At 48.8% G+C, this 268,947-nt stretch overlaps 20 protein-coding genes and 1 long non-coding RNA gene across 35 annotated transcripts; 10 read left to right on the top strand and 11 right to left on the bottom strand.

The window, feature by feature from the left end:
• The first annotated feature begins 1,837 nt into the window (after window positions 1-1,837).
• Window positions 1,838-5,328, top strand: LOC140003166 (G2/M phase-specific E3 ubiquitin-protein ligase-like). Its single transcript, XM_072042251.1, has 9 exons — window positions 1,838-2,112; window positions 2,319-2,410; window positions 2,601-2,702; window positions 2,846-2,970; window positions 3,085-3,796; window positions 4,001-4,119; window positions 4,254-4,387; window positions 4,475-4,599; window positions 4,704-5,328. The coding sequence occupies exons 1-5, from the start codon at window positions 2,067-2,069 to the stop codon at window positions 3,518-3,520; spliced, it is 801 nt and encodes a 266-aa protein (XP_071898352.1). The 5' UTR covers window positions 1,838-2,066; the 3' UTR covers window positions 3,521-3,796; window positions 4,001-4,119; window positions 4,254-4,387; window positions 4,475-4,599; window positions 4,704-5,328.
• Window positions 5,329-7,389: 2,061 nt separating this feature from the next.
• LOC140003165 (PHD finger protein 7-like) lies at window positions 7,390-11,606 on the top strand. Of its 3 annotated transcripts, none has more exons than XR_011811263.1 (8): window positions 7,390-8,397; window positions 8,604-8,695; window positions 8,886-8,987; window positions 9,131-9,255; window positions 9,370-9,726; window positions 9,963-10,073; window positions 10,278-10,875; window positions 10,981-11,606. XR_011811263.1 is itself a non-coding variant. In XM_072042250.1 (8 exons), exons 1-8 carry the CDS (start codon window positions 8,352-8,354, stop codon window positions 10,507-10,509), a joined length of 978 nt encoding a protein of 325 aa, XP_071898351.1. In that variant the 5' UTR covers window positions 7,390-8,351; the 3' UTR covers window positions 10,510-11,606. The 3 variants fall into 3 exon arrangements, 2 of the variants coding, with proteins under 2 accessions (XP_071898351.1, XP_071898350.1); XM_072042250.1 differs by having other exon boundaries at window positions 9,370-9,532; window positions 9,620-9,726; window positions 10,278-11,606; XM_072042249.1 differs by having other exon boundaries at window positions 10,278-11,606.
• Window positions 11,607-11,997: 391 nt separating this feature from the next.
• On the bottom strand, window positions 11,998-35,495 carry LOC101795303 (ovotransferrin). The gene is made up of 25 exons (XM_005028068.6): window positions 35,337-35,495; window positions 33,032-33,195; window positions 32,730-32,838; window positions 31,373-31,564; window positions 31,028-31,163; window positions 30,570-30,625; window positions 29,215-29,384; window positions 28,904-29,090; window positions 28,090-28,244; window positions 26,818-26,911; window positions 26,381-26,416; window positions 25,545-25,703; window positions 24,425-24,569; window positions 23,396-23,460; window positions 22,946-23,130; window positions 22,040-22,226; window positions 21,545-21,578; window positions 20,484-20,505; window positions 18,594-18,894; window positions 18,417-18,511; window positions 18,222-18,299; window positions 16,602-16,684; window positions 16,047-16,183; window positions 15,551-15,605; window positions 11,998-14,469 (listed from the first exon to the last, which is right to left on the bottom strand). Exons 1-25 carry the CDS (start codon window positions 35,377-35,379, stop codon window positions 14,253-14,255), a joined length of 3,105 nt encoding a protein of 1,034 aa, XP_005028125.2. The 5' UTR covers window positions 35,380-35,495; the 3' UTR covers window positions 11,998-14,252.
• A 19,532-nt stretch (window positions 35,496-55,027) lies between these two features.
• LOC101798951 (galactose-3-O-sulfotransferase 2) lies at window positions 55,028-61,577 on the top strand. The gene is made up of 4 exons (XM_038183733.2): window positions 55,028-55,056; window positions 57,934-58,044; window positions 58,860-59,814; window positions 60,164-61,577. Exons 1-4 carry the CDS (start codon window positions 55,028-55,030, stop codon window positions 61,034-61,036), a joined length of 1,968 nt encoding a protein of 655 aa, XP_038039661.1. The 3' UTR covers window positions 61,037-61,577.
• A 916-nt stretch (window positions 61,578-62,493) lies between these two features.
• On the bottom strand, window positions 62,494-68,612 carry LOC101795100 (aquaporin-12). The gene is made up of 3 exons (XM_005028066.6): window positions 64,224-68,612; window positions 63,724-63,840; window positions 62,494-63,346 (listed from the first exon to the last, which is right to left on the bottom strand). The coding sequence occupies exons 1-3, from the start codon at window positions 65,023-65,025 to the stop codon at window positions 63,168-63,170; spliced, it is 1,098 nt and encodes a 365-aa protein (XP_005028123.3). The 5' UTR covers window positions 65,026-68,612; the 3' UTR covers window positions 62,494-63,167.
• Window positions 68,613-69,050: 438 nt separating this feature from the next.
• On the bottom strand, window positions 69,051-118,151 carry PAK2 (p21 (RAC1) activated kinase 2). 2 transcript variants are annotated; one of them, XM_027464818.3, is made up of 15 exons: window positions 117,982-118,151; window positions 97,488-97,698; window positions 91,805-91,905; window positions 91,066-91,216; window positions 90,225-90,256; window positions 89,777-89,884; window positions 88,343-88,475; window positions 87,490-87,553; window positions 81,734-81,782; window positions 79,293-79,405; window positions 78,610-78,727; window positions 77,009-77,108; window positions 74,104-74,300; window positions 73,382-73,519; window positions 69,051-72,864 (listed from the first exon to the last, which is right to left on the bottom strand). In XM_027464818.3, the coding sequence occupies exons 2-15, from the start codon at window positions 97,672-97,674 to the stop codon at window positions 72,778-72,780; spliced, it is 1,578 nt and encodes a 525-aa protein (XP_027320619.1). In that variant the 5' UTR covers window positions 97,675-97,698; window positions 117,982-118,151; the 3' UTR covers window positions 69,051-72,777. The 2 variants fall into 2 exon arrangements, with proteins under 2 accessions (XP_027320619.1, XP_071898349.1); XM_072042248.1 differs by lacking the exon at window positions 117,982-118,151 and adding an exon at window positions 100,850-101,060.
• A 3,738-nt stretch (window positions 118,152-121,889) lies between these two features.
• PIGX (phosphatidylinositol glycan anchor biosynthesis class X) lies at window positions 121,890-126,689 on the bottom strand. The gene is made up of 6 exons (XM_027464819.3): window positions 126,548-126,689; window positions 126,393-126,456; window positions 125,898-126,039; window positions 124,343-124,556; window positions 123,143-123,243; window positions 121,890-122,090 (listed from the first exon to the last, which is right to left on the bottom strand). The coding sequence occupies exons 1-6, from the start codon at window positions 126,687-126,689 to the stop codon at window positions 121,929-121,931; spliced, it is 825 nt and encodes a 274-aa protein (XP_027320620.3). The 3' UTR covers window positions 121,890-121,928.
• Window positions 126,690-128,030: 1,341 nt separating this feature from the next.
• Window positions 128,031-129,193, bottom strand: LOC113844532 (uncharacterized). The gene is made up of 2 exons (XR_003499278.3): window positions 129,081-129,193; window positions 128,031-128,674 (listed from the first exon to the last, which is right to left on the bottom strand). It is a non-coding gene; the product is annotated as an uncharacterized lncRNA (long non-coding RNA).
• Window positions 128,611-130,329, top strand: CEP19 (centrosomal protein 19). Its single transcript, XM_021277864.4, has 2 exons — window positions 128,611-128,745; window positions 129,028-130,329. The coding sequence occupies exons 1-2, from the start codon at window positions 128,616-128,618 to the stop codon at window positions 129,387-129,389; spliced, it is 492 nt and encodes a 163-aa protein (XP_021133539.1). The 5' UTR covers window positions 128,611-128,615; the 3' UTR covers window positions 129,390-130,329.
• Window positions 130,330-133,116: 2,787 nt separating this feature from the next.
• NRROS (negative regulator of reactive oxygen species) lies at window positions 133,117-142,925 on the bottom strand. 4 transcript variants are annotated; one of them, XM_072042245.1, is made up of 4 exons: window positions 141,701-142,925; window positions 138,269-141,317; window positions 136,035-136,158; window positions 133,117-135,803 (listed from the first exon to the last, which is right to left on the bottom strand). In XM_072042245.1, exons 2-4 carry the CDS (start codon window positions 138,400-138,402, stop codon window positions 133,842-133,844), a joined length of 2,220 nt encoding a protein of 739 aa, XP_071898346.1. In that variant the 5' UTR covers window positions 138,403-141,317; window positions 141,701-142,925; the 3' UTR covers window positions 133,117-133,841. The 4 variants fall into 4 exon arrangements, with proteins under 4 accessions (XP_071898346.1, XP_038039391.2, XP_071898348.1 ...); XM_038183463.2 differs by having other exon boundaries at window positions 138,269-142,925; XM_072042247.1 differs by having other exon boundaries at window positions 138,343-142,919.
• A 4,974-nt stretch (window positions 142,926-147,899) lies between these two features.
• FBXO45 (F-box protein 45) lies at window positions 147,900-153,419 on the bottom strand. Its single transcript, XM_021277856.4, has 3 exons — window positions 152,902-153,419; window positions 152,426-152,782; window positions 147,900-150,482 (listed from the first exon to the last, which is right to left on the bottom strand). Exons 1-3 carry the CDS (start codon window positions 153,193-153,195, stop codon window positions 150,297-150,299), a joined length of 837 nt encoding a protein of 278 aa, XP_021133531.2. The 5' UTR covers window positions 153,196-153,419; the 3' UTR covers window positions 147,900-150,296.
• Window positions 153,420-153,454: 35 nt separating this feature from the next.
• On the top strand, window positions 153,455-157,685 carry WDR53 (WD repeat domain 53). The gene is made up of 2 exons (XM_027463874.3): window positions 153,455-154,042; window positions 156,390-157,685. Exons 1-2 carry the CDS (start codon window positions 153,560-153,562, stop codon window positions 156,966-156,968), a joined length of 1,062 nt encoding a protein of 353 aa, XP_027319675.2. The 5' UTR covers window positions 153,455-153,559; the 3' UTR covers window positions 156,969-157,685.
• A 958-nt stretch (window positions 157,686-158,643) lies between these two features.
• RNF168 (ring finger protein 168) lies at window positions 158,644-175,391 on the top strand. 4 transcript variants are annotated; one of them, XM_038183861.2, is made up of 9 exons: window positions 158,644-158,805; window positions 163,694-163,831; window positions 164,970-165,713; window positions 166,289-166,632; window positions 167,826-167,902; window positions 170,242-170,418; window positions 171,110-171,234; window positions 171,527-171,614; window positions 172,495-175,391. In XM_038183861.2, the coding sequence occupies exons 4-9, from the start codon at window positions 166,332-166,334 to the stop codon at window positions 173,554-173,556; spliced, it is 1,830 nt and encodes a 609-aa protein (XP_038039789.1). In that variant the 5' UTR covers window positions 158,644-158,805; window positions 163,694-163,831; window positions 164,970-165,713; window positions 166,289-166,331; the 3' UTR covers window positions 173,557-175,391. The 4 variants fall into 4 exon arrangements, with proteins under 4 accessions (XP_038039789.1, XP_038039792.1, XP_038039790.1 ...); XM_038183864.2 differs by lacking the exons at window positions 158,644-158,805; window positions 163,694-163,831 and adding an exon at window positions 164,483-164,643 and having other exon boundaries at window positions 164,970-165,106; window positions 165,595-165,713; XM_038183862.2 differs by lacking the exons at window positions 158,644-158,805; window positions 163,694-163,831 and adding an exon at window positions 164,483-164,643 and having other exon boundaries at window positions 164,970-165,261; window positions 165,595-165,713.
• A 2,778-nt stretch (window positions 175,392-178,169) lies between these two features.
• UBXN7 (UBX domain protein 7) lies at window positions 178,170-208,848 on the top strand. Of its 2 annotated transcripts, XM_027464082.3 has the most exons (11): window positions 178,170-178,328; window positions 181,219-181,366; window positions 183,325-183,392; window positions 186,075-186,140; window positions 187,904-188,016; window positions 194,198-194,344; window positions 194,623-194,713; window positions 195,775-195,902; window positions 196,330-196,723; window positions 197,501-197,580; window positions 202,333-208,848. In XM_027464082.3, the coding sequence occupies exons 1-11, from the start codon at window positions 178,256-178,258 to the stop codon at window positions 202,492-202,494; spliced, it is 1,470 nt and encodes a 489-aa protein (XP_027319883.3). In that variant the 5' UTR covers window positions 178,170-178,255; the 3' UTR covers window positions 202,495-208,848. The 2 variants fall into 2 exon arrangements, with proteins under 2 accessions (XP_027319883.3, XP_038039787.2); XM_038183859.2 differs by lacking the exon at window positions 197,501-197,580.
• Window positions 208,849-213,453: 4,605 nt separating this feature from the next.
• Window positions 213,454-216,164, top strand: TM4SF19 (transmembrane 4 L six family member 19). Of its 2 annotated transcripts, XM_038183860.2 has the most exons (5): window positions 213,454-213,641; window positions 214,327-214,510; window positions 214,592-214,669; window positions 214,846-215,024; window positions 215,110-216,164. In XM_038183860.2, the coding sequence occupies exons 1-5, from the start codon at window positions 213,547-213,549 to the stop codon at window positions 215,330-215,332; spliced, it is 759 nt and encodes a 252-aa protein (XP_038039788.2). In that variant the 5' UTR covers window positions 213,454-213,546; the 3' UTR covers window positions 215,333-216,164. The 2 variants fall into 2 exon arrangements, with proteins under 2 accessions (XP_038039788.2, XP_071898589.1); XM_072042488.1 differs by lacking the exon at window positions 213,454-213,641 and having other exon boundaries at window positions 213,687-214,510.
• Window positions 216,165-216,244: 80 nt separating this feature from the next.
• Window positions 216,245-218,909, bottom strand: NEU4 (neuraminidase 4). 3 transcript variants are annotated; one of them, XM_072042485.1, is made up of 4 exons: window positions 218,699-218,909; window positions 217,928-218,159; window positions 217,580-217,835; window positions 216,245-217,404 (listed from the first exon to the last, which is right to left on the bottom strand). In XM_072042485.1, the coding sequence occupies exons 2-4, from the start codon at window positions 218,126-218,128 to the stop codon at window positions 216,497-216,499; spliced, it is 1,365 nt and encodes a 454-aa protein (XP_071898586.1). In that variant the 5' UTR covers window positions 218,129-218,159; window positions 218,699-218,909; the 3' UTR covers window positions 216,245-216,496. The 3 variants fall into 3 exon arrangements, with proteins under 3 accessions (XP_071898586.1, XP_027319882.3, XP_071898588.1); XM_027464081.3 differs by having other exon boundaries at window positions 217,928-218,133; XM_072042487.1 differs by lacking the exon at window positions 218,699-218,909 and having other exon boundaries at window positions 217,580-217,713; window positions 217,928-218,067.
• Window positions 218,910-220,361: 1,452 nt separating this feature from the next.
• On the bottom strand, window positions 220,362-229,542 carry GAL3ST2 (galactose-3-O-sulfotransferase 2). The gene is made up of 4 exons (XM_013107362.5): window positions 227,125-229,542; window positions 222,267-222,347; window positions 221,493-221,772; window positions 220,362-221,405 (listed from the first exon to the last, which is right to left on the bottom strand). Exons 1-4 carry the CDS (start codon window positions 227,148-227,150, stop codon window positions 220,545-220,547), a joined length of 1,248 nt encoding a protein of 415 aa, XP_012962816.4. The 5' UTR covers window positions 227,151-229,542; the 3' UTR covers window positions 220,362-220,544.
• A 3,199-nt stretch (window positions 229,543-232,741) lies between these two features.
• Window positions 232,742-241,204, bottom strand: D2HGDH (D-2-hydroxyglutarate dehydrogenase). The gene is made up of 9 exons (XM_027464112.3): window positions 240,739-241,204; window positions 240,438-240,495; window positions 239,511-239,650; window positions 238,649-238,842; window positions 237,572-237,740; window positions 236,852-236,995; window positions 236,250-236,392; window positions 235,546-235,711; window positions 232,742-234,254 (listed from the first exon to the last, which is right to left on the bottom strand). The coding sequence occupies exons 1-9, from the start codon at window positions 241,064-241,066 to the stop codon at window positions 233,995-233,997; spliced, it is 1,602 nt and encodes a 533-aa protein (XP_027319913.3). The 5' UTR covers window positions 241,067-241,204; the 3' UTR covers window positions 232,742-233,994.
• A 64-nt stretch (window positions 241,205-241,268) lies between these two features.
• ING5 (inhibitor of growth family member 5) lies at window positions 241,269-251,227 on the bottom strand. The gene is made up of 8 exons (XM_072042301.1): window positions 251,082-251,227; window positions 250,924-250,995; window positions 249,725-249,891; window positions 248,220-248,331; window positions 247,192-247,285; window positions 246,091-246,226; window positions 245,855-245,916; window positions 241,269-244,655 (listed from the first exon to the last, which is right to left on the bottom strand). Exons 1-8 carry the CDS (start codon window positions 251,116-251,118, stop codon window positions 244,613-244,615), a joined length of 723 nt encoding a protein of 240 aa, XP_071898402.1. The 5' UTR covers window positions 251,119-251,227; the 3' UTR covers window positions 241,269-244,612.
• A 2,820-nt stretch (window positions 251,228-254,047) lies between these two features.
• On the top strand, window positions 254,048-256,370 carry LOC113844434 (PHD finger protein 7-like). Its single transcript, XM_072042542.1, has 7 exons — window positions 254,048-254,093; window positions 254,783-254,951; window positions 255,066-255,228; window positions 255,316-255,422; window positions 255,663-255,773; window positions 255,978-256,102; window positions 256,237-256,370. The coding sequence occupies exons 1-7, from the start codon at window positions 254,048-254,050 to the stop codon at window positions 256,329-256,331; spliced, it is 816 nt and encodes a 271-aa protein (XP_071898643.1). The 3' UTR covers window positions 256,332-256,370.
• Window positions 256,371-261,044: 4,674 nt separating this feature from the next.
• DTYMK (deoxythymidylate kinase) lies at window positions 261,045-267,774 on the top strand. Of its 2 annotated transcripts, none has more exons than XM_038183444.2 (5): window positions 261,045-261,205; window positions 261,312-261,420; window positions 262,306-262,396; window positions 264,705-264,902; window positions 266,674-267,774. In XM_038183444.2, the coding sequence occupies exons 1-5, from the start codon at window positions 261,076-261,078 to the stop codon at window positions 266,782-266,784; spliced, it is 639 nt and encodes a 212-aa protein (XP_038039372.1). In that variant the 5' UTR covers window positions 261,045-261,075; the 3' UTR covers window positions 266,785-267,774. The 2 variants fall into 2 exon arrangements, with proteins under 2 accessions (XP_038039372.1, XP_038039373.1); XM_038183445.2 differs by lacking the exon at window positions 266,674-267,774 and adding an exon at window positions 265,831-266,034.
• The last annotated feature ends 1,173 nt before the right edge of the window (window positions 267,775-268,947 follow it).

The raw sequence follows: 268,947 nt of genomic DNA, 5'->3' as shown, positions 1-268,947 counted from the left end.
CGTCCACAGGAGAAGCCCAGCCATGCTGCCCAGCAGAAGGCCCTCACGTGGCAGTGAGCATTGTCTGTACACCTGGGGACCCTGTCACCGCCCGGTGGAATGGTGACAGCAGCCAGGAGCTTGTACAGACTCAGACACAGTCACAGGCTGGCCATCTGGCCATCAGAAGGCCAAGCCCACCTGGCAGCCTCCTTCACAGCTGCCCCGCTGCTCGGGCCTGGCTGAATGGCCGCGCTTTGGTTCAGGTCCCTGCAAAACCACCGGACACACAGTGGGCTCGGGCTTGGAAGGCACCTCTGCAGGTCACCTGCTCCAACCCCCATGCTCAAGCAGGGCCACCTGCAGCCATGTGGACACTGGGCACCACTGAGAAGAGCCTGGCTCCATCTCCTTTGCACCTTCTCTTCACATATTGAGATCCTTCAGCCAGATCCCCCCAGGCCTTCTCCACAACGAGCAGTCACGGCTCTCTCCAGCTCTCCCCAGAGGACAGATGCTCCAGTCCTGCCACCAGCTTGGCTGCCATTCACTGCGCTCCCTCCACTAGGCCCATGGCTCTCCTGTCCTGGGGAGCCCAGAACTGGACCCAGGCCTCCAGCTGGGGCAACTCCAACAAGCCTTGGGCTCTCCAGCTTTCCTCCCCAGGGCCTCAGCTTCAAGCTTCCCTGGTGTCAACTCCAGGAGGATCCTGCCAGGCCATTTCTGGAGGGCAGCACCACCCTCTGGTGCATCCCTATCTCCTCCCAGCTTGGATCAGCAGCAGACTTGCTGAGGGCACGGCCTGCTCCGCCGTGCGGATCATTCATGAAGAGGCTGGGCAGGACTGGGCCTGGACGTGACATTGTTGCTACTTCGTGTCCCAGCCTCGCATCTCTAGTGGGTTTCTGTGGCAAGGTTTGGGTAGCAGGGAGCAATAGGGGTGGCTTCTGTGAGAAGACTCTAGAAGATGCCCCATGTTAGATAAGGGCCCCGCTGCTGGCCAGAGCCAAGCCAACAAGCAACGACTCTGTGAGAGCATATTAAAGACAGGGGAAAAAAAAAAAAAAAAAAAAAAAAAAAAAAAAAAAAAAAAAAAACCAAAACAAACATGTCTACACAGCAGCTGGGAGAGGGAAAGGAGTGAGAAACAGCCTTGCAGCCCATGGAGTACCACAGTGGAGCAGGGGTCCATGCTGCAGCCCGTGGAGGAGACCACGGGGGAGCAGGTGGCCCTGCGCTGACAGAGGCTGAGGCCTGTGCAAGACCCCTGCCGGAGCAGATTCGGGGCCAGCCTTGTAGCCCGTGGAGAGGAGCCCATGCAAGAGCAGGGGATGGAGGGGAACTGCTGCCTGGGGGGGACCCGGGATGGAGCAGTGTGCTCCTGAGGGATGGAGCCTGTGGGACGGAGCCATACTGGAGCAGTTCTCGAGGAGCTGCTGCCTGTGGGAAGCCCACGCCGGATCAGTTTGGGAAGGACGGCACCTGTGGGAGGGACCCCACGTTGGAGCAGGGGACAAGAGTGACCGAGAAGGAGCGGCAGAGACGAAGTGCTACAGACTGACCGCAGCCCCCATTCCCCCGTTCTCCTACGCCACTTGGGGGGAAGAGGTGGAAGAGGATGGGTGGGGGAAAGGTGTTGGTGCTGTTGTTTCCTTTTGTTTCTTTGTTTCTCACTTCTCTGCTTCTCCAGCAGCCCGTGAGCCATCTCCCTGTGCCCTCCTCACAAGCCACGAGGGTTTCTCCCTCGTGTTTTCTCTCCCTGTCACGCTGAGGAGGGAACGAGACAGCAGCTGGGTGGGCACCTGGCCGCCAGCCTAGGCCAAGCCACCACGGCCATTCACGGGGATGAAGAGGCTGCACCGTGGGCTTGGAAGCCCAGGGGGTGTCTGTGAGGCTGGGGGAGCTCCTGGGCCCTGCCGCATCATCCACCATTCCATGGTCTCCTAGTGACACGGAGGGATCACAACGACACCAGTGACACAGGCGAGGCTGTGAGGGACGTTGCGTCTCTAGCGAGCGCCAGGCGTGGAGGCAGCAGCTCCTGGCAGCGAGGCGAGGCCAGGCGAGGCGAGGAGTTGCTGCGCAGCATGGCTGCTGGAGAGGAGGAGAAGGCCCCTGAGGCACAGGAGGACGGTGAGAGCAGATGCCCCAGCAGCTCCCTGGAGGTGGAGGGCCCTGAGCACCCCCTGGGGCTGTGCAGAGCCGCTTGGGCTGTGGACACCCAGGGACGCCCTGCCAGGAGCCCCCGAGCAGGCCCTTGCGGGCGTCCCTCGGGGACGCCTGCCAGGTGCTCAGTGGGGGGATGCTCTCATCCATGGCTGCCGCCCTGCCTCCCCCAGAGTGCGTGCTGTGCCACCGCTCGGACACCAGCTTGGATGGCTGCGGGCCGATGTTGAAGGTGGACGGGGTCTGCGCCCACGTGCACTGCCTGGTGAGCTCCCCGCGGCTGCCCGCGCCTTTCCCCGACCCCTTGCCTGGCACCTGGAGCCCACAGGCCTGTGTCATCCCCAGCGCGCTGCTCGCTGGTTGTCACCTCCTCCTGCTGCGCTCCCAGCACAGCCTCCCCACCATGGTCCCTATGTCCTTGCCCTGAGCAGCTGTGGGGCTTTTCTGTCTTCCAGTTTCCAGCCCAGGGCCTGTACCAGCGAGGCCCTGAAGGGGAAGGAATCCTGGGATTCCGCTGCGCGGATATCAGGCGGGTAGCGGGTCGGGCAGCTCGCAAGGTGAGGGCTTTTTTGGAGCAGACGAGGCTTGTGGCAGCTGAGCCCAAGCCCTGGCAAAGAAATCCTCGAGGCTCTGGACAAGCTCCGGGCAAGTCCCAGTGGCCCCGGCCACGTCCCTGACGGGGCTGCTGTGCTCTTTGCAGCGCTGCTGCGTCTGCCGCAAGAAGGGGGCCACCGTCGCCTGCCGGCAGAAGCGCTGCTCGCGCCGCTTCCACCTTCCCTGCAGCTCCCAGCGGGGCTGCATCTCGCAGTTCTTTGGGAAGTACAGGTACGAGCTGCCCTAGCTTGGGCTGCAGCCCCCTCAGCCTGCGCCCTGCAGGCAGAGTCCCCGGTGTGGCACGCGTGGTCCCTGGCCTCACTCAACTCTTCCGTCCTCACGCAGCTCCTTCTGCTGGGAGCACCGCCCGCAGCAGACCGTGGAGACGCTGCAGGAGGGGCACACCACGTGCATCATCTGCATGGAGGTGGTGGAGGACAGCCTGTCCTACACCACCATGGTGTGCCCCTCCTGCAAGCACGCCTGGTTCCACCGGGGCTGCATCCAGGTAGGAGGCCCTTCCCTCTGCCAGCCCGCAGGGACACCATGCGCCCGCAGCGGCGTCCTGCTCACACGGGGAGTCTCTCTTCCACAGGGACAGGCGCTTCGGGCGGGCCTCAGGCACTTTGCGTGCCCCCACTGCCGGGACTGGGAGCGCTTTGTCCCTGAGATGCTGCACATGGGAATCTGCGTGCCCAACAAGTGCGTTCCTTCCTTCCTTCCTTCCTTCCTTCCTTCCCACCCCACTCAAGGCAGGAGAGGGCACAGCCCCAGGCCCTAATCCCTCCAGGCAGACTGTCCCCAACAAAAGGGGCTGCCTGCCTGGGGGACAGGAGGACGCTGGCCTGCTGCCAGGGATGCCCCTGAGCCCTGTCCCAGCATCAGCACTGACACTTGCTGAGTGCCCCATGAGCTCGTGACCTTTCTTTCCTACTTTCTCTTGAAGAAAGCCGGCTTGGGAGCAGGAGGAGGAGCTGGCACTGCCACAGCTGCATGGCCGCTGCGATGCCAGGCAGTGCCTGTACAGGGGAGGCCGGGAGCAGTGGGAAGAGGAAGGGTGAGCATCCACAGCAGCAGCTCCCCGGCTGCTGGGGGCTGTGAGCCACATCTCCAGCAAGCCGTGCAGTGGCTGCTGGGGCTCTGCCCAGGCACCTTCCCCTCTGCTGGGGCGCCATGAGCAATGGTTCTGGAGCCCTGGGGGCCTTTGTGGCGCCACTGCCTGCTGGGCTCTGCGTGCTCACCAGCACAACTTCTTCCCCAGGCCCTGGCAGCTCCTGCTCTGCTCCTCCTGTGCCGCCAGCGGGACCCACCGCCGCTGCTCCGGCCTTGCGGACACCACCCAGCAGTGGGAGTGCGCTGGCTGCGCTGGCCCGGGCACTGGTAAGGGGCACGGCGCGCTCAGGCTCGGGGCGGCAGAGCCCTCCGGGCCCTCTCAGGGAAGGACCGCAAAGCTGGGGCCTCTGCAGGCCAGGCAGGGTGGGCAGATCTGCTGACCTTCCTGCCTCCCCTTGCAGCTCCCAGCTCCTCTCCCTCACCACCGGAGAGGAGAGCCGGCCGTGGCAGGGTGCTGCCCCAGCGCCACAGCCCCTACAGCCGGCCACAGCACTGAGCCTGCAGGCACGCCTGGTTCCACCGGGGCTGCATCCAGGTAGGAGGCCCTTCCCTCTGCCAGCCCGCAGGGACACCATGCGCCCGCAGCGGCGTCCTGCTCACACGGGGAGTCTCTCTTCCACAGGGACAGGCACTTCGGGCCCTTGCTCTGCTTCTCCTGTGCCGCCAGCGGGACCCACCGCCGCTGCTCCGGCCTTGGGGACACCACGCAGCAGTGGGAGTGCGCTGGCTGCGCTGGCCCAGGCATTGGTAAGGGGCATGGGGTCTCAGGCTCGGGGCGGCAGAGCCCTCCGTGCCCTCTGCAGGCCAGGCAGGGTGGGCAGATCCGCTGACCTTCCTGCCTCCCCTTGCAGCTCCCAGCTCCTCTCCCTCACCACCCGAGAGGAGAGCCGGCCGTGGCAGGGTACTGCCCCAGTGCCACAGCCCCTGCAGCCGGCCACAGCCCTGATCCCGGCCTGGGGACAGAAGATCCATCGTGGTGTCCCGCTGCCAGACAGGGTCAGGCTGTGCACTTGCGGGCGTCCTTCACGGAGAGGACCTCAAGGAGGTGCTCAGTGGGGGAACGCTCGCACCCAAAGGCAGGCGAGGGGTGGCACTCAGCTCCTGCCGAGATGAGGGGATGGAGCTGAGACACGGCGAAGGAGCTGGGACTTGCTGAGGAGGAAGAGCCATGGAGCCAGGATAAGAGATGGAGGCGAGACCAAGCCTGGAACTGGATGGGGAGATGGAGCTGGGTCTCCGCGACAGAAATGCGCCTGGGTGATGGAGCCAGGACGGAGATGGAATTGGGATGGTTACAGAGCCACGCTGGTAGGGAGAGAGCTTGGGCAGGAGATGATCCCTCAAGCTGGAAGGGACCCACCAGTGCTCTCCTATGTTTGTAAACTGTCCCTACAGCGCAGAGGCAGCTAGTTAGCCTAAGCCAGAGCCTGAGAACAATGTTTACCAGGAAGAACAAAAACAGCGCACAAAGCTGACCCAAAGGAGAAAACAACTCCCTTGTTTCCCATTCTGCTCTTTCCCTCAGCCACTCAGCACACAGTGTGCTGCAGCTCGCTTGCATTTTCCTGTGCATTTTCTTGTACAAATAAAGTGTGTTTGGTTTCTTGTCTATGTGATTATCACTTCTTGAACACTCAGACTAAGACATAAATACACACAAAACACCCACCCCGCAAAAAAGAAAAAAGAAGAAAGGAGGCACTGCTATTTAAGAAAACAGACCTGACCACCAAGCAGGAAGGTGACCCCCAGTGCTGTGCTCAGCAGAAGCAGAGCCTCAGCACGTGGGCACTTGAACAACTCTGAGAAGAGTCAAGGCAGAGACAGACCAACCAAATCAGGACTGGAGCACAAACAAACATTTAGCCAAAGACTTTTTTTTTTTTATTATTAAAGGAATATATTTATTAAAGAATAACTTAAAAGTGGTTGTGGCCTTGAACTACCTTCTCCTACCAGAAGCTGATGCTCAGCCTCCGCTTTGGAAGAAGGCTCTAAGCAGAGTTACCACCCAAAGACAGCCATATGCTCGTTTCAGCATTATGGATTGAAATACGGTGTCCTGTGAAGGGGCTCCAGCAAAGAGAGTTCACACAAAACAAGTTGCAGCAATGGTCTGGCTGCAAATAGAAGGATAGATAGAAGGTACTTCATCAATATAAGCCTCCCCACCTCCCATAGGGACACAACACCTCCTGGCTTGGTCTGGAGGCCAGCCTCGCCTCAGCTCTCCCTTGCAGTCACCAGCCAGCCTGGAGCTTCCCCTACACAGGAGGCCACAGCCCCTTCCTTGCTCAGGACCACCCCCAAGCACTCCCAGCTGCAGAGGAAAGGGCCAGGTGCCCACGAAGACACACCAGGTTCACAAGACTACAAGTGCCAGGCCCAGCCCCATCACAAGCACAGGTCTTTGCAGAAAAGGCTGTTCTTGCTCTTCCCACCACTACTAACCCTTGAGAATGCGACAGGGAGGCAGAGGATGCCCAGAAAGAAGGGAGAAGAACACGACGCATCAGTTGAGCGATTAAGGAAGCATCAAACCAGAGATGTCTGCAGAGGACAGAAAAGCTCTATCAGGAACCATTCAGTCCCTCCTTCCCTCAAACAAAAGAGGAAGCAAGAAAAATGGAGGAAAAGCTTCAATGCAAGAAGACCTTGCAAATCCAGAACGGCATCCTCCTGGCAGCCTCCTTCACAGCTGCCCCGCTGCTCGGGCCTGGCTGAATGGCCGCGCTTTGGTTCAGGTCCCTGCAAAACCACCGGACACACAGTGGGCTCGGGCTTGGAAGGCACCTCTGCAGGTCACCTGCTCCAACCCCCATGCTCAAGCAGGGCCACCTGCAGCCATGTGGACACTGGGCACCACTGAGAAGAGCCTGGCTCCATCTCCTTTGCACCTTCTCTTCACATATTGAGATCCTTCAGCCAGATCCCCACAGGCCTTCTCCACAACGAGCAGTCACGGCTCTCTCCAGCTCTCCCCAGAGGACAGATGCTCCAGTCCTGCCACCAGCTTGGCTGCCATTCACTGCGCTCCCTCCACTAGGCCCATGGCTCTCCTGTCCTGGGGAGCCCAGAACTGGACCCAGGCCTCCAGCTGGGGCAACTCCAACAAGCCTCGGGCTCTCCAGCTTTCCTCCCCAGGGCCTCAGCTTCAAGCTTCCCTGGTGTCAACTCCAGGAGGATCCTGCCAGGCCATTTCTGGAGGGCAGCACCACCCTCTGGTGCATCCCTATCTCCTCCCAGCTTGGATCAGCAGCAGACTTGCTGAGGGCACGGCCTGCTCCGCCCTGCGGATCATTCATGAAGAGGCTGGGCAGGACTGGGCCTGGACATGACATTGTTGCTACTTCGTGTCCCAGCCTCGCATCTCTAGTGGGTTTCTGTGGCAAGGTTTGGGTAGCAGGGAGCAATAGGGGTGGCTTCTGTGAGAAGACTCTAGAAGCTGCCCCATGTTAGATAAGGGCCCTGCTGCTGGCCAGAGCCAAGCCAACAAGCAAAAAAACCAACCAAAACAAACATGTCTACACAGCAGCTGGGAGAGGGAAAGGAGTGAGAAACAGCCTTGCAGCCCATGGAGTACCACAGTGGAGCAGGGGTCCATGCTGCAGCCCGTGGAGGAGACCACGGGGGAGCAGGTGGCCCTGCGCTGACAGAGGCTGAGGCCTGTGCAAGACCCCTGCCGGAGCAGATTCGGGGCCAGCCTTGTAGCCCGTGGAGAGGAGCCCATGCAAGAGCAGGGGATGGAGGGGAACTGCTGCCTGGGGGGGACCCGGGATGGAGCAGTGTGCTCCTGAGGGATGGAGCCTGTGGGACGGAGCCATACTGGAGCAGTTCTCGAGGAGCTGCTGCCTGTGGGAAGCCCACGCCGGATCAGTTTGGGAAGGACGGCACCTGTGGGAGGGACCCCACGTTGGAGCAGGGGACAAGAGTGACCGAGAAGGAGCGGCAGAGACCAAGTGCTACAGACTGACCGCAGCCCCCATTCCCCCGTTCTCCTACGCCACTCGGGGGGAAGAGGTGGAAGAGGATGGGTGGGGGAAAGGTGTTGGTGCTGTTGTTTCCTTTTGTTTCTTTGTTTCTCACTTCTCTGCTTCTCCAGCAGCCCGTGAGCCATCTCCCTGTGCCCTCCTCACAAGCCACGAGGGTTTACCCCTCGTGTTTTCTCTCCCTGTCACGCTGAGGAGGGAACGAGACAGCAGCTGGGTGGGCACCTGGCCGCCAGCCTAGGCCAAGCCACCACGGCCATTCACGGGGATGAAGAGGCTGCACCGTGGGCTTGGAAGCCCAGGGGGTGTCTGTGAGGCTGGGGGAGCTCCTGGGCCCTGCCGCATCATCCACCACTCCATGGTCTCCTAGTGACACGGAGGGATCACAACGACACCAGTGACACAGGCGAGGCTGTGAGGGACTTTGCGTCTCTGGTGAGCGCCAGGCGTGGAGGCAGCAGCTCCTGGCAGCGAGGCGAGGCCAGGCGAGGCGAGGAGTTGCTGCGCAGCATGGCTGCTGGAGAGGAGGAGAAGGCCCCTGAGGCACAGGAGGACGGTGAGAGCAGATGCCCCAGCAGCTCCCTGGAGGTGGAGGGCCCTGAGCACCCCCTGGGGCTGTGCAGAGCCGCTTGGGCTGTGGACACCCGGGGACGCCCTGCCAGGAGCCCCCGAGCAGGCCCTTGCGGGTGTCCCTCGGGGACGCCTGCCAGGTGCTCAGTGGGGGGATGCTCTCATCCATGGCTGCCGCCCTGCCTCCCCCAGAGTGCGTGCTGTGCCACCGCTCGGACACCAGCTTGGATGGCTGCGGGCCGATGTTGAAGGTGGACGGGGTCTGCGCCCACGTGCACTGCCTGGTGAGCTCCCCGCGGCTGCCCGCGCCTTTCCCCGACCCCTTGCCTGGCACCTGGAGCCCACAGGCCTGTGTCATCCCCAGCGCGCTGCTCGCTGGCTGTCACCTCCTCCTGCTGCGCTCCCAGCACAGCCTCCCCACCATGGTCCCTATCTCCTTGCCCTGAGCAGCTGCGGGGCTTTTCTGTCTTCCAGTTTCCAGCCCAGGGCCTGTACCAGCGAGGCCCTGAAGGGGAAGGAATCCTGGGATTCCGCTGCGCGGATATCAGGCGGGTAGCGGGTCGGGCAGCTCGCAAGGTGAGGGCTTTTTTGGAGCAGACGAGGCTTGTGGCAGCTGAGCCCAAGCCCTGGCAAAGAAATCCTTGAGGCTCTGGACAAGCTCCGGGCAAGTCCCAGTGGCCCCGGCCACGTCCCTGACGGGGCTGCTGTGCTCTTTGCAGCGCTGCTGCGTCTGCCGCAAGAAGGGGGCCACCGTCGCCTGCCGGCAGAAGCGCTGCTCGCGCCGCTTCCACCTTCCCTGCAGCTCCCAGCGGGGCTGCATCTCGCAGTTCTTTGGGAAGTACAGGTACGAGCTGCCCTAGCTTGGGCTGCAGCCCCCTCAGCCTGCGCCCTGCAGGCAGAGTCCCCGGTGTGGCACGCGTGGTCCCTGGCCTCACTCAACTCTTCCGTCCTCACGCAGCTCCTTCTGCTGGGAGCACCGCCCGCAGCAGACCGTGGAGACGCTGCAGGAGGGGCACACCACGTGCATCATCTGCATGGAGGTGGTGGAGGACAGCCTGTCCTACACCACCATGGTGTGCCCCTCCTGCAAGCACGCCTGGTTCCACCGGGGCTGCATCCAGGTAGGAGGCCCTTCCCTCTGCCAGCCCGCAGGGACACCATGCGCCCGCAGCGGCGTCCTGCTCACACGGGGAGTCTCTCTTCCACAGGGACAGGCGCTTCGGGCGGGCCTCAGGCACTTTGCGTGCCCTCACTGCCGGGACTGGGAGCGCTTTGTCCCTGAGATGCTGCACATGGGAATCTGCGTGCCCAACAAGTGCGTTCCTTCCTTCCTTCCTTCCTTCCCACCCCACTCAAGGCAGGAGAGGGCACAGCCCCAGGCCCTAATCCCTCCAGGCAGACTGTCCCCAACAAAAGGGGCTGCCTGCCTGGGGGACAGGAGGACGCTGGCCTGCTGCCAGGGATGCCCCTGAGCCCTGTCCCAGCATCAGCACTGACACTTGCTGAGTGCCCCATGAGCTCGTGACCTTTCTTTCCTACTTTCTCTTGAAGAAAGCCGGCTTGGGAGCAGGAGGAGGAGCTGGCACTGCCACAGCTGCATGGCCGCTGCGATGCCAGGCAGTGCCTGTACAGGGGAGGCCGGGAGCAGTGGGAAGAGGAAGGGTGAGCATCCACAGCAGCAGCTCCCCGGCTGCTGGGGGCTGTGAGCCACATCTCCAGCAAGCCGTGCAGTGGCTGCTGGGGCTCTGCCCAGGCACCTTCCCCTCTGCTGGGGCGCCATGAGCAATGGTTCTGGAGCCCTGGGGGCCTTTGTGGCGCCACTGCCTGCTGGGCTCTGCGTGCTCACCAGCACAACTTCTTCCCCAGGCCCTGGCAGCTCCTGCTCTGCTCCTCCTGTGCCGCCAGCGGGACCCACCGCCGCTGCTCCGGCCTTGCGGACACCACCCAGCAGTGGGAGTGCGCTGGCTGCGCTGGCCCGGGCACGGGTAAGGGGCACGGCGCGCTCAGGCTCGGGGCGGCAGAGCCCTCCGGGCCCTCTCAGGGAAGGACCGCAAAGCTGGGGCCTCTGCAGGCCAGGCAGGGTGGGCAGATCTGCTGACCTTCCTGCCTCCCCTTGCAGCTCCCAGCTCCTCTCCCTCACCACCGGAGAGGAGAGCCGGCCGTGGCAGGGTGCTGCCCCAGCGCCACAGCCCCTACAGCCGGCCACAGCCCTGAGCCTGCAAGCACGCCTGGTTCCACCGGGGCTGCATCCAGGTAGGAGGCCCTTCCCTCTGCCAGCCCGCAGGGACACCATGCGCCCAAGCAGCGTCCTGCTCACACGGGGAGTCTCCCTTCCACAGGGACAGGCACTTCGGGCCCTTGCTCTGCTTCTCCTGTGCCGCCAGCGGGACCCACCGCCGCTGCTCCGGCCTTGGGGACACCACGCAGCAGTGGGAGTGCGCTGGCTGCGCTGGCCCAGGCACTGGTAAGGGGCATGGGGTGCTCAGGCTCGGGGCGGCAGAGCCCTCCGGGCCCTCTGCAGGCCAGGCAGGGTGGGCAGATCCGCTGACCTTCCTGCCTCCCCTTGCAGCTCCCAGCTCCTCTCCCTCACCACCCGAGAGGAGAGCCGGCCGTGGCAGGGTGCTGCCCCAGTGCCACAGCCCCTACAGCCGGCCACAGCCCCGATCCCGGCCTGGGGACAGAAGATCCATCGTGGTGTCCCGCTGCCAGACAGGGTCAGGCTGTGCACTTGCGGGCGTCCTTCACGGAGAGGACCTCAAGGAGGTGCTCAGTGGGGGAACGCTCGCACCCAAAGGCAGGCGAGGGGTGGCACTCAGCTCCTGCCGAGATGAGGGGATGGAGCTGAGACACGGCGAAGGAGCTGGGACTTGCTGAGGAGGAAGAGCCATGGAGCCAGGATAAGAGATGGAGGCGAGACCAAGCCTGGAACTGGATGGGGAGATGGAGCTGGGTCTCCGCGACAGAAATGCGCCTGGGTGATGGAGCCAGGACGGAGATGGAATTGGGATGGTTACAGAGCCACGCTGGTAGGGAGAGAGCTTGGGCAGGAGATGATCCCTCAAGCTGGAAGGGACCCCCCAGTGCTCTCCTATGTTTGTAAACTGTCCCTACAGCGCAGAGGCAGGTAGTTAGCCTAAGCCAGAGCCTGAGAACAATGTTTACCAGGAAGAACAAAAACAGCGCACAAAGCTGACCCAAAGGAGAAAACAACTCCCTTGTTTCCCATTCTGCTCTTTCCCTCAGCCACTCAGCACACAGTGTGCTGCAGCTCGCTTGCATTTTCCTGTGCATTTTCTTGTACAAATAAAGTGTGTTTGGTTTCTTGTCTATGTGATTATCACTTCTTGAACACTCAAAGACATAAATACACACAAAACACCCACCCCACAAAAAAGAAAAAAGAAGAAAGGAGGCACTGCTATTTAAGAAAACAGACCTGACCACCAAGCAGGAAGGTGACCCCCAGTGCTGTGCTCAGCAGAAGCAGAGCCTCAGCACGTGGGCACTTGAACAACTCTGAGAAGAGTCAAGGCAGAGACAGACCAACCAAATCAGGACTGGAGCACAAACAAACATTTAGCCAAAGACTTTTTTTTTTTTTATTAAAGGAATATATTTATGAAAGAATAACTTAAAAGCGGTTGTGGCCTTGAACTACCTTCTCCTACCAGAAGCTGATGCTCAGCCTCCGCTTTGGAAGAAGGCTCTATACAGAGTTACCACCCAAAGACAGCAATATTCTCCTTTCAGCATTATGGATTGAAATACGGTGTCCTGTGAAGGGGCTCCAGCAAAGAGAGTTCACGCAAAACAAGATGCAGCAATGGTCTGGCTGCAAATAGAAGGATAGATAGAAGGTACTTCATCAATATAAGCCTCCCCACCTCCCATAGGGACACAACACCTCCTGGCTTGGTCTGGAGGCCAGCCTCACCTCAGCTCTCCCTTGCAGTCACCAGCCAGCCTGGAGCTTCCCCTACACAGGAGGCCACAGCCCCTTCCTTGCTCAGGACCACCCCCAAGCACTCCCAGCTGCAGAGGAAAGGGCCAGGTGCCCACAAAGACACACCAGGTTCACAAGACTACAAGTGCCAGGCCCAGCCCCATCGCAAGCACAGGTCTTTGCAGAAAAGGCTGTTCTTGCTCTTCCCATCACTACTAACCCTTGAGAATGCGACAGGGAGGCAGAGGATGCCCAGAAAGAAGGGAGAAGAACATAACACACCAGTTGAGCGATTAAGGAAGCATCAAACCAGAGATGTCTGCAGAGGACAGAAAAGCTCTATCAGGAACCATTCAGTCCCTCCTTCCCTCAAACAAGAGGAAGCAAGAAAAATGGAGGAAAAGCTTCAATGCAATAAGACCTTGCAAATCCAGTACGGCATCCTAGAAAGCAATCATCCTCACAGAAAAGCCATGCTGAGCTAGTACCCTAACAAAGGACAAAGCTGCTGGGCAGGGTGACTGCCTGGTGTTTTAAGGCTGTTTGTTGTTCAGGAAAGGGAAGCCGAATAGCCCGCATGACACCAGGGTCTCATCTCCCACATGGCCAGCACTAACGCTGCTGCAACATTTCCCTTTGGATAACCAACACTCCTGGCAAGAGCAAGGGTCCTTTGGAAAGTTGAGGTCTAACGTATGCTGAGTTAAGATACCACCACCATCACTTCCAGCCTCCAAATAGGCAGCCAAGCCGCTGCAAGAGCCAGAGCAACAAGCACTCTCTGAGTGAGAGCACGCATACAGCAGCACTTTGGCTTCAACCACCACAAAGAAACACTGGAAAAAAATCACATTTCCTTCTGCACCAAGCATCTTTTTTCAGGGAGGAATCACGCTCGCACATGAGTGTGCTACCTGCCCAATATTCTCTCTCACTTTGTTGCAACTGCTGATTACAAACACAAAAAGGTCTCTTTATTGCAGTCACTAGGGAGGAGACGGGCAGGGGATTGCACAACAAACAATCTGGCATGACAAATCTCACCAACAACATAGGCATCTATCTAAAAATGCCTCTTCCTCATTGCTTGAAGCCAAGACCCTTCTGTAACTATCATATGGAAAGCGTGCATTCATGTCTGTCAGAGGAGAGGGAAACAAGCTTTCAGGTCGTAGCCCCCATTTAAAAGAAAAACTCCCAAGAACCATCCAACAGAAGAAATCACCCAAGGACAAAGGCACCGCAGCCAGACACCGGCAGTGCACAGTGACAGAGGTAGATGAGCCAGCCTGCTTTGGGGATTTATTAAGTCGCTCCAGTCCCACAGAAACTGGACTGCACCAGTCTGGAAGAATGGGGAGGTAGGAGATGGAGGAAAACAGCTTTTTTTACTCGCCTCAGCAACTGCACAACAGAAAGAGTCTGTGTACTTTGCCAGGGCAGCAGGTAAGTAAGCAGAAGTAACAGGGATGCAACGCTAAACCAAAGCAGAAAAGGACAAAGATTCCAGTCCCTAGAAGACTCACCTGGCAGTGCTCTTGTCCCTAATTTGCCTGGCAGCTGTCACATGAAAAGACCAAACACTTCAAGGAAACACAGAAGCCCATAGGGTAAGCATCCCAGAGAAAGATGAAGGAAGAAGGAAGAGCAAAAAAAGGTTGCAGCGTGATGGACACAGTCAGAGAAATCACACCAGATATTACATTACTCCCAAGGCCATAAGCAGCAGAGGAAGACACCGCAATGCTTGTTTCCAGCTTTTTCTAGAAGAAATTTCCAGAAGTATCTTCTACAAGATGAGATTTAAGCGCCTCAAACCATCTCTTTCCTTTCACTCTCCACGTGTCCCACCCACCCAGCCTCCCCACATCTCTCCCTCCTGCCCTGCCCTTCTCCATTCAAGCGATCTTGGCCAGCCACTTCTCAAGGCCCTCGAAGTCAGCATCTCCCTCCTCTCCCTTGCTGCCACGGGCGCTGCACTCCACAAACTCCACCCTCATTGGCAGCTGGGAGAAGTCAAAGTCCTTGCCCTTCTTTCCCAGCTGAGCGGGGCCCCCTACGGCGGAGCCATCCAGGCTGGTGGGGGCTGCAGAGCGGGTCACTCGTAAGGTGTTGCTGCAGAGAGAGAGAAAGGAGAGGATTAAGAACCGTGAACCAGAACAAATTACCTGTGTGACAGCTGCTGAGATGTGGTCTCTGCACAAAGTGAATCTTTTCCATCAATGTGGTCAGCCTGCCAAGAGCACAGATGGATACAAACCAAGCACGTTAGAGGGAGCAGAATTATTGAGCTGTGCATTAGCAAATTCATTCATTCCCAGGTTTGACCCCTCTTCAGCAAAAACATGCAAATCCGATGCAAACATGAACCTGGAGGCACTGCAGGCTGTACTAGACTTAATTTAGGATGCTGAGGGGAAAAAAAAAGCCAAAAACATTTGAGTTGCAATGGGTGGGGGCAAATTGGTGGGAAGGGCTAACGCAGGGAAGTGCTGCTGCTCAATTCCTCAGCAAGGCATGACTTCCAACCACAAGTGTCAATTTGGAGAGGGAAGCAGAACTTCAGAAGAGGCAAAAACCTGTTCTCATTCTAGGGAATGAGCCTGGACTGCGAGAGCTGCTTGTCTGACTGCAAGGGCCTGAAGTTAAAAGGCCCACAGCGCTCAAGACCTCCACTAGTTCAACAGGTCATCTGGGCAGGGTGAGGCACCGTGATATCGGGGATCACGCACTGTGATTTGACTGCCTCCCAAAAGCCAGGCTAGGGAAGACAAACAGCAATCTCTGCCCAGGATTTCAGCTGCCTTACAGAAGGGAGGTTAGGCACTCAGCAGTGAAGAGGAAGCGGTACAAATCACCCTGCTGCCATCTACCGGCCAAAAAGCAGGGCAACGAGACAGCTGCATTCCAGGAACACGCGTTAGTTTGGAGACTTTTAGGTAAGGACTGGGATGTTCTCCACACTACAGCTTCTAGCAAGGAACACACTGCCTTTTTTTTTTTTTCCCCAAGACTGCAGCAGTCCTAGATCAAGCAATCTTCTCTCATCCTGATTACACCTACACAGACAAAACAGAATGCTCTTTATCTTCAAAGAACAGATGTGGCTCAAGGGGCTCACTGAGCATTGGCAGAAGAGACAGAAAGGAGAAGAAAGAAATGCACAGAGAGGTTTAAGATCCAATTTCACACTTACAGCTCTTTCTCCAGCTGCTGTTGAATAAGTTTTGCTGATTTTGCCATTGTGACATCTAGACAGAGAAGAGAAAAGGAAATTAGCTCTTTGGTTTTGTCAGAGGTCAGAACCTGCTTCAGGCTCCTAACGTTACAGCAAGGCCTGCTCACACCGTGCTGTCGTTAGACCTAATGGCACAACAACAACAGTGTCTGTGCTAGGATAATGGAGAGAGGAGCTTTGTGTCCATGAGTACGAATGGCAGCAAGTCAAGTGCCTGATACAAGGCAGAAAATTTATTTTTTTTCCTCATCGTCTGAAAGCACCAAACCTGATTCTGGCAAAAAGCTTCTGATTAACTTACAGGGATCCACACCTCCACGGGGAAAGCTGTAGAGACCTGAAAATCTAGCAGCACTCCTAAGTTGTGATTTCACTGTCACATATGGCCGTTAACCCCAACAGTCACTCAGGGACTGAACATCCTCCACTCCCACCTTCAGGACTCCCACAATACCTTGCTTGTTGCAAGCTATCAGCAGTGCGGGCGCGTTTTTGAGCACTGTGCTGTCGACCAGGACCTGGTACAGGAACTCTGCCACATCCTTCACCTCCCGCTGGAAAGCTACGCTGTCCACCACAAACACAATGGCTCTGGAGGAGAGAGAAGGGAATAGGTGCTGGGCACAACCCTCTGTCATCACCTTCCCCTGCAAATATGGCAGCCTAGGCCAAGACAGCTGTTTCCACACCCAACCTCATTCAACCTAAAAGCAGGTCAGGACATGGGGGCTGATACACACCCCGTGTTCACACCCAGCAGGAAACCTGTCCCTCTCTGTCCCAAAGACATACCGCATTCCCAAACCCTCCCTGCTGCATTTGCTTTGCCTCCTGATGCACTACAAAGGCAGGCAAGTGGGGGAAGCAGAACCCCCAGTGCCTCAAAGCAGAGCTGACTCTCAGGACACACACACACACCACCCAGCGCACGGCACCCTCACCTGGCTCATCCCTGGCAATAAATAACATTCCCCATGTCCTCCTCCCCTGCCAACCACCTGCACCTTACCTGGCTGCAGCCTTGAACCTCTCCAGGAACTGAAGCCGCAGGCTCTCGTGGCCTGGGAGGTCGATTAAAGTCACATTAGCGTTCTAGGAACAGAAGCGAGAGGTTGTTAGCAACACCTGCACCTGGGGAAAACCAGTCTGATGGCGGGCTCCAGCTGGGGCAGCAGTGGGGAGTGACCCCCTACAGCACAGAAGCACGTAACACTCCCCTGGGTGCAGTCTCTCCATCGGCCCAAACAATTATGACAGGCTGAGGTGCTGTCTTAGAACCAGCGAGGAACAACACTCGCAGCCAGGACTTGGTAAGGAGAGAGCGACACCAGCAAACTGCCCAGCAGAACAGTGAGGACGGAGCACAACCGCGCAGAAACGAGCACGCTCCACCCTCTCCTCCTCCAGACAGCCCTCCCTGCAAGCACCACGCACACAGTGTGAGTGGCAGAGCTGTAGGAAGGCTGCCTCACTCGGTAAAGAGCAGATTTACACCATCTCTGTTGGTGAATAAACCTCTGTACAGCAAAACCACAGCCTCCCGCTCTGCATCGAGACATCTATTCAGGCAGACAAGCTACCCAACTGCAAGCCAACCTAAATGCACACAGCTTTGTTAGGAAATAAGGCAAAAGCAGCCTTGCAAGATACTTCTTCAATTAAAAGCAGCAATCACTTCTCTTTCCACGGGCAGCCAGCCAGCCAAAGCAGTGACATTAAGGAGAACGAATGCCTCTCGCAGGCTCCTGACAGATGTGACCACAGAGGGCCACGTCACCGTTCTCAGCATAACACGTGCTGTTCCCGAGAGGGGAAAAACCGCTACACGGGATCCTGTCTGCTCACTGCTTTCGGATTTTAATGGAAACCTTTGATCAGAAAAACAGCAGCCTGTCTTACAGCATTCCATCACCCCAAGTATCTATCTGCTCAATCTTCAAGAGATGTTAACTTAAAGAAATAAAAAGCCCTGCAATTCTTTTTACTAAGTTTTTAACCCCTTATTATTACCTTTGTTAACACAGATTGCCACAGAAAAAGCAGAAAAGCATCTACCTTTAAAATTCACCAGCAGGTAACATGCTGTCAGCTCATGCTTTCACTGCCACGTGTGCACCCGGCAAGAAAAAGAAACCCTTCTGAAACTAAAGAGATCATCGTAAATGGAAAATAACCGCAGCAGCCTAGCATCTGGAAATAACCAACCCCTTCTGGGGGCCAGATGAAGTTCAGCTGAAGGCCATTTTTAAGCCTGCAAACCTTCCAAATACGGATTTTCTTGGGAGTGAAATGAATGCCAAGCAAATAAACTCAACGCAACAGAACAACACTTCCTCACAACTCTTCCTGCTCCGTGCCAGACCCCTCTCTCCACTGCATATTTTACTCAGTGCTGCATGTTTTACTCAGCTTTAAAAGCTGCTCCTTTTCCTCTTGTAAAAATAATAAAAATAAAAAGGAGGAAAAAGAAACACCTCTGCAGACAAGGAGCCCCCAATACCTGCCAACCTTCTCCTGCCTGCACACCGCCTAAAGGAATCCTTCCCTGCTGAGGCCGAGCAAAGGGCTGGCTCCGAGCTGGAAGCTGGCAAAGCACAAAAGCTCCCGCAGCGCTGGGAGGCTCACTCACCTTGTCGCTGCTGACCCTGTAGACGGCAGAGCTGTCGGTTATCGACGTCTGCGTGTCCCGGTACTTGCCCGTCAGCAGCTGCGGGGAGGAAAAAAAAACAAAAAACAAGGAAAAAACAGAACCAAATGACGAGAGGGAGTTAAAGGGAGGGCAGAGCCTTCAGGGAGCCTCGTGGCCGGCCCGTCCCGCACTCACCCTGGCGAACAGCAGCGTCTTGCCCGCGTCGCACAGCCCCAGCAGCAGCACGGCCCTGCGGCCGCTCCTCCCGGCCTGCGCGAGCCTCCAGAGCACTGCGGGGCACAGCGAGGCCGGCCTCAGACACCGGGGGCCTCGCCGCGCCCCGCACCCCCCCGCACCGCCCCCGCGACTCACGGAGCGTGAGGGCGACCAGGAGCAGCGCCAGCAGCACGGAGAAGGCGGCGGGGCCGGGCGCCTGCAGCTCCCGCCGCAGCGAGTCCAGGTACGGCTCCAGCGCCCCCGCCATGGCCGCGCCTCGCCTCACCGCGTCCCGCCTCGTCCCGCCGCTGCTGAGGCGCCGCCGCGGGGGCTGCTGGGAGTTGTAGTCCTGGGCTGGCGGGGGCGGCGCCCTGAGGGTTTTCCAGGGCCAACCCCTGCCCAGGGCCTCGTCCAATTTGGTCTTGGGTGTCCCCATCGGGAGTTGGGCTCGGTGGTCCTTGGGATAGAAGAATGGGGGCTTGCTTGCTCGCATTAAAATTGATACTGCTGCGTGTCTTTGCTTACTAACCAAAGTAAGGAATCTCGCAGCCCCTCACAGAAGGCGGTTTCCTGACAAAAATGGGGAACCTGCCTCAAAAACCGTCCCAGACCCACCTTGTGGTTTGGACAAGAGCCAAGGAGCAGCTCAGTCTGTGCCTTTGTACAGGGGGCCAAGCAGTGGTGATGAAGAGGAGTTCTCAGCCTTCATCCCCACGGCCCCCCGACGACCACCACCACACAGGCACAGATGGGAGGACTTTATGGAAATGACTGCTTGGAGCTAATTTTAATACAAAGCGGGGATATATTATGAATATGTATGGGCGCATTGGGAAACTTCATGCATATGTAACTTTTTACTGCATATAACCAAAGCAGGTTGCCGCGTTAAGGTGCACGTGCCTTTGGGAGCTATCCTGCATGTGCCCAGCCCCAAAATAAACCACATACCTACTTTATAACTTATTTGCTTTGGGTTATAGAGTTCTTCCACAGATCATCCGGATCCCCTCCGACTCGGGATATTCTCTGATTCTATGATCTCCAGGGATGGGGCATTCACAACCTCTCTGGGCAACCCGTTCCAGTGCCTCACCACCCTCTGAGTGAAAAACTTCCTCCTGATATCTAACCTAAATCTGCCGTCTTTGTTTAAAACCATGCCCCCTTGTCCTGTCACTATCAACACGTATAAACAGGCGTTCCCCCTCCTGTTTACACACTTCCTTCAAGTACTGGAAGGCCACAATGAGGGGCAGGGATGCCCAGAGGGGGAAAGGGACACAGGTGAAGAAGCAGAGGGAAGAGGCCACCATGGAGAGATGGCAAAAAACATCCCAAATTGGTTAAAACTGAATGAGCATCATCCCCCAGCTCTGCTGGAGGTCTGGAGGGTGGCTGCAGGCAGAGCCGCTGCTGGCAGAGCTGCTGCTGGCACCCTGAAGGCTCTTCCCACTGCCAGGTTGTCACCAGAAGGTGACGGAGTGGTGGTGGGCATGGGTAGCCGGCATCTGCCCAGGCAGCAGAGATGTCAACCGCATCCCTGGAGCACAGCCGGGTTGGGGTGGTGATTGCTGGCCTCTGCCTAGCACTTGTTAGACCACACCTAGCTGCTGTGGCCAGGTTTGGGCCCCTACTTCAATGAGACCTTGGTGAACAAAAGCAAATTCAGCAGAGAGCCACCAGCATGACCCCAGGGGCTGAGGGACCAGGGTTTGTTGAGGCTGGAGAAGAGATGGCTTCAGGGCAGACCTGGCACCAGCTGCCACATTTCTTCCAGGTGGCAGGAAGATGGATCCAGGCTCTTCACGGTGGTGCAGAACAAGAAGCAGGGGAAGCATATTGAAACAAGAGAGGTTCAGACTGGATATGAGATAAACTTCTTCCCCTCAGGACAGGCAATCAGTGGGACAGACTGCCCAGGAAGGTTGTGGAATTTTGTTCTCGGGGAAAGCTTTCCACCTGTAGCAGTAGTTAGCTGTAGAAACAGGCTCTTTTAGGGACACTGTCTCTCTTTGCTGATTCTTAAGAACAGATTAAACAAACCATCTGTCCAATATACTTGAACCTACAAAAGTTCAAAGCACAGAATATCATTGTTTCCACTTTAACTTTCTGTCTTCAGAAGTGATCTTTAGTTAGGCTAGTGGATGTCTTGCAATATGTGCCATATGCATTCAAATATCATCACTGCAAATCCATCAAAATATTAATTCCTGCAAAAACAGGAATTCAACATTTTTCTGTCCTCAGCAGTTCTTCTATGCCTGCCTCGAAAAGAGGGTTACTACCTGCTGGTTTTGTTTGTTTGTTTGCTTTGTAGCTCAGCAGAAGCTCAGCAAAATGCAGGTTTCCAAACAGGTCCTCAATTTTTCTCATGAAAGGAAGTCTAAGCCTGGGCTCTCCACAGCGACATACTGCATTTTAAATGTACTGCCTGGTGGAAATAACTCTGCTTCTGCACTATTCATATCCACCCAGCTGAGATATGAGATGGAGTGGTTTCCATTCACACCTTCCATCTTACAACCACTATATTTTTGTGTTTTTGTTGCTGTTGTTGCTGTTGTTTTTTTATACTCTCTACCATTCAGCTTCCCTCACATAAACACTCTCTGTCTTTCTATATCCCAAACACAATGGGCAGCTGTTGTCTCCCGGGGAGATAATGGGATAATCTGGGTAAAGCGGAAGCACAGATAATATAAAATGTCTGTTAATTAGACTCTAGGACACCTTTAATCCATTTTGCTTTAGAAAATATTGAAAGGAATTTCGCTATTGGGCAACAATAGCCTTGAATGGCAATAGCCAGATTGGAGTCTGCCACTGGCCTGCAGCAAGAGGTGCCAGGGAAGGAGTGGGCATAATAACTACTTTGAGAAATCTCAGGAAACCTCTTTAGACTTCGAGATTTTATTCCTTGCTGTGACAGCAGCAGAAAACCGTGAAGTTTCAAATAGCCACTTTCAGAGTGATGGAGAAGGGCAGAGGAAGCAGTGAAGGCAGAGGGCCCTCTGTGGGTCAGTGTTGGAGCTGAGGGCACGAAAGGAGTCACGGCACTAGGTTTCCTCCCCCTTCAATGAGGGCCCTTCCCATCCTGTTACTTGTCCTCAAGGAAGGTGCACACCTGGAGGAGATCTGAAAAGGGAAAGGACAAGGAGGAATTCAGACCTTGCATTTAAACAGAACACGCAACATCGCTCCCGTCCCACCAGTGCACAGCCAACTGTGCCAGCATTGTCACACCGTGGAAAACATATCCACCATACCACCAGAAGTGAGCATTAACCACAGATCACACTGAACACAGACTGACAGGACAGGGTGGGTTCTTTTTACCACTTCTCAAACTCCATGTTTTCTAAAGGTAATTAAAAATCTTTCATCCCCATTGATGCCAGAAGAAGTTTCCAATCTGGCAGAAGTTAGCTCAGGAAACTCTGGGAGAAGTATACTGGAAGCTTTATGAGTTATCCTCATTTTTCTTTAAAAAAATGGACATAAATTTCTTTAAATGGACAGCAACAGAAATAACTGTCCATATAGCTGATGCTAAGAACTGTGATTCACTGACTTTGTCCTGAGGCTGTTACATTTACCTGATGGGTTGCAGGTATTGAGGCTAGCAACTGAAGCATAGTATTCATCTCCGAGGAACTCCTTGTATGTTATTCCTTGGCGGAGTTTAACCAGGCACTTGGTCAAGTCTTTAAACAGAAGATCCTTGGTTTGAGACTGAAACATCATGAATCTCTCTTTCTCGGTTCCATGTAATCCAAACAGTTTCTGAAATAAGGCATGAAGCGGTAAGTGTATGTAAAAAGTAGAAAGAAAGCAAGATTCAGCTTGTACAAGCCTCACTTTTAGTACTACTTCTTCACCACAAACTCCTTGTCCTGGGGAGCGCCCAGTCAAGCTCCAAAAGTTTAGGCCTGAATCTTCTGTCCGTGTGACTAGGTGGCAGGACTCTCACTGGTAAGCAGCACACTTGTGGCATGACCGGCAAAACAAAAATTTTTTCTTTTTTAGTATTTCACTATATGCTGATCCCACTGGGAGGAGCTGCCAGCAGGTTCTGTGCCTTCACCATGAGCTGAAAGCAAAAGGAGCTGACTTCCAAAGTGTCTCTTAACAGATCCAGATGGCGGAGAAAATCTCAGCATTGTTGGTGTGAAATCAAAAAGAGCTGACATAACCTGGTTATGCTGACAGCAGTAGCTGGAGGACTGTGTGTGTACCAGCGGGGCTGGATGGCTTGCTGCTTACCTTGTGCCTGACACAGCTGGGTCAGAGATCAGGCACCCCAGAGGAGTTTCCAAAACACAGCTGTAAGTTCAGAAGGGATGGAGGGAGGGGGAGACTAAGGGACAAGGCTCTGACCCCATATCAGTAAGTCAAAATCTTCCACATTTCACTCACTTGGAGAGCATCATTGCTCTAAAAATGTAAACGTGTTGTGTAAAAAACCACCCCAGAACATTCCTCCCACTGTCAGTACCACTAACCTCTTGTCCCTCCAGCAGCTCACGGATTTTGTTTGCTTTCTCGGGGCGTGCGACCACAGCATGGGTAGGAACTTTGGCCAGGTGGCAGGTCTTGTAATCCATGGTGTTTGCCCGTTTCCCATTAGTGCACAACAACTCGAAGTCATCCCTTGTCAGACCTTTGGCCCAGTCATCTTTATTGCTGCCTATGAAGAGAATTGGTTTGGAGATTCAGAGATCTTGTATAGTAGAGGCATAATCACCCTCTCAACACCCAAGCAAAGCATTTGTCCCTGCACGTGTGTGCACTGACACTTAGATACTTCGCTTGTACAAAAGAAGCCATATGGAGTTTGTAATTAACAGGCCATCAGAATAATTGTGCAGCTGAAGTCAGTGTTTTGGGAATGAAAATAACGCAGATGGGGGAAGCAGTCCTGCCAAGTCCCATGCAAGAGGATAACCACATACCATCAACGTTTTCGCCAACAGTTGAATGCTTAATAAAGGCCACATCACCCTGCTCAACCAGACACCTGTGAAGTACAAAGAAAGGCAAGTGATATGGGTGCCGGAGTCCTGGTCCTTTTCCACAGGTTGGATTCTGACCTGTATCTTACTTTGTGAAATTAGTCTCTAAAGATAGTCAGGTCTAGGAGCCCTGCCATGAATATTTTAAGGATATCTGAAACAAAATCTTTTAACACATCCTGGAAAAACACACGCATCCTTTTAACATACTAAGTAACTGATGTATTTTGTTGTCAGAAAGAAGTAGTTCAGCCAAGAGCAGAATTTGCGTTGTTTTCTGCAGTGCCTGGCTGCACCTTTCAATAGCCGTGTAAAAAGTCAAACTTGCACCAAAATGACTGCAAATCCTGCAGGAGGGTCTCTTTGCTACTAGATGTAACTGAATAAATAAATAAATAAATAAATAAATTCTCTTTTTAAGTTTGTGCCCAATACAAATTACTTAGACTTGATCTGCTACTGGTTGGTACAGAGGAGATGGCACTGGGGTTGACCTCTGGTCCCTTCTCTTTTTAGGGAATTGTTCATTTTAACCAAGGCAAGCAGCATTTTTAACAGGGAGCATCCAGTGGCAACATTGTTTCTGGGTTTCCACTTCTTAACATTCTTTATTTTACATAATTTGTTATGTAACTAAGCGTGACACCACTGTCATTGTAGGAGCTCTGGCCAAAATGCTCATGTCTCTCCCAGTTTGCCTGGAAGGACCAGGACATTCATTTTTACAGAATGGATACATTTTGCACCTACACTGGAGAAAAGGAGAAGAGATGGTGGGAAGACAGCTGCATAAAGAAAAATCATATGGAGTACGTAAGTAATATTGCAGACTTATATACCTGCAGCAGTGTTGTGGAGAAAAAGAAAAGGTCAGCGGACTAGTGTCAGCATGAGGCCAAACCCCATGCATGATCTACCCATCACCTCTCTGATCTGCCCCCCAGGTACCTGAGCACTTTCCCCACCTACCGTAAAGCTCCAGTATATCCATAGTATTTCTCGTGGCTGCTGGCGACACACTTCTCCAGCAGGTTTTCCCCTGAACCTTGGCACAGCTTGCAGAGGCGGGAGTTAGGAGGAGAACCAGGAGCACAGCCCTCACTGAAGTAATCATCTGAATAAAACAGGAATAAAATAAATTTACTTTTCCTGCACTGGAAAACTGGGGTTTCTTTTCATAATATGTTCTTGTGGTGATCTTATATGAGCAGGCTGAGGGGACTGGGAACAGGCTGCAATGCAAGGAAGAGCTTGCCTCAGCAGACAGCACATCACATGCATCACGCTTTGAGTAGGAATCTTGTCCCTTGGTGTGATTGATGATCTTGGCATTGAAAGAAGAATGTGTCTTCTGCAAACCATTCCCAGCTCGTGTGGAACCAGCCTTTCTGGGCAGGCACGACTGTGTTTGGCAGCAATATGAGAACTTAGGGGGAAGAAGGGACATTAGGAAAGGCAGGTAGGAGGATGGAGAGGCAGAGTCTAAAGCTTAATAACAATAGTATGTTCTTGAGATTAGATTTGCTGATAATTATATGCATAATTTGCCTTGGTCCATAATATCTCCATATTATTTTTGTTGGACCATAATTCTCACTGACTGAAAGTTGGGTATAGAGGCTGCTCTTCTGAGCAATGCAGACTTTTTACCCACTATTCTCAAGGGAGTCAGATCAGTCCCTTAATGTTTCTTGAACTGAGAGCAGCCTCTATCCCCTATTCTCAGCCCTTCTGGGATTCAGAAATCTATCCCTTACTCCTACACAGAGTCCTGCACAAGGAGCAGCCCCCCTGTACCTGGGGCAGCCTGTGTTCTCATTTTGGGAATGCCTTTTGGGCTGCTGAAAGGGGAAGGGGAAAGAAGTGAAAAAGTGAAGCCCCCACAAAACAGCTGATGTGCCGTATCCTAGTCAGAATCAGTCACCAACAGCCTGAAACTTTGCTCACTGAAACCTTAAATAACAGACTCATCTTCATTTCCTTCTCCAAGTGAGAGTTTTCAAGGCACAAGAAGATCAGAGGAGGCATGGCAAAACGTTTTTGCTCGCAGGTTTCTAACTCAGACAAATGAATGTATGTCTTGACTCACCAAAATCGCAGCTCCCGGTTTTGTTGTGAATCAAGCCCATGGGGATGTTCCAGCCAGCAGTTCTCCCAACAGCGGTGTGGCACGACTTCTTGCCTTGCAGATTGTTCCATGTGATGGCACTATCAGATTTCTTCACAACAGCCACAGCAAAGTATGATGCTTTTGGAAGGAAAAGAAAGGAGAATTAAGGACTGACCCAAGGATCCCACTGTGCTCCCTTACCAGAGTATCAGCTACACTTAGGAGAGGGCAGCTACGCACAGCGTAGCAGAAATATTTTGTCCTTATGAAGGACTGGCCACACAGCAACAGAAAAACAGTTTGCAGATGTGATGCATCTATTCCCACCATGCTCCTGGGAAATTATTACCCCTGACATTTCTCCCCCACAAAACTGGCACTCAGGTATGCAAGAAGGCTGTGGCAAGATGCACACGATGCGTGCCTCCCCATTTCATATCCTCTTTAGCAAAGGACAAAACCTTCCCTCCTCTCTCTATTTCTATAAAACACAATTCCCCAGTGCTACAGCCCAGTCCCTCTTTCTCTGTTTGCAGCCCTGGCAATGTCACAGTGAGGCCATGAGAGCACAGTGTGCTCCAGCAACTCTGCACAAATCTCTGCTGCTGCCATATGCTTTGCCTTGTTATCTGCTTGCAGACCCAGAGTTTCCATTTAAACGTTAATTTCTCACCCAGATTTTTCACCTCTGTGTTGTACGCAGTGGCTTTTACAAAACTTTGTGTGGCCATTAATTCTCAGCTCATGACTGTATATGTATTTTTCCTCTTATATCTGAACAGACAATTGTCTGTCCCTCTGTTGGCAATAATTACCTGGTTGTCCTTCGTCTTTGCTGCACTGGCTGTCCTCTGAGGGAAAGAAAAAGAAGCTATTAGATAAAACATATGGTAAATCCAAAAATAAGTCAAGCTCACTATTTTCTGGAGAAAGTTCATTCTAGAAGTGGCTATTTAAGGTTGCATTGAGCAAATTGGCAGAACAAAGGACAGCCTCTCTCCGTTCTTCAGTGCTAAGACAACTAGTTTCACCAAGGCCAGTGCTAAAGGACAGGGGCATCATGATTAAAATGAAGAAGATAGGAGCTGGAGGTGATCACGATCCTGATTTTTCAGTCATGTAGCATCAAGTAGAGCTGCCCTGCACATCATGTGTTTTCTGCGGGGTGCAACACTGAGGCTGCTTTCTAGGTTTGAGAATAAACCTGATGCTTTTGCACCTACCCCTTCCCCAGCACCAGGACTGCACTTACCCTCGTAGCTTTCTCCCACCACTGGCACCAACCCACACACGCCAGCAGTGTAGACAAAACCTCCATCTAGGCTGATGGCATCCGCTTCACCTTTCTGCAATGAAAACCGCATAGTGATGAAATGACACTGTATTTCCCCTGGGCAGCTCTTTTTGGAAACTGGATCTTAGCAGAAACAGTAAATGAGAGGAGACAGGCTGGGGGCAAAGGGGCCTGAGAGGGTAGCACACGGCCAGACAAGTTCTTGCTGATGCAGAGAGAGGGTGCTCTGAAATTACCTCTCACATGTGCTTGTAGCCACCTCCCGCAGCAGCTCTCACCTCCAGGCACTCACAGGCTCACATGGGTGCATCTCCCAGCCTGTTTCCTTATCCCACCTGTCCTTTGGAGTTGTTTGACAGCATTTTGTGCTGTCTCCACAGTACTGACCCAACTTTCTGAACTAACATCATCTACACCACGGAACCCATCCTCTCCTGAGCAGGCAATGGCCTTTCTCTGTGTGACCCCGAAATGGCAAGAAGAACTGCTCTTTGTAGGCTGGGACACTCAGCTCAAAGGGGAGAGTGCTTACATTGCAGGCTGAATCAGCAAGCAGGGCACGCTCTAAGTCTAAGGGAAAACTGGTTGTTAGAGGCGAAGAATTTCAGAGGATTTGCCAGATCCAATGGCAGGAGACTAAGCACAACATTACAGCTACCCTGGTTGCATCAGAGAACAAGACCTCTTAACTGCAGAAGAAGATTTCCCTGTTTGGATCCCAGAAACTTGTTTTTAAGTATAGAGGAAAATAACAGGCATGACTGATGCAAGCAAGTCAGTCTAAAAAACCTTTCTCAACAAGAAAGGTTTTTTCTTTCTCTTGTTGTTTTTGTTGTTGTTGTTGTTGTTGTTGTTTGTTTGTTTTTTAAGGCTTCTGGCCAGTACAACCACTTCATTTTATTTGAACTTAAAATCTATTTCTTCTTTTTATATTTTACTAGTCACCTTCCTTTTCTAAATAAAAGGTTACTTCACACCAGAAAATTATTTCTTGTTTAGGAAACATCAAAGAACTCTGTCTAATGACACTTTTTAAAGATGTTAATCATTGGAGAGCTAGTTGAGCCTTTTCCCTGTGATAAGGTTGGTTTCTGCCTGCTGTGATTTCTCAGAAAGCCCCCAGCATTTTATGGTAAAATCCCACCCCCAGATCTCTTATCAGGCTGAAAGAGGCAATGCCTCTCTCCAGCTGAAAGAATCCTGGGGAGGAGAAAAGGAAAAAAGCCCTACCATGATCTTAACAATGCAGTCCTTCGTGTTGTCTGCCACGGTGCACTCCACCTCGCCGTTGCTCACCACACTCCAGCGGTCACACTTGCTCTTCTCATCCTTGCCTACTGCACACCACTGAATCTTGTTTTCTCTAGGGCCGACAGTCAACTGATCTGCAAAAAAAATGGCCGGAGAAGAAAGAATAAGCCCAGAGCTCTGCTGAACAACAGGGCCATGGGAAGGCAGTTTCTGGGTGAGGGGGACCCTGCCACGATGCCATCTGCACACAGCCAGCCTCGGGACTGGGACCAGAGGGAAGTGGAGATGCACCACCTGCTCATGGTTTCGTGAGGTAGCATTTGAATAACCTGTTTTGATGCTATGTGACGTCGATGTGCCTCCTTCCATAAAGGCCATGGTGGCTGAGCCTACCACAGAGACCTCTGCCCTGTGGATGTTAAGTGGCTTTCAGGGGTCATTTGTTGGACATCTGACACAGAAAGCCAGCTAGGACATCAGTAAATGCTTGATGAGTCTGGATGGAAGTGAAGGACCCTGTTTCCCTCGATTGGCCAATGCTGGGCCTGATGTCCTGGGATGTTCCTCCTGATCCTGTACTCTTACATCCCAGAAACAGCTATTCTGAGCAGCAGTTTTGACCATGCCAATTCCCTACCAACCACACAAGCCAATACCTTTCACAGGAAATATTTTATGGAGAATACACTCTATACTTCAAAAGTCATCTTCCTTTCCCCAGATGTGTTTTACGATCATGACCCTTCAATGCATCTCCCACTGACACTACATCTGTACATCACATCCTGCCCACCTTTCCGGAGGCTCTGGATGGCACTGTAATACTCAAAGCCCAGGTAGAGCTGGGAATCCATCAGTTCTGGGACACGTTTCAGCATTATAGCAGAGTCTTTGAAAAGCAAGTCCTTGAGGACTGGGTCCTTCTTGCCAGGTGGCCCAAAGAGGTGGAAGTCGCTGGTTGTGCCCACGCCAAAGTTGCTCTGCCACAGGGAAAAAATAATCAGAAAACAACTACACCAAAGCATTCAGAAAACTGGAGAGAGCAAGCAAAGCCAGGGGACAGAAGACGGATGGCAGGGGAAGGAAAGCAGAGCTTGCAGGTACCTGTGCTTTTGAGAGAAAACTCCAGATGTCATCAATTTTGCTATCATCCCGAGCCACAACGGCGTGAGCAGCCACTCTGGCCCAGTTACACGTTTTGTAGCTGTCCACAGGCTGACGGGTACCATCCAGACACAGCAGCTCATACTCGTCCTTCTCCTCTGGGGCATTTTCTAGAGGAAGAGGGGAACCATGAGTTGCATCTCCACAAAAATAGACAACGGCCCAGCATGGGGCAACTTTGTCATTGATTTATTCCAGCTGAACCTCAGGGAAGAATTCTTCACTGCAGACAAGTTGCAAAAACCTCTTTGCAATAATGCAACGGTGTTAGGAGAGATGGGATCACCGTGGTCATACAAAGGCAGTGCAGAAAGAATCCACATGCACATGAGATGATCTCTGCTGCTGCCATAACTAGCCCATCAGTATTTATTCATGTGGCAGTACTGCGTGGACATCCAGGCACATGCATATAGATACGAATACAAATAGATTTAAAAACACCTTACAAGTAGATTTAAGAGGTCAGGCCCCGCACGTGGTCTGTAGAGGCCAGCAGATAGCCAGTGTCAAGGCTTAAAACAGAGCCCAGGTCAGAGGGCACAGGATTACAGGAGAATTCAGGTAGGAAAGGACCTCTGAACATCTCTGGTCCAACCCCCTGCTCAAAGCAGGGCAGACCAGGTTGCTCCATTTGGATCTTGAAAACCTCCAAGGATGGAGACTGCACAGCTGTCCCAGGCAGCCTGTCCCATTGCCTGACTGTCCTTACAGGAAAACAATTTCTCCTTGCGTATGGTCTGAACCTCTCTTTTCAATCCGTTCACAAACCCTGCCTTATGACCATGGTTTCTCATCTTTCCATAGTCCAACTCTGTAACAATCTTGGCTCCACCTCCTTCCTAATCTCCATGTAGGTACAGATGGGCTGCTCTGAGGTCCCCCAAAGCTTTTTCTTCTCCAGGCCGACCAAGCCCACCTCCCCAAGCCTCTCCTCGCAAGACAAGCATCCCTGCCACGTGGCCCTGTTGGGATTTTTGAATTTAAATTTTTGAATTTAAGTTCAAAAGCATTACCATTGGTGCCATACTGCACCAATCAAGCAGGTTTTCCTTCCTCGGAGAAGAATCCGAAAGGAGAATTAGACCCCACCACAATCATATTTTTCAGTAACAAGGATAAGTTAGTCCTGTAATTAATACAGTGTACAAAACGTGTTTCCAGAGTGTAAAAGATCTGAGGTATGAAGTAAGCTAGGAGAGAAACGAAGGTTTGCACAGCGTAGACTAATCCCAGGATGGAGTGGAAGCAACAGGTTGGAATGGAAAGAAGAAACAAGTGGTTTGCAGGCCTACCTTGAACAGTTGTGTGTTTTACAAAAGCCACATCTCCTTTTCCGTCCTTCAGACACCTGTAGGTGAGAGGAAACCGAAGAAATGTTAAAACAAACAAAAAACAACAGACATCACGGCTCCCTGCCTCCTGTTTCAGCAAATTACTTTGGCATAAACTGCAACCGCAGAGTAGCAGTCTTCCCAAAAAAGCTGTGCTGGCAGGGAGGTAAATATAATGGCAGAGAAGTAATGCTCAAGAGACCCAGTTAGAGTTACCACAAGGATATGTAGCATTAGCGTTAGGTCTGTGCAAAATCAGACAGCAGAGCTCCTTCTTTCAGCTCCTGCTGACTGCCTGCCAGTTATTGCTAATTGGGTCTTTAATTACCAGCAGTCCCAGTTCTATACATTCCACCTCATCAGGACCCCTGATTACAGCACAGCAGTCCCTGGTATAACAAAAAATAACTTCCACTCACTGAAAAGCTCCAGAATATCCAGAATAAGGCGCATTGCGGAGGCATTTGGTTTTGGCATCCCCCTTGCACTGACGGCACAGCTTTTGTTCAGTGGTGGCACCAGGCACACAGCTGGCAGAGAAAAACTTGGCCACCGCTGCAGGGGAGAAACATGCAATGGTTAGTCTAAAATTCCCTTTTACAAGGACCTAGAAGGGTTTGGGGGGGGAACACGGAAAGAAACTAAATGCTTCGGTTGCTTTCCAGGTTGCCTCTGAACCTCTGCAGATCAGGCAATGCCGCCTTCACCTTGCCACCACCCCCAGCTTAACATCAGCCCGTTTCTCATGCTGTTCCCCATGTCACCTTGCTCGACTGAGCCTGAGTCGATGCCTTCCCACTCGATGTCTCCCCGGTGGATGAGTGTCCCGATGGGGATGTTCCAGCCAGCGGATCTGCCCAGGCCCGTGTGGCAGGAGGTCTTGCCTCGCAGGTCTTTTATCATGAAGTCTGTTCCTTTCTTAACAACAGCCACAGCATAGTAGCTGGTTGTAGAGCCTGCAGTGCGAGAAGGAGGGAGGTAATTAAGAGCTTTGCTTGAACAAGCCTGGTCTTCCCGTTTTCTCAGGGGTGAGCTGCGCTGCCTATATTGAACCAGCAGTGTACATTACAACAAGCAGTGATAAGCGTCCTGAAAACACTACTACATGCAAAATGCTCTGTCACTGGACATATGTTACGGACATATACTTATAAGGTTGCCTAAACGAGTCTTTTCTCAAACACCATTGCCCACTGGAGCATTCATGCAAGCGTTATAAGTCTGAAATTCCATGTCTAGTCTTTAGAATTACACTAACTCCATCAGTTACATATGAATAAAGTGACCAAGTTTTAGACATGGTCAGGAATGACCCACCCGTGTTGCTTTGATCCTGAATATTGCGTACAAGCAGGCTGACCTCCTGGGCAGAGTGGGAGAAAAGAGATTGGGAGTTTTGGATGTGTGGGATTGCTCGAGGGGATAAAGACAAAACAGAGAAACAGTGTCTGTTCGGCTCCCCAGAGGAGCAAGGGAGAGAGGAAGGACAGCACAGGGAGCTGGCAGGGGTGGAACATCAGAGTAAACTCTTATCAGACAGGACTGCCGCAGGATTTCGTTATGCTCCTCTACATTTTTCTGTGCACTGCCTGCACCTCTTGCCTTGGTTATCTCAACAAGGCACTCCTCCACGACCGCTAATGGCAGTGCTGCTGTGGCTGTAAGCTGGTCTGGCCGATGGCTGCACAGCCAGCTGTGGGGACTGCTGTGCTTTACCCACGCCGTTCAAGGTCACTGATAGCAGAATGAATATCTCTGGGATCTCTTCCAAACAACTTTCATGCCACGTTTTGGGAGGGCTGGCATTTCTGCTGATGGTCATCTCCATCCATGGCCACTGCATCATCATGTCACTGATGACTTTCAGCACAGCTACCAGCACAAACAGGGCACTGGTTCTGTCCCCTTCCATTTTAGTGACCCAGTGGTCACGGGCAGCAACAAATGATTTGCATTTTGGCATTACTGGCTCCCTCCCTTCCCCTGGGGGATCTGGAAGCCAGGGGCAATAGCTCAGACACCCAGCAGAAACAACATGGGAGCACTGGGTGGAAAGGAAGGCCTTTGCGCTACCAGTTTGCTACCACCACTTGGCTTAAAAATGCTACGTGAAAACGTTACCTCCACTTCGCTCGTAGACCTCAGCAGCAATGGGCTTCAGCTTATAGGGGGCAAGGCCTGCCTCGAAAACTTGACCACCGTCCAAGCTAATGGCATCTGCTTCGTTATTCTAAAGAGCAAGAGATTTCAATCAATAAACAAAACGAGGGGAAAACACTTCCCAGCTGCCTCTCCTGGATCCTTGTGGGTGAATCCTTCTCCACAGCAGGATTACCAGTGACTCGAAGGAAACCCTTTCTCCAGGTGGAAGGTGCTGCTGCAACCTCCTCAGCACCCGGCACAGCTGTTTGCTGCCCACTCACCGAGATGGCTTTGATGCAGTCCAGGTATGTTGCTTTCTGCACGCAGCTCAGTGTAACTCTCTCCTGTTGCGTGTGGTCCTTTAGGCTGTTGCATTTCTTCTCTTCTGCTGAGGATATTGTGCACCATCTGACGGTTGTCTTGGGAGGAGCAGCAAAACACAGAGCTGCGGGAAAAAAATAAATAATAATAATAATAAAAGTCATTTCAGAGGGGGAGAAAGCCACCAATGGGGGAGAAACACCAACTCTTGTTCCTTGCAGCCATGGCCTTGGGGGAGCAGCAGGATCTCCTTTGTGCATCTCCTAAGTCACACAGGAAAGGAGTTTCCTTCTCACCTGACGTGTGGACCTTCAGGAGCATCTGGAAGGACCGTCCCCATCCCTGGGTAATGGACGTCCCTGCTCAGCATGGTGACTCCAGCAGCCTGAACTCACGGCAACACCCACAGGGGCAGGAGAACAAATCCAATAGAAACCAAACTCCAAACAGAAAGAAAAGACTGTCCCCTGAAGCGGTCTCTTTGCAAATAACCCCAGAGGGAGAGCAGCTCTCATCTGGCCGGACTATGTTCAGTATGCTGCCACACACAGCTTCCCTGGTGGCCAGCAGATCAGATATATTTACCTCTCTGCTCCCCATCTCCTCCAGCACAGGCAGCAACCAAGGTGCTGTACCGCCCGCACACAGCCTCAGCCCTCTCTTCTCAGGGTGCCCCACCAGTAAATGCAGCTGCCTGGCTGTGCTGGGAGGCTGATCAAGCAAAGACCGAAGGTCAATGCAGATGCTTGACTCCTTCAGCAACCTAAGCACCAGAGATGTTGGAAGCTTGCAGTTAAAGTGCTCAACTGGTCCCACACCTGCACGTAGCTCTGCCCCTTCCTGGCAGGATTGTACAGACCATGACACGCACACTTCCCTTTCTCCAGGCACATTTTGTTCACATGCATCTCCCAATTAACCCGTGCTGTTCCCATTTTCTTTTTCACCTCTGAAACATTCTGTCTTTTTGACTTTTCGAGCCATGACTCCACCAGCAGACACCTCCTGCTCCTCCAAGTGGAAATGCTGACTTTGGCCACACGGGGAATTCATAGCCCTAATTCTCATTGCCTAAATCTACATTGTTCACCTTTTGGCTGGAAAAAAAAAAAAAAAAAAAGCCATGGCCAGCTTAATGTGGGGCTGAAACCATCCCGCCTTGGGCAGGAGCTGGTCTGGGTCCTCCTGAGGGCCCCTCCACCAGTGCTGGCCAGTGGCCATGGCACGAGCAGCGGTGACAGCCAGCACGCCACTGCTTTGCTTCATGGCACTGCTCAGCCTGGCTGCACTGGTGAGCACTGGAAAGGTGAGGGCAGCCCCAGTGCCTCAGCCCCTGTTGCACAGCATTTGGACAACTTCCATGCAGCAGGGAAGGAGGGATGTCCCCAAGAGGACACCAGTCATCACCGTGCTTTATGGGAGGTCAGAAAGGACCTGCTGCTCCCTCCTTCCCGTGTTGGGTGTATGCAGCAGCAGTATCCTTGCCATGACTCGCTGCCCCTTGCCTGCCCGAATCGAGAGAGGAGAGGAATCTGTGCTTCAAGCAGCACCAGCTCTGCAGCGGCACACTCCGCATGTGAAATGCACGAGCAAAAGCACAGCGGTGGCAGCAGGACAGCGCTCCGCTTGTTGAAAGCAGTCCAGGAGTTTCCCAAGCCCAGCGGAGAAGGGCTGGGAACAGGGCAAGCTGCTGGGGGACACCAGCCTCCCCCCTGGCTGCAGGAAGCCTCGGAGGTCCACGAGGGGAGCAGCACCCCGGGGGCGAGCAGAGAGGTGAGGAACGGCAGCACCACTTTGCAGCCCCTAAGCAAACTTCTGGGGGAGCAGCAGGGGAAGCCTGCAGGGACTCCTGTCAGGGGTCTTTCCGTTATTTAAGCTCTGTTTTAGTGCAGCTGCCCTCAGGTTTAACCCAACGCACGGGCAGGTTGGCGCTGGTTTAACCCCACGCATGGGGATGCTCCTCTCCTGGCACAGCAGCTGCCGGGGGATGGGGGGGGGGGGGGAGAGGGGAGCTTTTCCCCTTGCCCTGCACTGAGCTGCTGTTGTCAGTGTTCAGAATAGGCATCCTCATTTACAGGTACCCATAGCTGCCAAAACGGGCAGGTTTTAATTACTCAGCTGCCAGGTTTAACTTAGGAGCTGCCTGGTCTGGCACATGCTGCAGTTGCTCCTGTAAAAAACAGCCTGGGCTAGGGAGAAAACCTGTGGTCCTGGGAGGTCCGGGCTCCTCCATTCCCCCCCAGCCTGCTTTCAGCACACACTTACCAGCTATCCCTAGGGACAGCACAGCGGAGAGCACAAGTTTCATGCTGGAGCAGGAAGTCGGGTGCCAAGGAGGGGCTGCGGTGGTCGTGGTCACAGACCGTCCCCTCCGGGTCTGTGATGGCTCTGGAGCCGCTTTCTCCCCCTTTTATAGAGAAGCAGCCCTGGCTGTGTTTGCAGAAGCAATGACCTAACACTGTTTGTCCTTCCTTGTTTCTCAATAGCCGCTAAATCGCCCCCCTCCCTGGATCAGCCCATTTTTAGGACGCCTTTCACTCTTTGGCACTGAACCCCTTCGCAGGCAGGAGTCGGAGCAGGCAAGGTGCTTTTTGTTTTACAAGGGGCTCCAAATGGAAAATTCCCAAGTCGTGACACATGAATTCCCCTGCAGGCTGAAATGCCACAGGAGGGACTGTTTTCTCTGTGGTGGCTACCCCCTGCCTTGCACAGCCTAATCTCAGAAAGTCCCTGCTGGATCCAGCCCTCGGTTTCACGTGTCTGCCAGTAACTTACTGTTGTGCCCAACAGCCTTTGGCTTGCTTTCTCCCTTGCACTCCCTTGGCAGCGTCAGCAGGGCTCAGAGGCAGTAAATGTTCCTTCCAGATGGTCTGGCAAGCTCCTTGCACAGGCAGAGAAAGCCAGTGGCCACAACCGGATAGCTCGATAGCACCCTGCAGCTAGCAGGAAACACCACACCTCATCTTCCGTAAGCTGTTGTTGTGATGATCCTGGGAAGAAATGCTGAGCTCAGGGGTCCCCTTCCTCTGCAAACCCTCTCTACCCGATTGCACCACTCCCTGTTTCCCTCCCTGCAGCCAGGACTGGGGGGCACAGCTAGGTTTATGAATGTCTGGCTTCATGATGCTGCCACGAGCTCCACGTCCCCATCTTTGGTACAGGCTACAAGACCAGCTGCAGGATGACTTTGACAGATGCACACGAAATGGAAGCCCCTACACCACAGCAGCTGGCCACGTGCCCCAGCAGCATCCCTGGCCAGCAGCTGCCAGGGCTGGTCCTGCTGCTGTGTCCACCAGACACCAGCTACACGAGTGCTGTCGTGGTGGGGTCCGGCTCTGGGGTTTGATCTCCGGAACAGCAGTCTCCCTTTGTGGTCTCCTGGATGCCCCCGCATGGGTCCAGCCTAGGGATATGGCAGCAGCATCTGCAGGGGTTCCCTCAGCTTGGCTAGTTCCCATTTCTCATCCCTTCGTCCCCTGCTTTCCCAGAAGGGCAGTGCTTCTGGTGGCCAGAGCTTCTCCAACACGCCATATACAAGGGGGGAAAGGATTTGCTCCCATAATAAGGCAGTGCCACTCCTAAACCACCTCCCTCCCTGTTAAAAAACTGGGTTCTCCCATCCGTATTAACTCCAGCAAGCTAGAGGTCCTGACTCCACAAACTAAGTGGTTACAGCAATAGGCAGAGCTTTTACCACCTGACAGATGAAGTGGAGAGATGCAGAAGAAAGCTTGGAAATCCTAAAGGATCAATTCAAGAAGCAGAGGAGCAGTTGCTGGAAAAGGTCATATTCCCTTGCTTTCTGCTCATGCTGAGATAGCTCCGTGCTCAGTGGGGCAGTTCCCAGCCTTTTTTTTGTACCTGGACCCCCCCTTACTCCCCACCTGCATCGCACATCCCACCTCCATCCCCAAGGCATCTCTATACCTGCCCAGGGGACAGCAGTGCTGCCGGGGTGGTTTTCATTCCACACCTCCTCCCCTTGTCATACAAGAGAGTCAGCAGGGTGCATCCAGGAGAAAGGCTCGGACTGCAAGAGATTTTACTGCTTACCTCCTGTACTCCTTTACTGCTTAGCCAGTAACCTCCTGGATTTCCAGACATCCAGCCTGCAGTCACCCCAAATGTCACTGGCCGTGTACAGAGCAGCTCCTACGCCTCTTTTGGATGTTACCTTTCTCCATGTCGGGTTTCCACTCTCCATCTTGTGGCTGCTCCCTGGGTGGCTTTGCTTTCCACAGCCAAGATCTGCTGCCCCAGTCTGCCCCAGGGCAGCTTAGGGGAGAAGAAATTCACCTTAAGGTGACCTATGGCAGAGGCACAGCAGGCTGGTGCTGTGTCCTCCAGACCATCTGGGCTTGAGGGCCCAGACCTGGGTCCCCAAAGGACCCAGCAGGCCTCTAAGATGCCCTTTTCTGGAGCATGCCTTCCACCAAGGGAAACCTTGGATGCAAAGAGCAAAATACTCTGGGTGGCCTCCATCTGCAATGACATCCCTTTGGAGCCCAGGAGGGACAAATGTCTTGGTGCAACCAACTTCTTCCCCTGAAAGTCTATCAGACCCCTGCCTTTCCAAATTTTGTGTTAGAAAATGCACACTTAGCGATCCAGAGAGTCCTCTGTCTTGTACAGAGATACACACACGCCTTTCAACAAATTCTGGTCGGAAGCATACCTCACTGCCTGGTTGCACGGTTTGGTGCAAAAAGAGAACTTTTGCCTTGCCCAAGTACATGAAAGGCCAATTAAGCTGAGATTAAACAGGGAGGGCCAATTCTTACTAACGATGGTAATTCTTTTTGTCTTTCAAGGTAACAGGTCAAGGCTCAGGCTCGTGCAAGCAGGGGCAGCTTTATCAGAAAGAAGATTGCTCAGCCAGTGCACCTCGGGCTTTAGCTTTGTTATTCAGGAAGAATCAAGTCTTCTAAAGTATGTCTTCATGAGACAAGCTGAGATGTTATTATGCATTACAAGTTCGTTGTGTTGCAACTCTACAGATCCTGACCGTTCTGTTTTCAGAAAGAGGATGCTGCTAAAAATTACATGAATGATGAAGAAATACCAACTTACACACCCTCCGACCAACTGCAGGCCATTGGTGAGGCACAAACACATCTGACCTCCAGGAGAAGAGGGGAGTTTGGCCCCAAGTTGGGTAAAATTGAAGATAAAATTATAGCACTTATTTCTACATCCCTTCATGGAAAAAATTATTACTCTAAGCCCACATGGATGTGCTGCGGTTTGTGGTTGAGATGAGGCCAGGCTGGAGTTTTGGCTGTGTCCTGAGGAGAGAACATTTGTTGTGATTGGGCTGGGATAAAGATAGAGTTGGCACAACCGGCTGGGAGAGGGCTCAGCATCCCCACGGTGCTGGCCCTTCCCCGCAGCACAGCTCGCCCTGCAGCCAACACAGCTGGACACAAGCTCGGGTTGTGCAGATACATGGGGAAAACATTAACCAGGCAGGGGAACCACACCGACACAGCCATCCCACCCGACTCTCTGGAGCAGCTATTTCCATAGCGATGTTCCCAGCAGTGGGGGCCATCGGAGCTAATGCTGCCATGCCCAGGGGTCACCAGACCGGCATTTGCACGAAGACCTGGGTCACCTTGAAAGATTAAGGAGAAAAAGCATAGAAAATGAGGAGAAAAAAAAAAAAAAAAAAAAAGGGAGGGAATCAATCCAGACCCTGAGGTGGGATCAGCTGAGGGCAGAGGGCAATATACACCAGGACTTCAGGCTTATCTGGAGAGCTTGGCTTGTTTCCCTCTAGAAATGGGTTACCTAGTTTGTGGGCTCAGGCAAGGCTGGAGCCTGCCCACAACAAAGATACCACGGTCAGCCACGAAAGCTGGGCTCGGATTCTCATCTGTCTTCTCCCACAGCTCATGTCACAGCAGGTGAAGGTGAGCAGTAGCCTGATGGGAACCCGTTCTTCCAGACCTTCTTTCCCTGATCCTCTGTCAATTTCCAGGGTAGGACACGAGACCGAGACAGGCACTGGGCTGGCAAAGGCTCCCACCTCAGGAGGTGGGGACGACGTGTGGGTACCAGGAGGGGCAGGGAGAAATCTTCCCCAGGGCCCACATACCTGGTCAGCAGAGGCATCCGAGGGACAGCCCAGCCCTCCTGCCCAGTGCCACAGCACCTCCTGGAAGAGGGGCCATCCGCTTGTCCCCTCAGTCTTGCAGGAGTTGGAATCCACAACACGTGAGCATCAGCCCCGTAAGCCTCTCTGTGGCCAGCAGTGGACTGGGACCAGTCTGGAGTTCCCTGTGGCTCCCAAAGACTCAAGAGCATCCTTCAGTCTTTCCAGAAACTTGCTTTCAGCCCCTCTCTGGACCTAGGGGCCACTTTCAAGGCTGTGCTCCAGCTCCAGAGTCATTGTGGTTAGTTTATTTTCAGGAAATGCCACAAACCAGTTTCCCCACTGGTTAGGAGAAATATTTGGTGTCAGGTTTGGACTGTGTTGCAATATGCTGTTTTCTACCTGGGATGAGCTCAACTGGCCAGTGGAGAGTGGGAGCTGATGTTCTTTGAATCAATATTTGCTTCTAAATGTTGCTTAATTTCTAAACTGCACACAGCAAACAAAGAGCTCTCTGTCGATTTTAAGCAGCTCTTTCCGGCTCAGATCACTAGACCCAGCTACAGGCTGTAGCCTCTTTTCCAGAGCTGCTTACCGTCTCATACCATTACGGGCTGGCATTTTTGGCTAGCTGCTAACAGCAGCCCAGCTGGCAGGTACCAGCACTGCAACCCTTTCTGCCTTGCACAGCAGCTCTGCAGGACAGTGCCTCCATCCTCTCCGTGCACAGCTCCTCTCCAGCAAGTGCCAGACGGGCCAGCATCAGGAGGAACAAGGTTTTCTTGGTGGAGAAGCTGCCTTCAAACACGCCACCAACAACTCCTGCTGCTGAAGTCAGCGGTGGTTTAAGCTCTGGCAGCCAGAGGCTGATGCAAAACTCTCTTAGCCTCTCGGGTGCGTAATTAGTGACATTCCTCCTAGTGAAAGATTCCAATTTGCTTGATTAACTCAAGGGTTGAAGGGGTTACAGCAACTCTAGACAGCCTTGGGAACTGCAATATTCTTGATGGGCTTTTGGAAGGGAGCAGAAAAAAGTGCAGTGGGTTAATCATTCCTGCTGAAGACCTGCTTGCAAAAAGCACTGTTGGAGCCTGACGTTCACCCCTGTTTCTTGAGTAGTTTCCAAAGATCTCTGGGAACCAACCAGCAAATACTGATAGTCGGGAAAGACTGCCATATCGGGAAAGTCTACTGCTATCAGGAAAGGCCACCTCTGGCTCTGTTCCTGCAGCCCACATGCCCAGGCTCTGCCCTGGGTGGTGGCACAACTCTCATGGCCACAAAGCAGGGCGCCAGCCTGTTTCCATGGGGGCAGGTACCCATGAGGAGAGGCTGGGCCATCACAAAGGATGCAACCAGGGAAGAGGATGAGGGAGAGCAGCTTCTTTCACAAACTCACCGAACGGCTGAGGCTGGAGGCACCTTTGGGTCCATCTGTCCTGATCCCTGCTCAAGCAGAGCTGCTTGCCCAGGACCACGCTGTTCCCTGGGGAAACCCGGCCAGCACAAGGGGACACCCTGCCGGCTCCCATGCTTCGGAGCTCCCTTGGTTGCCAAAGGAGCAGGGGGACATCCCAGGGCTGGCAGCACTCAATTGCCGCTGGAGCAGCTCTTGCTGCTGGAAGCAGCCCAAGGAGCAAGGACCGAACCTCTTATCACCCTCTGCAGCCCGTGGGCAGCCCGGCCGGGCTGGCCCAGCCAGGCCCAGGCATTGTGCTCAGCCGCGGGATAGCCGCTCTGGCCAGAAACGAGGTTTGGGCATCCAATGAATGGGAAAAGGGTCAGGTCACCAATGGGTCAAGATGAACTCTACCATTTGCTGTTCAAGCCCTTTCCAGTTAGCTAATTTACGGTAATCATTAATACCAAATGCCTGTCTGTACGCAGAGCCTCACAATAGCCCATTTTTAACCTGCCACCGCCACTACAGGCTGTTATGCGTGTCCTGGTTGAAGCCACCTTCCCTGGCTGCATGTAAAGGCTCTTACGGCCACTCCATTTTCTTGTTGATTCGTAGTGGTGGTTTATAAACCAGCGAAAAATAGGTTGGCCAGCATTCCCTTCCATTTTGTCATCTTGAATCAGCATTGAACGGAATTAATGGAAATTTGGCTTCAGAATAACAGCAAGGCTTAGCCTTTATTGGCGACCTTCTGAACTCTAGTTAAATTAATTTTTCTTCTGTGCTTGAGATTCTCAAATATGGTTAGGGCAGTTCAACAGCCACGAGCTGTGCAAACACCCGACCCTTTGCCTAGTCAAAATGTGGCACCAATGACTAAATACTTGCCCCTGAAAACCTAGCAGCACTTTTCTTCTGGAAAAACTGATGCAAAGGGGAAAGTGAGGAATGATCTTCGTTATTTCCTTAGCTGCTGGGAGTTATTTTACAGATTGGCTAGATACAAAGTAGAAAGAAGTTTTGTGGAAATGCTCCATTTGATGGAATGTGAAGCCACAAGAGGCAAGCAAGGAATCCTGGCTTGGGATGCTCAGACCCCACGGTGCAGACCAGACCATCAGCTCTGCTTTGGGAAACCAGACTCCTTGAAGAGGCATCACAAGATTAACCACTCTTCCATGAACGTGTGCTTTCCTTGTTCAGACCTACGTATTAAATAGCTTCTCCTGGCAGACTGTCACTGTTGGTTAGACCTGCTCACGGGCAGGTTTGACCCTTCAATCCCCCCTTGCCTTCCCGACGGCACAGACATTAGTTTCCTGGTCATCGTTCAAGATGTTCTCAAGATAAAACCCTGGCACAGGCAGGCAAGGGGAACGGCTCCTCCCATCCTCACCACGACGCTCCCAGGTCATGTAATCACAGAATGGCTTGGCTTGGAAGGGACCTTGAAAGATCATTAAGTTCCAAACCCTGGCTCTCAAACCATTCCGTCCCTTCCAGAAAATGCTGTTTTGCAATATGGTAAATAATAAAACTCTTGGGAATATTAAGAGCCCTGGGAGGAGCAGGGAGTGGGGAGCAAAAGGCCAAACTAAGCAGATTTCAAATCCTCTCCTGAAGGCTTTTAGACCCCCTTGGCATTTTAATCCTCTCAGCATTTCCAGCTGTGGGAGTAAAGGAGCAGAAATCCTACAGAGAGGTACAGGGGCTTGAGGGCACGTGTCTGGCTGGGGCTGGCACCAGGGAGAGAGTTCTGGGGTAGGATGGTGAAGCAGAAAAGAGGGGTCTTGGGGTCAGGGTCAGAGGTGGTTTGGGGTAGGATTGCCCCAGAGGTAGAGCTGGGGCTAGCAGGGGGCACCTCCACGCATATCTTTGCCCGAATCTCTGATCTGAATCAAGACAAGAATTTCCCTTTTTTTTTTTCTGCACCATGTGCATTTTCTCCTGCTTCCTGATATCCCTCATCCCTGCTCTTATGAGGGGCATCACTTCATAGCTGATTCATTGTTTATTTTCATTCAAACCCAACTGTTCCCTGCACCCTCTCCCACCCAAAAAAAGCTATCAGGAGAAAAAAAAATATGTTCTGACAGAAAACAACTTCGCAATTGATTTTGTCTTACAAGGAAAGCTTCCCTGGCTTGGGCTGATTTGAGCAGGATGCAGCAGCCCTCCTGCAGAGCCCCCCCAGCATCATTTATCGGCCCCCTTCCCAGCTGGGACGTGCCCTGCTGATGTGGGTGGCTCAGCACTGGGGAAGGCAATGGCAAAGCCCAGCTGAAGTGCGACGTGGCCCTAACAGCTCCCCAAAACTGTTGCAAGAATAAGGAAGGAACCAGAAGAATTTCCTACTTCGGATGCTTTACTGGAAGTTGCATAAGGTGGGGTTTTGCTCCATAGGATAATAATCAGTTATGTTGTAGACAAAGGTCACTACATGGAGAGAAATGGCTTTATGCCACTAATCTAATCACAGAGGAAAAGGGAAATTAAATCCATTTGGGGAGCTGGCAGTGAATAACGTTTGTGCCCATAGCTTTGCCATACCCAAGCTGAGATTGTTCTCCCCTCTACCAGTCCTTCAGCACATGTTCCTCCAGTCACCAGCACCCTCTCCCACCATCTGCACCCACCACTGCAGGCAGGAAGCCCTGGCACTGTCCTACCATTGAAAACCTGGTCACACACCACGGCCACAGTGCACCAGGACCACATCCCAGGCAGACAAATGCAGCAAGCCTTGGAGAAACACCAGTGTGCAGTCATCTGTGCAAGGCCCTAACTCTCCTGTAGGGCAGTGAGACCATGCCTCAGTCCCTTTGTGGCCCGCTTTATTCTGGGTGGTTATTTTTGGGGTGCAGAAGTAATGATTTGCTCACCAAACTAAATGTTTCTGCTGAGTGCTGGCTCTTGAAGGAGTTCCACAGCTCTGAGCTGACATCACCACCGTCTTCTATAAACAAGCCTTGGAGAAATAACATGAACAAACAGCAAGAAAGGCTTCGCAAAGATCCTATTGCAAACAACATACTTGTTCCTCTTGCACATTCCCCTTGAGGTGGGAAATCCCCATGAAAGGACCCGGCTGGCCTTTCATCAAGGACATCACACTTGTGTAATGGCAGTGGGTGCCAGGGAAGCTGGAACCACCAACCCACGTCTCCTTTCCTGTCTCCCATGAGGGGTGACAACAGACATGTAAGAGCACTGCACACCAAGCAAATATTGCAGTGGAGCATTTTACATCAGAAGAGCAATCATTTTTGTTTTTGTTTTACTTACTAGTGTAGTATTTTGATTAGGAGAACTTCAATGTGCTGTGACAGAGGAAGTAATAAACTGGAGGAGCAAAAAGAAGGGATCCTTTCACTTCGTTCGAGCCCTCTAAAGTTAAATCTGCCCTTCCTCTGGCACCCAGGTGGGCAGATGGGGTGGACATCTCCTGAGGACAGCCCACCTCACTTCAGCAGAGGCAGCACGACGTACCCACACATGGTGGCTCAGGGCACCCACTTGCCTGGTGACGGTGGTGATAGTGGGTTGTTCCCAGTATCTGCGGTCTGAATTAAAGAATTAACTGATTACTAGTCAAGCCATCTGGATTTTATGTAGAGACTCAGGCACCAGGAGCAGTTCAGCCCAGACCCAGCAGAGGTTAATTTATCGCAGCGCAAACTGGGGTTGAACCCACCGTTCCCGTGAGCACCAAAGTACAGGTCGCTCATTTATCCAGCAGCCACAGTGCAGTTTCTTCTGGTCACAGGTGACCGCTTAAAAATAAAGGAGGGGAGGCAGAAAGGCAGGGGAGGAGAACACAGGGGATGTGCCCCATGCGGGCAGTGCCCCCAGGCTGGGGCACCCTGGTGGGGAGGCAGGTCGGAGCTGTGACCAGCTCTTGCTCAAGGGGACAGGCAGGGAGCAATATCCCAACTCACGCCTTGGGTATAGCCATCCCCTGAAGGCTTTCGGCAGGGTGCTGAGCCTGCCAAAGTCGCTTTCCTATGGCTGATCTCCTGACAGGGAAGAGGTATCTTGAGCCCATTTCTCTGCCTCACCAGCCAGCCATCAGGGCATCCTGCTCTCTCATAGTTTGCAGACTGCTTCCCGCAGTCCTGTTTTGCAGAAAATTAGCTGTTTTTCTAAATATCAGCTTTCGTTGGGAATTTTTGGGGAAAAACAAACAAAAAAACAAACAACAGACCTCAGAGACTCACAGCTATGAAACCAGACCCCAAATTGTCCCCATCACCCCAGCTTCCTCTCAGCCTCGGTTTACATCCTTGTCTTTGGATCTGAGCTGGGGTACGAGAGGGGGGGATCCTGTGGTAAATTTGGGCTGACCCTCTGATGCGCCAGGCAGGGGAGGAGAGGGAAGCCCTTTGCTGCACCCCAGCCAGGCGATGGCTGATGGGCCAAGTCCTCTTCTCCCTCTCCCCCGTGGCTCATCCCTGCCTATGGCCTGCTATGCTGTGCAGAGCTGCTGAGACCCAAACGCACCGACACTACACCCACGTTTATGCTACAGCTCCTCCAAGGTGCCCTGCCGACTGCCCCGAGGCAGCATATTGCAGAAGATGTCGAGGAATAGCAGTAGAGAGCGGCCCAGAGGAAGGTCATATCAGAGAAAGGGGTCCAAAAGCTTGGCAGCGGATCAGAGGGGGGGGTGCAGGTTGTAATGCACGATCCCTGGAACAAAGGTCAACCAAACTGCAGCCTAATGAGCCCCCTGTGTGCAAACAGCGGTGCTTGCTCAGCAAACACACCTGCCCCAGCCCCGGCCAGCCTTTCTGAACTGCCTCTTTCAGAGGAGGAGGAGGAGGGGATGTTTTAACAGCTGCAAAGAGCAATTTTGGCCCTGCAGGGTGCCTTCACGTGCACCCACCCCACTCCCCACGCAGAACCAGCAGCAGCAGAGATGCAAACAGAAGTGCCCTCACCCTGCCGGAGGGAAAACCCCAGTGTCCAGACCACAAGGGACTCCATCCCCACCCTCCTCAGCTCCTCGGCTTTCTGCAGGACTCTGTGGCACAGCAAGCGCGTGGTGATGACACACTTGGTCCCTCAGACCCTGCCAGAAGAAAAAGAGCTCTCCAGGCCTAGGAGCAAGGTAAGAAAGGACATCGGAGACATCAGGAGAGGTGGAAGGAATGAAAGCCACCACAGAAATGGTGTGGGCACAGAGCACCGTGGGTGTGTGGGAGGGAAATGAGCACATGGTGCTACCCTTCCTCACCACATCCCTAGGGCTGCACCCGCTCTGCCTCCTTCACTCGAGACCACAGCTCGCAGCGCCCCGACCCTCTCCTGTATCCGTCGGCTTAGGGCTCTCCTCACACATAGACTCTGGACCTGAAGCTGTCCCTCTGGACAGCAGCCTTGGCCCGGCACGTAGCGCTGTTTGCACAGCCCTTGCTCAAACACGACGGCCACGACCTCGCTCTGCCACAGCCGCCTTAGCACCACCACAACGCGCGCGGCCAGGCCTCGGCGCCTGTGGGGCCTGAGGGTGGGCACCCACGGCAGAGGCCAAAGGCTCACCCGCCTTCTGCGACTTGCCTCATCGCCCTACAGCCAGCCCACGGTGTCTCGGGGGGCACCGGCATCTGAATTCGGTTAATTATCGCAGTTGTATGTGGTAATCAAGGATAAGCCTCAGCCGGCGTTGTACAGTAAGGTTTTGTTGGTTTTGGAGAAGCCAATAGCGGCTTGGCCGGTGTTCAAGAGCTGGATGTGTTCTGTGTCAACATTGTGCTGAAGGAGGGGATTTGGGTTTGTCTGCAGCCCCAGCCCCAGCAGAACCAAGCAGAGTGCTTGGGAGCCCAGCAGGAGCCTGACCTACAGCCACGGCTCTAATCAAATGCTCCCCATTTGCACCATGACACCCCCACACACCACAAAGCAGCATCTTTCCATGCAAATGCAGAAAAATAAAATAAAATAAAATAAAATAAAATAAAATAAAATAAAATAAAATAAAATAAAATAAAATAAAATAAAATAAAATAAAATAAAATAAAATAAAATAAAATAAAATAAAATAAAATAAAATAAAATAAAATAAAATAAAATAAAATAAAATAAAATAAAATATAAAATGAATCCTTTTGCAAACGCATCCCCAAAAGGAACAATTCCTTTCATAGGAAAATATCAAGTCCAAAGTCATGGCCCTGGGGAGAAGCAGCAGACACCTACATTTTGGGCACGCTGTAAATGCACCAGAGTGGGTTGCAGGAACAGAGCACCAGCTCATCATACATAGATCGAGGTGCCACAGACACCCTGGTGGAAGCTCCAAGGACTGGACCAAGAAGCTGGTGGGACCTGCACAGCCCAGACCTTCCTTCACCCAGAACACTGCGGCAACATCTGATGGATTTGGGGAGATTTGGGGTTTATCCCTTTTAAATTCCAGAGCTGTCTGAAGTGAAGAGTTTGGCTTTGGGTTGATCTGAGCCGGGTAAGCAGGAGGTGTGCAGTGCCCAGCCATCGCAGCTGAGCAGCACAGCTCCCCAGACAGCCCCGAGCTCAGGTCCGAACGCCCTGATCCTCTGGGGATTTGACTCCAGAAGTCCTTGGTCTTAGGGGGAAGAGGTCGGTGGCAAAGGAGCCAGACCAGCATCTGCTAGAGGAAAAGCAGAGGGGCAAAGTGAGGCTTCCTGTGAACTTCTTGCAGGCTCCCAAGGCCCTCATATTATCTGTCTTGCCCAGAAAATATTTCAGACACATCAAATAATACCTCTATCACAACCAGGGATGGGAAATGCAGATCTCAGGGGCTTTTCTCCTTCAGCTCTGATCTGGAGATACTGTGTTGAGCCGCTGAAGAACTTTGATGCTATTTTCTTTTCCATTTTTACAATGTTACCTACCTAAGGTTTGTTGTTGTTGCTGTTGTTGTTTTTTATATTAAAAAATAATAATAATAATGAATGATAAAGCCCCTCATTTTGAAAAAGAAAAAAAAAGAAATAAAAAAAGAAAAGAAAAGAAAAAGAAATCTGTAGATGACTTTCAAACTTTTAAATTCGAAGGTGTTGCCCAAAGGAAGAACTCCTCCCTCTGAAAGACTGAAGCAGCCAGTCTGAAGACAAACAGAGTCTGTGAAAACCCCACCAGACAGCCGCGTGGGAGCAAGGTGTGGCAAAGGGCATGGGCAGAAACGACAGTGGGGTTATCTTGAGCATGGCACCAGGGCGTGGAGCTTTGGGGCAGTCCCCAGGGGCACCTACCTGTGATTTCTGTGCTGCTTTGATGACCCCTACAGGGGACAAGCAGCAAAAAGTCTCGAGTTTTTAATCTCCACTGCTTTTTGATCGCCACTGCTGTAGGGACAGCTGTCAAAGCAGTCAGCTCCTCCTTGCTGCTGGGAGCGGAGACGTGATGCCTGCTGGAAGCTCTCTGAGGCCTCTGCTTGGGAAAGGAGTCGCAGTGAGCCGTGGCTGTGAATGAGAGAGGAACAAGATGCGGTGCCTGCCACGTGGAAATTGCTGCAGGAGAGTCAAAATATGGGTTTATGCACACTGCTAGTAGCACAGAGGTGTGCTGATCATGTCCAGTGACAGCTCCTATGTTTTCCATCTTTCTCTTGCCTTTCACACAGGGAGGTCCTCCATCCCTCCTGAAACTCCTGGCTTTCGGGATGGGTTTTTTGAGTTCATCCTTCTACCTACCCACTGCTTTTTGCCTTTTCCTGTAGTTCTTTCCTTGTTCTCCAGGTCCTTGAAAGGCTCTGGCACCAGCCCTCTTGTTCTCCTTGCTCATGGGACTCCACAATCAAATTCACAATATCTCCTACAGAGCCTCACACAAGAACTGACACTCTCAGTGTATGAGAAGGAAGCAGCTCTGCTGTCATGATCTGTGGCACAAAACTGCAAAACCGTGACACCGGAGTCCTTTTTGTTACTGAACTGAGGTTTGTTAGTGCACAACAGGGACTTGGAGAGAGCAGAGCAAGCTTTCACGCCCCACAGCTTGGAACACATGAAGAGGTGGTGGAAAGGTCTGATTTAAACCACAGACACTTCCAGCACTGGCTGACAGTGACCTGCACAATAATTAAATGTCACGATGGCTGCAAGTATCCCTAATACAAACTAAACCAATGTTTTAAGAGGTCTCAGCCAGCAGGCTGTGAAACAAATATCAAGGAAGCCCTCTCGCAGTGAGCACACCACTGGGCTCTTACTGAGCCAAACTGAGACATGTTTCAAGCATGTTTCCGACATCCTGCACCCTTCTACACCCCACACCCAGCTTTCAGACTGGGATTATCTGCTCCCCAGCAGTGCAGAATCCCGACCCAAGACTTCAGTTTCCTTCCTGGTGCCCCCCTCTGCTCCCAGCCCTCCCTTACTGCCTGCTCCCAAGCACACATCCTGGTGCAATGCCCTCCTTGCAGGGTGCTCACGGGGCCATGCTGCAGACTTTCCCCATTCACCCTCCACCACTGCCGACACTTTTCTTCTGCCTGTCTTGGCAAAGGCAGCACGCCGGCTGCAGCATCACCCTGCAAAGCCATCTCCATCAGCAGGGCAGGTGTGCAAGGGATGCTCCCCAGGGAGAACCAGCAGATCAGTGCTCCTCTTTTGCCCACCACTGCCCTGGTTTGACATGAGAGCACCTCAAGGACACCACAAGAGCAGACATTTCCCAGGGCTGCCCCCAAACACCCGCTGAGATAAGGAGCCAGTCTGCGCTACTGAGGTAGCCTGCTTCCCCTCGCCACCTTGGGGTGCCAGAGGCAAGCTGCTTGCAATTCCTGACACAATCAGCTGCAAGAAACCCTACCCATGCTACATTTTTGAGATCCACACTCCTAATTTGTGCCTTACTGCTCCCCTGGGAAGATGTGGTCAGGGGGAGCTGCTTAAGGGAGCAGAGTGGGCAGCACGTCCCCAGCACTCTGTGTGCCAGACCACCCATGCCCTCCCAAACCTGTGGGGCAGCACTCACATATCAGCGCCGCAGCTTTCCTAGAAACCATACAAACTCTCCTAGATTTCAGCGTGTTGTTTGTTCTTGTTTTCCCAGGTGAGACACCGACATTTATCTGGGCTCCTTGTCACGCTTTCCATAAATAGAAGGTGGCATCAGAGCACGAGGCTCCCGCCCTGTTTGCACACTGAGCTCCTTCCAAAGGCATTTGCTCCATAAACACCTGTTCCACCTGGTTTCCCTTGGTCAACACAGCTCCTCTAGCTGGGTTTCGCCTGAGAACCGTTTCCACTATTTTGACGTGTCCACCAGGCACTGGCTGTGGCAAGGCCAGGGCTGGACCCGGCTCTGCCCAAGTCCTGCTGACCATGGAGAGTCCAAAAGACACCAAAGAGCTCCTGGAAGCAGATCAAAAAGAAAAAAAAAAAAAACAACAAGCTGTTTGCATCAGAGCTCCTTGGGGAAGAAGCTCCAACTAAAAGAACCCCACTTTTCCTGCACCACCGCTCTCTCCTCTGTCCCCCGTTGTTTGCCATGTTGTGTTTAGTCCTTCCCTTACCTGTTTTTCTCTCCCTGTTCATCTTGGGTCTTTCCCAGGTTATACGCAGATCCTCCAAGGCTTTGGTTGAAGCCACCAATGGAGCAATGCTCCTTTTTTTAAAAATTTTTTTATTTTTTTAATTCTTTCATACTACGCAGGGCAGCACACCAGGTGTAACCCACAGGGTGAACCCACACCACGGCTCTGTGAGGCGGGATGCTGCCGAATGCCAGGGGGATGAGGAGCAGGGCTGAGGAGGGCGAGCTCGTCCCAGGCATCTCTGCCTGCTCCTGGCTTCAGGGGCTTCCAGAGAGAGTGCAGGTCTGGGGGGGGTCACGCCAATCTCTGAGGTCCCTGGCCAGGAAACCAAACCAAGCAAAGAGAAATAGCACGGCCTGTTCACAAAGTGAGTGGAGATGTATTTCATTGTTCAAAGGCTTTTGATAAGGCGACCAAGATTAAAGAACAAATAAGAGTACTGTTAGGGCCAAAGTCCTAACGCAAGCCGAAGAACGTAAAGCCAGAAGCAGCAGCGTGCTTCTCACCGCGACCTGAGCGCATCCAGCTGCTGGGCAGCCTTTGCACCAAAGGGAAGCTCTGGCTGACAGCCCAGGCTATGTTTTATCCCCTCTGCTCGGCCCTTCACCCCAGCAGGTTGGGAAGATGCTCACAAGAGCATAACCTGTCCCTATCCCACCCCACACAGCCCGGCATCCACTTCCCAGCCTGACGTGTTGGCCCCTTTTGGCCCTCAGCTCCCTTTCGGAAGGAGGGAGTATTGATGGGCACTTCACCGCAACGCAGACTGACTTAATTTTCCCAAGAGAGCTGCTGAAGTTAATACAAACTCATTAAAATAGGATGCCTCACTCACTCCAGAGTGCAGATTCGAGTAAGTGCCCATTTCAGTAGGCACTAATGAAACGGTGGCTGCCCAGGAATGGAAGGGGAGGCCCCACGGGTGATAGATTTCAGAACGATTTGGAAAGCAAACTTGCATGCTGCTGATAACACAGTGTGCTGGGTCCCCTGGGGAAAAGTCATGTAGAAATTATCACGGGCCGTTTCATGATTAGGTCTGTCTGGAAACTGGCCTGAAAAGCAAACAAAGCTGCACAAAGGGCTTGTTGTTGGGGGGAAATCTCGTCTCCCCCTTTCTCTCTCTGAAGTTTCTCTCCTTTAGGGATTTGCGGGAAAGACTGCAGTCCTGGAGGGGATGTCCTAGACCCTGATGTCCTCACCGATAGGACCCTGGGGACCGATTTGTCCCATGCCACTGCTGGGAAGCCACACACGCACCTCTCCATCTTTTCAGTCCCCCCGGGCAAGCAAGTTCCAGGCCTCTGGGGCACAAATGACTTGTTCAAGCCGACCACGTGTAGGCAGAATATGATGCAGGAAAGTCACTGCTTAAGCAAAACATACAAAAATAGCAAAGAAATAAAGACAAGGGGGAAAAATGCCCCAAATGATACGAGCAGGGGCAGCCTTAGCAACGTGCAGGACTCAGCCACGCTCCTTTCTCTTGCCAGATTCAGGACAACAAAGGCCCTGTGGCATTGCTCAAAGGTGTCAGCACTCAGTTGTGCTTTTGTGCCCGAAAACAGCAGCTGTCTGCACTGCAGGTCCCCAGCCTCAACCCTTCTCACAGGACAGGAGGAGGCAGCTGGACAAGGGAAAACTGTGGGACTAGAAACCCCAACCAGGAGGTGGAGGCGCCTTCCAGGCTGTCCTGGTGGGAGCATGCAGTGACAGGGAGCTGGCAGGAGCTGGACTCAGTGATCCTGATGGGTCCCTTCCAACCTGGGACATTCGGTGGTTCTATGGCACTGCCAGGAGGGCTTCCAGGCTCCTCCAGCATGAGACCATAAATATTTTTTTACACCTGGCCCTTCCTAGGAGAATTTTAACCCTGGATATAGCTGCCCTGTGGCACTCTGGTGTCGCTTTTCCCTCCTCAGGGAATCCAAGGAGCACTGGCTCTTTCTTTTAGACACAAAGAGGTTTTCATTTATTTTGCAGATCTTCTGCTTTGACTAAAATAAGGAGCCATTTCCACCAGGAGCTCCAGAACTCCCCATCCCCTGCTAAGGAAATATCTGTGGGCCACTTCCATCCCAGGCAACCCCCAGGGCTGCCCCAACCTCCACTCACAAATTTAGAGTCCCAACTCTTTCTGGCCAACCTGGGACACTCCAAACATCTGCCTGACTGGGTTGGTCATGGCTTGCAGCACTACTCATGCTTTTTTTCTTTGGGAACCACCTCACCACTGGTACTGCTAGTGCTTCCTTAGCAGCTAGACACTCCTGTCTGGTTCAGGAGGTAAAAACACAAGGGAGGTGAGGCCTCTGTTGCAAGGAACCATCACAAAGTCTCCACAGAGACTCTCCCTACAGACACCTCCCTCGCTGCTGCTACTCGCCAGGCTGCAGCTGCATCCAGCACACGCCAGGGCGTCTGTCCTGTCTGTGTCAGCCAAGGAAAACACCATCTCACAGAGCAGTGGTGGCCTCTTCCTCCTCTTCCTTGCTTTCAGGGCCCCACCTCAGCATCCAGCTCTCCTGGGAAGCCAGCTGGCATTGCAGTGAGCCTCGCACCCCAACAAACCCCCGTGCCCACCCTCACACCAGCCCCATGCTTCTGCACCCTGCTGTGAAGGCCAGCGGGGGAACCATGCCAGCAAACCCCGGTGCTGCAGGGATTTTTTTAATTTTGGACAAGGATGGCTGGGGCCAGGCAAGCAGAAGGGAGATGGAGGCAGGAGGAGCGGTGCCAGCTGCGAGCTGGGCTTCGCCGTATCGCGAAACCGCACCCTGCCTAACAGGCTGGCCTCATTGTAAAAGGGAAGGAGAGCAAGGTTGGTCACTGGCACTTGATAAAACCCAGGCCTGAAGAAAATCAAAAGGTCCTTCCAGAGTTCGGCTGTTTGTTTGAAGGGGATGCGGGTAGCACCTCGTTAGGTATTAATGACGCACCACAGATCTCCATGCAACGTCAGGAGGCTCGTGGGGTGCCCCCGCTGAGGGTCCCTCTAGGGTCCCATCCCAAGGCAGCAGGAGCAGCCCAGCACCCTCCATGAGAGCAGCTGAGGCCCCATAGATGTGGCCTCCAACCCTAAAAGTGTGCAGGCAGGTGGGAGCATGCTGTGCTCCATGCCTTCAGACCCCAGCACAAGCAGACACCTTTGCCTTTTGAGTTTCTCTTCCCCAAATACACGAAGCCACAACCAGGAAAGAGGTTCCACAGCAGCAGAGAGGTCCTGACCAGGGTCACAGACCAAAACTGGAGCTCCCAGAGGTCCCCCTGGACAAATAGGTTTGTCCTTAGGGAAATGACTGAGCTGAGCAAATCCCACGAGTGACAATCCAGGAAGAAGAAAACCCAACAGGACCAGGATCACACCTGGACACCCCCATGTCTCCACGTGCCCCTCATTGCCTGCGTGGATGCTCCTGGGAAAGGGCACCCTGTGCCCTGCAACAGTGGGATCTCTCCCAGGGTCCTGCCTGGGGTTGCCTGCACAGCCCTATCCATCTCAGAGTGCAGGAGGCACGGCTGTGCAGAGGGCAGGAACAGGGAGAAGAGCTGCCCCTCCATCCAGAGCTCTCGACAGCAGAAAGGGGGCTGATTCAAGCGACTGCTGCGCTAGCCCACGGCTCTCACCCAGCCCCAGGCTCCGAGATAAGCTGCCGGCCTCGGCAGATAGCAGGAGCGCAGGATGGGTGGGGAATGCAGCAGCCCTACGGTAAACTTGTGGTTTCGATGAGGTGGACAGGGAGAGGCAGCGCCTGCCTGTGCCAGGGAGAGGAGAGCGGCTGCCTCCCTGCCCGCGAGGGGGAAGGGAGGACGCTGGGCCCTTCTGTCCCTAAAGAATGAGGTCTTGGCTGGAAGGGACCTCAGACAGGCGTAGCTGCCTCCTCCCCATTCCCTGAGACACACGGGCACAGGTGAAGGGAGAACACACAGCGCCTGCGTCCTCCCCACCAGCAGCAGGAGGCACCCGGGGAGCGTGGTCCTGCTGAGGGGCATCACGCAGCCCTCATGGTGCACCTCACAGCCACCTTCTCCGTCCCCACCATCACCCCGGGTGCCTTCGGTGGCCAAACAGGAGAAGCAAATGGTCCTGCCATCCTGGCTCGGGTTCCCCTGCTCACACCAGGGGGCTGTGGCCTCAGTGACGGTGTGCGGGACACCGGGGTGAGCTTGAAGGGGAAGGATGGGGAGGAAAAGCTGCTGAAAAGGGAGGAGACCCTGGGGGAAGGACTGCCTGTGGACCTGCATGGGGGACAGCCTCCCAGCTCTCCTTCGCCTTGTGCTGTCCCCCAGGCACTGAGGAGGTGACCCAGCGACACTTTTTCCATTGGTTCTGGGTAGGACAACGGGCGTCCAAGCAGGGGAGCCCTGGTCAGCTCGGCACAGCGCAGTCCCAGTACAGCAGGGCGAGGGCTCACTGGCTTGGGAGAAGACAGGAGCCAGCCTGGAGCAGGGCTGAGCAGGACAGGCTCAACGCCATGCAGACACAACCGGCCCTGCACGGCTCTCCCCACGGCACAAGACCCGAAGACCGTGGCACTGCAGGAGTCCAGCACTCGTGGCCAAACCACCGGCTTTGTCGAGAAGTAAGACAAACGTGCAAGATGGAAAACGAAGGGCCAAAGATTGACACCCAAAGAGGCTGGAAGCGGCACAGGATGGGCCAGAACAGAGCATCAGCAGCCGTACAAGGAGACCAAGGAGAGCAGCGGGGCTGCGAGCACGGGTTCCAGGCTGGCTGCGTAAACCTGCTGCTCACGGAGCCTGGTTGCTCCCTGGGGGCAGGCGCTGGAGAGCAGGGCACCAGGGGGAAGGCGCCCAGGGAGGGGCCACCGGACGCAGGCACACAAGCCAGGCCCCGCGTGTTTGCTCTCCCAGTCTCCGTGCTGACCTGACGGCGAGCACCCGCTGTTCCTCAGCCAAGGATCCAGCTCACCATGCTGAAGTTCAGGAGGTACCTGACCATGTAAGTGGAATTTTATCTTCTAATCTCAGTGCCGTCTCCTTAAGTACGAGTTGCACTCTACCCAGCGGTCGTGTCCTTGCAGGTCCCTCTGTGGAGGTTTAAGTGATGATGGGAATGTGCAGAGCAGCACTGCTGCTCTGCATAAATGCAGGGAGGTTTGGGGCAGTGGAGCTCTCTCTTCCAGAGGCTCTGAGCACAGCATTTCTCCCACGTGGAGAACAGCATCTTCTGTTAGGCCTGATGCTGCACAGGAAGAGCAGCAGCAGCAACCTCAGCGAGGCAAGGAGGATGCTGAGCCCTCCTGCTTTGTCCCAGGCAGGGGCTCAGTACTCTCCGCTCTGCATGCTCACCCATGGAGCAGACACGGAGCAGAAACGTGGCTCTGTGCCAGCCTTGTACGCGGCAACCCCAATGAATGCACCCGATGCCAGGTGCGCTCTTCCAGAGGCTCTTTTTTGGAGAGGATGGATGAGGGGCAGCAAAGGACAAGGCTGGACTTGGCCACAGTGCCCACGGGTCGTCCTTGTGCTGGGGGAGAGCATTTCAGGGCAGAACAGCCCTATCCCATGTGTCTGCTGCACCTGGGGCATTGCAGCCCTGCTTCTGCATGCCAAGCTGCGGCAGGGGGCATGGGGAGGGCTTTTCCCTCTTTTGATGGTAGTTTGAGCACTGGCACAGGCAGGCAGTAGGTGAAGGAAGGGGCTTCACACACTGCTCAGAGGGCCTGAGGTATCACTCATGTGTATTGATTCCCCGTGCAATGCCACCCGCTGCCCGGCGCATATCTGACCGCAGCAAATCAATGGAGCCGCTTTCCACCGGTGAGCTCACCCGAGACCTGTCTGCGGCACCGCTTCCAGGCACCTATCCCCAGCCAGCAAACACGACTAGGGGGCTCTCCCCCAACAAATAGACCGTTTTTTGATGAAATCCATCCACCAGCATGGTAGGATTCAGCTGCTGTGGCTCTGCCACTGAGAACTGAACCCAGCTGCATCCAGCTCTGCACCCTGCTGAATGGCTCCTGGAGAGGGCACCGTGCAGCCCTTAACCATGAGGGTTGCACATCCAGCCCCCAACTTCCCAGGCCTTGGTCCCAAATATTTAACATGTTCCCTAGGCACTGGCACCCCGATATCATCCTGTCACGTTGAACCAAGGAGAAGGCTGTGAAGGATGTACCCATGGAAAGCAGAGGAGCCTTTTGAAGAGGTCCAACCTCGAATGCTCCAACTGCTCCAGCCCCCAAAGGCGCCTCATTCTGTGTGGGCCATTTTATCCTGATTTTGCTGCCACTGCAATTTCTGGCATTCTTCAGTCCCAACTTTAGTGCTGCCACAGCTCCTCCTTCTTCCCTGCGTGCTCCTTGATCCATGTGTGTCCCACTAGAGCCAGCCTGGAGGACGGGCTCTGGCTTTGTGCAAGCCCGATCAGACCCAACCAGCCCACACGTGGGGTACCAGCTGCTCAGCCAACACGCAGTCCTCTCCCAGGAGGCAGCAGGCTCAGAGCAAAGGGACCCAGATCTTTCATGGACCAGCTGACAACCAACGCACAAACACCGAAATACTGTTGTAACAAGCAAACTACAGTTAGTCATAACGCTGCCTTTTTCTGGAATGAATCCAGTTTTCAACAGCAAGCCCAAATTCCTCAACAGGACCAACGGATGCACGTGACCACTACAAATACCACGTGTCCATGCCATTACCAGCTCCTCAAGTAGGAATGATGCCCAGCATACTTCTTCCAGGTGGCAGGACTGCCCAAAGCAGGGGATTTCTTCCCAGTATTTAATCTAAATCAACTAAAATGGGTAGAGCAGTGAGGCACTGGCACAGGTTGCCCAGAAGAGCTGTGGGTGGCCCATCCCTGGCAGTGCCCAAGGCCAGGCTGGATGGGGCTGGGGGCTTTTTGGGCTGGTGGGAGGGAGCCCTGCCATGGCAGGGGGTTGGAATTGGATGGGCTTTAAGGTCCCTTCAAACCCAATCCATTCTGTGATATAACACCACAGAGGTGAAGCAGCCCTAGGACAAGCAGGCCTGTGCAGTTCCAGGCCCCCTTGTCCAAAACTGCCCACTCGATGAAAGGAATCCTGAATACAGATCAGAGGGTGGCTTCTGAGCAGACTCTGCACAAATGCCTGCTCCCCGTACTCTGAGATCCCCATTTTGCTCCACAAACCTGCCCCTGCCCACCCCTCCCTGGGAGGCTGCAAGCAGGTGCCTGGGGCTTGCAGGCCGGGTTCCCCCCACAGAGGGGTCCGTAACAGAGGATTTAACCAGATTCCTGGTAAAAACCAGCCCCCTTTACGCAGCGATGTGTCCTCAGCCAGTAATCACCACAAGCCAGAGCCAACCTAAACCCTTTTCCAGCCAGCATAGCCCCCGACTGCTCTGCTCTGGTTCCTGCAGCGGGGTCCCTTCATTTTTTAGAAAGGCTGCCTTAAGAAACCAGGGTTTCTTGTCTTTGTTTATAGAGAGCACCCAGATATCTCCCAGACACGCGGGGCAGGGTGAAGGCGAGCGGTGCCCGCTCCTGCTGCCGAAGCCGGTGGCGGGGCCGTGCCGCGAGGCGTCCCCACGGTTATCGCTGTTTACCTCTGGGTGCGATATCTGGGTCCCGGCTGGAAATTTCCACCAGGCTCCACTGCTCAAGCACAGCTGCTGAGGTTCATTGGTTATCGCTGCTCCAGCACCTCTTCCACCCGCAGAAAAGTGACCTTGCCTTAGAAAAGATAAAAGACAAGACTAAATTCTGGGGGGAGTCATGCTGGTTGTGGAAGTCTCAAGGCCTCTTTCCTCTCTGCGTTGTGCCCTACCCGTTTCTTTTACCCGTGCAATGCATTGAACACTCTGAACGTCTGTTTCTTTGCAGGAAACTGAAGGCAATATACAGGTGCCAGCCAGGTCGGCTCTGGGTCTCCTTCAGCCTCCTCATCCTTCTCCTGGTCTCATTTCAAGTCGTGGAGAAGCTTCAGCCTTCCAGGTATGTCCCCGGCAGGATGGTAAACCTGCACCTCATCCTCCGGGCCTTCACTGGCAGTCAATACAGGCCCAAAGCCGCCCTCCTCAACTCCACCCAGCAGCGTCCTCCTTAGAAACTCGGGAAATTCGGGAGGAAGAAGCCCCCACTGGGGCTACCCCATCCAACCCCTGCACCCTGCTCAGATCCCCGTCAAACCAGGCCAGCCTCAAACCCCTCCCAGGCTGGAGATGGCAGAGGCCAACAGTCAGTACCCGGACCCGGCTGTGCTCCAGGGATGCTGTTGGCATCTTTGCTGCCTGGGCAGACACCAGCTCCTGCTCAGCCTCTCCCTGCCCAGAGCCTTGTGGCCTTTCCAGCAGAGCTGATCCCCAGCCTGCATCATGCTGGGTGTTGTCCCTCCTGGGGCAGGACCAGGCCTTCGTCCTCTCTGCATCTCATGGGGTTCCTTCTGGTCTGTTCCTCCAGCTCACCCCAGTCCCCCAGCAGCCCTTCAGCATCTTCCCGGTTTGGGGACACCCACCAGCTCCCCTTCATCTCCTCCAGGCCCCATGCCCTTCTCTTTTCTCGCCTTCCCTTGCTTTGCTCCTTCCCTCCAGCAGCGCAAGGGCATCATTGCGCTGCCGTTGTCCTACACTCACCCCGGCCTGGCAGTGTGGCAGCGCCAAGCAGCCAAGAGCTGCGCCCAGCAGCAGTGCCACCCCCCAAATAAGACAGGGCAGCAGGTCGTTTTCCCCAACTGGGCCCAGCAGCACGCTCTGTGCCCCCAACACGGGCCCTGCACCTCTTACTGCCAGCTCACCTCCTCCCTCTCACAGGAGCTGCCCATGCGAGCTGGAGCACGCCCTGCAGCAGACCACAGACCACGGCCAGGAGGGCCCTAACTACGCCCTGCACGCCCCTGGCCTGCCGAGGAAGGAGGATCGCCCTCACAGGCAGAGGAAGGCCATGCTGGAACCCACTTCCACTAAGAGCACACAGGACATTTTCCAGATGTTACCCCAGTACTTGGGGCAGATGACGCCGCAGGAGAGCACTCTGGACAGGCAAGAGGGGCACTGGACGTGGCAGCCTGCGGAGAGCAGCAAGAAGATGAAAGGCTACTTTTCACCCCCAAGGCTGAAAACCCACCTCCCCAGCCCCAGAAAAGCAGCCAGAGGGGAAATATCCCCGGGTCTTCCTGGAGGTACCTCCACAGCTCCAGGAGATGCTGTTGTTGGTGGTGACAGCAGCAAAGGAGTTATCTTTGCCAATGGTGTCATTGCAGAGGAGCAGGAGGGAACAAGGTCATCCCAGACACCACAAGTGACACTGCAGGGCCAGCCTCAGCCCCTAGGTTTCCCTGGCCAACTGTGGGACAGCTCAATTAAGCACATGGTGCTAAGTTCAGCTCAAGTCCCGCAGGCAGATGACTTTTACAGGACAGACCTGGAGAGAGGATTGCTCCCCAGCTGGACAGAAGTCTCCATGGATAACGAGATGGCCCTCAGGGGCATCCCACAGGTGGAAGGAGTCTTCTCTCAGGAGGAGATGTGCAAACCCAAGACCAACATCGTCTTCCTGAAAGTCCATAAGAGTGCCAGCAGCACTGTCATGAACATCCTCTTCCGCTTCGGTGAGATGCACAACCTCTCCTTTGCCTTCCCCCTGAAGGGTGGCCCGCAGCTCTTCTACCCGCAGCACTTCATGGCGAGGTTCGTGCAGGGCTTCTCCCCAGGGAAGCCTCCCCGCTTCAACATCCTCTGCCACCACATGCGCTTCCTGCAGCCAGAGGTAAGGGGCAGAGCCTCCGTGCCTCGGGAGAGGGAGCGGGGTGGGACGCGGGTAAAGCACGCCGGCCAGCCGTGCCCAGCATCCTCCCTCCTGGGCTTCAGGTGTGGATGCGGGGGAAAGGCAAGGAGACAGGACCACGACGTACCTTGGCCCCAGCCAGATGGACCAGCAGCTGCATGGGCACTTGTGTACCTTTCCCGTGGTTCCCCACATGTCTGGTGGAGGAGCTGCACCCTGAGGCCTCCCTCAGTGCCCCTTCAGCTCTTTCCTGAGCGAGTGTTTCTGCTTTTCCAGCAAGCAGGTCCATTCACTCTGCTCCACTTTTAAACATCCTTTCCCCCCTCTGCAGGTGCAGAAAGTGGTGCCCAGCACAGCCGTCTACTTCTCCATCCTGAGGAACCCCGTGCAGCTCATGGAGTCTTCCTTCGTGTACTACAAGGGCACGTCGGCCTTCTCCCGCGCCCACAGCCTGGAGGAGTTCCTCAGCCAGCCCTACCGCTACTACAACCCCACAGCCAGCGACAGCCACTACGCCAGGAACCTCATGACCTTCGACTTTGGCTTCAACCCCGATGGAGAGGTCTCAGCCAAGCGGGTGCACCTCATGCTGAAGGCCATTGAGGCGTCCTTCGACTTGCTCCTCATCTCTGAGTACTTTGACGAGTCCATGGTGCTGCTGAAGGAGACGCTGTGCTGGGACCTGGACAGCGTCGTGTCCTTCCCGCTCAACAGCAGGGACAGCAGCACCAGGTCCCCGCTCTCGGGAGCCATTGTGGAGAAGATAAAGGCCTGGAACAAGCTGGACTGGGAGATCTACACCCACTTCAACAGGACCTTCTGGGAAAGGATCGACCGAGACATCGGAAGGGAGCGCATGCAGCGGGAGGTGAAGGTGCTTCGGGAGAGGCAGGCAGAGCTGGCGAGGACCTGCCTGCAAGGGATGGGCAGCGTGGGCCCTAAGGACATCAAGGACTCTTCCCTGCGGCCGCTGCAGCACGGCAATGCCAAAATCCTGGGCTACAACCTCAAGCAGGGCTTGGACAAGGAGACAGAGACCATGTGCCGGCGGCTGGTGACCCCGGAGCTTCAGTACAGCAGCGCTCTCTACAAGAAGCAGTTTCCCCAGAAGCCCCCCCAGCAGACCCCCCAGCTCGTCTCCTCTCAGCGGAGCATGCAGCAGGGCAGCATCCTGCGGCACAGGCTGGAGGGCACCCAAAACTGAGCCACTTCGCCCCCTTTCCAGGCCTTGTTCTCCAGTTCCCTTCACTGAGGACAGCTGGGTGCTCGCCCCCTGGGCCTCTGGGGCTGCCCCGTGGTCAGCCTCGGAGGGACAAGACCTGCTGGAGGCCCTGGCCACCTCCATGCAGGCAGGACCATGAAAAAAACTGCTGCTGGGGAGCAGGACCCGGGGCAGTGGGTCCCAGGGCCTGTCCCCGACTCTCCTGGGGTTGGTCCTGGAGGTGGCAATGCAGGGGACGGGGGAGGATGCCCAGAGGCTGCGGCTCAGCTCAGCACAGGGCTGACAGCCCAGCTCCCTGTCCCGCAATGCTCGGCCCAGCAGGTGAAGCCGCAGCTCCCTGCCACAGGGTGGGTGCCAGGGGCACTCGTCCTGGTCTCGCCAGTGCTGCTCGGCATGAATTCCATGCCAGCATCCATGTGAAAGCACCACGAGGAGCCCCATCACCGCCCCGCAGAGCGGGGAGGCAAAGCGCGGGCTGCAGCCGGAGCTGGTGCGGGGCCAAGCTGTAAATCAGTGCTGCCGAGCTTGATTTACAGCTCAGGAACGCTTCTGTCTGTCCAGCTGCAGCTCTCCTCCACTACGCCTCAATGCTACTGTGCTGGAAAAGCAGCCTCTTAATTAAAACCAACAATGTTCACCGCCACTCCTGTTAAATTTCCCTTATTACATCACTATGCCCAGTCACTGATCTCCCCCAGCAGCCCAACAGATAGACACCTCCTTGGGAAAAAACAAAAGAAAGCACAAAACAAAACAGCTTTTTCCCCCCAGTTCTGCAGTTACGTGTCCCCATCGGATGCTGCACTTGCTCAGTGCCTTTATAGGGCTGGCATCCTGCCCCGGGGCTCACACTAGTACTGCGGTGCCAGGCTGAGGGTGTGCGAGCATCTCTGCTCCAGCCATCACAGCCCACCTCTTTGAGGGGCTGTAGGAATGCTCCGTGCACTGCCCCTGGAGGGGGAATTACAGAAATTAGTCGTGGTGGGGTAGTCAGCCTTATATTTCATAGCCTACTTTTAGCCTCAAATCAAAAGCAGAGCCAGAGAATCAATTTGGGTAAACGGAGATCGCCCTCGCCCCCCTCAGATCCTCCTCCAAGCCTTGGTGGCTTTGCTCTGGGCTCTGAAATAACCCCAGAGTCAAATGGTATTTCTTGTCTTGGCCAAAATAGAGAAACTCTGCAAAATAAATGAGGAGGCCCCATTTCCAGCATGATTTCCAAACCAAAAGAGGTTGAGAAAAAAAGAAAAAAACTGGCAAAGGATCTGAGCTTCCCAAATCCATTTGGCCAGGGACACGGAACCTTGAAGGTTTTGGTTTCCATCAGGAGGGGAGGGGACACCACATGCCCAGGTACCAAACTGGCATCAGTCACTGTCACTGCAGTCAGGCACCGCTTCCTTACTCACCATTTGCATCTCAGACAAATTAGGCAGGATCCGAAAAGCCACAGTGCTCAGCTCGGAGCAGGTCAGGAGCATCGTGCCCACAGAGTCCCTGCAAAACGCAGGGGTTGGGAGCACCACATTTGGGGACGAAGTGGGATGATCTCAGCCCCCAGTGCTCACATCCAGCCCAGCACAGAAGGAAATTCCCCCAAAACGCACACAGACGAGCAGATTTCTTTCATTTCTGCTCAGTCAGCTGCGCTCTGGCAGGAAGGACACCACTCACCTCAACGCAATCACATTTATTTCACGTCACAACGCCTCGTTTCCTTGGGGGCATTGCACGTAGCCACGGACAGCGGCCCAGGGCTGGGTCCCCCAACCCGTACCAGTGCCACGTCTGCTAACCACGGGCACCCTGTGCACCCCTTCACCGATACCTTCCTCCTCAGCCCAAGTTTCCAAAGCCTGAAACATGGTTACAGGTTTACACCGTTTTTATGGCTGCGGGAGGCACAGTTGGATTATTCCAAGTGATGCAACAACCTGGAGGCTGCTCAAGCACGCCCGTGTAGTGGTCCCTAGTTTCTGTAAGCTTCCTGTGTACACAAGACAGCAATTTGTACAGATACATTAGTTTCCCCCCCGGGGACAGCACTGCAGACTTGGGTGTGCAAAATCCTCCGTGCCAGGAGTCCCCCTCCCAGCAGCAGGGCTGCAGGGGCTCAGGCACGAGGCGCAGGGTTGCTCTTCTCGCCTTTCCCCTTCCACCGCTCGTCTCCACCCTCCGCATGCGCCAGCCGTGCCTTGGGTATCTTGTATTTGCTCTTCTGGCTGTAAAGCAGGTTTTTTTGGAAGAGTCTTGGGATGTTGCCTTGGTACAGCAAGAGGGCAGCGAGCATCCCTGAAACGAGAGCATATACCCGCTCGGTGCGCCCCACATGGGGAGCCTCTCCACCCTGCCCATTGAGCACTGGTTTCCAGGCCCTCGCCACAACTTTTCCCATCACCAGAAGGCAGCTCAGCACCAAAGTCCCCAGTGGCAGCACCCAGAAAGCCCCAGCTTTACTACTTTAAGGAGAATTTAACCACTGCATCCTCACCATGCGCACATCCTCGCCATGCGAGGCTTGTGTTGACCCCAACGGGTGGTGAGCCAAGCCAGCGGTCATCTGTCCCCCTTGAACTTCAGCCCTTTGCCGGGAGGAGCTGGGGTTGCACCCAGCATTTCTGCCTTGCAGCAGATGTGAAAAAACACCCGCTGCCCCCAGGACATCTCACCTGTGAGGGGCCCCAGCCAGTACACCTGGACGTAGTCCCGCAGGCTGCTCCCTGTGCAGGCGAAGGTGGTGGCCACGGCCAGGGCAGGGTTGAAGAAAGCCCCTGTGGTCATCACAGCTGCATGGGGAGGAAGCAGGGCCATCATCAGCCTCAGTCATCTCCTGGGGACAGGCACCTACGCCTGCAGCCTCATCCCTCAGCACCAGGGCACCCTGGTAAGTCCCACACGCATCACCCCAGGCTTTGCAAGAAGAGCTCAGTGCAAGACCAAAGGGACGCTCGAGGACCATGCTGCTGCTCCCCACGCAAACACCAACATTTCACCCACTGCTTAGGTGCCCTAAACTGCTGCCCTCACCCCCAAATGAACACCTCCCCAAAATAAGTAGGGAACAAGCCTTCTGCTAGTTGTCCTCTCTCAACGCAAGCCCTAGAGGAGGGATAAGGGATTGTTCTTCCCTCTCAAAGAGTGTTGTAGAGGAACCAGGGGCGCTGCTCACCTGCATAGGTCAGGAAGGTGACAGTGGCTGCCAGGGCAGGTGCCCGGTACACCGTGCGGCTCCGCCGCAACCTGAGAAGCACGAGGTGGAAGAAGAAAGAGCAGGCACCCTCCACGAAGGCCCCGTGGTAGAGCGAGGTGCGGATGGAGGAGCTGCACTCGGAGGCGATCAGGTTCTGGATGAGGTGGAACTGGGTCAGCTCCCAGGACCAGTAGAGCTTGGTGATGGCCCAGCCTGTCCCCACGCCCACGGCCTGGGCCAGCAGCTTGGCAGCAGTGGCTGCGGGGCCGGATTCGAGGAGCAGGAACTCCTGGAGAGAGACGGTGGGGTTGGCAGATGCTCCATCCAAGGAGGCGGCGTGAACCATGAAGAGGAGGAAGAGCAGCGTGAAGACCACGTCGGGGCCAAAGCCGCCACCCCACGGGCCAATCTCTAGCAGCATCCTCAGCTCCAGGCAGCTCGAGCAGAGCTGCAGGGACCCAGTCAGCTCCCCAGCAAGGCAGCAGTACGCCCCAGGAGACAGCAGCCTCTTGGAAAGCCGCCGGAGCATCTCGCATGTGCTCACAACCAGGAGAAAAAAGGCGATGGAGACGTTCAGGCCTGACATGGTGACAGCCCCCCAAGGGAAAGACCAAGCCACGCGGCTTTTGGCTTCCAGGATGGAGCAGGGAAAGCTTCTGCACCTCCGTTTTATAGCGCCGTGCGAAAGCAAACGTGGCACAGCCCAACTGGCACCTGCCCGGTGGCCAGGGAGTCCTTGGGAAACACCGCACGTGCTGCCCCTGAGAGCTGCAGGAAGCATGGCAACGAGCTCTTCCAAGAGGAGGAAAAAGCCCTCGTTGCTTTCCTACCTCAAGACCTGCACACACGAGCTGCCCTCCTCGCATTTTGCCCACCTCCCTGTGCAGGGATCGCTTCAAAGCCCTGCCTTGTGCCCCGGCACCCGGCTCTGCCACGCGTTCACCCAGCACCTGGGATGCGGCCCCACACCATGACCCAGGACTACAGGGCTCTGAGGGCAGTTTGGGGGTGCTGTACACCCCCTGCTCCTCCCCAGTCCTTCTTCCATGCTACTTGTTAGGGTTGCTTCTGAAAATGAGAAAACAATAAAACCTTATTTATTCCCCAACTCCCTACTTTTAGCTGAGAACGGGAGCGCAGCTGACTCCATCGTTTCCCTGCCCCTCTTTTTAAGAGAGGCTTTACCCTTTCCCAGCACCCTGCCCATGCTCAGAAATAACCCAGAGGCACACCAAAGTCTTTCTTTAGCCGGCACAAAAGCCTGGCTTGCACATGCTTCCCCGTCCTTGTCCCCAGGAACACCTCTCCTCGCTCACTGCCAGCACTAGCTGCATGCTTGCCTGCAGGTGGCATTTCAGTGACGGTGACATTTCATCCCCTTCTGCTGGTAACACACAGGGGAGGGACGGAATCTCTGCCAGCTCCACCAGCAGTGACAGAATTGCTGTCACCCTACAGAGGGACTCAAACTTCCCAATTTTGGCTCAGTGAAAAGTCAGCACAGACAGCGGCAGAGAACTCGCCCAGATCAACAAAAATCCCTCTCATACCAAAACATTTCTAGCTGCTGTTACAAGAGATCTGCCACGCATCGAGGCCTGAAGAGCAAGCGCATTCTTGTCCCCTTCCTCCCGAAAGCTCTGGCATGGAAAACATCACAACAGCCGTGGTAAAACTGGAAAATATCCAAACATCTCTTCCTTCCTTCCTGCAGGAAGGATTTTCCCCTTCTCCTTTTCAAGCATTTAAAGAGTTGTGCTTAGAGGCAGCAGCTCAGAGGTCTTCTAAACCTATTTCCCATCCGCTGCCTGCAATTACGGCCACGGCACATCCTGCAATTGTGTGTCACACAACCCAGGCTTGAGCAAGGGGCAGGAGGCAGTTGCCTATGAATCGGATTAGCGGGGTAAGTGGTGACAATGACAGAGACGCAAGCAGCTCAAAAAGCAAACTCTCCTAAAACACTGAAGAGTAACAAAAAAGCAAAGAGAATGAGGCTGCTCCCCCACCACCCCCGAATAGGTAGCAGCTACAGCTGCATGCAGCTTCCTTAGGGTTATTTAAGGCGAGTTCACTGGGCAGGAAAGCCATTACCCAAACCCCATGAGCAGCCACCCCGTAGCAGCAGGGGCCAGGCAGCACAAACCCACCGCTGGGCTCCCCGCTCCTGCAGGCAGCCAGCCAAATGGGCTCAAGGAGAGCCACGAGGAATTTCACAAGAGCCAAATCCATGCAACACCCACTGGGAGGAAAAAATTAAATAAATAACAAGGTGGATCACCCTCAGCTGTAGGAATCCTGACTTCAAGGGAGAAGTCAGTCCCCTATAAGGCCCATGCCCAGCACAGAGCACCTGGAAAAGGACATCCAGGACGTGCCCTGCCACATCAGCACCTGCTCCTCTGATCATTACACCAAGCCCAAGCCATTACTCAGAAACCATTCAGAAAGCACCAGAAACTTGAGGCTGCACCAAGACCTACCGTCGGTCTGTTCTTCCAGTCCCCTCTTCCTTCCTACTGACTCATCTCCAAGTCGCTTGGTAGCGCCAGAGGCATTTTTGAGGAAGCAGAAGCCTGGTGGCTTTTCAGCATCAAGCAATTTACCTTCCTAGTGGGCAAATCCCATTTATTTATATCGATCACCCATCCCTACAGGCTGGTTCAATGATCAGGTCGATAGGTAAATGGGTTTTGAAATGACATCATGATGTGCTGGAAGACAGCCTCCCTGCAAGACGCTGGCTGGTGGGCAGGAGAGGGGAAAAGTAATGCCACCACTGCTCTCCCCCCTCACAACACGCTGCAGACAGAAAAATTAGTCAGAAATTCACTGCTCTCACTTGTTTGCATTTTCCTTCAAAAAAGTTTCCATTAGTCTGGACTTCAAAGCAAAGGAAAAGAAAAACATCTTAGAAAAACCTGCTTCCTCTGCACATCTGAGAGCAACGTCAAGAATTTAGCTGAGCTTAACAGCCTCACGTACCTCTCCACTACACGAGACAGGAACGTAAGATCCTCTCAGGGCTGACCAATACAGCTGTTTTTACTAAAAACAATCTTCTCAGCAAAACGCAAGCTTAAAAGAAAGCAAATAATGCAGCTGTCCAAGTCACTGGGAGCAGGCATCTGCAGACAACTGCTGTGCTTGTACACGAGCCACAAGAACCGCGCTGAAACCTTTTCTTCACGTACTACAGCAAAAACTAAATGGAAGTGACACTTCTCAGCCACTCTTCATTTAAGCAATATGCTGCTGGCACAGTCCAAATAATCGTGCTCAGCTCTGCAATTTAATTCACTGCAACCAACCTGCAGCCCTGGAAGCGAGAAGTCATTTCCTCCAACTTCACAGCAACACTGTGTGGCTTTAACTTGGTGCAGAATATTTAAAGTACCTGATCTTTAGCGAACTGATCAAAAAAAAGATGGAGGTGGTTTTTTTGTTTTGTTTTGTTTTTTTGGTGTAGGCCACCTATAAGCAAGTGCACATCAAGTTCACACAAGACCTACTTGTGTTTACCAAGCAAGGACAAGCAACTCCCAACTAATACAAACCATAACTAAGCCAAAATCCTGCTCACCTTAAAGCAAGACAAGTACCAATATCCAGGTTCCACTAAACACCTTCTCCCTCCTCTTGACAGCTTTTTCCCCCATAAATCAAATGCAAGCATCGCTTAAAAGTGGTGCTAGAGAACATCAGTTTAAATGCATAAAGGGTCAGCTATATAGAAGACAAAGATGCTTCGACGAGTTAATTAACCTGGAGAGTGCGTGCTTTGTGCAAAATGACATTCTTACATCTGGTTGAAAAGGCTTTTGAAGAGTGGTTTCTTCATTGCTTTTTGCCAGCAGCACGACCAAAAAAGTGGAAGAGCTGATTTTCCCGTAACACATGGGAAAGGCACAACCTGAGTCCTCGACATTCACAACCAAGCCAGAAACTTCATCTGGATTTCACCTGAACCAACCTTAGCCCCCAGGTAAATTCATTCTGGCGTCCTTTCCTTTAACCGGACTGCAATGCCAACACATCGCGGCATTTTTGTAGTTCCAATGAAAAGCACGAGCAGGTCTCCACAGCCTGCCAACAGCCACCACCCATCTCACCCCAAATCCAAGGTGAGCTGCTGACACCCAGCTCCTGTGCTTGGCTTGGTCAGTCAAACGCCGATCAGCGGGGACGGTGCTGAAGCTGGAGTCAGCTCTTCCCAACAGGCAGGCCAGCTCGCTCCCCACACCGCCAGGTTTATACACGCAGGATTGTGGATGATATTCACAGTCAAACAGTCCCGTTTGGAAAGGTCACTGCACCACCACACCACCATGAGTGCAGCTTACTGGTCCACCAGTCCCTCCCTCCCTACCAAAATGCTACCTTAAGGCGAGTGGGTGGTGAAAGACAACTGAGATGAACGAGGCCGGTCTTTGAGAGGCTGCTGCTTTGCTCCCTTCACAAAATAGCACAGGATCTCTGTGATGATGGGTAAAAAGAGGGTGCTCCAGGTGTGCTCTCCCCCATCGGTGCTCTGGAGGAGTAACTGACTGCCAGCAGCGTGCGGTGGCAAGGAAAGCTCGTGGTTATCACATGAGGGCGGCACACAGACTGATGAGTAATCAAACTTGAAAAGAAACAGGATGGGCTAGTGCAGCATAAAATGATATCCATTGTAAAGCAGTCATAAGAAGCTTAATGACATGATTACATTTTGCTAATCTCATTACGACATCTAAACATTTACTCTTTTCAGTTACTCTTGTCTCAGAAGGCATAAACTCATGACGGGGAAGGGGATGAAAAAAATGTTTTTTAGAAGTTTATTTCTAGCCCTGAAAGAACAGTTATTAAACAAAGTCAACAAATACAGTAGTTAATATTGCAGTAACAATTAAATAACATAATGGGATTAAATTACACAAAAGGCAACATTAAAATCTGAAGACAGTTAAAAAAAATAAAAAGAAAGCTTGCACCCACTTCCATTTCCACCGACAGTGTGAGGGACAGAGGGAAAACAGACCAGAGACACTTATTCAACGCCAGCTGAAAAGACCTTTAACAGTTTGTTTTGTTTTTGTTTTTTTTACTGCCCCCAGCCACCCCCTCTGACAAGGGAGCCCAGCATCTTGCAACTGCTCTGCCCGCACCTCCTGGGCCCCCCTGCACCAGAGAGCAGGGGGAAGCCCCCAGCACACCTTGCTACCGCCCAGGCAGGTCAAAGTGCACATTCCCAGTGCCATGGTTGCTTTCAACGAGGAATCCAATTTATTCCATGATAACAAAAATCCCAGGAGTCAAACGTTCCCTGCACACACGCATGCCAACCACGAGCTACCCAGCCCCGTACACCCAACCAGTCACACCACAGGACGTTACGCTCCCTACGTATTGCCTGCAGGCTGGATTAAAATCCAATTCAGGATCTTCTGCTGGCACCTAGGCGAGCGAGACGTATGGGAATCCCAGCACTTGCAGAAGCAATCCCTTCCTTTTCAGCATCTGCTCAAACTCCAGCTATTCGCTATTTGTCTACCCTAGACAAGTCGAGCAGCAGCAAGTCTTAAAAATGCTCGTCTGCTCCCTCCAGGGAAAAAAATGTGGCTTGCTTTTTTTTTTTTTTTTTTTTAAATTTGCAGACTCATACAGCTGACATCATTAGAGAAGCATTGCCCAGCCACTAAGACACAAAAGTACGGCACAGCAACCTTCTTGAAGCTTTCCTTCCCTGCCAGCTCAAGTCACTATCCAGCTCATCTCTGACTCCAGCTGCTGGCAGCAGGTGGCAAGAAACATCACCCTTTAACAACACCACTGCTGCGTGGGGCTGGGGAGACGCACACTTCGCAGCTGCAGGGCTAAACACCGTGCTGGGTCACACAGCAAGCACCAAGATATGTTTTGTAAAACTCCTGGATCGGGCTAAGTCCTGTTTGCTAGGATGACTGTAAGCTTGGAAACCGTCTCCTAAGTACGCTAAATGGGACAAATTTCATAATATAAGTTTAAAACCATTCTCATTCATCAATAAAAGTGAACTAATAAGTTAAAATTACTTATGATTTCATGTTCCTCTATTTAAAAAAAATTCTAAATTTCTCACAAGTTATACTTATCTTACTGCCTAGTCTGTGCCATCAAAAAAAAAAAAAAAAAGAAAGAAAAAGGAAAAAAAAAGAAAAGCCCCCACCTTAACTCTAGCACAAGGAGTTTCACAAAGTCCATTGCCAGCAATGGACCGAGGGAATCATCAGTAAGACAGTTTGCTTTTCCTCAGCCAAGCCTCCTTGCTACTTCATTTGATCAGGAAGCCAGACATGTTCAAACCAGGGGCACTACCATTACAGTGTTACAGGGTCTGGGGCTTGCAGGACCTTTTGCCTGGGAAAAAGATTTATTTATTTGCCTGAAACGCGACACTATCTTGAATTTTAAACTGTAGCTATTCTCACACTTACAGCTAGAGGGATTTTATCCTCTGATGTCGTAGCTAGCGTCATTTACTTGGGTGCCTACCACACAAGAGCAGAACACAAACTGAACCGTGCGTGGCACTGCAGTTCCCTGCACAGTAAGGCATCTTGTTGGTACAAAGCCACCTCCGAGAAGCTGATGAGTTACACCAGGCATTTTGGGACCCTAGCCCTGCTTCCCCTCTCCCCTCAAAAGCACAAACAGGCTCAGCAGTTCTGGCTGGCTGCTCTCAGCTGGAAGTTAGTTTTGTCATACCTTGGCTACCAGTCCCCATGCAGTTATTTCTATCGTTATACGAACACTGACATTATCTGAAAATGATTTCTATCTTTTGCCAGCAACGTTTGTAAAAGTGTGCGTAAATTTTATTTGGGGTCCTCTGTCAATACCCAGCAAGTCTGTCCATCCCAGGTCCTGCCCACTGGGAAAGTGATAAAATCCCGGTAAAGTAATGGGTTATTCTTTCACAGAATCATTTGGCACATTGTAACTACAGTTAGTTCTTCATTAAACTGTTTGGGAAGTTGAAATGCATAGACTGCAGCGCCGAAAGTAGCCAGGGGGCACAGACTCTTTTACACTTGCCCCATTAACACTCCAAGAAATCAACCACTGAAGTCACTCACTGTCCCTCAGAAGGAGGCACTTTTTCTTGCATTGGATGTTCGACTTCAGCCACTCTGGCTGGCGTGTTTTCAGTGAGAAAGGATCAGCGTGACACATCAAGTCTCTTCAGCCTCCAACTAGCCAGCCAAATGAGCCCCATCGATGTCTGAAGGCACTGTTCTCCCTCCTCAGCCTCCGTCTTCTCAGAACAGCGCTTTGGCATTTCCAAGTGTTCATACTCTTCTGTTCGAACTATATTAAAAAAAACATCCTGCGTCTTCAGTGTCCTCATATCTGATTACTTGTTTTGATTTCATTAATACAAATAGAGCACATACAAAATTGGAAAAAATAGCTCTAATACTTAAATTCTGACAACACCATAGGTTGATGCATTATTCGCTTGGGGAAAAAATTACAACATATACAAAAATGTATTTGATACAAAGAAGGGAAATGTAAAATAAAAAAGTCAAAGGCACCAGCATAACTTCCAAAGCCAAAGTCAGAGAACAGATACAATACGTGTTTTTGAACCACCCACCACACCAAGCAAAATATCCCTTAAGCGTCTGGCCAGCAAGTCTAATGGGAAAAAAGAGCACACAGGAAGACAGCTGGAACTGTTTTCTTGCCCTGACTATAGTTGATCATTTGATCATAAATAAAGTATCTGACCCTTACCTACATATCCAAAAACTGACATCCAAAGACTTGACCAATCGTGAGGTTTCTACAAAGAGGCCACATCTTTGATTAAAAGTCCACAGAGCACAGGCATACGAAAAACAGTTGAATACTTCTCTTCCCCCTCTCTCCATACTCGTCTTAAAAAGCAAAATACATCTCAACATATTATGATTTCTTAAGTAGACAAGTTGTTAATTCTACAGTACAGTGACAGCTAGTCTGTAAAGGGAAGGAGGGGCAAGATGTACCTTCACATTTGTCACATTTGCCATGAATCTAGTTATATGGGAGCTTACTAGAGAGATTTAAAAGTAAACAGGTAGAGGGGAGGAAGAGGAGAATGCAAGAGATCAGCAGGTAAAATTAGTGCTGCTCTCTGAAAGCTTGAATCGGTCATTCAAGTATTGAAAGTACCCAGAAGGGTACAATGAACGGGAGCTGTTAACAGCAAAGTCATTAAAACCCTTAAAACCCTGGGCACAGTAAGTGGCATTTCTGGGCTGTCTGGAGAAGAAGAAAAAAAAAGAAAAAACAGAAGGGCCAGTAATTCAGTCCTCAATTCCTTCTGGACCCCAGAAAGGGATCACTCGAGTCACCACAATTTATTTTGGGCGTCTTCTGGATGAGAGTTTCTTCCCTTTTGCAGATGTTTCCCACCCCCCCAGCAAATCTCCTCCCTCCCCCCAGAAGTGTAACAATTTCATATATTATAAAGATTTGTAAAAAACAAACAAACAAAAAGATGGAGGCCGTGGCAATAATGTTAGCGGTTACTCTTCATTGCTTCTTTGGCTGCCAGGATCAGTGGCGTCAAGCTAGACAGAGGTTTGGCCAGTTTCAAAAAGGGATGCTGCCAGGAAGAGAGAAACACAGTAAATTAGTAAAAGACCGTTTAAAAAGCCACACAGCACTGTTCCATAAAAATAAAGCAGCATAAACACTATCAATGCACAGCTCCTGAAGGGACAGATCCAAAGAATGCAACAGTTCATAGCACCCTTAGCCTGCTAATCATTCCTTCTCTTCCCAAAAGAGCCTCAGCCTTTCTTTTCCAGTAATGCACCACAAAGAGGTTCCTTGGTCAAATGCCTTCCCTCAGTCCTACTGTGCTCACTTCAATGGCTCTCTTACAGTAAATTCAAAAATTACTAGATAATTTAGCAGTGGCAGAACAATGGCACAGACTACTGTCAGAAAGACTAAGTACAATCTTTGATGACTGTGGTTCCTCCCAAATTACTCTCCCCTGGAGTCCTCAGGGGAAAACACAAAACAGAAGAGGGTGTCAAGTCTACCTTGCCATTTATCAGAGGCATACCTTACAAGCGGCCTCCATATCTCAGGTTGTGATAGAAGCTGACTCTTACCTGTAACAATTCTTTGGCTGATCCTCTTTTCTCAACATCCATCTCCAAACATCGGTTTAAGAAATCCCGGAATATTGGGGATAGTTTCTCGGGGTTCTGCAGCTCTGGTGTGCCATTAGTTGCTATCAAATACAAAGCCTGCAAAATGAGAAATATCGTATCATCAAGCCAAGTCTTTAAAAGATGTCATACTGATTTGCCTAGAGGCAATTCCTTAGTCTAGACGAGAAAGGGTTCTGCAGTCTACTTTGCCTCCCCCGATGAGATGAAGAATTTTAAGAATGCCAGTTATAGGTAGCTGCGACCTATTCTTGCTAGTAGCAAAATAACATTCAAAATCTTTTGGCAACAGATACTTAAGAGATACATCTACATACCTTGGCAAAGAAAATATTAGACTGACACAAACAGCATTTTTCAGAACCTAATGGATTTACCTTCCCTAAACTAGCACAGAAGACTGAACACAAAGTCTACTGTTTAGTTTACAAGCCGGTACAATTGCTGTGCTTCACTTGTCTTCTGAACAGAAGAACTGCTGAGTGCACATATAGGACAGCTGTCATTCTTTTGAGAGGAATTTTCTTGCTCCACTGAAGCTCGTCATCTTTTGGGGTTGATTTCTTTTTAACGTAAATGCTATCAAGAATCACACTGAGTCCATTAAAATATTCACATGGTAAACACCCACAAATAGTTCTAGTCATGTCTGGACTTCTTACCCTCAGGGGGTTTTCATTGAGGTACGGGGGTTCTCCTTCTACCATCTCAATAGCCATGATGCCCAGAGACCAGATATCCACTTTAGGGCCGTAGGCTTTCCGTGTGACCACTTCAGGAGCCATCCAGTAAGGAGTTCCAACCATAGTGCTGCGCTTGCTCTGCTCTGGGGTTATCTGAGCACAGAAACCAAAGTCGGCTGTAGGATAACAGAATTTAAAAAGAAGTTAAATCAGTGCATCCCGTGTAAGCGGACTTCCTAGAAGACTTCTCTATTACTACACATATATTATACTCCTCCACACTTGAGGGGCTTGGGAGGGAGAGGGGACTTTTCTTTCTTCCCCACCACATTCTCCATATTACGAACTTGAGTGTGCAAAACGGGTATAAAACCTTAAGGTGTTTAAGCAGGGCAGACTTTTGTTGAATGAAGGTAAAGCTTTTTGTCCACTGGAGTAGGGACATAAGTATTATCCTGCAGAAGAATGGTATTTTGCCCAGTCCTTCCTTCAATATTCCTAGACTGGTAGCAGCCAAAACAAGAAATCAAGCAGAACACCAAAGGCAACTCTTCTGTGCACAGCAAATACGTTATACAGCCTGAATGAAGTAACACGAATCTACAAACCATAGCTTCTGCCCTGCTAAACAGATTTTAATTCTGCAGCTATTGAGTTCAGCATTTCACAGCAATTTGGCCATCAAATACAGGTACTACAGCTGACGGAGACATAGAAACAAGGCTACCCCACTCAGCGGAAGGAACCTAGACAAACAAACCTTTCCACAAGGTAACTACTGAAGAGAACAACCACACTCAAGAAAACAAGAAAAGTCACCTATTCCTATAGCCTTCAGGTGCAGCAGCAATGCATGTTCCATCATGTTACTTTATCCAGCTGCAGCACTCCCACTTCCCAGGCATGTAAAGCATCAATAAGAACACAGTTAAGGCAGGAACCAGATTTTACCTTATTATTGACACTAAGTTTGAGAGAGAGAGAGAGAAAGAGAGATAATTTTAAATTTTGAATCAATTTTGAAAGTGTTATGCCAAGCAGTACCGACAAAAGAGCCACAGTTCTGGAAATGCTAAGTTGTACCAAGAGGACAGCGTAACACAGAACCACCCCCACCCCAACTGTTAAAACGCTGCCTGAAAAAAAAAAGCAAACCTACAGAAGCTGCAAAGTTTCTTGCCAGCGTTTCTTCCAGTCAGGCCTTTCAGGAGGTGTCATACCCAACTCAAAGCACAGCCTATGTCAACAAACACACCAGAGAAGCAGCAGCAGTGTGTATCTCCTGACCTACCAACAGGGCCTTCAGCACCATCCCACCACAAAAGAAAACACAGGCAAGATGTAGATCCCAGTTTAGCCAGTAGTATAGGTAGGGAACTAGTGGTGAGGGCAGCTTTACAGCAATCCTCTTTCTGGGAAGGACGCGCGTGTTACAGCCTCCACTAGGTGCTGTCTCCTTCTAGGAGACATTACCACATCATCTATCTAAATTCTAGACAGCCCTAGAAAGTGCTCAGGTAACAGGCAGGTTGGCCACTCTTCCTGCTCCTGTTGCCAGAAGCCAGAAAAAAAAAAAAAAAAAAAGAAAAAAAGAGCAACTTCTACCATCTACCTAACCAACTCGTAGAAGCTCCATAACCACACAGGCAAAGGGCTATTCTCAACACAAAACAATTACAATACCTCCCCTTCACATAGCACATTTTATAGCTAACTCCTCTTTTTGCCTGTCTCTCCCTCCTTGTCTTCCCCCACTCCCCTGCTGGGCCAGTGCTTCTTTACACAGGCTGCTACCCTGTCCATTCACAATGCTCTTCTTTGCATTGACAGCTCTTTGATTTTTGAGCCTTCCTCAGCTAACTGCCACACCCTCTATTTTAACTATTCACTTATCAGCATCTGAACACATTCAACTTGTGCATAAACGCATAACACCTTTAAAACAAACAAACTCCTACACAAGCGAGCAGCGCATCCAACAGCGCATCCAACGATGCTGCTCAGCAAGCCAGGTTGCTCATAACCTTTCCTCAAACTCCTTCTCATAACTGACATGAGACTGTAAACCACCTGAGTAAGGAATACTGCTGGGATGCATTTTCATGACATTTCAAACTCCTAACCAACTGTAAAAACACCATGCCTTAACTCTTTGGTCATTTGATGCTTTGTACACTCCCATATACCAGAAAGTCAGGTAATGCCCCTCTCTCTCAACGATCCTGAGCACTACTTCACATGCTTTCAATATATTTCTATTGCCACACATGTTTACACACACCAGAAACTGACTTACTGTACACAAGTTCATGCATGCATGACAGTTACCTGAAAAGCAAGTAGTTTCTTTTGTCATTTCATGATTTTATTAATGAAAGTGTATTACACTTTCAGTCCCAGAAAAGGAGACCCAGGACAGGCGCAGCGTAAGACTAAACTGCAATATAAATGGTTAATAATATACAGTTTTCTCATTAGTGACCTTCTAATGAAAAGGGCAAAACATGAAAGGCAAGTCATAGCAATCTGAAAAGATGAGCAAAGCAACTGCAGTTAGCTGCAGCTCTTCTCTTGCAATCATTTGCAGCTTTGCTTCACTGTGTTGCCAGTTACTTCATATTTACCAATATTCATGTGGCAACAAGCTTGCTTCAACATCCTTCCGGAGTAACACTCTCAGCCCTAGTCTGAGGGCCCTCGGAGTTTCAATGTTGGCTACCTACGAGCTACACACTTTATAACATGGAATAAATTTCTGTTACTTGTATCCAATAAAAACGCACCTCAATTTCTCTGTCAGCTCTCCTCCTACTAATGTACACTCTCTTAAGCAAAGTTTACTAGGAAAAGGAAGACAGAACACAAACAATTTTCTGGTACTCACTTAGTTTAACTGATCCATCCATTCCTAGCAGCACGTTGTCACTCTTAATGTCTCTGTGGATGACCTGGTTGGCATGTAAGAACTCAAGCGCTTGCAAGCACTGGATGAGGGAAAAAATAAAAATAAATCAGCATACAGAAGTACAATTTCTCTATGTGAATATAAATTCAAAAGCAATGCTTAACCCTCAGCCAGTGTTGAGGACAAAAACATAACAGGTGTTATTTAAAATAACCAGCAGAGGAAGCTCTTGTGCTAAAAAAAATACTCTCCAGATCTCATGAGGTCAAAGATGATTTAATCTGAGAAATTCTCTGCTGTCTTAACAAACCCAGAAATTCTTCTCCTCATTACCCAGCCATCATCCAAGATGTTCCCAAAAAATCACGGATGTTAATTTTGGTACATGCCATTTTCATAAGTTCATGCTACAGGAACTGTAAGGGACTAAATGAGAGCCTTTTAGCCTGAAGTTTCACCAACAGGAATGCTTCATTCTCAGCCTGCAAGCAACCTTTACCGCAGCAAAGGCTGTAGAACATCTTCATTATGAACACCACTAATATTGATTTTGCTTGTTTCTAGATAAAAATCTTTCTGCCTAAAATCACAATGAAATTTATTTTTGTTATCTGAGAATAAAAGGCAAAAATACATATAAGATATTCTCTTTTAATATAAGCAGAACATCTACAATTTGCAACTTGGCACAGGTGTGATCCCCAGCAAGTGTTTTGTGCCTTCATTTGCTTTAGCAAAGTAGTACGGATTTGCAGAATGAAGGGTATGTAACATTCTGGGCAGCAGCGTTCCCATGAAATACAGTAGCTCAATATTTGACTTTTTTCCTCAGAAAAAGTAACTATTGTTACTGTACATAGTTACTTTCATTTCTCTGCTTCCAGCTCTGGTTTCTCAGGAAATCATTACCTGTCCGTACATGTTAACGTACAAGTTTGCTTTCCATCCCCTCCCTTTGGGTGAATCATCAAAAGCAGATGTCATGCCAATGTAGCCAAATGAGCTTTTAAATGTCTGTGCTTCTCCTGCACAGCAGATAATACAATTACTTTCCCCTCTGCCGTAATAAATCAAGCCTGAGCTGGATGCTGACACACTGACTCAGGTCAGAATTAACTGATGACGTGTGACATCAGCTACTTTTAACTCTGATACCATACTGAAATCTTAAAATTACTCCAGCTATAATTTTCTGGAGAATTATTTTCATGAGAAATCCATAAAGAAAGTTTAACCATTGCAGAGCTACAGATTTCACATACTATGAAAATAGTTACTAAAACAAGACAGGGACAGTCTGCATCAAGTTCATCTTTATGTGCTCCGTCATTTAATATTCTCAAACATCCAGCTCAAAACTGGTATCGTTCTTCTGTGTTGTAAGCACAATTTTCCGAGTTAGACTCATTTTGCTATTTTCTGTGCAAATTTCTAATTTAAATATTGATTTCTGCTCTCGGTATTGTGCATTCTTCCTAACTGAACGCAACTGTTGCAATTAGTCTTAACGTACATGCACCATAAAACCTCAGTGAACAGAATGCACCTTCATTCCTCTACTCATCAAATACAATTCTTACCTCTCTGCAAACAGCAGCAATCTGTGCTTCATCCATGCATGTTTCTGTGACCACATCTGTTAGTGAGCCTCCAGCTAGATACTCCATCACCACAAACAGTTCGTCTCCTACAAGGTAACTACAAACGAAAAATGAAAAGCACGCCTGTTTGCCATCACAAGAGATCAAGGAGTGAAAAATGACTGACAAGAACACTGTGACTTCTGGTCAAGGAAATGATTTGCAAGGACTTCAAGGCAAATGTAAAGAAAGTTGATTTCTGGTAAGTAACTTGAAATGTCAATGCTGACAACAAAACCCCTCTGCTTCTTACTACCTCACTGTGCAGGATAACATAGAATCATTTAGGTTGGAAAAGACCTTTATGACCATCAGGTCCAACATCCCACATCTCATGCAGAACACAGTATCTTCCAGCTGTACTCGTGTCCACCACTGATCCACATCTACATGTAACATTGCATTCATGACAGAAGGCTTCTTACTGAATCATTAGACCATTTCCCCATAAAAGATTACTTTGAAAAAAAAAAAAAAGTCACTCTAAATACAGTCATTTGTTTTTAAGACTCTGAGATACAGAAAGGTTGAGTCTGTAACCAGAATATCAAGTTAAAACCTCTGACACGCCCCCCCCCCCCCCCCCCCAAGAACAAAGGAATCTGCCAGCTGTCTTCATTTACCTGTCCAGGAAGTTGACTATGTTGGGGTTCTTTAGCTCCTTCATTACCAAGATCTCATTAATAATCAACTCCTTCTTGGGCTGTTTCTGCAGGTTTATCTGTTTGATAGCAACCTGATGAGGACAAAATGAAACAGCCATCACTCAAACCTGAATATCAAAATCTTGCAGTCATTCTAAATACAATAGAAGCATAGGAGAGGTGAGAGATTCTGTAACAGAATTAGGGAGTTTGGAACAGCTGGCAGGCTGTTTATTTATGAGGGTACAACTCTCTCTTATAGCCAACACCATACTCCAGCACCTGAAAAGATCAACAAATTTAGCAAATGAAACTTTCAGGAGATAAAAAGATAGTTGCCCAAATTTATATCAACAGGCCTAAAGCAGAACAGATTCTCATAGCAACTAAGAGTTTCCTTCCAATGCAAGGAAAGCAATTTGTTTTTCCATCTTCTTCTGACTAGATTAGTGTTTGGGCATGAAAATGCTGGGAGGCAGAAGGAGCTGCAAAAAACAGCATGGACAGAAAAGACTGAAAGAACACTTCTACAGAATAAGCACTGAAAACGCAGCAAACTATCAAACAATGAAGTGGGAACATTTGAATCTACAGCAAAATAAGGAGTAAATTGTTATCACGGTACAAGCAACAGAATTAGCCAAAGTTTGAGAGACAACTCAGGAACAGAGAACTGAAATGATCTGCCAGCAAGATATAAAAAGGCATTGTGGTAGTCAAGGTAGGTAAAGAAACATCAATTGCCTGTAGTGACCGTCATGGGGAAAATGTTGCGAGACATAATGCTCTTGGGGAAAAGAAAGACCGGAAAACTCTCCCAAAGCAATTAAGACAAAAAACTATCCCAGAGGGAGAAGGAAAGATAAAGAACCATCTTGTCCAAGAAATAATTTAACTAGGGTATGTGTTCCAGACTCTAAAATAAAGAAGAATTGTTTCAAGTCTGTTCAGTTAGCTGTAAAACTAAGGATGCAGTTTGAAGCTTTACGAGATAACTTATCCATGAGACCAAAACTGGAGTGTTAACACAAGGACTGATGCGATCTCGTAGAAACAATCACTAACACACTGGCAAAGGCATTAAAAAATAAGAGAACTTGTGGCACAGAATCACAAAATAAGATTGCAAGGGACCTCAGCGCAACCCCTTGCTCAAAGCAGGGCCAACTTAGAGCTGAGGGCCTTGCCCAACTAAGTTCTGAATGGAGATGTCAAGGAGCAGGGACACTCCACAACCCCTCTGGAGCCCCATGCTATGCTGGATTAAAATGACTGTGAGAAAAACAGACTTCTAATATCCAACCAGAAGGCCCCTTATGGCACTGTGTGTTAACTCTTGTCCTGCCACGTGTAGCTCCATGTTCTCTACACCTTCCCCTGCTAAGCAGCTGAAAACAGCAATGAAATCCTCCTCTGGCCTTCTTTTCTTACCAACGGACAAACCCAACAGTTCCCCTAAAGCTTCCTTCTCTTCCTTTGACAGAGAGCATCGAGGAAGCCAGACTATGACATCAGTTTAATGCACGAAGGAAGAGACCACAAGCAATCAACCATCAGACCACCTGCCTGAAAAGAAACAGAGAAGGTCTAAGAATGGAACTCAGACAAAAAATCCACTCTGCAGTGAGAGGACACGAAGCACTGCAGTGTGCAGAAGGCAAATTAAGAGAGAAAGTACTGAGACAATTGAAAGGCTTATGTTTATTGTGATGCGGTATCCGACTCCAGTGCTGGTAGATGTGGTTACTGATGAAAGGGTAATTACTTATCAGTGACCTAACGAATGGCTACTTTCAGGCTTTTCGAGGAAAATTAGACAAAAACTGAATTTAAAGAGAAGCATTTAACTCCTAAAATTTTAGTCCTGGGGAATCAGAGATGATCCCTGGATGACACACACACAGATGTTGCTGATGTCATCATCTTTACAAGACAGGTTTGGAAGCATCAAGTAGAAAAAACAGAGCAGAATGTGGAGAAGGCATTTTAATTAAAACAAAGGAAAACATAGGCACAAGTTATTTCCAGATAAGGTACAGATAATGTGTATCAATCACCTCTACTAAAACAGGACTACAGAAGAAGTGTTGAAAGACCATAAGTTTTATTTCTGAAAATCCAGGGACCCATTGCCCACAATACTTGAAGGATAAACTGTTTTCAAAACCCACATCTGGCACATCTCACTCCCTCTGCTTTTCACTGGAGAGGAAAAAAAACTCTATTTTTAGCTTTCCATCATCTGATTACTACAAAACAAGGCACACACTGTTACAAATGACTGTGACAAACATTCTTTTGGGAGGTAACAGCAGAGATTGGAGCCACAGAAAGAAACCTAGTCAGATTATTTCAGCCACCTACAGAAGAAAATATTTATGGAAAAAGTATTTCCTTTGCAATGAGCACAGCAATCTTACCTCCTGTCCCGTTGCCACATCAATAGCTGTGAAAACTGTACCTGAAGCCCTGTGAAGAAAAAAAAAAACACATTACAGCCAGCTGAGTCTCTGTGTAAAACATGCACGTGAACAGGCATGTGGAGGAATCGTTAAGTGAGGCGGGACATGTGAATGTTGAGCAGTTGGGAGACAATGGGCTGGTGAAGCACCGTACTCAACTCACATGAGCCTTGGCATGTACACCGCTGGCTGAGAGCCAATCAGGCTCAAGGACACGATGCCCTTGGGCCATCGGGAAAGTCCCTAAGGTGGGACAAGTAGCCAAAAGAAGGAGGACCAGACTGAAAAGCCCGGGAAGTGTTAACCAATCCTGAGCTTAGTTTCTGCAATATGTATGAGTTGATTATGTTCAAACTAGATAAAAGGCGACTGAGCTATCCATTAAAGTTGAAGTTCACTGTTCACTCATATTGATGTGCTGTGTCTTCCTTCCGTCGGCAACAAATTGGCGCCCGAACAGGGACAAGTCTGAACAGGATTTGGACACTGCTGGCAGTGATCCAGGGCCACGGTTGGACGGAATAAAGGAGAAGCCGGTCCTGCAACGCAGCCCAGGAGGTGGAAGGGACAAGAATCCCCGCACCCGCGCCGGGAAGGTGCGCGCGAAGGTGAAAGGGAGTCCCCGCACCCGGGATGAGCCTATTTAGGGTCCCGCCGGAAAAGCGCCGCCGAGGTCTTTGCAAAGGCTGCAACCGACGTATATAAAGGTATGAAAAGATAAGCGGCGTATTATTTGCTCAAATGCTTTTTAGAAAAGCGGAGCATTTTAGATACAGATTGTAGAAAAAGATTTGCCAGGGTTATTAGTATATGGGATAGCTAAGGGTTGTTTTACAAGTCCTGATACAGTTTTTTGAACAAACAGAGTGGCGTAAATTTGGAAATAAATTGTTTGATGATGTTAGGAACGATGTTAAGTTTACTGGGAGATTTGATGAGGCCATGGAGAATAGTGGCTAATGCATTAGCCACACATAAAGATGAACAAAGAGTTGCCGCTGCTGCAACAGAGTGGTCAGGACCACCAAGAAGGGTTAATAATGTTAATCCACAGCAAATAAATATGGAAGGAACAGATTGCCCGTTGCCACCTTCCGTTAGAACTTCTACTATTACACAGGGGGTCTCGGGAATTTCGGGGGTGCCTGTGACAATGTCCTCTGTAGCAGAGGAGGAGCTCTCACTACCAACAGCTCCAACTGCTCCAATAGAAAGTGAGAAAGGAGCAAGTGAAAGGACCAGTGCTAACTCATTTCCATCAAATATAAATCCCTTCACAACGGGGGCGCAGGGAGGAGAAGGTCTGCAGCCATCGAAGGCCTTTGCTGTTACGCCCCCTGTTGACCTGAACGTGCCTTTTGACCCAGGCCCTATTGGCCTTGGAAAGGAGCGATGGAGGCAAATAGCAAATGAGGCACTGCATGAAGGGAATTATGAAACGGCAGCACAGTTAACACAAGGTTTTCCGGTAGTATACTCGCCAACAGATGCACAGGGTAATGTGACCGTTAATATGACAAATTTATACTGGAAACTATTAACTCAATTACGATCTACAGTAAATGATTCTGGCTTAAAGGGGGAACCTACTCGGCAAATGTTAGATTATATTTGGGGAACTAATATATTGCTCCCCGGGGACATACGTTGTATAATGAAGCTGATCCTAACACAACATCAACAGCTTCTTTTTAATGCGCATTGGCAAAGTGTTTGTCAAGAGGCAGTAGCTGTGATAAGGGCACCTGGAGATCCGTTGTATGGTGTCACGTTGGAGGAATTGATGGGACTCGGACCATATTATAGATTAGAGACACAAGCGTTGCTGGGTCCAGACAAAGCTAAAGAATCAATGAGATTGGCTCGAAGAGCCTTGGACCAAATTAGAGAGCCAGGGGGGATACCATCCTATATGGGCATCAAGCAAGGAAGGTAGGAACCATTTGGGTTGTTTATTGATCGAGTAGCAAACGCAATACAAGCGGCTGGGGTACCTGATTATCTAAAGGGCACTATTCTAAAGCAGTGTGCAATTCAAAACTGCAACCCTTCAACTCGTAGTATATTAGCTACGTTACCGGGAACTTGGACAATTGAGGAGGGTTTAGAAAGGATGGCTCAGGTACCCGTGGGTCCGCAGGCTATGCTGGTAGATGTAATAAAACAACTAGGGAATAGCATGAAAGAACAGGCACAGGTATTCAGAGAGACTGCACAGCAATCGCAGAATCAAGTATTCGCTGCCCTTGCTCCTTTGCAAACGCCCGGAGGCCGTCCTACTGGCCGAGGGACTTCACTGCCACCGCGTTGTTTTCGCTGTGGGATCACCAGACATAGGAAACGAGAGTGCAAAACGAGATCAGTGTGGTGTCATCTGTCGGTATGGTGCGTCGGGAAACGGCCAGAGCAGCGGGAAGGACTGCCCCGCGACGACACAAAAAGCGGCCTTTACCACAGCGGCCGGAACGACACCGTTTACCTCCGACCAGCCACCAGAGGGAGCCTCGGCTTGGATTTGGCAACAGCAGTAGATGTAACGCTATTGCACTCTAAACCCACCAGGGTAGGAACAGGAGTTACGGGACCAGTTACTGTCAATGGTGATCCTGTAGGAGCTTTATTGATCGGAAGATTGTCTGCTACCTTGAATGGATTACAAATATTGGTTGGACTTATAGATAAAGACTATTGTGGGGAAATACAGATTATAGTTTCTGCAATGTTTCCTCCAATGCATGTGCCACGGAATACAAAGATAGCTCAATTAATTCCGTTGCCACACCTTGCGGCATCTCTACCACCGATGGTCAATAAGGACCAAGGACTCGGAGCATTTAGCTCCGCAGGAAAAATAGCGTTATTAACGCTTGGCATGCAGCAGAGACCACGACAAAAAATCACAGTATGTTTAAAGGATGAGAAACTGCAAATTGAGGCATTGTTGGACACTGGCGCAGATGTGACAATAATCATTGCGCAAAGTTGGCCACCGCATTGGCCTACATTCGAATCAAGTCTACAACAGAAAAATGACTTAACACTGACCTTAAAACAACTGGGACTCGTACTTGCACCGGAAAAGGTTCAGGAGACAAGTCCCTGGAAGTTTTTGGGTTGGAAAATTACAGATTCCACCATTCAGCCTCAAAAACTTAAAATCCAATCGGATATCAAAACTCTTAATGATGCTCAAAAACTGCTGGGAGATTTACAATGGATCAGGCCAGTAGTCGGGATTCCGAATGAACTGTTAAATCCCCTTCGGCCGTTATTAAAAGGAACTGATCCTGCTTCAAAAGTGACACTATCAGAAAAACAACAAGAAATACTACAACAAATCGCATCTTTGATCACAACGAGTGTCACGCATCGACGTATATCTGATAAGCCACTCGATCTTACCGTTCTATGTGGCTCAAAATGCCTGATGGGTGCCATAACACAGCAAAAAATAAAAACGGGGGAGAAGGGAGGAGAAACTGTGGTATTAGAATGGATAGCTCCTCCGTTACAACCTCGACGAAAAATTCAAGAAAAAATTGCAACATTAGCAGAATTAGTAAAGAAGGGGAGGAATCGAATATTGCAAGTGGATGGGGTTCCTCCAAATACTATCTGGTTACCCATGAAACCAGGCGATTCGGAATGGTATATACAAAACTCTGAAGAGTTACAAGCTGCACTACTACAGGATGGCGCTACTATAGTAGCAAAAACATTACAATCAACAGCTCTGACATGGATGGAAAACCAGGGATGGATAACTAAGCCAAAACGATCGTCTATCCCACTTAAGAATGCAGTGACAGTTTTCACTGATGCAGGAAAACGTTCTCAAGCTGCTGCAGTGACTTGGAAGGATGAGCATGGTTGGAAACACCAAATTTTACAAGCCCAAGATAAAGACTCATTAAGGGCTAATGGAACAGTTAAGCAGTACTTGGAAAAGTTTAAAGACATTACAGATATTAGAGAGAGGGTGGATAAAACCTTATTTGTTCTCAATCATTTGTGTGTATTTGGAGATGATGAGGAACCACCCGCGACATGTCATTACATTAAGTCTGAAAATGATAATAAATGTATTATGAGAGTACTGTACCAAGATATGAAAACGGGACAATGGCTGGGGCCTGCTGATGTGATTTATATGGGGCGAGGTTATGTGTGTATCTCTTCCCCTACAGGGCCAACCTGGGTTCCTAGTCGATGTGTTAAACCAGCCATTGAAGAAAAGTCATCAAGTACGAATAACAGCAACCATGGCTGATCTAACGGCACAAGGGATTCTGGTTGCGTTATCTTTGACAATGACGGTTGGACGTAATAGTGCCATCCTAAGCAAAATCGATCCTCAAACCAATATGTGGGTCACATGGGCAAAGCAAACCGGACAAAGTTCATTTTGCCTATTCCTCGCTTCTGCGTCTGATCCTTTCGTTGATGAGTTGATTATGTTTGAAATGGTTAAGGGATCATACGCAAAAAATTGTAGTAAAAGATAGTTGGTTCGGAGGTTGGTTTACATCTGTTTTTGGGAACATGGGTGGATGTTTTTTTCTTTGTCAAAGAGGAACTTCGTTTTCTACTTACAGTTATATTGATTATAGTTGCTGCAAAATAAAAACGGGGGAATTGTGGAGGAATCGTTAAGTGAGGCGGGACATGTGAATGTTGAGCAGTTGGGAGACAATGGGCTGGTGAAGCACCGTACTCAACTCACATGAGCCTTGGCATGTACACCGCTGGCTGAGAGCCAATCAGGCTCAAGGACACGATGCCCTTGGGCCATCGGGAAAGTCCCTAAGGTGGGACAAGTAGCCAAAAGAAGGAGGACCAGACTGAAAAGCCCGGGAAGTGTTAACCAATCCTGAGCTTAGTTTCTGCAATATGTATGAGTTGATTATGTTCAAACTAGATAAAAGGCGACTGAGCTATCCATTAAAGTTGAAGTTCACTGTTCACTCATATTGATGTGCTGTGTCTTCCTTCCGTCGGCAACACAGGCAAATCACAAACACAAAATTGTGTTAGCTTTCAATGTTGCAAGAGCTTTATCAAGAAGCTGTTAAAAATAAGCAATATCATAGAAATGCCTGTCTGTTGAGGCAAATTAATCAGAAGTACACTTGTTTCTGAGACAAACTGCACTGAAGATGCCTAAACCCCTACAACTTGTGCTGATCCCTATGATCAGAAAAGCTGGGAAGCCCCTTCTGTAGAAGGCACTCCTTTTCATCTTCCTCCAGGGGAAGCCCTCCCTCAAACGTAGACATATTTGAGAAGTATATCGTATGAGTCAGCTACATATAATCAAAGCCGGAGAAGCTAGCGTTGAATATACTTTTGGCTCAAAAGAATCCATAGGAACACTAAAGCAATAAATTAGTCAAGGCAGTATTGTTAGTTCAGCAGGCAGAAAGCCTTCCGATATAACCCCAAGCTATTCAGTAGTCATGTTACAAAACGGATGAATGCATCTTTCTGGGAAAAGAGAGGACTAAATACACCCAGAGAGAAGTCACAGTGCTCTGCTTTTGCACTTAGAGACAATTTGGAAGTTCTACCACTGTAAAGCCTTCACTGTCTGCCTATTACTGCTTAATACAGCCAACGTTTCTGCTTGCTTCAGGAAGTGGTGGCTACCTGACAGAATCAGAGAGATCGCCTTTAGCAGTGGCTCACCAGGAATACAAGTAGGGATGAACACTTACCCCTGCCCAATTTTTTCATATCTGGTGTACTTTTTCTTGGGATCACCTATGCTCACAATAGTGCCTAAAAAGGAAAAAAACAGAAAAAAGAAAAACATTTCTTATAAAATCTTAGAAGAGGCATGGATTTTGGAAATATTCTGTGCTACTGTAGCACGGCATTGACTGTCAGCCCATGTTAAAAAATGCATAAATCCCACCGTTCCCCTTCAGTGGGAATGGCATGAGCAAGATACCTCCAAAAGTGGGTCAGCTCATGTGGTGAAGTCTGATGCATGAACTGCCAACGGTTCCTGATTCAGTTCCAGTTACAAAAGGCCCAGTCTCAGTCATTATACTTGTTTAGAGTAAAACAAGACAGATCATGCTATTTCCCACTAGTATTTCATCTTAATGATAGTCTTCCATACAGCAAAACCCCATATGAGATTATGATGAATCTATTAGGTTAGCCTGCTCCAGAAACCAGTCAGTTCCTGACTTAAGCACAGGAACATTAATGCGGTGAAAAATTATCTTCAAGAAGATTATGGAACAAGCTACAACAGAAACTGGAATATTTTACATTATGATGGATATACTGCACATGTGGATAACATTATCACTATTGAACTTTAATCAAAAAAATAAGAGAAAAAAATAACTACAATGTATTTTTACCCTTTAGGGCTCCAAGGCATTGCTATTAGCAAAACTTCTGAATGCAGCTCCTCTCAGCTACTGTCTGACACAAAACTAAGCAAGCACAGTATTCACAAACCCTTACACAGAAATAAGGATTAGGGCAAAAGCTTAATTCCCACTGCCCCAGCAGTTCTAAAGCCTTCGTTTATCTGAAAGAAAAGACACCTACGTAGTTTTTCCATGATCTCTTCATCTGACATTTTGGTCTTCTTTTTCTGCTTGTCACCTGATTTCGTCCCACTGTCGACAGAAGTGTCACCAGCTGATGCAGGGATGGGATCAATTACAGACCGTGTATAAATCTGTTGTTAAGATAGAACATTTACTCATTTAATTGAGCATTTTCTTTATGATCACTGACTTTCAGTTGAAAATGATCCCCATTCTTCAAAGATCACTAAGCAACATTTTACGTAACAGCTTGCAGGCAGAAATGAGACCTGAAAAACATTACGTTCCAGGAAGTCGAGATGCTGGCAACCTTACTGGCCTCTAAATGAAAGAGGCAGAAGCTTCCTGTACAGAGTGGATGCTAGCAGATTAACTTCCACAGCCAGCCTTTTTCTGGGCTTTCTATTTGCTTGTTCTTTGTAACCCACGCAAGTTAAAAGGAAGGGCCCTTTCATCTATTTATTACATTCCTGCAATTTCCAAGTCTCACAGAACAAATCACTATTTAATGGCAAGACCAACTACTCCTAAGATTTAAAGGAAAAACACTCATGCTTCACCATAAAAAGACACAAATGTCTGGGAATTTCCCAGTTGTCCCTGGTTCAGGGGAATTTTCTTGGAGCTTTATTACACTTCCTCTGGAGTAGACCTGCACCTGAAAAACTATGCAAGTTTAAAGCCACGCACAGCTACCCCAGTAATACCAAACCATAGACCTGTCACACTGTATACGTTCACATAGCCCAAATAGGCAATTCTAAAGCTGCATGACTTGACAAACACACACAAATCACACTTTTGTGCTCCTGGAGTGAAAATAAGTGGTCAACAGAGCAGCAGCGTGTACATCTGTGTTGGTCAAAAAATTAGATGTGCTAACCCGGGGACTCTGCTAGCCAGATGTGCAGTTCAGGATAATCACAATGAAACTTAAACAACTTCTTAAGCATTTTGCTTTTCACCTAATACTGATGACCTTGTGGGAGAAATAAGCATTCAAATCCTAAATTTGAATTTCTGTGGGCTTACACAGTACATTAGGTGAGGCTATCACTCTGTAATCAAATAAAAAGAATAAATGCAGTACACTCATACCACTGTACTGTGCAAAGATACAGAAACTAGACTTTTTTTTTTTAGGACTAAAAAGCCTCCTCCTTGCATCTTGGGTTGAAGGACAAGCATAACTGACTCACTGCAACATAAGCCAACAAACTAATCAGCGTTAACTTCAAGATTTCTGATCCAAGTTGTATCCGCAAATTATGCATTTTCTTGGCAAGCACATGTGAATAAGAACCCAATTTCTCCATAAAAGCTTACAACAGGTCACTTCACAAATAAAACACTTTGCAATAACAAAGAAGTAGAAAAAGTTCCGCGATATTGTGAAATGCAAGTCTGCACTGTAAATTTTACAGCCACTCACCGATTTGGTGTGATCTGGCCGCGGAGCAATAACAGGAGGAGGCGCTTCTTCATCATCGTCATCATCATCTGCCACAGCTGTTGATGGCTCTGAACCTTTGGCATTGGTCTACATTTTTTCCAAAGTTAAAAATTATAAATACAAACAAAATCATCTCCCCCACAGTGTAAAATACTTTTTTATTATTAATATTTTTATATGAAGATAAAAAAAATTCTGATTGATATCAAAAGAAAAGGATAGGTTGAGAGGTCAAGGTGCACTATTATGTTTCATTACAAGACTCACATATTTTTAATCCAGTGAAATATGCTTTGTTGACCCCCTTTTATTGTGGATTAAGAACATAAATCTCATTTTGTTTTATATTACAAGATCAGTTATATAACAAATACAGAAAGTGTGACACTGTATGTGCTTGAGAAGAAACAAGAGTAAACTCACTCACCGTTGGTGTTCCTGAAGGGAAACCATCTTTTTCTAAATAGCAAAAACAGAAAAAACAAAATCATTACAAAAATAATGAGGTGCACAGAGTAAAGAACATGGACCACTTTAGAGATTTCCTCATCTCTCAGAAAGCACAATTTGATGGTTTCCCAACTTGCTCTTCACCTCACTTGATCACCCACAAAGAGTTTTCCAAACTCAGCATCGCACATCACTCGTGTGTCCTGTCTTATTGAGATGTGAAAGCAGAATCAAATGGGTATTTCTGTTCCCTTAAGCTGTATTTTGAGTCAAGGCTGAGGACACTACAAAGCCTTATTACTAGGCTATTTTCAGAATGCAAATGATTTGGAAGAGAACTAGATAAAAGGAACTGCGTGCATTTGTAGGAATCATTCTCTCAGCCCCCCTCCATACAGCTCTTGACCTAGGAAGAACAACTTGCTCTGCATCTTTGATGTCATTGCACAGGAGACAGAAAAATGCAAGTTCATAGACAGCAAGCATCTAGATACGTGTTCCCATCTCAAACTGGAAAAGCAAGGTCTCCAGTACAAAAACAATTAATCACAGTTACAGAGTGCCAGCTTTGTAAACACAGCCCATTAATTTGGGTTGCTGTTTTAAATATCCAGTTCCATTTCTTCCCCTCTCCACTTAAAACAGGAAATAAACTGGACAAAGCCAATTTCCAGTAAGTTTTAGATCCATCTTCAAATGTTTGTTCCTCATTGAAAAGTAGCTTGCTCTTTCAGCATTTGAATCTGATTTATTATCCCCAGAGAGGAAGATGGATCCAAACACCCAGCTCCCCCTTCAGTACGCCTTGTGCATCTCACCTGGAGCAGAAAAACTCAGATACTTCTGCTTTGCTGTGTCTTTGGAGTCGTAGAATTTCAGCACGTCTAGTACTGCCTGCGGGTTTTTCTTCTGTTCTAGCTTCGTGATATTTGAGGTCTGTAGCAACCGAGCCCATTGCTCTGGCATTCCCTGAAATAATATATGATTTAAGTCTTTATCCAGCATTTTGAAGAGATTTAAAAATGAGAACAAAATTATTTCCTCCATACAATGTATAGCAGGTACAGCCTTAAACACACCAACAGGTAGGATGGGGTTTTAATGGGAACATAGATGGGTAATAAAATATAAATTGAGCTACAGCTGAAATACCTCCTGACTGCTCAGTGTCTCAAACGTTCAGGGGCTCCGGCCCGCTGTCTCATCATGACAGAACACCTTTCAGGTGTAATCAGTCAGTCACGAGGAACAGGACTACAAAAGCACTCAGTAGAACCAGTGTTAAAAAGTACTGAAAGCGAACTGATGAGGGTACTTCTCTTCCCCATGGTGTTTCTCAAAGGCTGCCCCACGTGATACAAAGCTTTAGATGGTACACACACACGGCTCAAGCGCTAACAGGTCAGTCTTGTTACTCCACAGGCCATACAAATACACAGTAAAATTATTTATTTGATAAGAGATAAACTGACACTTCATTCTGAAATCCCACAATGGCTTCACTACAGCGCTGACCCACAGCTGTTTGCTCAGCACCTCCAAGCCAGGTGTACTTACAGTGAACTCGCCCGTAACAGCATCAAAGCCGACATGGATCGTATGCTCAAAATCTGATGGTGGGGAGATTTCTGGACGTTCCTTTTCCTTTTTCTTGCTTCCTGTAAAGAGATTAGAAGATCACTTGAGCATAGACTTAAAGTCCTATTGTCTCAATAGAGCATAACAAATCCAAACGTAACAGCTGGGACGAACGTAACCTTTATTCTTTTTACAGGCTGGAAGTTTTTAAATATACAACACAGTGACTTGATATCTTCAGGTTGGTATAGACTTCCCACAAGAATCACCAAGTTCTTTCATTCAAATCATTTATACTGTGGCAGCAATCAAATAAGAGATCAAGAGCCCCAGAGCACAAAGAGCTCTGGAACACATATGAAGTGTTTACAATTCAAAAAAGAACATTTTAATATGTATTAAATACTGAAGACAACTTCAGTTCACCCTCAAGTTCACCCTAAAGACAGTTAAAACTCAGTTGCCTGGCTGCTTCAATTCAAGGTAATTAATGCAAATCAGGACTTCCCGCGATGAAGATAAAGAGTTTGTAGCCTTAGACCAATTATCTAATTTAAACATAGAAAAAAAGGCAAAAAGTAAGCATAATAAGTAACAGAAGCAGGAATAGATAATGAGAAAGACCACGTGCACAATTCAACCTAGATTCAGTTAAATTTGGAAGATGTTTTATAACGTATGGCACTTGGTTTGGAGATTTATTTATTTCTAAGACAGAATAACTGCAAATTGTCTTCCATTTCCATTTAAATCTAAATCTAATGTACAGCTATGCACCGTTAGGTTCCCCTTCCTCAGAAAAGGCTTCAAGACCCTGTTCTCTTGTCCTTGTCCAAAAGCCCAAGCCCTGCTCGCTTCCCCTGGCAGCACAGCAGACTGGACTCGCTGCTTGCTCTCTGGGCAAAGATCCGATGCTCAAGGCTTCACCTCACTGCCCTCTGCAGAAAGGCAGAGCCCTGGCAGCGAGCTGCAGAGCATGTCTTGCTTGATACCAAGAAAAGTGAGTGTTTATTCCTGGCAATGCCTGAGGGCTCACAGAGCAGATAGCTGAATCAGCAGCATGTATTACAGCACACATGAAGCCAGCAAGAATGCCATAGTCCTTACAGCAAGGAATGAAAGCAGCGCACCGTTTTAAAATCTACCTTGCCTACTGTTTTATGATTGCCTGGCAAAAAAAAAATTGATTTGCTTTTAAATACAAGAAGTCAAGAAGATTCAGTACAGAAGAAGAGCAGATAAAACAGCACCTCCTAGTAACTCCATGGTTAAAAATTCTTGGGGCAAGCACACATCACGTCACTCAGAGCCAGGGGATCTGTCTGAAATTCCCTCATGCTGGCGGGAAAGGAAGGACAGGGAACCGAGGACAATACTTACAAATGAAAAGCCATGTGGGCTGCATCGAGCTGAACAATGCAGTGGAAAGACGTGGCTATTATAAACAGGATATCTTTAATATGGCTGCACAAATCAGAGCCAAAAAGCAAATGGACTGTCAAATGTTCTCATTTAACATCTTTAAGGAAAGTACTGTTTCTTCCCAACCTCTTGCAGTTGTTTATGTGAAAGCAAGAAGGAAAAAAAAATAAAAAATTTGTATTCCTCAGGAAGATTCCTGTTCTGGAGCACTTGACAGTTAGGGAATGGGAGCTGGTGCTCAAATCGTCCAGCATGTGCTGCACAAATAAACCCAACCCTTGCAAAAATACACATCGTGTTAGTGTGCTGGACAAAGAGACTGAAACACTCCTCTCCCCACAGGAACAGCAGATCAGAGACACTTTAAACAAACGCAAGCAGCGAACTTCAGTCAAGAGGCAAGTCCAGTGAGTCATGTTTTGGCAAGATGCGCTTGAGGCTCTGTTAACAAGGCCACTGGGAGGCCACACTATTTTTGAACCTCTGATTATGTTTGCATCACAAATCTGTATTTAAATGGGAATCCCTTTAATAAAGGGCAACGTTCGTTTCAAGCCACAAGTGAATTTACGGCACAGTCCCTTGGCTCTGCAGCCAGCCGGGCACCAGCGTGGCTCACAGGCCCTGACACAGTGGGGAAAAACGAAGGCTCCTTCAGAAGGATTTACACTTTAACTTTAAAAAGGAGAACTCCTCTGATTAAGAAATCACCTCAAAGACTGTCTAGTTCCTAGTTTTAGGGGACAGCTTTCAGGCTCTCCAAAAACACACACGGGTTCACTTGACTTCAGAAGTCTGGCCAAGGAAATTCACGGCAATTAAGTACTCGAGTAAAAAGATGACTATCTCCTCACTTCTCCTGAACAATGGAACTGGGGAAAAAACCTGGACTAAGTCATTAAATAACCTCTTCTCTGATTATTTCGGTGCAGAACTAGCTCAGACTTGGGCAGGAGCTCCACATTTGCTAAGCCTCGCTGCCTGCAGCAAGCGCCCCAGATCCCGCCGCCCCCCCAAGCATGCCTGCTAAAAGAGGAGCAGGGGCAGAGCTGTGGGGAAATGCACACCCTGAAGGCAGCCGGAGGGACCCTGCCAAATCACAGGGACAGAAAGCTGCAGAAGAAAGCCAAACCACTTTATCCAGCTATCCCTGCACCTCATCGCTTGCAGTAGCCTTGTACATCTCTGCGCAGGCATTCTTTCATTTTCTGAACAGAACTTAACATTTGTTGCAGCAATTTGTTAACCTCTGCACTGGCTGCAGACATTTCACCCTTGAAAAAAGTCTACCTCAAATGCAACGTCAGGTTAAAGGATCATTTTCCATATAGTCTGAACATATTTCAAGCAGCAAGCAAGAAGCCAGGATTTCTGTACAGCCTAGCAGCACCAGAATAAAGAATTAAAAACACAACTATTTAATTAGCCATGCTAATGAACAAAGCAACTAACATCTGAGCATTGTTTTAGTGCCAGAAAGTCACTGTGTCCATTTAGATTTGACAGCCAGCTTTGCAGTCTTGAGGGCTGCAAACATTTCTTTGGATGTTTACATTATCCTCGCTGTGGGTCAGACCATCAACAAGCTTTTTCCGTATTAAAAAAATACAACATTCAGAAATTTTCTTAAGCTGGATCATTTAATTATCATTTTCCCAACCACGTTATTTTGCCATGGTGTAAACCCTTCCTCTTTTTTTCCCCAGAAGGACATTACTTTAAGTATTTCTTTAACATCCAGAGAAGATAAAGGGGCATAATTTTCTCAGAAACATACTTTTCTCAGCAGAAATTATTTCTCCCATTTTTAGTTTGTGTCACTAAATATCAGTAGACACACACACACTGAACAGATATGCAATTCACGTCCATAATTCTGGTACGTGTCAGTATTTACAGCGGTCTGAACAAGTCTGAGTATTCAGCTTCTAAAGCAGTTTCAGGTGAGTCAATGCAGCTGTAGACAAGTCTTCAACCACCTTTCCAGCCACTTCGGCAAGAACAAACCCACGAGCAAGATGGAAAGAGGAAATGTCCACAGAGAAGGAAAGGCACTATCAAGTGCCACAAAGCTCTCCAGCTGCACCGTGCCCACCCGCATTAGAAACTCACTTCACAATACAAGTCTTATTCAGTGTTACTAATAACACTGAATATGTGTTATAATACGGAGCAAGGAAAACCTCCCTCCACGTGGTGCTTGCTTTCTACTTCGCTATTCCCCTGTCCAAACAAAAAAGGGTCACAAATGCTCTGAAGATCACCCATGCAACAGCAGAATTGCAAGCGTTACCCCAGCTCCAAAGCCATTCTCCCAGCCAGAAGATGGACTGGGAGGTTTGATTCTTCCACCAGCTTTTCTTCAGCACTCACCACAACAGTTTCTAGGAATTTCCCATGATCAAAATACGCTAATAAATACCAGCGGCTGCATGCTAAGCTAGAACCTGCTCCTGACATGTGGGGCTTACCACCATCACAGAGCTAAATGGCCTGCAGTCTCTCTCTCGGGCTCTCACTTCCAACCTGCAGCAGCTTCTCACATTTTCCGTACAGACTGGCCTCTTTAGGGCTTTTACCCATGCCACCTCTATTGCTGTAATCCAGCCACGGTCAGTTATTACACAATACTTGTGAAATAACTATTCGGCTTCCAAAAGCTATGCTGGCCAAATCTTTCCATCCTCTGAAAAGGAAAACACACCCACCGTGCGCAGCACAAAGGCTGCCAGACTGGAAAGCTATCTTCGGAGCGCAGAGAAGCCTGCCTCTAGCGTCTGCTCTGCGCGGAGGCACGGCTGCATGAGGGCTGCTCGCACAGCTGAGCAAGAATAAAAACCAGCCCTGGGGAAAATTGTTAGCAAAGTGAATAAATAACCGGGGAAGCAAAGTCTCTTGAAGCAGTCAAACCTGTGGCGGCAGGACTGAACCAGCCCTACCTCGCACATCATCAACAGCTCGGCGCAGGAAGCCAGGAGCGGAACTAGAGATCGCTGAGAGCAGCAAGGTCTTCCCCAGGACAAGCTGGTAATGTGCAACCTCTTTCCTAACACTGATACTAGGATACATAAAAATATGTATTTTCCTGCCTGGATGTTTGCTCTTCCCTGGAGATTCTGTGCCATACTTCTGTAATCAATTCCCCGGCATTTGTAAAGAGATGCACAGCCTGAGCCACCTCCAAACCCGGGGGCAGGGTGCACACCATTACATGTGCAACAGCTTCAGAGCTAATCCAAAACGTAACTCGTGTTGATGCGTGTTAACATTTGGTATGAATTTCTGTTAGGAATAAATCCTAATACTAAAAAAATGCTAAACGTTATAGAGCAACAAAATGCATTGCAGCTTCAGGTCAGGCTAATAACTCCCTGCACAGTTTAACCGTAACAGATGTGAGGAGCTATTTCTCCGCACTATTTTATTTCACGTGGATACGGATATCCTGGAAAACCAGCTCCAGTGACATACGCACACTCATCATACAGGAGACAGGACAGCAACAAAGCCCAGGTACAGCCTAGCTTCCTTAAAGCCTTTTTTTTTCCCCTCAGAAATAATCCTTGTTTATAGCACAGGAGATTTGTTTGCCCATTGGTGATTAACCTGAGCAGTGCACTACACGGATCTGACCCCAACGGAAGGACTTCATTTTTCTCAGTTCTCCTTCACACCCACTGCACCCTCCCACTTCTTCTTCACTACCTTTTTTCTCAAACGTACCACCTAAATAGTTATCAACACGAAGTAACTTGCAGAACAGCTGGATATTCAGTTTAAACTAGAAATCTGCATTTAGCATAGCAAAAGGCTAAGTAACACGACATGCAGAAATCACAAATGTTTATTAGGTTTGTTTGGAAATGCATTATTCTAAATTGGGCAGCAAACATGAGAGGCAGCAGGCAGAGGTTTTCCTCAATGAGTTAGTTGATTTTTCTTCCTTAGCACTTCATCTGGGCTAGCTGACTTACAGGTCTTTTCCAACCTGATTGATTCTACGATTCCATCTTCAAACTGTCAGTGCAAATGGAAAGAATGGCTCACTGAACACATGTACCAACCCTCCAGCATTTCCTCTAATCCCCTGCAGGCAGATTTCTTTATTACAGGAAGGCTGTAATAAAGAAATTTCACAGATCTCCCGTGCAGGTTATGGGCTCCAATGTCCAATGTGCAATCGAAGCTTACACAAAGAGTAACGGAACAGAGATAACCTTGGAAAATGGAGGCATCTTACCTTTTTCAGTGCCAGAGAATATGGAGATGATTTTATTTCTAGGTTTTCTCTCTTCTGGTACAGAGGGCAGGGGTTTCAAGCTGTGGTTCGCAGACAACTGGTCCTTCCCTCCTGAACTGAAGATAGTGCTGCTCATCCGGACAGGAGGAGCTGGTGGCTTGTCTTCCAGTTCTCCGTTGTCAGACATGGTTCTCAACAGCTAGTGAAAGCACTGAAAGAGAAATTTGTGTTTAAAAATAGGAAGAGAGAATGGAAGACAAATCTAGCATCAAGTCTGTTGGCCAACAGGGGAAGGAGGTGTGAATTCAGCTCAGGAGCTTAGCGAGCGCTGCGCTGGTAGACACCAACATTTCTGCCAAAGGAAGCGCTCCCTTCCTCCTTCCCTCTGTCTCCTCACTCCCACGTCTGGACCCGTTTGTCTGGGCCGGCAGCAGCACATGTGGGATGAAGTGACAGCCTTCTCCAGTGCTGAAACCAACCGAGTCAAAAAGAACAGTCAGTTATAATGAGCACCAATTCCCTGACCCAGTTCACTATCCGTTTGTGTAAAGGTTAGGTACATGAAAGGGAAAATACGTGTAAGGACACCAGCACAACTTCTTTTGGGGGTGGGTCTTGCTCAGAGCTTTGTGCTCTGGAGTCAAACACCCTTAAAAGCTTCACATGTCATCCTTCTTGCCACCTTTCCGACAAGGTCTTGGGGAGAGTAGAATAGCCTACGTTTAAAGTTATAATCCAACACACCATCCATATTAATATTAAGAATATCTCTACCCAATTTACATAGCCTGAACGCAGATTATGGAGCTAGAATCTATTAGACGTATTCCACTTCTGAATAAGGACTCGCATGGTGTTACCACTTTGTGCCATACTCTCTCCATCTGCAATATGAGACTGAGATACACATACACACACACGCTACCACCACAACCCTCTTGAAGTACAAAAAAAAGGAAAAACACATGAGAGATCATGAATAGCTACTACTGCTAAAAACACAGCACAACAAAGCATCTACATGGCACATTCCGCATTCATGATAATCAGTGATTATTCTCTCCTCCCTCCCCATAATATACTGGTGATTTTTCTTGCTGATCACCAAGAAACAGGCAGCCTCTCTGCTGCAAATAGCAGAGACAGCCTTACAGAAATCACCTCTTGGTGACAGCTGAATAATAAATAAGCCCTTCGCTATGCCCAAAGGATGAGCCCTCCTCTTGGAACACGAGTCAACGCCTCCTGTTTCTCACACCAGTTTGGGAAATGAGTGGCCTGCTGGCATTCGAGAGAGCCAGGCGAGGACAGTGAGTGCAAGCTGCTACCACTGCCCACACCTCATTCACAGAGGATAAACACTGTGCTGCACGATGTCTCTGCGCAACACACGCACCTCGCGGGCCCTGGTTTAGCAGAAGGACTGCGAACAGGTGGGCTGCCGTTCCCTGCTAGTTCACTGAGCAGGGGAACGCTGCCAAATCCCTGCTAAGCAAAACAAAGGAGGCTAGCAGCCCAAATTCGAGCAGCACAAGAGCACGCTGTTTTAGGTCGTGAAGCTCAGAAGAGATTAAAACGAATTACCACCATAAACGCCCGTGGAAGCACATCATTTCTGCACAAATACCTTCGGAGGCATAAACAGCACGAATCAAAGCTCTGGCAGCTTAAGTGAGAACGGGCCCTGCGCTGCTTGCCCCATCGACTTCGAGATTGATGGGAAACAGCTGCCAAAGCTGGGCAACATCCACCTAGATGAGTCTGCCTTCGAGCCCTTTTCCTGATGACGGGGTGATAAACAGGCCTGCAACACTCGAACAAGTCAGTAGGGCTGCAGTTGCAGATCAGGCTGTGATTCCCAGCTTTCCAATTCTGCTTACTGATTGCTCTTTCAGATGTTGCAAGTTATCTACAGGATCTTCTCTGTTTTCCAGTACCTACCCTGCAATATGGGAAAAAAGTTAAGGACCCTGGAATTTAACAGCAGGTTTGAGCAGTCCACCCGCAGGGATTTTAATTCCAACCTCCTTCCTAACAATGAACGTTGTTTTCACAAAGCGTGTGTGACCAATTCGAGATGTACTTTTTTTTTTTTGTCAAAGCCACCAAGCACAGCGTTCACGAGCCCTGTTTGTTAGAACTGGCTTTTAAGAGTACCTGGGTAGAAGAGTACAGCAGGAGGGTCAGGGGCAGCTGCTACACAGCTCTGAAGTCAGGCCTGCAGTACAGGGGACTGTAACCCATTTTGCTTACATCCATGAAGTCTCAGAAAAGAATAGGATATGGGGTCCTCAGCTAACCATATGGGAGTAGAAATTTAAGAGAAAACATCTCCCCTTTCAAAGAAATATGACCAGACAGCTAAATACACCAGAGAAGGTAAAGAAGCACATCACAGAACTTTAATACCAAAACAACACACGGTGTGAAGAAAGCAAGAACAGCTTTTTGTATTATTATTTTTTTTTTAAACCAAACATCATTTCATCTATCCGTGAACTTATCTGTGCTGCTTGCTATTAGAAACAGCTGTATGTAAAGGTAGCCAACTAGCCTGTGTCTGAGACTGGCCAGGAACAGACTGCTCCTCCAAGCCCATGCAAATTCCCCATACCCTTTCTTGGAGAGCCCAGTCAGCTAATTAACAACGTTGTAACATGGGATTAAGGTTGCTAGCTTTACAAAACCTTCGGTACACTTTTACTTACATGCTTTCAAAATAAAATTCTCACTCTAGCAAAGAACCTGATTTTTCCGTGATACACAGCGCAGATCAGCTCTTTGCATATTCGCTGTTACAGGATCTGGATCTGACGAAAACTATTCCTTAGCTCTCTGAGTGTTCAAGGGAAGAAGCCACTAAGCAACAGGATGGAAGCAAGCGTCCCCAAATCCATCTATTCCACAAGAAAATCAGGCACTTCAGAAAACTGGCTTAACAGCACCTGTGCAGAACCCTCAGGTCCACATCCATCACTTGCAGATAAACAAAATCCTTCAAGCTCATTAAATCTTCGGTTTAGTAAAAGCTCAACTTCTGGAAAATCCTCAGAAATAACAGGAAGAATTATAATTTCTGGGCAATTGTTTCAAAGGCTGTTGTTAAAACAAAATGCTAGGTCCAAAACTGTTTTGCACAAAGGTCCGTTTCAACACAGAAAAGCTTTAAGTTCATAGTTTAAGGAATGACAGTTCCACTCACAACAGATCACAAAACAAGAGTCAGATCCTTTGGTCATCACTGGAAGTGAGAAAACAAAACAAAAATAGTCATCTTGTTTGGGTTCAAATCCAAAGAGCTAGCCTCTTTCCGACAGCTGAATGGAGAAGAAAGGAGCAGCTCCCCCCTCCTTTATCCTTACCCTGTCTTCATTATGCAGGGAAAGTCTCCACAGTGCCAGGAAGTACTTTTGAAATTGCTGCGGAGGTTTGGCTTTGTGTGCCGTGACTGCAGGAGGAAAGACAGACAGACATAAAACAAAAAAGAGGAGTGCAAGTACATCCTGAGGCTCCTCTTCTGCTCCTTCACTCCCCTGAAGAGGAAAAGGCGCCTGTCTCATTCAGCACCAGCTCGATGCAATCACTTCTTGCCCCAGCACCGAACACGTGGCCACCCTGCTGAATCATCGCTTGCGCAGGGAATTGCAAGGCCCAAGGAATTTTCATTTTTTTCTAGCAAAGAGCCTGTACACTGACAAAAGGGATGTCAGGTTTTTTTAAACCTTGCTTGAAAGACATTTACTAAATTGGCTTGACTAGGTTTGTGCAGCCTCAGAGGAGTACGCTGCATCTGGCAGAAAGACGGCAGAAGAAACAGATGGAGAAGGATGGAATCAGTGGCAACGGATTTGTCAGTGAAAATAATGCCAGGAATAACAATGGATTCACGAGCTCCCCGCAGTTACTGGTGGCACTGCTTTTAACTGCAAGAACTAGAAAGCAGTGGAATGGACCACAGCAGCAAGCAGTGAAGCTGCAAACGGTACTTAATTGCAGATTTCAGACAGATTAATTCCCACCACAGAATGGTGCTGCAACCCAGGACATTTACACACACACAAAAAAAAAAAAAAAAAAAGACACAAAAAGAGGTAAAAACTTTCCTCCCAACAGCTCTGCTACTCGCTCTGCAGAACATAATCACAGGGGCCAGAGCTGGCGACCACAAGGCTCTGATTCTCAGTTCTTATCTCTCGTACACGACGCTACGAACTGAAGAAGGTGAAAAGCAAAAGGGCTCTCCGTCCTGCTGGACAGGCAGCAGCAATTGGGGTCTGCAAGGTCCTGAATCAGTCTCCTGAGCAGCAGGAGACCTGAAGCCAGGCTCCTCAGAAGCGCAACTCTTCCCCTCCCACCTCTGAAGGAAGAAAAGTGCAGGGAAGCTGCTTGTGTAGCTTCAGCCATCCTCTTCCTCCCAGCCCAGAAGAGCCCTGCAGTAACCGAGCAGCACGTGCATTTACAGTTTCATTTTTACAGCCATGTCCCAGGAGCCAGTTCTGCTGCTCACTGGCTTTCTTCCTTTTGGGGAAGAAAAGGGCCCGATAACCCTCGGTGTACCCAGGCCACAAAAGAGAGGCAGCAGTTCCCGTTGCCGGTGGGAAAACACCCAGAAACGTAACCCTGCCAGTGAGTAAAAGCTGGAAAGCAAAGTGAGACTCGGGCAGCGTTTGCAGAAAGCTGATAAACACACGCTGCTGCCGTGCCTTCATCTGAATGCTCTGGCGTTGACTCGGGGGGGGATTTGCATTTGTTTTCCCTCAACTCCCCCTTGTGAGAGCACAACGCGGGGCTGCTTCCTGGAGAACTTCCTAAGCACGGCTCTTGCGGCAGCCCTGGCTCTCCCAGCCTCCCTCGTGACCGGCCCCAAGGCCGCCACGCACTCACTGCTTGCAGCTGAAGCGCAGCCCTCGCCCGGCGGCCGGCTCCGCCACGGAGGCTCCTCTCTGCCCCGGCGCCGCTCTTTGGCTCCTCCGTCTTCTAAAAAAGGACGAGCCTTTCTTCCTCTCTGACTTGTCTGCTGAATGACCAAAGGGAAATAAGACGAGATTGAAGGTGTTTTCCTTCGCGGCCCCGTTTTCCCTGCAGCACCTGTGCTCAAAGCAGATCGAGCGTGCAAGGCGCGGTGCAGGTGTGCACACCCTGAGCAGGGCCAGCTGGATTTCACTGCCTAGGATCTGATGCAAAAGTGAACCAGGCTGCCGCTTGGAAAAGATGATATCAAGCTCAGAGCTGTCTGATAACACGCACGTAACTTCCCCCTCCTGCCACGACAGCCCTGCTTTAGGCTGCCCCTCTCGCAGCTCTCCAGAGCCCAAATGAAATCCAGCCCACTGCACACAGCCTGACAGGAGGCTCCTGGAGCAGCAACTCAACTCACCTCTGTTTAGCACAGGTAAAAATGACTCAACTTATTTACTACCGGCAACGAAACGCTGAAGGAGCAACACAAAGGTCAAATGTTAAGCCTTTTTTGCAGGGCCGCCCAAAAAGCAGAAGTAACCCATTTCAGGGCAGCGTTGCATTAAGAAATGTAACCGCTCTGCTTTTGAAAGCAGGGCCCTCCACGCAGCTCGGCAGCTGCAGGACATTTTCGTGACCGCTGCCACCTGAGCAGCCACCAGTAGTGCAGGACGCTTGGGCCGTGGGGACAGCCAGCGGGCACAGCGCTCAAGAGCAACGCAGCAGAGCCACGGGCTGCCTGGAGGGGAACAGCAGGAGAAAAGCGAGCAGAGGAAGGGTGAAAAAAGCCCTGCCCCTACGCGTGTTTCCCTGGCCCTGCTCTAGCAGAGGGCGCAAGGTTTGAGAAGAGCGAGTTACCCTCACAGCAAGCCGCACAGCGGCAGCTGTCAGCGCTGCCTTCCTGTAGAGCCTTATAGGGTGCTGCTGGCAACGGCTGTCACGCACAAAGGGCAGCATCCGGGACGGCCAGGTCCAGGGCAGAGGAAAACAGCAAAATAGATGGCTTGCAAACAGGTCTCCAAGGCAGAGGATGTCGGGTGAAAAAAGGCAGAGTGAATGAAAAACGGAAAAATGCAGTAAAAGAGCTTGCTTGCGACTCCAAGCAAACACTGGTGTAACACAGCAGATTTGTGTCATATTCTGCTCGTGGTTTCTATCACATAAACCCTCACTGAAAATCTTCACTCCCAGTGCGCTGACCCCAGCTGCTAACTTATCTTCAGGCTCCCCAACACCACCACTGCTGAAAAAAACAACAATAACAAAAAAAAAAGGCAAGATGAGCCTGGACACTTCTTTATTCCAGCAAAGAGGGAAAACAGACCCTTCCAAAACACAGCTATACACATCGTGCAGTTCTTCGATGGACTTTGGAGGGCTGCTCCCTTCATCAGATGCTCAATTTTTCTCGGGCCAAGTAGATTCTGGAGCACAAAAGCAGAATGAAACGTCTGTATGTATTTTTCTAACACCCTCCCACACTTTTTTTTTTTTTAAAGGCTCCTGTTGAGCAATAGATTTCCTGTGATTAGCTCACATAGTACTGATTATAGCTCACTTCCTCCCAGGGATTAGCTGAAAGCAGCTTTCTGACAAGTTTTTCTTCAGACGGTGCTACCTAGCCACAGCTCACTTCCTGCCCCATCAGTAGCAGCGCGCTAGTTCAGCGGCTCATCCATTTGAAACAGTTTCAGCGCTGCAGAAAAAATCCACCGAGGCTGCAGATCTCAGACCGTCTCCTCCACGAAAAGCAAAACAAACTTCTCCGGGTGCTTTGCTTTCCAACCGAAAGCATTTGGTTCCATGGGATTTGTTCTACCTGATCCAAAAGAGGAGTTTACTAAAGTAACAGAAGACAACGATCAGAGGCTGGAAATACTTCTCTCTTTATTTCAACTCAGAGAAGCTGTGTTAAAAAAATATAAAAAAAAAAAAACAGTGGCAGACAAAGAATTACTTTCTTGCAGACCTGGCAAACGCAGCCTCGGATCTTCTGCCTGCCAAGAGGACTTGTGCAAAGGCAAAACCAAGAGTAAAACCTTGATGATGGCCAGCAAGAGCCAGCGGCGTGATCCATCCCACCTCTGCTCAGGAGGAACACGTGCAGATGCTGTAGCACAACTCGCAGCTCTCGAGCCTTGCGCCCCTGCAGAGGCAGGCACCAGCCTCCACGGGACATGCAGGAACAGCCCTTTTCCCTTCAGGGGTCTCAGATAAAATATGTGCTCGGTCTGTGCCAAACCACGGACCCATGAAAGCTAACGGTTATTGTTATTTAACTTTCCTTTACGGGGAGGGAAGAGGAAACTAGACTAATCTGAAATATTCCAGCCAAGCAGAGACTCTAATTTATGAGCGTAAGCAAGCAAGATACCCCTTCAAATGATGGGACTGAGAAAACAGCTTAAAAAAATAAAAATCTGAGCATGCCAGGCGTTAATAATTCTTTACTTGGACTGATACAAGGACTCACACTACTCAAGCTGACTGCTCGGCAAGGCCTGATGGTGGCAACGAATTGCCAGCATCATTTTTGCAAAATTAACCGCCACGAGCACCGGTTTGCCTGCTTCAACCACCAAGGAGGCAACCACGAGCTGTACGAGCAGGTCCTGCCTTGCCAACTTCCCTGTACTGCTACATGGGACAGAGGCAACACAACACTCCCGCGCCACTGATAGCGCAGGAGAACGTCAGCCTCCTGCAAAATCACGAGGTGACACCCATGAGAACACACCCGGCTAAATCCTTGCTGTTTTATCTTCTTCGTACTCCTCGATTTCCCTCCGATTTCTGCAGAATCACTCAAAATATAGAAGGGAAAACGCAGCACAGGGGAAACAGCTGGCACGAAACTGCCAAGAGTAGTTGGGGGGGGAAAAAAGGATGATCGAACAGAAGCAACAAAAGCAGAAGAACAGGAAACTATCTTTTGTGAATGAGGAACAATCAGTCATCTCCAAAAGCACAGAGATACTTACTGTGGACCAAGCTGCAGAAGACAAATATCCTGTTACTGGAGTAGTTGAAAGAGCCATTGAGCTCTTTCGAAAGAAGAATTTTCATCTAGCCCTTTGCCAAAGTACCTCACAACCCAAAGCAATTCAACTATTTACTCCTTAAGGAACTCTGCAGATGTGCAAAGCCTTGTGCTGAAAATGTGCTCGGGTATCATTCTGAAATAAAAACAGGTCCCAGCCCTCCGATGAGTGAGCAGTGGCAGACATCCTGGCCTCCAAACGGCCCTCTTACAGCCAGCGCTTCTCCCCACGCAGAGCTTACAGCCAGGCCATCTCTGCCCCTCGGCGCAGGCACAATAAAGTGCAACTTTTCGTGGAGTCACTAATAAAGATAAGCAAAACACCACCGAGATTCTGGCAGCCTCCCAAACTGACAGACCAGGCTCATGACATCCGCCTATCGAGCCGAAGACACGGGGCGATAAGCAGAAGCCTCGGGAAGGAGAAATGTTTCCTCCCAGGGTTTCACTTTCTCCATTTTTGAGCTGGGCAGAAGGATTGTTGCAGAATTATCAGCTACGATTTGCGATGGAAAATGGTATCAATGGGGAAAAGTCAAAAGAGGCACCAATTAGAGACAGGATGTGCAAGAGTAAGAGTCCGTCGGTGCACGGAAAATTTAAGCAAATGAGTGATGCTTCATTTCACAGCATGCTGCAGCCATCTGCGAGCCTTGTGATACATCTTGGCCTTCTCCCTTTAAGTCACGAGTGGCAATCGACTCCCACCTGAATTCTCATTTCTGCTTCATAAAATAAACACGGCACTATTGAGCTGTGGAGGCAGATTTCACCGCAAAACAACTTAGAAACTGCTTCTCTGCTTTCTTGCCTCTGAACTCTCGACACAGCTCAAACGCCACAGATGGCAGGACCAGAGGGGCCTCCGAGGCAGCTGCCGAGTTGCTTCTGTTCCCCATTTCCCCTAAGCCCTGTAGGGAAACTCACAAGGTGAGGCTACAACACCATCATTGCCAGCGGAGAAGAGAACCGAGGCAGGTTTGCAGGTACCCACATCCACCCTACACGCAAAGCAGCCCTCGCAGGCCTGCAGGGCACGGAGGAGGAGGAGCGACTGAAGCAAGAAGGCTGGGTTTCGGCGCCCTGCCGCGGGGCTGGGGAGCTGCCGCCTACCAGCTGAACTGAGGCCACGCTTCATTTTATACAGCCCACAGCCACGCTCTGCCTTCAACGAACCATTGTGCAACGCTGCATAATGATAAGATGAGCTCAAAGGTGTTTGAAAAGCCTCTTCAGCCCTCAACGAGGAAATTACTTACCCCTGCTCTACCAACTTGAGAACCTGAGTCAACTGAAGACAGAAAAGACAGCCTGCAGCGCACAGCACATGCAAATCCAGGATTCAAGCTGTTTGTGCTTACTCACATTTCTTTAACTAGAAGACTCTTCTGAGCCTTTATTTTCACGAGCTGAGATCTTCTGAAGATCAAAGGAGAACGGGGAAAAAGGCAAGTAGGGAAAGTTTACAAGGAAAAAAAATTGGAGGCTGTACCTCATTCTTGAAACTCTCTTAATTAAACCCGGCATTTACAGGCAGGGAGGGATCACACATTCCAGAGCAAAAGTTATTTGAATAAAGGGTAGGCTACCTGCAGGAGGCACCTACACATCTCCAACAGCACGCACAGCTGCTGTAAACCAGACACTCACCCCTCACAGCATCACTGACACCTCCCTAAAAGTGGCAGGCTACTGGTGCAGTGTAGAGGGCCAGGAACTCTGGGAGAAAGCAGAATGGTTTTTAACCTCCCAAATCCAGGACGATGGTTTACAAGACCACAGCCCACCCATCCAAACTGGAGGCCCAGGACGAAGCGGAAGGGGGCAGGAAATGCAGCGTGTGTCAGCAACGTGAGGAAGGAAAAAAGATCCGGCCTTCAGGGATCCATCACTTTCCCACCACACCAACAGAGCTGTCAAGGGGAAAAGAAATCAGGGAAAAAGATGAAGGGAAGAGAGACGTAGCTCCCTGCACACGTGAAGAATGGAGCTTTTGTTTCACTCTAGTGGTTGGCCAAGGCTTGCTTTAACTGCAGTTCCCGACAGCAGAAAGCCCCGGACACCAGCCTGGAGACTCCGGTGGTGTGGAGCGGGGCTGGCTCAGATGCTGCTCACGCTCCGAGCACGTCCCGCAGCACAAAGGGGCCTGATGACTTCTTCAGCGACTGAATTCCTACAGGAGAAGCGTTCCCTGAAGCATCTGCAATTCCCTCTGCGCTGGGGAAGTTCACTCACCACCAGCTGGGCATGCCGTTGGCAGCACCGAGCTCTGAGCCCTCGCAGCAACGCAGAAGACAAAACATTCGGGAAGGGTCACCCCAACCTTCCTCCAGCGGCAGCAGCTCAGGACTGCAGGATGGCAGCAGTAAAACCCCCAGACTTTGGCTACAAAACCTCACTAGCACTATTTCCACCCACGGTTAGCTTGCTGTGACTTTCAAGCTTGTCCCATTAAGGAAGAACTTCACTACATTTCTGCAGTGTAAAGTTTCACAAGTTTTATATGAGTGATTAGCAGATTTATCCTACTATATGTAACCTTACTAGCAGAAGCAAAGGTTATCTAGATGGGGCAAACGAGAAATCCTGCAGTCACTGGCCCAACATCATCGCCCGCCCTTCCCCGTTAATTCAAACGGCAATAGATAGGACAAAAAGCACAAGGTGTAGCTCTCACATCTCAAATCAACATGGATTTCAAAGCTCTCCATGCACACAGCTCTTCCTCTCTGCAATTTTGTGTTCAACAGAGTAGCAGTGAACTGTTCCCACCTAAAACACAAGAAAGGAGCTGAGCAAACTGGCCCTGTAAATTGCTCACCTGCCTTCACACTCCAGGACTCACTTTGCAACCCTTGTGGGGTGTGCCTTGCATGCCCTGATGCATTTTCTGGTTTGTAGCTACTTTTAAGAACACCCACTTACACAAGTGCCACCTTATTCCACAGTTAAATGCAGCAAATCCCTAAAATTTAGGCAAATATTCTGGTGTGTGTTTCAGGGAGCCAAGGCACTCATTTTGAACCTGGAAAGAACATCATGTTCAGCAATTTGCACTCCAAAAATGGATATCAGAAAGGAGTCTTTTTTTTTAATTTTCTAACTTCTTCTGTGTTTATTGCCGCTAGATAGGGATCTTTCAGCTCACAATCAAACATAATAAAAATATAAATATATATGTATGGAAATCATAGAATCACAGAATACCCAAGTTGGAATGGACCCGCAAGGATCATCGAGTCCAACTCCTGATACGCATTCAATGACTTAAATACCAATCGTGTGCAGTCCAACAAATTTTCAGTGTGTTGTAACAACTTCTTTTTTGCATTAGCACTCTTCTCAGACATTTCTACTTTCTCCATTTTTCTGGTGGAGCACTAGACACGCATTATCTCTAACCATCTCCAGCTGTTCCTATAGGATGCTGCAGCACCAGAACCATAAAAATAGATTTGACAGCTCAAGAATGACACATTTTTTAGAAATAAAAGTACAAAGTGAGGAACACGGTCACCGACTGAATAGACAAAATACTGTGCAAGCTGCAGTTAAACAGGATAACCAGCACGCTGTGAAAGCAGGAGAGCTTCCAAGGGAAGCTGCCAAGTTAAAATAATATTGAAACAGTTGACAGAATATTGAACTTAGGAAGCTGCAAAGGCCTTTGAAAAACTGCTCCTATTGATGTCACTGTACTAATTACGACAAGAATTTAACACGGAAGCATAGCTGGGCAAGGAAGCTCAGTGCTGTGCAGCAAACTCATAAGGGCTTTGAGATTGTTTTTTGTTTGGTTGTTTGTGTTTTTTTTTTTCCTCTGAAGGCAGAGGGAGAAAAACAAATTTGAACAAACAAAAAACGTTTAGAGAAAAACTCATCAGATGCTCAAGAACCAGCAAATCCTTATCTGTCTCTCAGAGCTGGTAGCCTGTTTTAAAAGGGGCTTGAAAAGATAATAGCCAAAGGCAGGCAAACGATAGAAACCAATGTCAGGCCAACTCACCTGAAAAAAAAAAATAAATGAAAGGGCAGCACTTGGATAAGGTTAAAATGAAGTAGCCCTTGTACTGGAACTGTGTACCTGCTCAGTAAAGAAGGAATGAACTTCTTACGAGCAGAATGATAAAGTTTCACCAAAATGTTAACAGAGCAGGAGTGAAGCTTCTGAAAATGCCTTCTTGAGAGGCTCGGGGATTTATGTACGAAAAGGATTCAGTTCTCAGCTCTCATTTTGCCTCATTAGCTCGGCACCAGCAACAGCTGGACAGTTGCAATGCAGCTGAAGATGATTGTGAGGATGAGACTGAACTCGACTTGGAACACTAATAACCAACAGCTACAAAACACAGAACTTCATCCACGAAATAGAAGCATCCTTCCATACACACACACCATCCCAATTAAAGAAATTAACGCCATTTACTCCAACAGAAATAAGAGAAGTCAGGGCACCAGGCGACACACCTACGGCCTGACCCAGCACCGCTACCTCTGTGCCTTCCAAACCCTGCCTCTGATTTTCATGTGTAACACTACGAGATGCCACTAGTCAGTCTGAACACAGGAACTAGGGCACAAAATATTTCTTCTACAACAAGTCAGCACAGAAGGCTTGCAAATCTGCAACTATAAACATTCAAACACATTTTTAAATACAGTTTTTATTTTTCTGAAGTCTCCTCTTATTGAATGTATGGTAACCACGAAAAAAAAAATTAGCCCTAATACAATACCTCTAGAAATGATCAACTTCCCAAGGGCTTGTCACCTAAGGGAAAATTTTCTCAGGTCCTTTCAATTCTGTTAAGAAAACAGGAAGCGACCTTCAGCAAGCAATTGCTAAAGAGTAAAGCAGAGATAAAGATCTCTATTAAACTTGTTAGTAAAGAGAAAGCCCACAAGGCATCGGTCCGAGCAGTCACTTGCCACCAGTCTGTCACCACACTGGTCATTGGAAAATGCACCTTGGCTCCTGCCCCGCAGGTTTGCACGCCTGCTGATGCCTGCACCTGGTTAAATAAAACAGCACGGACGAGAGAAAGGGACAACCAAAACCCCGGGTTTTGAGCATTACTGGCAAGGTACTGCCAAAAGGACAACGTTAGGGGTTACAAAGAGAAAGCCATTCCAGCAGCATAGGAAACAGTCACTCCCGTTAATCTGAGCAAGATGCAACAAGAGTTGCACCTACTTTCAGTCTTGGGCAAGACCCTTGAAACAAAACGCTTTCTCCAGTTAACACACCGCTTTTAATTTAGAAAGTTAGCATCTTACTTTAGCCTGCTGGCTTTGGGAGTGACAAAGTAAAGCCCAGCCACCGTCAGTCCTTTTGCCAAGTAAGCCCTGGTAGCAAAGCACTGCCCCAGACCTCCTCCCAGAGATCTATCTTCCCTTCCAGGGCAGAGTGAATCTCCCACCAAGGCGTGCTTAGTCTGACAAGGCAAAAGTCAATGTCAGGAAAACATCTGACAATTACTGCGTAGCAGCAATGAGGGAATGAGGAAAAATCATTTAAATCCACTAGTTAATGCAAATGTCGTGCTGCTGGAGTACCAAACTCCTCACAAGCATGAATTAAAATATATTAAAAGTTCATTTCATGTTGATATTTTTACTTATCCTTTATTCTTTTAGTTTATTGCCACCTTTCTTACCTTTTTTCCTTGAAAGACACTAAAATTTCATTACATTGGCTGCTCCAAGCTCTAGCAATATTGCTGTGATGTGCTGTCACAGAGGTTTCCCAGATGTCTTAACTCCCACTCGGGTAATGCTCAGCCCTGTTTGACCCTAGCATCACTGAAAATCCTGAGCTTACTTGCACCCCAGAGTGGGAAAAAAAGCTAGGGGGCAGCAGAAAAGATTTCACCAAGCCTACTTACACCCAGTGATTACATCCCAACTCTAAAAACCAAGCGTTTCACAGCTGGTTTCTGCAACTGTGCGAGCATTTCACACCTTGACAAGGCCTTTCCCAAAGCAGCCCGTCATTTTACGGTCAGAAACTTTCTTTCTGTGTCACAGAAAAAAAAAAAAAAAAGGGGGTAACATTTTGTAAAGAACTCAACAAATAAAACCCAGTTTGTTCATTGCTCCACACACAACTTTCCTCCTGTTATAAATGGGACCGTTAGCGTCAGATCAAGGAGCAAACCTTTCAAGCCAAGTTTAAGATCAGCGCTTCCTTCTGCGGAAATTTAGTTCCCTGATGCAGATCGCTGCAGTCAGGGAAGCCACAGCATTAGCCTGGGGGAGTGGGTAGAAACAGCTGGTTTGGGGCCGGGGAAGAGCAAGACTCTCCCCTTCCCCCCTCCAACCCAAAGGGCTCGTTCTCGTGTTGACCTGGTGTAGTACTGAATAGCACCCCTGCATCCCAGCCCCTCAGCATGTTGAATACCAGTATATAACATCACGCATTTCACCACCGCAATCACTGCGTTAGCTCAATAGCAGCAAACCCAGTCCCAGCCATCCTAAATCATTTAGGGCCTCAGGTTCAGAGGACATCTGAGCTCAGATACAAACATTGTGAAGCTGCCCAAGCTGACAACTAACCCTAGTGCCACGTTCTCTGTTCCCAAACCACGGGAGCTGCAAAAGAACCAAAATCCCTCACATCTGCCGTGGCACCGTGACGTGTTGAACTAAGCAGTCCTTCTGCACACTCCCAGCTCACCAACACAGTGGGGAGAAAACTGCCTGGGCATGTGTGAAGCAGCCTGAAGGGGCTTCTGGACACGTAGCTGGCATTTTTTAAGGGTGATCACGCTCACTCTTCAGCCCTTTCTCCCCCAGCACCTTCAAAGAGCAGTCGAGGCTGGCATTGCAGGCAGACACGGGCACCTCCAGGCTGTGGGACAGACGCGACCTGCCCGTGCCAGAAGAGGCAGCTCCTCGCAGTGACCTCCGAAAGGCCAGAGGCCCTTCTCTGCAGCACCTGGAATTCGGCCAAAAATCGCTTTTCCCCTCAATTCTGATACCCTGAAAGGCAACGATTTTTAATTTGTCTAATTCTTCATTGGTCAAAGAGGTTAGCTTAAAAACAGAAGAAAAAGATGAAAAACTCTTACATTTCTTCCCGTTTAACCTTTTTTTTGTAATGTTTTGAAATTTTCAAGGTCACTTCCTTGAAAAAAAAATAAGTTTTTTGTTTTTTTTTTTTTTTTAACAAGCAGATAATACACAAAGCACTCAGCCCTTTCCAATGACCCGTTTCCACAAGGAGCTGCCCAGCCAGCTTCTGTCCAGCCTCAGCATAACAAGGCCCCAAACCCCAGAAGCACTCTTTCGAAGAGGGTGGCATTTTGCAGGAGACAGGCTAAGGAGAGAGCGATTTTCACTTTTGTTCCTCCAGGCTCCCACTTTGCCAGAGACCTTTCCAAGAGGGAAGAGCTTATTAAACATTCAGAGGTGATTTAGAAAGCATCTTCTGGAAACAGCCTTTTCTCTCTCGTCCAAGAGATAACCCTGGTAGCAGAAGCACTTCTGGACAGACAGTAAATGAAGAGCGGATACAACTTAAAGCATTACGTTCACTTCCAAACCAAACCCCACAGCACTGGATAAAGCTCTAAGTTCACTGGTGAAAGAAGCTAAGGGAAAGCCTCTGCGTGCTGACAGTCGTAAATTCTTGTGGGTACACAATGAGTCAAACATCCAGGACCAGCAACTAAAGCAGCAGCAGGAAACTTCAGCAAAAAGCAGAGGCTGAATTGGAAAGCCTTGTTAGTGCATTCCCAGCCCTCAGCACACCTGCCAGCTGCCCTGATTCTGGTTCACGTTACGCTAAATCCCTTTCTCTATGCAGCATACCGCCTGCAAAGCACGGTTGCCCCAACACGTTGACTCCTTCCTACAGATGCTTTTCCTTAAAACGAAACTCCAGCATTAGAAAGAATTAAACCTGTCTTATCAAAACAACCCCTTTAAAGATAGGAAACAATTTTTGCTAATTAGCATAGAGCTAGAGAACAAAGACAAACGCAACACCAGTGTTGGCAGCAGGTAACCACGTATCCTCCAGGACAACATTCAGGATTTCAGTAGCCAATTCATGCATACAGCTTTGGACAAAGTCGTTGTTCCAAGGGAGCTACTGGCTTTATACTGCTCAACTACAGGACAAGAAATTTGTGTATTTGAGCCAACAAGCTGTGTTGATCCAGGACTAAATGACAACTGAAATTTTTGACAGGAACGGTGATGGAAATCTGCCACGGCAATGTATCATCTTCATCCAAACCCACCTCTGCACAGCTGCGGCAGGGATGTCTTTTTTCAGAGCTTAATATCTGCAGATGCTCGTGCATAAATAACCAAACACTGCTGCTTTTCTCAGAGCCTGTTTTCTTCTTTACTCACCATCCACAGTCAACACACCCACACCAATGCTGGGCTTACATCTTTTGGGAAAAGATAACTGATCTACTGCACAAAGCTTTCTAGGAGTAATATTACATTCCCCTGGCAAGGGGTGTTCATTAAAATACATTCTAAGCACCAGTGCATCATTAGAAGAGGAAGCAAAAATTCGTAGAAGCACTTTGAAATTCATAAACAGAGATTAGACACACTGAGAATTTCCAAAACCACTTCTCTTGACTGGAAAAAAAAAAAAAAAAAAAAAAAAAACACAAGCAGCCTCACCAATTTCTGCAGCATTTCAATATCTCATCACCTTCAAACACATAAGGAATCCCTCTTGTTAATTCACACGGAGTGACTCTGACCATCTCAAATTCACTCAAACAACAAAAAATTGTTAATTTTAAAGGTGCATTCCTAACCTCATGGAGAGCAGAACTGCCCTGCACGTGCCAGACCCTCGTACAATTTCAGGGCTGTAGCAGCCCGGAGCAGAGCACTAAGATCCAGCTGCCTGGGGAAAGGACCCGAGCTTCCTCCCATGCCAACCTCTGGAGGATGCCAGAAGCAGAAGAGTTTAGCAAGAGGCAGGACTCTGCAGACACAGTTCCGAGACGGGAAGTTTCTCCCTCAAGAGTGATAAAAGGTGAAGTTTCACATCAAATAACTGTTTGCCAGAAGCTAGTTTAAAAAAAAAAAAAAAAGTTTCCATCCAAGACCCACAAAGAAAACTCCAGCAGGTTGTCCACTAAGCTGGTCCTCTCCAGCAGCTCAGGAAGGCCAAAGTGCCACCAGAGTTAGGAGCTAAGACATGCCCACGATTAGCTCTCAGCGAGGAGAAGCATTTTCAAAGCCTGATTAATTCCAGTTCCCAGCTGGGAAAACAGAAGAACAGTCAACATAAAAAACCTACTGAGTCAGATACAGAACGAGGTCCAAACCAGGGGTTCCACCTGTTTCGGGCACTCCACTCATCAGTCAAAACACAAGCACCGAAGTGCACGTTTTCCAGCTAAACCAAAGCATGACCTGACACAAAACCACGCTTGGAGACCTCACAGGCCACGAGCAGCACAGCAAGGCCTGGATACAAATGATGAGCTCTGCTTACCCTTAGCAATGTCAAGTCCTGCAAACACTCAGAGCTTGCCCGAGATGCCTCCCCACTCAACCCGACCTTGCTGGGACGCAGAACCAAGCCAGCACTGGGCCAAGTGCTGCATTTATCGTTTCTGAGACTCAGTGAGTAGCTCAGCCTGGCATTCACGCACTTGGGCTGATTAGTTATCTGTAACAGTGCTACACTTCGCAGGGCAAGGAGCAGTGAGTAACCTCAGTGTTTGCAACATAAAACTTACTGGAAACGTTTGTTCAGCAGCCACGGCAGGCACAGAAACCTCTCCAAGACAACACTGTGCAACTAGACAACTCCTGAAGTTTTGGGCCAAACCTGATTTAGACTGAGGAAGGAGGGAGGGGTCTCCGTGGAAAACTGCAAATTGAGCAGGCTGCAGTCTTTCTGAATCTCTCCTCCACTCCAGGACAGCACCTCCGCTTTGATGAGAAAAGAGAAGAACTGGTCCCAGTAATCAAGTTTTTAGAAAAAAAGGAGAGAAAGTTCCACAACCACCTTCTTTTGGCGACTCGCTTGCACCTTTTCCCAAGCGCCAGCAGCGCTGTCATTCAGGAGGGTGCATTCGCTCTGTGCCTCTGCAGTCAGCCCGCTGCTGCTGCTCCAGAGACAAGTCCTAGTCGCGGCATTATCACATCGGTGTTAATCCAGCTTGAGAGGAATCTATTGGATCAGCCCAAACCTGGTTCAGGCCCATTATTCTCATGGAACCATCTCAATTACAGCAAGCAAACTCATCCATTCACCATAACCAAAATGCAGAATTCACTTTATTTTCACAAAAGACCAGCAGAAACTGTTTTACATTAACACGGGTGCTTGAAGAGCTTGAAAATGCAGTTTCTCAAACATCTTGAGGCTGAGCTAAGCAGGCAGCAGCCCTGCATGCATTTTTTCTGGCTGCTGAGGAACTCGCCCTCCTCCTGCTCTCCCCACCTCTGCACCTCCACTATCTTTTCCCCCTGGTTTCTGCGGGGAGTCAACTCCCTTTCAATGCTTTCTTCTCGAGTCCCAGTTTCTGACCCCAGCAACTGATCTTTGCTCTGTTAGCGCTGGGCCCAACCATTCAGAGCAGTGCCCCTGTAACTACAATTTGTTTTCAAAACAAATCACTTTTTCTTTGTTGTGGCTACCTACAGGCATGTCAATAAATGTGACTGAATACACTGGCACAGGGAAGCTATCAGTGCCTCAAACCTTCTAACACAGAAAACAGATAAAAGGTTCAATTAAAACAAGACTGATACAAGAACTCTAAAGCAGAAGTAGCTCTTATTAGTGAAACACACAGACCTACACTCACATCCCTACAGCCTTTATACCAGCACAAGGACAAAATCAGAAGCATCGATACCCTTACCGCCTTTCCTGAAGTTACTTAGAAACCAAAGGTGCTCAGATTTTCCCTTTTAAATGCAGCTGAAAGGCTGACTTAAGCAATGCAAGCATGCATGAGTTTTTAAAAGGACACATTTTAAAATAAGCACAAGATGAGACCTGCCTTACATGGTCAAAGCATTCACCCATCCACTCCAGCATCCATCCCAGAGAGGAAATGAGAGCAGGTGCCTCCGGAACAAATCTCCCCAAGTTGGCCAACCGGGCGAGTTGTAACCGGGCCCAAATTTCATCCCAGTAAATCAGCCCCTGACAAGCTGCCCCAGAGCAGCTCAGAGCGTGCATGCTTCCAGCTCACCAAAACACGTTGCACTCTGTTAAAACTTCAAAATACATACAGCAGATGCTGACAGACATTTCTATGGTTGCCCATTTAGTTGCCCAACATTTTTAATTATGGCATCTGCACAAAGCAGACACTAATCCCACGTGCAAGGTAGCTCAGAGACTCTATGTTACTGCTTTTTTGTTCTAGCCTCAGAAACTGAAGGATCCAACCAGTAGACATCAGAGGATGGCTTTTCCTTCCTCTAGAACATCGCTTGGTGGATTCTGACTTAAACCATTCCAATTCCTTTAGAGATTCTACTAAAAAATTCATAATGCGAAGGCTTTATGTTTTCAGCTTCTGTGCCGCTTCTATTTCAGTCTATTAGTCTGTAATAATAAAAGACCCAATCCCTCCACTCTCAGGTAACACAAGTCTGGAACAGCGCACTTGGTTACACGCGGATGTTTTGTAGCCTGCTTCCACAGTATCTCTGCGAGTTAAATCACCTCCATCTCCTACAGGAAGAAAGTGAACCACCAAGTAGCCAGTTCCCTTTTTTTGAGGGGGGGAGGCACCACTCCGGGATGCACACCCTGAAGTCAGTCCACACCGAAAAGCACAGCCTAGACTTTTTTAAAAGAGAAAGCCCGCTTTGTCAAGTATAAAACACATCCAAAAAAAAAAAAAAAAGAAAAAAAGGCAAATGCAGAAAACCACACAAATAAGAGGATTAAAAAACCACCGTATGCCACGCCGGAATGCCCCCTTACCGTGCTGCTTATCGTGATACCTCCAAAAAGGGCTGTTAAGCAGCCCCCCCCTCACCGTCAGAGGGGCAGCACGGCCGGATGACGATGCTGCTGCTGCTGCCCGGGGCCTGAAGGGCAGCCGATGGCCTCCGGGCTCCCAAACCAGCCTCGGGGAGGTTGCTCGCAGGCACCAGGCCCCCAGCTCGGGCCCTGCCGGTGACAGGGCGGCGGCAGCAGGCGGGGAGGCGGCCCCGGGGGGCGGCCCCGTGCCCCCTGCCCGGCCACAAAGGAGCCGGCTCCCAACCTGAGCCGCACCTGGGCTGCGGAAACCGCCCCGAGCGGGGCTTTTCCAGCATTTCTACCACAAACACCCCGCTGCTGCCCCCCGCACCCCACCCCGCGGTAACCACGGGGCAGCCAGGGCCCCTCACGGCCGGGCCGCTCCCGCTCCCTCCCGGGCCCCAGAAGGCGACGCCGCGGCCGCTTCCCGCAGCAAACGGGGCCGGCGCCGCCGCCACAGGCCCGGGAGGGCCCCACAAAGGAGCGGCGGGGCCGGCAGGTGGGAGCCGGGCACTCACCGGGCTGAGGCGGCGCCGGCCGCCTCGGGGAAGGGCGAGCGGGGCAGCGGGGCGCGGCCGCCACACGGCGCCTCTGCAATGGCGGCGGCGGCACCCACCGAGGCGGCGGCGGCGGCAGGAGCCGGAGGGGGAAGCGGAACCGCCGCGCGTGGCCACAGCCCGCGAGGGAGGGGCGCCGCCGCCGGGACTACAATTCCCGGCAGCCCCCGCCCGCGCGGGGAGACGAGGGCGACGCGCGGGGGGTGATGGGAAATGTAGTCCGCGCCGCTGAGGGGAGGCGGCTGGGCGGGAAGGGGACCCCCCCCTGGGGGTCTCCGCGCTGCCTCCTCACGGCCCCTCAGAGCCCAGCGGTGTCCCCCTGGGGTACGAGGGGCCAGCTGGGGGCACCCCCCCGCAGCTCTGAAAATAAAAACAGGAAAAAGCCAAAGGGAGAGAGCTTGTCCAAGCCAGCTCTCACCCAGCCCTCACTCCCATTTTTTCGTTCAGATCTATTTCCTTCATATTTCGTTGATGAAAACCAGCTCGCCCCCTGCTGCCTCTCCTTCAGGCCCACCGGAGCCAGCACTCCCAGCCAGGAGGCCACAAATGGGTACCTGCGAGCACCAAGCGGGCTGAGCTTCCTCATCCGCACCGTGTGCCACCCTTGCTCGTGCCCTGAAGGTGCTGGAAGGGGCTCGTTTTTGTCCCACAGCAAATTAACACCACCCCCACTATGTTTCCAGGTCAATCGGGAGTCCACGAGCTCGGTGCTCAGCATAACTTCTGGTGTCGCCACTTCCATCAGTGAGCTGAGCCATCTCATCTAACTACTCACACCCAGGTACCAAGAGATGCAACAGCAACACAGCTGAGAAAGCACCACGTGTGTCCTCAAGTCGTCTCCCCTAAAATCCCTGACACACCTCATTTTCCACATTAACTTCCCCAGACATCCACCTGCCCTGTGGCTTGGATCTCACCTCTTCTGTCAGTCCAGGCTTGGAGCAACATCTGATTTTTCCTTCCGAAGGGCACGCATCAGGTGCCCCTCTTGATAAACATCTTACAGGAGAGCTTCCCCTACAGCCTCACGCCAGCACACAAGTCCAAACAGTGCATATCAACCTTTCCCGTTTGCTTTCAGCTACATTAGGTCATCATTTTCTGTTACTCTCCACAGAGCTACTGCAGTGGTTGCTCACGGAAACCTTGCCCCTACACATCCACAGTATTTTGGCCACTTTCTTTCTTCATCACTTCTCCTTTCATATTGCTTTGTCCCTCTCCAATGCTATTCCGTATTTGACTCTCCTTTTTGCTCAAGCTAATTCATCTCTGCACTGTCATGTACCTCTCAAGAAACTACAGATTTTATGCTTCACAGTTCCCTCAGCTCTGCTTTCCTTCCCTATAAAATCTTATTTCTCCTTGCTGCTTCAGCCACATACCCCTAAACCCACCCTATTCCTGCTCCAAACCCTTTTCAGAACCCTTAACCCCCTCCCATTCTTTTGTCTCCCCAGGCACATCTTCTTAAAAGAAACTAGGAGTACTTTGTTGCTGTTACACATTCATTGGTGATTCAGAAAGTCTTAACTCCTAAAATGGCCTTTAATGCCCCCTTTTCTTTCATTGCTGTAGTCCCTTTAATTCTGTCCTTATACCCGTTAACGATGAATAAATTGCACCCAACCCATGTATCTATGTTCTCTTGCTAATAACTCAAACTACCAGGCAGTCACCTCATTTCTGCCAGATTTTTTTTCAAATAATTTTTTCACTGCCTCACAGCTCCTCTGCACTTAAAAGCAATTCCTGCAGGACTGGCACCTACATTCTGCTATCTGGCATGCACCAGGGCATGCCTGTTAAATGCAGTGATTGCTTGATGACTCTAGTTTCTGGTATGGGAGAGGAAGTTTAACTTGGAGATTAATTCCTTCATGCTTAACACTACAATATACTTATTTACAGCTTTTAAAGAACATCTATTGTACTTTAATTCAAATGCTATGCATTTCAAAAGAACAAATACTTGCTATTTGCCATAGCAAAAACATCCACTGAAATTTCTGCAACTTCTCTAATATTTTACATTAATCAGAATCAATGTTACTCCAGCTCACCTGAAAACCTCATCAGTGAGACCTTGATGAAGTTTCAGTAGATATACTTAGTAAACCAGGAGCCACACAAGCTGATTAGTGCACTGAAAACCTTCCCTCTCACCCTCCAGCAGCTACACTCTGTTCTAAAGTCAACAATCTCTTTGATACTAACAGTGCTAAGCCCCCTATAATTCAAGCCCCTCCTGCCACAGTTGCTCATAGAACATCCTACCACTAATGCACTTACATTCTTGCATCACCATTTGCACTCATTTCCAAATCATCTACTCATCATCTTTTATATCTTGCAATATTTTCCTCATTTGTCACAAGGAAATGAGTTTCCTTTCACTGGATTACACTGTCAGGCAGCTTGTTTTAGCATACTTGTGATTTTCAACCAGTCTTATCTGATGATAAAGAAATTGTGGGCTATCAGGAGATAAAGACCTGCCAAGCCGAGTGGCAATCTCAGACATTGCCTTTCCACGAGTCAAACTGCAACACAGAATAACGTACCTGCACCAGAGAGAAAGCTCAAGGACAAACTCAACTCCGGGAGCTAAAAATGTCACTCAGAGGCAAGTATTACAGCCTCTCTCCTCAGACCTACTGCAAGAGCCACCAAATCTCCCTGCAATTGTCCTCTTTAATTTCTCCCTTCCCCCAAACAGATGCAGTGCATGACGCCTCTGAGGTAGTGCATGAAGTACTGGCGCAGCCATCATCATTCAGCACAGTCAGAGGAAAACAAGAGCCCAGTGTCAGAGCACTTGCCAACCTGTCGCGGGCAAAGTCACAAGACGAGCTCTCTATTGAATTTCAGCAGAAGCAGAGGAAGGATGCCCAGGGGATCCTGAAGCTACAGCTGGACAGTGATGAAAGGCTGATTCTGCTGTGAAGCAGTCATGGCTGCATATAAAGGAGGACAGAATTTAAAAACCAGCGTTTTCAAATCACACTCCCTCAAAAATCACCTGCTCTTAACTAACTCTGTGAGGTATAACATTTTCTCCAACCACCCCTGTCAGTAAGGTCACAATGCCACCTACTGACGATTAAAAACAACAACCACCTTCTGTCAATCCAGAGCAACTCATTTTTTCCATTAAGCAAGCCTTCCATTTCTATGCATTTATTAACTGCTCTGATGGCTGAATACAAGTCTGCTAAATGTTTGCTTCTAGTTTGTATCTTTTCATCAGCTTTAATCTCCCAAGGGAGATTCTTTTAGCTTCCGATACAGGGTGAAATTCCTTTCAAACTTTCTAAGCTCTTTCAACTCTGAATGATTTGACCAAGAGCAACTAATCCCTCCTAGTCCTTAGCAGAGCACAGATTGTTTAAGCCTTCTACGGTCCCAAATAAAGAATTCCTCTTTGCAAATTCACGCATGACCCACGTGGACAGTTTAAACAAGCTTCAAATTCAGAAACATTTATGACTAGATAATGTTTTTCATACCCTTAATAACTACTCCCCAATCAGGTGGTTTGAATTCAAGAAATTACAAACACCTCTGCAAGGAGCAGCACTATAGCTGAAGCAGGCCCTGGCCTGGGGCAGGGAATCAGAGACTGAGACTCTGTTCCTGACTACTGCTGCACTGCCTGTGGCAGTCCTTTCAGCTTTCTGCAGCTCTATTACTATCCTCCATCTGCTTTGTCTATTCACAGTATACCAAAGTGGTCTTCTGTGCATGAAAGGTGTTTGTAAGAATTAGGCCAAGAGAACTATAATCTGTTACGGGACCTGCATGAATTACCAAGATATAAATAACTGTAGAGAAGGATTCACTTAGGAACCCAATGTAACACTGAGTTAGTTTTGCTGCACAGAGCTCAGTTGCTCCTTGTTTCTTTATTCTGAGCAGGTGACTAGGGAGAAGAAGTGTCCGTGCTTGCATACAGCAGCAAGAATCAGACTGGAACAGAACACCGTGGCAAGAAGAGTCACAACGCACACTAAGGCACTATGTTGCTTGAGCCCCACTGGAACCTGAAGAGTCAATTCTTCATATGCCTACAAAAGAAAAATACATGGATTACGCACACTTAAAAAGCTGTTTCTTTCTGACTGCAGCTTAGAGGACTAGTAACCAGACCACTATTTAACTAGCCCTTTCCTAAGGCTTGATTTTTTAATCCCAGAAGAAAACTGAGATGGAACTTAACCTTTCGATTTACTGCCCGTAAAGAGAGCCAGTTGGTCTTATTGTACAAAGCTCAAAAAGTTTCTGCTACATTTTGAATAGTAGCTATTTATATCCTCCACGGCTTTGTTCTTACTCTAAGCTTGCCAGTGAGGACATGTACATAATACAGCACTGAATAGAGACACTCTCTGAATGAGCATTTTGCAGATCACTGAGAAGCCAGTTTTCTCCATGGGAAACAACTATTTGGCTTCTCTGTGATGCAGAAAGCTCCAAAACACATAACAGACATCTGCAGACGTCTTAAACGTAGGAAAACATGCATGTTACACAACCAACAGATTTGTTATTACACAAATTGGTCTTATTTCTGAATCTCTACACTAGCACAACCTTTTTGAGTTTGTAAAGCAGTTGTTGACCACACTAAGGATCCAACTTTCCTTAGTTTTGAACACAATAAAGAAAATTTCATCTAGACACTTAGCCAATCCAATGACAAACAGAAGTGGCCTTTTTAAAGATCTTACTCCTTCAACTTTAGGGGGTTTACTCCTTTTTCTATTAGATAGGAACAGGGTTCTCCCACTTTGCTACTCATCTGAAAAACCTATGCTATGGTTTTTCTTAATTTAGTGCCAATTATATCCTAGGATTCGAAGCAAAGTATTAAGGAAAAAAAAAAAAAAGATGAGGAGATGCCACTGTCAAGAGCACAGAAGAGCACTGAGCGATTGCAGGCATGTCAGAATGCCAGGACACCCATTAAAACCAGGTCAGAAAGGAAGGGAGCCTCTGTAAGAATTCACACAACAAGGCTTTTATTGATTATGTCCTGTGCTCTGCAAGTTGCTCATCGCAGAAAGAGGCAGCACTGTTAAGCAAGAACCAAGAATTTCCTTCAGAAATATGAACTCACAGGTTTGTGCGTTGCGCTGTACCACTGGCAGGGGTAGTCCCTTTTCCCTGAGCAGGGAGCTTCCACTTCAGCAGGCTTCCAGCTCTCCATTGACAGGTGATCTACATAAGACAGATACAGTGGATACCTATGGAAGAATCTCACCCATGTGATCTTGGACCTTCTGTCCTTAATGGGGCAAAGAATTCACCTTTGGCATGCACACCCCTCAACTCTAGCCATGCAGTTACAATTTCTCTTCCCCAAAACCATGGAAGACATTCTTTCGTTTTTCCCAGCTGACCTCCCGTTGATGCATGCAAGAATTCCTCTCCAATCCTTTAACGGCTTTTATATTAATAATAAATATTTTTCCTGCTCATCAATATTAAACATGGCAGAAAAAATAGCAGTATTTCACACTCCTTTTATCTGATCAAGGAAGTGTTTCCTGCCCCTAAGTTTAATCCAGAAAATCACTGCTCAAATAACACCCAGAATAAGATAAAGGAGCTGAGAATCAGTGGCACATTTGATGTGGGGGCTAGCAAGAACAACTTCATGAAAAATGAGTACAATTTTTAGCAAAAACAGAGAACTCCAACGTTCACATAAAATATTCACTGTCAGAGGATACCAGATTCTTGTTTTAGAAGAATTTGGGAACCACAACCATCAGAAAAAGTGTTTGCTATCTTTTCTCCCCTATTCAAACACAGGAAGAAAAGCTTGGAAACCTTTAGAACACTTTGGTTGCTCTAAGTACCTGACAGTGAATAATTTTCAATATACACTACACAGCCTCAGCTGCCACAAGAATGCTGTGAAAACGTGGTCTGAGCAGCCGACCTTTAACAAACCAGGGCCTGCAGGGGGTGTGACAAAGAGACCAACTGCCAGTGCTTACAGGCAAAAGAGCCCATCCCCACAGTACAAGGGTTTGATGGCAGCAGAACAACTCCAAGCAGTCTGTTAACAATCAGTCTGCCTTTGGTCAGGCAGCAGAGTCCACCCTAATGTGCAGCATATGCTAAGAGGAAGACAACGTGGCCTTTATCAGGGCTGCTATCCTCCCCTCGTGTTCATGCGGGGGGGTTCATGTGGAATTTCCCCAGGTGGAGGAAATTCCACCTCCAGAAAACAGGTATAAATCCAGATTCTGTACTACCCACAGCTCCTCCTCTCTCCCCAAAAAGAGTACACAAAGAGCCTCTATCTCACCATCACAGCAGCAGACCAGTACTTCTGGACTCTTCAGAGCAACCAGTGCCTCCTCCCCGTCAACTGCTGGCCGGTGGTACCGCACATGCACAGGCAAAACACCTCTGAAACAGCGCGAACAGCGAGGGTCACGTTCCAGGTACAGGAGAACCACAAGGCCTGTTGCTGAGTATTCAGGAGCCTCCACATCAACGACGTCAGGAATTAACACCGCCTGCACGTACACAAAGATCCAGATGTGGTCGCAACCAGAATCAGCACAGGAGAGACGGGGGGAAAAAAAAGAGGTATGAATATTTCATGCATGATTATGGGACTTAAGTGATCACAGTCTGCTGCAGTAAGCTAACGCAGCATCAGAAGGGGGGAAAAAGTTTAACTCCTGCACTAACACACTGTTCTTCAGAGCACCAAGAAAACTACTGTTGGAGTTTATTCTGTGCGTAGGGGAAGGATTTGCTTACTTTGAACCCCCACAGCTGTCTATAACAGCTACTCAGAAAATCTTTAAGTATCTCTCTGATACTTACCTTCAGCTGTACAACTTAGGTACCCTCCCAGGAGATGCCCAGCACCAAGACAGTGTTGGGAAGTGATTGTCTCCTCTCATTAGACATGGCAGATTACTGCAATGCAATTCTAGTGGAAACCTTTTTCCTTGTTCTGTTTTCTAACACTGGGCCCAATTTCTTGGTTAGGAGAATCAGGTTGGAAATTCTGTCCTTACGCTGTTACAAAACAGCTTTTCAACTCACTCTCCAGTAAGTCATTCTTACTTATGGAAAGTCTGCAATGCAACCTTTCTGATAGCCTGACACTAACTGAACAGGAGCTAATTAGTAACACCAATTAGCAAGGCTGTAATTGCGCTTGCAAGCATTTCAACAGAAGCTGCTCAGTGGCATTGCCTCTATGTTTTAACTGAATTAAGCACCTAAGGAGATTACCATAAAGCCACAGCTTAACACATGTCTCTCTATCCAACACATGAAGCATGTTTTGGAAGGTAGGAAGGAAAGCTGTGATGAAACAGAAGCGGTGACACTCCTCAGTCCGGATCCACTTGAAGCACGCCAGGGAAGCCACTGCTTTGCACTTTTGAAGACCTTGACACAGCGTCTTGGCAGGAAGACCGAACTGCCCAGTTGAAAACTCTCCCTGCCTGTTCCCACCCTGCTCCTGTATTGCTGGGGTTAATCATCCTTCTTTTCAGTCTGAATTGCTTTTACCACGATACCAACATTTTACCAATAGCTTTTACTTATCTGAGGCTAAGCAGAGCTGGCAGGCACGCCTGCGTGTAGAAACATCAGCAGCACATTACACAACACTTGCCCTGTGCCAGGTGGTGCCGGTACGACAGCGATGCAATGAGAAGTCACAAACATCACTGTGCAGCAACTTCCAGGCCAGGGAACAAACCACCTTGGTCTAAGGAGCCAGATGATGACCAGAGAGTGCAGCTTCCCGAGCAAGGCATTCTTCAGCTGCTGGCAGAGCACCTGAACGCCCTTACCTGATAGGCTGCAAGCGGCCTGACCCTCTGGGTCGTTACCTTCGTCAAGTTGTGTTGCTGCAGCGACGCCAGCTCGTAGGGATCCACGTAGATTCCTGGCGGCAGGTGACTTCTAGCAACCACCGTGCATCCTCCAGCCCACTCCCCGGTTTCCCCAAGGTCAACCTTCACCAGCAGGTCCCTTAAACCAAGGCACACAAGCAGCACGCTTACACCCACGTTTCCCCAGGCAGCACAGCCACGCAGGGAGGCAAGGTGCAGCTCTTGCATGTCCCGCACTACAAACTCCTGTCCACTCAGAGCCGTCCCGTCCTCACCAGCCAGGAGCCTGTGGTTCTGATAGCTCACCCTAATCACATCCCCACACCCCAAAGCCGAGCACCCCAGACCCCAAAGCTCAGCAGCACACCCCCAAAAACCCCAATCCCAAGCACCACATCCCCCAGACCCCAACTCCAGCACTGTGTCCCCCAGACCCCAAACCCGGTCCCACAACCCCAAACCCGGTCCCCACGACCCCAAACCCGGTCCCACCTGTGGAACCCCTCCTGCAGCAGCTCCTGCGTGACGGCGGCTCCCCGGCCGGCAGCCTGCACCTCTGGGGAACACCACAGCGCGGGTGAGCGCCGGCACAGCGCCACCCACCCCCACCGCAGGGACCCACCGCGCCCGGTGACCGAGGCACTCACGGAGGGCGCAGAGCAGCGCCGCCAGCCCGGGGCTCAGCCCCGCCATGCCGAGCCTTCTCCTCACGGCCCCGCCGCCCCGCCCTGCCGCCGGGCCCCAGCGCTGCGCTGCGCCCCCCCGCGCTGTGGAGGCCGGGGCGGCCATTTTGTGGCCGGCGGGGCCTCAGCACCGGTACCGGCACCGGTCCGGTGCTCGCCGGGCTTCCTACGGGCACCGGGAGCGCTGCTGCGGTCCGTGGAGGCAGGGGATGCCCTGTCCCTGCTCATCGCCCCCCGTGGCTTCTGCTCCCGTTTGTCGTTCTCCCCCAGGGATGTCCCTGCCGTGATGCTGCTCACGCTCTGCAGAGGGATTTCGGCCGTTGGAGGCGTCGCTTCTCGTTTTAAGTTAGCAAAAGGGACTCTGAATTCTGCTTTATTTATTATTATTATTTTGAGCTATTTTTGCTTTACAGGAGAGCCACTGTTGTTAATTTTCAGTATTGAGGAATATTACTGCGAATTTGAACTCTTTCCTATGTGTTTTTAACAAAGAAGAATTCCTCCACCTCAGCTTCAACATAACTTTTAAAGGTTACTACTTTTTCTTGATTTGGAGCCATCATATATTTTTAGTTTTGTTTTTCATAATTCCATGCTTTGCCTTCCTGCAGGCTGTAGCACAGTCAGAGATAACCTGGACGTTCGGCACATTTTCACTTGAAACCCAAAGGAAAGCAATGCGTGCACCCAGAGCACTGAGCTGGGACGGAGGATCTGCAGCAGCATTCCCGGATCTTTCGGTCTCCTCTCATATGCCATCCAACCTGAAGGAGCGGCGTCAGAGCTAAAGGAGAAGCTGACACCGAGGAGGTCTCGAGCATGTTGTGTGTGGACAAATATCAGGCAGAAAAAGAGAAGCTGTCACTGTTAGCCAGGTTAATGTTCCTCTCCCCAGTTGCCAGATGAAATGCTTCAGAGAAGAGCAAGAAGGATAATTATGGATGAGCTTTCTAACCTCATTCACTTCATAGCTGACCTATGCGCTGAGATACTCGAGGGTTTCACAGTCCTTATTCATTAATTTCACAGTCATTCATTTCACAGTCCTTAGTTCATTAAAAATGAATTTCTGGGACATACAGCCTGGCCTTGCCACCTATATGAATACAGCTATAGATTTAGCGAGTCAGTCAGCTCTTCCACCCCATCCGCCTCCTTCTCCACCTGTTGTGTGTGGCAAAAGTTCCCTGTTCCTCCCCACACAACAGCTCAGTATTTTCAAACCTTAATAAATCATTGACCTTCATGATCATTATATAGCTTAAACTCTACCAACTCTAACGCCCTATGTCCGAAGCATTTCTGCTTGTCACTCTTAACTTCTCAGTTTCCTTGGTGGTCTACTTTAGCTTGAAAATGACTAAACAGGTGGATGTCATTTCTCTTTAAAAGCAATGTCATATTTTCATTGATGCCTAAAAAGGAATCTAATCACAGTTGTTCTTCATTTTGAATCTCCTCTCTCCTTATCCCATCCATCATTAGTCATAGATATGCTGCTGTACTGAGATCACTCTGAAACCATAAGAAACCTTTACAAAAAAACAGACTTGCTGCCCTTCTTCTTATGTTTTTGTTTTTGGTTTTTTTTTTGAAGAGGAATTCCCACGTTAGATACGCCAACTGTATGCCTGCAGGCTTCTCCCTTACCTTATGAAATGTGCTTTAGGTATCATTTGACTGTGCAGTTCTTTACTTAGCTGTGGACTAAGAATTTAACTTGTGTGTGATACGTAATCCAGCTTCAAAAGCCGAGAGGTAACAAAGGTGTAAATGAACCCTTGAGAGTCATTCTGCTCCCCATGCCCAGCTCAAATTGCACATAAGGACGTGTTCAAGTCCCCCCAGAGTTAGGGAGACTTGCACTGTGGTGCACGTTGTTACTGCATGTGGGTCACTAATCCTGATAAAAGACAACAACCAAGAGCCACTTATGCTTTCTTTCCCTTTGTTCCTGTTTTTCAGTGAGCGCTGAAGTTGCTGAGGACTTCTGATAAAACCGAGCGCGCTTCAGCTGTCAGCAAGAACTGCAATGGCTTGCGTTGCGAAGAAGTGCGGCATTCGCTTTAAGCCTCCGTCCATTATCCTGATCTATGAAGAAAAGGACAAGGAAAAGACTCGCCAGCGCATCATGCCTGTCAGGAATTTCTCCAAGTTCTCAGGTGTGGTGTTTTTGCTTGCAGCATGCCCCCAGTCCCCTCCACACCCAGAGGAGGAGCAGCTGGTCAGTAACACCACTTTTAGTCACCGCTGGGTAGCTCTGCACCAGCAGGCAGGTTTTGGGTAATGCTCCCTCTCCTGGGAAGCCCAGGTCAGCATCTTAACCCAAGCAGTGGCTCTGCTAAACCTGGAGGTCTCACTTGTGAGGGCTTGGGAGTGGGGGATCTCTTTGTATGAGGAAATTTGCTTGTCCCTGTAATTCTTCAGGGTGGTTTTCTCTTCAGACTGCAGCATAGCTGCAGAGCAGCTGAAGAATAACCCTCGGCACAAGGCTTACCTAGAAGGAGTCTCGCTACGTCAGCTAGAGAAGCTGCACAGCTTGCTGAAAGGTCATCTGAGAGGAGAGAGTCTGGCTGAGAGCCTGGAAAAGGTTCAGCGGGAAGAGACCATCGACCCGGAAGAGGATATGAACAAACTGGATGACAAGGAGCTAGCCAAAAGGAAGAGCATCATGGATGAGCTCTTCGAGAAGAACAGGAAGAAGAAGGATGACCCAGATTTTATCTACGACGTGGAGGTTGAGTTTCCACAGGATGAGCAGCTGGAGTCCTGCGGCTGGGATGTGGAGTCAGGGGAAGAAGTCTGATTCCAGGCAAAGACAACCTGGGTGGGCAGGGACAAATCCCATATGCCTAGCAGAGAGAATGGTGTCATCCTACTTGCTATGCTGCGTCTTCTTCAGTTCATCTAGTTGATGAACTGAATTACATTGGCCATGGAGGATCAGAGGCCTAAGGTGTTGCAGCGGTTTCAGGTTTAAATAAACTTTAAGAAATGGAACAGCTGAACTTGTTGGGTGTTTTTAATATTTTCCTATGTGTGAGTGCCTACAATAATTTTAAATTATTTCCCTTTCATGTGTTTACATTTCAGTCCGCTTTGGCTGAGAACCTCACCAACTTGCCTTGCTGTGATTTCTGCTCAGCTTCATTTGAAAATGAAGTCTTAAATATTTATATCGTGGAAGCAACGTTAGAGCTTTATTGTATGCATATGGTATTTATTGCTACTTGTAATGTGAAATGTGTACTCAGCTATTTGCTGGATAAATCACCACTGCAATGAGCATATTACTCTCACGTTCCCTAAGCAGTGCTTAAATTTGCAGCTTTGGGTTACACAAATAAAAATCCTTATTTTTAAGAAATGGTATATTTAGAAAATAAGTTGTTCTTGAAAGTACTCTGAAAAGGCAGTGATTTCAAACTGATGAAGCGAGGCCTTTTCCTTCCTTACACTGCCAGAGATGATGCTCTTTCAGTAAATGCTCGGTTCTAGGAAGGTGTGCTTACTCTATTTGAAAAGAGTAGTGTGGTAGAAAGTCATAGAGTCCAGGGGTGCTGTTAGAGTAAAACAAAAATTTTACCACCGTTGCCTCATCAGACTACAGTTCCCAGCGTACTCTAAATAGTACCAGGGAAGAAACTGATGTGGCAAGTAAGTAAAACTACAGCAAAAACTCCTCCAAGTAGCATTTTGGTGATCATTGAAAAGTTTCTCTATGCAAATAAATAAATATTTTAACTATCCCACTGAAGTTCTAGCCCTGTTGCCTACCTCCCTGGTTTGTATTCTTCAAGATAAGCTCTCTTGTAAGAACTAAGTTTAGGATTCTTTAGAAAATGATGAAATGATAGACGCTGAAATGATAAGGGTCAGTTCTGTGATAAATCTTGCCTTCAGCAAGTCCACTTCTGCACACCGGGTGTCCTGCTGCAGGCAAGCAGCTGGAGAGGAGAGCAAACCGACTTCTGTCCTACCAGCTGAGAAGCAGCCTGGGCCCTGGTTGATACTTGCATTGCTCACAGGCGCTCGCAGTGCCAGCCGTGGTTTCCCAAGCATTGCACAAACCTTCTCCTGGCTCCTTACCTCATCGTTAGTCATCATTCCCTGTCTGCTGCCTTGTCCAAGGCACCCCTCCGGTAGAGCCTCTTCCTGGGCAGCTCCTGGGACTCCAGTGGCAAAGCCAAGGCTTTTAACACTTCTGTTTGCTCCAGAAAGCCCCCACAGAGCCAGAGCAGAAGCCCTTGCTCTCCTGCAGCAGCAAAATCAGCCAGAGAACCCCAAATCAACCACATGTGAGCAAAGCTGCAGAGGCTAGCGATTACGGCAACCATTAATCAGCGCAGCCTGCAAAATGACTATTCTCTTGGTGGTGATGCAAGAGGAGGAACAAGCCCAGCTTGCCCCAGGCCGAATGCAAAGGTCTGGCAGCTCAAAAAGCTCAAAAAAACCCCAACACATTAATAACTTAAAAAAAAAAAAAAAAGACGCTGCAAGAGAAAATATCTTGCTCCTTTTCTTGTGTTTTCCCTGGATGGGGCATCTGGAGCTTAACGCTTCCACAATCACAGCACAGTCGAGCTTTGCCCAAGCCGAGCACTAAGCAGTGGCTGAGGGATTCACGCCAGGAACCGCTCCATCTGCGGCATCGTGCTGGTAGGAAGTGGGAGGCGACCAAGGTCAGCCAGATCTCCCAGCAGGATGATGTACAGCTCTGCAATTAGCTTTCAGGGCAATTAGCGTCCAGGAAAATCCCCATGTGAGGCTTCTCATCGCAGCCAGCCCCTGCCCCAGCCAGCCATGGCTTTCCCCACAGGGAGAAGATCAGCCTCCTCCCACCCTGCGCACTCGAACTGCCCCAGCTTCATGCCGCCAGCTGGATCAGGAGCTTTTTAAACGACACAGGGGCAGGAGCGTCATTCAGCGTGGTTTAGTCCGCAGAGCATCGTACTACAGCCGCCTTCCTCCTGAAAGTGGCGATAAGATGGTGGCTGTGCCGAGCAGCAGCCCCTGTTGCACATCAGATAAGGCTCCACGTGTTGTGTTTTTTTTTTTCTGTTTTCAACTCAGCTCTCTGACTGCATGCCACTGGTGTAGCAGAGACAATGATCTCCTCTGTGGCCACAGGGCAAGCGGCTCCTTGCTGCAGAGAAACCCCAGCAGCTTCAGTTTGCTCCTCGGGAAGATCCCAGGCGTCACTCCCAGGGCACTGCGGATGCGCCACAGCCTCCGAGCTGGGCAGGAGGGCTGCCACAGCACACGGGGTGAAACCTCTGCCCCCGTCCCAAGGCACACAGGTGGCACGGGGCATCGCAGAAATATTAAAGCATGGTGTTACGCCTCACCTGTTTTCACTGCAAAACTCCTGCTTGGAAGATTTGGGTAACGCTGTGGCATTAGCTCGGCAGAGGCCACCGTTGGAGGGGGCAGGCAGCCAGGGTGCATTATCTCAGTGCTACTGGGGTGCCTGCCCCTGTTGAAACAACTTCCCTTGCTTTCCTCTAAAGATAAAAAAAAAAATAAGATATGATCCTCTCTGGTTAGAGCAGAAGCGAAATGACGTCTCAGCCTCGTCAATAGTGCCTTGGAGTTTCCTCCAGGGGTGCGCCGGGCCGGGCCAGCAAAAATACCCGTGATGATGCAAGAACCCGGCTGCAGAGTCTGGCCTGGAGGCACGCTGGTGTGACTGCCTTGATGGGTCAAGATACTTCTTTTTTTGTTAAACAGGCTCTATGTTTGCTCATCATTAAATCTCTTTTTCTCACACACGTCCCACAGAAAGCTCATTTACGTTAATTAAGGCTGCATGGACATTGTGCTTCCGCTCCGAGGTTTGCATCTTGAGCGACACCGGCACCTCTCACTGCCTATTTATTAAAACCCCATTCCTCCACCAGCTTTTCACATTAATATCACCAAATCCCAGCTACCTCCGTGCTCACCCAACCGATTTTACCCACCCAGAGCACAACATCCTCACTCGGCGGTGGGAACACAGGTCGGAGGCAACACCAAAAGCCTTGCTGCAGTTGAGGTGAAGGCACCCACTGCTCCCGTCGCTGATCCTGCTGCTTCCCCTTGGCCAACCCACACACACTGCTCCCCATCACCCGTGCTGTATGCACACAACGAGCAGCAGTGGCCACCCAGTTGCCACCCCAGCACGTGGCCGTGCCCCCAGCACCCTGCCAAAAGGAGCAGCAGCAGCTGCAGTGGAAGCACACATCCACATCCACATCCATCCCCCAAGGCTGGAGCCCGTGGGGATGCAGCCATGAGGGGTTCCCCAGCGGGCACCTGGTTCGGTTCTGGCTGTTTCTGTCTGAAACAGGGCCAGAAAACTGCCCTGAGCTGCACTGAGGCAGATTTGACAGTCTTTCCCAAGCCTTTCCAGCATTAAGCTGGCTCCCCTCCTGCAGCATCCCTGCCCATGGCTCCACGCTGGGGTTTCTGCACCCACGGGTTTTGCTTGCCCCATTTCTCACAGGGCATGCCACGACTGGGGCCAGGAAAGATAAACAGATGATAAGAACAGTACCAGCAATATAATTTATTCTCGTGTCTTTTGGTCAATATTTTGCATTGTTGCAACTTGAGGTTCTTTCCAAGGGGCTCTTTTAGACAGGATCCAAGCAGCAATGCACCAAAATGCCCCGCTGACACCGCCTCGTCTCACTGCCATGCAGGGCAGCGTGGGGTGGGGATGGGGATGGGGACTGTTCTGCTCGGGGCACCATCACTGTTTCAATCCTTTTTTTCTTAGTGATATATCCCGCAGAGACATCCAGGCTGAAGTTTCAGTGACAAATCCAGCAAGCCAGAGCTCTCGCTCTTACTTCTTTCACCTTCTACACAAAGATTTCAACCCTCGCCCTCCAGAACCCACAAATGCAAAATGTTCACCATGGAAGTTCCCAAGCACCAGGGTGGCTTTGGGGTTTCACAGCTCACACCAGGAGTCGACTAGAGGCTTCAGCAGTGCCAGCACCATGCAGCCACATGCCAGGGTGGTGCATTGGCCCCTGGGCACGTCCTATGGGCATATGTGGAGGGCAGCTGTGGCAGGGTGAATAAATAAAAGCAACCACCCTGTATGGAGGAAAACACTTCCCTGCTGGGTCACCTGGGGCAAGGACGTGCCCAGAGCAGCAGCACCAAAAGGCTGCTTCTCAGCCACTCCGTCTCATGTCCGAAGTCTTGCCTACGCTCACCATCCCAAGTGCCACTGGCCCTTTCTCCTCCTCACCCCCACCCATCAGTAAGGGCTGGATGCCCCGCACCGGCTCTTCAACATTTTTAGCAGCTTCTGCTTGAGCATGAGGAAGACCACAGCGAAGGCCACTAGGAGCGTCAGGCAGGTGGGCAGGGCGAGCACCAGGTAGAGGAGGGCCATGTTGGCCACCTTCCAGCGGCAGGCCCGCAGGACAGTCTCGGGCAGCGCCCGGGCGCTCAGCGTCCTGGAGTCATAGCTGCAGGTCAGCTCGCGCCCGTCGGGGACGCGCAGCTGCTCCACGCGCTGCAGGGACTCCCACCAGCCCAGCGTGCAGCAGTTGTAGGGGTTGCGGCTGAGGTAGAGCTCCTGCAGGCTCCTCGCCAGGGGTGTCCTCGCCACGTCCGTGGGCAGAGCCGGGAGGCAGTTGTCCCGGAGGTCCAGGCTGCGCAGCTTGACGGCGCTCAGCGACGCGGGGAGAGCACTCAGTGAGTTCCCTGACAAGTCCAAGGCCGCGAGGCTCTGCAGGGTGGAGAAGTCCACCACAGCGGAGGAGAGGCTGGTGTTGCGGAGGGACAAAACCCGTAGAGTGGCAGTAAGGTCTTGAAGCCACCCCGGGTCCCCGGACAGGGCCTGCTGGTTGTCAGAGAGGTCCAGGTGTGTCAGCGATGTCCCTCGGAAGGGCTGGCCGGCCAGTCCCTGCAAACCGCAGCCGGCCAAGTAGAGGCGGCTCAAGGTCTCGATGCCCCTGATGTCCACGCAGGGAGGACTCTCCACCTCGCTTGCAAGAGCCGGCTGGGGACACAGGTCAAGCCGGTTGCGGCTGAGGTCAACTGTAGTGATCTTCCTGGTGTAGGTGAAGACTTCAGCGGGGAGCACCCGCAGCCTGTTGGTGCTGAGGTTGAAGAGCTGCAGGCTGGGCAGGGTGGCCCCGGCACCCACCTGCAGCTCCACCAGCTGGTTCTGGCTCAGGTCAAGGTCCGTCAGCATGGCCAAGGGGTCCTCCTCTGACAGCTGGAACGTCTCCAGGCAGTTCTGGTTGAGCTTCAGGTGGGTCAGGGAGGGCATCTTGGCCAGGAAACCCTCCGGCAGGTACCAGAACTGGTTCTGGCTCATATCCAGGAGGCGCAGGGAGGAGAGGTTGCTGTAGCAGACCTCGTCCCAGAGGTTGACCGTGGTGATGTTGGTGGAGTTGCCGTCAATGATCAGGAACTGCACGGTGACATCTGCGAGGGAAGTGCCGTTGGGGAGACGCTGGTAGAAGGTCATCTCGTTGTCCTTCAGCAGCAAGGAGTGCAGCTTACTCTGCCGGGGCAGCACAGGGAAAAACAGGAGCCGGTTGTGGGACAGGTCCAGCACCTCCAGTTCAAAGAGATCGTCACTTTCAAAGGCCAGAAACCACTCGATAATGTTGTGGCTGACATTGAGCACCTTGAGCTGGGTCAGGCCGAAGTCCACTACGCATGGCATGTAGTTATAAGCTATGTTGAGCCTCTGCAGCTTCTGCAGCCCTTCAAAAGCTTGGTCGATCTCAAAGATGTAGTTCTTCTCCAGGTTCAGCTCCAAAAGCTGCGTCAAGTTGGTGAAGACAGACGAGTCCAGCCTCATGATAGCATTCCTGGCCACTGACAAGGACTCCAAGGATGGCAGATTCAGGAGCAAAACTGATAACATGTCCTCAGTGAGGCAGTTTCCAGATAGATCAAGTGTCCGCAAGGCTGGCAAAGCAGAAAGAGCAGCTGCTGTCTGCGAGTAGTTGGTGAAGAGGAGGTTGTCTGCCAAGGAGAGCACGTGGAGGCCTTGGCTGCCCAGGAAGGTGCCAGGCTCGATGAGGTTTAGCCGGTTCTTGGACAAGCTGAGATGCTTCAGCTGGGGGTATGGGAGCAGAGAGGCATGGCCCAGGACCCGGATAGTGTTGTCATTGAGCAACAGCTCTTCGATATCACCTTGAAGATTTCCTGGAACAGAGCTCAGCCACCTCCCAGTGCAGTCTGCAGTGCTCTGCACCTAAAGCAAGAAGCAGAAATGTGACACCTCTTTGAGAAGGAGGAGACAGGGGGATGAGAATTTTGGGGAGCAAAGTGGGGATGAAGGTGGTGGCTCCACAGACAGAGCTTTGGCATCCCAGTCCAAGCCTTAGCTCCAGTGCTAGGCCAGTATCTGGGAGGGCAGGTCTGGAGGTGCCTGGGGTTTGTAGGGCAGGATCAGGAGATCAGAACTGTGAGAGCGAGGACTTACGTGCTTGCAGCCACCAGGAGACATCGCCCAGGCTGCGCCCACCCCATTTCCCCATCCCGCTGCCAGCAGGACCAGAAGCAGGGAGAGACCGGGCAGCAGGGCCTCCATCTCAGCAGCGGCTCTCCTGTGGGGACAGAGGCAAGAGGGTCAGAAACTCCAGGTCAGATGCCCGGAGGTGACGGGCTCCTATTGCAGCAGCGAGCACCATGCCCTGCTCAACTGAGCTGCGTGCTCAACTGCAACCCTCGAGGAGAGGCTTCCTTGCCTCACGGGGCTCACAGCCCCCTCCCCGGTGCCCCCCAGGGTCACCAACCCCACTGCTAGCAGAGCGTGTCCCCTCCAGCACCCACTGCTGCTGGCTGCCACCCCGAGGTGCCGCGGTGCAGCCGGGGAAGCGGCTGCTTTTCAATACGAGGTCCACGGTTGCTAATTTTGTGGAACCGGAGCTGATGGTATTTGCATCTGGGGAAAAGCTGAACCTCAGGCAAATGAGCAGCGAGGTCTTGCCGGGGGCTTGGTGAGCAGCGTTTTCATAACCGCCGGTGTTTGAAGAAGAAATCGGAGGTTATTTTTGGCAGACTGAGAAGCTGGAGCCTCACGTCCCAGAGGAAGCAGGGGACACATCCCGGTTCATCTCCTTCCATGGGACAGCCAAAAGCTGATGTGAAATCGGCATTTATTAATCCAGGGGGGTGGGAAAACCCTTCTTGGGGTGGGCTGATTTCTCCAGCCCCTCCAAGCCTTCACCCTCAGAGTGTGAGAGCACCCCAGAGCACAGCACAGATCGACCCCGTGGTGTCCTCCCCACAGCACTGCTCCCCAAAACCCCACAGGCTTGGGCTGCAGCTCGGCAGTGGCACCCAAACCCCTTTGAGCCGCATCCCCCCACCCCAACTCAGCCTTTGCCCCCACCACCACCTCCTCACAGCTCAGCATTGGCCTCCCCCAGTATCAGCAGCTCCTTCCCCTCAGCGTCCCCCCAGTGGGTGCCGTGGGGTACCAGGGGCAGGTTACTCACCGCCCGGGGCGGCACGCGGGGCGTGCAGCAGCGCATCCTGTGCCCAGCAGCCCCTCCACCGCCACGCTTGGGGGGCTCTCAGGGGGCTGAGGCCGGGGGCGAGCTGCTGGCCCCCTCTCCCAGCCGCTCTCTGGCTCGGCGCTGAGTTAGCCTTTGCGGAAGGAGCTAACGGAAACTGCAGTCACATGGAGGCAGCGAGCGCGGCGAGGCACTTCGCTTACTTGATCTCGGCGCTCACACCCCGGGTCATGCACTCACAAGCAGCCCGGCAGCAAGGAGGAACCACGGGGTGGGCAGGGAGGGGGGCGCAGGCAGGGCCCCGGGGCTCAGCACGGCCACAGCGCAGAGCCAGGGCCCTTTGGGGTTGGTTGGGTTTGGCCGCAGAGAACAGCCGCCGGCTGGGCGGCGCTGCCGCGGGTGCTCCCCACATTGCAGCCCTCCAACCCCCTGATAGCCCCAGATTTCGACATGAGGCCAGGGATGCTCTTCCCAGGGGGGAATTGTTCCCCTCAGCACCCTTGGGACACCAGCGCCCGGCCTCTCGCAGCACCCAGGTGAGATTTGTGGATGTCGAGCAAACTTCGGGGACATTCCCGGATTTCCACAAAGCCAGCGCCCAGGGTGCAAGCCCCGCCCATCCCAAAGCAGGGAGCTCCCAAGCACCAACACCGATGCAGAAGCCAACGTGAAGGTGGGTCAAGCAACTCAGTCCCGGGGTCCTCACGCACCCCAATTCCCCGCTTACGTGCGGCCAGTGATGGGGCAGCCAGTTTATTGCAGCACGCCACGCGCCCCCCAAGGGACATCGCTGCCTGGGTCACCCCGACCCGCCGGGCACTGCGCCCAGGGGTCCTGGGGCTCCTGCAGCCAGTGCGTGTGACCGGGCAGAGATGTTTCTTGTTCTTTTTGCCTTCACTTTAAATTTCATTTCTTCTCTGGAAGGACACTCAGCGCTCCCACATCACTGACAAAAAAGCCCTGTGGTTTCATTTCCTGCATTTTCAAGGAAGTTTGAAGCATAGAAATCAAGAAGGAAAAGAGAGAAGCACTCGCAGGCCAAGCGAAGCAGAGCAGATGTCAGAAACTCCACAGCGGGGCAAGATTCCCAGGGTGTTGCTCGAGGTCACATGAAGCGCTGAGACCGGCCGATAACTACAGACCCACTCCTCGACCCCAAAACCCTGCCACGAGCCCAGCCCACACCAAAACCACTCACCTGACAGGCAGAAAGGCAGGAGCTGGAGGAGATTCCCCCCAGGGCTGGGAAACCTTAACACTGAGCATCCTCACCTGTGGCCATACACCGTTCCCCGCTGATCCAGAGGCTCCCGGGAACACTTTCGATGACATCCACGCAGTGCCACCAAGTCAGGTGGTGCCCCAAGGGTCGAAGCAGCCTTCTCTGCCAGCTCCTTGGTGGCCCAGGGAGAGAAAACCGGGTTTTATCTCGTGCCTCATCCCGTGTCAGTGAATTTGGCCGTCCGAAGCCGAGCCCCCCACACCACACCGCCCTTTTCAGAAAGCGGTCACACACCGGGGCCACTCCCTGCAGCCCGGCTCCGCACGCAGGTCTCTGGCAGCACCCTTGTTTTCACACTTTCCCCACATCCTGCAGCCGGGTGGTTCTGATAATGCTCCAAAGCTGCCGCTTGCCCCCCTCCTCTTCCTCTCAAGCAGCATCACACGCCCCACTGCGAGTTCTCCCAGTAAAGACCAGCTGCATGTTTGTGGATTTTTTTTTTCTTTTTTACTGGTACAGTAAAGGCACAGGGACTGAGCTGCCAATCTGACTGGCTCTTCATGAAGCTTCAATCCAGCTCAATGGCATGGCTGGGCTAAAATGAAGGCTTGCAGAGGTGCCCAAGTGTGCCGCAGCGATTCCTGCAGCTGCAGAAAACGATCAGGATCCTCCGTAAGGTTTTATACCCAGCCTCCTCCATCCCACCTCCCATCTTTTCCCATAACAGACCCTCAGGTTGTGAAGCTCAGATCCTGAGAAATGGGGCAGCTCCGCCTGGTCATCCCAGACTGCCACACCCCTGGGGGAATGGAGAAACTACGACAGAAACCAGCAACCCACTGCCTCTGATACCCAGCAGACACCAGTGTGCCCTTTTTTTTTTCCTGCAAGAAATGTGATTTTTTTGCCACTTTTTTTTTTTTTCCCCCCAGCAAGACCACAGCCCTGGCTACTGGGGCAAAGTGAAATAGAAACATTTCTCCCTGGGCTGCATCTGCTGCCACAGCAAGGGAGAACTGGAGGGAATTAAATGAGCAGCTCAGAATCACAGAAACATTTAGTTTGGAAGAGACCTCCAAGGTCACCTAGAAACCTCCAAGATCACCTCAGGATGGTGCAAAGCACCCCAGGAATGCCTCTGGCTGTGCTCAGTCCCCAGCTTTTTGCCCATCAAAAGGAGGATGCAGCATGAAAAGAGATGGGTGGAAGAAGCAGCTGCTTTGCAAGACATTAGATTGATTACCTACAGAAACATGTCAATGCCCAGGCTCATGGGAAACCACAAACAGCATCGCAAAAAACGTTAGGAGGTCTCAAGACCTCAAAGCGGGTTGTGTCTGGGGTCTGTCACCAGCAGCATCCCATCTGAGGGGCCGGAGCATCAGCAGCAGAAGGACCAGCATCTCCCTTGCGCCACCGCAGAGGGACAGGGGTGGGAGCAGCACCCTGCCCTCTGCCAGCCCTGCTGCCCCTCAGAGCAGGGCCCATCAGATGCTAGGGAGTTCGGGTGGTAAAAAAAAAAAAAAAGCTTTTTAGGTGGGAAACTGTGTTTAAATACTGGCCGGGAAGGACTCAGAAAATTAAAGGAAATCCATCTTTAAAACCCACATCAAATCTTTCAAATTGCCACGTGGCTGAAGCGTGCACAGTGAATGCAAAGGTATCAAGACAATGCAGGTGAAGAAGTCCCTTAATGTAATCACCTGCTTTGGATACAGCACCGCTACGTGCTGCAGCTCTGCCCTATCCCAGAAGCTGCCAGGTGCCTGGCAGTTCAAGACGAACTACGAGCAGTGGAAACCAAGAAACAAATCAGCAAGCTATAATCAGCTTCAAAATCTTTTTTCTTTTCTTCCACCCTAGCCGTCGCCAGAACAACCTGCTTGCTTGTTTACCCAGCCACCCTCTGTCTTCTTCCAGGGAAACACGTGCCAGTGCTGATGTTAACAACCCAACCAAAACTTCAGGCTGCAGAACCTCGGGTTTTGCAGCCGCTGTCGTGCCTGTGAATGCTGCCACCAGAACACCCTCAGCTGTGCTGGCTGTGACTCCTGTGCTCCACTTTTACCTGCTCACCGCAGCAAAGCCCACCTTTGCTCCCCTATTTGCAGCCAGCAGGAGCCTCCCGGCTAACACCGGGCTTTTGGGTGAAAAGAGGGGATCCGAATGGGTCTTTAATTCTGGGCATCGCTTCCCAAAGCTGCTCTCAAGGGAGCACAGGGCTTCGCTTGCTTGCCTGCCTCTGCAGAGAGGCACCAGCTCTCACACCGACACCTGTGGGGAAGGAAACGACCCAGCAGAGCGGCACTGTGCCATGAGCCTGGCTCTAGGGGCCCAGGCGAGCCGCCGCCATATGGCCCGGGACCTGCACTCCGAGCAGGAGCCCCCTTTCAGCCCCAGTGCCTGAAGGCAGCAAAAGCATCCCACAAGGGGCCCAGAGGAAGGCCAAGAAGGTCTTAGTAGAAAGCAAAAGTGTGTTTCTGGAAGCACAGCGCGGGAAGGAAGGGAAGAGGGGAGCCGGTCAGCGGCTCAGCCACATCCTCTTCCCAGCGGGCAGCGCCGGCCCCGGGCCAGATCCAGCATGGGCGGCTCCGTCCCTGTGGTCCCCGCTCTCCCTGCTCCCACCTCTGCCAGCGCACACAACATAAATGAGGAGGAAGTGGGCCGGGGAGAGCCGCAGAAGCGATCTCACTTCCCCTGGCCGCTGCCTCCCGCCGCCCTCGTCCACCCGCCATGCCCAGGCCGGGTTTGAGGCCTGCAGCCCGCAGGGGACAGCTCCGGCCGGCAGCGTGTGGCAGCAACCCACGGGAGATGCACGCACCTGAGGCCAGCGGTATAAGCAGCTGACCCATCCCAGTGCATTTACTGAAGGTTTTAGGGTAAAACTGACAGGACTTGGAGGCTCTTTGGTCACCAGAATGAGAAGGCGTTGACAGCTTCTGCCGTTACATCACTCAGCGATGCAAGCTGGCATGAAAAGCAGCTCCCCTCTGCAGTCACACATAACTCCCTTCCTGCTGCTGTTCTGCTGAAGAGAAGTGAGAAATTGTGTCATTCATGCAAAGGGAAGCGAAACTATCGCAGCTCCCGACCAAGCCAAGCACGTCCCCACCCTGCTTGCCCTGCCGGTCAGGAGGGCCAAGGGCCCTGCCTCGCCACAGCACTCCCCAGGGCCCTTTGCCATCAGCGCTGGGAGCAAGACACCATGGTCACCTTCCCAAGTCATCTTCCTCCTCCTTTGGGCTCAGCATCTCACCCCCCCAGCACTTTTGGGATGAGTGACAAAGCCTACAGGGTTTCAGGACCAGAGTGCCCTCTTGCACTTTGGGCATAGTCCTTGGACTTGTGTAAGAAAACAAAGACACACCAGTACGTGAGTTTCTGCATTTTTTTTAAACAAAGTCTAACCTGAAGAGACATTGTCATATGTGAGACCTCATCCTTGCAGCTACATCTGGGAGACGCTCAGCATAGGCTTTCGGGTTTCAATTTGACATTGTCCTCTCGCCCCCATGTGCAAAGACTTAATACAGGAACACGAGAAGGGGAAAGCTCAGGCAGATGCTATTAACGCAGCAGATCCTCCCCTCCTGTGCTCCTTTTTCTCACTGAGAAAAGTCTTCTTTTAACAGCTGATTGTATGCTGAAAGTGAAATAAAAATATCTCAGCAGTTTACAAAGCATGAGATCCTACCCTCAAGCTCCGTAAGGGCTCAGGTGCCCATCTCAGATGGGAGGAAATTGTTCCATCACCTGAACACAAAACCAAACCCAACCCCACCACACAACAAAGCACCCCAAAGAGATGATTTCCCTGGAAATCCACTGCTTGTTGCTGCTGGTGGATACAGGGGCTTTAACCACTGCACTTTTTGGGATACGATACAAAAAGTATTTTAGTCAATGTCCATTTCCTTATCGGCAAGTTCATCCAGCACTAAAAATACAAAGGTACATATCGATAGCCTTTTGGGGATCTGGCAGGGCCCACTTCTTTAAATTACCTTATAAAAGCTGTTGGATATGGCTACTTCTCCTAAGTGTAGGATGCCGAAGAAACAACACAACTTCATACCCTCAAGCACAAGCTCTCAGCTTCCAACCACTGAAGTCTTTCTCATAACTGCTATAGTCTTCCTTGTACCATGTAAACAGGTACTGGGGAATTTTGTGGAGGGAGTAAAATCCACACTCCCTCCCAGATTTAACATGTTATTCACCTATAGGGAGTCTAGGGAGGGCTTAAACACACAGCACACGTTCACCTACTTTGGTTGGAAACAGATGAGTTTCCTGTTATCGATCAGCTTTTCTTGCCTCAATTTTCAACTCACCTACTGCAAACCAAAGCTGATGGACTGAGCTAAGCAAAGAGCGCAGGACTTAAGGATACCAGTGTGTCTTGCTGCAGGTACATAACTGTGCTTGAAGGTGTGCAAGGGAATGACATTTTGTAGCTGTAGCATATGTGCTGCTGTAAACCAGCTGTTTTCACATCTGTCACTGGCTTTATGTTTGCCTCTAAAGATGTGAAACCTGTGCTGTGCAAATTAGAGCAAGTTCACAGCCTGAATTCAGAAGTTCAAGAAAAAAATAAAATCACTTTGCAAAACACACAGCAAAACACCTGGGGACATAGCACAGGCCCTGAGCAATAAAACACCATAGACCCACAAAGATTGTGTGTCCCAGGAAGCCGTTCATTCGCATGCACTCGGTGCTCCTGCTGCTTCTGGATGAAATTACTGGAGGTTGAGCTGCAGAAATGGGGAGCTCACAAGATCAGGCACTTCACACAGAAGGCAAGAACAGACAAGGTTGTACCTTCATACTATTCTCCATTCAAACACTGCCTGCAGGTAAACATATAACCAAAGAGCTTTTAACAACAGTAGAGCAATCTGGATTAAAAAATTAAAACAAATCAAGCAAACATGAAACAACTCCAGCCAACTAACAACAAATCTGCATGTGCAGGCACAGCAGGAAGGAGAAACCCTTGTTCGTTCAGCTTGCAAAACTGCAGAAGAATAAATACCACTTGCAATATACAGTGAGTTTTATTTTAAAGTCCCCCTTCAACAACTTTTTTCAACTGCAGTGGAATATTTTTATTTACTATTTAATATAATCTTTTGACCACAGATCACACATGCCTGAAACGAAGAAAAGGTCTGTGAATAAGCAGACTGGTAAGTGACCGACTAGAGGCATGTTCTGCCATTGCACAGCAGTGGTGATGTTTGGTTTGAGCCTCCCAAATCCCCTCCTGCCATTGCAGGTGATTGTGAGGTCCCAGCTCAGGTTGTCAGGGAAAATAAATCTTAATAAACTCTAACTTCAGGATCAAGGGTTCAAATGAAGAAGTATATTTCAAAAACGCTACTTCTGCATCCCCTGAAAACCCAAAAGCAGAAGGGGATAATGGAGGTAACATTAGCAGAGAAGGTTCCACATTAAACCCTGGTTTTGCACAAAGCTTTGGAAATTTAAGGTACGAGCTCCCACAGCGCTGTTAACTTTGCCCTCTTGTGGGGAGGTGTGAGAATTCATTCTGAAGTCACACTACGTGTAACTGAATGAAAAACGCGGCGTATAGGAGAAACTAGCAGATCCGGCATCACTGCTGGAAAAGCTTTCAGTGCTCATTTACCACCTCATTAATTTTTCCTTTAGACTGAGTTATACCTCAGTGCGAGGTAGTCTAGTATCTCTTACAGAAACCAAGCACATCATCCCCCTACCCATTTAAAAACCCGTATTGCAAATGTGAACAAGGATCCCAGAACAGATTTCAGTAATGCACTTTCCTGGCCACAGAAGCCACTGAATTACCCACATTGTGCAAGAACCAGCCCATGTGGAGAATGGTGGCACAGACAGCACTTGCAGTTGTGTTCGTGCCAGCATCCAGAGCTATTTATAACACATGGAGCTTCTGCAACCGTGGATGTATACTTGGAGGGGATCGGATCAGCGGGAAATTCCCTTCTACGCAGCTGATGATGGAAGGAAGATTCAAGAGGGTCACAAAGGGAGAGAAGATGAGAAGAGAACGGAAAAAACAAACCACGGTCTGTAACACCTAAGGAAAGACAGGGAGCACTTCCAAGTCCTAAACTTTAAGCAATACATTACAAACCAGTAGCTTGCAGTTAAACAGGAGTGTTCCAGCAACTCCTGGCAGACAAAAAACATAAAGCTCATACAGGTAATAAAATAGTAAGGTAATAAAGTCAAAATGAGGAATAATGTAAAGATTAGCTAGAACAAAGATATCAGCACTGAAACCCAGAGGCTCAGGAATCACCATGGGCTGGTTACCTCTCAAATACTTAGAGAAAACAAGTTTTATACATAGTTGCAGGATCAAACCATTACCAGCCTGAAAGTTATTTTAATTCATCGCTGCTGTTAGCATCGCAGCGAAAATGAGAGAGAAAAAAATAGAGGCAGCCATCTGGAAAACACATCCCCTGTGTCAAGGAAATTTTAGAATATAGATCATCAGCAAACGGGGAGAAAAGCTGATGCATTCCAGTTGGGTTCGGAGGCAGAAGAACACAGACACATCCGAGGCAAGAGAAACTCAGCCTCAACACAGGGCTCACCCACATAGCCCACCGGATCAGGGCCATCTGCTCCCGGCCAGCTTTGTCACCTGAAACACAGCCAAAAGTTACAAAACCAAATGGCATTTGCCAGTAGAAGGCACACACAGGACTCCCAGAAATGCACATTCGGTGCTGCTCTTTAAGCAGAAAAAAATGGTTTTCAAAAAATCTCCCCAGCAGAGTGTTTTCCCACAGCATTTTGATTTTTTTATTTTATTTTTTAGTTCCTTCCAGAAAGGAAGGAATTAGTTTTGATTTTTTTATGTTCCTCCCCATACATGAAGTACGACTAGATCAGCTACTCATCTCCCACCAGTTTTCACGACACACATCTGCAAAAAAGATCAGTGTTTTATTCAACTGATAAGCAAAATGCTCACTTATCAAAATAAATGGGATATCCTAAAGGATCCTGAAGCCTGTATCTGTCTGAGTTATCTAAACATAAACAGATGATGTTCTGCTTGACCACAGCAGTCAAACCACTAGCTGGGAAAGGGAGAATAATTCGAGCAGTTATTTAGCTCACTCTGAAGTAACTTGTAGAATCCCCTTTTCCAGCACATTTTTGGCTAGCCAGCACCAGACCTCTTCACCCCTGAACAAGAATCAGCCAAAGTTTGCCACTTCAAAGGAAATTCTTGATGAAGAGATTTTGGGAAGAGCTTCAGAGCTCCCAACCACAACCCCGTCTCCTCTGGTTACTGATCACAGTTGCTCAGCCTCACACGGTATTTCCGAGCATCCCTGCGTTCCTGGCTGGAAACAAGCCCTCCTCCAGTAGTTCCTGCAAGAGGATCTGTTGAACCTGGTTGGTTTTGAGATGCTGCCCCATCCTGCAGTACGTTGTCCTGCTTTCAGCTACACCTCAGCTGTTTGGGCTTCAGCCATACATACCTACACAGGTGTTTGAGAATTTACCATGTTGAAAGCTCCAGGACATACAGAGGGTTGTAATGCCGTCCCTCACCCACACGGACTACTGAATGCACATCTGACCTCTCCTCTACAACATCCAGCTAATTTTAAGGTCAAATGAAACCACCATCCTTGTCTGAACTACGCCCACAAGCTGCACGAAGCCCTGGAATTAAATTTGCAACTGGCAATTGATCTCTTCTGGCGAAACAAGAGCTTGGTGTCACATGAGTGAAGTCCACCCACACGCGAGGATGTGCTCTGCGGGACCCTTGCAGACAGGACCGAATTCCTCCCTGACTCAGGCATCACAGAAGCCTTGCAATATACAACACTAAGAGCAGAAAAAGGTAGTTGCCTGGCTTGTCTGCTCTTCCATAATCCCCTGGCAAGTACACAGAATCCTCTGGATATTTAAATTGTGCCCAAAGCATGCTGCTACATGCTTTTGGACATGCTGGACGGCCAGTTTAAGGACCTGTCCAGAACCAAGCAGCAGCATGAAGCCAGCACAGCCGAGCAGAAGCCAACACATCTGCATAAGCACCACGTGAATCCCGGTCAGCAGGCATGCACTTGAGTCAGCAAGACCTTTTAGAGCTCTTAGACTGGAAAAGCTGCAAAACAAGTAAAAAGTAAACAACAATGCCTTATCACAGGGCTTGACTACAGGTATTAAATCTTACAGGTGTTAAATCTTTATTATTTCAAAGTATCTCGAGCACATCTCTCTTGAGCAGCCTGGAGGAGGTGTGCTGGCTGCAGCTCACGGAGAGGAGAGGTGTCTCCCGGCTTCCCAGCGCTGCAGAATGGGCTTGGGCACGCTGTAGGACCTCGCTGACTGTCCATGTCCATGTCAGAAATCACTGCTCCAGCTGCGTGATTCGTTTGGTACTCAAAGCTGCTCGAGACATAGACAACACAGGAGGGGCTGGCAATCCTGCTGTCCCACCAGCGTGAACCACCACAAAGGTGGCAGCAGGGGGTGCCTCTTTTTTTCCCCCAAGGGCAAGCTCACCATCTGCTTTCTTGTAAGCACTCCAGCTCAAAGTATAAAGATGAATAAAGTCGGTCTCAAAATGATTTACCAAGTGAGAAGAGCTGCAAGCAAATAGCTGCCTGGTTAGTCAAAAGTCTCAGCTGTAGGTCATCAGCCAAATACACAGGTGTATTTGTAACACACACCCAGCTTAACAAAGGCTATTCAGAAATAACGAGAGAGAGGAGTTAAATTGGGTCTGGTAGCACAAGTACCTTCAGTTGTGCACATCTGGGTCTGCTGCCTCTCTCTTAGTAATTTTTAAGGGTGGTGAGCAAAATGTTGAAAATCACCTTCAAGCAAGCACACCTGCGTAACACGGGCTAACAGCGAACAATTGATGAAGTTTAAGTATTGCTCCGTGGTGTTCGCACTATCACACTTGCTCCCAGTGATGGCCCATGTTTAAGACCTGCAAAATGCTGACAGTGAGCAAACACATCCCTGACAGAGCAAAACGCTCTGCAGTGTTTAATTTTAATAATCTGAATAATAATGGGGAGAGAAAGTCCATCAAAACCTACTTTTATTAACTACCACTGCTCATCTTGGATGCTGTTGCTGTGGAGTAGAATTCAACCCGGAATCCTTACTTTTTCCTGCAAGTACCAAGAAATCCTGCACTTCCATACTGAAAGCTACAGAAAGAGAGGCTGAGCTGCTATTCTCGGAAGGAGGTCACCTCTGTTCAGCAGCAGGGCAGTGCAGCCTCGGCGGCGAGCACAATACCTCCTCTGCTGCTCGGTAATTTGCGTCAGGAGACCTCCAGCTGCTAGGAAAGCCTTTTCCCATGCTGCCACGCGCCAGCATCCCTGCCTCAGAGGATGTAATTTCACGAGCACAGCTATTAAACTACCGAGTCTTCAGGTCCTCGTAACCACCAGCCAGCTGTCTCTTCATGCAGCAGATCACAGGGTCCCAGCGCCGTCATCTTCCTGACGATAAGACTTTTTGTTTGGACACACCAAACTGCTACTCTGTTTTTTCCTATCAGTACCCCACAGATGTTGTTACAACAATACACACAGATATACCCTTCTGAATTATAGCAGAGTTTATTTTAATATTTTGTACAGCCAGCATTGGTCTCCAGGAATAAGTTATAGTCTTACATAAGTGAGTCCCCCCAAACCCACCCTTAAGGAATGTTCAACTTTCACCATTTCTAATTTAGAGGGAAATTATTTATAGGGCAAGACGCAGTCTGAAGAATGGAAATCAATCGTAATTTGTGAATGAAACTCCTCTGAAGTTCTCAGGGTTTACTTACATCTAATTGGATTCGTGAGCCAGCGCAGCGGTCACATTTTTCAAGACTGCGCCCACACGTTCACACCTCAGTGAAGATGTTCCTTTCAGAAACGGGACAGGGTTGTGTTTCCTTTTTTCCCTACCTCATGCCACATGGTTCTGCTATTTAGACAAGTTCCCTACAGTCCAGTACAAGCAAAGTTTGTAACTGACTTTTCCCACAGGTACTCACTTCGTGCCAGTCTCTCTCCATTTATTCAGTTGCTCTCAGTACCATTTCAGCATCATTTCTCACTGCATATTTCGTTTCTTTAACACAGCCAAGAGGAACTGACCTCAACATTGCCTTTAAGCAATAAACAACACATAAAACAAATAAATACTTTTAAATCCTTTTAAATGGTAATAATGTGTATCCTCTGTTCCAGTGCACAGTTAACTACTGTGTAAAAAGCACTCCCAGGAGAGCTCTGCAGCAGCAGGCTGGGCACCTCAGTCACCTGCTCGTGCCACTTCCCTCACAGCACTTGAGTACTGGGGGGTAAATGAGCACAGCCTAAGAGAAATCCCCCCCTGGCTCAGAGAATTGTCAGTGTCTGAGGTCAAGCAATTCACATTCTCCAATGCAAATAAAGCAGAAAGAGGCTGCATAAAGATTTCCTCCACCCTCTCTGAATAGCACACCAGCAACAACTCCAGAACAGTCCAATTCGCTCTGCGAAGCTTTGGGAAACACCAATGAAGGAGAAATGAGAGCCGAGAGACAACCAGAGGGCTCACCGGCTTCAGTCCCTATTTTAAAAGGAGCCCTTCTGCAGCTCTCTACAGACCTTTCCACCTCAGTGTCCCCAGAAAGCAGCTCCTTCCCGTGCCCCTAAGCTGCACAGCCTCTTCAGCCTGCACGTGCCAGAGCAGTGACACACCAGGCAGTTTTGTAAGAGGATTTCAGAAAAATAGTGCAAAGTAAAAAGCACAAGCATTGAACCCAATCCAGAATCCCCATCAAACAGAGGCGAGAATTCTGCCAGTCCTGACTGAAAACTGGCAAGTGAATACTTGGGTACTGAGGGATTTTATAATTAAATAAAGGTGAAGTCGTAAAGCCTTGAAAAGCCATTTAAATTGAAACTAAGATCGACTAAGAAGCTGAACGCTGCCTCCTCATTCTTTGGAAATATTTCACTACAGTGATTGGAAAGCGTAAGAACGCTTTCAAAAGCTTGTATTTTTTGACCTCGAAAGGAAGACAAGCTCAGCACTGTGTTGCAGCTTCCTTTCTTAAAGGTGGACCGTGAATTCTGGCAAAACAAAACTTCCAGGGCACACTTTTTGCATTTCCTACAGAGAACAAAACTATCGTTAAAGCTACAGAAGCTTCCAGCTACACAGAAAATGAGCCAATGTAGCACCGTACTCCACAAGAGCATCCCAAAATGCTTTACAATACAACAGAAGTACATTTACATGAATGTTATACACCTGTCCAAGGTTTTTCTGATGCCATGTAGTGGTTTGTTTGTTTGTTTGTTTTTCCCTTTAAGAAATGATATTCCAGTTAGAATAAAGCAAACCCTTTCTTTTGTTTTAACTGTTCTTTTCAACATGGTCTATATATACAATTCTTAAAATACACTTAAAAATAGCTGCACACATTTTATATCGTTATACTGGAGAAGGGCAGTCCAGACAGACCATGCTTCTCAGTATGTTAAAAACTGTAAATAAAACCCAACCAGACTTGCTCTCCTCTGGTACCCATGTCGGCCCAAAGGAGGGAAGGAAAGGAACAAGCAGTTTTAAAATGGGAGTCTTTCACAAAACACGCTACTTACAAATCTCAGGTTAATTTCCTCAAGCAGTTTTATATCAAATCCTTCGTTAAATATTTGAGGTCACGCACTGCCATCTTAGCAATGAAATCTGTTGCAACATGCATGTGTCAGCTTCCCACTCAACCAACTGCAACCCTGAGGATTTTTCTGGCCTGGTAGAAAGAGGAAATGTAACACAATTCCTGAAGTATGGCTGGTCCTCCGTTTCAAAATTCTGTACGGTTTCCTTGATGGTTCTTGGACACACACCCACACTTTTTTTTTTTTTTAATACACGTTTCCCTCTAACCAACATGCAGATTTCTCCTCCCAGTCATCCACATCTTGACGTCCCAACGAAACAATCCATGTCATCCATCCAAAGGTTTTCCCAGGTAGACCAAAGTCACTTCTGTGTTACCGTACACAGCAGACACTGCCGGATACAGGCAAACTTTTGGCAGTCCTCTGAACGCAACTCCCAAGAACTCATAGCCCCTCTCAAATGCTAACGTTTTGTCTTCCATGTCCAGGATAACTCGAATCCTTTCACCTATCTGGAAACAGAGGTAGGAGAGGAGGGAGAAAAAAGAAAAAAAAAGAACAGTCAACATACTCAAATGGAGACACAAAAATAAAGCAAAACCCACACGTATTACAGCAGATCAGATTAAAGCAAGGCTCTCCTTTTTCTCATTACCACGTTTTTACGACAGGAATTTCTCCATTTCTCTTGTATGTGTTAAGATCCCAAATACCTCTTCTGCCTGTCTCCAAGTGGGCAGATTGTATCTCAACACCCACAAGGTGATCAACGTAATCCTTCACACCTGAACCTTGCGACAGCACTGTCAGCAAGCGTACAGTGCAGTTTCTGCTTCAAAATACAGCAGAAATCTGGGAATTGTTGGCCTCAGCTCAAAGTGACCTGTATTCTGTATCTGCTTGTTACCACTGACCTGTAAGGTCCGCAAAGAGCAATTTTAAAGTCAATGAACATGTTTTAAAAAGGTGACTGCCACAGCCAAAGCATACCAGAACACACTCCTGATTGCTCAAGTACTGCCACAGATGTTCCCTGACCAAGGCAGAAGGAAGTTTCAGTGCAAAGTCTGGGCAAAGTAAGCATGAAAAATCTCAAACAAATATACACAGACAAGCGAAATCAACACCGAATGCAAGAAGAGTCTTGGAGCAGGGTGTACACAATGCTCCCTGCATTTATCTAGTACTTACTATTTTCAACTATAAACACAAGTCGCAGGCACCAGCAGCAAACACAGCATGATATAGCACAAACTTCTTATCCCTGCCAGCCAACCGCAATGCTGGGGATTGCTTCCAGACAAGACATTTTTTTCTTCGAACTGACTCTAACGAATTTCTATTACCTTTAAGTATATTTTCCATAAGCACATCACTGCCCGTTTCTTACCAAGCATAAAATACTTTAAAGGATCAACAGTTTGAGCGCTCAACAATTTTTAAGAAGAAAGCAGTGACTGCAAGCACCATTCACCCTTGAGTCCCCACGAGAGTCTTCTTGGCTTTCAAACCCTTCCTCACCCTGTTGCTGCAGAAAGGCCTAGTCAGGGACAGCAGGAAGTCTGCAAACGGGCAGGCCTGGCAAGTGCTGAGCCAATGCACATGTCAGGAAACGTGAAATCTAACTGTCTTTAATTACATTATTTTCAGTTACTAATAGCAAAAATGGCAGGTATAGCTTCCAGACAGAATTAACTGCTTGGCAGTGAACTTTTATGCAAAATTTATAAATATAAGGTAACAGTTAGATCTTCATGCACAACTGACACGCAAGGCATTATTCATACCAAGCCATGATGTTACCAGATGGGGATTTCACTGCACGCAGCTTAAGTTGCAGCATGAGGAAATCCAGCAGTCAAAATGTGGCTGTGCAAGCAGCCAGAGGAACAAGGGCAAACACTTCTAGGCAGACAAAAAGGTAGCACGCACTCTTTAATAACCTGAAATTATCTGGACTTCATAGCCCAGCTGAAGGACGTCAGCTACGGGAAGACAGCCAGAGAGCCAGCACACAGCACGCAGTGCCACTGCGGGGTTTTGCAGGAAGGCTCCTACCTGAGCACCAGCCTCAGCTCACAAAAGGGTGAAACACCTACTGCACGCAGCCACCTCACCGCGGGGCCAAGCCTTACTCCAGAGAGCTAAAACAGCCTCGTCAGCTTTTGCTTTAAAAAGCAACGTGGTGTTAAAGCACCACCCACGATGCACGGGCCTCGCCTGATATTTGAGATAGCAGCAGGGAGGTGACAGAGGACCGGGCAGGCTGAACAGGTGCAATGTAAGGAAGGAGTAAAAAGACAAACTAAGGAGAAGAAGCCTCACGAGGCAAAGCTGCCTACCTTCTGCAGGGATGGCAAAGAGATGCTCGGATGGGCAAGCAGGCCCCATTGAGCAAGCAGCTGTGAGGCACCAGGGAAGCCGGCCCCGCAGGCCAGCGCCAAGCCCCGCTCACCTGGTATTTCGGCGCGTTGTTGCACTGCGGGAAGCTGCCGTTGACCTCCCCGTTGTGCAGCAAGTTATTGTCCACCAGGTTCCAGCCCCAGCTCTGGTCGTCGCTCCCCAGCAGGGCCACGTAGCCCTGGCACTGCATGGCCGCCCGCTTCGTGGCGATGCCGATGACGGCCACGGTGCCCAGCGGGCCCTCCCACCACACCTCCCAGGCGTGGCGGCCCTCGCTGAAGCCGATCTTGGTCCTGGCCCCGTCGGTGCTCTGGGCGATGGGGTTGCGGTGCAGCGTGAAGCCGTTCTTCTTGATGTAGACGTTCCTGGAGCAGTCGTTGGTGCTGAAGGCGTGGTGGAAGGCACGGACCTAGGGCAGGGTGAGGTGAGCTGAGACCCCCGCTGCTTCCCACCCACCCCCCACCACGGGCTCATCCCCAGCGGCTGTCGGGGTGCCCGGGGGAGGCCGTGGCGATGCCCGGTGCTCACCTTGCCCTTGTAGGTGGGCACGTTGCAGAGGATGTCGGTGCGCAGCGCCTCCTCCGCCAGGCAGCGGGCGGCCAGGCTGCGCCACACCTCGCTGTTCTCGTCGCCGTGCAGGACGCGGTGCCACAGCTTGCACACCAGCGCGCAGCTCCGCAGCTCCCGCAGCTCCAGGTAGGAGAACACCAGCTCCAGCACCCTCCCCGGCAGCCGCCACCCGGCTCCCCCGCCCGCCGCCGCCGCCGCTACCGACGACGACGACGACGAAGCCGCCGCCGCTCCCCCGGGACCCGCCGCCATCACCCCCCACCCTCCCCGGCCGCGCACCGGCTCGGCCGCCCCCCCCTCAGGCGGCGGCGGCGGGGCGCGGGCAGGGGGCGCGGAGCGGCTGAGGGGCGGCTGGGGGCCGCTCGGCCTCCCTCAGGCGGCGGCGGTGGCGGCGGCGGGGCCCGTCCCCAGCGCTCCGCCCGCCCGCCCGAGGCCTCAGGGCGAGGGGGCGCGCGCGGCCGGCGCCGCCATCACAGCCGCGGGCCGCCCGCCCCGGCCCAGCCCCGCCGCGCATGCGGAGGGAGGGGACGGAGCCGCCCCGGGGAGGCCGGGAGGCGGCAGCAGGGCTGGGGGCCGCCGCTCCGCTGTCCCCGTTCCTGTTCCCGTTCCCTCAGGGATGGCGGCTCGCTGGGCAGGAGGGCACAGCGGAGCCGTGCTGTGCCTCGGGGCCAGCCGCGAGGGGCTGGTGGCCTCGGGAGGCGAGCGGGGCGAGCTGGCGCTGTGGGACGGTGGTGGTGAGGGGAGCCCGGTGGGGAGGCTGCGGTTGCCCCCCGAGGACGATGTGGGAGCGGTGGCTTTCTGCCCGCGCTGCCCCAGCCGCCTGTACGCCGCCCACGGGGCAGCCCTGCTGCTGCTGGACGCCAGGGCCCTCGGCGAGCCCGTGGAGCGCTTGCAGGTGAACGAGGAGGAGATCAACTGCCTGGCGCTGGACGAGGCCGGCGGCTTCTTGGCCGCGGCGGACGACTCCGGGGCGATAAAGGTGGTGGATGTGGCGAGCAAGAAGGCCTGCCGGGCCCTCAGGCACTCAAACATCTGCTCCTCCGTCGCCTTTCGGCCTCAGAGGCCGCAGAGCCTGGTCTCGTGCGGACTGGACATGCAGGTGATTTGCGTGCCATGGGCTGAGGGTAGGGAGGCCGAGCGGTGGCTGCGCCTCGGCTTTCTGTGTGTGGAGCAGGAGTTGGCCCTGGTGACCAGCTGTGGCTGCAGACAAAATGGGGATGGCTAGGAAGACAAAATGCCTGAAGCAGACAGGATGCTAGCAGGAATGCTTTAATGCAGAGGGATAAATATCTGCTGTGAGGATGAGCTGTTTTTATAGTCATCCCTTCTTTGCAGTAACCTCTTGGGAGCACTGAATGTTCTTTGCCTTTCCGCTTGATGAGGCAGAGTAAAACTTTGTCCTTTGCTGAAGTATCCTTAGAACAAACCATGCTGAGGAATTAGCAGAGTCTTGAATTACATTGCCAAAGCTGACCATGCAAGATAGATGGTTTTTGGTAGCGTCTTTCCAGAGGTTGAGAGTTGATCGCCTTCCTGTTTCAGCCTGAGATTAAAACTCTTCTCTACAGAGGTTTCCGTGGTTCTAGTGGCATTTGGGGCAAGTTTCCTTTGACAGGATCATGCACCACATGTTCTTAAAACCTTTTTTCATTTTTAAAGCCACTGTTTGTAAAGAAAAAAAAAAAAAGTTGTTTGATAGAAGTCTGCCAGATTTTTTGACTGACAGATTTAAAAAAAAATCAAAATTTTGTCCATTTAAAAGATTTTAAATGAAGTATTTGAGAAACTTCTTTTCAGGGGTACTGAAGTATCAGTCTGAGAGTAGGCAATGCACTCAGCACCTTAAACTGCTTGCTTAATTTCATATGCCTAAAACACAGAATCACAAGCCTATGGCTGGAACCCTTTTATCGTAATTGTAGCCGTTTTCATACTATTTTTTGTGAGAGCAAACTGGTTATTTGTTGTGACTCTTTGTATGTTTTAGTGTAGCTCAGCAAATGAGTTTTTAGGTGAAAGTTTTTAGGTTTAGACGTTTGTTAGTGTTCTTCTGCAGTGAAAAGTGTATTTTTCTGCTTCAGGGCTGGCTATGAGGTCTGTCACTTCACAAAGAGAAGCTGAGTGGCAGGATTCTGAAGTGCTGAGTTGCAGCATGTCTTTAGACAAGTCACCAGCTCCATGAGTATGGAAACATTTTCTGGGTTCGTGTGTCAAACTCAGCAGCTGATGAGAACTGAAAATTAGGTCACTGACGGGTTTTTTTCAGTAGTGCCACAGAAATGGGGAAAATGCCATGAGGACAGAAAATACTTAGTTTGCATAAAACTTGCCACTACTTGTTAAATGCATAAAGCTGTTGCAATGCTGTCTGTGATGAGAACGGGAGTGTTTGGCGGAAGCATTAAGACCCAGCCCCTCTGACTTACTCTGCTCTGTGCAGTCATCGCGGACAAGTTTTCCCTTTCACTGGTAGCCAAGTAGTTTTCATGCAGCAGCAGCAGGGACTGCTGAAACAGAAAAGTGAAAAGCAAGATGTTTTGGATTCCGGATAAAGGAAACAATATGTTTTGGACTCGAGATAAGCAAACAGCATATCAGGACTGAACTAGACTGACTTGGGCTTTGATATCTGCTGGCCTTGCAAGTAATCATCATTAATTCATTCTATAGAAGTAACAAGAGAATGATTTTTAACAGGTGCCGTTTAGATCTACAGCACCTGAATTGCTGTGAGGCAGAAGCATTTGAAGGAAGGGTTTTTGCTTCATAAGCAGCTTGAAGGCAGGGTGGCATTTCAAAAGCAAGTTTAAAACCACCACCTGCCCCTACTTTATCAGGAATTTCATGCTCTTCTTTAATAACGTAATGGGACAAACCAGGTCTACTGATTTGATATAAAAAGTACAGAGAGAGATGTTTAAAATGGAGGATCTGAACTATTGTTTACCTTTTGCTATTCCATTTCTCAAACACATGAGAGTGAGAAAGTGATTGTTTTAGAACAGTTGTGCAGCAGGGACGGAACTAAAATTCAGACTCATAAAGCTCTCTTTTCATTCACTGCTTGTGTCCTGCCTTTTAAATAATTAAGAGGTGCAGTATATCATGATTACTACTGCCGAGATGAATGGAAAAGCTTTTAGAACAGCTTTTTCATCCATCTCATGCTCTAAAGGCCTGAGTCATTGACTCTGCTGGGAACTGCAAGGCACTGTGATGGCTTGCAGACTGTGCCGTGGAGATTTGTCTTATTTGACAGGTGAAGATCAACCACTTCTCACAACAGATCTTGTGTCTCTTGCGCTCATACACAGTCCTTGCTCTGCGAGAGCAAGAATTAGTGGTTCCTTTTGCTATTAGTAAAAGGATCTGATTCTACCTAAGAATCTGATGTTACATCTTGTGTCCTTCGATGTAAAACAGATTTTTTTCCCCCCCCCCCCAAGGTTATGCTGTGGAACCTGCAGAAAGCTCGCCCCCTGTGGACCACAAACCTTCAGGAGTGTGAAACAGAAGACAATCCGCAGTCAGCTGGCCAGCTCTTCAACCCTCCGCTTGCACATTCCCTGTCTGTCGCATCATGCGGCAACATCTTTGGCTGCGGAGCTCAAGATGGTAAAGTTAGGATATTCAGAGTCACTGGTGTCAAGTTTGAACGTGAGCTGGAGTTTAAAGGTCACAGCTTAGGAGTATCACAGGTCCTCTTCGTGCCAGAAACATACCGGTTGTTGACTGGAGGAAACGATGGGAAAGTCTTGCTCTGGGATGTCAGCAGTGATGTGGGAAAGCAGCAGAAAAGCCCAGCCAAGTCCCTCCATAGAAGGAAGGCCCAAGCACCAGCCAGAAAAGATGGAAAGCTCAACAAAGCAGCTTCAAATGACCATGCTAGAATTTTACCAAAGCTAACCATTGAGCATGGAGAGAAGGTGAACTGGCTCACGTGCACAGAGATCAAAGGCTCCAGGAGAGTATTAGTTGCTGATCAGAGTAGTTCCATATCTGTTTATCCTTTGCCAGAATCGTAGCCACGGAAACATTGACAAATTTGCAGTGAAGAATCATTCCTCAGCATTTGAAATATGAGTCCAGTTAAATCCATCGATGGTGGATTGAACAATGACCCCTGCTGCACCCTCAGCAATGGCAGGGAGTTTGCTGTGTTCTCACACAAGCACTTGTGATATAATTGGCCTGGTGCTCTATTTTCAGCAGCTTGTGGTGTTCGCTGCAGCTGCTATTTCAAGGTTGGCAATTTGTGTCCTGAACTTAAGTGAAACTGGTTTCAATAGATTTGGGGATAATATTAGTGCACGACTGACCTGACATAGTTGAGGTCGGAGGAATAAATTCACGCTAGCAGGGAAATCCGCAATGCTAAATGAGGATGCTGGGCAGTAACAGAGATGCAACTGGCTGAGCTCCTTGCATTTGCAACTATTTTGGTGCTTTACTTTAATTTCCCTGTTAAACCGTGTCACGATTAGCTTGAATTGGATCCAGTAGAAATATGTTTCTCGTTATTTTGCATACAAGACTAGAGAAGCACCAACTAACTGAGGAGTAATCAAAGTACTTAGACAGTCATTGTCAATTGGATTTTTTCACACTGCAGTAAACAAAGGAGCAGGAGAAAATGGTAACATCTGTTTAATGGGTCAGCTGTTGTAGGCATTTAGTTGCGTGTATCCCAAAGAGAAAAATAGCTATTAACTTTGTCTTAATAAATGCTTTCTCTCACTGCTCCCATGTGTTTATACTCACTTGTTAAGCATAGGTGCTGTGAAAATTGTCAAGAAGTGTATTCTATAGCCCATCAAGGGCTAAATACAGAGGGTCAAATGCACTGTTCTTCTCAGCCAAATACTTCCCCTGCCTTCCCAAAGCGGTTAGAGATGCTACAAGCAGAGCTTGGTAATTACAGCTTGTTAGAAACATCCCTTAGTTTGCAAGTTGAAGGTGGGGAGAGTGCAGCTATGTGGGAATGCTGTAGCTCTTGATGTGTGTGATTCATGCTAGATTTCCAATAGTTGAATAATTAAAAGAGGGAAAAAAAAAAAAAAACTTTTTTCCTCATGCTCTCTCCTGAACTTTTCACAGGCGAAGACTGAATACCGTCCACTGGCTGCAGTCCTGCTTAACTGATGTGGTTATTTTATGCTACCTTGTTTCACTGGCTGTTGTGCTACCAGTAGCATGTTATTTGCCTTCTTTCTTATGGGGAAAAAAAAATGCAGTTTTGTTTTGCATTGCTAGCTTGTAACAATCAGTTGCCATAGTGCTAGGCTGTCCATCCTTTATGGATGAGATTCCAGTGATGTGGGTTTTGCTACTCTCCATCCTCAGAAGCAGCTCCCAGCAGCCTAATAAAAATCCTTCTCAACCAAGTTCAGTTTTCATCAAAACAGAAAATCTCAACCCAACAGCAATCAGCCTGTACGGCCTTTCACAGCATGAGACTTTGGCCTAAGACAGGAGCTGCTGGGCCGTACAGCTAAATAAAGCCTGAACAGCAAACAAGCAGGCTGGTGCAGATTCCCCATTCTCATCATCACCTTTGAATTCATTTTATATCTGAAGACAGACGAGATCAGTAGGTCAAGGGAAGAGGTGCAGATGCGTAATTGGGTATGTAACATGTTCAGGGGCATGTGTCCGTGCATCTGTGAGCTATATCTGGATATACGGTCTATAAAAAGCCCCAGCACAAACAACCTCCAGCAGGAGTCAGAGCTCCTGCCCATGTTGTTGCCTGCTTCAGGAGAGGTACAAGCCCGCTCCGGCTTTATTTCTTCTCTTCTTGTTCTCCAGGAAGATGGCTAAAGACAGCATATCCCTGCGTGCGCTGAGCAAGACATTGAACAGGTCATCAAAGGGTTGTGTGAGGGCACAAGGGGCAGGGGGAGAGAAGACTGTGGCTGTGGTGGTCTGTTAGCAAGACAAACCTTTACTTCCTCTGGGAACTGTCACGGGAAGTAGATAGGATGTAAATATATGTATTGTGTGTATGGGAAGGGGGTAGTTCGTGTGCAATCTTCTGCTTTACCTTTATTTGTTGGAGAGGGAAGGGGGACAGAGCTGCAGGCTGCAGCATTTCACAAGCGCCATCCCGGCCAGCTCCAAGCTGCTGGTGCCGGCTGTTTGCTGCAGGATTCTGTAGGCTGGCACTGCAAGAAGTGTTGCCAGGGGCCTGGTGGTAATGGGAAGTTCTGGTTTGCATTTTCTGCTGTGGTCCAGCTGCAAATGGGAGGGCTGGGATGAGCTTCTGAATTTGGGAAAACGTTTCAGCATCTAGAAGGTTCAAAGATAGGAGGTAGGTGGTTGTAGTTAACAGACAGCAAGAACAGACCCTTCCTGCATGCTCTGAGAAAGAAAATCCCTGTAACCACGGAACTGGGACATAGGTGACGCTGAGTCACCTTCCATTTCCAAAGCCTATACTCCCAAGAGGCTTGCAAAAAAGCTTGATGGACAGGTTCATTGGCTTCATGTAAAGTAATCCTGGCACACGCTACCCCTGCTGGCACCCGGCCCCACGCTCCACTGCAGTGCGGCAGCACCATCGCTGCTAGATGGTGGCTGAGCAGCCAGGCGGGCTGCAAGTGGGAGCGAGTGCGACAGACACTGCTCTTTGGGAAGAAGGAAGGAGTTGGAAAAGGGTCTGAAACTCTCCACAGCTAGGAGACAGGCAAGCTGGCGTCCCCTTGCAGTGTGTTGTCACATGCGTATCTCCTGGTGTTGTCTTTCCTGTCTGCTGCACAAATGGGAGCAAGCAAGAAATTCCTGCCAACTTAGGTGTCACACACACCGCTCTGCTTTACGTGTAGTAAGCATTATCACTGTCCTCTGAGAGTATCACTGCTGATGAAATGTAGTACTTCTGTGTATGCAATTAATGTTTCAGATATTGATTTATGTAAATACTCCAGTCAAAGACCAGCTCGCCCCTCTAACAGCAGTACTGGGTCCAGTGCAGAGATGGCCAGAACCAGCACAGGGCAGCCCCCACCTCTTCTCGCAGAGGCCACCCCTGCAGCCCCCCCAGCCCAAACCCTTCCACCTACATGCAAAGCTTATAGACTAACACTGGCTGACAGACCTTGTAAAAAACTGCTCCTCTGCTCAAAATACTAGTATTATTTATCAACAGTTTTTATGAGGCTGATTCACACAGCAGTAACTGAAAAAGAAAGAAAGAGAGAGAGAGAGAGAGAGAGTAGAGGAAGAGCTGTGAAATGTGGGGCTCTGTGTTGGCCTGGAAAACAAAAAGCTATGCAGCAGCTCTAAAGTAAGGAAAGACGTCATTCTCTGGGAGCGCCTGAGCAGTGGAAATAAGCGTAAGCATAGAACCACACTTCTAGGAAAGTGGGAGTATGAGAGTTTTTACTGCAAATCTTCTAGTTCTCTATGCTAACAGAAGAAAAACTTGAAAAGCTTTCTGGTAGAGAATTGAGATGTGGTTTGTTCCTACAGTAGACAGACATTAGAGGTTATTATTAAATCATTATTATATGATATTATTATTAAAAGGAAAGCGGGAGGTTTAATCAATTCTTCCTCAAGTTGCATTCAGACCCTTGATCAAAAGACAGAAGCACTGATTCTATCAGAATCTACAAAAAAATGTAGATTAGTTACAGAGATCAGTCTCACTATTTTGTAACCAGCCATTTTTAGAACCAAAATTAGCACATGCTGAAATGTTTACTACAGATGCTTACAAGTACACAAGAGTAATTCACAGACAGGCAATAAACCCCATGCCCCATATTGAAATAGTGCCAGAAAGACAAAAGAGGTCAGATGTTAAAGCATCAACCTAAAGGCTGCTGAAAAACTACTACAGCTCTGAAGGTACTGTTAACGCTGGGATCTTTGATAGTTTCTACTATTATTTGCATAGAAGAATGCTTGCAAGAATGAAAGCTTATTTACCCTGATAAAGTGGCATTTATGGAGTAATTCACAGGTAAATGGCTCCCCCAGGAAGCTCTCATCATCCCCTAGGAGAACCTTGGAGAAAAGACTCAGCTTCCTGACAGCTGCTGTCTGAAAGCACGCTACCTTGTGTTATTCCTACGGCTCATGCTACCAGAGCTTCAGCGCACACTGCATTGTCCTCTTACACCACTGTAAGGCCAAAAATCTCTAATGTGACACGAGAAAAGAGACTGAGAAATAAAATACCTGTTGAAGCAAGAGAAGCCCTAAAAATATAGGGTCAGGAAGAAAGCAACTTTTACAAGATCCTAAAGGAAGTCTTAGCCTCAGGAAACAACAGAAAACCATTAGAGATGGACCCTTACAAGCTGCCAGGCAGATAACGAATTAAGGCCAGGGAGACTTAGGAAAATATTCTACTGCCAATGTCTTTTTATTTTCCTCCCTCATTCAGGACTACTGCAGATGCTCCAAAACAGGAGAAGGGAAGCCAGGTAGATGGAGAAGCTATTGTTGGTAAAGCAACAGCTCGATACTCATGCAAGTGTCTATGTTCTTTGCCCCTTTCTTATAAGGGTATATATGATATACCCTTTCTTAAGGGTATATATTTCATATATATATATATATATATATCATACATATCTTCATATATATAGATGTTATAAATGGAAGTCTCAACTCAATCTGAATTTTGTAATATTTATACTTATAAAAGGTATAAAAGCTATAAAAGGTATAAAAGGCAAGTAAACAGCGCTGGGTGTGCAGGGAGTCTACACTCCACCAACACACATACACGAACATCAAACATTCTAAATATAGAACATGGTTTTACATACTAAACCCTAGTATCCCTATACACACGTACAATCAGGAAAGGTAGCAAACAATCCTTTAAGTTCCATGACTTAAAAGTCTCCATTTTCCATTCCTTTTGAACAATATGCCTCACTCCAAGTTGTCAAGCAACTCTGTCTTCAGGCCTTACGTATCCCGTTTTTCCCGGATCGAAGAAAAGCATATCCATCTCTTTTTCAAGGCCAAGAGGCCTGGGTCCAAAGGCATGTCCGGGTCAGCAGGGGGTGGAACAGCAAAGGCCTGGGGTGGCTGTAGCAGCAGAGGGGCCCGTGGTGCAGCAGTCGGATCAGTGAAGGAGCCCGCAGCTCCGTCACTGCCTGGCCACCCACACGGGTCTGGCTGTGGCCCCACACGGCTCTGTAAGGCCTCAGAGGCTGCTCGCCAGGTGCCGAGCAATCCCACTGCCAACTTGTTATTTTTTGTAGCAGAGTCCCACACCTTGACCTCAGTTTGGTCCCATATTTCAGGCTCATAAACTGTCCAATTGTTGATAAGGAGAATAAGCTGTAAGGTTCCCAGGACAGTCTGTGTTCCTAAGGACGTACGATTCCCCATAACACGCAGCTGCTGACCAGCGAGGGGCAGTTGTGTGCGGCTCCGCTTCTCTCAGCTCGAGCTTCTTCCCAGCTCCAGTGCCCATTCCCAGCGACTTTCTGTACAAGCTGCTCTGAGCAGTTTGCTGAGTCTGGCCGAACCGATCTTCATGAGGCAATCAGTGTGCCTGTTCCCGTCCTGGTCTCTGTTCTGTTAGCCTGTTCCTTTTCATTCCTTCTTTCTCCTTTATTGATGACATAAATTCATCACATCGCATTGCCTTTTTTATCTTGAGGGCAGGCTCCCCTCTTCTACCCTTCTCCCCACAGCAGTTCTTTTCAAAACAACTTTTCATTGCTCAAACAACTTTGCAAATAACAGCAATGGCAAACACCCAGAAACTTCCATGCCTTAATGGCTGTAGAACAAACAACCCGAGGCTGCATGGAGTCCCCTGAATCACCCCTCTTTGTTCCCTCTGAACTCTTTTACATTCCTGATGGCCTCATCCTTAAGAGTCTAATGTTATCTCAACCACGGGGCTTTCTGACCTCCATGACCACACTCTCAAATCTCCCCCTTCTTTATTAATATCAACCATTTTCTTGACACGAATTACCATTCCATATATAACATATATATGTATATCATACATATCTTCACATATATATATCTTCAACCATATGTATGTATGGTTGGTTTTGTTTTGTTTTGTTTTTATTTTTTTTTTTTAATTAAGGAAAACCACAACAGATACAAAATTATGAAAAAGCAGTGAAGAAATATCAACTACAAAACACAGCAGTTTTTTTATTGCTGTTTCTCTAAGGTCTCCTTGTCATGCAGTTGTTCTGCAGAACAGATACAAAAGGGAAAAACAGAGCAGGAAAAGCTAACAGAGGACAATAACATAATGTGGGTGGCTTGGTTTATTATTTGCGTCATTTTTAATCTGGGGAAGAATGAGAGGTTCTGTTCAATGTCAAATGAAAAGGGTTCAGAAGATCATCACGGTACAAGTAAAAGCACAAATCACCTCACAATATCTTAGAGGGGGGAAAATAAAAGAAAAAAACCTTGCACCACCACTTGCACCACTAATGTTAATGCAAATGGTTGATACCTGCAACTCAACTACACACAGATCTAAACACAGGTCTTTCCTATGGCTGTATCTGTGTTTACAAGTTATAAGACTTCTGCTCCAGGGAAGGCTCAAAAAGACCAAGGTCACGTAAGAAAACTAATAACTCTAGTGGAGTATGCATCTGTAAAACAAGTAAATGTTCCCATGCAGCTTGGAGGAACCTCAAACCTGATCTGGATCTGTTCACAGTGGAGTGAGCCACCACTTTGATGGCAGAATGTGCAACACATTGATGCCCAAGTTCTAAAAAGCCTGTTTTCCATCCCTCAGAGTAGAAACTAAGCTGCAATCCTTGGAGACTCAGTTCAAAGATCTGGACTCGAGCTTGCAGGAACTGGCACAGAAGTTTGATCTCCTGGAGAAGGAGATGAGCCGGGACACGACGCAGATATCAACACTAGAGGAAAGGTGAGTGCAAGTGAAGGATCGCTCCGTCCTGTCCTGGTCCCTACATGTGCAGATGACCCTGGGGAGCACAGTGCAGTTACATGCACTTTAACATGAGTTTATACAATCTGGGCATGGTCTGGTTTACCATGTACGATAGAAATGGACAACATGAGGACAGACTAAGGTTCCTTTGGTTCAAGTAGTAGACGGTTACTTCTTCAAACTGAATATTTATATGGTTTAAAGAAAGTTATACCACTTCCAAGAGCGCAGAAAGACTTTTTAAGCAAGCATCTCTACCATAAGTAGGAAAAAAGAGCATTAATGCTATGATTCCCTTCTCCTGTTAAGTAAGACCAGGACATTCATACTTCTGGCACCTGTGCTTAGACTTTAGTAGTGTGTTTGTTTGGTTTTCCTGTCCTCCGAGTGGGAATGCTGGCATCAGGCTCTGGACACACTCAGGCCTGAGGTGCCTTTCAGCCAGGATGGCAGCTCACCCTTCCTCACTTAAACATTTATCCAGAGAACCACATTACAGAGCAACCGTGTGCAGCTGAATTCCAGAATTCAGCATAATTCTGTGGGCTCTGACTCTGGATTTCTGAAGCAGCGGCCTCCGCTGTTACAGAAAGTGCCACAAGCGAGTAAAACCCGAAACCTCGGGGCTGGCGGGCGGGGCAGCAGCACGGCCCCTCCTGCCGCCTCCGCGCGGGCTGAGCCCGGGCCCTGCGCGCCGCGTCCCGGCTGGGCCCAGCCCGGCAGGGAGGAGCGGCAGCGGCAGCCGGAGCCCCGCGGCCGTGAGGGGAGCGCGGAGGGGCTGAGGGGAGGTGAGCGCCGGGCCGGGCCGGGCCGTTTGGCGGGGGGTGGCGACGTTGGGGCTGAGGGGAGCGCGGCCGCGGCTTGGCGGGCTTCTTCGCCGGGATTCGGCGCGGCCTCCCCAGCGCCAGGCCCCTTCCCTTTGCTTCCCTTCCCTTCCCCTTCCCTTCCCCGCCCCGCTGCGGGGTCGCCCCGCGGCCTCCCCGCTTTGTGCCGCCCGCCCCCGCCGCGGCCTGCTCGCCACAGGCGCCCGCTGAGCGAGGGGCCCGCCCGAGCGCTGCTCCTCGCTGCGTTTGTGCTCGTTTGGCTGTGTTTTAATGAGGTGTTCCCGTGCTAGTGCCGCGCTGACCGCTCCGTTGGGGGATCTGGGACCTGCTTAGAGCCTGCGTTCGTCAGCCCAGCAGAAGCCCGAGCTGCCCGCTTCGCTTCCTCCGGCTCAGCCGCGGAGCTGCATCGCCCCAGGAGCGCTCATCTGTGAGACCCTCCGTCCTGCGGCCACCTGTGTGCCCTCATTGCCCTCCTCTTGTGCTCGAAGATCCGTGTTTAGCCTACTTCGCAGCTGCTAATTTTTCTGTGCGCATAACCACTGAAATTGCTTGGTCCAGAAGAGGCATATATGGACTTTTGAGGTGGTTTGTTACAAAGACTTGTACAAGTGGGTGTTTCAATGTTAGCCAGCATCCTTTTTAAAAAATAAAGGATTTGCTCTATCAGAGAAGGAAGAACAGAACCACTAACACCTGCCTTAATATAGTTCTGCCTCATTGTCAAGTTCCTCTGTGGATTATTTAAGATTGAACTGAAATTACAGCCTTTCTGTCAGGAAGTTCTCCTGTCTTTCTGTTGTCGGCTGTTTTTTTGTGGAGCTTGAAAGAACTTTCTTAAATTTCTGTAACTTGAAAGTATTCTTGTCACTTTTCCTGTTTGGGTGTAGTCTTTTATTTTTATTTTCTGTTCCACAGCATTTGTGGGCCAAGTGAAAAGTCTTTTGAGGAGGGTTGGTAGCAGAAAGGTTGGATGATCGCCACCATTTTAAGTCATACAAGTCATCGTGGAAGATGCTGAAGTGTTGAATGCATTGGTTAGTTCTCTGATTATGTTTGTGGGTCTAAAAAGTGTTTTGATTTTCAAGTTCCAGCTTAAGCAAACGCATGAATGAGGAAGAACTTTCTCTCTAAGGAGAAACCTCCTCTGATGCTCAGGAAGAATGTTGTATTTCTCCTTTAGAAAATACCAGAAATAAATCTGTACTAGAAGCAGCTTTTGAAGGATGTGCATATACCAAAAAATTATCTGTTTTGAGGGTTGATTCAGGGACTGCAGTATCATCTGCTAAATGTGAGCATAGCTTATAACTGTTAGAGAATAAATGTTGGAAGAATTTTTACGCTTTCTCCTTTCTTCTTACTACCTCCTTGCTATCCTCTGAAGTAACTGCTACAGTACACTGGAAGCTACTGCAGTAAGCCCTGCTGTAGTGACTTCTGGTAAGACCTGTGTCTTCCTTTGTAAGTCAAGAATTTGTGATTGCGAGCAAAAGGAATGAATTAATCACACTTCTTAAATATGCTGAGGTTTTCATAAGGTACTTATAAAACAGTGTTCTCTATTACATTTGTTAGGACAAGTAAAGTACAAGTTTCTTTCTGCTTTCAGGTACTGATGTTATATTAGTCCTGTTCCTGAGCTTCGAGTCAATATGTCGAAGAAATCGGAGGCTCCTCTTTCCTTAGCTGACTGCCTGTGTCAAATTTGCATGGAGATCTTTGTGGAGCCTGTGACACTACCGTGCAACCATACCCTCTGTAATTCTTGTTTCCAGCTGACAGTTGAAAATGCCAGTCTTTGTTGCCCTTTTTGTCGGCGTCGAGTCTCTTCCTGGGCACGATACAATGCCCGCAGAAACACTCTTATCAACTGGGAGTTCTGGGAAAAGATTCAGAAGAATTATCCAAAGGAATGCGAGCGTAGAATTAACGGACAGGATTTGGAAGAGGAAAGTAAGTAAAATGTGACTTGTCCTGGGTTGTCTTTGCTTTTACCAAAGTACTTAGTGGACTTGGGCTGTTGTGACAGAAGAAACTGTCCACAGACATGCTGTGTTATTGCTAGAAGGTGTGGTGTCAGAGGTGTTCCATGAAAAGGACTTGCAAGGCAGAGAAGTTGTATTGTATCATCATTTAAGTAGATAGTGCAAAAAGCACAAGCAGGTAAGTGTTGCAGCGTGGTTCCCTGTCCTTACAAAGACAGCTTTTTGTTACTGACTCAACTTCAGCTGTAAAATCCGTGTTTGTGTTTATCACTGTCAGGTAAGTGAAGTGGTTAATTTTTTTCAACTTGCAGGTGTTCTTGATAAGTTTGATTGAAAATTCCAGAGCTTCAGTCTATCCAGGGGTCATAGAGACTAAAACTGTGATGTCGTACAAAAGGAAGGAAAATCTCACTAATTCCTAGAAGAAGGGTTTGGGGGTTTATTATGTTGTAAGCTCTCTTAAAATTTGATATCTTCTGACAGTTAATATCTGGGGGAGGCTAATTTGGGAGAGGCAACACTTCTTTTCCTGCACGTCTCCTTATCCTTGCCAGCGTGGTCAGGAACAGCTCTGACCTTGAGTGTTTTACACATATCAGAGAATGATAGATGTAGTAACCTTAGAATTTCTCAGGAAAAGAACAAAACACATGAGCAGATTGTTCTTATTACATTTTAGGTCTGTTATGTTAAATTGACATAGAATTAATATTCTGAAGGGCTGATTTGACCTCTTGTGAGATTGCACACAGTTAGAATACTAAATAAAACATAACATCCTTAGCAGAAAACAAAGTACATATATATTTCAGTGAATAGCATTTTGACCTCCTTTGGTAGGATGGCTCTAAGACACGTTGTTTTACTTTTTCCACTTACAATGAAATAATTAATTGCAAAAAGCAAGATATAAGTTATGATCAGCATATATATTTGCTCAGCATAAAGTGCTTGGAAAATACTGACTGTTCTTGCTGCTTTGTTATGCAGCAATAACCTCGTTACTATTACTATCTTTATACCTTGTTCATAAAGCTTAACTTAAGTCATTCCTGTGACAGGGCATGGAAGCAATTTTTTTTTTTGTTGTTAAAAAACTTGTTTTTGACTGTCATGGTCTTCCTTTGTTACTTACTCTCCTCATCCTCCCTTCTGAATTAGTCTGTGTCCCTCATCCACAACACCAGCTGAGCAAACCTGGGGAACTGAGACAGGAATATGAAGCAGAGGTTAGCAAGGTAAGTCTAAAAATATATATTTAAAAACAGTAATGCTTTGCATGTGGTTATTTTAATTGTTCCCACAAACAGTTGAAATGTTATTTATCAGACAAAGAAGATACTTAAAAGGGGATTGCTGCTGCAAGAGCACACAGGTCGTTTGCAAAGCGTGAACTAAATTTTTATCCTTTACTGAAGAGACTCTAAGAAGGCCACATAGTCACAAGGCTATATATAAGAAGGCTTTGTAACCTCTACATATAAGAAACTGTGAATAAGGCAAAGAACTTGATATCAGGGCTGAGCATGCAGAGATAACAAACAAACAGAAGCCAACCTCAAAGGGATTCTACATCTGGTTGCAATACTGAATTGTGCTGCCACCAGTGTGTCATTTGCGTGGTGTACGTACCACGTGGAAGGAAGAGAGGAAGGATGGAGTGTGTGCACTTTGGCAAGAGCAAACGGCTGTTGCCAGCAGTGGAAGGTAGCAGTCTGCAGTTCAGACACACAGTTGGCACAAGCTGAAAGAGCAGACACTGTTTGTTCAGCTATTTATGCTGGCTAACGGCTGCATTTTCTGGTGGCAGCTTCAGCTTATGCCACCTTCAAGTATTAATCGAACTGCCAAACTGCAGCCTTAGTGTCCGTCACTCTAAGTCAAGGCTGAGGGGCAGATCTTTTTTTTTTTTTTTTTCTTTTTATCCAAAGGCTCAGGGACTTGAAACTTTTATTTTGTTGATGTTCCTGTTCAAGCATGCTCTGCAGAAAGTACAGCTAGATAGCTGGGATGATTTCATTTGAATTGAGCCTGCCTTTTTGCTTTAAATAAAAATCTACAAAAGGCTGTACTGGGTGAGGCCGCAGCCTCTGCAGTTCTGTGTTTTTTCTCCAACAGTAGCTGCAAATGGTTGCCTAGGGAAGACTGTGAGAGTGGGATAAATATATGTGATGCTTGCATCGAGCGCCTTGCCAGCCTCCTGCAGTAAAGAGGACAGGCTTCCTTGTGTTGGACATAAGCCCACATTTCCCAAGTTTTCTTGTGCCAGTTAACTCTCCTGCCTACCTCAGCATCTCAGGTGACCCAGCAGCATATGCTGTGTTGTCCCTTCCAGGAGGTGTGCTTCACAAGCTAGGAAATGCGTGGAGGTACAAGCACAGCAGAACACACAGGCAGCTCTCCTTATGTTTCCCAAAACTGCACAGAGGAATTCTTCCGGGATTAGTATTGCCCTTTCACTATCTGCATCCCTACTCACACGTACTGAAATGGCTTTTGCAGGTCCTGAGGTGCACATAAAGGATTTGGGACTAGCAGATAGAAAAATTTGAAACTGTTTTGGCTTTGGTCTTGTACTTGCCTTCTTGATTTCACTCCCTGAGTAAAACAGACTATGATTAAATGAGCTTCAGTAATGAATACTCAGCATTCTCTTTCTTAATTGTTCATTCCCTGTGTTATTTGTGTTCATTTGAAAAAAATGGAAAATATTTTTAAGAGATCCTAACCTTGTTTGTTCAAGGATCCTTCTTTATACAATTCAGACATAATAATAAGAATGACAACTGGAAATAGTATCAGAATATTCTTTTCTCTTTAGCTGATAGAAGTTCCCTTCTCTATTGATAGTATCAATGGAAAATGGAGATGGTGCCCAGGAATAGTGAAATATATAAGGGTTTCTGGTACCATTCATAAGCTATAAATGCATAAAAGAAAATTTCCAAATTCCATTACAAAGTTCAAGAAAGTTGTATTCATTCTTTAAGTACTCTGCTGTCCTTGTGGAGTTGCTGTAACTGATTTACTCTGCGTGGGTGTCTGCTGTGAGAAAGGGAGGCAGACTTGGAATTCTTGGTCTGTTGCTTTGGCTTGTGGATGTTCCAGGCGAGAAGAGAGGAGAAGGGCACAGAAAAGATGTGTTGTCTTTCAGGCATCTGCACTCATGATGGAAATAAGATGATACGAGCGCAATCGGCAGGCACTGTGGTCTAGCTGGCACTCAGCCTTAGAAAGAATCTTAGCACATGTATTTGTAGAGGTTAATCTTGTTACTAACATTTTAAAAAGGCAAGCAAATGAATTTAACCTTTCATGTTTGCAATATTAACAGTGTAATCTTACAGAAACCAACAGGTAGGTTGCTGGTATCAAACTGAAGACCCTGCACGCAGTGTCTGTTTGATTCTTACATTTTTGGAGAGTTCTGCAGTTAAATACTGTCTTTGAAGTGTGCGGTGTCTTTGCGAGGAGTGGATCGTCCCCACTGAAGGAGTCTCAGTTGAGGTTTTGATGTAAAGTGTGGTCTGGCAGTAGTAACCAGATGCCTAAAAAAAAAAAAAAAACACTTTTTCAGGTGGAGGCAGAAAGGCGAGCACATGAACAAGAGGAAAACAAGGCAAGTGAGGAATACATTCAAAAGCTGCTAGCAGAAGAAGAGGAGGAACGCAGACTGGCAGAAGAAAGACAGAGGGAGATGGAGGAACAGCTTAAACAAGACGAAGAATTGGCATGGGAGCTGAGCAACAGCCTGGTGAGTTAACATGAAGGGGACATTTACTGGTGTTCATTTAATGAAAGCAACTTAGTTTTTTCAGAGCAAAAGTTAAACTTCGGAATAACTTAAATTTATCTGAATTGTAGTTGGAAGCTGTTGTCAGCCATCGGTATGTTAGATCTTTAATTGACCTGTTAACTCTTGAAGAACCAATGGGAGTGAGAAATACCCCAAGTATTGCGAACTGTGTACTAGGAACCTGACATGGGTGCAGGAAGTTCTTGCTGTAAAATGTTTTAAAACATTGTTTTTCTTCTGACTACTTCGTTTCCCCTGTGAATTAAAAAAACACTATTTTGGAAGAAATTGAGGTCTATGTCCTCCTGTACTGGAAAAAGGAACATGATGACGTTTGAGAAAATACAATTTGTTTTGTTTTTTGGAGGGGTGGAGGGAACTTTTGTTTGTGGTCTTTGTTGGCTGCTTTTTTGCTATCTGCTAATAGTCCTAATAACGTCATTTGAGAACCAAAACCTCTTGCCCCTTACTGCCAGATACAGGAAAGCATACAGAATCACTCATATGTTTCGTATTCCATAACTACCTTTTACTCACAGTTCTGGAATTCCTTGGATAAAAGTAACTAATCTTGTAATAGAAGGACAGTAGTAGTTCAGTTTCTGTTGTGTTTTGTTTTACATAATGCTATTTTTCCTTGTCATTGAAGAATGACAGTTCCAGAGAACGTATACTCAGCAGTCCTTCACCAGGAGACGGCCTCTCATGTGCGTCATTCACAGCTAATTTGTGCAAGACAAAGAGCAAACCAAGCAACTCTGGAGACATTCAGAAGTAAGAAAGCCAAGTTTGTTTAATGATTAGTGATCTGTTTCTTGATATAATGTCTTTCTGCTCCATGTGCTTCCTTGGAATCTTGCAGCCTGGCTTCCCATGATAATTTGGATAAATGTAAGCTACTAAATGTTAAAATATCTTATAGGATAATACGGAGGAGAAGGGAAGCCCTCACCCTTCTTTTGTTTTTCATTATCAGAATGAACCTGAGCTGATGATTAATGCAAAGCACTGGCAATTCAAGGAGGGAAAAAAAAGTTTTAAAAGGTATACTTTGCTCTCCTTTAAGGTATCTGTCTCCAAAGCATCATCGTACATCGGGATCAGCTTCGTTCTCCAGAACAACAGAAGGACGCAGGAGTGACTCTGGCTCCATGGTAACTAGAATTATTTTTTGAAATCTCAGTGTTAGTAATTACAGATTATTCTATGCGTTGCGTATAGTAATGCCTGTCAGCACGGTGCAATTCAGCCCTCCCATTTCAAACTGCCTTCAGCATTCGTGATTCCCAGAAGTGGAAAGGGAAGAAACCAGGCTCAATAGTCAGCAGACGCACACCTACAGCTTATTTGGTAGTTCCCCTGTGTATCTATGCAAAGACTCCAGTTAACTAAATTTAAGTACTGAGAAGAACTTTGAAGTCAAAGTCTCTTTGTATCTTGTGTGTTATCTATCTGCTCCAGGATACCTGCATCTACTCAATTCACAGATTATCACTTGTCCATGGACAGTTTTAATTACCGTGAGTTTTTCCTCTAATTCTGCAGCTTTTTTGATGATTTCAATAAGGCATACTCCTGGTTTCAGAAGGAGTAAATGCTGTTTACATTAAGATCCTCAATGAGCTCTGGGCGGCAAGTGATGGTGTATAAAATTTATGATCATTCTGGAGCTCATTTGAGAAGGTTGCACTCTGATTTTCATTAATTCGTGTCTGTGTGTCTGTCTGTCTCTTTGTATCTCTCCTACTAGACTGCTAAAGAAGATGAGCAGACTAATATCTTGAACAGCTGATTTGAGACATTGATAGCAGAGGAATGCTGCAGTTGTTTCCAGTCGTTTAGCCAAGCTGCAATAGATTGTACTAAATACTTTCAGTATTATTGAACAATTCTATTCTTTTTAAAGAAAAATCCAAGTTAATATCCCTGAGTAGTTATGAGCAGTGCGGCTACGATAAATGAGATTTGCATTTTATTCATACCCATTGACTTTTAATAAGTTTATTAAATTAGGGATGTCTCTCTTTCCTTCAGGAGGCCAGTAACGATGCAGGCAGCAGTACTGTGCAGCAAGATGAGCAAGAGGAAATGCCAACGTTGTCTCCACAGCTGTCGGGTGTGACCAGGTCTTCCACTGCTCAGGATTCATTTTTGGAGTCATGCATGAACTACTTAAGTGCCTCAACTTCAGAGGAGACCACCACCAAGCAGAAAAAATCACCTGGACCAAATTGTCTGGCAGATGAAGGTCCGGATACGCTTCGTGGAATTGCAGAAGGGGAAGGGGCTAGAACAGTTCTTCCTAGAGCTAAAGGAGAAGACGGAGTAGAGTTGGACAGTGGCAGTTTAACACATGTAGAACGCATAAGCCTTGAAAACTGTGCTGAAACTAGTGCTTGTATTCAGTCAGCAACAACTTCTATGATGTCTGACAGCAAAAGTGGGATACGTGATCTCACGAAGGTGGCTGGAAACCCAGATGAAAAGATACCAGAGAGCTTGCAGAACACTATGGAGACTCCAAAAAGAAAATCTCCAGAACCACTGGCTGAAGCAGTGGTTGACTTGGGTGTGCTTGGTAAGAGGAGAAGAACTTTCCCAGAAACTTCAGGGGACCAAGGGGAGCAGATATTTGAATTTGACTTGCAAATGCAGAAAGCCTTTGAGCAGGAGCTCTACGAAAGGCGTCTGCAAGAGGAGCAGGATAGGCTTCTGGCTCTGCAGCTGCAAAGACAGCTCGACAAGGAGGAAAGGTCACTCAATCGACAAAAAGGCTCTCCCGATGGGTACCTTCTTCGCACCACAACACCTCAGTCTGTGAAAGACTCTTCTGCTAGAAAGGGAAGTTGTAAGAAGGCAAAGGACATGAAGCTAACAAAAAAACAGACTGAAACAAATCACCGCAAGGTCCGGAAAGGTTCATGCAATGAAAACTGGCAGTCTCCTACCAGAGTCCGAATGAAGTCACCTGGCCTCAAGGACGGAAATGTTTTGAATTGTGTTGTTAATACCAGTGACCCAAATGGTATTTGTTCCTTGCCTAAAAAAGAGCAGAAGACAATCCTTCAAATGTTTAAAAGCCCTGTTGCAGAGTAGAGCAACAGAACCACAGACACATGGTGGGAAAGGATCAAAATTAAAACCATAGTAATGCTTCCCCCTGTGTTAGGCAGAGCTCCCTCTAAACAGTTGAAAAGGTGATGGTTTTGGCGGGATCACTTCAGGCTACAGGAGCAACCAAAACTGTCTGCTTATTAAAACTTGCCATGAATGTTTCTGAGAAGTTTTAAGAAGTCATGTCCCTAGACCTTAAAAATTTTAATTGGCCTCTTCTTGACTATGGCTTATTTTCTACGACTTGCGTTTGCAAGTTTGTTTGTTTGTTATAATTTTGACTGTAAATACTCTTTAGTGTTTAAAATCTAAAAACTGTTGGTCTTATGTTAGAATAAGAATTTGGAGCCTTCTAAGAGAAGGATGCTCGTCTCCCAGAGTAAGCAAATGAAAAGGCGAGTCTGTGTCTCCAGTTGTCTGCTGACTGAGATTGAGGCTTCACTCAGCACAGCCGCTGCTCTGCTAAACTGAAGCACGTTGCTGGAATTTGGTGTTTGCTGAATTGTGCTGTTTGCCTGGCAGTTACCAAGAGTATAGCCAGCCAGCCAGTCTTGCAAACATGCTCTTTCCCTCCCCCTCAACTTGCTGTGTAGTAGCCTCTTTCTTACTCAGAGGGGAAAAAACGGATTGTTCCCCCACAGCCAGAGGCAAGGATCTGTTAGAGATGCTGGTAATCTAACTGGTTGTGGGCTTGTATGTATTCTGTTCATTTTTACCTCTGTTAATTTTGTTTTCTTAGTGTTTTGTAACTTTATTCTTATGCAATGCTGCCTACGTTTACTGCTATTTAACTTTCATATGCAAACTGTTGAGTCTGATTAAAAGCATGTAATACGCAAAAAATGTTAGTCCAGGAGACAGTTAACAACGGAGAAAGCAAAACCAAAAGGGGAAAAGCAAATGGAAACTGGAGTTGTCAGTAATGGCTTAACAACCCTACAGATTCATTTAACTTCCAGCTGGAGTTCAACTACCCTGCCTGACTGTGACTGTTGTGGCTTGGTTGTTTTTTTAGTTTGTTTTTTGAGGAACTACCAAATACTGTTTTCCAGTTTGGTTTTAAAAGTAACATCACTGAAAGGAGTTACAACCCAGATGTGTGGGGAAGGTGACGGCTGTGGGAAGTTGAGGCCTCTGGAGAAGCTGACTGGCTGCTAGTCAGCAGAGGAAGTGTTCCTGTTATATTGTTTTCTGTACTGCTGTTGTGAAGCCATCTCTTTCTTTCCATGATATATTTCTCAAGTATATGTTTTTGAATGAGAGAAAAACACCAACCTATGCTGCTGAAATATGTGTGCTAATAACTGAAGGTAGCAAGTGCTTCAAAAGCGTACTTTTTTTTGGAACCTCGTGGATGATCTATGAACTTTCAACTCGGCTCTGAGATGCTTGTAACAACTGTTTCAAAGCAGTAACTTCTGGTGTTTTTTAAGTTAACAAAAAAAAAAAATTGAAAACATAAACAGAACACTGACCCAAAAATGTGATTTTATTTTTTTTTTCTTTGCTTGCATGTCTCTAATACTGGTGGGTTTCTCCTAAATAAATGGCCTCTTCAAAGATGCTTCTTGAGAAAGCTGCAGCAGGCAACCTGCTGCACATAATTCATTATTTTCTAATGCTGCTCCTTCAATATAGATCTGTTTCTGTATCGTTACTTCTGTTCTGTTTGTTTGTGTCTTACCTAGGCTATCAAATATATTTGTTCATTGATTACTGTGTTCTTGAAGGCAGAAGTATTGACTGTTTTGGGGCTAATGACACTTGGCTTTTCCTGTCATAAGCATGTAATAAGTAAAGCCTATATTTTCAGAATAGCTGAAGAGAAAGTTTTGTTCTTAAGTCTCTGCTCAGCCTCATCGTCATTTTATCAAGTCTTATGTTCTTAACTTGCTTGGAAGACAGTCCCTGCTCTGGCATGGAGCACCTCCTTCCAAGAGCACAGATCCTGCCGACCGCAGACCTTTCTCAAGTAAGTCTGAGCCAGGGCACCACATGCTCCTCTGATTTTATTTTTCAAGTTCTGGTGCTTAGGATTTTGGAGCTGGTTGGAACAGATTTTGAGTGGTAGAAGGCAATTCCCAGCCTCCTACAGGTGCTGGCACCTGCTACCAAAACCCTGTAATTTATGCCTGGTACAACTGCAGTTTGAGGTGCTTTGGTCCTGATTGTACTTCTGTACCTCTCAAACAGTTTGAATGTTTGCCTTGTTCTTCTTAATCACTGCCTTCACTGTCTAGCACTGAAGGGGTCTGAACCTGAAGTATTTTGAGCTGCAAGCCATTTGTATCGTAAGAATTAATCTTACATGTCTTACAGCTTCTGGCCCTGGTTCATTACCGTGTTTTCCTCAGATCAACCATCATTATATTGCAGTGCTGGCGTGGAAGATACATTTACAGCCAAGTCCTGATGTTTGATAGATTCTTAGTGGAAAAAAAAAAAAAAAAGAGAGAAAAAATGTGTGATTGTACAGATAAATATCTAGATAAAAACTCAAGGCCCGGCAGCCTTGATCTTTATCAGGTTTCAGCTTATTTAGTGGTCTCATTGTTTTGGGGCTAGTTCCATCCCTGTAACAAGAAGACAGCAAATAATATATGCAAAGCTACAAGATGGGCTTTGTGTTTAAAAAACCAGCTGAATTGGGTAGCATTGTGCAGTCTATCTGAGTATGTTCAAACAACCAAGAACACAAGTCCCACTCAGCTGTGGTGCCTGGGGCTCTTTGTCATCCAGTTCATGTTAAAGGGTGACAGCAGAGAGGGTAGGGGAGAAGGAAGGCTTTCCTCCAGCACACATGCACCAGGTGTAGCTCAGCACATCCAGCACACAGTGTTGCCACAGTTAACACCAGTTCCATTCCTTTTTCCTCCAAAGTTGTTCCGTGGATTCTTTCTCTTCCCTCTTAACCTGGCAGTTAGGTGTCTCTTGTATCTAAGGTTTATGACATGCACTAAACTAATCACAGTTAGAAGTTGAATAAGAATTGGGGGCTTTTTTGCATCTTACAGACTTACTCCCTTGCCATCAATAGCAAATCCTATCCAAAATAAATGTAAAAATCACAAAAAGAAGCCATTTTAAAGGCCTAAATGGTATAGATGTATATTCTAGGGTAGATGTACACTTGCTGGAGGGGTGGCGGTAAAGGATTTGGGGGTTTTGTGTATTTTTTCTTGCCTGATGGATTTTGTCCTCTCAATGTAACAATGACCTCTTACATAAGAGCCATTACTTTTGAAGCTTACTGGGTCAGTCTTTTAACTTTACATACCCTGAAGCTGTACATTTATTTCTTAGTTCTGTAATTATACTTTCTCAGCTGCTTAGAATTCACTTCAGCTTTGGCTTGGACTAGGTAAAATAATAATAATAATAATCCTTTTTTTTTATAAACGTGTCACAAGCATAGAACAGGTTAAAAGCTGTTGCAGGATGGGGAAAATAAACAAGACTAAGAAGTCAATCATTAGCTAAACACCTAATTGAACTGCAAAACACATAAAAGTTATAACCTATACCAGAAGGCCAGTCCAACAGCCTTCTCAGATCCCCCAGATGATCACACTCACAGCATGCGTGGCACAATAGTCCTCAGGAGGCTCCTCTTTAGCTTTTTCTATATTTTTCTGGTTAGAAGGTAGAATTTAGTCACTGCTGAGGGGAAAAACCTTTGGTTTGGGTTGGTTAATGATTCCTTTGCTTCTGAGTGTTAGTTACCCAAATAGTGTGAGATCGTGCAACTTAATTTTTTAATTCTTTGTCTACAGTTGCCAAGTGCAGACATAACTACAGGCAGAATCCATAAGCTAAGAGCACTGAACCATGAGCAGAAGCCATTCTTGCTGGTAGGGTAATATTTCTCAATCTGCGGCAGCCTTGCTTCCACTGCTTGTGCAGCATCCATGGGTTGGATTTAGGTGGTTTCTTGTGAGGGTAACAGCTGGAATATTGCTACAGCACAGGGAGCTGAAAGAGACAACCAAGTGAGCAGCTGGAGTTGGTGACTGATGGCTGCTTAATGGTGATCATAAAGCAGGAGCCCACACTTGTGTTTGCATTCAGGGTGGCTGCTACCTGTTAATAAGGTGCTCCTCTGCAAAATTCCAGCCTGCTGAGGGCATTAGTAGCAAGTGAGAAACACTGTGCCGTGCTGGAAACCAGCTGAAAAGAGGGAAATGTGTTTTCTACACTTGCAGTTCTTGCAAGTAGCGCAAGGAAGTGCTGGGAGCGCCTGGTGTTGAGGCCGCTGCTTCCGAATTTGGAACAAAAGCATCTTAATAGGCAAGATGCTCCGTTGTGGATTTGGAAAGCAAAAGCCTCTCGTCAGAATTTCTAACCAAAAACGCCTTTTCCTTTCACACTGACGAACACCACAGCCATCGAAGCGGCCACCTCGGGTCGTGCAGCAGGCGAGCCACAACCCCCCAGCTCCGTGAGCCCCGCGGGTACCGTTTAACCCCCCCTTAACATCAAACTAAATCCCTTTTTCCTCCCCCCTCTCAAAACTCCTGTCAGGCTCCCCCCCTCAGCCCGAGGCGGCGCGAGCCGCGTTGCCACGGCAACTCCCGCCCGCCCCGCCCCGCGGCGGCCCGGCAGAGGAAGGGCGCGGGCGGGCCCCGCGCATGCGCGGTGCGTGCCGGCGGCGTGCGTGTTGTTGTGAGGCGGCGGCGGCAAGATGGCGGCGCCCGGGGGCTCCGCGGCCTCCGCCGCGCTCCGGGGGCTGATCCAGCAGTTCACCGCCATCACGGGTGAGGAGCGAGGACGGCCGGGCCCGGTGCCGGCCGCCGTCGTTTCGTGCTTCACAAAACGGATCTGCCGCCCGCCTGCGAGGCCCGGCTCCGAGGCGGCCGAGGGCAGCGCCCGCTGGGCCCCGCGGGGCGGAGCGGGGCCGCGGCCGAGCTCCCGGGGCTGTGGGGAGGGCACCGCAGAGAGGGGGGTGGTGGGGGGGCTGCCAGAGGGGTGCCCCCCTTCTGCTCCCTTCCCGTCCCCCGGGGTCCCTCTGGGTTTTGCTGGGCCGGGAGCCGGCGGTGGGCTCGCAGCTGGAGGGCACAGGGGGCCGGGGTGAGCCCTCGTCCGCATTTTGGGGCAAAAAAAGCCCCAAAACAGCTATGAAGGGGTGGCGGCTGGCTGAGAACACGGTTACGTGAGCTGCTTCAAGAGTGCTCTGTGGATGCAACCCACCTCGTCCCCCTGCTCACAGCACCACAGGGCAGGGCCCGAAGGAGGGCTTCATCAAATACCTTTGGCTCTTCAGCCGGTACGAGCACGGCTGCTCGCGATTCCCTTGCTCCAAGCAATTTGTTTGCAGGTTGTGGCTGTGTTTACACAGTGCGGGTGCGCTCAGGCCTTGACCAGGGCTAGTACAGCGCGCTGACAGGCTGCGGGTCACTCAGTTAGCCTTGCTGAAACCACCAAGAATTAATCTCCTCAAATGAAAAAGAAAAGCTACAGTCAGTCTGTTTCCCTTACAGGATATCTGGTGTTTCCTTTTTCAGTAGTGCCTGAGACAGTTGTTCAAGAAGTAACCAGAACAGGCTGGTTTGCCCAACAGCTTTTTCTGCTTATGGGTTGTGCTAAACATAAGAGCTCCCCCTTTTATGCTTTCAAAAGGGAAAATGAGAACCTGCTGCACTTCACCCATCCGCTCTTAAAGGAGGATTTTGAATTTTTTTTATCCCTTTTAACAGAATTCAAGGTTCTGTCAAAAGTCTGTTCTTGTGGAGCTTGTTTTGCCAACACTGGCGTGAAGTGACAGGTGCTCAGTAGCACACACCCTTGGTGGTTTGTGTTATCAGCTTTCCAATTTGACTTGTAAGCGTACAAAATTACCAATGTTTGCATGGAAAAGGCTAAATGAATTCCATATGGCAATCTGATTGTAGTGTACCTGGTGGTGAGGATTGAGTTGTCTTGAATATATTTTTTGTTCCCAGGTGGCAGAATTGTGTTTCTTTGGTGCTGTCACCCAGAAAATTACTAAGTGCTAATGTAGTTCCTGTAAATCTTCACTAATGGAATGATGGGATCTCTTTGAAGTTTGTTTTGAATCTTAACGAATATTTAGTGTTTTCTGCGTGCCGTCACAAGCACTGAAAATATTCGTGTGGTGGTGGTTTCCTCAGGAGTGAGGAAGACTCGGGATCTTTAAGTAGTGTAAGATTGGATGTAGTTGTTCTTCTAAATGAATGACTTCACGTGACTGTGCAGTAAGGTTGGAGGGTGGTGAATATAATCCAGGCTATCCAGGTGGTGTTTGGTTGGTACAACTGGCAATGAAATGGGCTCCTGAAAATACCAAAGAGCAGTTAGTGGGAAAATGTGAGCTTGATGCTTTTATGTTTGATTTGAGACGTTACTAGTTTTTTCTTTTGCGCTTTTTTCATCTTGATTAATGTCTTTAAGTACAGCTAAGTGTCATCTGATTACACTTGTTGGGGCAGGTTGTTTTGGTCTTGTTTTTTGTTTGTTTTTGTTTTTGAGAAAGCCGTTCCCTTGGTCTGCCGGGCTTTCTTTGTGGTTTAACGTAATGGTGCAGCCCTTTGAAACCATGGAGATAAATCAATTCTAGAAGTGTATTTTCTCTTACTTATCAGCCTGTTTAATCTAGAACTCTCTGAAAAATCTCAGGCATCTGATGAAAAAAATAATTGTGTTTCTCTCACGTTAGCTGTTACTCTGATGCTGGGAAAACGGTGTTTGCTTCAGCTCAGTGACTTGTAGTGAACTTGCTAAGAATTATTACAGATCCAAAAGCTACTCCCAAACTGGTTCAGCTGCATTTTGCTACTCTTCCTCTGTACCAGTTTTTCTGTATGAAAATAAACTCTTTGGCAGCCTGCTACTTCTAGGGTGATGCTGTAGCAAGTAGGCTCTTAGAAGGTTGGGTACAGGAGAGGTTCCCTTGATGAGAGTGCTTTTGTTTGACAGCGATTTTAAGTAAGCTTTGGGGGGCGGAGGCTGACCCTCTGAGCAAAGAGCTACCCGTGGTGCTGATAAGCAGTATTTCATCCTGAGCAACAAGAGAAAGAGCAGATTTAGTTGTGCCCATTTTAATAAACGTTAGTCATGATCACTGTATGTTCAAGTACTGCTTTCTCCTTGTTTACTATTTTTTTCCTCTTATGTGAACTGAGCTTCTGCTCGTTGCTTTTACATTTTAGAGCACTCAGAAAAACAGGGGATCTGTTCTTTAAGTACCTGTTGTAGATGGGTAAATAACTTTAGCACCGTATTTAGTATTCACCCCGTAAGAATGTTTTCAGGTTTTCTTTCCTTTTTTTTTTTCTTTTGTATCCCACAACAGAACTCAGGATGGGTACACCTATTAACGTTTGGAAAACTGTATCAGGAAAGGGTCCAGAAAAAACAAAGACTGTGCTAAACCTCTTTGTATGGCTTCCGCTACATTTTCTACTTATGGAAGGCAGAAGCCTGGCTGTCCTCTATCTGGACACTCCATTCCCCCTTGAGATATGTGTTAGTCTCAATTTACAGTTGTGCCTAAGGGATAAATGGCAACTGGTGAGCTGCTCTGATTGTTAATGCTGTGAGAGAGAAAGCGTGCTGGTTAGCCGTGCCCAGTGCTGCCGATCAACATGTTTTCTGAAGAATGCTTTAATTTTTCCTTTGGTGTTACAGGTGCCAGCGAAAGCGTGGGAAAGCACATGCTGGAGGCATGCAACAACAACCTGGAGATGGCTGTCACCATGTTTCTGGACGGTGGAGGCATAGCAGAGGAGCCAAGCACCAGTTCTGCAGGGGTGTCTTCTGTTCGACCACACACCGAGTATGTACTTGAACGTATCTGTGTATAAGTGAATTGTCTGTCTAAGGAATTCAACAGTGGAAGGCAGAACAAATAAAATGATTGTTCCTTCTCCTAACCTGCTGTCACTTCACTGTAATAACGTGCTTCTTTGATGATCTTGTTCAATTGATTGCCCTGATATTTCTCTTAATAAATAAGCTGTTTTTATTACATAAGCTGGTCTCTCTTGCGTGTACTTCAGAAGTTTTCCGTAAGTTATGCACACTGATTTTACAGACAGAGCTTGAGACATTGAAGTGGGGATCCAATGGAAAGAGATTTTTATTTTTAAATTGCTACAGCACTCTGGCTTTGCTGGGAGAATTCCATTGTTTTGCTTCTTATAAAACATAGTGACTTCGGTCCTGCTTGTAAGCAGTTTCTTGTGTTCTCTTAGGAGTAGCTAGATTTGGCACTGGAATGGCTAGATTGTGTACACTAATGTGCAGAGGAATAAGCAACCACAAAATCTGCATTAGTGTCTTACACATCGCATGCCAATAAAGGAAAGTGTTGTTGCACTTCAGCATGGCAGAGAGTCTTCCAGTGCTGCCTGTTAACGTGCCTGCTTGGGATGAGTGGAATATTTTGAGTGGAAGCTAATTAGTATCAAGTCACATTCGTTAAAAGGTCTAAATTAAGCCTAGCCATGCTTTTGTCTTTCTGAAAGTCTTCCACTTCAAGGAGAAGGCAACTGACTTTTAAAGAAATGTTTTGTTGCTTATACTTCTGAAGCACATGTATGAATTTAAACAACTGTCTGAGCATTAACCTTTATAGTTTAAGTGCCTCCCTGCTTGAACCTGACAGGTAATGAAGTTAAAAGTCTGTATCTGTAGGTGTTAGAGTTCTTAATTTCTAGACAAATTCTGGCACGTCAGTGGCTTACGATTCGAGTTTTTATTGGAATACTTTCTTTTTTATACTTGACACCCTCCAGGTGCTGGTCAGCTTAGTGTTACTTCTAGGAAGAGAGAAAAATAAATATGCAAATACAAAATGGAGAATAACTAGCTTCACAACAGCAATCAAAGATGTGGTGGTTAATAGCAAGGTTAGTGCATCTTGCTGACATTACGAGTTACTTTTTGAAACCTGCATGGCCAAGAGCCACAAACTGCACGCTTAAGATTTTGGAGAGTCCAGGGAAGAGGGTGCTTCAGGAGTAGTTCATAGGCAGGATGTGGCAGTGGATTTCGTTGTGTGAGCCCATGCACTCCTTTGAGTAGACCCATGGGCTAGGTGACTGTACTGGGTAAATTATACTTTTTGTAGCCCTTGTCATTGTATTTCTTCTCCCAGGCATAATTTCAGATTACCTAGCAGTCTCTGTAAGCACAGCTAAGCTGTTACGCGAAGGAGCCCAGCTACAAAAGCAAATAACTGCTTCAGAATTGTATGGAGGGAAATGACAATTTTGACCATGTTGTTTTTCTTCCTCTGGAAAAAGAAAGGGCCGTGAGTGTAAAGTGGAGGCAAAAAGTCTTCCATCAGGAGAAAGTTTGTAGTAACCAATAATCTTTTTTTCCCCTCTATGCAGATAAACATGACAGGAGGGTGGCAAATTAGCCTTTGTTATTTTTTAATAAGCTTTTCCAAGTTCTAAGGAAGTTACTAAAGAAGAAAACATGTTTGAATAGTAGATTGACAAAGTCTGGGATCAAGTCACCCAAGGATTCGTATAATCTAATGTCAAGATATAGAAAGGTGATCAATGCCAGATCTTAATGCGTAGTGTACTAAGTCCTGCTTCAGTGCCTTGAGTGGGAATAGATGGCCTCTGAGGTCGCTTTTGACCCCAAATCTCTGATTCTGTGCAATGATACAGCAGCATCCTTAGCTGATCCAAGTTGCAGGAGCCTTTGAAGTGCAACAGGGTATAATTTACATAGTACTTGGAACGTTATTATCTCTCACTTTTCTCTCCTCTTTGATAGGGATGAAGTACGAGCTCCAATTCCTCAAAAACAGGAAATTTTAGTAGAACCTGAACCCTTGTTTGGAGGTAGGCTTGTGTTCTTGTTTTCTTTTTTGTTTTCTTAAAATACCTTGAGATGAGCTTACGTAACAAGAAAAGAGCAGAACTTGGTGAACATAAAGAAAGCAGTGTACATATTTTTATTCTTGTTTTATTCGTGCTGCAACTGTGCAGCCGTGTAAAATGATTGCATACTTGGAAATACACCGGTGCTGTTTAAAACCTTGCCCATTGGAGCTGCTACGTTCCCAGCGGTACCAATTTGTTAGCTCCTGTTTCATGGGACTTTGTGAGGCAACAGCCAATTAGCAATGATGAGTACACATCTGTGTTCTGGGGGGGTCAGAATTGTGCAACACTGCTGCAAAAGTGTCCAAGCTGGGGATTTGACTGACAGGTAAAAATGGAGAGGACAAATGGATGCTTCTCAGAGAGATCCATGAGGAAGCGTTGAACTGTTATGTTACTCATCATGTTATCCATTTCTTCGTTAAAAGAATTTAATTTGCTCTTAAAACTGTATCACACAGATAGTTTTCTTGTTTTCTGAAGCTGTTCTGCTTTTGAAACATTTTTTGCTGTAAGCAAAGAGGTAATGGAAATACTGATTTCTGTTGCGTACTTAACTAAAACACTGGTTAGTACTTAGCTAATGCACTGATGCTCTGAATTCTTCACTATCAGGATTAGATTACCAGGTGCATTATCCTTTCATTATGTATAGTGTCCACCTCTGTATAGAGATCTGAAGTTCCCTCTTTTTTTGTTACTTCCCTTGTGAGTCTTTGTCCTTTTTGTGTTGACCAGGCTGTCTATGGCTTTTAACACGTCAGCTGGATTAAGAGTCTTGTCTTTTTTAACAAGTAAGGACATGCGAGTGCTCGTCTTTAATGTGATCCTGTACCCATAGGAAATTTGTTTTCAGTTGTTTAGTTCCTGAGCTAGAGAGAGCCATGAGATCAAATCTGAGGTTTACTGTGGAACTGGTTTTCTGTTGATCCTGTTCTCAACATCGGAGACATATTTGCCAGGATGCACAAGCTGAGAGGTGGTTGCAGATGACCTGCTGAGGGCTCTTTGAAGGCAGCGCACCAGCTTGTTCCTCTTGCTTTCTTTGTGACCCAGCAGAGTCTTTGACAAAGGTCTAGAGATGCCTGTGGGTTCACAAACCCACAAAGTGCAGGAGTATGATCTGCCAGCCCTCTTGCCTGATCCTTTTCTACCCGTCTGTCACACACTGATCGCAGACATGCTGTCCCTGACTGCCCTACCAAGGCAATCTGGGGATCAGTGGTAGCTTCCTGGCTCTGTCTCATCCACCAGTGCTAATATTCTCATTAATGACGCTTTTGTTTATAGCACGAAGCAGCCCGGCAGCCCAGCTGACACTGGAAAGCTACTTCTATTGGTCCTTTCAGCTCTAATCTCAAGCAGGAAATATTCCAGTTCCTGGTTTTAAGAGCCTCATATTGAGGTCATGTTTTAGGTTTTCTTCTGATTGAAAAGCCCGTGTCCGTTTGCTCTGCCGGATACGCTGAATCGCTCTCGTACTGCAAAATAAATCAGAGAAGTCTAACAGCACACCTGCACTGGGCTTGTAGCTAAGCCTGGGGAGGCAAATGTTGCTTTGCTGAAGTGCTCCTTCAGTTGCTGTTTGAAGCTGCAGCTGGCTGTACCAGGCTGTGCTTGCGGTAAGCTTTTAGGAGAGAGAGCAACGTTACTTACTGGAATTGGACAGGCACTGTTCACAGGCATGCTCCTCATTCAGGGTTACTTTCAATTTCCTCATATGCTGTGCAAAACGCTCTTATTATTTTCTTGATACACTGTGCAAGAAATAAGAGCTGTGTATCATTCTCCTTGCCCTTAATGATGCGCAGGGTGACGGTGCATGCAGCACCTCTTGTCTACGGGCGCAAAACCATAAAGATCTCTAAAAACAAGGTTTGGAGGTACTTGCTTCGTGACCTGTATGTATTTCATGCTTCCTCAATGGAAATGGATTTTTCCCACACATTACACATTTCTGGTGGGTATATGTTGTATTTATCTTGCTCTCTGTAACTCATTTAATGTTTATCATGTCTTCTAACAATTATGCTTTGAAAGTTCTTTCTTAAAGCTGTTTTGCTTTCAAATCAAAGTAAAGCGGACAAGTAGTTAAAATAAACCTTGGCAGGTAGTTTTGTTTTGCATCCCAACTGCAGTGCTTTTAGCGTATCATAGGACTTCAGAGGAGCTGTAAGGCACTACTTCAGTTACCTGCCTGTCCCACTGTACCCAGCTGAAGGTTTCCTTGCAGGCAGTGACACTGGATCCAGTGGAAGAACTTGGCTATTGCCAATGCAGACAAAGATGGGATCTGGATAAGAGATTAAGAAGGAGTGGAAATGATTTGTGGAAGAAACAAATGCGTTTCTTAATAAGGAAGGTATTCTTTTGCAGGGGCTAACTTTAAATTTTTGTGTACTGCTGATCCATTTTCCTTCTGTGGTAAGGTTTGCTGGACAGAGGATATGATAGGAGTGAATGGGTCTCACAAACTACTTGTCTGCATCCTCCTCCAGCCTTTCCTAATGATTTTACTCCCACATAGGTCATACTTTGAATTCCTGTTTTGTTGTTCAATGTGTGATAGAAGGTACTAATAAGTAATGCTTTTGATAGAATACCTTTGGAATAATTATTTAAATACTCTTTTCTTTTAAGCTCCTAAAAGACGCAGACCTGCGCGCTCAATATTCGATGGCTTTCGGGATTTTCAAACAGAAACCAGTAAGTGTCTGCAGATCAGTACTTAAGAGATTTTCCTTTTCTTTTTCTTTTTTTTTTTCTAAGTATGATTGCAAATTAATTGCCAGCATAGGCTATGATAGTTTTCAGTCATTGAATGTTTTTTAATTGCTTACAGTGTAGCAAAAGTTATTTTGGAAAAATATTATTATTAGGCTGTTCCTTGTGGCAGTACCATTTGCTGACGGTTCTTTTCCACGTGCTTTGGGTGCAGTTAAGGTTATTTTATTTCTGGGGGCTATCTTAAGTTGTTATGGAATGGCTGAAGGGAGAGTACTGAGTAGTGGACATATGAAGCAGGTACTAAGGGTGCTGGTCCAAACATTTGCCTGGGGTATATAAGTAAAACCATCTGAAGGTATATTCAGCATGCCTTGGTATGCCAGATACATTCTCGATAACTTTCAAAAAACACTTTTTCTGCTTTAGGGAGAATCAAAAATGGAGAAGAATATAATAGCTATGTAGGAATTAATTTCATCCACTGAATTTTTCTTGGATAGCCAGTGGTGTTTCTGGCACTTGAATGTAGCCCTGAGGCTTCTTTCTTGGCCACACATAAGGATCATGTGAATTTAATTGCTGTTTACCACTGTATATTTGTTCATATGCAGAATCTCCAAATGGCAAAGTGTTGGCTGTTATTTAAGCCATTAAGTTTCACAGAACAGGCTTCTTTAACAGCAACTGACACCAGGTATTTTGCAGCTGTTACGGCTGTTACCCAGTTGTTTCTGCGAATGTTGTGGGAGTGCTCAAGAGCTCTAACCAAGGACCAGGTTCCTGAGTTATTAGGTGCTATTGGATGCTGAAAATAACTATTTGTAGTTGCTGGCTTTCCTCAACAGCTTTGGTCAGGGGTTTCCAGCAGTAATAACCAGTCAAGTACTAAAGTAATTGGCAGCTATGTAAAAACACAGAATCTACAGCATCTTCATGCCCTTAACTTTTTTCTCATCATCTCCGCTCTCTTATAGCAAAAACATTTAGAGGTGTGTGATGTCTAAACTTTTGTGAAGGTTTGTGATGCAAACTAATGACGCTTCATGGTAAAAAAAATTTTATGGGTTAATATCACTATCCTGGTTATCTCTGAAGAAGTTGTTTTAGCCACAGAAGTCCATGTTATTTCCTGGCTTCCAGGGCTGCTCCACAGGGATACTTCTATCCCTGGCGGGATCCAGTGTTTGCTCAAAAGTGGCTTGTATGGTATGGCCCCTTGGCAACTCCTTTCACAAATGGAAAGCTTTGGAGTTACGAGATTGTTATTCCTCATATCAAATGGCTTGGTTCCGTAAACTGCATTATATCCCTGTGATGCAGTTGCTGTGATCTCTCTACATAAACTGAATCTTTCTGTGGCATTGTAACACCTTCAGGTGTTACAAACATTGAAATAGAAATACTCTTGAGTAAAGCTACAATCTTACAGTGTAGCTCAATTTTCTCTATTTAAAAGCATCATGGGGGACAAGTCGTGGACATTTTTTTGTTTTCAAATATTGGCACATGACCACTGCCACTGATAGTTACATTTCTTAAGATGTATTTAAATACATTCCCACTGCTTGAGAGAGCTGGGACAAGTAGGGTTCTTGCCTTAATTAACAGCTAAATGTTACTCAGTGTGGACCAACCTTGTGACGTAGGTGTCAAAGTTTTGTGTATGAGTGTAGAGTCAATAATAAATCCATCATGTGAGTATTTTGTCTAATTCAGCTTTGTTTCCTCTTGGGGCTGTGCAGTTCGACAGGAACAGGAGCTACGAAATGGAGGGGCAGTAGATAAGAAACTCACTACTCTAGCAGACCTCTTCAGGCCTCCCATTGATCTGATGCACAAAGGCAGCTTTGAAACGGTAAGTTTTGAAGTTTTGGTGAAGTTCCATATGTGGTGGCTGCGTACAGTGTGAAAGCCCTGGGTTAGGCTGTTGGCGTGTATGTAGGCTGATGAGAAAGTTGCAAAGGACCACATAGTGATAAATACTTGATACAGTGCTTATGGAAATGTTGGTGACTCCTGAAGGATTTAACTAATGGTTGTAGACCACGTTTTGTGTTGTTTAAATGCCAGCATGGCAAATAGCGCTCACTGAAAGCCTTCTGTGCACAAATGAGGCTGGTAAAAATGGAAGAATTGCATCCCTTGAAGCATCTTTGTACAGCATGAAATAGAAATAGCTGAAGTAAGGTGGCTTTTAATGGGTGAGTAAGTGCTTTGCAAGGGGACATATAGTTTGCAGCCCAGCCCAGCTAGAAAGCTCATGCAGTTTTGCTAACATGGCTGAATGATTTTTGATACCTGAGTGTTTGTAAATGTATCTGGGCGTGGCATTGTTATGAAGATGCAACTTTATCTTCAGTAGAAGTCGTGTTTGTATATAAAATTACAGCGATCATCTTCTGCCTTTGGTCGTGATAGAAAAACTGTCCAAGAGATTGTCCCTGTAAGAAGGGGAATGCTAAGGGGGCTGTAGGATTTCAGTGATCTCAGGTGTCACCGTTTCTATTTGTGGTGTTTCTTGTGGGTCTAGTCAGAATTTGCTAATATCTGGATCAGTGCCCCAGTTAGTGATTAGAGACTACGCAAATCAGTGTATCTCTTTATTTTCTGAGTTCCCAACTTCCAGATACTGTTTGAAAGTCACAGTTACTACTCAACTTCTGCCTGGTCATCTTTAAGTAGCTGAGTGTTAGAGATGATTTCATGAGAATGCAAACTAATGACCAAATGGGACAGCACAGACACTGCAAGTGGTGCTGGAGATCTGACTGTGAGCTGAACAAAACATTATTTTCGCTCTTACATTTGTTTCTAATGCCATGCTGAAGTACTGCTGCAGAACTTTTAGAGATGTGCTGCCTTCACTGAGGCTCCAGCTCCCCATCCTGTTGGCCTCATCTCTCTTTTTGTGCTTCCTGAATCACCAAAGATCAGTTGGCTTGTCACCAGTTCCTGTGGTCTGACAGTGCCCTCCATATATTTAATCTTACGACATAATTCCAGGTTTGAAAGGATGCTGACAGAGGATAGCCGAGTCTACCTCAGCAAGTAATTTGGTGCAGTGGAAGCAGACGAGCAGGCTCAAGTAGCTGGTGCTGAGGCATCACTGCCTCATGATACATGCTACAGGGTTTACTTCAAACAAGGTTGTCTTTTGTCTTCCAACTGATGATCCTGACCAGGCCTGTGGTTCAGAGCTGTTTGTGAACCAAGCAAATGTGGCTTGAGGGACCGAGAAAGGGAATTCACATAAAACAGCCAGTGCTGCTCCATACTAGAGTGTATACGCAGTCAGCAAGCGTCCTGTAATCTCTGCTGAGGAATCTAAGATGTGTGCAAGTCTCCTCATGTCTTGCTGAAAACACATCAAGACTTCAGCAATGTTGATTATGGCATGCACCACTGTCAGAATTAATTTCAGAGGAAGATGCAGCTGATCAAAAGGTTTGATTGTCGTAATCTGTGCATTCTTATTCCATTGTGTAGATTAAAACAAACAAACAAACAAAAAAACAACACAGGGTTTGTATGTACACACCTCGTCCTGTTCTTTGTAGTAACCCAAATTTAGAGACACGTACACTTCATGGTATCGGTATTCATCTCGTTGTGTTCTTGTCCAGTTCCTCGTCCCATTTGTTACCTTTCATTTCAAACTGATGCTCCTCAATTTTCTTGCAAGAAAAATCTTAGCTTCTCAATTTGTTGACCATTACCCTTTTCGTGTTACCTTTTATGACTGTGCACTGCTGTACTGCTTCGGCTTGGGATGATGTGGGGCCTCCTGTGAACCCAGTGACCAGACTCTTTCTCAAAATTCACCTCTAACAAGCTGCTGTTGGCTTCTTCCTTCTCTGTACACTTAGATAACATCTCTATTATATAGTTTATATATATTTATCCCATTCCAAAGTACCAAAGACTAAATCCTGTTGTTTTGATGCTCTTGTATTTTAGTATTAATCTGTGGTTTTATTTCTTATTACTGGTGTGTGATGTGCTCTAAGCTCTGGAGGGGTGTGCACGAACAGTCTGCCTACAGTGTGCCATCCATATTTATGCCTTTATTCAAACTTAGCCGTAGTGGCAGTAGCTGGTCTTAGTAAGCTTTTCATGCAGCTTTGTTGTCCATCTTTTGTTGCTCCTGTTTAGGTACTCCAGCTTAGTAGGTAGATTCATTTATCCTTGGTTTTGCCTAAGAAAATTAGTTTTCCTTCAAACACACACAAAATCTTTATTAACAGTAAGTTGCAAAAAGTTGCCATCTCATTTTAACTCTCCAATACCAGCCTTTAATAATAGATGTGAATTAAGTTTCATCAAAGAGAAATTTTCAAGTGTTACACAAGCATTGATTTTTTTTTAACTTGAGCTCCGTCAAGGAGCAGTGTGCTTCAGAAATACAGAAGTATGATCGTTACGCTTGTAAAACTGTGTGTGGCTAACTTCATTACAGTGTAAAAGGGAGGGGGAAAAAAAATGATACAGAAAATCTGTAAAAGACTTTATTTTAATCCTGCAGCCCTTTTGAACATGGTGGGCGAGGCAGTGGATGTCAGTTACCTGATGGCCCATGGTGGAATAGGGCTGAATAAACCAAGGGCAAATAACTGATATGCCAGTAAGGTGTTAGCCTGAACTGCCCTTTTTCCCCTGCTAGGGAATTTCAGAGAAACTTTCAGACCTTCAAAACAGTGCCAGTAAAAGTCTGTATCTGCGGACCGTTGCGTGGTTGTACAGTTAAGCTGTTAAGGATCAGTTAAGCTTGCACAAGGGATTTTTAGCTTTTATTTCCTGACTCTAATATTGAGCTTCATATGAAGCTTCACACTTGTTATCTCTTTAACGTAGAGTTTGCTAGGTAGAAATTGGTAGAGCAACGCACCAAACTTGCTTCCTAATGAGCAGCTTGGTTTTGTTCTGAGGTCACAGATTGCTCTCTGGGATTGTAGGTGTTTATTTCTTCATGCATGTGTTGTAAGCTATGGTTTAATTTGGGGGGGGTATGCACCAAATTGGTTTAGCTTGCATTTCTTGTCCTGGGAGCAGACAGTTCTAGCGTGTGCAGTTCTGTACTTCATACTCATTGGGATTTTGGGGTTTCTGTGAAGTAGCTGTGACACTGCAGAGTTACAAGCCTATCTATATGAAGTTTCCTCCATCTACAAGTTAAATGTCTTTAGCTGCTCTCTGCTTTACAGCTGATGCTGACTTTTTTCTTTGTGTGAAGCAAGCAGTAATAATTTGGAAGCTAACCTAATTTTGTACTCAAATGGTGCAATTATTGCAAAAAGTGCTTCTAGGCTGCCCTTTTTGCATAAGTGGAGCCTGCAGGTGCACCATGGGCTAAGGAATGGCTGGTTGGTGAAAGGAGGGTGAAAAGCACCCTGTCCTGTGCTGGCCCAGGCAAGAGGTGGAAGCCTAACATAAATAGGATGTTTCTTGTTAGACAGATCTCTTGTTCTGACTTTGTGTCACCTGGTGTCTTCCAAACTGAATCATGCTTGACTAGGAGATGTCTGGAAGGTCACAAGATGCTGGCTCCACTTCCTTGTTCCTCTCTGCTGACTGGAGGGAGCAGTGCATTTCAGCAAAGGGGTGAGAAAGAGCCAGCGCAAAATTTATGAGCTGTACATGGTTCAGAAAAGCCAAGCGAATGATAAACCATGATATTCTCAGTAGTACAGGAGCGAGAGTTTCCAGGGAGAGGCAGTAGCGAGCATAACACAAGGCTTGTTTCCCCCATTGTCTAGCCAGATCTGTGATGGCTGGTTTGTTGCCGTAAGTTGTAGTGATAAAAAATGTGGATGGGTAAAAAGGGGAAAGGTGAATTTAGGGGACGTTGGTCTTCTTGGGGGTTCTGTCCTGTTGTATCTAACAAGTATCTGTCTTTGGAAGTTCCTGATTGCCAAAGGCTTGAGTGGGAATGCTTGCAGCAAGGAGCTGCTCTGTACTTACCCTTTGGGTGCTGTTTGTGAAGTGCCAGGCACTTGTACCTCTAAGGAGAAGTGAGAGGAGGGAGCGGATGTAGGAAACTGTGGATCTAAAGCCATCAGGCAATTTTCAGGCTATGCAAGCCAGCTCTTGAGCCCTGCATTGTTATTTTGGTCATTCATCAAAGTGATCCACAAATGTAATCTCTAAACCCACACTATTTCTTCCTTCCACGCTCCCCCTCTACCTCCAAAAAAGCAGTGGCTGTGTAAGAGCATGGGTGTGTGTGTGAGATGGTAGCAGTTTAACTGTGTCCTCTTAACCGTTCAGAGTGAAACCTGTTGTTTTTACAAGGAAGTTAAAAGTAGTTTCAAGAGCTGGACCTGCTCTCCAGGTGAAAACTTACCTTTGCAAAAATGTCATGTGGAATTTCCTGCCTGTACCCTTTTGCCTGCAGTGGCTGGATGGAGGAGAAGTAGAGCCAAGTTTTTAATAATGTTAAAAAGTATACAAAGTAAGTGTAGAAGAGTGTGATACACTTTCCAGCTATGCTAGTTACATATTTTTGAGTTTGTTCTTTCAGTGCCATCTGGCTTCTGTTAGAACAAAGGCAGTGTGATTAACTGACCTTACATACTGACATATGTTCCCTTTTAATCCTGGGCAGTACCTCTGGGCCTCATCTTAAACTGATTGCCTGGAATTAGTCCTCAAATCCCACAGCTAGCTCAAAACAAATCTTTAAAATAAAGGCATCACAAGTATAACTAAAACCCTTAGCAGTTACTTAGGTGCCACCTGCCTTGTTTCTCCCTTCTGGTGAGCACACACAGGATTCTCACATGGCAATATTAGTGATACCTAGTTGGTGCGAGGTCCCCTGTGCCAACAGGAGGAACATTCCACACTTCTGCATTCATTTTTCCTTCTGTAGCTTTTTTTTTTTTTTTTTGAGTAAAATACTGTTTGGCTCTGCAGGTCACTTGGCCATGCAGAGTATATTTTACAGACCTGAACAACAAGCAAGTTTAGACTTCAACATTTACAGGTTTAACAGGAGTGTTGAGGCCTGAACTTCATTGAGCTAAGTGGATGGGGTTCGCGGGTCTATCATGCATCAGATAGACTGACTGTCGAAGGTGCACTGGTTAAAAATCACCTTAAATGTAAATGCTTTGGTTTGGGGAACAAACTACTGCCCAAAACAGCAAAATCTTCTGTAACGTTCTAATTCCTTGGCTTTGCTGTGAAGTGCGTTACCAGCAGGATGGTGAATGCACTTAGAAATAAATGCATATTTTTTAAAAAGGAAGGGAAGCTCGTATGCTAGTTCCAGTCTCTCCAGGTGGTAAGAGCATTCCTTCTGTTGATATAGCCCTCTTTTTTTCAACAGGTATGACAGTTCAGCGATCAGAATTACATTCTTGATCAAACTCCTACCATTAACTTGCAACCAAGCAGTCAGACTATGCCAGCTTTGTGACTCAAACCAGTAAGATTTCTTCCTGCGCCTTCCCGTCTTCCTCCCAACTTGCAGTCTGGATAACGAGCATCAGAAAAGGATGTCTAATTTGGCAGTTGTACAGTAATAGAGCAACTCAAAACTTGGAGAGAAAAAAAAAAACAAAACAGAGAGAGGTGGTCCTGTTGCATTTATGCAAGTCCTCTGTCAATTATGCTATTTAAATAGAAGATGTTCCACAGGTTTATCTCTAGAGTGAACAGGTCTTTTCTCTGTTGTTAGATTGGTGTGATTGACTACACCCTTGCCTGAACAAATACTTAATTCAGTGTCTTTCCCTTCACCTCTCCCCCACCCCAGTCCTAAAGCTGCTTTTCCCACTCTGTGCTTGGCTTGTTGAAATCCAGCAGCTCTGTTCATCGATGTGATTCTGTAATTCAAGCAATCTCATTTGAGCAGGTCTTTCAGCCCTGCTTTCTGTTTTGTGGATGCCTTTGCGCTAGCTCTGTCCATCTTTCTCACTGTGAAGGGGTTTTGGTGAAAAATCTGACACTGTTAGAAGCCATCACTGATCATTGCTGGCATTGTTTATATCTAGCTCTTTGGTTTTAACTAATTAAGCTTTTCTCTCTGCTTACAGGCCAAGGAGTGTGGTCAGATGCAGAACAAATGGCTCATGATAAACATTCAGAATGTGCAAGATTTTGCATGCCAGTGTCTCAACCGTGATGTCTGGAGCAACGAGGCTGTGAAGAACATAATCCGGGAACATTTCATTTTTTGGCAGGTGGGGAACTTAATGGAGCCACACGGGTAACTCGATGTCCTCATACATAGGACAGCGAAAACAGACTTCTTTGAATAAAATGGTACTGCTGTGGTTCTCTTGGAGAACTGTGGAAGAGACAACCTTTGTAGTTATGGATGTGTGTTGCAGAAGTTGCTGAGACACGCATACCATTTGTAGCATACACTGTAAAATAGCGAAAAACTTGGTACGTTTTCAAGTTGGAGTTCTTGTTCCCTCTCCCCTCAGTAACTAGCTTCCAATGTGGTATTTTGTAGGTGTACCATGACAGTGAGGAGGGCCAGAGGTACATACAGTTCTATAAATTAGCAGACTTTCCTTATGTCTCCATCCTGGATCCCAGGACAGGTAAGACAAGTAACAGTTACCTACAGTTTATGTATACAGTTGTAGGCTAGAATACTGTCTTTGGCAGTATGTATTACGTTGCAAGTAAAGCATCTCAGTTCTCTTATTTGTCCTCCAAGAAATCATCTTGTCCCTGAAGAAGTGAAAGAACTTCTGGAAGAACTAAAGGAACAAAACTCCCAAGGCTTTCTGAAATTCTATGTTTGATAATGGTACTTGGTATAGTTTATCAAATACTTTGCTTGAAAATTGAAAATAGTACCACCTGCTGGTAAAATTCTTAAATTAGTTTTTGGTGAAGTTTTTTTTTTGAAGTGGCCTTTTAAAAGCTGATTGAAATCTTGTGATGAGTAAACTATCTTAGAAATAATTAAAGCAACGTACTTATTACATGAATACAGATCAATAATCCTGTGTTTTTTTTGTTTGTTTGTTTTTTTTTACTAAATGAGCCAACTTACACCTTTACCTCGAGCTCTTTTGAAATTAGAACTTTTCCATTTGAGTGACAGAACCCTTGCCTTTTGTATCATTGTAGAAGGCAAATGGTTTGTATTAATGGTTTGATATCATGCTTCTCAGGACTGAAGGAATAGCTTCTTTCATTAGAGCAGAGTTTTCTTGCTGTTTGACTTAAAGCACCTCAAAACAATTTTTTTGTTGTTGAAACTGAAGTTCTCAGCACTTTACTTATGGAAATAAATGATGCTTGCCAAGGTGCAGAATCAAAGCAGACATGAATGTACAAATGCTTCTTCATAAAATTAGTGTTTTGTGTTTTTTTAATTTTGATGCCTACTACACCATTCTGCACACCTTCCCTTAGCAGAACTAAATACAGATTGTACTTACATCTGTACGTGAGTGGAACCTTTTGAAGGGGGTGAAGAGAGGAAGTTCTGTCATTATCAGGTGGTGGCCTGTAGGCAGCTGCAGTTCCACAAAAGTGGATTCTTGTATAGTGCTTGCACAGTAGTGAAATAAAATTGCTGATGGTTAAGCTGCAGTCTTAGGACGATTGTTGCTGAAAAATACATTCTATGGTGACTTACGTTCCCTAGGCCAGAAGCTAGTGGAGTGGCACCAGCTGGACGTGACTTCTTTCTTAGACCAAGTGACTGGGTTCTTGAGTGAGCATGGACAGCTGGATGGACATTCTACCAACCCTCCCCAAAAATGCTCTCGTTCGGTAAGTATGAGGACTGCAGAAACCTGGAAGAAAATCTAGTATGCCTGTATCCAGCTGTACTGACTTCCAATTCAGTAGTATAAACAGACTTCATGAATTAGTGGAAGAGTATGCAAAAATGAAAGCAGTGGTTAACCATGGACTTCTCCCCTTTTTCCTCGGTTATTATTTTTGTTACAGTTTGCACTTTCAGCGTTTGTTTTGGATTTAACAGGCACAGAATTGTGCATGTGTGGAAGGAAGATTTACTACTCCATATGAAACTCCAAGGAGGAATCATTAAGTAGTCACAGGATGACTAGCTTTCCATGCTGTTTGTTCATGACAGTTTTAGTAGCTTTCCTTTGGAGCAACTTAATGTCCTCTTGATTTTCAGTACGTATCTGAAACCATTCTAATGTCTTTATGTTGTGTCTGTATTCAACAGGAGAGTCTCATTGATGCCAGTGAGGACAGCCAGTTGGAAGCTGCTATCAGAGCCTCGTTACAGGAGACACATTTTGATTCCTCACAGGCCAAGCAGGAGAGTCGATCAGATGAGGAGTCTGAGTCAGAGCTTTTTTCTGGAAGCGAAGAGTTTATTTCTGTCTGTGGATCTGAGGAGGAGGAGGAATCGGAGAATCCTGCCAAGGTGAGGAAGTCTCCACACAAGGACTTGGGGTACAAAAAAGAGGAGAGCCGGAGGCCTCAGCCTGAGCCCCCTGCAAGGACTGAGCCTGGAACAACATCAAATCACAGAGTACTGCCCTGCATTGATGCAGGGATATTGGAGGATTCAACTGACAAGCCTGAAAGTACGTTGCAGGGCCTAGATGTGAATGGTAAGTGGCCTCATCATTTGTTTTGTTGTTTGTTTGTTTGTTTGTTTTTTTTATAGGCACCTGTGTTATGCTTTCTTTTCTGAAAGTCTTTACATTCCGATGAGCATAGTTTCAGCCCTTGTTTTGAAAAGCTAAACCTTTTCTTCTGTCTTACTCCCTCCTTGGTATTAGATGTTCAGGCGGTTCATGTTGCCGGCAGCAGCACTTTGATGCAGTGATGCTGCAGTCATGTTAGTCACTGAGCTCGAGTTTCTTAGTTTGAGACCTCGTCTGCGAGTGAAATTCACATTGGGGTAACGGAGATGCATATGACAGGGCTTCTACCGGTGTGGTGGAGAGAAATGAAATAACAGCAGCCCCACCTCGTGCTCAGCTTGGCTGCATTGAGGGTCCGGACTGAGTTTTAGTGGTGCAACTTCAGCTAATACAAACAAGTTGCAGGAGTCTCTGTTCCTCCTTGCAGTTCTGAGCTGAGGTGCAGCGTTGTGAGGTGGTCTCACAGGCAGAGGTAGCACGGTATGCTTTTCTCTGGAAACACTGACTGGTTTTGGTCAGTACTGTGAACTCTTCCAAGAGTCCTGAGTTTGATGCATATATTTTTATCACATGCAGTACAAGTATGTCTTCACAGACTGAAACCTCATGTGCTAAAAGCTTTGTATTTGTCTCCAGTCCCTAACCCTACTATCCTATGCAGTGTGCCACCTAAAATCTACAGAAGAGCTCCATTCAGCTGCCTCGTTGTTTGTTAACTTGTAGTAACTTCCTTTATGCTAGGACCAAAGGCACAGCTGATGCTAAGGTATCCAGATGGAAAGAGGGAACAAATTTCACTGCCCGAACAAGCTAAACTTCTGGTGAGTGGAGTTAATTGGAATCCTTGTTTGAGTACAGGAAAGCTGAAACTGGAGAATTTCTTTTCCTATGGTGGCACTAATGAAATTAGATCTAGTGAAAGGCACTAGCAGGGAGCGCTTTCACTGTCATTCTGTTGTGTTTTTTTCCCTGTTGTTCCTCTCTTGTGATCAACAGACTCTGCTGGCTCTGTATGTTTCCATTGCTGCTTAGGTTGCATATCTTTCTTAGTCCCCAAGCTGCTAGTTTTCTTTCTAATATGACACCGAATAGCTTTTGCATTGGTCATTAAATTACCATAAAATACTCTCAGCTCACTCATTTACCTTTTCTCCAAATTGAAACATTTAGTCACTGTCCATGGGCAGACAATGGTGAAATTGAAGGCAAAACTCCTGCTTCTTGTTCTCCATCTCTTTCAGCGTGCTTCCTCATTCCCTTCTGGATATGGATGACAGTAGACTTTGGAGAAAGCTCTCCCAAAACAGACTTTTTATGGTATCATTTAATCACCGTGCTTCAAGTGTCCTTCTCAACTGTTCTTCTGTCTTGTTTATGCTGGAGAGGTCGATGCTTATGGTGTTTCCATCAGATTTTCACAGGCGTTCATCTGGAAGCAGTGTGTAAAGAGGTCACTGTATTCCTGTTAGCCATTCTGTTTTCATGACACAATGGCCGATAAAGCTCATTTTAGTGTAAGAAACTCAAAAGCTCGGTGTTGAAGTCTAAGGGAAGACTAAAGCACAGCTCTTCAGAGGCCTCATGCAGATTCAGAAGGTGCTTAAAGAAAAATGTTTGCATCTCTTAAAGAAAATAAGACTTAAGAGTCCAGAAACCTCTAGAAATGTACTCTCCGGGTCATGTTTTCATCCTTACTCTTTTGCTTGAAAGCTTTAAAAGGAAAAAAAAAAGTCTTTTTTGTTACACCAGCAGCTGTCTCAAAACCATTCAAAAGATGCAGACTGCCTGCAGGTGACTGTGGAGCTCTGAGGATGAAAGGAAGACTGAAGGAGACACTCTTATAGTAGGAACCAGTTTTCGTGTGTCAGACCTTCCTTCCTGCTTTGCCATAGAAGTCAACTCTGTGTGATCTTTTCAAGGTCTCTTTTATATCTGAACTGTTTTCCGAAAGCAGTCTGTTGCGTATATTATTAAACGTGGCGGACTTTTGAATATTTAAGTTACCGTTGCATATGCAACTAACTTTTTTTTGTGCACAAGTGCTAGTAATCCATGGTTAGAGAATTAATTTACATGATATATAGGTGTAAAATTGAAGTTTTTCCAATAATCCGAACTTCTGGCTTGACTCCTTTTAATGGACTGTGGTAGTTGACAATTGGAAAATAAGTCAAATCTCAGCACGTAGATTATTCACTGTCTGCTCTGCAGGTAGCAGAGGAGTTTAGGTAAGACAGGGTTTGGTGGAGATGTGCATGTGTTGTTTTTATCATAGAACTGAACAGGCAGCTTTTGTTCTCACCTATCTAAAAGATGCGGTGGGACTCATGCAATCTTTTAAAGCCATTTCAGTCAAACGAAGGCTGAGTCTCAGATGTTGTTTTGTGAGCATCGTTTCCAAGCTTTTTTTCAGTTCAGATGCTTTCATTTTAAAGCTGTCCAGAACTATAAAAAGAAAATTGTATAAGGAAACAGTTGTACTTTGAAAGTTTTAATTGATAAGTTGACATTGTTCTCCCACCAAAACTATTTTTGAAGACAGATTTTTTTAATCCTTGCATTGTTACTGATCAAGAGTGGCTGCTTTGCGCACTGTTATCTCCAGGACATGTTTGTTTCTGATATTACTGTAACTCTTCCTTCCCCAGGCAAAAAAAAAAAAAAAAAAAGCCAAACTGCCTTTTTGTAGAAGCAGTTACTCTTTGTGTGCATTAAGCAGTTGACTTCACTCTGTTCAGCAGCTTAACACTTTGCATAGCTGCTTGGCTGCCTGAATAACTTCCATTCTCTAGCAAGTGTCATAGGGTGTGCAGGAAAGATTGGCCTTAAAACAGGGGTAACATGTGGGCAGTAAACTGAACCAAATCTTTAGGTACACTGGTTTGTGAGGATTTTGGGTTATCCTTGTTGCTTGAAAAGGCAGTCCAACATACTACAGTCCTCATCAGACACAGGCATCCTAATGTGCAAAGCCTGTTGCAGAATAGTCCAGGTAAAAGAGGGGGTTGGGGCTACAGTCTACTTCTCCCAAAGGTTTGCCTGTGCATTCTGATGAATTGGTAAGAAATCTTCATGTAGATTACCTTCCGAGCTGTTCTGCAGTCATCAAATCATGGGAAAGCCCATGTCGAAGAGGATGCCTGGAGACCATCTGGTGTAACCCTCTGAGGGCAGGGCTGTAGGCGAGGTTATCCAGCACCCTGTCAAGCTGAGTCTAGAGTGATTCCAGCAAAGGATGTTCCATTGCTGCTCTGAGAAAGTTACTCCAACGTTTAATTTCTTTCATGTTAAAGATTTATGTTGTTATAAACAGATTAAATTTCCTGCAGATCAGCTTCTGTGCATTGTCTCTCTTCAACATGCATCCTTGTGAAAGAAATATTTTCATCTCTGTGTCAGAACACTTGTTATATTCCCACCCAGCCATCTCTTCTCTAGACTGGACAAGCCCAAGTCCTTCAGCCTTTCTGACGTGCCAATACACGTCCAATTTTCTAGTCACTTTGATGGCCCTCCACTGGATTCTCTCTAGTTTCTTCTTGTCTCACTTGAATTTGGGGGCCAAAACTGAACGCTGTGTTCCAGTTGTGGCCCTTGACTTGCTGGCCGTACTCTTCCTGATGCAGCCCAGCTTTGCTGTTGCTGCTGCAAGGGTGCACTTCAGACACACGTTGAGCTTTGTTAAGGAGTTTTGGCATCAAGGGGTCTTGGCTTCAAGCAAGCAGCAAACTTCCCAAGACTCAGAGTTAGGTCAGCAGCTGGTACCTCAGTCCCCCCAGAAGGGTGTCCCTGCCTGCAATGTTCACTGCTTCTCCTTGCTAGTTTTGATTTACTGAGCAGGACCAGTAGATCCAGTTGAATTCCAGTGGAACTTGTTTGTCCTTGCCATTTATTACCAAGACTTCATATCTGTTTTTCAGTTGATTTTTTTTAATTTTTTTTTTTTTTTTCCAGATGATGGGAGAGCTGCTGTTTTTATTGCCACAGGTCATGAGTCGTCAGGGAACCTTATCCCCCAAGTTGCTCTTCTCCCTGTGTGTGTTTGAGTTTTACTTCTGATCATCCTATTCCATCTGCACTGTGAAGCCTCAGTTCTTGCCCATGTAGTGTTGCTACCAGCATCCTGCTGCTTCTTTCCTGCTCATCTTCCCTGGCGCAGCAGAACGTGCTGACCTCTTCCTGCAGCTCCTTGAGCTGACAGCTCAGGGGTTCAACCAAAGCCTGCTTCCCACCATTCCCACCTGATCCTTCACAGCCCCACGCGGGGCTGCATCCTTGTAGCCCATCACCTTTGCAAACACCTCTCTCCTTGGGCGCTCCAGCTGCCCTGGTGTCCCTGAAATAATAGAGCAGTGCCACGGGCTGGTGTGGGAGGCTGCATCTTGTGTCAGGTCAGCACTGTATCTCTGCCGGCTTTCCTACTAGAACTGAAACGCCAAAAGGAACAGCAGCCAGTGATCTCCTGAGCCCTGTGGGTGTGAGCTGCCACAGTAACTGCCAGCCCCCTGATGGCAGCCACTTTTTGCTGTACATGGCTCTCTGAGGTCCCAGCAGGTCAGCTAAATAGCAAGTGGAAGTTGGCAGAATAATTAGTCCTAGTAGAAGTTTAACACTGCTAGCTTACCTCCTTGCACTTAATTTGCTAGCTTAAGTTACTTACCAAAACTGTGTGAACAGGATTGTTGGGACTCCTGATTTCTTCATGCTTTCTGTTTAATACATACCTATTTTATTTTTTCCAGCTCTTCAAAAAGCTGTGACTTTTCATTCTGCCAGTCTTGCTCTGTTGCTGTACTCCCTGTTGTATCTTAGCCAATCTCCATTTCTCTGTCCCTGTCTGTTCCTGCTTTATCCTCTCATCTGCTGTGTTTGCTAAGGAACTTGGGAAACCTCTTGTGTAGCATGGGCTTTAGCTCCTCCTGATGCATCTGAGTGTTGGGTTGTGAGGCTGGTGGTACCCCATCATCCCAATGCCCTCTGTAGCCTGCCTCGATTGCTATTGTATGCAGAGAAGCTGATGAATTAAAAAGTGCTTTAAAAAAAAAACACAACATGCTTCTTGAAGGCAGGAAAAAAAGTATTCCAGTTTAAAAAAAAAAAATTGCATTTATTTTTGTCAGTGTTGTCTGACAAAAATACTTCTTTGGTGGCATCTAGGTTCAATAAGGGTAATGTCTAATAAGCAAGTGAGGGGGCTTCTGATTTCGGGCATTTTGATTTTTTTTTTTTTTGCAAATCTTATTTTACTGTGGCTTGAATGCATGATGTAGAATTCAGATTGCTTGAATTAATGTATTGCTGTGTCTATATTCTGTTTAAAGAATCAGTTAGGTTAGGATTGCTTGGTAATTAGCTTCTGTGATTACTCACACCACATGAGGGTCAAATTAGATAAGAAAGTAGCAAAATTCTACATTATATGCAAAATTTCAAAATTTTCTTTCTCAGTGATTACAAACTTCTTTTTTTTTTTTTTTAAGGAAACCAGGATACTTTTGCAATACATTTTTTTGTGATTTTTTTTTTTTGTTTGTGTAATTAAATGATGTTTCTTTGCCTTTCTTTCTCCCTAGGCTCTTGTGAAACATGTCCAGTCAAAAGGATACCCCAATGAACGCTTTGAACTTCTCACCAACTTCCCTCGAAGGAAACTCTCCCACCTGGACTATGAGATCACATTACAGGAGGCAGGCCTGTGTCCTCAAGAGACTGTCTTTGTGCAGGAAAGGAATTAGCACCGTGGCCTGAGTTCTCCCAGCCTTCCTCCTCTCTCCTCTTTGCCTAGGACACCAACTCATTGAATATGCAGTTGAGGGTCATAGGATTGCAGTGCTGAAATCAGGCAGGCAGCTGGCTGGCCCTTCTCTCTCTCTTCTTCCCTTCTCCTTGCTCTTGTGACCAAATGAGAGTGTTCAGAGTTTTATTTTTGTTCTCAGCTTGGGCCCTGCAGAGAGCATTGGGAAGAACATCTTTCCTTTGTTTTCATGGAATAGAGTAAAAGAATCATCTGTGTATCCAATATGCTGGGGCTCGCAGTGGCCATAATACACATACCCTTCTCGCTGCTATTCTTAAATCTGTTTTGTTTAATTTATATTTGAAAATACTGTGTGATAAGGCACTGAGTCATCTCTCTGTAAGGAGAGAGTGTAATCTTCAGTATGGTCTTCTCTTTGTTTTGATTCTCTGTGTGAAAGGTCTCCATTAACCTTGCAGCCTTCTGAAGGGTTCACTTATCTAGCACCCTGCTAAAACTTATTTTTAGGAAGGAGTTGAGGTGAGCTGTGGTAAGGTATTCTGTCCCCGTCTACTTGAAAGGCTTCTAGGTTACATGCACATTTTCTTCATCCTTTAAATGCTGCCAGTGGACACTGCTTTTTTTCTTTCTTTTTTTTTTTCTTTAAAAAAAAAAAAGCAAACAAACAAATACCCTCATCCAAAAAAAAAAAAAGCCTACAAGGAGAAAACAGTGATAGCCTGTATGGGATCAGCTTCTTGACCTGGAGAGAAAGCTGTGTCCACTCTTGTAGCAGAGCTGACTGACTCCTCCATACAAGCAGGGGGAAATTCCATTTGTTCTCTCCCCAGCATCCCCTTTTTACTTGCTCTCAGGATTTTACAACTGATCATGTAAGGTGGCAGGATACTGTAAAGACCTTGGACCTTAGAAAGCACGTGGTAAACTCAACAAGTAGTTGGCTTTTTCTTTCTCCATTGTGTATGCTTCCCCAGCCCCCACCAGGAGTGTTTTTTTGCAGCAATTTCAGAGCTCAGGCTGCAGTTGGGCTCAGCAAGTCGTAGGTAGGGTTCCTGTGAGTAATTCAAAACAAACACAGCCTTTCAAAACTGTGCAAGGAATTAATGCTTTATAAAAGACTTCATAGCCTGGTGGCTTGAGCACTCCAGTCTGCTGTTTATTCTTAATCTTATGTGGTAATCTGCCACCGTTTACCTCTAAATCCAGAAGACAGTATTGAAAGCTACTCCTTTATCTAGGTTTTAGTTTGAGTTACGGCAGCTGGCATCAGAAGCCCCGCGGGCATATCGTACCTGTGTGTACTCCGAATGCCCTGCTTCCCCAGCGTCTCCCCTAGGCATCGAGCTGTTGGTCAGTTGTTGTTAGAGTAAATATTACTGTGAGATGAAAGTCAATGAACACTGCCAAGATGGATGGTGAATGTGTTTGTTTACCATTAAGAATCCAGTTCAGCATCCTTTCAGGAAAAAGGCAAGAGACCTGCCATAACTGTTTCTGTAACTGTCAGGTGACTGAATGTGCTCAAAGAAAGACTTCAGTGTCAGAAATTTCTTACAGCCTGAAACTTCTCAAGATATTTTTGCCTTTAACTTCGTGCTAGCCTACATACTTCGGAGTTTTTAAATGTAAGAAGTCATACACATCTTGCATTCCCTGTGATAATATTAACTCACAAACGTCCCATATTGAGACTTTATACAAAATCATACAATTGTAGAAATTGATTTCCCTTCTGCATGAAGACTGGATTCTAAATTTTACTGCAGTACCATGAGAGCAAAATCTGATAGCAGTTTCCTGATCAGTGGGTGATGTGACATCAGATGTCACTGTTGGCTTATAGATCACAAGAGATCACTTTCACACGTTAAAAAGTGAATTGCACGGCCAGCAGAAGAGCAGGGTTGTTGGTGTTTGGCCTTTGAAGCAGCAGTGCCTCTAGACTGAAGGATCCTTTGTGCTTCTGTGATACCCAAATTCATGGCTCGCACTTGGACATATGAGAGAGCAGGACAGAAGGAAACCCTTTCTGTATAGGTCTGATGCTTCCCTAGGTAGACACAGCTCTCCAGTTGAAATAACTTGCTCTGATTTTTGTTGCCTTGAAGTTTGTCACCTCTTCTTCAGTGGCTAGCTGCAAAAAACTGAAGGTGGGCTGCCAACAGGACGCAGTACCCAGCACGAGCGTGGTCCTTTTCCTGCTCAGGCAGGCGGGGATGGGAGTGAGCTGACTTCTGTTCTCCTGCCCATGCCTCCTGCAGAAGGCAGGGAGCCGTTGTGCTGCACTGATGTCTCTCTTGAGTTGTTGTTTGCTGGTAGAGGTCCAGCTAATCTTTTGGGCAGGCTCGGGTTTGTGTCTGTTCTGAGAACGTTGTTCCACACAGCTAGTAGGGAAGTTGAACATACAAAATTGTCCTTGCCTTTTCGGTCCTACATCTGTTTAATAGGTAGGTTCTTTCTCTGCCTTCCCCTCCCCAATTGTACATGAGGCTAGGCTGGGACTTGTGCATTTTGATGTAAAAGTAACTAACAGCTGTTAGAGGGGAGACCATTGCAGGCAAGAGGATGAACTTCAGCTCTGCTGCTCGAGACCACTCTGGCCTCATACTACGAACTTCCTTCCTGACCCCCCTTTCTCACGTCTCACTATCAAAACCACAACATTGGGAGTCCTGTGTTAGTTTTCCATTGCTATTATGCCAGGAACAGCTCAGTCACCTCACACAAGGAAGCAAAAGTCGCACTTGGCTGTGACAAGCTCATTTTTAAGCTATCAAGAAACGTGCCTCTCCAGCATGGTGAATGGTTTTGCCTGCTGGTGGAGTGGGACTGAGAGTCTTTTATTGCTTTTCCACATGTGTTTCTTGAGTTTTCTGTTTCTTGACTTTTTATTTCTATTTCTTGCAGTTTTATTTAGCAAACAGCAATCCTTTTACAACCAAACAGGGAAGGAAGAAGGGGAGGGGGAGCAAATCTACACTGAAAATGGGATTTTCTACTATCTCAGAGATGGAATCAGAATTTATTTTTGGCAGTTCCTGACAATTTGCTCTGTTCCAGGAAAAGACAAACTAGTTTGTTGTTCTTCTTGTTAGGCTGCCATGATGCGTTTTCTTTCAGTTTTCCTTTGCTTCGATCTGTAAGCAGGAGGCAGAGAAAAAAATTTGAAGGGAGAAGTGTCCCTGCGTGTGGCTCCTCTCTCCCTTCTTTCCTCTTCCCTTTTCCCCTTCTTCCTGCCCTCCAGTGGAAGCGCACACGTCAGCCGGCTGTGCTCCAGTGGCTGGAAGCCTGGCTGGAGGCCAGGATACAAACTCTTCAGATTTTCATTCAAAGCTCTTTGGAGTTGGGAGGAATGTGTTTTGCTGCCCCGAGGAATGTGGCTGAACACATTAACCAAGTTAAGCATACAGCCACTTGTAACTGAGAGCGTAAGCCAGCTGAGCTCAATTTAAAAAGAGCCTTGGTCACCGTTGCTTCTAAGTGTTAAAGGTGAAGTTCAAATTGCTCTTGACAAGGTTGGAAAAAACACCTTAAATCTTCAATTGCAAAAGTTGATGTTTGAAGGACAAAGCAGAGACTATGGTTTGTGGCTTCCTCTGGGTGTTGCCTGGCCACAATTTGCAGATGTTGAAAGCGCTGCTGTGAGTTCAGAGGAGCAGGGTTGTGTTTGAACGGTGGAAGGCTTTGTGGTTAGAGAGCTGAACAGAACTTGTGTGCTTCAAGCCGCAGCTTCTCGCTGCTTGCAGCCAAATCTTTGCACGTGCTCTTCATCCGACTTTTGTTTGACATTTATTGTCTAATAACAGCTAATCGTGCATAGTCGCTGCCAGCTGGTATTCAGAAGGGAAAACGAGCACTGGCTTTCTCTGCCAGGTGCTTTGGCACATTTGCTGCTGGCTTCTTCAGAGGCCCTGGGGAGATGTGGGCTCTTCCTCACCATGCCTGCTCTCAGTCAGGCTGCCCAAGCAGCTTCCACCTCTCTGCATTTCCTCCTGATGCAAAAAAGGCAGCTAAAAGCTGTGTCAAAAGCTGCTGGGTATAATGGTGTTGTTTTCATTAGGCTTTGAATTGGAGTCTGCAATTTTACATTTCTGGCGTTTAAGGTCTGCACATCGCCCTTTCTGATAAAATCAGAGAAGTTGATAACCTCAATATGAAAAGAATGTGTGTGTGTGTGTAACAGCATCGTAAAACACGGTTGTCTACAAAAAGGTATCAAAAGGTACCAATTTTCATGCACAGACTTAAATGGCCGTGCTGATCACGCATCAGCATGCTTTCCAGAGCTCACCAGATCTGCTACGTTGCTGTTACAGGAGAATAATGCCGCGGCCGTAACGCACGTCCCTTGTGGGCTGCTGCAAGCAGCTCGTGTTCGTGTGTCCCACCCGCTCCACAGGCGTTTTTTTTGAAGACTGCCAAACGAGCTGCTGCCAGTGTGCACGTGGCTCTGCACCAGGGCACACCAGCTTCCACTTTCACTGGTGCTGTGGCTTGAATATGTGCTACCATCAGAAACTGGCAGCTGGTTTTAGTGTTTTAATGAACCAACCTCGCTGCTGGAGGGCCTGGTGTCTCCAACAGAGCTTTTAGAAAACTTCCACGTGTGCTTTGCTGCTTGGCAACCTTCTGACTATTGAAAATTTCTGGCATTCAGTATAATTGAGTCCTTGATAACTGAGTGGTAAAGTTAATCGTGAGAATGATGGCTTTCCTCTCTAATTCTTTGAATCAGCAGCCCTGTCACTGTGCAGGAGCTGTTTGAACACAGCTGCCCTGTTGCAGAGGGTGCAAGGCATCGTTCGCAGCAGGTGCGGGCAGCTCGTTGTGGCTGGTTTGAGGACAAGCTCCTTGTTTTGGGGAGCTGGGAGGCAGAATCCTGGCTCTTTCAGTTTGTTCTCATTTAGTGCTCGAGCATTGGGTTGGGTTGTGGGAACTTGAGAGCAACACTCAAAGCCGTCTTTGGGGACAGAAAGGGACAGCGAGGCATCACTTTGGCTGTGTTTTGACAGGTAGCAAACACAACAGAGAAAACACAAAATGTGTCTTTTTCTAAACCACATAAAGCGGAAAACAGAGACCTATATGCGAACATCCAGGCAAATATATGTCATTTCTGGGACTTGAAGTGGCAGGTTGTTACTGTGTTTTTCTTTCTCATAAGCTTTCGGTAAAGTCCACAGCTTTATTCTTGTTTAATCCCTTTTCAATCAAATTAATAATAAATAACAGCCCTGTACAGTAAAGAGCAGGGGTTAGCTGAAATTTAGGTGAAGTGCAAAGCCTCTCTTGGAGATTGGATATGCTTTGTCCAGCTATTCCAACAGATTTGAACACAGCCCCGCTTCTCCCTCATCCTTTTTATTAGTAATAGAAAATTTCCATACATGGAATAGCTGTTGTTTTAAAGGGAAGGCAGAACTCACATTCTGAGCCCTGTATCGGCCACCCATGTAGTTGGAAATTCCCTCGGTCATGTTTGGAGTTGATGTAAAAGCATTTGGGTGGCAGCTGCTGAGGACTGCGCAAGCTGTTGCTTGCCGCTCCGCAAAGGGTTGCCTGTGGCTGCAGACATCCTGCTGCCCGCGCCCAGCCTGCGAGGTTAATGGACACCCTTCTGTGACGTGCTGCGAGATGACTTCAGTTCCGTGAGGTGCTTGGTGTCTGTCTGCTCCCCATAAATATAGCCATATGTATATATGTACACGCGTTTTTAGCCAGAGAATGCAGCACTTAACTGAGGCAAGCTGAGGCACTGCTGGTTTATCTTCTGTTTTACACCGGGCTGTTACGAGTAGTTGCAGAAGTTTGGGATTTGGTCACTGTCTTTAATTACTGTGAGTGTCTGCAGTACAGAGAAGAGTCATTTTGTAACTGCCTGTTAAATGGTGCTGAGAATTCACGGTTTAGAAGGCTAGATAGTAAAAGTACATGGAGCAGGGGGACGAGGTGCTATTTTATAGAACAGCTTTATATGAAACAAATCTGGGTAAAACTCGCCTCGGAGGCGTGGTGTCTAACCAGAGACACTGGACTATAGGACAGATGATTTTCTAAGCAAGGCTCTTTCCTCTGATGGGTGAACTTACAGTTTCAAAATCAGGGCTTTGCCTGTCGGTTTTTACGGTAGTCATTTTTTCCTTCAATGATGCAACTTCACGCTGGAGGAGGGGGAGAATTAATTTGGAAGTTTTCAGCTCACTGTGCTGGGAGGGACCAAACTCAAGGAAACCTCTGATCTATATACACAACTGCTGCATTTTTTTATAAATATATGTAAATGTCCTATTGTAATATTTGATCCTGGAAATAAAACAAACTGTTTTCAGTAGCTTTCGTCATCTCTTGAGTTTTTTGGTTTGCTTGAAGTCTAATGATGGTCTGTCCCTGCATTATATGGAGAGTTTGGGGTTTTTCCCCTAAGTTTATGGAGTAGAAGGAAAGAAAATGAAGCTGAGCTCCTTGTTCCTGTGTATCTGACTTTTCAGTAAAATTGTCAGCCTGGGTACTTGTGTTTTGCTTACTTGTCCGTGACCTGGCAGAATAGGTCAAGGTGCTGTAGAGGTTTCTGTTGAACCTCTGGAAAGTTTGCGGTTTCCCTATCCTACCTGTAGCTGCTTCTGCTGACCTTAAGAGTTCCACAAATTAAGTCACAGAGACTGCAGCTTGGCTGAAAACGGTAAGTCCAAGTGTTTATTATTTCTGTACTAGCTCCAGTTCTGCCTGACCAGCAAGAAAGGGACTTGCCTGAATTTGTAGCAGGTTGGCAAAGTGAGTTTGAGAATAAACAAAGTGACCACAGTGGAACGCGTCCAGTTCCTGCTGATGAGGAACTGTCGGTTACCGCAAGCTGCTTGCCTAGACCAACAAAGTTTCAGCCTGTTCTAAAGCTAATAAAAATGTCAAGTGAGAGATACTTTTTTTTATATTTTGACAGGAAATACCCTTGTAAAAACAAGTAGAGGCAGGGCTGCTCCTGTTTTCTGTCCTTCCCAAGGGAAGAGCTGAGACATCTTCCTCTTCTGAACCTCCGACGTCCTCGTGGTACAGATGCTGTGAAGATGGAGCCCCCGGCTTCTCCAGTTGTCTTGTGGGCTCCTTGGGATGTTTTGTAGCAGCCTCACACAAAATGCCAATGAGCAGAGTCTCTTCTGGATGAGTGCTCAGCAGCCACAGTGGGGCAAAAAAGGCCAAAGAAACTGATCTTGGATCATCCTCATGTTGCTGACTGTAGCTAGGTCTCCACTGAAGCAATAATTTCAGCCACTGCCCCAGTTTCAACCTCTTTAAGCAGCTCTCCAAAAAGTTACGGAATAGCGTAACTCTGTCAAGTCATCCTAAAGCCTTAAACTAGTGTTCACCATGACAATTATCCAGTGTGTGCTGGAAAAGAGTAGATGTGCTTGGTTTGGCACATCCAAATCCAAGGCTTTCTCCTTTATGGGGGGCTCTGGGTTCTGTGATCGGGCCCTTCTGGGAGGCGCTGACCTCCAAAGGAGAAAGCTCCTGTGGTAGCCAGCTCTCTGCGGCCACCTGGGAAGTGACTTTGGCTCTTGTTTTCAGCACATGCACCTCTCCTCACTATGTTACAGAAAGACAGCTCCGCTTTCTGTGACAAAGACTTGCTTGTGCACCTCTCAAAGCTGGAAAACAACCTGATCCCTTCATCTAGCCAAGGAAAATATTTTCCATTCTGACGGAGTCGGAAATACCTCTTCATCACAGTCAGGCAGCTGCAGCATAGACTCCTAAGATACCTTTTTTTAATGTATTTGGTTTTCCTTTCAGCAGATGCCTTCCAACTGCATTGATTTACCCGATGTGGTAAATCTGTGGCATTCCTAAGGAAGTTAAAGCAACCATTGTGCTGCCCAGCAGCATCATGTTGGTATTTCTTCTGTCGGGTTCTTGCCACAAACAGTGCAGGTCGTGTCAAATGGGCTTACTGAACATGCCCACACCTGGGGTCAGAGAAGTCTTATCTACTGGTGGAAACAGATTTATGTGTGCTACCAAAAGGAGCGGGAGAGACAACTGAATCATGTAGAGTATCTGGGCTGGACTGGGGTGGAGTTTGGCTTTGCCCAGGATGATTAAAGCAAAGAGTGTCTCCATAGCAGCGATCTTGTCCATTCAAACTCATCTTGGCCTCTTCGGTTCTTGTCGAAGCCAAACTGCTGTTGAAACCTAACCTGCCATGCAACTTCCACAGCCCCAGAGGAGCTTAGGGAAGCAAAGACCAGAAGAAGAGCACGATTAAGAGAGTGGATGCTGTAGTTACAAAAGGCTCACAGACCTCGAAGTTCAGAAGGAGCCATTGCCAAACATGATGGATTGGAGAGGGACAGCCCGAAGCGTGACAGGCCAAAGTGCCATGAAACAAGTAGGTGAAAAGTTCGTCAGCATCTATTTAGCTGCGTCTGCTGTCAGAGGAGTTGGTGTGAGGATCTCGCCAAGCCACAATCACTTTAGGTGGGACCATGCTTGTCAGCATGGTGGCTGGGTGACTTGGCAGTCAGTTATTTGACTGTAATTTCTGTGCTGATGAGCTGATTTTCATAATTATGTTCTCATGCTAGGAAGGGAGACACGCAGCTGCTCAGGAGGCTGTTCTGTTCCAGGCAAGGCTAAAATTAACTTTTTCTCATTATTGTTATGGACTTGAGCTGGAGTGGGTGGAAGGGGAAGGTCAGCCTTCCCAGAGCAAAGATTCAGTCTGACGTTTCATGCTGAATGGCATGGGGCTTTCTGTGGGACGTGATTGACCTGATCATGTGTGGCAACGTAGGAAGCTCAGATTGCCATGACGTAGAAAAGGGCACAAGATGAGGTTGCAACACATTTTATTCCAGTGGAGTGAAAAATGCTTCCCCTCAGTCTGTGTAAAAAGTAGAGAAAGGAGAAACTGGATTATTCTCTGCTGTCAGCTATCCTACACGAGACTGGCTACTCTTTACTGCTGACTGCTTTTAGAGACTGATGCCTCTTATTTAAGAATAAAATGGGGATTTACGTGCTGGTGCAAACTGTGATTTTCCTTTCAGAGTAACTATCAGGTTATTCAGATAATCTGCTCCTCTCAGACAGTTTTCCATACAAAAAAAAAGGAACTGTCTGATGTAACCCAGCATTGTCTGTTCATTTTTTCCATGTGGAACTCAAAGCTTGAGCTCCATTCTCCGTTTCTGCCCTATTAGGGCAGGTTCTGTATTCTCAGTATTCATATCCTAGTTGATTTGAAAGCAGAAAAAGCCATTTCGAAATGTGTTGGCCAACACATTACCCTAAGCAGAGCAAGTAGGGTGATATACTGTAAGGTGGCTACAGGTTGCCCTCTGGTTCCTATTTTGTCTACTGTGTTAGAGGAGGACCTGTGGCTGTTGCAGACGGGGAAGTTCACATCCCAAGCAGCTGATGTGCCTCAAGTCCCCCTGATAACCCCACGAGGAGTGTAAGCTTTCTCCAAACGCTGCTTTGAGAAGGTTCTTCCTTCTGCCTATATAACCTACAAGCAATTCTCCTCTTTGCTTGTGCTGTCTGCGACTCCTCTGCCAGAAATTGCTCTGCTTTTGCGCTGTGGCCTCCCTGCCTGCTGCTCTAGGACACAGAAGTTGTTTTCTCCCAGTCCCTTTTCATGTCTTGGAGCTGCTATGGTCAGGCCTCCTCTGAGGGCCCACGAGTGTGATCTTCATACAAAGCTCTTGCTCAGCGGGTGAAGCGAGGGGAAACGCGATGGAAGAAGCCCTTGGTGGAGGCCGTGGACTTGTGGTAGCAGAAGGGTTGCATTTGGAGTGGGCTGCAGAGGAGAGGGAGATTTGTTTTTGCAGAATCCCCCTCCAGAGCATCTTCTGGTCTGGCACCAGTCCCTCCTGGTTCAAGGGGGGACTGGCACCAGTCCCTCCTGGTTCAGGTGCTGCTGTCCTCCACAGCCTGGGGCCTGACGCCTAAATGGGCCATGTGGGCCCAGCAGCCGCCATGTGGCAGATCAAGGCTCCAGCCAGCGGGTCCCTTCCAGCTTGGGATATTCTGTGATCCTACAACATGTGGGCTGGGCCTGGGCATCCCCTTGGCTGATGCCCGGTGCCGTTTCTGAGGAGTGGAAGGTGTGGGCGAGGCCATGACGCCCCACCACTGAAAGCCTTCCTCTGCTCCTTGGGAGGCATTGAGTTGGAGACATGGCTGGAGAGCAAGGTTTTTGGTAAGAAGGTGGGAAGCCAGGATGTTGGTGGCATCCTGGAAAAACTGATCTTACCAGAGCTGTCTGTGGCAGCATTACAGCTTCTAGTGAAGGTTTTTGGCGGCGAGATCATGCTGCAGTTTCAGTTTCCACAGGTTGAATGTGGCCCTGGTGGACGTGTCTTTTCATCCTTCAAGCCGTTTTTTCAGTAACTGCACTGGCCAGTGCCTTGGGAGCTCTCATCCACTCTGAAACCCTTCGTCAGCTAAAGCCACATCTGCTGCTGTCTCTGACACACCACATCAGTGTGACAAAGGATCAGACACCACCTTACATAAGAATGAGTCCCCACAAGCAGCGAGGCACCGTTGCGTTGCACATCCACTGTAACCCTGCAACATGGTCTGAGACGGCCCTTAGAGCACACCACACCTGCTCTGAGTGAAACGTTAGTGAGGTTTCTTCACCAGCTGAAGAGCACGTACAGGATTTGCTCTCCCCACTGGCCTTGTATCAGCTCTTTGGCCACCAGAGCAGGGTGCTGGAGAGCACAGATTGCTTGTATTTTCTTGCAGGTTGCTGGGTTGGTGGTTCTCCCCATGCCAAGGGGATTGTGCTGCTCCTTCTGCCTGGCTCTCCGTGCTCGTTTGCTTTCTGGTGTCGCTCCCCGAGAGCTGTCCTTCTTAGGGAAGGAAATCAGCTGGCAGGGGCTGCCTCATTCGCAAGGAAGAGTCATTCTTCCTTTTGAGCCACTGCTTGTGTGGGAGAGGTACGGCGCATGATGCGGTGGGTGGACCTCAGGGTGGAAGAGGAGGATGTGCAGAGTGTGCTGGGACAAGATAAATAGCACCCATGGGTGCTGCCTCCATATATTCTCTCAGGACAGAGCTCCTCCCAGGGGGATGCTGCTGGCTCACACTGGTGACTTCTCCCAGCGTTGCTGCCAGGTAAGCCAGGAGGAAAGGAGGACAGGTTCCCAGTGCTTTCCTTGAATCCCTTTCCTTTTGTCCGTGGAGGCATGCTAACAGGGAGGGTGTCTTTCTTGCAAACACGCTAACAGAGCTTGCATCTGCTGCACTTTTGCTTTTACCTTCTTCCCCCGTTGGGGTGTGTGTGTTCCCCTTTAGTACACGAGGAAGAAGGAAATAGCTAATGCCAACCTGCTTCTGGCTCAAGGGGAGTGCTGGGGGACAGCAAGTGCAGGGCCTATGGGGCCACCATGCACTGGGAGCGCAGCCCGAGCTGTCAAGAAAAATTCAAGAAAATTTCTTGACCGCAGTAGATTGGTATTAATATTGAGTTTAGTTTGAATAAGTAATTAATCACCTGGTCTTGTTGCTGCGATCTTTTTGTTATTTTAAAAGCTTTTGCGTAGACACATCCTGGTGGCTGATGCGCATGGGGATAGTTGTTTTCTTTGTTTGTTTGTTTGTTTTTTGTTTCTATCTTCACTCTTACCTGCAGCTTGCATGTGCAGTTGTGCCCCATGTAAAACACCCCACGGCTGCAGTGCGGGGAAATGGCATTTCCATTGGAAGCTCCCTGTGAGGTGGGGGGCGGCAGTGCGGGGTGTGGCGGTGGGGCTGAAGGCAGCCTTGTCCTCTCCCCCTCCTCCTCCCCATCCCCGTGCAGGCAGGCCATGTGCGTGGGGAGGTGCAGCCGCATCGTGGGCCCCTGCCTGCTGGTACTGGGAACGCTCTCTGTGATAGCCAACATCCTCCTGCTCTTCCCTGGTGGGGAGTGGAAGTACCTGGCAGACGGGCACATCACCAAGCAGGCCAAGGTCATGCCGGGCATCTGGGGAGGAGGCATCACCGTGAGTATTGTGTTTTGCACAGCCTCCTCCATCCCTCACGTGTGATTGTTTCTCCCCCAAACCATCTCCTCCGTCCCTCAGGTGCTGCTGGTGGCGACCCACATCACAGCGGTGGGGTGGCGATGCGCCGGCTGCTCCGACTGCGGCACCCGTCGCAACGTAAGGCAGGGCTTAAATTGAGGCCCCCAAGCAGCGCGGGGTGGGTGGGACGTGGTGGGGTGTCCCCTCTCCTGTGGGCATGTGGTGGGACACTGCACAGTGTCCCCTCCCTGGAGGACAGGGCTTTGTGTGGGCTCCCAAATTCTACCCAGCCCCAAGCCCTGTGCTCCCCACAGGCCTTTCTCTCCGCCGTCCTCTCCAAGCTGGCACTCCTGGGCTCCACCGTCTGCTTCATCCTGTCTGGGGTGGGCCTGACCAACGGCCCCCTCTGCCTCTACAATGACTCTGAGCACGGCCACGGCCCCACCTGGGGATACCCTTTCTTGGACACTGGTGGCGAGGTGTCAGACAACAGGTACAGGGCCCTCGTAATGCAGGCAGTGAAATGAAGGCGGCGTTTCAGCTCGTGGCTCATCCTCTTTCCCCCCCCCATGGCACAGGGTGTTGGTGTCGGCAGATTATTTCCTGTACAAGCCGGACACCTGGGACACCTGCCTGGAGCCGGTGGGCATCGTGGCCTGGAATGTCACCTTCTTCTCCCTCCTGCTGCTCGTCAGCGCCACCGAGATGGTGCTGGCCTCCGTCCAGATCCTCAACGGCTGTGTTGGCTGCCTCTGTGGCTTCTGCGAGGGGAAGCAGGGCCGCCCCACACCCCTGGACTGAGCGCTGGAGCTGTGCTGGTGTGCACGGGGCTCACCGCAGGTGCTGGCGGCTGGAGGCTGGCCTAGGGACAGAGGAGGAGAAGCGGATCCCGAACATCGAGGTATGGGAGCAGGCGCAGGAGGGATGGGGGGCTCCTGGAGGGACCTCGTTTAGAACCTCACTGGAAATGGGACGACGGAGCAGCTGCTCATCCTGACCAGCCCAGTGGTGCAGAGCCCAGTCCCCATGGCCCCTGGGGCTTGGCTGCGCTCACAGCGAGCGCCACCGCCTTCAGCACGTCCTCATCCCTGCCCGACGCAGGGGCAGAGCACAGGGGCTGCAGGAACAGCAAGTGCCTCTGCTTGGAGCATATTTGCACATGAACTGGTCAGGTCGAGAGGAAAGTAGCAGTGACCATGGTAACTTGAAAAAGCAGTCAGCCGGATCACACAACGACAAGGAGATTAAGATTTTGATGAGAGAAATAGGGCTGGAAGTAAGTATTCAAAAGGAAGAAGAGAAGGTGCATAAGCAAGTGTGCCTGTGAGAGGAGAGGCCATGGCATTGTGCCTCAGCAGCCCCGACCTGCGGCACCGCTGCTAATGCCGCTCAGTTTGTGTTTCACAGATTGATGGCTGACTGAGTGACCTCAGGAAAGCAATAAACTGCTTTCCTTGGGTGAATCAAAGGGTTTTTTGCAGTGCCAAGGACCTGGCTGTGAAGCTTGCTCACTGGCAGGGTGCACGGAGGGGCTGCTGAAATGCCACCTCCACCACTCTGCGCCGATGTGAAGCTGGAAGCAGGAGGGAGAACGTCATTAGGGACCCGTCCTTTATTTGGAAGGATTCTGGGTGGAGGAGGAGAGGTGCAAGGGCAGTGAGACAGAGAGATAAAGGCAGGGAGAACATGGTAATAATGGCATGAGCCTCTGAGTCCAACCACCTCTATAATTAAAAAATAGCAATACAAATGAGATAAAATCCTGTGTTGGGACAGGAGCACCAGCCCTCAGCACGGTCCAGCCCAGGGGGCTGGAGGAGCCCCCAAATCCCACCCCGGTGTACATCAGCAGAGCTCGCCCTGCCACAAGGTCGTGCCAGGCTCTCCCTGCATGCCACCAGACGTGGAAGGCGTCCGGCCCCCCGGTGCCCACAGCCAGCAGGCCAGGAGATGCGGTGGGTGGCTCTAGGAGACGCAGCAGCTCCTTCGCCTCCGCTTCCTGCAGGGCACTGCAGCCGTCAGGGGGATGTTCTGGAGCACATCGTGCAGCGTGAACATGCTGAAGGAGATCTGCTCGTAGGGGGACCGCTTCCCGTTCTCGTAGAGGCAGGCAAAAGCGATGGCTGGGCCACCAGAGACGGGGGCCTGGCTGTGGGGCAGCTCCATGTAAGCCAGGTCCGAATACGCGCTCGGGCCCTCGTAGATGACCCAGGGTTCGGTCCAGCTCTCTGCGTCCCTGGGGAAGGTGCTGAGGTGAACCCCCATGTTGACCCGCGACATGGGGCTGGTGGGGTGGGAGTAGAGCACCCACGTTGGTGCTTGGAAGAAGGTGCCGGGGCTGGAGGTGGCTTTGGGGTCCACGTGGAGCTTATCCCCTCCTGCCCTCAAGGCAAGCAAATCCCGAAAACGGGGGAGCGGCCATGGAGCTGAGCCTTGTCCGGGGACATCAGGGGGCTGGGGGCCGTACACAAAAGGCGCGGGGAAGCCGATGACACTGCCGTGGCACCCGTGGGGGGGCTCGACCAGCCGCTGGACCAGCTGCCCCCCGTGGAAGACAGCCCCGTCGTTGGTGCTCAGTGCCTGCACGCGGAAGCCCAGGGGGCTGCGGGCGTTGCAGTAGAGGACATTGGAGCCATCCTCCTCGTCCACCGAGACCAGCTGGCACTCGCCCGTCTGCAGGTTGGGGATGAACTCCCCAAAACGCCAGCCCCGGCCGTGGTCGTCGCTGTAGAAGGCGAAGGAGTGAGGGGTGGTCTTGCAGAGCTGCCCGAAGCACTCCTTGCAGTCAATGTGGTAGCTGTAGGCGGGCACCAGCAGGCGGCCGGAGCGCAGCTGGATCCCATGCCCGGGGCCCAGTGCAAAGGTGGCCCAGTCTGGGGACAGGGGGACGAGCGTGACGAGCAGCCCCCGGCTCCCCCACCACCGGGCTGCTCTCTCCATCTCCTCCCCGCTCTGCTCAGGCTCCTCTTCTCCCTCGCCCCAGCTTAGCCCTCGGACCCTCGCCCGGTCACAGCCGGCCCTTTTTCCCCTGCCTGCTGGTGTCACTACCTTTGATGGCCCTGCCGATGACCTGCTGCGTCAGGTCTGTGGCCTTGCTCCAGCTCAGCCCCTGGTCGGCACTGGTGACGCAGCACAGGCGGGTGACGTTCTGTCCCGTGACAATCTGGAAGGCTTCGGGTGTCCTGCCCAGCACCGTGATGAAGAAGAGGAAGAGGGTGCCCGTGAACTCGTCGTAGAGCGGGCAGGGGTTCATCGACCGGTGGTGCTGCAGCGCCGCCGTCTCGAGCACCCGCATGTCTTCCCACTGCACGGGGACGGGGCAGAGCGCTCAGCCCACCTCCCCAGCCCACCCCAGGCCCGATCCAGCCCCCGCCGCCGTGTCGGCCCCGCTCCCACCTCCACGTAGCCGCCGTAGACGGTGCCGCGGCGCAGCACCAGCAGGTTGGCGTGGGCATCGTCGGCGCTCAGCCGCTCCTCGGCGAAGGCCAGCAGCTTGGCCACGCAGGGCAGGTAGAGCAGGGCCGGCACGCGGTACGTGACGCCGGTGGTCTCCTTCTCGAAGAGCACGGTGCGGGCGGGGAAGTGCCGGGAGCCCATGGTGCCTGCGGCAGAGAGAGAGAGGGGCGGCCTGGCCGCGGGCAGGGGGCTCGTGGCGCTGCCCCTGCCCAGGGGGGGGTTTGGGGAAAGGTGCTGGGCAGGACACCACGTGGAGTGGGGCAAACTGAGGCTGGCAAGGGCTAGGGTGGGAGCTGTGGCAGGGCATCAGAGGGGGCAGAGCTGTCCCTGCGTGTCCCCCTGCACGTCCTTGGACCTGAGGGATGGGATCCCTTGCCCCTGGGCACGGCGGCTGCTGGTTTTGCTCTCCAGCTCTCGTCCCCCTCTTTCCAAGCCAGAGCTGTCACTAGAGGTTTCACGGCTGAGCCACGCTGGCAGGTGGGAGCCCTGGCTGGCCATGAATGAAGCCACCGAGGACTTGGGCTGGTCCTGATGGAGCGAGGGCTCTGCCCAGGGAAGCTCCATGGCCTCTCCCACTCCCGTCAGCATCTCCCCTTTCTCCGCTGCATTCCCACAGGGCAAGGGCTGGGTCTGCTGCCCACCCCAGGCTGCTGAGAAGGGCTCTTGCCTGCATTTTGCCCAGCGCCCCACGGGGAAAGCCCAGGCACTCACCCGGTCCTGCTCAGCACGGGGCAGCCGCCTCCATCCCCTGGCAGGCGTTGGGGCGATGCTGGCTCCTGCAGCGCCGGCTGCCTGTACAGCCTGTCCCCAGCCGTTCCTGTCCCCCAGCGAAACGTCACGGGGCTCCCGCCGTGGCCAGCGGCCGGCAAAAAGCCCTGAGTCAGCAGCAGCACAAAGGCCCCATTATCAAGCAGGCAGAGCCCGGGCCCCTCAACGTGCATCTGCTGCGCTCTCAGGGCCGCAGGGAGGGAACACCGAGGGATGAGGGATGAGGTCCCTCCTGCCTTAGTTTCCTTGCTCAACCCCGGGAGCAGTGCAGGCTGTTGGGATGTTGCTGGGGATGGTGGAGCAGAAAACCCATGAGGGTGCCATTAAGCACTGCGTTGTTCCTGCCCTGCGGCGCGCGGTCTCGCTAGGTGCAAGGCAAAGGCTGCATCTCCACTGGCCTGTTCGGCCTCATTGCAGGACAAAAACATAAAACACACCAAGGTGCATGGAAAATGCCGAGTTTGTGAGAATAAATGCTCCCCACCTTCTTTCCCTCCCCCCAGTGCTGTGGGGCTGGAGGCAGGGGATCTGCATGGCAGGCTCCTGCCTCCGCTGGCCTTGGGGCTGCTGGGTTGAACCACAGCCATGGAGCTCCCCTCCGGCCCCGGCTGCACGATGTGCCCGCTCCTGCCTGCTTCACCCTCAGGTGGCTGCTGAAGCCCCTGAAGCAGCCCCAGGGTGGCCATCGCCCCGTCACCACCCGGGAGGCTCGCTGCCTTGCGTGCTGGTGCGGGGTAAATCACTGGTTAGCAGCGGGTGCTGCTGCTGTTCCCAAACCTTCCCCAGGCACATCCCTCACAGCCAACCTGCACAGTGCAGGAGGGAGAGGAACCTGGTTAAACTTTGCCATCCTGCCCCACGGCTGGTGGCAGGCGCAGCAGAAACCGGGGGTGGGCTCCAGAAACCTGCGCTGAGCCACTGAGTGAGGGCAATCATTAACAGCAATGACACCAAAACTGTCACTCCCCAGGAGGGTTTGTCCCATGAGGGTTTGATTCCCATTGTGAGGTGATGCCAGCAGTGGCCGTGCCTCCCTGGATCCCTTTCCTGATCGGCATTGGAAGTTTGGCCACAGGAGCAACGGGATGTGATGAAGCCTCTGCTGATGATAAAATGTTGATGCTGCTGGCCTGGAGACCCAAGTTCTTTCCTATGCACCTGCTCCTTCAAGTACCGCATTCCCTTGGTGAGCTCTTGTTCTTATCTCCCCCCAGTTTTTGTCTCCTAAAAGCAGAAAATTGAGACTCGCTCTAGTGAGCTGTAACCAGCCTGGAGGCAATGACTGCTATTAAAAATGGTCAAATGCAAACCAAATTATTAAGTCCCTGATTAATGATTAAGAGGAAGGAAAATCTAATGCAGACTGAAAGCCTGCCAGCTCCAAGGAGCACTGGGCTGTCCCCTGTGCGTGACAGCAGCAGCACACCTCTGAGCGGCACGGACCTGAGCATTATCTGGCCGAGTCCCTGGCTGGAGGCGTTTTGGGACCTGCCTCAACCTTGGTGAGCTAGGAAGGAGGACTGCAAGAATGTGGTGGGCTCAGTGCCCCGGCGAGAGGGGAAGAGAGGAACGGGTGGCACTCACCTAATGACAGAGGCGGTAAAAGTAAATAAATAAAAGTTTTGCTTTGTTTTCTTTTGTTTTCCATAAAATAAAAGCCAGAGAGTGGAGGTAGCTCTCAAATGACCCCCACTCCCCAGTCTCCCCCTTGTGTCCAAGAGTCTCATCGCCAAACCCCAGCGATGCAAAGGGCCATAGCAGTGGGATGCTGCAGGAGCTGGCACACGCTCTAGTTTTGTCGTGGAACCTGTGTCTTCTCCAGGGAACTGTTCCACGGCAAGGCACGGTGTAATGGCTTCCTCTTCTTGTGTGGGTGCTGACGGGAGTAAAGATAGGACATGTACTGGAGTTCTGGCGTAATAATTTTCTGGCAGTTTTTCAGAGTCTTGTTGCTTAAGTCTGGTCTGATGTTGTACCCGAGGATATTTGCATCCCCCGACTGAAAAGGCAAGAAAGTTTTGTCCTTGATGCGAGTCTTCACCACAGCCTCTTGGCCCAAGAGGCAGGTCTCCATGAGCTCCTTCTGTCTCATCCGCAGGTGATTTACCTCTTTCTCCAGCTCCTCGAGTCCTATGGTCTCCTCAATTCTCCTCCAGAAGCTCTGGTTGAAGTGCAGGTAGAGGTTCCAGTCGAGCGAGCACCACGTCTTTATCCTCTCCCTGCTTTCTGAAGTCAGGGTCTGGACAGTGTCATTGCTTCTGGAATTGAGCTTAAAGTAGATCACGTCATCTAGATCCCAGCACAAAGTGTGCTTCAGGAGGATCATGGACTCATCAAAGTAGTCTGCTATCAAGATCAGGTGGAAGTTCTGTTCAATGTCCTTTAAGACCTCCTGGGTGTAGTTTTTGTTGTCCTCTGCATTGTTATCATAGCCAAAGTCAAACCACATGATATTCTTGGCATAGATGTTTTTCTTGTAATCCTCCTTACGGTAATATTTCAAGGGCGATGCCAGGTACTCATTCACGTCCTTGGATCTATTGAAGGCAGGGACCATGTTCTTGTAGTAGACGTAGGAAGATTCCAGCAGAAAAATGGGGTTCCTCAGGATGGAGAAGTAGAAGGTGTCCCCTGCCATCACCTTATGCACCTGTTTGTGGGGAGGAAGAAGAGGGGCTGTTAGTCCAGAGGCCCTGTTTGTTCAACCACGTACCTCCACAGGTGCCATGGCTCTTACCTCTGACGGGTTAAACCGCAGGTGGTTGCCCATGATGTTGTAGTTTTGCATTTTGTTTTGAAGTTTCTCCACAAAGCTGGTGTTGAATCTCTCCGGGTAACCCAGGTGGAAGCGCTGGTCAGCTGGGAGGGCGATGGTGAGGTTATGCTTCTCTGTGAACCGAAACAGGATGTTCAGGACGGTGCTGCTGGCAGTCTTGTGGGTCTTCAGGAACATGACGTTGGTTTTGGCGTGACACGGTCTGGGAGTCATCAGCAACTCTGCGGAGCTCCTCCAGAATCTGCAGGAAGGCAATACATGGGGAAAACAGCCTCTCTGGTGCCATACCCCATCTCTTAGACCTGGCAAAGCTCAGCTAACCATCTCTTTTTCTCCCATGGTAGTAAAGCTTCAGAAGCCAAATGCAAGCAGGTTTTCCTGACCCCACACCAGCAGCTGGAGCGAGGCACCAACCCAAACAAGCCCCATCCCTTAAGCATGGATGTTGGACAGTTTTCTGTTTCTCCAGTACCTCACTTGCCAAGCAGGGCCCAAATACTTCATCTTGATCCCCTTTTAGTTTGTTATTTGGCTGTTTTTGCCCTAAAGAGCTGCATTTCAGCTCATTTGATCACTTCCGTGCCCAAATCTGGATCTAGGGCCCGATTTTGGGCTGCTGCCCTTGCAGCATTACCTTAGGTTGAGAAAGCTAAATCAAGTGCCACAGGTCAGATCCTTGCTGCCCTGTGGAGGTGAAGTCAAGCAACTAGTTGTTCTTGCTCCTTCTAGACTTACAGATTTTTACTAGTTGTATGGAAGAATCCAAAAAGGGTGACTCCCACAAAAAAGTTGAAGAAGAGAAAACATTTGGTATACCTGGAAAGAGAGTAGAATTTATGTGAATATTATCTCTTAGAAGACAATCCCTCCCCAAACATGAACCACAAAACTTTGCATGCTGTCTTTGGGGCTTCTGTCACTGGGACCATAATTTCTTTATGGTGCCAGCCATCAGCTGCATCAGCAGCTCTGGGGTTTGAGGCAGGACAACAAGAAATCGATTTTTTTACTCTCGCTCCCTAATTTTCACCCACGCAACCTACTTCTTTTGGGTTTCTCAGGCCTTAGAGTTTGTTCATTTAGAGTTTATTCGCTTCAAGCTTTTCCCATTTTGTCAATGGAATTCTGCAATTCAGTTGCAAGAGCAAAGCAGCAATATATTTATTGCTGTATTGCAGTGATCTAAGCTTAATCATAGATGAAACAGAGACTTAACAAGGTTTGAAATAGCAAGGTACACTCTGGGCTATTTACTGCATAGAGAACCAGGTCAGACTAAAAGCACCAGAGAGATCCTCCCATTGGGTTGGATGACAATTTATGTCTATAGGATTATATATGCAATCATAGAATCATAGAATGGTTTTGGTTGGAAGGGACCTTAAAGATCATCTAATTACAATTCCCTTTCATGGGCAGAAAGACCTCCCACCAGCCCAGGCTGCCCTCAGCCCCATCCAGCCTGGCTTTGGGCACTTCCAGGCACCCACAGTTGCTCTGGGCAGCCTGGGCCTGGACCTCACCGCCCTCTGAGTAAAATTTTTCTTCCTTATATCTAATAAAACTCTACCTTCTTTTAGTTTAAAGCCATCACTTCTTGTCCTATCACTATACCCCCTGACACAGAGTCCCTCCCGAGCTTTCCTGCAGCCCCCTTTAGGCACTGGAAGGCTGCTATAAGTTTTCCCCAGAGCCTTCTCTTCTCCAGGCTGAATAACTCCAGTTCCCTCAGCCGGTCTTCATAGGAGAGGCGCCCCAGCCCTCTGGTCATCTTCGTGGCCTACTCTGGACCCGCTCCAGCAGCTCCAAGTCCTTCTTGTGCTGGGGGCCCTGGAGCTGAGTGCAGGGCTCCAGGTGTGGTCTCATGAGAGCAGAGCAGAGGGGGACAATCCCCTCCCTCTCCCTGCTGCCCACGCTGCTTTTGGTGTAGCCCAGGGTACGGGTGGCTTTCTGGGCTGCAAGCACACATTGCTGGCTTGTGTCGGGCTTGTCATCAACCACCACTCCCAGGTCCTCCTCAGGGCTGCTCTCAATCCATTCTCCACCCAGCCTTTATTTGTGCTTGGGATTGCCCCTGCCCTGGTGCACAATCTTGACCTTGGCCTTGTTGAATCTCATGAGGTTCACACAGGCCCACCTCTCAGGCCTGTCCAGGTCCCACTGGATGGGATCCCTTCCCTCCAGCATGTTGACTGCACCACACGCCTTGGTGTTGTTGGCAAACTTGCTAAGGGTGCCCTCAATCCCACTGTCCATGTCATTGACAAAGATGTTAATTAGAGCCGGTGCCAATACTGACTCCTGAGGATCACCACTCATTATTGATCTCCACCTGGACATTGAGCCATTGACCACAACTCTTGGAATGCGACCATACAGCTAATTCCTCAGTCATCAAGTGGTCCAGCCATCAAATCCATGTCTCTCCAATTTAGAGATAAGGATATCATGGGAGACAGAGTTAAATACTTTGCACAAGTCCAGGTAGGTGATGCCAGTTGCTCTTCCCCTATCCAACCCCATTGTAGAAGGCCACCAGATTTGCCAGGCACAATCTGCCCTTAGTGAAGCCATGTTGGCTGTCACCAATTCCCTCCTTATTTTCCACATGCCTTAGCACAATTTCCAGGAGGAGCTGCTCCATGACCTCGCTAGGTACAGAAGTGAGACCAACTTGCCTGTAGATCCCCCTGGTCTTCCTTTTTTTCTTTTTACAAAATGGGTGTTATATTTCCCCTCTTCCAGTCAGTGGTAATTTCATCAGACTGCCACAGCTTCTCAAATATGATGGACAGTCACTTAGCAACTACATCCACCAGCAGGAGCCACAGATGGACCCACGGATGCATCTCCTCAGGCCCCATGAATTTGTGCACCTTCAGGTTCCTTATCTGGTCTCAAACCTGATCTTCTCCTACAGAGGGTGGTTCTTCATTCTCCCGGTCCCTGCCTTGTCCTGCAGGCAGGGGTCCGGGATATGTGGCTGGAGCTCTTGTTGGTGAAGACTGAAGCAAAAAAAGTCATTGAATACCTCAGCCTTCTCCATTTCCAGGTAACCAGGTCTCATTTATTTCTGGAGAGGTCCCACAATATCCCTAGTCTTCCTTTTATCACCAATGTACCTATAGAAGCCTTTTGTGTTGCCCTTGAATTTGTTCCTGGCCAAATTCAATTCTAGTAGGCCTTTAGCTTTCCTAACCTGATCCATGGCTGCTCAGACAATGTCACTGTATCTCTCCCAGGCTATCTGTCTTTGCTTCAACCCTCTGTAGACCTCCGTTTTCTGCTTGGGTTTGGCCAGGAGCTCCTAGTTTATCCATGTAGGCCTCCTGGAGTTTCTGCCTGACTTGCCCTTTGTTGGGATGCTCCTGAGCTTGGAGGAGGTGATCCTTGAATATTAACCAGCTCTCGGGTCCCTCTCCCCTCCAGGGCCTTATCCCATGGAACTCTACCAAGCAATCAATCCTCTATATCACTCAATACCATATAGCAAATTAGCAAGCTATTAGTGAGTAAGAAATTTCTCAATATTACAGGTATAGCTTCAAGAAGCTAGCTAAAAGTCATTCACCAAGTATCTATCACAGGCATCTCTCAGCCTCAAGGAGTACCCTTGAGAGGCATCCATGCTCAAGGGGAAGATCCTGGCAGCCCACTGCAGTGCAGAAGAGCTCAACAGGCTCTGGCCTGTCCCCTGTTTATGGAGTAAGATGACGGACACATAGCTGTAGTTGCACACCAGCCATATGTGGTTGGTGCATGCTCCATTAGCCCTTTTTCATTATATTGTCAGAAACTACCCACAGCCAGATGCAGCCGTCGCTGCATGTCTCTGACCACAGTGTGACAAGCAGGGCTCTGACAGCTGGATACAGCCATGGAAAACTAGAGACAGGATGGGAGCAAAGTCCAACAGAAAATTAGGAATTGCACATAAAAATACAGCAATCGTGACCAGCTGCCGAATGACTGAAGTGCCACAAAATTAATGCAAACACAGAGGAATCGGGATGCAGGGCCTGGGCCATGGCGTAGCAGAAAGCATGCTGACTTTGCTTCCCATAAAAAAAAAACACCTTTGCTGTAAGCTTTGCTTTGCATGAGAGCGCTTGCCCTCCTGCAAAGGAAACCCTTGGGCTGAAGAGCCCTTCCCAAGGCTCGGGAAGCCCCTTGGCCGCAGCCAGCACCAACCTCTGATGGGGATTTGCAGCACAGCTGCTGAAAGAAGAGTTGCAGGACATAGACAGGGGCAGCTTTCCATCTGTATTTCTTCACTTTTTCTTGTCTCACCCGGTGTGAGACAACCCCTTTCCTTTGGTCAGTCTACATATACAAGTAGAACTGAGACTAGGGAAGAAATGCGGAGAGGCAAGCAGGCTCTTGTCCCTTGAATGCACCCCCTGCTCATTTTCTCGGCCTTTCAGTTAAGGTGAAGCTGATGCTGGTGTAATAGTGTTCCAGAAAATGCCTCCCTGCCTGCTTGGAGGCCTTTCCTAAGGCAGTCTGGCTATGGCTTTCTTCTGCCTCTTTCCTGCAGAACTGAACGCGTGCAATCAGGAACTTGTTTGCTCAGGCAGCATACCCAACACAGAAGGCAGTTGTACTTTGATTAGTCTTTGAATATGTAAATGAATCAATGTATGCTTAAACATCCTGAAAATAAGTCAGCCGCAACATGTGCCATAAAGGTTATAATTCATCACAACTCTGATCAAGTCATATCTAAAACCAAATGCCAAGAGACACCATGCACAATGTTGGCTAAAATATCTGCCGTCTTTTATTGCCTTCAGGAAAGACAGGTCCCGCTTGTTTCAGAGCTGTTCTGCTCTGTTTGCTGAAGGTGAACAGTGCGAGTGCCTAGCATTACAGAAGACAGCTGACCTTTTGGATGAACAGTTAAAACCATAAGCAGAGGTATTTCACAGCTGTCATCCGGATGAACAGGAGCATACAGGGCAGGATGCACAGAGTCATGGCTGCGGGGTTTTGTTCCTTCCTAGCACGCAGCCAAGAGGCATTTCGCCTGGGGGGAGTGAAGTCCAACGCAGCCACAAGACGCAGGATTCATTGAGAGCACCCCTTGTTACCAACGCACTACCTGCTTTTCCGCTCCATTGATACAGTCTTCCCCAAGGCAAAAGTTCGGGAGTTCAAATCTGAGAGTTGCACAGAAATCACCAAAGCACGCGGGGTATGAAACCAGCCTGGGATCCCTTTGAGGACGCGCTTCAGAGCTACCACTAAAACACAAATTCTTCTAAGCCAAAGAGTTTGTCCTTTTGACAAAGGTAGCACTTGAGTGTGCTGCTACGGATGCTTTAAGGTAGGACAACATTTTTGATTATTTGCATTAAGCCGAAAACAACATTTCTACGGATTTGTGTCAACATAACAAGGTTCTTTCAAATTAAAAGACTTGGGATACTGGAGGACACACACACACTGAAACAAACCCTCACACTGGAGCAAACTGTAACTAACTATAGGTTATTAATCACTTACACAGATTAACTAAACTCTCTGAATCAGACCTTTCTACAAATCACGTTTTAATTCTGCACCCATAATGTTCACATCCCTCTCCCCTTACCTTGAAGTGCACCTAAGGGTTTTCATGCTGCCTCGCTGCTGTGAGCTAGAAAGTATCTCCTTTGCAAATCAGTTCCAAAACTCCTTTTGTTTGCGGTGTCTGATGTATTTGGTGTGTCTCTATATCTATCGTCCTATCACTGCTATAAGGGGCTGGGACAGGTGAGGACAAAGGGAGTGGCTAGGTGTTTCCAGGGGTGGGTGAAAGTTAGTTAACAAGCCACGAACAGTTCTGGCACGGCATCACATTTATGCAGGCACCGATGCTTTTTCCAGGGCTGCCTTAGGAGACAGGGTCTGCAGCAGTTTTGTAGGGAAGTGAGGATTTAGCAGGTTCCTTAGCAGGGATTCCCCTTCCATCAAGAATGAGGTTACAGATGGGGGAAGACAAACATGCACACAAACTCTGTGCCTGGCTGCAGGAGGGAGGCACAGGGCTGATCCGGGCAGGATGCTGGGCTGGGGGCTGGAGGAGGGCATCACGGGTCCCTTACACTTTCTGCAGCCCCTACAGCGTGCCGTGCACTGCCACACCTCCTGCTGCGGTGCTCAGTGCCTGAGATGCCTTTTCTCTGGTTCTTGCCTGCAGATTCAGGTCCAGACTTCCCTGTCAGACATGTCTGGCAGCAGGAAATAAGGGACAACAGCAAAACAGGAATGGTGTTAGGCTATTGGAAATTCCCCCTTCGTTTTAAGAAGCACTCCCGCCATAAAGGTCCAAGAAGCAAACCATTTAGGCTCAAAGTCTTTCCCAGTGAAAACCCGGTTACAGTAAATGAAGGGTAAGAGCTTAGGTTCTTTGCTATATCTAAGTCTTGGGAGAAAAAAGGAAAAAACAAAACAAAACAAAACAAAACACACCACACTTTTGCACCTACACCAGCTGAGCTGTATTTGATGGGTCATCTACAAAGGGACTTTCTGGTGTTATTAATGACCACTGCAACTTGCTTTACACGTGAATTTCTAGGGTTATTCTTAGCACGGTGCCAGCTGCTGCTGGCAGCAGGGCACCATTTCACAGACGTCTTTCTCTTGTTACATTTTACACATCGGTTGTGTGGTATCTTGTTCAGAACCCGGTACAGACCATGAATCATAAAAGACCATTTTTTATGCTTTTATGGATGATTTATTGCTCACTCCCTGGGTGATGTACAAGAAATGCCCCACCTGTTCAGGTTTGGTTATGCAGATAATATGGTGCCATAAATAAATCTATGACGTAGATCAGTGCTGGCTTGCTCCAAGACTGGAAGCAGTGAAGGTCATGCAGGTACACAGAATTCTCTGGGGCAGGATGAACAGCTCCAAACAGCCCGCTCGGTTAGGAGAGAGTCAAGTCCTTTCTCACCATGCCAGAAGACTGCTGCTTCAAGGCGTTGAGCAGCCGTAGACACTTCTCATCCTTCCAATATTTAAGTCTGTCCTAGAAAAAAAAAAAAAAAAAAAAAAAAAAAAAGTATTGTGGACAAAAAAATTCTACCACAATGATTCTTTATCAAAAAATACATGCACACATATGTGCACATCTCTCTCTTTCTCCTATATACTAAGTAAACCAGTATTTGAGAGCATCATTGAGAACTTTGAACAGCAGGATAATAATGGCAATGAATTAACACAGAAAATGGGTTCCATTCCCTCCAGGTAATTGCTTTGTTGTTCATCTGAGACAGTGATTGTAACACTGAGTTTGTGGATCTTGGTATGTATAGAAGGCTGAATGTGACTGCTGGAATTCCTCTGGCCACTGCACAGCCCCAGGTTGCCTGCCAGCCCTGGCTCCCTCCCTAGCACTCTCCCCATACATAGCTGAAAAAAAACAAAATAAAAAAAAAAAAAAAAACAAACAGTATGGAAAGTTCCACTTCCCCAAAAGAACCATTCATGTGTAAAGCCTGCATTTCAAACTCTTATGGTCAGTGGTTTGTGAAAAAAAAAGAATGTAAACAGCCTGATCTGGAAAGAACAGGTTGTATCAGCTTGACTTGGCAGGAAGCAAATCCTTTATGTTTCTTCTTTACCACCACTACAGATTTTCTCTATTTTTGCATCTTCTGATACACAAACAGCTCAGGCGGGGAGCATTTCACCTCCTGCCTTGTTTGCTAACAACAGCATCGTTCCCTCCAATTAACCCTCTCTTAACTAACACAGCTCCAAGCTTTGGCTCACACCCACATTAGGTCCAAATGTCCATCCCACTCCAGGGGCACCACTAAGCTCATCCTAAGCTATATAAAGAGCCTGATGACAGAATGTCAGTCCCTTTGTGAGGAATGTTTTAACAATTCCAATTCGTGTCCATAAATTCGTGTCCATAAAGAACAATTCTGTTTGAATCCTGTCTGCCTCTGGGCCCTGCACTGGCAATTTAATTCTTGAACCACAGATGCAGTGTGTCCCAGTCTCCCCCTCATTCTAGTCAATTTATCAAGTGTTCAGAAAATACTCCTTAAATTTATGAACCTGTTTGCTTTTGTTATTCTGGACTTCTATTTCTAACAGTTACAGCCTTTTTTCCTGTCTTCTTCGAGATTAACTTAACACTGCTATAGGTGTGTGTGTGAATGGCTGGGGAAGAACATTTTAATTACTCGTGAAGCGTCAAATAAGAAAGCTGTTTGTGTTTGATGTCTGGGAGTTTCAGAACAACTGATAACAACTAGTGACTGTTATGGGATACTATGTGGATCCTTGGTATCTGGCCAGGGGGCCAAGAGATTAAGAGGAAGGAAAAAGAAGCTGAAGGACGGTTGGGAGACAAGACCTGTAGAGAGTGTTCCATAAACTTGGAATGGTGCCGAGTGAGTACAAAGGGTGAGAGGAAGACTACGAGCCTTCAGCATGAAAGACCCCTAGAGACCCCCAGAGGAGACTGATGCGCATGCTCCAGTAGGAGGAACTGGACCCCGGAAGCTAATTATAATAATCTATTTTTTTTAGAAGTAGTAATGAATATGTATTAGTCTAGGTGCATAAAAATCAGCTGCTTGATGTAACTGGTGTGCGTCCTGGTGGAGCGGAGACTCCCGGTGCACCCAGCGCTGTTTGCTTACCTCTATTCCTTTATATTCTTTTAATAAATCCTATTTTTTTATTTAATCCTAATTTGAATCCTGAGCCATTTATAACACCTTGATGTGAATTTTCAAGGAGTGGAAGACCATTTGGGAACAGACTGTTTCAAATCACTACTGGGAGAGACTGAGGAGCTATTCACTCTGGGGTTACTACTGCTGGGTCAGGGTAACATTGTGCTGGGGCTCCTCTAAAGGGCCCTGCTGCCTGAGCTGGCTTTTAGCTATAGGAAAATGCAGAGATGGTACGGTGGCAGCAGTGTGGAGGCCTGAAGAAGACGATCAGCTCCTCCTTGACAGCCCCTGAGGAATGAAGGGAGAGGTACAGGGTGCCTTGATAGCAGAGAGAGAGAAGGGATTGAAGAGATCACAGGGTAGGGATAAATACTGATAGTGCAGGCTGTATGGTGGTTGTTCTGCCAGAGCATTCACGTGGCAAATGGAGAGTCACGACCTTAGACCTGCGCTGCGATGGGTGCTGTAATACAGGGTGCTGAGTAAGCCGCCATCCTTAATTCAGATCAGCAGCTTGCAGCCTTGTTGAGAGGTGTTCTGAATAAAAATAGAAAAAAAGAGACTCTTCAGGATGGTTTTCTTCCTGGAAAAGTGCTCTTTGTTTCCCCTCAAGCAAGGAAACAAAGACAGTGCAAAAACTGGGGTTTGTGGAGGATCAGGCAAGATCTGGAATCGACAGCATTATCCCATAATAATCAGTGACTCCCAAGGGGTATAAAAGGCCCGTCCAAACATCCTTCATTCTCCTTGCTGCCCCAAAGTGACCCAAGGCAGACGTGGACACACCGCGCATGTGGTGTGCTTGTGAGAGGGCACACAAAGTCTGAGAGAATTGCACGAGTAAAACCAAGCTGTTGTCAGATCGCCTTCCACGGCCACCAGGCCTTGTGCTGACCGCTGATCCTGTCCTACACCACCAGCTCCTTTCCCCTCTCACCCTCCTGCTTGGGGAACCCATTTTTCTCCTACACCTTTTGGAATCGGTGACTCTTCCGAAGGCCAGACAGAATGATTTTATTTTCCTGCTGTTTTATGTAGGAGAAGGGAGCCAAGGAAGCAGGAAGTGCTCCCCTCGGCCTGGCTTCTGGCATCGAAGCCCTGCCAGTTACTGCTGCCCTGAGGTTAAACCTCCAGGAACCCTCTCTTCTCTGGTCTGGCCTTCCAGGACTGCGAACCTGTACCTGCAGCAACGCCGATGTGTCCTTGGGACAGTCTGGCGGTGGCATCGCTAGAGAACCCGCAGCCTGGCACTAGTGTGGGTTTTTTCAAGCATGTTGGATCAAAATGAGTGAGGAAGGGCAACGTTTTCACCTGGAGATGGTGGTGTGGTGTGCCTCCTGTGCCCCCGAGGCTTCACTTGTACACCCCAAAGGAGATGCCTCCTCCTCTGGCCGATGGCACTTCACTACTAACTCAGAGCAAACCAGTGGGAAGAAAGCTGAAACACCCACACACAGCGCCATGGAGGCAAACAGGACACGAAACGTGTCTAAACCGATTCCTTAAGCTGAAGCTGTAGAGGAAGGTGGCTCCGGGTTGGGACTCTAGCCAAGGCTTTAAGAGGGCCACTTGTGAGATTTGCTCTGATGCAGGCACCCAGCGTGTCCTTGGGCTTGCATCCAGACACAAGGAGCTCCCAAAAGACAAAGTGCAACTGCCGTGCTGAAGATCAGAGCAGCAAATTCTGCTGTAGCTCAACCCAAAGGCAACAGAACCGATCTCACGCCACTCAGAGCAGACACAGGGGAAGGACAGACACCGATGACAGAGGAAGAACCATTCTATGCAAAGGGGCAGTTGCTGGCCCGCAGCTCGGGGAAAGCTGCATCAGCTCCTTACTCTGCTGGGGACGGATTCACACTCAAGCTCTTGAGCCCCTAGGAGGGACCACACTGCATAATCTGGCAGAAACTTTCCCACTTTCCCTCAATTCTCTTCAACCTTGTCCAGTGAAAAGCCAGAATATAAGATCAACAGTGATGGGAGTTGACTCCCAAGACCTTGCATTTTCTGACAAATTCCCTTAACATGCATAAACACCTCTCGAAGGGGCTGAAGACTTCCCAAGGAAAGCAGGGCTTCCAGAGGAACCGCAGAGTAGAAAGGTACCAGAAGGAAAACTCTGAGTACCCCAATAAAGAGAGATTTCCGATCTTTACCCACCCAGTCAGTCCTGGGAAGGTGGCGGGACACAGCCCTTGGGCTGCAAGGCAGCCGTGCTGTGCTTGGTCAGGATGAAAGAGCAAAGGCAGCCAGAAGCCAGCCCAGGACCTCGGCATCTCAGTGCTGGGCTCTGCAGGATCTGAAAGAGCACCGCTGGGATTCCAGCCACACCTCCTAGAGCAAAGACACATTTTGACAAAGGGATTCTGGCTAGAACAGATATCTGCTTAAAATCTCTGGGTCGCTACAAGAGGCACAGACCAGAAAGTTCTGATTTTGAGCAAATTATAATAATCTGTATTTACTGTACATATACAAGAAATGAAAACCCACTATCACAGGGAATGAACGTATGGCTTTTTTTTGAATTGTTTCTTTTATTAAAACAGGATCAAAACTCAGTTTCATTACAATTCTAACATAATGCTAAGAGCTTCAAAATGTGAAGAAATCTTTATTAGAAGAGTACTCCTTAGAGACAGTATTAACATCAATTTTTAAGTTACAATAGTTCACAGATATTCACAGTAACATGAGTAATCACAATCAAAAATCCTGATGAATAGTTTTTACCGCTTCTATGTGAGTAGTAATAGTTTTTACTGATTCTATGTAAGGTTTAAAGCTGTTTGTCCTGAAACAGGGGAGATTGCATTGTACTAAGTCAAACAACAGAACACACTCCCGTGGCCAGATCTACAGCCCACACCGCTCTGCCCCTGCATGGTCATTTTGCACGTCACGCCACTTCTGCCTCCTGCCTTTTGTGCCGTAATGATGTGAATGGCACTTGTCAGTTATCTCTGAGTCCTCCCCACATAGGCCTGCCTCTTGATGTTCAGCCCATGTGCATGCAGGTCTCATGCCGTAAGGAACCCCCAGATGCTACGCACTAGCAAGGGCACTGCTGCTACCATCTGGCTCTGGTGCTAGCCACATGCTGTGAACCCAGATTCCACCCTACCAACCTCAGCAAGGTAAGTGAGAATGGTGGTAAATATGTTCTGTTTTTAACAAACAATTCTACTTTCATAATTTGGCAGCTAATTTCAGATAAAGACAATATAAAACTCCAAAGGTCCCTCCCTTCTGAAAAGAAGTGCTTGATACAGGATTTACAAGGCGTGACTTCCGATACAGTTGTACCTCAATAAGGTTATTACGCAGATGATAGAGAAAGTCAACGGCCTTTTTTTGATCTCACCGTTTGGCTGCAGAATGCATGCAGTAAACAAAACAGAAAAGAAAGAAAAACAGTGATCACCAGAGCTTGAGATATGTAAGTAGTAAGTGTTCTACTGCCAATGCTAAACATCATACCCATGGTAGAAAAAGCAGGTAAGATTAAAAAAAAATCTGTATGTTTCGTTTCAGTGTTCAGATTAAACAGAAAGCCTACACAGTGAGAACCCGTAAGGTGCTCTTCTTCAGAAAGAGCAGACACACCTGAAAAGAGGAACCACATTCCTTTACTTGTTCCATCACACTAAGAAAATAAGCCAAGGAGCATTCTACATGCTTGCTTGATCTCTCAGTTTGGTGTTAAAGGACAGTTATCGAGATGTCGCCCTCTCATGATGGCATCTGCTTGCTTTTCAGAACATGTTGCTTCAGGAGCTGGAGGGCAGTGTCTTGTATGGATTGAGGATCCCTTTGGGGTCTAACATGGCTTTGAAGCGCTGCATTAGAAAGATTGCCTCGCTGGGTTTGCTGTACTGAATGAACTGCTTTTTCTTGAAGCCCAGTCCGTGCTCGGCACTGATACTGCCATTATATCTTGCAGTCCACTCATACACGAACGGTTCAATGGCATCCAGCAGGGAATGGCTGTAGGATTCTGCTGTGATGTTCAAGTGCAAGTTTCCATCTCCTGGAAGAAAACATTGCAGAGGTGAGTAAGAAAAACTCTGTAGATCTGCAATGGAGAATCATTGCTGTTTCATCCCTGTACTCAAACAACAGTGCCTTTCTTATTCACTGAACACTTCCTTCTAGAAGGAAGCGAACAGTCCGTCAACAAACATGCGGCCTCAAACATGCACAAGTAATTCAAATAGGATCTTTTTAGTACAATCTTTGAGGAAGTGTTTCAAGTTAAGCAACTCTCAAATTCCCACTTCCAAGATTTTAACATTCCAACAACGGTGCTGCATTAATTATTCTCCCTGCACTCAGATGGCATGCTGAAGACTTCCCCAACAGTACTGCCTAACGATGCTTGAATTTCAGTACAGTCCTTCATTACTGCATCTCTCCCTATTATATTTGTGCAGTGTTCTAAGGGCACTTTGGCACTGTGTCAACAGAAACAAAGAAAGCAGAGCATTTCCTTTCTCCGTTGGTGTTGCGTGTGATGGTACTTAATTAAGCTCATAGTAGCTGGGTATTATAAACACACAAAGAGAAAAAAAAAACAAAACTCATTCTCACTCTGGAACCTCTTCCTGCACTTCAGCAAATCTTCATAGTACACAGCTTAATCCTCAATGCCAACAGTTACCAAGTGCAGCCATTATTACAAAAATTTGTCTTTCAAATAATCTCAAACCAAGCACGCTGAGGAACATTTTTGTTTGTTTGTTGTTCTGTTCTTTTTTGGGGGGTATGGGTTTGGAAACAGAACAGCTTTGCTAACAACTTACCTGTCTCTGGAGTATGTAAAATCAAAGCATTCTGACAAATGTACGAGCTGAAGGGATGGTTCACTAATTTTGTGCACTAATTTTATCACTCTCATTTGAAAAGCTAATGGCTCAGACATAACTGATTGCCAATATGACTAATGACTTTGGACAGGAAGGTGATTATCTGCCAAAAGTGTCTAAGTACATTAATAACACCAATGGTCCAATTAAATAACCTAGATAATTAAACAGAAAGTACACAGCAAGAAGATACAAACAGCCAGTTGACAGTTGCTGAGTGTCTAATGGTTACGCTGCCCAGTCACACCTGACAATAATATATGGAACAGGCTGAAGGCAGTGAAGATCCTTACACATCCTTACACATCCTCCTCCTCTGATAGCTCTCAGCTATTTAGTCTTTGCCTCCCAGCAACCTAAAACCAACTTTTAGGAGCTCCTAGGAAGTGCACAGCAAAATGTGGAGCACACAGAAGAAACCATCTCTGTTCCCCCTTTCCCAGCACCTGCACTTACCCAAGTGGCCGTAGCCCACCACATTTTTGGCACTCTGGCCCAGCCGAGCCCTCATGTCAGTCACGAGATCATACAGCTTCCCCACAGGCAGGGAGATGTCGTATTTGTAAACGCAGCCATCGTGAGTGAGAGCCTCTGTGATCCTCTCCCGGAGGCTCCACAGCATCTGATGAAAAAAGATCGAAGGAATCCCAATCAGCCAAGTTCCTCTCGTGTTCGATGCTTTGTGGCACGGAGTGAAGAAAACTTTGATTCTTTGCATGTAACATCAACATTTCCCTCGGTATCCTGTGCCTCATGGGAGACAGTAATAATGCTTTCTTGGCAGCACTGTATGGTGAAGTGATACACCGACCCTTTAAGCTTGACAGTACCCCAGCTAGAAAAGAACAAGTGTCACAGCCACAGGCATTCTCTCCAAAGCTGCCTAAGTCCTACTGATAGACATAATTTATTAACCTGATGTTTTTAAAAGAGAAAACATTCACTGAAAACTTCCCATAAGGCCACTCAGCCTTCAGGGAAGAGGCAGCAGTAGGAACTATTCTCTTAGCATTCTTAATCAATATCCCAAATAAGCTACCAGGTCATTCAGTCATGTTTATTTCAAACATCAAACAAGACAAACACGCCCTTACAAAAAATGTAGTTTCAAGGACAGAACCATTCTAAGTGGATTTGTGCAGGAGGAAATGATGACTTACCTTTATCTTCTTATCATCTGTTGCCACAGTTCCATCAGTGACTAATCCAGAAGTCATGGCCTGTTCTAGGAAGCTGTTCAATTTTTCTTCATCATGGGTTGAGTTAGAGCCCGAAGTTTCAATTAAAACATAAAAATGGCTGTCTGAAAGTGAAAAAGCATAAAATAAGCAGATGCTCTTCTGTGCTGTAAGCACAGGAGTTTAGTGCAGATTCTGGATCTTTTCCCAAATCCAATACGTTTTATAAGGTTTCTTTTCAGCCCAGATTCTCGTGTGCCAGACAGGAGTGCAGCTCAAGTGGCAATCTTATCTGGAAGGTGCTTCACTTCCATGTTCTATCCTCTATCTAGCCACTGCTGTTCACAGAACTAGCAGTTTTGGGGGAACTGGTAGAACTAAAAAGTCGTATCTTTAAAGACTTTTACCGAGTGTATTTGGAATTGAACACCGGGTACAAAAATTAAGGGACACACACAGTCACTCATTGACATACAGATGTAAAACTGGGCTAAAAATGCCCGAGCAGCATAATGTCTCTTTCTGCAGCCCAAATGACACTATCTGTATCTCTTCTTTAGACAGAGAGTTATCAGCTCTGGTACCTCTTACTGGGCAGGATAGCTTGAGATGTTTCTCAACCAGTTCCATGCACTTCTCATCCATGAATTCATAGGCAGACAGGATCTCTCCCAGCATGGCTCTGCAGGTTGTAAAGGTTTCCAGAACCTGAGAGAAATTCTGACACCCTTCAGACAGATGACAAAGAGAAATACATGTAAGAAACAAAAGCAACCCCTCAAAACCTCGTTGAAAGTTTTAAAAAGTCTATCAGGCTTCAAGTCACTTTTCCGATTTCTAGGAAAGCTAAACCTTGTGTGGGTTTGGATCCCATGCGATCCCTGTTAGTTCCTCTGATGGTTTGAGCTGGGACAGTTGTCAGAGCAGAACAGCAGGAGGAGAGAGCAACTGGTCTTTGCTGTGGCAAGGACCTCCTCGACATCCTAAGACAGTTCACAGCAAAATGTCTGACCCAACCCTCACTTCTCAGCACTGGCAAGAAGGCAACCCAGGATGAATTTAAAGGCCATTATGAGAGTCCAGGCAAATTCCAGGGTCCACTGCACATACTCCACAGGTTTGTCAGGGCTTGGAGCCTACTCTTCCTTCCCCTCACCCCAGGAGTTCAGCTCCCTGCTTTCCAGGCCACATCTGTTACCAGCATGCTGAGTAGCTAGCAGGCTGACCTGTGCTTTCTTCTCATAATTACTGTTCCCTTCCCCACCTAGGAATCCAGGTGTGAAATCATTAATATCACTTCCTACCTAGGAATGCCAGATTCACGGCCTTCGGCTTCTGAGGGCAGAGTATGGAGACAGCCGTGATAACTCCCAAGGTCCCCTCAGATCCGATGAAAAGCTGCTTCAGATCATAGCCAGTGTTGTCTTTGCGCAGAGACGCCAAGCAGTCCAGGACTGTGCCATCTGCCAGCACCTGTGAAGACACAGAGATGTCATGCACCTACACAGAAATGTGCTGCAAAAAGCTTGTCTACTACCAACCTGGTGAAAGGCTACTGCCAGCCTTCATGAGTAGATACCAACTGCAGGATGTTCCCAGTCTTGTCACTGTTCCTTGTTTCCAGCTCTCTCCGTTCTTCTTACCCTCTATATCCTACCTGAATCTTCCCACAAACTTTCCTACTTCTGTTTTGTGGTTGTTTTTTTTTTTTTTTTTAATGGTGCTGTTTACACATGTTCTAAAATAACAGAAGCCTGAGCTTGTTCTACTTTTCTCACCAGTGGTGCACAAGATCAGCCATTCTTTGCAGCCCTAGACCCCATTGTTCAATTTATTTTCTATTAGATCTCTCCCTCCAACACCATAAAACTTCTAGAATCACAAATGCCAGCCTTTACACACAGAGGCACAGGCAGAAGCAAGGTGAGGAACAGGAAGGACTCTAGGACAAAGCCAGCAGTCAAAAAAAACACGAAGTGGATGGCTCTATTGAAAGCTGGGTGAGCTGTCAACAGAGCACGTGGCAGGATGGACTTAGCAGAGTGCTCCAGGGACCCACCACTCCACAGAGGAGCCAACCTGATGCAGGTAATGGGACCACCAAACCTCTCCCTACCTCCTTTTTGTTTCTCTGGATAAGAACATCATCCCGCACAGCTTCTGTCAGTAAGGACAGAGGAGGAAGCTGGAAGCTCTGGCAGCAGTACCAGACGCTACATGCACGAAGGCACTTGTTGGCCCTTCCCAAAAGGAACGGCGAGGAGCGTGAGCCTGAAGAGGAGCTTTTGTCTATGTAGCAGAGAGCCAAGAGCTACAACAGCAGGAAGCAGGGGACAGGTAGAGGTGCAAACACAGAGGGAGCTGCTGGCTCCTCGCCTTACCACTTCCAGTCCTAGCACGGTCCCTCGGAGGGAGCCATACCTCAGGAGCCGCAAGCCTCCAGCATTTGTGGCCACGTTACCGCCGATGTGGCAGCTCCCTTTCGCTCCCAAGTCAAGCGGCATGATAAACCCCTGCTGCTCCAAGTACTCATTGAGTCTCTCTAAGATGCAGCCAGCTTGGCACACGAGGATTCCTGGAACAGAAACAAGCTGATGCCCAGGAAGAAGGGGCTCCTGAAGAGGCAGGATAAGCATCAGCAGGTGCAACCACTGCTTCCTCCAAAACTTTCTGAGGTTCAATTTGAACTAGCAAGAACCCTGTGCTTGCTACAGGGCATTGTCCTACCCCTCAATCCCAGGGGAGCTTTGCCATTGTCTTAACATCTGATCATGCCCAACTCTGGACACATGAAATTCAGTGACATTAAGACTATTTCTGCCCAGTGTTCCCCTTCTTGCTGTCTTTAACAACTGAAATACTCAAAGCAGCCTAGTTCCTAACTTTCCAAACCCAAACATCCTGCAAGTTTTCCCCATTCCTCCCTTATCTGTTAGTGTGGCTCTCACACGCCTCCTTTACCACCACCGTTCTCCCCCCGATGGGTTTCTCCTTTAGCAAACAGGATATACATGCTTTTCTGCTCTCTTTCATCCTCTTTCCGCCACCAGATGTTTTATTACATCTGTTACTGTTAACAACTAATGATTACATCAGCACCAGGAATCTGGAGGAAACAAATCTGATGCCCCTTACGATGCTGCTGGGCTGAACCCTGCCGATGCTGCAGTTACAGCTCCCAGAAGAATGTCCAGGCTAAAGCCAGGGGCTCATTTCCGTGCACCACGTGCCTACAATATTTACCAGACACGGTGTCAAAGCTGATGATCCGGTTCATGAGAACGGTGGAGAGAATGATCTCATCAAAGACAGGAACGCTGCCCCCGACAAGGCCCGTGTTACCTCCCTGCGGGTTCACTGCCAGGTTCCTCTCCGAGCAGTACCTGGAAGGAAGCAGGTTTCTCAAGTCTTACATCACTGAAGGCCATAATCCAGTCTATCAGAAAAGTTTCACTTCCCTGTGAATAGGTCCTGCTGTGGGAGTGCTCAATGCTCCTTAAAATTCAGCAGTGCTCAATCTAAAGACTAAACGGATAAAGAGGGGCAGTTTCATTGCAAATGTGGGAAAGCACAGCTCCTCTCTCCCCTCACTCCAGCCCTGTGCGAAGGAATGAACACTCGGGGTCATCCCCTTGAACAGCCCCAGATCTGCCATGCAGTATCTGTCTGGAAAGCACACCTCTCTCTGTTCATACATTTATTCAGCAGTCTCTGCTAGAAGCTTCCCCAGGGGGTTCTGACAGAGGATCTCTGGCAGCAGCTTAAGACACTACCACCCTCCTCCTCCTCTCAGGAAAGAATGTCCCGTGGGCAATGAAGTCCGTGCATCTCTGCCTCAGCTGCTCCACCCTCCCGCATGAAGTGCCACCCAGCACAACCTCTCCCAGCTCACCAGAGTTCAAGGGCAATGGATGGCACAAGCTGCACGGCACCAGCAGCTACTTGGAAGTCCCAAGCTCTGTACTTTTGTTGTAAGAGCCAGGAGCAGATGAGCAGCTTCCTGCCCTTGCCCTTGGATGTCTGAGTGCTGCCACTGCTTCACTGGACCCAACAAGTTTCTTTTCCCTTTTTCTGAGGGCCTCTCCCTGAGCCCCTTCAGCATAACTGCTCACGTCGAGGGCTGGTAAAATGTCCAAATTGTGACAGTTTTGCACAAAAGGCAGGCGTTACCTGAGAACCTGGGACACCTCCGCTGTCGTCTGCGGCTTCAGCAACAGCGTGCTACAGCCTGCAACAAAAGCAAGGGATGCCTGTGGCATGTCACCTGCTGCACGGAGATCGGAAAGGACAAGGTGGCACGGGATGTGGGAGATGGCAGCACTCCTCCCTGAGGCAGACACTTTAATGATTTTAAACCAAACGTTTTTAACAGCGGGCCTTCCCTTGGAGTGCTTCGCACCTGCCCACGGACCTGGCTGTCGGTGTGGACAACGGGAAACGTTTCCCTGAGTTCTGAAGAGCGGCCCCTTACCTCGGACCGACCGCAGCCAGTCCACGTTACAGGGCTCCAGCGCCGCCGGCTCCGTCAGGGCTCTGCCCGGCAGCAGGCGCTGGAAGAACGCCACGTCCTGGGGGCTGAGGCGGGAGAAGGGCAGGCGCCGCACGCGGTACCGCTCGCTGGTCAGCGGCACCTCCCCGAGGCCAGGCGAGGCCGTGCGGAGCCCGCGGCCGCCATGAGGAAGCCACGGTCCCCTCGGGGCCGCCCCGGGCGCCTTCCCCGGCTGTGGCGCCCAGGCAGCGCCGCCCGGCCGCCATCTTAGCGCGGCGCAGCGGGGCCAGCGGGGGCGCAGCCACGCCATGGCCGCCCCGGGGGTGAGGGGAGACCGGGCTCCCGCTCGGGTTCAGGCCTCCTGAGGCGGCGGGGAGCGGTTGTCCGGCCCCGGAGCCGCCCGGCCCGAGCGCTGCCCGCGGTCCCCTCAGCGCCTCACGGGGCAGAAGGCGGCCATGGCCCGGCCCCCACCGCGGTCCTAGCGCCCGCCCAGCTCCAGGCAGCCGCACAGCTCTTGTTCCCAAAAATACTTTATTTGTAAATCAATATAGCCGTCATCTCTGACAAAGATCCAAAAATACAGATATAGATTTTACTTTACATTCTCGTTTTTCTTTTTTTAATAAAAAGCTTTATAGTCTCTTCCATTTACAAAGGGAACACAGGTCGGATTCTTTAAAAAAATAGAAGAATCGGGTTAAAGTCGCGTCACCACCAGTTGGGATGAGCTGCGATAAAGCTGGACACCACAGTGTACGCAGGTGCTTCGACAATCTTTAGTGGAACATTCCTTTAAGTATCACAGTCTCATTCATCCTTCTCCTTAAAGCATATTTAACGCCGTACATTCAAAATTCAGGAGAAAGATTTCAACTCTTTAGTGACCAAAAATGAAGGCTACTGGTACTCCCATCTGCAAGAGTCTCTAAAGATCTCTAAACCCAGGTGTAAACAGCCAACAGGTGCTCTTGAGCCCGTGACAGCAGCTGGAGGCTCTGTGCTGGTGTGTTGGCGACAGGACGGTCTATTGCTGGTGTTGGTGCGACAGGCGGACACGTTGGAGATGTCCCAGCGTAAAGAAGAGCGTGGGTCACCTCAGCTCTGCTCGTGATTCCTAGTGAAGAAGCATCTTTCCTTTTGAAGACTGATGCTAACTTCTAGCACTTTTTTTTTTTTTTTTGCTTTGCTGGTTAAAATGGAAAACATCTGTCCTTCTGAGCCGAGGAAAGCACTTACTAACAAAAAAATTCGCTGTCCTACCTGACCATCTTTTCTGAGTTTAGGGCAGCCAGCTTTGCTCTTATTCATCCACAGCTGCACATTCCCATACTTGCGTGTTTCCAGCAAGACCTCCAAAGAGGCGCAGTCTAACTTTGAGATTGTTTCAAATCAAATGCTTAATCTATGGTGACAGCACTACTATTAAAGCCTTAGGAAAAGGGGAAAAAAATTGACAATACCATTGGACGGAAGGGGAAAATAAGATGTGAAACAGCATCACCACTAGCCTTCAGGACACGGTTACACTCTTACATTAATCCAGTGTAGCAGATCAATGAGGTACAGGTCTCACCCACTGGTTACTGAATTACAGGCTGGCTCATGAGGTATCACAAGCAAATTTACTCTCAAGACAGAGGCAGAAAGAAGAGGGCTGACTGTACTTCTACAATCAGGCTTACATGATTGTGCTTCTTCTCCCCCTCAGTCCCTTTCTAATTCATCTGTGTGGTTTTGGGGTGCTTTTACAATGGCAACAATGAGAAGCGTACATTGTCTTGTAAACATAACTATGGAAACTTCATATACAGCATGGAGTGATGCAACCTAATACGGACATGTACAACATCACACTTCAAACAAGAGGGCCCTGGAGACAGGTCTTTCTGCATAGGGGATGCAATAAATCAAAACATTCACAGAAAACCTGTCTCAGTATCAAAATGTTTCTGCTGCAACAGTCCTTACGTACCTGTAGCATCTACAAAACCCAGCAGAGCAAAGCAGGAAAAGAAAACAGGCAAGAGCTGTGTTCTACTTTCACTGCAAAGCACAAGTAAGAGGGCCAGGGCAAGAAAAAAACAAACAAACAAAAACAACAACAAAGTTCTTTCACAAGCTGTTGCTAAAGTCCAACTAGAACAGTGTTGTTGTTTGTGTGTGTGTTTTGTTTTTTTTTCCTCCCCACCCCCCTCTGTACTGTTTCTTCAGATTGCTTTTAAAGCAGAAGAAAAGCTTATCTGGAAGCATTTCCAACAGTCTGCACCAAGAGCTCTGCACAGTGCTATGCCAAGTAACACAGCCCTGCACAGAGCTGCCATAAACACCCATCACAGACCACAGCCAGGAGAGTTCATGAACCCTGGTCTGTCCTGCTGCAGGCCTTTGGTGTTTTCTCCCTCCCCTAGCAGAAAAACCTTTACCCACAACATTTTTGTGTAGGCAATTAAGCCCAAAAATCCGGGAGATATCTAAAGACAATACTTATCTCTGTTCTTCCCTCAACTTCTGAATCTGCTATAACTCAAAGGAGGAAAAAAAAATCGCCGAAAAACACACAGAAAGACTGTAGTTTTCCTACTCCTGATTTCCTTCTCATCCTTCTGCTGCAGCAACTGGCACGGTGATGACAGCAAGGATTCACATTCAAGATCTGAAAGGCAGCTTAAAGAAGTCAAGAACAGGCAAATATGCCCCTACTAACAAGGCAAGATGTCATTTTATAACATTCCTACTGAATTGCCTTCTTCAATAACACAGCTTCATAGCAAATTCTATTAGAACACCACAACCTCCACCAAGCTACCTCATGGCCACCTTTCTTTCAGCTTTGCCGCACCATCACAGGAATGTACACGTTATCCTTGCAGAGGATTCCCTTAAAGCTTGTTTTCCTGATTTACTGAGGTGCAATACAGACATACACAAGAAATAAAAATAAGGCCTTCATCTTCTTTTATGAATAAATCAGACCCTCTATAACAATACTCTAGGTTTCAACTTCACAGTAATGTACTTAAATTTCCAAAGAAATGAAAACTGACAGGAACGGTAACTCACTCTCTCAATACTACTGTCACTAAGAAACACTGCAGGACAATTCCTGTGAGATTTAAAGCTCTTGTCCCAGAAGAGACAAACCTTTTATAGGAGGCAGGAAGGCAGATGTTTTCCTTCTCTTAAGGTTCACGTGAATGCAAGCAAGATCAAGTAAAATAACGGCGCGCAGTGCAAAGTTAGACAGAAGAAATTCCCCAGAAGGGAAGATACGGTCTTATCTCCGTCCCATCCCTACCCTGTCAAAACTAAGCACAGTATTTGGCTTTGAGGAAACAGACATTGGAAACAGCTGACCAGCTTTCTTGTTCCTCTGTACAACAGAACTGCAGAACAAATGGACTTCACACCAAAACTATTCCTCTTCTGCAGGCTACAATAGAGACAATTCCTTTTTCTCTACCATGCTAAGCTCCAGGTAACTGAACGACTTCAGTGATGGCAATGCACCATGAAGCTACAGCTATCTCATGTTCCTGCAACGCCTTATGTGGTTTCACAGGCTCCTATAAACTAGCAGACTTACAGCTACTGGCTGCCCTAACACTTCCTAGTAACACTGATTACAGTGTTGTGCAAGAGTAACATAAATAAAATCCCTGTGGCAGATTCCCTCCCTCCCACAGTCATTTTCTTATGAAAGAATAGGAATTACAACTGGCCACTGGACAATTAAATATCGTATCAGAAAAAGGAAGAAGGTAGGTTTTAGAATCAAAATGATGATATTGCAACTTGAAGGAAGGAATATATTAAAAAAACCTCTTCTAGCCTCAGAGGATGTATTCCCCTCTACTCCTTACTTCTTTTTCTTTCTTTCCTGAACACAACGTGGACAAAACCTACAGGGAAAAGGAAAAAAAAAAGATAGTAATTAGTTCCTGAAGATAACAACATATCACTCAAGAGCTCTTCCTATCATTTGGAAATGAGCAGGGGTGGTGGTGATTTTAACCAATAGCAACAAATTCATGACATATAGGGAAAATGGGCAAACAGGAAAAAAAATTGTGCAGACTCTGGTGAACAGCACGAAAAGACTTCCAGAGCTGCCCCTCACAGCCATGATTCCCCCAGTTCATTCACCCAAAAGTTACTCCAAGTAACAGAGAAAATAAGGTATTTTCCTCCAGTTCATTCCTTCCCTCCCTCCAGTGACTCCAGTTCAGTTCTACTTCAGCTTGTTTCTGATAAGCTTCTTACAGATAGATGACAGGAGCCCATCAAATAGAGATATTTACGTCTCAAAGCCTGTTTACTGAAACAATCAACATTTAACTCAGTGGCTAGCCATTAAACTTCAACTCCATGCTATCACCAGTTTACTTCAGTATCTGATTGGAATGCAGTGACCTACTGCTCTATGCGCTTGCACGCTTACAGTTATTCCCATCACGCTGTGTTCTGTAAATAAACATTTTAGTCATGTTATTTGTCCCCACTTAATACAGTAGCGCAATTTCATTTCCTCTTGAAAATTCACTTTTCTTATGCTAACTGAGGAGTGTGGCATTTTAATTGCAAAAGAGAACAATTACACAAAGCTTTTGTCCTTTGAAAAAGAAAGTACAGAACAAGCGTGACTTCTGAAGATGGGCACGTAAGCAAAACCTAAATACAATTCTAACACTTTTTTTCCCATAAGTGGGAAAAAAAAAAGAATCATTTTCTCAACCTTAACCACAACAACGGTTGCACAGCAATACAGCAAACGTGAGATTTAAGATCTATGTATTACCACAAGCCTAAGCTCATGAACAGCTCTACTTACCATGACAATTTACATACAGCCAGGTCCTTGTTTTGCTCCCACCAAAATCTGTGGCAACTAAGATTCCCATGGAAGCAGCCCCCAATAAAAAAGTTCCCCTTCTGCCTTCACAAAAATGCAATCTCAAACCCTACAGGATGCAAAGCTCTGATGACAAGAGCGAAGTTCCTTCGTCAGGAAGGGTCACAATAGAGTTTTGATTCTTTTTGTGATTCTTGTTGAGGAAAACCGGAGCTTGATAAGAGTAAAAAGCCTGTGTGTCCTTCTTACCATTTCCCTTTTGGTTTGGTGGTGAGATCCACACAAGCAAAGTGGAACCATTCAATTGGGCACTGCAAAACAAAGGAAAAATCCTCAGAAGAGATGCTCAGAGTTTCATAAGCATTATGTTTGTTTTGGATGATCTAATTGAGCAAGTACCCCCCTCAGATTTCACAGTGCTATGATGTTGCAATCATCATTTCAGAAGACACGGAGCACCTTTTGACAACAAACCAAGTGCTTACATCTGGGTTGTCACAGCCGATCATTTCTCCATAGGACACCTGGTGACACAAGCAGTAGGTGGGCTCGTTGGGGTCCACTGGCATGTCTAGGACATCCGAGGGATGCACTGACAGGATGGTATCAGCAAACTCAGAGCTGTAGACAAGAACAATTTGAGGACAAAACACTTTTCAGTTATGGACAACTATACATTTCCAAGATCCAAATCCCTCTTGGGAAAATTTGTTTTAACAATATCTTCCTTAGAGCACATTGAACCCACTTTAGAGTTTAATTACACATTCACATATTGTCCAATAATTAAAAACATAAAGCAGGTTTGATCAAACACAAAAATATGAGCTCGCCTATAAAGATTAGGAGAATGAGTTTTAGATGACATGACTAAAGTAACAAAATGAACATACAACTCACTTCTGTTTGGAGGGCAGAATGATCTGCCCTTTTTTCCCCAGTCCATTTTTAATATATATTCTTTTTTCTCTGCCAGGCATGAGGGAACCCCCTTGCTCTGACACATCAGTAACACATAATAGAAGATACATTCTTTTCTTGCCCCTCCGTTTAGCCAATTGAAGATATTAGAATTAATTGGGTTTAAAAATCACAGGATGGAGGTGACATGCTTTCTTCCTTGCCTCACAAAATGGAATTATGCTATTCAAGACTATTCATGACACAGTTGTTTGAAAATAACCACAAAAAACTCCCCAAGATTTCCATAACAGCAATACAACATCAGTATTTGTCCCAATAGGCAAGTGTTTCTTTGCAATGAATACTGCAAGCAACATTTAAAAATAGCCGCATGACAAAAATCAAAGCTATTTTCTACCAGCTTGCCAACAGCAACACAGGCTCTGATCTTGTCCTTCCAGACAGAGGGCATTCCAAGCACGCCGAGTTTCCACGCATCAAGCAAGGAGTTAATTAACAAATCTGACTTGTCCTAAAGAGGACTCTAATGAAATATAGTTAAGACCACAATAACCTAAACACCACAGACATCCTGACAGGAGAGTCATAAAGGTAACCTGAGTTTAGGGAAAATTCATGAAATGTTAAGCCAAAGTCACCAGAACTGTAGCTGGGTGTCTTACCCTCCTTTGAGTTTCTTTTTCTTTGGTGTATCTTCTTCAGATGTTCGCCTGCCTCGACCACGAGAGCCTCTTTTGTCTTTCTGACTCCGTCCCTCTATAAAAAAAAATGTGCTGCATTGTTTCAGCTTCTTTAAATAACAGAAACATCCCCAGGTATTTTACTGTTGGTGCATTTGTTTTGAAATCCTTCCATGACATGTAATTCAATGCAAACACCGATTCTGAAATATACATACACTTTTCTGCCACGAACATGCCAAGCTTGCAAGAAGTACTACTCAGTGCCAAATTCCTGTGTTTGCAGTTCTGGCAATTAAATCACTGCAGTGCAATGTTAGTGCATAGTGTCACACAAGATTTAAACAGCATCATGTTTGATCAGATATGACGTAATGCAGATTTAAAAATAATAAATATATTTTTAAACATTTGGCCAGTTAATTGGTTACTCAGCTACTGACTGAACTTTTATCTCCACAGGTCTGTACTCCTCATCTTACCCTTTATCTCATGGCTCAAAGGCATAAAGCTGTGTTGATGTTAACTGTAACCAAATTTCACCATAGTTATAGGAGATTTCCTGTATACGTTACAGAAATTGGCATCTTCCTTTACCTCTTAATTTTCCCTGCTGTTCTCAGCTTGACTAATATCCAAATCCAGTAAAAAGCAGGAAAATATGCAGATGTCTTCTCCAAAAGATCTTAGAACTTACTCAGTAATAGAACAAGCCTGAAGCCAACTGTTAAACTCAAGAGGTGTAGGAGCCATGGGCTAAACATCAGTTCAGTTTTGCGCCACCTCAGGGCGCTCTGACAAGGACAGAGAGCAGGTTAGATTCCAGCACTAGATTTTTTCCTTTCCCCTGTTCATTGGCGAGCACAACACTGTAAATATCTGAAGAGAATTCACAAGTACAGGAGAGCACTGTAGCCTCCTGAAATGACAGCCAAACTCTGTATTTCAGCCTCTCTGGTTCGATATGCTCCATGCTGGAAAAGGCTGTCAAACACACAACATTTACGCACTTTTCAGGCTTCGTGCTCCAGGGTTTTCAAAGTCGCTGCCTTCCAGTTTATCTTTCAGATCTGCTTCAAACCGTGCCAAGTCTGCATCCAGCCGGCGGATATGCTTATCCACCTGCACAGAAGAGGAAACCACAAACTGAATTATTTTAAAAAAACAACTCCTAAAACGAGAACAGGAAGGTCTAATAACTTGTCCGCTATCAGCATGAACAGGAATGCAACACTTGAAGGCAAGGCGTGAGAGGTGTACCAAACTGGAAAGAGGGAAATGGTACATGCAAAGGGAATTAAAGCAAACAGAGAGAAAACAGCTGAAGCAAGCTTGCTAAAAGCAAGAGAACCTAATCCCAATGCAAGCAAAGAGAAATAAAGGAAAAGGGGATGGGGGAAGGTGGCATAAAGGAGAGTCAAAACAACTAGACTAATGGTTTGCAGAACAAAACAAAATGACAAGAGATATTTAGAGACTGTTTTCTCCTGGCCATTTAAAAGATACATTATTTTCTCTAGTATTTCACTAGCATGCTATTTAATGAAATTTAATAACTAATACAGGCCACCTCCAATATCAAGTCAGTATACATTATGTAAGTATCTCATAATACCCTGGTGACAACAATGTGGCTCACAGAACACAGATGTAGCAAAGGCTCTCCTCCCTCACCCCCAAACCATGTTGCTGCAGTACCTATGCACGAAGGTAGTGTTTATCTAGGATGCTTTTCAATCCCTGTGAAATAATTTCCTTTCCTGCAGTATTTGACATCAATAAAAAGTACTCCAGCTGCAGCTATCACTTTTAATTAGAACCCAAAGCATCTCTAGAAGATGCATAAAACATGCTAAGAACAGATAAAAAGGATTCCCCTCGCTTAAGATGCACCTATGGGATAAAATAGAGATAAGAATCACTCAAGGGACAGAAAAACAGACAGGAGCAGGTGTAGAACAGCAGAAAAGTGGAAAGCTGCATCTTAAGAAAAGATATTTTCTCACTGCAAGTTTGACATCTAGTATACAGCCAAAACAGCGGAGCTGACCGGTCTCCATGCCTCTGTTACCTGGAAACCCAAGAAACTGGAAAGATTTCCCTCAACTCCTCCACAATACAGCTTTAAAGCTGACCTAAAAAACATTGTTTATGATCAAGACCAGCCCTAAATGAATTAGTGGGTGAAAGGGGAGTGGGTGGGGTAAATATGCTGTCATTATTAGACAGCAGATGTGTACTTCTGATAAAGCAATCTCCAGCCTTTAATCAGTAGAGAAGGCTACTTGACACTAAACCCAGGAACACTGGGGAGGCCTTTTTTTCTTTTGGAGGGGGAGGATAACAGTAAGAAAAGTAAACTTTAAACTAATATCTTACTTTGCTTCAGTAAGATATTAAAGGCAAATGCACCAGGAAAGAGACATACAGATGCTGCAGGAGCACCTCAAGTCTGTCACCAGCCCCAGTCCAGATTATGAATGTATTTACAAGTCTCACTGTTTTTGGTCCTCACCATCTCGTACGTCTGCATGGCCAGCTGTACTTTATCGTCGCTGTACTCCTTACATTTACTGTAGGCACTCTGGATTTTTTTCAGGTGTTCCACTCGCTCCTCGGGCAACATGTTCTTCACGGATTCAATGTATTCTGCTGCAAGACTGTCAATTTCTGCTTTCTTATCTGAAAAGCAGAGACACAGTACACATACGTGAGAAAGCCATCTTCCAAAGGAAGTATTTTTACCTTCTACCTCTCTCTAGTATTTAGAAGACCCCTCCTGAGAGCTTTTGGACTTGCCTTAATTCTTTAATGCATTTACCTTTTTTTATTAAAGATTAATTTAAAGGCATACTGTCTTCAACACCTGTGGTATAGTGCTGGTTTCTCAAGTCTTTTGCTGTTCAGAGGAGGGGCTCAGTTAAGACCAGAAACTGAATCAATACGTTCACAAACTTCAACCTCTCTTTCCGTATGAAGAATACTGTATTTGCTGCATGAATCTATTTTAATGTCTCAAATTGAAAATCACTAGTGTATAATCACATGTCAACAGAAACCTCAAAAAAAAGAAGGAAAACAAGTCTTAAAGGCATGCAGCAATCTACAATTCAGTAGACGTGAATATAAGTATGTCTGACAGCAAGGATGTCTGAGGGGCAATCAGGTACAGTGACCACAATTATACATAACTACAAATTAGCAAGCTGAAAATGAAGCCCCGTGCCCAGTGAGCTGTAGGGCTCACAGAGAACCAGCATGAGACTGGCTGAGGGAAACAGGGAGCCTCCTGAGTTGGAAGGGACCCACACAGATGACCGAGTCCCACTCCTGGATGCATACAGGACACCCAAAAACCAAACCGTGTGTCTCAAAGCCTCGTCCAAACGCTTCTTGAACTCCAGCAGCTCGGTGCTGTGACCCTGAGGAGCCTGACCCGGTGCCCGGCCACCTCTGGGTGCAGACCCTTTCCCTGACAACCTCCTCCGACCCTCCCCTGTCCCAGCTCCATGCCGTCCCCTCGGGTCCCGTCGCTGTCCCCAGCGGGCAGAGCTCAGCGCCTGCCCCTCGGGAGGGAGCTGCAGGCTGCCCCGAGGCCTCCCCTCACCCTGCTCGGCTCCGGGCCGAACAAACCCAGGCAGCAGCCCCCCTGCGCCCCTTCCCCTTCCCCTCACCCCACCGCGGCTCCCCAGCGCCCGCCGCCTCCTCACGCACCTTCCGTGCGCTGGTCGAGCTCCCGCATCAGCTGGAAGTTGCGCTGCAGCTCGCAGGGCAGGTTCTCGATGCCTGAAACGAGCACAGAGCCCCCTCAGCGCCGCGCCTCCCCCCCCCCACGGCCCCACCGCCCGCCGCCCCCCGCGCCCGGCGCTCACTGTCCAGGTAGTGCTCCAGGTACATGGCGGCCGCCATCTTGCGCCGCCCGCCCCGCCCCGCCGCCGGCCGGCCCCGACCTCGTCACGTATTGAGTTCCCCTCTCCTACTGCCCGCCTCTTTCTGCAGCTTCACGGAATCACAGGATTTCTAGCTCGGAAGAGACCTCAAGATCATCGAGTCCAACCTCTGACCTAACGCTAACAGTTCCCACTAAACCATATCCCTAAGCTCCACATCTAAACGTCTTTTAAAGACCTCCAGGGATGGTGAGTCCACCACCTCCCTGGGCAGCCTGTTCCAATGCCTCACAACCCTTTCAGTAAAGAAGTTCTTCCTAACATCTAACCTAAAACTCCCCTGGTGCAACTTTAGCCCATTCCCCCTCGTCCTGTCACCAGGCACGTGGGAGAACAGGCCAACCCCCACCTCGCTACAGCCTCCTTTAAGGTACCTGTAGAGAGCAATAAGGTCGCCCCTGAGCCTCCTCTTCTCCAGGCTGAACAAGCCCAGCTCCCTCAGCCACTCCTCGTAGGACTTGTTCTCCAGGCCCCTCACCAGCTTCGTCGCCCTTCTCTGTACTCTTTCGAGCACCTCCATGTCCTTCTTGTAGCGAGGGGCCCAAAACTGAACACAGCACTTGAGGTGCAGCCCCACCAGAGCCAAATACAGGGGGACAATCACTTCCCTAGCCCTGCTGGCCACACCCTAGACCTGCTTCTTATACAAGCCAGGATGCCGTTGGCCTTCTTGGCCACCTGAGCACACTGCTGGCTCATATTCAGCCGACTGTCCACCATCACTCCCAGGTCCTTCTCTGCCTGGCAGCTCTCCAACCACTCCTCTCCCAGCCTGTAGCTCTGCTTGGGGTTATTGCGCCCCAGGTGCAGGACCCGGCACTTGGCCTTGTTGAACTTCATGCAGTTGACCTCAGCCCATCGGTGCAGCCTATCCAGATCCTCCTGCAGAGCCTTCCTACCCTCGAGCAGATCGACACACGCACCTAACTTGGTGTCATCTGCAAACTGACTGAGGGTGCACTCAATGCCCTCGTCCAGATCATTGATGAAGATATTAAAGAGGACCGGCCCCAGCACCGAGCCCTGGGGGACGCCACTAGTGACTGGCCTCCAACTGGACTTGACTCCATTTACCACGACTCTTTGGGCCCGGCTATCCTGCCAGTTTCTAACCCAACGAAGCGTGCGCCAGTCCAAGCCAAGAGCAGCCAGTTTCTTGAGGAGAATGCTGTGGGAGACGGTGTCAAAAGCCTTGCTGAAGTCAAGGTAGACCACATCCACAGCCTTTCCCTCGTCCACCCAGCGCGTCACTTTGTCATAGAAGGAGATCAGGTTCGTCAAGCAGGATCTGCCTTCCATAAACCCATGCTGACTGGGCCTGATAGCCTCCTTGCCCTGCAAGTGCCGCATGATGACTCTCAAGAGGATCTGCTCCATGAGCTTCCCTGGTACTGAGGTCAAACTGACAGGCCTGTAGTTCCCCGGGTCTGCCCTCCGGCCCTTCTTGTAGATGGACGTCACATTTGCTAGCCGCCCGTCAGCTGGGACCTCCCCCGATAGCCAGGACTGCTGATAAATGATGGATAGGGGCTTGGCCAGCTCCTCTGCCAGTTCTCTCAGTACCCTTGGGTGGCAGAAAGAAGAAGCCAGAAGAGCCTGGCTCCATCTCCTTTGCACCTTCTCTTCACATATTGAGATCCTTCAGCCAGATCCCCCCAGGCCTTCTCCACAACGAGCAGTCACGGCTCTCTCCAGCTCTCCCCAGAGGACAGATGCTCCAGTCCTGCCACCAGCTTGGCTGCCATTCACTGCGCTCCCTCCAGTAGGCCCATGGCTCTCCTGTCCTGGGGAGCCCAGAACTGGACCCAGGCCTCCAGCTGGGGCAACTCCAACAAGCCTCGGGCCCTCCAGCTTTCCTCCCCAGGGCCTCAGCTTCAAGCTTCCCTGGCGTCAACTCCGGGAGGATCCTGCCAGGCCATTTCTGGAGGGCAGCACCACCCTCTGGTGCATCCCTATCTCCTCCCAGCTTGGATCAGCAGCAGACTTGCTGAGGGCACGGCCTGCTCCGCCCTGCGGATCATTCATGAAGAGGCTGGGCAGGACTGGGCCTGGACGTGACATTGTTGCTACTTCGTGTCCCAGCCTCGCATCTCTAGTGGGTTTCTGTGGCAAGGTTTGGGTAGCAGGGGGCCGTAGGGGTGGCTTCTGTGAGAAGACTCTAGAAGCTGCCCCATGTTAGATAAGGGCCCCGCTGCTGGCCAGAGCCAAGCCAACAAGCAGCGACTCTGTGAGAGCATGTTAAAGACGGTAAAAACAAAACAAAACAAAACAAAACAAAACAAACATGTCTACAGAGCAGCTGGGAGAGGGAAAGGAGTGAGAAACAGCCTTGCAGCCCATGGAGTACCACAGTGGAGCAGGGGTCCACGCTGCAGCCCGTGGAGGAGACCACGGGGGAGCAGGGAAGAGGTGGAAGAGGATGGGTGGGGGAAAGGTGTTGTTGTTGTTGTTTCATTTTGTTTCTTTGTTTCTCACTTCTCTGCTTCTCCAGCAGCCCGTGAGCCATCTCCCTGTGCCCTCCTCACAAGCCACGAGGGTTTCTCCCTCGTGTTTTCTCTCCCTGTCACGCTGAGGAGGGAACGAGACAGCAGCTGGGTGGGCACCTGGCCGCCAGCCTAGGCCAAGCCACCACGGCCATTCACGGGGATGAAGAGGCTGCACCGTGGGCTTGGAAGCCCAGGGGGTGTCTGTGAGGCTGGGGGAGCTCCTGGGCCCTGCCGCATCATCCACCATTCCGTGGTCTCCTAGTGACACGGAGGGATCACAACGACACCAGTGACACAGGCGAGGCTGTGAGGGACTTTGCGTCTCTAGTGAGCGCCAGGCGTGGAGGCAGCAGCTCCTGGCAGCGAGGCGAGGCCAGGCGAGGCGAGGAGTTGCTGCGCAGCATGGCTGCTGGAGAGGAGGAGAAGGCCCCTGAGGCACAGGAGGACGGTGAGAGCAGATGCCCCAGCAGCTCCCTGGAGGTGGAGGGCCCTGAGCACCCCCTGGGGCTGTGCAGAGCCGCTTGGGCTGTGGACACCCGGGGACGCCCTGCCAGGAGCCCCCGAGCAGGCCCTTGCGGGCGTCCCTCGGGGACGCCTGCCAGGTGCTCAGTGGGGGGATGCTCTCATCCATGGCTGCCGCCCTGCCTCCCCCAGAGTGCGTGCTGTGCCACTGCTCGGACACCAGCTTGGATGGCTGCGGGCCGATGTTGAAGGTGGACGGGGTCTGCGCCCACGTGCACTGCCTGGTGAGCTCCCCGCGGCTGCCCGCGCCTTTCCCCGACCCCTTGCCTGGCACCTGGAGCCCACAGGACTGTGTCATCCCCAGCGCGCTGCTCGCTGGCTGTCACCTCCTCCTGCTGCGCTGCCAGCACAGCCTCCCCACCATGGTCCCTATGTCCTTGCCCTGAGCAGCTGCGGGGCTTTGCTGTCTTCCAGTATCCAGCCCAGGGCCTGTACCAGCGAGGCCCTGAAGGGGAAGGAATCTTGGGATTCCGCTGCGCGGATATCAGGCGGGTAGCGGGTCGGGCAGCTCGCAAGGTGAGGGCTTTTTTGGAGCAGACGAGGCTTGTGGCAGCTGAGCCCAAGCCCTGGCAAAGAAATCCTCGAGGCTCTGGACAAGCTCTGGGCAAGTCCCAGTGGCCCCGGCCACGTCCCTGACGGGGCTGCTGTGCTCTTTGCAGCGCTGCTGCGTCTGCCGCAAGAAGGGGGCCACCGTCGCCTGCCGGCAGAAGCGGTGCTCGCGCCGCTTCCACCTTCCCTGCAGCTCCCAGCGGGGCTGCATCTCGCAGTTCTTTGGGAAGTACAGGTACGAGCTGCCCTAGCTTGGGCTGCAGCCCCCTCAGCCTGCGCCCTGCAGGCAGAGTCCCCGGTGTGGCATGTGTGGTCCCTGGCCTCACTCAACTCTTCCGTCCTCACGCAGCTCCTTCTGCTGGGAGCACCGCCCGCAGCAGACCGTGGAGACACTGCAGGAGGGGCACACCACGTGCATCATCTGCATGGAGGTGGTGGAGGACAGCCTGTCCTACACCACCATGGTGTGCCCCTCCTGCAAGCACGCCTGGTTCCACCGGGGCTGCATCCAGGTAGGAGGCCCTTCCCTCTGCCAGCCCGCAGGGACACCATGCGCCCGCAGCGGCGTCCTGCTCACACGGGGAGTCTCTCTTCCACAGGGACAGGCGCTTCGGACGGGCCTCAGGCACTTTGCGTGCCCCCACTGCCGGGACTGGGAGCGCTTTGTCCCTGAGATGCTTCAGATGGGAATCTGCGTGCCCAACAAGTGCGTTCCTTCCTTCCTTCCTTCCTTCCTTCCCACCCCACTCAAGGCAGGAGAGGGCACAGCCCCAGGCCCTAATCCCTCCAGGCAGACTGTCCCCAACAAAAGGGGCTGCCTGCCTGGGGGACAGGAGGACGCTGGCCTGCTGCCAGGGATGCCCCTGAGCCCTGTCCCAGCATCAGCACTGACACTTGCTGAGTGCCCCATGAGCTCGTGACCTTTCTTTCCTACTTTCTCTTGAAGAAAGCCGGCTTGGGAGCAGGAGGAGGAGCTGGCACTGCCACAGCTGCATGGCCGCTGCGATGCCAGGCAGTGCCTGTACAGGGGAGGCCGGGAGCAGTGGCAAGAGGAAGGGTGAGCATCCACAGCAGCAGCTCCCCGGCTGCTGGGGGCTGTGAGCCACATCTCCAGCAAGCCGTGCAGTGGCTGCTGGGGCTCTGCCCAGGCACCTTCCCCTCTGCTGGGGCGCCATGAGCAATGGTTCTGGAGCCCTGGGGGCCTTTGTGGCGCCACTGCCTGCTGGGCTCTGCGTGCTCACCAGCACAACTTCTTCCCCAGGCCCTGGCAGCTCCTGCTCTGCTCCTCCTGTGCCGCCAGCGGGACCCACCGCCGCTGCTCCGGCCTTGCGGACACCACCCAGCAGTGGGAGTGCGCTGGCTGCGCTGGCCCGGGCACTGGCACTGGTAAGGGGCACGGCGCGCTCAGGCTCGGGGCGGCAGAGCCCTCCATGCCCTCTCAGGGAAGGACCGCAAAGCTGGGGCCTCTGCAGGCCAGGCAGGGTGGGCAGATCTGCTGACCTTCCTGCCTCCCCTTGCAGCTCCCAGCTCCTCTCCCTCACCACCGGAGAGGAGAGCCGGCCGTGGCAGGGTGCTGCCCCAGCGCCACAGCCCCTACAGCCGGCCACAGCCCTGAGCCTGCAGGCACGCCTGGTTCCACCGGGGCTGCATCCAGGTAGGAGGCCCTTCCCTCTGCCAGCCCGCAGGGACACCATGCACCCAAGCAGCGTCCTGCTCACACGGGGAGTCTCCCTTCCACAGGGACAGGCACTTCGGGCCCTTGCTCTGCTTCTCCTGTGCCGCCAGCGGGACCCACCGCCGCTGCTCCGGCCTTGGGGACACCACCCAGCAGTGGGAGTGCGCTGGCTGCGCTGGCCCCGGCACTGGTAAGGGACATGGGGTGCTCAGGCTCGGGGTGGCAGAGCCCTCCGTGCCCTCTGCAGGCCAGGCAGGGTGGGCATATCCGCTGACCTTCCTGCCTCCCCTTGCAGCTCCCAGCTCCTCTCCCTCACCACCCGAGAGGAGAGCCGGCCGTGGCAGGGTGCTGCCCCAGCGCCACAGCCCCTACAGTCGGCCACAGCCCTGATCCCGGCCTGGGGACAGAAGATCCATCCTGGTGTCCCGCTGCCAGACAGGGTCAGGCTGTGCACTTGCGGGCGTCCTTCACGGAGAGGACCTCAAGGAGGTGATCAGTGGGGGAATGCTCGCACCCAAAGGCAGTCGAGGGGTGGCACTCAGCTCCTGCTGAGATGAGGGGATGGAGCTGAGACAGGGCAAAGGAGCTGGGACTTGCCGAGGAGGAAGAGTGATGTAGCCAGGATAAGAGAGAGAGGCGAGACCAAGCCTGGAACTGAATGGGGAGATGGAGCTGGGTCTCCGGGACAGAAATGGGCCTGGGTGATGGAGCCAGGACAGAGATGGAATTGGGATGGAGGGACAGAGTCACGCTGGTAGGGAGAGAGCTTCAGCAGGAAACAGTTCTTTGGGGAGTACAGGTACGAGCTGCCCTACGTTGGGCTGCAGCCCCCTCTGCCTCCGCCCTGCAGGCAGAGTCCCCAGTGTGGCACGCGTGCCCCAGGGCCCAGCAGGGAAGGGCAGAGCCCCAGCCAGGACATGTGGGGAAATGTTGGGTGGGGAGCTGGTTTGGGGAGGAAAGGGCTGACAGGGGGGGCCTCGTATGCCCCTGGGGAGGTGGTGTCCTCTCCAGGCTCTGGCCAGAGCTGTGCAGGGCCTCTGGCAGTGCCTGGCCTCACTCAACTCTTCCATTCTCACCCAGCTCCTTCTGCTGGGAGCACCACCCACAGCAGAGCGTGGAGACGCTGCAGGAGGGGCACACCACGTGCATCATCTGCATGGAGGTGGTGGAGGACAGCCTCTCCTACACCACCATGGTGTGCCCCTCCTGCAAGCACGCCTGGTTCCACCGGGGCTGCATCCAGGTAGGAGGCCCTTCCCTCTGCCAGCCCGCAGGGACACCATGTGCCCAAGCAGCGTCCTGCTCACACGGGGAGTCTCCCTTCCACAGGGACAGGCACTTCGGGCACTTGCTCTGCTCCTCCTGTGCCGCCAGCGGGACCCACCGCCGCTGCTCCGGCCTTGGGGACACCATCCAGCAGTGGGAGTGCGCTGGCTGCGCTGGCCCAGGCACTGGTAAGGGGCACGGCGTGCTCAGGCTCGGGGTGGCAGAGCCCTCCGGGCCCTCTGCAGGCCAGGCAGGGTGGGCAGATCCGCTGACCTTCCTGCCTCCCCTTGCAGCTCCCAGCTCCTCTCCCTCACCACCCGAGAGGAGAGCCGGCCGTGGCAGGGTGCTGCCCCAGCGCCACAGCCCCTACAGCCGGCCACAGCCCTGATCCCGGCCTGGGGACAGAAGATCCATCCTGGTGTCCCGCTGCCAGACAGGGTCAGGCTGTGCACTTGCGGGCGTCCTTCACGGAGAGGACCTCAAGGAGGTGCTCAGTGGGGGAACGCTCACACCCAAAGACAGGCGAGGGGTGGCACTCAGCTCCTGCCGAGATGAGGGGATGGAGCTGAGACACGGCGAAGGAGCTGGGACTTGCTGAGGAGGAAGAGCCATGGAGCCAGGATAAGAGATGGAGGCGAGACCAAGCCTGGAACTGGATGGGGAGATGGAGCTGAGTCTCCGCGACAGAAATGCGCCTGGGTGATGGAGCCAGGACGGAGATGGAATTGGGATGGTTACAGAGCCACGCTGGTAGGGAGAGAGCTTGGGCAGGAGATGATCCCTCAAGCTGGAAGGGACCCCCCAGTGCTCTCCTATGTTTGTAAACTGTCCCTACAGCGCAGAGGCAGGTAGTTAGCCTAAGCCAGAGCCTGAGAACAATGTTTACCAGGAAGAACAAAAACAGCGCACAAAGCTGACCCAAAGGAGAAAACAACTCCCTTGTTTCCCATTCTGCTCTTTCCCTCAGCCACTCAGCACACAGTGTGCTGCAGCTCGCTTGCATTTTCCTGTGCATTTTCTTGTACAAATAAAGTGTGTTTGGTTTCTTGTCTATGTGATTATCACTTCTTGAACACTCAGACTAAGACATAAATACACACAAAACACCCACCCCGCAAAAAAGAAAAAAGAAGAAAGGAGGCACTGCTATTTAAGAAAACAGACCTGACCACCAAGCAGGAAGGTGACCCCCAGTGCTGTGCTCAGCAGAAGCAGAGCCTCAGCACGTGGGCACTTGAACAACTCTGAGAAGAGTCAAGGCAGAGACAGACCAACCAAATCAGGACTGGAGCACAAACAAACATTTAGCCCAACACTTTTTTTTTTTTTATTAAAGGAATATATTTATTAAAGAATAACTTAAAAGCGGTTGTGGCCTTGAACTACCTTCTCCTACCAGAAGCTGATGCTCAGCCTCCGCTTTGGAAGAAGGCTCTATGCAGAGTTACCACCCAAAGACAGCAATATTCTCCTTTCAGCATTATGGATTGAAATATGGTGTCCTGTGAAGGGGCTCCAGCAAAGAGAGTTCAAGCCAAACAAGTTGCAGCAATGGTCTGGCTGCAAATAGAAGGATAGATAGAAGGTACTTCATCAATATAAGCCTCCCCACCTCCCATAGGGACACAACACCTCCTGGCTTGGTCTGGAGGCCAGCCTCGCCTCAGCTCTCCCTTGCAGTCACCAGCCAGCCTGGAGCTTCCCCTACACAGGAGGCCACAGCCCCTTCCTTGCTCAGGACCACCCCCAAGCACTCCCAGCTGCAGAGGAAAGGGCCAGGTGCCCACGAAGACACACCAGGTTCACAAGACTACAAGTGCCAGGCCCAGCCCCATCACAAGCACAGGTCTTTACAGAAAAGGCTGTTCTTGCTCTTCCCATCACTACTAACCCTTGAGAATGTGACAGGGAGGCAGAGGATGCCCAGAAAGAAGGGAGAAGAACACGACACATCAGTTGAGCGATTAAGGAAGCATCAAACCAGAGATGTCTGCAGAGGACAGAAAAGCTCTATCAGGAACCATTCAGTCCCTCCTTCCCTCAAACAAAAGAGGAAGCAAGAAAAACGGAGGAAAAGCTTCAATGCAATAAGACCTTGCAAATCCAGAACGGCATCCTCCTGGCAGCCTCCTTCACAGCTGCCCCGCTGCTCGGGCCTGGCTGAATGGCCGCGCTTTGGTTCAGGTCCCTGCAAAACCACCGGACACACAGTGGGCTCGGGCTTGGAAGGCACCTCTGCAGGTCACCTGCTCCAACCCCCATGCTCAAGCAGGGCCACCTGCAGCCATGTGGACACTGGGCACCACTGAGAATCACACAATCACAGAATTTCTAGGTTGGAAGAGACCTCAAGATCATCGAGTCCAACCTCTGACCTAACGCTAACAGTCCCCACTAAACCATATCCCTAAGCTCTACATCTAAACGTCTTTTAAAGACTTCCAGGGATGGTGACTCCACCACCTCCCTGGGCAGCCTGTTCCAATGTCTAACAACCCTTTCGGTAAAGAAGTTCTTCCTAACATCTAACCTAAAACTCCTTTGGCGCAACTTAAGACCATTCCCTCTCGTCCTGTCACCAGGCACGTGGGAGAACAGACCAACCCCCACCTCTCTACAGCCTCCTTTAAGGTACCTGTAGAGAGCAATAAGGTCGCCCCTGAGCCTCCTCTTCTCCAGGCTGAACAAGCCCAGCTCCCTCAGCCGCTCCTCGTAGGACTTGTTCTCCAGGCCCCTCACCAGCTTTGTCGCCCTTCTCTGTACTCTTTCGAGCACCTCCATGTCCTTCTTGTAGCGAGGGGCCCAAAACTGAACACAGCACTTGAGGTGCGGCCTCACCAGAGCCAAATACAGGGGGACAATCACTTCCCTAGCCCTGCTGGCCACACCCTAGACCTGCTTCTTATACAAGCCAGGATGCCGTTGGCCTTCTTGGCCACCTGAGCACACTGCTGGCTCATATTCAGCCGACTGTCCACCATCACTCCCAGGTCCTTCTCTGCCTGGCAGCTCTCCAACCACTCCTCTCCCAGCCTGTAGCTCTGCTTGGGGTTATTGCGCCCCAGGTGCAGGACCCGGCACTTGGCCTTGTTGAACTTCATGCAGTTGACCTCAGCCCATCGGTGCAGCCTATCCAGATCCTCCTGCAGAGCCTTCCTACCCTCGAGCAGATCGACACACGCGCATGGCTTGGTGTCATCCCCCACACACACCCACCCCCATCCACCCCACGGCGCGCCTTTTGCCCGTTCTCCCCGTTTTTTCCCTCAAAACGGCGGCTGACCACCAGACCACCACCCCTATCCCCCTTTAACAGCGAGCCCGGCCTCCGTTTGCGGAGGGCTCCGCCTCTTCTATGGCTCCCCCTCTGCCCAGAGCGTTTCCGGGACGGGACGGGACGGGGCGGGGACCGGGCGCCATGGCGGGCGCCCGGGGGGCGCTGATCGCCCTGGAGGGGGTGGACAGGGCCGGCAAGAGCACGCAGGGCCGGCGGCTGGTGGAGGCGCTGCGGGCAGGCGGGCACCGCGCAGACTTGCTCCGCTTCCCCGGTAGGCGGGGATGGGGCTCGGGGGGGTGGTTTAGGGGGGCGGGGGTTTAAGGGGGCGGGGGGTTGGGGGACCCCGTTACCGAGCTGTGTCGCCCCTTCGGTTGCAGAGAGGACGACGGAGATCGGGCGGCTGCTCGGAGCCTACCTGGCGGGGGAGAAGGACGTGGAGGACCACGCCGTGCACCTCCTGTTCTCCGCCAACCGCTGGGAGCACGTGTAAAGATGGCCGGGGGGAGGGGGGGGGAGGTGGGAACGCTCGGGATCCCCCCCCGAGACCCTCCCCGAGCCCCCCGTCAGCCCTCGGGATGGAGCCCCCGCAGGGCTGGGGGTCAGGGCCAGGCACGGCCTGCTCCGGGTCAGCAGCCCCCTTCAGCACCCTAAAGGAGCTGCCCTCCCTGTGAGCTCCCCTCCCAAATCTTCACCCAAAGGTGGAGGCTTCGGACCCGTCCCCTGCAGCTGGCTCTGTGCTGCTGGGCACAAACCAGGGGGTTTCAGAGCCGCCTGGGAGCCCAAAGGGAGCGGGCAAACCACCACGTCACCCACCCCTCAGCACGGCCTTTGGTGTACCGAGCTGCTGCCCCAGCCTGGGAGCTACTGCTTGTGTGTTTTTTTTGCCAAACTGAAGCTTTGTGTGCGTAGCTGGGGCTGTTGGTGACAGCTGTTGCACTTATCCGGACCTCTGCACTGCGAGATGCTTTCTGTTTCTGCAAAAGCTTCACTGATTCTGCTGTAGCAGGGGTGCCGAGCAAAGCGGGAGGGCTGCAGTAAGAAATGTCTGTTGTAAACAAAGGATGCTTTTCTCTGACAGAGGCAAGTATTTCAAACCTACTGCACCGCTTAGGAAGGAAGGAAGACTAAGCTGCTCGTGCCTGGCTGTAGCTCGTCGGTGATCGTGCTGCAAGCTGTGGAGCTGCCTAGAGCAATGCCCTGCAGTGGTGCACCCTGAATGTGGGTGTCTCAAAAGGGTATTTGCTAAATATCATAGAGGGTGGAGCACAAATAGGAATTGATTCGTGATCAGTGTCACCGATGACCCTGATGCTGCTAATGACCAGTTTGAAGTCGGAAGTGTAACTTTTTTTTCTCCTCCATGGTTTTCAGGCCTTCGATGAAAGAGAAACTATGTCAAGGGGTCACGCTTGTGGTTGACAGATATGCCTTTTCTGGAGTGGCCTTCACAAGCGCCAAGGAGGTGAGTGAGGGACCCGGCAGGCCCTGCCTCTCTCTATATTTGGATAAACAGGAAATGGGGAGAGGCCTGCTCTCGAGGTCGGTCTGTGTGGCCCAGGCTCCTTTTCTGGGGAAACGTGGATTGAAATGGGGGATGAAAGTTTCAGCTTAAATGTTAACGTGGCCTGTTTGCCTGTGTCTACCCCAAAAGAACAGAGAAACTCATTAGGTTACTTGTTAGCGAGGTAGGCTCACTCCGGAGTTGCACTGGGGAACCCCAAACCAGACATGGCACTCGTGTGGGTGCAGGACAGACGGGAAGAAGGATCACTTTCCTCGTGCTTATGGATGCTGCTGGCCTTTGCGGCCAGGGCATGCTACTCACTCATGGTGAGCTCAGTATCCACCACGAGCCTCAGCCCCTTTTCTGCAGAGCTCCTGCCCAGCTGGTCAGCCTCCAGCCTGTCCTGGTGCATCAGGTTTTTCTTCCCCAGGGCAGGACTTTACATTTGCCTTTTTTGAATGTCTTGAGGTTCCTGGCAGCCTGTTCCTCAGTGTGTTGTACCCCTCCAGATAGCAGTCCTGCCCTCCCATGTGCTCACTGTCCACGCCTGGTGTCATCCAGAAGGTTGCTGAGGGAACGCTCTGTCCTGTTGTTTCAGTTGTTAGAGATGTTGAACCGTACTAGGAACCGTGCTATTCGTCCTCGAGTGCTGGCACCAGCAGCCACCTACCAGCTGGACTTTGTGCCACTGGTCACCACGCTCAGCCCAGCAGCCTCGTCATTTTTTTTGCCAACTTGACTGTCCATCTGCCTGTTCATATCTCACCAGCTTGGTGGAAAGGAGACCATGCTCACGTCAAGGTACAGAGCATCTACTACTCTCCTCAGATTTGTCTTCAGCATTCCTGAGAAACCTGGACTGCTTGTGCCCAGCAGATACATGGGTGATTAAGGTCTTGTATGACTATCAGGGCCTGCAATTGTGACCCTTCTTCCATCTGTATGAAGAAGGCTTCATCGATGTCCAATCTTCAGGTGTGTCCCCGAGCCTTAACCATAGGCTCCCACCTGGCTCGTCTCCTGTCCCAAGGCAAAGCTCCCTGTGCTGCAGACGCTCCATGGCAAACAGCACAACCCCTCTTTCTCCTCACCTTCCAGCCTGTTTCCTGAACAGCCTCTGTGGATCGATGGCAGCACAGCAGTCTGGCAGGCTGTCCCACCTCACCCCTGTAATCTGAGCAGGATCACAGCCCCGCAGTGTCCCTGTGCAGGGACATTCCTTGGGTGTTTCCCATGTTGTGTGCTTGAGATGGGTCCCCAGTAGTGCCACTTTCCAGAGAGCATCTGCTCTCATATTTTCCCTTAGACACTTCCTCTTTGCCTGCCACCTTCAGTTCTCTACAGCTTGTAAGCATTCCCTTGACGTACCTAGTTTAAAGCTCTTTTCACTACCTTAGCAAGCCTGCTTGCACAGACAGTCTTGGCGTGTGTTGGGACATATCCCAGCCCTGCTCTGTAGCCATCAGGCCTTGAAGAGTATCCTGTGGTCAAAGAAGCTGAAAACTTTCCTGTGACACCAACCGTGCAGCTGGGAGTTGACCTGAATTTATTCCTACCTCGACCTTTCCCCCTTTCTGGAAGAATTAAGTCGATCTTGGGCTCCCATCCTCATCCCCTCAAGCCCGGCGGTCAGCCTTGGTACGTGCACCCTGATTGTATCACTGTCCACCATGTGGATGAGCAGCAAGGAGTAATGGAGTCAGAGAAGCCTCAGCAGCCTCTGCAATGTTGTGGATCCATATACCCCGGTGGAAGTCTTCAAATTTGTCAGCGGGATCAAAAAAGTCAGAAAGCTTTGTCTCTTGCATCAGGGCTGGAATTCCTGGTGGGCTGAGAAGGTGTATGGTTAAGTATGCAAAAAGGTACCTCCATGGGCACAAACATACTAAAGCTGCACAGCATTTATATTTGGGAGCAGCTTTCCTTTGGACTGATCGCTGTGTGGAGGTTTTGAAATGTGACTCATTATTTCCCTCTGCTGGGCTTTGCGGAAGAGATGTTAAAATCATCAGCTCTGCTTGACTTCAGTGAGCATGAGAGGAGCACGGAACCCAGGAAAATCTGGACCCTCAAAATTCCCAGGAGTGAATTTGAAGTTTTAGGCTGGGAAATCATCCTTTCAGTTTGTAGGGCTGTATTCAGTGACTTGTGCTGCATCTCTTCTGTGGCTGTTCCTCCCCTACCCCACTCTCCAGCTACCCTGCTTCTTTCCCTTGTTCTTATTCCTTTCTTTCATCTCAAACTTGGTTGTCCTTGTTTGGGACAGAACTTCTGCGTGGACTGGTGCAAACAGCCTGACATTGGACTCCCAAAGCCAGATCTGATTCTGTTCCTTCAGTTAAGCCCAGAGGAAGCAGCAGCACGAGGGGACTTCGGAAGTGAACGTTACGAGAACAGCCTCTTCCAAGAGAAAGTTCTGAAGTCCTTCTACCATCTGATGAAGGACAAGACATTAAACTGGAAGGTGAGCAAATAACCCTGAGGGCTCTGTCACAGACTGAGGGTGGTCTCTCACGAGAGGGCTCCCTCCTGGATTGTGTGTGTTGTGCCCTTGTGCTTCCCGTTCTTGGCAAGAAGTGAGGGCCTGCAGCAGGGCACTGCAGCAGGGCCTGCAGCAGGGCACTGCTGACGCCCACTGCTCCCGGATACTGTAAGGGGCCCTGTTGGACTGGGGGAAGGTTTTTGCTTGTTGGTTTTGCAGAAGAGAACATACACCGTAGCACAAAATTAAAAACAAAACAAAAAAGCATGCAGTCAAAATTATTGAATGAGACAGTGTGAAACTTACCTAACATCTAGTCTGCAAACCCTGATTTTCCGGAGATTCTAGCAGAGGAATATATTTCCTTTATTACTTGTCATCTGTTATCTCTCTATCCGTTACGCGAAAGGAGTTTTCATTTAAAGTATCAGCGACATGTCTGTTTAAAAGACCCCAAACTGCAAAGCTGTTAAACAGGTACATATCAAAACAGATGATGTAGAGGTGACAGGTATCTCTGAAGTGAGTACAGAAATCCAGTTCCAGCAGCCATTAGCAGTACAGTTAGCATTCCTGGCAATCCCCCCCCTCAACATCAGATAAAATAATAGACACCAAAGGTTGCCAAAGATCCATTTAGTCCAAAACATGAAATGGAGCTCAGTACACCATCAATTACAAGAATAAATTGAGGTCAGCTATCTGCTTGAGGATATTGCGTGAGCACAAAGCTCACACATTAGCTGTTCCATAACAAGAAGATTACCATTTAATTATGAAGTGTACTTATTGCATAGCCTCACAGTCTGCTTTTTCACAACAATGCTGTGTGGTCCAGTATTCATAGGTCTTCATGATCAACCTGCACCTGCTTACGTCTTTTAACCAAGTTATTTCTTTGCCTTCATAGCTCCTAAATAATTTTAAAGCAATGGAAGCAAAGCCTTTGCCAATTAACGTTGACTTGTGACGACCTGCAAGCTATAATTTGGAAGTGAAATGTCCCGTTTTCTAAAACAACATTAGGAAAAACATCGCTGCTTGGACTTTTTCCTGTTAAATACAAGCTTTGTGGAATCTAGTTTTGATATGGGCCGTATTGCTTTGCATCTGTTCTGCTGCCTTGCAGTCTCAAAGGTAAAAATCAAGCAAGCTGTCCCCTGAGAAGAAAGGGGCATAAAATGACGTTGTCCGTGTGATCCAGGTTCCCTCAGTCACACGGGAGCAGAGCTGGTATTCCTTAAGCACCAGGCTCAGCAAACACCAGAATCAGGTAGCACTACCAGCTTGCAGGTCTTAAAAAACAACCAACAAACTGAAGCTGGAAAATCCCATGGATTGGATTTTGAGAGGTTCTGACTGTTGTGAGTGATAGTAAGGATCCCCAGATAACCCCTGAGGGATCAACATACTGATGTTTCTGAGGGACTACACTACGGGGTGAAAAATGCTTACCTGATTTAAGGTCGTATGCTCCCACAGACCATCAGCAAAGAACATGCGGCAGTAGTTGCTTTTGTTTCCCTTCATCCTGTCGCACATCGATATCTTAAGTGTATGTTCCTGCGTAAAATAAATATTCCAATTCCAGTGCAGAAGTAGTGCATGAGAAGTGTAATTAGCTTCTTTCACTGCTCATGAATTGTAACAATATTGAGTGAAGAGGGAGAGAAAAATAGCAGGAAGGTGGGTTTTTTCCTCATTGTGTTGGAAACTGAGGAACATGTTTCTGTATTTTTTGTTTTGGCAACAGACGATTGATGCTTCAAAGAGCATAGAAGACTTGCACAGAGAAATTAAGTCCATTGCTGAAGAAACCATGCTGGAGGTTCAGAATAAACCCTTGGGAGAACTCTGGAAATAAAGCTTAATGCAGGTTATTCTTCTAGAGCTAGCAGAAAATTCACCTCTTGGACCTTCCTCAGGTGGATGACACCTCTACATCGCATTTTAGTTACTACGGTTTATAGGTCACATGTATTCTTCCTGGTCCAGCGTGGTGCTGGCGTGCTTTTGACTGTGCCTGCTTCTCCTCTTCCATTCTGCTTAGTCCCTGCTGCTTTTTGTTATAAGCGAGCATACAAAGAGCACATAACATTCCTTTGTGAAAGCTCCCTGCTTCAGGTAGGATCTCTTGTCGTAGGCTTGGTCCTGTAACGTAGATTTAGATACTGAGCCCAGAGCTTCCCCAAAGGTGATCAGCAGCAACAGGTGGGGAACAGCCATCCCATACTTGAAGTTCCAGAGACCTACCATGTTCTTGATTCTTCTTTCTCTCTGGTGGAATGCATCCCCTGTGCTACAACCAGCTTTTATAGTACTTTATAATATGTTACTCTTTTAAACATTTTGTATAGCAGCAAAGGCATTTATTTTTTTCCTACCACTATGATCACTTACCTTCTAAAAGGACATGCAGGAGGTGAAAGTGCAGCAGTTCAGGCACTAGATACAGGGATCACTGTTTGCTAGAGTGAAGGGACGGGTGACTTCCTATTCCAGCCTGCTCCCCAGCTGCTCAGTGAGAACAGTACGGAAGCTGGACAGCTATTAGCAGGGAAGAGTCCAAAATAGATGTTAGCTTGTCAGCAGCCCCATTTGAAGGCCAAGTAGTGCACAAATTCTTTTAGACTGGTTGAGTTGCTCCTGCGACCAAGATCAGGAAGAGTCAGCAGTGATCCCTGTACTTCACTTTCCAAGTGAAATCCAAACAGCCCTGCATAGGTTACCAAACCAGATCAGGTTCAAATTGTGAGCTTGCCTGCTTCCCTCAGCCTCTACCATTCCACTGACTGCCTGAAGATGCTGCTTTTAGTCTGAGTTGTTACAATAAAGTTCCAGTGCATAAAATGGTGATGGGTGTTTGATGCTTGATTATGCTATATGAGGTTAAGAGTTCTTCCAAGTCTTCAGCAGTTTAAAAAAAAATACCCTAGTCTGGGATGAGTTAAATGAAATCATTTGTAAGGTGCATTAATATGGGGATGACCAGCAGAGGTAACATCTCCCCATCAGACACTTAGCAGTATGGACTGCTCTCCAAGCTGCCCCTACAGAGACTAAACCCTGCTTTCTTAGAGGCCATTTGAGCTGATTGACTAATGGGGAGAAGAAGGTAAGTGTTTAAAACAACGCTGCTGCAAACATCAGCTGAGATGGAACAAGCTGCCTTCACTCTGCACAGTAACTGGTAGCAGGAACACTCCTTGTGAAGGAGGTGAGCACCTGTAATGCTGAATTGTGCCCTTCCAGCAATTCCTTAACCTTCGGGAGTCATTTAATTCATCTTAGCTTTAGGTTCCCAACTACAGAAAGCCAAGAACATCTGCTCAGTATCTAAGGAATCTGAGTTTAGCACTCTCAATTACTGGGGTCACATTAATTCCCAGGTATAAAATCTGTCTGGCTAAGCTGTCTTTAACCATGAAAGCACAAACACGAAGCAAGTAGCACCTCTTCTGAACAGTGGCAGTAGTTTGTACAAACTGAGGGCACAATAATTCCCAAGTAACTATCCCTTAACAAAAAGGACCTGCTATTGCACAGCAAAATGGTAACAACAGTGGAGTTTAGACCTGTTTTTTTTGTAATGTTTACTACTGCAGGGCTGGTGTTTAAAAGGCTTCCTAGAAACACTGTGAAAAGCTGCCAGCCAAATAGCTGAACAGGGAGCATACAATCCTAAAGAAAACAAGTTTTATTTTCCACCCACCAACTTGAAACATTAACTTCGAAACCTCTGCTTGGCTTTTTCCCCTGCTACCTCAACTGCACATGTGGCAGAGACTCACCAGAAAAGCACGTCCTGTCTTGGAAAGACTTCCACTGCTCAGCCCAGAGCCATGCTGCACTGCTAAGCACAGCCAGCCTTAAAGTACTTTTTTTTTTTCTCCCCTTAAAAAAAAAGGCAAAGCCTAAACAACTTAAAATGCAAGTTAGCAGACCTGCACCACAGAAGTGCTTCGTTACCTCTGCTAGCACGACTGTGGCTGTTCACCCTCTAGGGCAGGGGCATCACCACGGTAGT

This window comes from Anas platyrhynchos, chromosome 9, assembly GCF_047663525.1.
Source record: "Anas platyrhynchos isolate ZD024472 breed Pekin duck chromosome 9, IASCAAS_PekinDuck_T2T, whole genome shotgun sequence".
NCBI classification, from domain to species: domain Eukaryota; kingdom Metazoa; phylum Chordata; class Aves; order Anseriformes; family Anatidae; genus Anas; species Anas platyrhynchos.
Note: the sequence above shows the minus strand (reverse complement) of the source record. Positions and strands in the feature narration are given on the sequence as shown.

Excerpts from the sequence above, each read along its gene's own strand:
- UBXN7 (XM_027464082.3), top strand. The coding sequence starts at position 178,256 with ATGGCGGCGCCCGGGGGCTCCGCGGCCTCCGCCGCGCTCCGGGGGCTG. Across the intron at positions 183,393-186,074 it reads ACCTGAACCCTTGTTTGGAG|CTCCTAAAAGACGCAGACCT; the intron begins GTAGGCTTGTGT and ends TTTTCTTTTAAG. Across the intron at positions 188,017-194,197 it reads ACAAAGGCAGCTTTGAAACG|GCCAAGGAGTGTGGTCAGAT; the intron begins GTAAGTTTTGAA and ends CTCTGCTTACAG.
- NRROS (XM_038183463.2), bottom strand. The coding sequence starts at position 138,402 with ATGTCATCGAAAGTGTTCCCGGGAGCCTCTGGATCAGCGGGGAACGGT. Across the intron at positions 136,159-138,268 it reads CCTGCCTTTCTGCCTGTCAG|GAGAGCCGCTGCTGAGATGG; the intron begins GTGAGTGGTTTT and ends CTGTCCCCACAG. Across the intron at positions 135,804-136,034 it reads CTCCTGGTGGCTGCAAGCAC|GTGCAGAGCACTGCAGACTG; the intron begins GTAAGTCCTCGC and ends TTCTTGCTTTAG.
- LOC101795100 (XM_005028066.6), bottom strand. The coding sequence starts at position 65,025 with ATGCTTCCTGCAGCTCTCAGGGGCAGCACGTGCGGTGTTTCCCAAGGA. Across the intron at positions 63,841-64,223 it reads CACCTTCCTGACCTATGCAG|CTGTGATGACCACAGGGGCT; the intron begins GTGAGCAGCGCC and ends CTCCCCATGCAG. Across the intron at positions 63,347-63,723 it reads CTGGCTGGGGCCCCTCACAG|GGATGCTCGCTGCCCTCTTG; the intron begins GTGAGATGTCCT and ends CTCTCGTTTCAG.
- WDR53 (XM_027463874.3), top strand. The coding sequence starts at position 153,560 with ATGGCGGCTCGCTGGGCAGGAGGGCACAGCGGAGCCGTGCTGTGCCTC. Across the intron at positions 154,043-156,389 it reads CGTGCGGACTGGACATGCAG|GTTATGCTGTGGAACCTGCA; the intron begins GTGATTTGCGTG and ends CCCCCCCCCAAG.
- TM4SF19 (XM_072042488.1), top strand. The coding sequence starts at position 214,214 with ATGGCATTTCCATTGGAAGCTCCCTGTGAGGTGGGGGGCGGCAGTGCG. Across the intron at positions 214,670-214,845 it reads ACTGCGGCACCCGTCGCAAC|GCCTTTCTCTCCGCCGTCCT; the intron begins GTAAGGCAGGGC and ends TGCTCCCCACAG. Across the intron at positions 215,025-215,109 it reads GGCGAGGTGTCAGACAACAG|GGTGTTGGTGTCGGCAGATT; the intron begins GTACAGGGCCCT and ends CCCATGGCACAG.
- ING5 (XM_072042301.1), bottom strand. The coding sequence starts at position 251,118 with ATGGCGGCCGCCATGTACCTGGAGCACTACCTGGACA. Across the intron at positions 250,996-251,081 it reads CCTGGAGCACTACCTGGACA|GCATCGAGAACCTGCCCTGC; the intron begins GTGAGCGCCGGG and ends TGCTCGTTTCAG. Across the intron at positions 246,227-247,191 it reads AAAAAGAAACTCAAAGGAGG|CTCTGAGTTTGCTGATACCA; the intron begins GTAAGACACCCA and ends TCTTGTCTACAG.
- PIGX (XM_027464819.3), bottom strand. The coding sequence starts at position 126,689 with ATGGCCGCCCCGGCCTCCACAGCGCGGGGGGGCGCAGCGCAGCGCTGG. Across the intron at positions 126,457-126,547 it reads GGCGCTGCTCTGCGCCCTCC|AGGTGCAGGCTGCCGGCCGG; the intron begins GTGAGTGCCTCG and ends GGTGTTCCCCAG. Across the intron at positions 122,091-123,142 it reads ACAGCGCAACGCACAAACCT|GCATATGAAGAATTGACTCT; the intron begins GTGAGTTCATAT and ends TTTCTTTTGTAG.
- LOC101795303 (XM_005028068.6), bottom strand. The coding sequence starts at position 35,379 with ATGAAACTTGTGCTCTCCGCTGTGCTGTCCCTAGGGATAGCTG. Across the intron at positions 26,417-26,817 it reads GGTGGGAGAAAGCTACGAGG|AGGACAGCCAGTGCAGCAAA; the intron begins GTAAGTGCAGTC and ends TCTTTCCCTCAG. Across the intron at positions 18,895-20,483 it reads TCAAGTATATTGGACAGATG|GACCACCGAGCCCAACTCCC; the intron begins GTTTGTTTAATC and ends TTCTATCCCAAG.
- RNF168 (XM_038183861.2), top strand. The coding sequence starts at position 166,332 with ATGTCGAAGAAATCGGAGGCTCCTCTTTCCTTAGCTGACTGCCTGTGT. Across the intron at positions 166,633-167,825 it reads ACAGGATTTGGAAGAGGAAA|TCTGTGTCCCTCATCCACAA; the intron begins GTAAGTAAAATG and ends CTTCTGAATTAG. Across the intron at positions 171,615-172,494 it reads GGAGTGACTCTGGCTCCATG|GAGGCCAGTAACGATGCAGG; the intron begins GTAACTAGAATT and ends TCTTTCCTTCAG.
- GAL3ST2 (XM_013107362.5), bottom strand. The coding sequence starts at position 227,150 with ATGAAAACCCTTAGGTGCACTTCAAG. Across the intron at positions 222,348-227,124 it reads ACCCTTAGGTGCACTTCAAG|GTATACCAAATGTTTTCTCT; the intron begins GTAAGGGGAGAG and ends CTCTCTTTCCAG. Across the intron at positions 221,773-222,266 it reads CATACAACTAGTAAAAATCT|ATTCTGGAGGAGCTCCGCAG; the intron begins GTAAGTCTAGAA and ends GCCTTCCTGCAG.
- LOC140003165 (XM_072042249.1), top strand. The coding sequence starts at position 8,352 with ATGGCTGCTGGAGAGGAGGAGAAGGCCCCTGAGGCACAGGAGGACG. Across the intron at positions 8,988-9,130 it reads CGGGTCGGGCAGCTCGCAAG|CGCTGCTGCGTCTGCCGCAA; the intron begins GTGAGGGCTTTT and ends TGCTCTTTGCAG. Across the intron at positions 9,727-9,962 it reads GGAATCTGCGTGCCCAACAA|AAAGCCGGCTTGGGAGCAGG; the intron begins GTGCGTTCCTTC and ends TTTCTCTTGAAG.
- NEU4 (XM_072042485.1), bottom strand. The coding sequence starts at position 218,128 with ATGGGCTCCCGGCACTTCCCCGCCCGCACCGTGCTCTTCGAGAAGGAG. Across the intron at positions 217,836-217,927 it reads TCTACGGCGGCTACGTGGAG|TGGGAAGACATGCGGGTGCT; the intron begins GTGGGAGCGGGG and ends GTCCCCGTGCAG. Across the intron at positions 217,405-217,579 it reads CATCGGCAGGGCCATCAAAG|ACTGGGCCACCTTTGCACTG; the intron begins GTAGTGACACCA and ends CCCTGTCCCCAG.
- CEP19 (XM_021277864.4), top strand. The coding sequence starts at position 128,616 with ATGGCTTGCGTTGCGAAGAAGTGCGGCATTCGCTTTAAGCCTCCGTCC. Across the intron at positions 128,746-129,027 it reads GAATTTCTCCAAGTTCTCAG|ACTGCAGCATAGCTGCAGAG; the intron begins GTGTGGTGTTTT and ends TTTTCTCTTCAG.
- LOC140003166 (XM_072042251.1), top strand. The coding sequence starts at position 2,067 with ATGGCTGCTGGAGAGGAGGAGAAGGCCCCTGAGGCACAGGAGGACG. Across the intron at positions 2,411-2,600 it reads GCGCCCACGTGCACTGCCTG|TTTCCAGCCCAGGGCCTGTA; the intron begins GTGAGCTCCCCG and ends TCTGTCTTCCAG. Across the intron at positions 2,971-3,084 it reads CAGTTCTTTGGGAAGTACAG|CTCCTTCTGCTGGGAGCACC; the intron begins GTACGAGCTGCC and ends GTCCTCACGCAG.
- LOC113844434 (XM_072042542.1), top strand. The coding sequence starts at position 254,048 with ATGGCTGCTGGAGAGGAGGAGAAGGCCCCTGAGGCACAGGAGGACG. Across the intron at positions 255,774-255,977 it reads GAGCAGTGGCAAGAGGAAGG|GCCCTGGCAGCTCCTGCTCT; the intron begins GTGAGCATCCAC and ends CTTCTTCCCCAG. Across the intron at positions 256,103-256,236 it reads TGGCCCGGGCACTGGCACTG|CTCCCAGCTCCTCTCCCTCA; the intron begins GTAAGGGGCACG and ends CTCCCCTTGCAG.
- FBXO45 (XM_021277856.4), bottom strand. The coding sequence starts at position 153,195 with ATGGCGGCGGGTCCCGGGGGAGCGGCGGCGGCTTCGTCGTCGTCGTCG. Across the intron at positions 152,783-152,901 it reads TGCCCACCTACAAGGGCAAG|GTCCGTGCCTTCCACCACGC; the intron begins GTGAGCACCGGG and ends ACCCTGCCCTAG. Across the intron at positions 150,483-152,425 it reads ACAACGCGCCGAAATACCAG|ATAGGTGAAAGGATTCGAGT; the intron begins GTGAGCGGGGCT and ends CTCTGTTTCCAG.
- LOC101798951 (XM_038183733.2), top strand. The coding sequence starts at position 55,028 with ATGCTGAAGTTCAGGAGGTACCTGACCAT. Across the intron at positions 58,045-58,859 it reads GAGAAGCTTCAGCCTTCCAG|GAGCTGCCCATGCGAGCTGG; the intron begins GTATGTCCCCGG and ends TCCCTCTCACAG. Across the intron at positions 59,815-60,163 it reads TGCGCTTCCTGCAGCCAGAG|GTGCAGAAAGTGGTGCCCAG; the intron begins GTAAGGGGCAGA and ends CCCCCTCTGCAG.
- D2HGDH (XM_027464112.3), bottom strand. The coding sequence starts at position 241,066 with ATGGCGTGGCTGCGCCCCCGCTGGCCCCGCTGCGCCGCGCTAAGATGG. Across the intron at positions 237,741-238,648 it reads CCGTGCTAGGACTGGAAGTG|GTGCTGGCAGATGGCACAGT; the intron begins GTAAGGCGAGGA and ends GTGTCTTCACAG. Across the intron at positions 235,712-236,249 it reads CAGATGATAAGAAGATAAAG|ATGCTGTGGAGCCTCCGGGA; the intron begins GTAAGTCATCAT and ends TTTTTTCATCAG.
- DTYMK (XM_038183444.2), top strand. The coding sequence starts at position 261,076 with ATGGCGGGCGCCCGGGGGGCGCTGATCGCCCTGGAGGGGGTGGACAGG. Across the intron at positions 261,421-262,305 it reads GCCAACCGCTGGGAGCACGT|GCCTTCGATGAAAGAGAAAC; the intron begins GTAAAGATGGCC and ends CATGGTTTTCAG. Across the intron at positions 262,397-264,704 it reads CCTTCACAAGCGCCAAGGAG|AACTTCTGCGTGGACTGGTG; the intron begins GTGAGTGAGGGA and ends TGTTTGGGACAG.
- PAK2 (XM_027464818.3), bottom strand. The coding sequence starts at position 97,674 with ATGTCTGACAACGGAGAACTGGAAGACAAGCCACCAGCTCCTCCTGTC. Across the intron at positions 91,906-97,487 it reads ATTCTCTGGCACTGAAAAAG|GAAGCAAGAAAAAGGAAAAG; the intron begins GTAAGATGCCTC and ends ATCTCTTTACAG. Across the intron at positions 90,257-91,065 it reads TCTGAGTTTTTCTGCTCCAG|AAAAAGATGGTTTCCCTTCA; the intron begins GTGAGATGCACA and ends TTTGCTATTTAG.